We start from the raw sequence: 240,557 nt of genomic DNA on the forward strand, positions 1-240,557 counted from the left end.
AAAGAAATACAAAGGCTAACGAAGAGATATATAATACAAGTTGGAAAAAAAGACAGATGGCTATGCCATTAAGCCAATAGAATAAACCAAAAAAGGAGATGAGTCCGAGTATGCCTCAAGTGGGTTATTGTTCTCTTTCTTTCGAAGCACTTCTTCAAATCTTTTTACTTTTCATTTCTTTCCCCTTTGCTTTATTGGCCTGCTTGCCATTTTTTTAATCATATGACTCAGTTAAATTATATATTTTACGGTTCCCAAAATGAGGAACAGAGATGATTAAAAAACAAATCATAGTGTTAATTTCTTTAATCGTATTTTTATAAACTAGATAACTTGGATTGCGATGTGAACCCCAATAAAAAATGATAACTTGGATTGCGTTACGTCTTTTTTTTTTGTTTTTGTTATCCAAGTCTCCCTTTGAGCTACGTCAAAATTAAGATTAGTGGAATCGACAACTGGATTACGTGGAGTCCTCTCTTGAGGTTTCCTTTCTAAGGCTTTTACTTGTCAAGTGATAATACTATAACAAATACAGTATATATATGAAGTATAAAAGTTGATATATGTAAACGTCACTATTTAAGAGGAGGATGCATGCGTGGTGCTGGTCCAACGAATAGCTGGTTGGGACGGAGTGAAGGATTCTGAAAGCCTTTCAGGTCCATCCATCCATCCATATCCTCTTATCCTAAATATCTACTTTAAAATAATGCTAGGTCCATCATATATAGTATGTTTTAATGCTTTATAGAAGATCGAGTTTTTTTAATTTTTTACGATGCCTTCGTAGTTAGAGTTAAGAAAAAAAAGGATGAATCGGAAACATTGATTAAACAAAAAAGTCATGATATGTGTAAAGATATAAAAGAGACAATTAGAGTTTACAATTAAACATTAAAAGCATTATTATTTTTATATTTTTTTATCGACAAAAAAATCAGCTCAAATGAGCCAATTTGAAAGAAAGTTGTTTATAAACAAAACATGAAGCGGAGATAGGTGCGCTTGGCGTGCCAATGAATCCGCTTTCACATTTGCATTACGAGAAATATAAGATAAAGATAAAGAAGAGAACTCCTCTCGATCAATCTTAATGCCATCCAAGTATGTTGCAAAGGCCGGCCAGTCATGTGGGGAAGACACCATCTTCACCAAGTCCGAAGGAAGGGGACTTCGGCATGTAACGGAGATAGACTACGCCGGTAATTAGTAGCGCCAAGAGTAGGTGACGAGCACTGTGAAGAAGTACAAACCCATCCTGCTCCTGCAAAAACATCTGTCGCTTTCCAAGAGCCATCGACAAAGCACCGATAGCCGGAGTAAACCAAAGGAAGGGGAGAGGCACGCCCTCACAACCGAATAAAAGGAACTGCATGGGAGGTGGGAACCTCCTCAACCTCGTCGTCCACCTATGCTTGCAGCCAGGAGGACGCTTCCCCTTGCGCTACTCGCACAATGTCATATGGTCGTTCCATTTGATTCTCAAATACCCGAGCATTCTGAGCTTTCCAGATATACCACATAAGCTAAAGAAAAATCTGTACTTGGGAACCCAGATTCCTAGAACCCAAAAAGTGATCTACATTAGCATAGACTGATTTTGTCGGAAAAAGAAGAGACCCGACAGGTACATGGGCCAAAGCCCAGACCTGACGAGCTGGCGGACACACAAAAATAGCATGATTAATAGTCTCGACGTCCGCCCCACACCTCAGGCAGCCAACATCGCAATTTATGCCCCGCCTACTCAAATTAGCAGAAACCGAAACACAACCCGTTAAAACTTACCACATGAAATGTTTTATTTTTAGGGGACAGTGAACTTGCCAAACCCTAGAAAGAAGAGGGGTAATCTCTGGACCACAACCAAGTGCCTGAAAAGTATTAGGTACTCCCAGACGTGCTGTTTCATACCCTGATTTAACTGTATATTTACCAGATTTAGTAACATGCCACCCTAAAGAATTTCTCAACGGGAGGCTACTGAAGGGAATAGCCTCTATCAAGGCAACATCCACAGGATCGAAATGCTCAACTTTTGAAAACCCTGGCAAACAGCGAGTCAGGAGCCTCAATCAGTCGCCATAATTGTTTAGCCAAGAGAGCCGTGTTAAAATCATCAACATTCCTGAAACCCAAGCCACCCATTTGCTTGCTAAAACAAAGCTTCTCCCAGGCGATCCAGTGCATACCCCGGACTGACCATTAGAACTCCACCAGAACTTCGCCACTGCACTAGTAAGCTTGGATGTAATTGTTTTTGGCAAACGATAACAAGACATCACAAATGTTGGAACAACCGTCGCAACAAACTTAATCATCACCTCCTTACCCCCTTTGGACAACAATTATGCCGACCAACCCGTTATCCTACTCTGCAGGCGGTCTCTAACATAAGAGAAAACCTTCGTTTTGGACCCTCCCAAACTCTCAGGAATCCCTAAATACGATCCCATACCACCCAAATTTGTGATCCCAAGGACCCCCTAGAGCTCCGACCGGACCCGGTCATCCACAATATGAACAAACTGAACCAAAGATTTGGCAAAATTGATTTTTTTGCCCGAGATAGCCTCGTATAGGTTGAGTATATCTAAAACCACACTACACTGCTCCTTATCCGCCTTACAAAAAAACAGACTATCATCCGCAAACAACAAATGTGTTATTGGCGGGCACTTATTTGCCACCTTAATACCAGTGATCCGCTTATCGGCCTCCGCCTTCCGAATATTAGCAATTAGAACCTCCGTGCATAAAATAAACAAGTAAGGGGAGAGCGGATCACCCTGCCGTAAACCCTAAGCCGGAACAATTTGACCATTGGGTTGCCCGTTAATAAGAACCTTGTACTACACCAATGAGACACAAAACATAATCCATGAAATCCAATTCTTCGCAAACCCCAACTTCCGTAGTAACGCCGCCACAAAATCCCACTCAACCCTATCATACACCTTACTCATATCCGTCTTGATTGCCATAAACTTCCCTTTACAGGAATTATTGGTACGCAGACCATGGAACATCTCTTGAGCAATGAGGATGTTGTCCGAGATCAAACGTCCAGGTACAAACACTGATTATGTTTTCGAGATTAAACTGGGTAAGATCAACTTGAGCCGGTTACATAAGACTTTAGACAAGATCTTATATCCCACATTGCACAGGCTGATAGGACGCAACTCCGCCATCCGGGTCGGCTTAGCCACCTTCGGGATGAGGAAAATATGCGTTTGATTTAAGCTTTTATCAAAAACACCTTCCTCAGAAAACTGATTAACCTAAGCCACCAGATCATCCTTAACAACTTTCCATGCCTTCTGAAAAAACAAAGCTGTCATTCCATCCGGCCCCGGAGCTTTGTCCGGATGCATCATGAATAACACTCGTTTCACCTCCGCTTCCATGGCAGGGGCCGTCAAGCGGGTATTGTCCGCCTCGGTAATAACCGTGTCAACTTCCCGTAGACCTTCCTCAAAATTGGCCGGACATATCAAGGAAAATAACTCCTCAAGATATGAGACCGCCGTATCACATATTACGACATCCTCCGTAGAACAGACATCATGTTCATCAAAAAGACCAACAATCCTGTTACGGGCCCGTCTCTACTTGGTTTGGGTTTGAAAATACTTAGTATTCTTATCCCTCACCCGCATCCACCGATTCCGACTCTTTAAATACCAATGGACCTCTTCATCCCGGTAAGCCTCCCGTAGGCGGGCATTAAGATCCGAGATCACCTCCGGAGTTGATGAATTATTTGCCTGAGCCATCTCCAATTGCCGTTTAAGATCCTCAATTAAATCCCGACCAAATGGAGCCTATGTCTTACGCCATCGAGAGATCTCCCGTCTACAATTAATAATTTTCCGGGCAAAATCCTGTTCCGGTTCACCACACTAACCTGATGAGATTGCATCCATTAAACCTTCCTCGCCCACCCAGCGACGATCAAACATGAAATTCTTACGCCCCCATGGCCTCTTCTCCCCAATGCTAACCACAAAAGGCTTGTGATCTGAAGCAATCATAGGTAGATATTCTGTAGCCGTGTCCGGAAATAAATCATGCCAATCCTCATTTCCTAAAGCTCTATCCAACCTGCACCATATAGGTCTCTTTCACGCCAACCCCGCCAGGACAGGCAATGCCCCAAATAGGGAAACCGCAATCCTGAATCATCCGTTGAAAGCAAGAAAGGAAGATACAAGACGAAGCTTCCCTCCTCGTTTCTCATGGTTTTCCGTTAATTCATTTAGATCTCCAATCATAAACCAAGGAGTTGACCGAATTGAACTAATCTGTAATAGACGTTCCCAAACCAAATCTCGGTTTTTAGGAACATGGTCACCATAAACAAATGTTAAATGAATGACATGTCCCTTATAAACCGCTTCAACATCAATCATTCTATTAGACTTCATTAAAATTGAAACATTAAAAGCGTTTTTATTATAAAACAAAGCCAAACCACAGCTACATCCCACAGGTTCCACTGTTATTAAATCATTATAGCCAAAATGGCCTACAAGTTTTTTCAAATGAGAAAAAGATTGTTTTGTTTCAATAAGAAATAAAAAATCTGGCCTATGTTTATTCCAGAGATCTCTAAGGTTCCCTATAGTGGCATTATTACCAAGCCCCTGGCAATTCCAACTTAAAACATTCATTTAACATGTTTAGGTTTTGGTGGCTTCCCCCCACCTGGGCCTCCTTTCACCCCTTCCTGGGCCTTGGAGATTTGTCCAAATTCACCTATTATTGGCCCATGTGGAGGACGCCTCTGTGGAGAAAGAAGCATATGTGCATTCCTCTTCTTTCCGGAGATCCCTCGCAACATCGGACCCCTCTCTCGTCGACCTCTTGCACCTGAAACCAGCGTGTTAGAGCCCTCTAGACGACCCTCAACATCATCGCCATCCTCACAACCCAAGTCCTCCTCCGAAGCAGCACCCTCTTCCTGATCCCTAACCAGCTCCCCACTCAGAACCTCTTTACAGACCTCCCGATCATCCTCCTCCTTGCCGACCTCAATCGGGTCCGTAGACTAAACCCCAGAAACAACCGTATGTGTATCACCCTGTTTAGATTTAACCCCCTGTTGCTCCACAACTAGTCGCTGCTCCTTCGAACTTAATACCAAAGCTTGACCACCATCACCTGTCTCCGAGACATGATCAACCGAAGCCGTGGCTGAGAAGGACGGAACAATCCCTAGACTCTCATGAACAAGCGGCTTGAGACCATCAATCGAAACATGAACTCTCCCGCGATCAATATCCACAGCCTCAACTATGCCTAACGCAGACCCAGTATCACGAAACGTAGGTTCTGCCCAGAATTGAATTGGCACATCAGTCACACGAATCCAAAACCTCAGGGACGATGGATAATTTGGATCCACCACAGGTGTCCACCGGACCATAAACACCATCCAAGAATCAAAGTGGAAAGGCTCCATCTTCAAAACTTTGATGATGTCAGCCTCTTCATCAAAATCAAATTGGAACTTTACCGAACCCAAATCAGCTCCCACAACTCGCCCCTCAACATGCCAGATTCGTGGCATCATGACCAACAACGACTTCATATCCTGCATTGGAGGATTGAAATAGCGCCCCACAACAGTGTTGGAGTACCCAACGATTAGATCAAAATTATCAAAGTATGAAATTTTGATCTTCCTCCGTGGCTTGGAGACATCCTCCGACTGACCAACTGATCCGCTCCCCACAAGAAAACCTTGAGACATATCGAATGTACCCAACCGCGAAAATGAAACAAGGGAGGAACAAAAGCAATACAAGCGGAAGAAAGAGTGGTTGCTACTCGATACAGCTAACATCATTTTAAAGACCAGTCGAGGCCCAAGATAACACCAAATTGGAAAGCCGATATCAATCAAGCAGATTCCGATCCACCCCAAAGGGAAATCCGTCCATAAACTCGCCAAATATGGTAAGCATATCCCCACGAAATCCTGACCCTTCTCACCCATCAAATCCTGAACTTTCCAAACATCCCCAAGTGCAACAGAGCACCCAATAAAAGCAGATATCAGAGATCCCACACCCTCCGTCGAAAGGAATCAAAAATTGGAAATCAGAGATCCCATGACAGTCCAAAAAGCATCAAACTCCTACGGTCCCCAACAATCAAGGACAACCAAACCGCCTGCTTTAGAAACAAATCCGCACAGAGATCTCTATGATACCGAGACTTGAGCACCGCAGACCCACCAATCAATAAACCAAAGAAACTTTGAAAACCTTCCATCCCTCACGTCACCAGAAAAAAAAGAAACGAAAAAACCCATAGAAGTTTCCAGAGATCCACCCGAAAACCCCTATAAAGCATGCGGTAATTCGTTTTCCTAAAACCCTAAAAGCGCCTGTCATGTAATAAAAATGAAGAAGAAAAATTAGGGAATTCTCGTTAAAAGCATTACAATTAATTTTTTTTTAGAACATACGTATATTTTTTATTCGCTCCAGGAATTGATTTTGTTTAGAAGTTTTTTTCGTATTCTAAATATAGTTGACACCTAGACACATGCATGTACGTATGTACATGGTCACCGTACACCGATTTCGTATATTTATACATGTACGTTACTTCCAATTTTTATCTTCCGCATCCAATACATATTTTTATAATTCATAATATAATTTGAAATGTAGCCGGCTTAATATAGTATCAAATAAAAAATTTATAGACAAAAAAAGCAAAAATTATTCATGTCGCAACTGTTGATATTTTGTATATATTTCTTTATTTTGATAATTATAATGGAATTATACAGGTCTTCGTCTTATCATCTTTTTGGTCCGAAATTATTTTGTGATAATATTTATTAAAGCGAAAATTATTTTTCTCCAACCACAATAAAAACTTGGAAGCAAGTCAGCAACTAAAACCCAAGAACCGGATTATTCACATTTATCAAAAGAATGTATTTTAACAAATACAAATTATGACTAAGTAAACTATCAACGTTACTTTCTTTCGTATATTTTTGACTAGTGTGATATAATACAATCACATGGAAAAAAAATGAATCAGATACCAGTATAGGAAATCGAAAAAAAAATATATTAGATTCGTTTGCTAATTTGATGAATTCCATTTAATTATAAAGTCTTTTAGAATCTGAATAACGGAGTTAATGAGGTAAAGAGTTACACATCTTTTTTTTTTCCTTTGGTTAGGCATCTCTTTTTTTCTCCTTTTCTCATGCCACGTGCATCTAACTTTTCAATTAGCCAGGAGCCCAGGACGCATCTCCCATTCTATCTGACGAGAAAGGAATTCACGAATGCATTATTAAGAAAAATCTTAGTAATGAAGCGTCTATAGTCACTGTTAAACCAAATTTAAGATCATTAACTAGAAGTTATAGAACTAAAATGGTGTAAAACAGATAGAATGAACAAAGCAAATGTAGTAATAAACACGAATGAGCAGATGGTTAGCTCAGGACAGTCTGGGGGTTGCACTGGTTAGCTTGGGATAAACTCTGCTTCAGTAAACAGTTGGGGGGTTTGGGTTTCAGGAACGTTGATGCCTTCAATACGGCATTGCTGGCAAAACAATTGTGGATGCTGATTGAGGCCCCGGATACATTGTTTGCTCGGGTTTTCAAGGGCAGGTATTATCGCAATTCCAACCCTATGGATTCGCTACGCTCTTACTCTCCATCTTACGGGTGGAGAAGTATTACTTCTGCTAGATCTTTGGTTAATAAAGGCCTTATTATACAGGTCAGTTCGGGGGAGTCCATTTCCATATGGACGGATCCCTGGGTACCGGCTCAATCCCCAAGACCAGCATTCAGCAAGGGTCCCCATAAGGATCCTTCTCTTAAAATCTCTCATTTAATTGATTGTCACACTAATACTTGGCGTATGGATAGACTTAAGGAGTTTTTTGCCCCGGAAGATGTTGATCTGATAGGGGCTATTCCTTTAGGAAGTCGTCGTCTAGACGATTCCATGGGTTGGCATTATACGAAATCAGGAAAGTATGCTGTTAAATCTGGTTATGAAGTGGAACGTCGTTTTGCTCCACAGCTTACGATGGTCCCTCGAGTGGGCCCAGAGATAACTCCTCTGTTGGCTGCTGTTTGGGATGTCTCTTGTCCACCAAAAATCAAGCATTTTATGTGGCAGGTTTTGTCAGGATGTATTTCGGTTTCGGCGAACCTGCGGCGGAGGGGTATTCCCTGTGACTCCGCGTGTGTACGGTGTGGGGCTGACGAGGAAACAATTAATCATGCTATTTTCAGTTGCCCACCGGCTCGGCAGGCGTGGGCATTAGCCCAGGTTCCTGTAGGTCCTGGCTCCTTCCCGACGGAGTCCATTTATGCTAATGTAGACCATTTTTTAGGTTCTTCTAATCCGGCCTCTCAGGTAGCCGCGTTCCCGTGGCTTATGTGGTATATTTGGAAAGCGCGGAATGCTCGTGTTTTTGAGAGTGTGATGGAAAATCCAATGGATGTAGTTCGGTTGGCGGAGGGGGAGGCAAATGTCTGGTTACAGGCTCAGGTGGAGGTGGAGGATGAGGATCAACCCCTTTCTCCACTTGTCCCCTCTACTAGACAAAGGGGGCCCATCCCTTTCCTTCCTACCTCTTTTACAGGATATCGGTGTTTTGTTGATGGCTCTTGGAAAGCGATAGATGCTCTTGCAGGTGCAGGTTGGTTTTGTTCTTCCATTGAAGATTCGAGGTCAGATATGGGAGCTACCAATTTCCGTAGAAGTTTGTCTCCACTCCATGCTGAAGTAGAAGCTCTCATTTGGGCGATGCGTTGCATGATTGGACATGATTATCGGGACGTGGTTTTTTATACGGACTGTTCTGATTTGGTGAAGATGGTGTCTTCTCCTCATGAATGACCGGCTTTCACACCCTACCTCGACGACATCAAGATAGATCAAGCGGAGTTCTCTTCCTTCTCTCTATCTCTAGTTCCACGTAATGCGAATGTCAAAGCGGATTCTCTGGCACGCCAAGCGCGACTGTCACCGCAGCATGTTTTGTTTGTAAACTCTTTTCCTCCAAATTGGCTCGTTTGAATTGATTCTATTATTGTCAAAAAAAAATGAGCAGATGAAATCAACGGTGCGGAATTAAGGAACCAAAAATTAAATAAAAACCATAAAGAAAAATTACATTATTAACTTAAATAATTTAAAAGTGATTGGGATCCGTATATAACAAGTACCGCATTTAAATTATATTTTATAGTCACTACAACTTTATAATGTACTAAAAGATAACATGTTACAATAGAATAACATACTACTAATTAACAAGACTAAAATAAGAATAGCTAATTGGAACCAAGCTTTCGATATTAAAAAAAACCAGAATGTTTGGGCCATTCGTTGGTCTACCATGCTAGGAGGTGGCATGTGCATAGTGGTTGAATGGTCATGATACGCCATTATCGTATCATATATACCATCGCAATATATACGCATTACTTTAGTGCCACCGTCGAACTAAATTATTGAAGTGGTCGGTCCACTTGTGCGATGTTCCACCTGTTCGTGACATCGATAATTCATTTGTTAGTCCTATATATCCATTGAGGAGATCTATTAGATAATTAATTATGTTTATAATTAATATGTCATGTTATATGGTGGCGTCGACAAGTTTAGAATCAAGCCCACATTAGACCATTTCCATCTTCCACCAATAACATAAATTGTTTTCTAATTTATTAAGTTTAGTTAACAAATTTGGAGTAATTAATACATTTGGTTGCTACAAATTTCACATGACACCTTCAAATCCATTTAATGAATCCATACTTATTCCGAAATCAAATTTAAACAATATTTATCCATGTATAATGTTCAAAAAATATTTACTTTTTTGGGGTGCAAAATTATAATGTTCATGTTCAAATACTAAGATCTAATAAGTATCACATTCTCACTGTCTCATAGAATTTTCATTTTAAAATATCAGATTTAATATAGTCGGTAAAGCAAATAATGTCATAAGTTTTATTGTTTGTGCATATATATATTTAAGCACGAACAATTTTATAGAAAAGCTCCCCCCCCCCCCCCCCCCCCCCCGACATTGTTGTGTTGTAATAATTGAATATCAAGTGGGGGGCCTATAAAAATGGGTGGGATCATGATATAACGGTCCATGATTAAGACATCCTGATTATGTTGATTGATTAGAGTTGAGGCTGCTGAGCCTAATTAAACATCACAATTCATACGATTTTTTTCTTAATTTCTTTTTGGGTGTTTATATGAATAAAAAGCAAAACAACAAACCAAAGGAACGCATCATGCCATGTCCGCAGTTCGCTATCCACCATTTGTGTCAATTATATAATCTATTTTTTTTAATTAAAAACGACACGAATATTACAATCTAGCCACCACCATCACCATGACATGCAAAACCGTGGCCATAAAAATGTCACGTTTTGGCCACACTGTTTTGAAAATGTTTTAATTTGTGACCATCCACATTTAAATGCACTGTGCAAAAATGATCACATATTGGTGTGGTGGCCAACTGATAACCAAGTGGCTTTTAATTGGCCATTGATATGTTAGGCATAGATTTAATTGCTTGACTCGGCAATTCAATCTATCTACGAGGGATGCATGTATGTATTGAAGAAGCGAGCACAACGGCTCTTTTAGGTAAAGAACATTGCTCTCTTATTTTCTTATCATAGGTTTGTTACATAGTTTGCTTTATATAGGCATTACATTGTTAGAGTTTTACCCTTGACAGCTCACTACTCATATCACACATTATATGTGTCCAAACATTCAAACCTATTGCTGAGTGGTATACGATCCGTGCAGTCCTTCATTGCTTTCACTTTATTGTCTCTGATTTCGTCTCTTTGTGCAGGTGTAGTTAGCCGTTGAGAGGAGGAAGACTTTTTCTGCATATTGGGCCTGACTACACTGCTGGACATATTGGGCATGTCTGCATTGTTGAACTTGGGCTTTTGCAATGCTGGACTATTGCTGGACCGAGGTAATGTACAGCCCATTGTCTCAGTCACTTCAGTCGTCGGTATCTCTTCGACTCCTTCATTCTCTGTTTTACTTTTGTGAATATGAGATTGGATTTGAGACAATTGTGTCGTGTTCTTGCCGGAGGAGATTGGAGCTGAGATCGGAGCAGTTGTTGATGCTACTCTGCTAATACTCCCCCGCAAACTCTGTGTGGGAGGAAGGACCACACCGAGTTTGTATCGCAGAGAGGTGAACAGTCCGACTGGAAGAGACTTCGTGAAAATGTCTGCGATTTGATCATGACCAGGTATGTGCCTAACGATGACTGTTCTGAGAGCAACCTTTTCGCGAACGTAGTGGTAATGATTAGCAAAATGTTTGCTTTTCTTGTGAAAGGCAGGATTAGCTGTGAGATACACAGCCGAGAGATTGTCGCAGTACGATTCCGGAGGCTGATATTGAGGAATTCCAAGTTCCTTAAGGATGTTACAGATCCATGAGATCTCTGCTGCAGCATCTGACATTCGAGATACGTCGTTGAAAGATGCCTACATTGCTCAGACTTGTGACCAGAAGACTTGAGACAGTCTAGATAACCTTTCTTCTCCTACAAAAATAAAAAAACAACGTTTCCCTGAGACAAGCTTACATGGAAACATTTTCAAGAGAAAGGATTATAGGTCGACGAGAAGGATGAATGAATGAAACAGTACCGTGTCGCATTGATGCAAATGATCAATAGGGAAAATGCCCTTTCTGGTGGTATTGGTCTCAATCCTCTATTTCCTCCAAACGGTCCACCTAACACACAAAAGAAATTTGTGTAACAACTAATGCTAATACTCTCTTTCATTGCTAAAACAAGATAACCACTGAAAAATATCCAATACCGGTTAATGATTAACACTGCTTATCTAAAGGCAAAAAGAAAAAAAGGGTTTATGAAAGTAATATCTGAGTATTTTATAAGAGAATTAGGTTTTACGATTGGAGTTTCATCGTGTGCAAATTATTTCTTCAACATATCCAAGTTAAGTAAATTTCTATGGTCAGTGAAGAGGGATAGTGTATGCCTTAGCCAATAACAGTTATGAAAACAATGAATATTCGATTCAGGGTTTTCTATCCAAAGCAAGAGAGGATTTTAAAGAAACGAATCACAAACACAATACTAAATAAAACCAGTACAATCTTCATAAGTAGGAGATTAATCCATAGATAAACCAGAAATGGAAAGAGACGCACCTATACTCATCTTGAAGCTTGGTATACACAGCACTTTATGCATAGATGCAGGAGTCAATGCGAGTAAGCTAAATTCTCAGGTCAGTTTAGGATAGCAAGAACAACACTGGGCCTTAAATTAGCCCATTTCCGTTAAATTACCCTACACATACAGACTATTGAATGGAATCAAATAGAATTTTTGACCAAAAAAAATTTACAAATACAGAAATGTACGACTTTATTGATATACTAATGTTTGAGTTAATGAAGTTAACTAACTAAAAGTGATACGTAGTTATTCCAAACAAATATATGTACTGACGATTTGAGGGGTGATCTTACGTGGTGACAGAAGAGAGAACAAAACAAGTCTTATCCACGAACAATAATAGAACAGCAAGATGATAGTTCGAAACTGTCGTTAACAAAAAAAACAAAACCGAACATCTGTCAAAACTAGAATATCGAATCGACATCCACAAGTCATCTGCATCATTGTCCACCAGCTGACAAGAACGCACTTCCGGGCTGACGGTTAGCCAAAGGACCATGGCAAGACATGAACTTGGCATTCACACCATCAGGGACGATCCTCTTCTCTTGCCTTAGCTTTGTGTAATCAGCACGGTTAAACTTGGTGAATCCCCTGCAAATTTTCAAACTCAAACATCAACAAGAACCCTTATGCAAAAAAAGAAACAATTAGAAAGTAACATAAGAGCAAACAAAATCGTTACCATTTCCTGCTAACAATGATCTTTTGTCGACCAGGGAACTTAAACTTAGCTCTACGAAGAGCTTCCTGAGCATGAACTCCATGGTTATCCTTACACCTCACAGACAAAAGAACCTGTCCAATAGCAACTCTAGCACAAGTACCAAGAGCTTTACCAAAAGCACCTCTCATTCCAGTCTGAAGCCTATCAGCTCCAGCACACGAAAGCATCTTGTTGATTCTCAAAACATGAAAAGGATGAACCCTTATCCTGAGATGGAACGCATCTTTACCAGCAGACTTAACCATGTACTTGTTACAAGGGATACGAGCAGCCTCAAGAGCTTCACTTGACACATTCTCTTTCTCCCATGAAACCAAATGAACACAAAATGGGAACTCATCAACTCCTTTCCTCTTCATTCCAACATCATAAATCCTGATCTTAGGATCAGGCACACCACGGCAGTATCTTGATTTAGGGTATGGCTTTCCCTTTATCTGACGGTAACATCTTTACATTTTTATACATTTCAGTAACAAGTCTAATCATTTACCATACTCAAAATTCAAACTAAAGCCTAATCCAAATGTAAAATTCCGAACTTAATCAAATCTAATATACGATTCTGAATGACTATTCAAACCCAATTCTGAAAAAAAATCCATCTTTTACTCTGACCTAGCAAAGTATCTATCTATACATTCTGAGAAATTCAAAACATAGATAAGATTAAGAGATGATTTGTCAATCTACTTACTTCGCCCCATCGTCTTCGTTTAGCTCCTCAGGGCATCATTATAGGAGGAACTATTTTAGATGTTCTTAGAATATAAATATTGTGAAAATAATGTAAAATCAGTAGTTAAGATCTTTTGTTAAAAAGTTAGTTATTGGAAGAACATGTTTAAGATCATAAGATTTAATAATATAATAATCAATTTTTATTGTACATTTAATACATGAATATTGAAATTACATAAGAGCTAAAACTAGGAAATTTGTTTTGTATCATAAGCTGCAATTGTAACGAGAGGGTGTGTATGTTGTCTCAAGGAAGTACTTGCTCCATCATTCTGTCCATGTCCTCATCTTCATAGATATCTCCAAACTTCAATATCGTTAGGACCTTCACAAGACTTGATGATAGACAAGTTGGAATGTCCTCCTTCTTCCAAGGTTTGCACAGGCACTTATCACCACTTTGACATTTCATTCCATCTCTGTGGAGAAGTCCCTGAAACATAAAAGGAAACTCTTTCAATATATGTTGTCTCTGTTTGAATCATGTATCAGCAGATGATGATATACATAATAGATTTGGTACTCCAAAGACCTGCAGTTTTTTCAGAAACTCTCTACTCTCTAGCCTTGATGGTTCACAAATCTGAAAACACACACACAAAACCTTTGCAACATTAACACCATTTCAAACATCGGACATCACCTTCTAGATACAAGTTATCTCTTCTTCTAGCTTCCCTGCTTGAAATGGGACATCGCTCCCGCTTGAAATGAATAAAGCAAGATAGTCCAAAACCAACCAATTAATATCCTTTAATTAAGCACAACACAAAAAGATTGGAAAAAGATTTATAAAATACTTACAGACTGAGATCGGTTGATGAACGTGGACAATACAAAATTCTTTGCCTCCACTGTTCTGTATCGACCAAACGAGATCTTCTCATCCACCAGCGTCTCTCTTAGTCCAGTTGCCATTGAATCTTTAGTGTCATATATACTGACTCCAGTCCATACAAAAGAAACAAAGAGAAAAGGAAATATTTTTTGCAGTACAAAGTGATAGAGATTTGATTTAACAAGGTAGTTGATGAGACAACAAGCTATTCAACTGAGTTTGCAGTCTCTTGGATCGCCATTTGTGCTTCAAGTAGATTGGGGAATCAGCTTTAAAAACTGAAATAGCATTGTGAAACACCAATATCACTGTAAAGTCTATGACTAGGTTCCAGAAAAGAGACTTGTACCTTAGATTGGGGAATTAATTGTTTTGTGCAGTATGGTTCTCTCTCTGATGAAATTGATTCCTTGACACCAACCACTTTTATTTCATGAATCTCCTCTACGATCTGTTGAGAGTCCTCTTCACACATAATCAAGATCTCTCATCTCTATATCATATCACACAAGCAATGTTTTCAAATCAAATCACCATCCATCGATGAAAAGAATCCAGATCAACGATAACCCAGGAAAAAAAAATCAATTCGCCATCGGAAGGAGACGAGTCACGATTACCTGAACCAGAGTCGCCATTGAGATCCGCCGTCGGTGGAGGTGATGAGTAACGGTTCGAACAGTCGGAGGTCACCAAAAATTAAATCATTCTCCTCCATTTGCAACTGAATTTTGGGACAAATTTCATCCGATTTCACAAGGAGTTTGTCACGATATCGAACAAAATGAGAAATGAAAAGTTTTCTCGGTTGCAAAATATTGTTTCCAATCAGAGTACGCCACGTCACACTAGAACTGGGCCGAAAACAGTTCTAATTTAAGATCAGAAAACATGTTCTAAGTTCACTTTTTCTATATTTTCATTTTTAAATATTTTAAGAACACCCAACATGTTTTACCGATAATGATGGCCTCGATCAGTGGTTTAGAAGAACCCTAGAAATGAAGAAGATGACGGCGTGAGAATTTTAATTTTTAAAGGATGAACAAACAAAGAGCCCTAGTTAGTTCACTACGGCACGTAACTGTATTCGAACCCAAAAAATTAGGCCCATTAGAGAATTAAGGCCCAATTTAAACTTTTAAGCTGAAAAGGTAAAAAACAGAGCAGTGTAACCGTCGTGTTTATTATCCCGGCGGCGTTAACTCTGATGACATCGGCGATTACGTCACGCCTCAGTCGCAATTTTGTGTTCAGTCGGCAACTTATCTGCGACCTAAGGTCTTGCGGAGACATCGTTGAAGTTTCTCGGATTCATGGGTACATGGTGAAAACGGGGATTGACAAGGACGATTTCGCAGTGAGCAAGTTTCTTGCTTTATCCTCTGTACTAGACATTCGATACGCTTCGTCGATCTTTCATCATGTCTCCAACACTAATCTCTTTATGTTCAACACGATGCTCAGAGGGTACGCGATGAGCGATGAGCCGGAGCGAGCATTTCGTGTTTTCAACCAATTGAGAGCTAAAGGTCTCACCTTGGACCGTTTCTCGTTTATCACGACTCTTAAATCATGTTCACGTGAATTGTGTAGTTCAATCGGTGAGGGGTTGCATGGGATCGTTTTGAGATCTGGGTTCATGGTTTTTACTGATTTGAGGAATGCGCTCCTTCATTTTTATTGTGTTTGTGGGAGGATCAATGATGCTCGGAAAGTGTTCGATGAAATGCCGCATAGTGTTGATGCTGTTTCGTTTAGTACTTTGATGAATGGGTATCTTCAGGTTTCTAAGCCAGAGTTGGTTTTGGATTTGTTCAGGGATATGTGGAAGAGTGGTGTAACTGTTAGTGTTAGTACGTTGCTTATCTTTCTTTCAGCTACTGGTGATCTAGGAGACTTGTCTGGAGCAGAATCTGCTCATGGGTTATGTATTAAGCTTGGTCTTGATTTAGACTTGCATTTAGTCACAGCTTTGATAGGTATGTACTCCAAAATTGGGGAAATCGGTTCAGCACGCAGGATCTTTGATTGGGCCATCCGAAAGGACGTTGTTATATGGAATTGTATGATTGACCAATATGCCAAAATTGGTGTCCTTGAAGAGTGTTTATGGCTGCTGAGGCAGATGAAGTACGAAAGAATGAAACCGAATTCATCTACATTTGTTGGGCTGTTGTCTTCCTGTGCGAAGAACGAGGCAGCATCTGTAGGACGGAGTGTTGGGAAGTTAGTGGAAGAGGAAAGAATAGCCTTGGATGCAAGACTTGGTACTGCACTCGTTGATATGTATGCAAAACTAGGAATGCTTGACAAAGCTGTTGAGAGTTTTAATAGAATGAAGGATAAGGATGTAAAGTCCTGGACCGCAATGATCTCTGGTTACGGAGCTCATGGACTAGCAAGAGAGGCAATGACACTATTCAATAAGATGGAGGAAGAGAACAGCAAAGTGAGACCCAATGAGATTACTTTCTTGGTTTTGCTGAATGCTTGTAGCCATGGAGGGTTGGTAATGGAAGGAATCAGATGCTTTAAGAAAATGGTTGAGACTTATCGCTTAACTCCCAAAGTTGAACATTATGGTTGTGTGGTTGATCTTTTGGGTCGAGCGGGGCAGTTAGAGGAAGCGTATGAGTTAATAAAGAATTTACCTATCACAAGTGATTCAACAGCTTGGCGTGCTCTGCTAGCTGCTTGTAGAGTCTATGGGAATGCATATTTGGGGGAAAGTGTGATGATGAGATTGGCTGAAATGGATGAGGTACATCCGGCTGATACAATTCTTCTTGCTGGGACACATTCTGTTGCAGGGAATTCACAAGGTCAACAAAAATCATTAGATAATGAGTTGAATAAAGCGAGAAAAGAAGCTGGATACAGCGCCATTGAAATAGAATAGGCAATCTCTTGAGTTCATTCACCTCTGTCTGACCTTTGTATTGAATATATTATATCAGCAAATTGTGGATCAGATTGTGCAATAAGGTAAAACCCTGTATTAATACAATTATACTTTCTTGATGGAGTATTCTATGCTTTAGGACTGTAACTATGTATAGAGATAGGAGACAATTGATCTTAATGAAACAGTTTTGATGGATAGTGAATCTATATGACTGTGATGTTCAGCGACTCTAAACATCGTGTACTTCTCTGCTTGTCCTTGTTTTAATTGTTTTAGGTTTTGGTGAGCATAGGATGCATTAAAAATGGCATATGATGTTTTGCTATGAACTTAAACTCAGTGGGTAAAAAACCTGAAGAGTTTGTTCCTTTTTAGTGGGCTCGTTTTTTACTAATGCAAGGAGGTTGAAATATTTCGAATTGCGTAAGTAGCGGCTAATCACTAGTAAAATATTCGGATTTCTTCTTAAATTATTTTCCATTGAACTTTATTTTAGTCACGGATAGCAAAGATGGGAGGCTTTTGTCATTTTGTCTAGTAGATGACGACACATAAGTTCCAATATTTAAGCACAGCCCTGGTAACTGATTCATTTAATGAAATGATGGTTGTCGCTGGCTTTGGCCTTCTGTTAACCAGGCTTGGAATTAAGATAAAGTCCTCTAAACATATATAGTTGTACTGACAAAGAAGAACCTTACGATCATAATTCGAGACAGTCATTATGTGGCTACTCAATTGTGATTCCGTTAAACCTCCATGTCATTTGAGTGGAGATTAGAGATGATGTTGACATCCTAGGCATAGATTTTAACTCCTTTTGTGTCTCTTCAAGATTGCAGGTTGCTAAGAGGGAGATCTTCACTGTCTTTAAACACTTTGAGTTTGCGAGAATGTAGTCCAATAGTTTTTTCTCATATTCTCTTCCTCCATAGCCTCTCCACCCCAATGTCTCTAGATGAGACAACAGGCATCCTGATATAGAACTCGACTGATTCCAGGAAAGTGGGTGATCGCTGATTTCCTGGTATAAATACATTTACTTTAATGGTAAGTTCATCAAAACTAGATATGCTTGTTTTAAGGGAGGATGGTATACTTACAGTGTCAATCGTAAGAGTTTTTAGTTTAGGAGAATTTTTAAGCAAAGACATAAGTGGTTCCAACCAATCTACTAAATCATCTGGACGAAAGTAAAACTCTATAAGCCGAGAGAACTTGATGGCGTTACAGCTTGCAACCTGTGACAGAAATTAAAAAAATAACATTAGTTGACTAAGCAACAGGGAACAAAGAAGAGGTACGGGGATGTGTGATCGTTAGCTACCATTGATTTGGTAAACAATAAAAGTAGATGTATGACAGAAGAAAGAGATCTCAGAAACTTTTCATCGTGGTTAGGAACACTACTGATGAATGCCTCATCAAGGCAAGACATATTCTCTATCAAGCAATAGTCCGAAACGTCAAATAAGTCCAACTTTGTCAATGAAGGGGATTCTATTATCAACCATCCACTGAGATCATCAACATCCTCTTCCTCATCAATCGCTAAGTCATTATCAACCTACCTCATCAACCTCATTATCCCCTACCTCATCAAACTCATTATCCCCTACCTCAGCACCCTCATAAAATAATGTTTCTAAGGAAGAAACTTTCACGGTAAAGTTCTTCAAGTTGTCATCCTCACGTCGACTCACCATCAGCCACTCGAGAACAGGGGAACTTGATAAAAGCTTAAAAAGAGAGTCTTCGTCTTTATACACCACGTATTCAAGAGTCAGATATAAGAGAGATGGTAGGCGAACCGGGAAAGAAACATCCACTACAATCTGGTTGGATAGAGTTAAATCAACGAGCGTGTTGCATGTGTAAAGCCACTTACGAAAGCTTGTGGGCTGTGCGGTCCATAGGAGCTTGAAATCTAACACTTCCACACCTTTATGAACTGCGTTCTCAACCCACTTTCCAACATTTACATCAACAGGACAACGTGGACCGACTTCGGCAATCAAATTATATAGTTTCGGTGCCTTATGGAGTTGCAATGAATTATCAATAAACCACCCAACGCCCTCGCTGCCATCGTCTTTGAACTCGAGTATAGGCAGCATCGTCCAGACATAACGCCATCGTTTAGACAAGACTGAAGTGGCGACTGCATCTTTTGTGGGGACGTAGCACAAGATTCGCAAGAGCAAATCGTCGGGCAAAGCACAGATCCTAGTTTCGATTATCTGACAACCTTCGGTTTCTGTAATAGTTGATAGATGCTTCTCGCTGTGGATAATATCCCACAAAAAAGACCAACAGCTTAAGAAACTATTGACTTATATCATATAAGTTAATAGTTTGTATATTAGAGTTGATAAGTCTCCCTTAGCTTACTTCTCTGATATACTAATTGTACAGTATAAAACTATAAATACTCTTGTACCTTTACTTTGATTCATTAATGAGAAATAATCTTTTACATCAAAGTTAATAGAAACCCATAGATGTGATAATTTTATTCCCAATACTACACCTAATAACCAGTGGAACCAAACCCCATGGTCTCGTCTTTCTTGTCGCTATAGGTGTGACACGGAGAAACCCCTAATTTGTTTCTTGTCGCTAGGTTTTTAACTCGCATTGACACTTCAAAATCCCAAAAGTGAAAGGGCCGGGTTACAATTACTTTGTACATATCTTTGAGAATATTTTGAGACTTAGATGCTTAGCAATGTTGTGTTCCTTGTTTGATGAATATATAGATACAAAGGAGAAAGGATTGTAAAAGACATGCATTGTTTGATGAATGTATAGTGACGTATGTGTCGCTTGTGAGAGACAGAGAGAGAGTTGATGAATAGGTGATGTGCCGGTGACTCTATCCCTCGTAAAACAAGTGTATCGGAGGTTAAGAAAGCCAGTTTCATAACAAATATCCTATTACTCACCATCCCAAGATCGGTCAAGTGACAGAGTGACTGAGAGTAATTAATTACAAAATACAAAACACTGGTTATAAAGTCTGATTGATATATTAATATTCAAGTATTAAAGAAATGGGAAGCAAAGGGTGGTGGGATGATATAACAGTCACGATTAAGACAGCCTGATTATGTTTGATTGAATAGAGTTGAGCCTAATTAAACATCACAACGTTAACGATTTATTCTTATTTTATTTTTGGGTGTTTATATGAATGAAAAGAAAATTAATAATTAAAAAGCAAATCGACATTATGATCCATACATGATGGAAACCGCCTCAAGAATATTGGTTTAAATGTAATATTGGAGTGTCCTGGGACAAAAACAAAAAAAAAAAAAAGAAAAAAGAAAGAATAGGAGGCTGTGCATAGGTGCTAAGGAACGATAGAGGGATGGCTATATTAGATAGCAGAAGAGGTTTTATTGAATTGATTCAAAGGAGGATTTCAATCTCAAGCTATTCTATGGTCAATGGAGGAGAGAGTATGCACAGTCATAAGAAACAGGTGGGTTTCGTTAGCACAGAAGCTTTTGGTCTTTCGGATTTGGTTAAGTTTATGGAGAGACCCAATGCATGGTCTTCTTTGAATTACCAATTCTCCCAAATGGATAGACTTGTGAAAAAAACTAGATTTTAACCGGGCTGTGTAATATCTTTAAAACCAACATTTAAATTTTAAGTTATATTTATTTGTTAGTTTTGTTACTTTTGTTTACTGTTTGAGATAATATAATTGTATTTTGATTATTAATTTTAAGCTTTAACCCATATTATATTACAAATCTAATATTCTACGGCAAGCACATTAAAGCTTCTCTAACCTGGACAAAGGTGACCTCAGCCGAGAGCAAAGATACTTGAGAGGGAGAGAGACGAGATGGGATAAGTCTCTCTAAAAAATCCACCCCGTGGGGAACATAAAATGGATGAGAAGTACCCCTCAGCTAGCTGGTGAATCTCCTCCAATGTTTCTGACTTTGAACCATCCGGCCTGAGGATGTACTTAATTGCGTTTGAGGCATTCCTGACCTTCATCATAGTGTGAAAATACCTCGAATTCAGGTCTCCTGCCTCCATCCATTTTATCCTTCACCTTTGTCTGAAAAAACACTCCTCTGCAATCCTCAGGGAAAGCCAAGCTTGACGTGCCGAGGTTTCCTCAGTCAGATTGTGAGGCGATGGGTCATTTAGAGCCAAAACTTGGGACATAATTAGTATGTGTTCCGCTTCCACCACCCTCTTCTCGATGTTACTGAACTTCTCCTTCATCAAGGCTTTTAAAGGTCTTTTCAGCTGCTTTAATTTGTGACAAAAATCAGACAGAGACGTGGAGGATGTCCCGAAAGAGCTCCAATTATTTTCAACTAAATCCAAAAAATTTGGCAAGTTTGTTAGTAGGTTGAAAAACTGGAAGGGACGAGAACCATAGGAAGGCAGAGGGGACTTTATCCTGATGTGGCAGGGAGTGTGATCAGAAAAATGGGGTGCCTCGAAAGTACAATGGCTTGAAGGAAAGCAGAGCAACCATTGATCATTGACCAAAGCCCGATCTATCTTAGTGGCTATAGGATGAGAGGGTTGGTGATTTGACCAAGTAAACTGAGGACCCTGAAAGGAAAGGTCAAACAACCCCGTGTCAGATAAGCAATCCCTGAAACTCCTCATAGCTGATGTAGAATGGGACAAGCTAGGATTCGAAGACTCCCAAGAATTTAAGATCTCATTGAAGACCCCACACACCAGCCATGGACGAGAGCTCAAATTAAAGGAGATACTACTGTCCTTTAGAGAGGTCCATAGCAACCTCCTTTCCTCCGCTGTGTTCGATGCATAAACTGCCGTGAAGATGAATGACATCTCATCTTCCAGCTGAATCTCACAAGTAGTAGACTGAAGATCCGAAAAAAGATGGGTAACAATAGTTGGAGGCTTTTATACAACCCAAATACGCCCTAAATCCGACTGCTGGTAGTTGGCAAAAACAGACCACTCCGGTCCTAGAGAAGACAAAATCCGGTACTTATTTGATTCATTAACGTGCATCTCCAAAATTGCACCAAAAGATACTTGTTTAGAGTTGATCCAATGGACAAGAGGTATGTGCTTAGTGGAGTCATTTATACCGCGCACGTTCCAAAAAAATGTATATGACATATATAATTAGTGTTTGAGGTGACGAGCCCCTGCTTGCAGAGGATTGCCACCGCCTAAAGGCGAAGATCGACGAGAAGCTAATTTCCATTTTTTCTTTAACTGTTTGGGAGAGGGAGGTGACGAAGATGAGCCACTCTGAGATGCTGGGGATGATTGCACAGCTATGATACCACGCGGAGCTTCATCTGATGCATTCAGCTGAGATTCCTCCTGGAGGATTTCAAAAGGATTCGCTGAGATCAACTCCACATTTCCTTGAAAAGCTCGGGACATCTCCCTGATATGCAACGTTTTGGTTGCAGGTTTGAAGGCTTGGTCCTCGGGTAGGTTTTTGACTGGGCACTGGGTCGTAACAGGAGTTGATTTAGCAGGAGTCACCACTAATCCTGTCCCTAGAGCTAATGCATTTTGTTGGACTTCAGAGACTACATAGACATTTCCCTCACCTTTCTCTGTCGAAGTTGAATTTCTAGTTGTCTTTTGCATAACAGAAGTCGCATCTAGCATATTAGTGGTTGAAACCCCGGTCTCTTTGATCACCTCCTCAACACGAGGACGGATAGCAGGCTGCTGAGGAATATTGGACTCAAAAGTAGGGCTGCCATTTGGAGAGTCCTTTGGGGGACTCTGATCCGACTGCGCCTGACGACCCTCTTTCACATTGGTTTTACTCTTGTCTGCTTTAGGACATAAGCTTGCTTTGTGACCAATGTCATTACAAACCGAACAGAGCGGTGGAAGCCACGGGTAAGAGACAGAGATCAGGACAATTTACCCATCCTCCCTCTCTACTTCTACTGATTTCGGGAGAGGTTCACAAAGATTAACTATAACCTTGATCTCAGCTGAGTTAATTGACGAGAAAGGTTTAGCATGCACAAATTTTACCAAGAGGACTGGAGATGAAGCTCAGGCCCTCGGCTGTGAGCAGATCGAAAGGTACCCGAGATAGAGTAGCCCATATTGGCGCCTTCTGCAAGGATGGAGGGTCTCGGCTGAAAGAAGCCTTCCACTCTGTCACAAAGAAATGTGAGTCTCCAACTCGCCATAGCTCATGCTGAAGAATCTTGCTCCGGAGAGAAGCTGAGGGAATATGAAAGAAAAAAGCATTTTTGGATAGATTGTGATCCTTACCCCATAGATAGTTAAGGACTGCCCAGACTTTACCGTAGGAAGGGGCTTTAACATAGAATATGTCGACTATGTAATCCGAGTGAAGACGTGCTCCTCTCTCGAAGACTGCATTCGGAACCTTGACTCTAGGAGTTCCTTCCGCCGAAACGGAGACCTCAGCTTCAGTGTTAGGGAACTTTGAAGCACCCTTGCATCGAGAAGCCCAGTTGTACTCAGGGGGAGAGGCAGGAAGAGGTCCCTGGGTAGTTTGGTTTGGGAGACCAAAATCGACTTGTGAAGTCAAAACAGTGGAAACCGGCTTTCCCGAAGAAGGGAGAGGGAGACCCGAAGTAGCAATTGAGACAGAAGGAGGATGCGAACCCAAGATCCCTTGAGCAAGAGGAGGAGCTGAGTTACATGTCTGACTAGGTGGATGAGGACCTGCAGCTATTAGGGAAACCATATCTGGCTCTGTCATAACTGCATCTTTCAGAGCATGCGGACCCAAACTGGGAGGATCAGGAGGAACCGGGGGGTTAGGATCCGGAGCGCCGGCCATCGGACGGGATATCTGCTGACCGCGGGGGAAATTAGGGATTTGGAACAGTGTTTAGGGTTTAGCTCTCGAGGAGAGAACAGTTGGAACAGTTTTTTTTTTTCTTCTTTGTTGCTTTAAACTAACATTATTTTAGATTTTGTTTCCTAAATATTTTACAAACCATTCCAACTAAAAAAATACAGCAGAATAAATATAGAAACAAAAACTATGATATATTTAACCGTAATTTCTATTGTTTATTTAAGATATTTTATGAATCATTTGCAAACAAATAAAACAATAATTTGATTCCTATTTTGTTTTTCAAAACATATGAGCTTTGATTCTTAACGTAAGAAGAACTTCGATTCACATTTATTTAAATATTATAATTAATATATATAAACTTAATTAAAAATTTAAATATTACAAATATGTAAAATTAGTTTAAAAAAAAATACTATATAATATGGTTATATATTACATGAGTTACAAAGAGAATATGTCGGAATTAATAAAATATCATTAGATTTGTGCTAACACGGGTTAAATTCTCATTTTTTTATTTGTCAACACTAGTAATATTAGAATATTTTACATAGAAAAATTAACTTGATTTAACTAAAATTGTGTAAAATAATTAAATCATTAGAAAAAACGTGACTTAATCATAACTTATAAATGACCTACTATGTATTTATATCCCTTATTTTCTGTTATAATAATTAAAAATAAAAATAGAATCTCAAACACAAAACAAAACAAACTAAATATAACAAACAAATGGTAATGAAGTATATTGTGAGTTAAAAAATTAATAGAAACATTTAGCTAGAACCTTCTCTGAACCACAAGCCCTTTTTTTTGGTGGGGCTAATTATACATCAATATATTTTTTTAAACTTGAAAAACACAAAGAAGACTAGAAAATATTTGAACCATTGACCTTTGGTACTAATAAATATTCTACCTTTTTACCAATAGAACTAATAAAGTTTTTGGGGAAAAAGGGTTGAATATTCACTATCTTATTTGGAGGCCACAAACATGTGCTTCACATGTCTCTGTTAAGGGCCAACTCTACATTTTGCCACACAAACAGTCGAGAAATTTAGTTATTACTCTATGAAAAACATTCAATATTTAACAAACAAATACAATATAAAATATAAATAGTACTAAAAATTATATACACGCGGTGTACCGCGGGTTAAAATCTAGTATAGATTAAGGAGTGGAGTCTAATTTTTGAACATTTCTATAAGCTAATTTTTTTACAAGTTTTTTTAATTATGATATCAAATATATATTTATTATTTAGTAGTAAAGGTAAAAACTTTAACAAAAAAATGTTTAAAAAACAAAAAAATTCACTAAAAGTTTTCTTATTTTTATTTAGTTTTCCTTTCTTTGCTTAAGATAAGCTAAAAACATAAATATACATGCAAATTAATATTATATATATTCCGGGTAATGACGCAGGTTAAAAATAAACATAAATTTTTATACGTAATATTTGAAACTTAGGTGATAATATATAAAGTTTTTTTGATATGTGTCGTTATATCGATTGAGATAACACATTGATCCCTTGACAAAAAAAGAAAGATAACACATTGATCATAACTAACTTTGAAATCAAATTTTGTAATAAGATATTTAATGTTCTTAATTTTTCGTTTTATTAAAGAATGAGAATGAACGATCCCTTATATACCGTCTTCCATAACTATCTAAAATCTTTGTTTTTTATTTTCCTGGTTGATATAAAATATTAAGCACAATATATGATTTTGGAAATTACAAAAAGGGAAAATATTTTTAAAAATGAGACACGTGTTGTAGAAGAGAGGTAGGCTAATACAAGATTTTTAAATAAATCATTTCAGTGGAGGAACTGAACTAAACATGTTTTGCGTTGTAGACGTAGTTGCCCTCAAAGTGTACTCGATTTTGCTCAATTTATTGAACTTTTTCTCGATTTTGCTCAATTTATTGAACTTTTTCAAGTCTCTGAAACAAACTAACTAACTAACCAACATTAGAACAAATTGAAGAATATAGACCTGAGAAGAATCACCGACTTTAGCCTTGCTCTTAGGGTCATCAAATCCCTGAAACAAACAAACTAACCAAGGTCAAGCCGAGAGAATTTTCTCTAATGTTTTCTCTAATGTTTATAGTAAATTTTTTCTAATGATTTAAAATATTTTAATTATGTTTGGGTATAAGATAGTAGAGAAAATTAGCTAAACTTATTTGGATATGAATATAAGCATTTAATGGCATTCAAAAGTAAATGTTTTCAAAAACATATTTTTTAGCAAAAAGTGCTGCAAAAATATTAATATAGATACATTTTAAATCAAATTTTCAATTATGTCTAATATATTCTTTAACTAGATTAAAGTATTAAACTAAATTTCAGCTAATTTTCAACCGAAAAAAAAAACGTTAACAAGCGAAGAGAGAATATTTAAGGAAGAAAACTTTGTCATTTTGTCAAGAATAGATTAATCTTTAGATCGATTAAAGTTGTCATGTTAAGTTTAGAGCATGCATTCTACCTTTTGTATATTATGTACTCTACATGTTCTATTGATTTATTTAGTAGATGGGTGTACTTTGTCAAATTTAATTATAATTTTTAAATCAAACAAATCTATGGAGTAGATGTATTTGTTTATAATTTATTGAGTAGATGAATGTAGTTTTTTCAAATTTAATTATACTTTATTTAGTATATGATTGTCAATACTTTCTCAAATTTAATTATAATTTATTTAGTAGATGAATGCACTTTAATTTCTCAAATCTACATTTTCTACTTGAAGAGCGTGAAGCCATTTCTAAGGCCATCTTTATTGGTGTAACACTTAGTGTGTTCTTAGGCTTATTTGAATTGGAAAAAATAAAAAAGTGGGCTTAGATCAGTTTAATTGATCTTATTGTAGAACTGTTTTTTGGGTTGTTCTACTGTGACGTGGCGTAATATGATTGGAAACAAATTTTTTGCAACCGAGAGATCGTTTCATTTTCATTACCTCGTCTCCTCTATCTCCTCGGCGTCTTCGTCTTCTCCGTCGCTGATCGATCTAATCAGCGGTGGTTATGGCTTCTAACGATCCAAAAAACGGTGGCGGTTTCTTCGCCTCTATTGCTTCATCCATCACCAGTTTTGGATCGGTAATGTCCAAATCAGTTAACGGGTAACGAATTCAAATCCTCAAATACAATTTCTCGTTTTCGGATCCTCAGTTCTTCAGCTGGGCTGGATTCACATACTTATTATGCTGGAAACTATTGTGTCGTTTTGGTATTGGGATGTTATAATCATTTAATTGTTGAGCTATAATTGAGGAATTTTGTGTGTGTCTGTGTGTGTGGTTATAAAGAAATCAACTATGTTTGCTTTTTGTTTAGTTTGATGGGATATGAAGGGCTTGAAGTAATTAATTCAGAGGGAAGTACTGCGGATGCAGAGGAGGAAGCAGCAAGAAGAAGGTGGAAGCAAGAGTTATGTTTTACTAAAGAGTTAGAAAAAGAAAAAAACTGATTCTTGGATTGCTCACGAACGTGATATGGATATTGGAAGATGATGCAGAAGTACATAGGTTCTGATGTTACATTTATGGTGACTCTTCATGTCATCATTTTTGAACCCATGACAATGCTTCAAAAGATGGCTGAGGTTTGTGTTCTTAGATTTTGATTATAATGAAAGAACCTCTTTATCTTTTGGTTTCTATTGATTATGTTTTTCTTGTATCTAACAGTTGATGGAATACTCGCATCTGCTTGACATGGCTGACAAATCCGAAGACCCTTACATGTGTATGGTATATGCATGTAAGCAAGCTTATTATACCCATTGTTCCTCTCCTTTCTTGTGTTCAAACTCTTCGTATCTCTGTTCTTGTAGTTGTTTTTCATGGTCCGGCTAACTTCCAACTGATCTTTTAACAGATTTTTATGTTACCTATTTTTATGTTGTTATGAAAGAAGTTACCTATTTTTATGTTGTTACGAAAGAAGTCTCAGAAATCAGATTTCACCATATACACTACAGGGCTAGCTCCATATTAACAGAAAAAATAGTAGTGTGCACCTTTGCAGCTTTCATGTTTCTCAAGTCCTCGAAATAAAGATTCGGCTGCAGCCAAGAGAACCCTTACCATTAAACTATACACAAACTTACTGTGGAGTACAAAAACATAGAAGAAAGGTTGAGGCTTGTTTCTTTACCGGATTCAATATTTCCCTTCACAAGCTCAGTGAGGCCTTTGATCGCTTTAGCTGCAGCAACCACATCTTGAAGATTTTCATGGCCACTCTCTTTTACCAATTCCAGAAATTCGTCAGCAACATCCAATGATCAAATCTCTTATACAAGTTCCTATATCTAGACACACACAAACATAGTAGCAGTGTTCATATTTGGTATTGTATTTTGAAATTTATATAAGTATGTTCTTTTGAAATTTATTTTGAAATTTTTGAAAAATTTTGAAACAAATTTTGAAATTTTGAATTTTTTAACAAAAGATCTTAACTACTGATCTTACATTATTTCACTATATCTTTATTCTAAGAACACCATAATTAGTTCTCCCATTTTTTTTACCTATGATTTTTAACAACTGATCTAACATTATTTTCACTATATATTTAATCTAAGAACACAAAAAAAAGTTCTCCCATTAATGATGCCCTAATGATGCACCTGTTAGTTTTAATCAGCTTGATGAGATCTTCTCAAAGCTTTCATCCTTAAAACGTTAGCGAAAGATTAATATTTCAATCAGTACATCATGTGCCTTCCTTTATATATTTTCCTTCACATACAAAAAAATTTATAAAATTATTTCATCTAAAGACGAGTTAAAGTATGCTTTTAAAATAGAACCTAATCGGTTCGCAGAGGGATTCGTTCCATGGATTCTAAAATATCATAGAACCGTTCAACCGGTATACCAAAGGACGAAAATATACCAAAACATTATTAACTCGTAGTATCGAAACCACCAGCAGAGACGGAAGGTTCACTTTTTTTTTTCTTCCGATCCATCTTTTTTTATTTATTTATAATCATCATCTTCTTCTTCTCTCAAAAGAACCTCTCCTCCACCTTCAAAATCTCTTTCTCCGATATCTCTCTATCTACACACCGACGTTGCAAATACCCATAGGCTATATAAGCTTCTTCTCCTTTTCAACTTTTCAATTTTTTATTCCATTTTCCCCAAATCTGTTCACGGAAGCTAAGAATACAATTCCAAACCCTAATCCGATCATCCCTCTTTCTCCGGTCAGTCTCCGATTCCCTCGATCCACCTTATTGTTTTTATTTCTTCTCCGTTTCAATTCATCGTTATTGTTTTCTTGGAATTTTAGATTGATTTGAGTCGATATTTGCTTTTGGATTCAGGTTTTGGTTTTTCAAAAAAATGAGTAATCAGAAGAAGAGAAATTTTCAGATAGAGGCGTTTAAGCATCGAGTCGTTGTAGATCCCAAATACGCTGATAAAACTTGGCAGATTCTTGAGCGTGCGATCCATCAGATTTACAATCAAGATGCTAGCGGTCTCAGTTTCGAAGAGCTTTACAGGTCTCTCCTTTTGCTCTCTCTTGATTCCTGTGGTTATGTTTTCTAGAATCTCATTACTTTTGGATTCGGCTTAGGTTTCGTGTTAGCTAGGCGAATGATTTTGTTATGTTTGTTTCATTCTTTTGCTCCAGAAACGCATACAACATGGTCCTGCACAAGTTTGGTGAGAAGCTTTACACTGGGTTTATTGTTACTATGACTGCTCATCTCAAAGAAAAATCCAAGCTGATTGAGGCAGCTCAGGGAGGATCGTTCCTTGAAGAGCTCAATAAGAAATGGAATGAGCACAACAAAGCCTTGGAGATGATTCGGGATATTCTCATGTACATGGATAGGACTTACATTGAGAGCACCAAAAAGACCCATGTTCATCCCATGGGGCTTAGCTTGTGGAGGGATAACGTTGTGCATTTCACTAAGATACATACGAGGCTTCTAAACACTCTCCTTGATCTAGTGCAGAAGGAACGGACTGGTGAAGTCATAGACAGGGGTTTGATGAGGAGTGTGATTAAGATGTTTATGGACTTGGGTGAATCTGTGTATCAGGAGGATTTTGAGAAGCCGTTTTTGGATGCATCTTCTGAGTTTTACAAGGTTGAGTCTCAGGAGTTTATTGAATCTTGTGATTGTGGGGATTACCTAAAGAAAGCTGAGAAACGCCTGACTGAAGAAATAGATAGGGTAGCGCACTACTTGGATCCCAAGAGCGAAGAGAAGATTACCAGTGTGGTTGAGAAAGAGATGATTGCCAACCACATGCAGAGACTCGTTCACATGGAGAATTCAGGTCTGGTTTATATGCTTCTGCATGACAAGTATGAAGATTTGGGTAGGATGTACAACTTGTTCCGCAGGGTTACCAACGGTCTTCTCACTGTCAGAGATGTTATGACTTCACATCTTAGGGAGATGGGAAAGCAACTGGTAACTGATCCGGAAAAGTCAAAGGACCCGGTGGAATTTGTTCAGCGACTATTGGATGAGCGGGATAAATATGACAAAGTCATCAGCACGGCTTTCGGCAATGATAAAACATTTCAGAACGCGCTAAACTCTTCATTCGAGCATTTCATCAACTTGAATGCTCGTTCTCCTGAGTTCATCTCCCTGTTTGTTGATGACAAGCTACGTAAAGGGCTTAAGGGTTTCGTCGATGTGGATGTGGAGGTTATTCTCGATAAAGTTATGATGCTGTTCCGCTATTTACAAGAGAAGGATGTGTTTGAGAAGTACTACAAGCAGCATTTGGCTAAAAGGCTTCTCTCAGGCAAAACTGTGTCGGATGACGCAGAAAGAAGTTTGATAGTGAAACTGAAGACAGAATGTGGCTATCAGTTCACTTCAAAATTGGAAGGCATGTTCACTGACATGAAGACTTCAGAGGACACAATGCGAGGGTTCTATGGCAGTCACCCCGAGCTTTCAGAAGGACCAACACTTATTGTTCAGGTTCTTACAACCGGTTCTTGGCCAACACAGCCAGCAGTACCTTGTAATCTCCCAGCTGAAGTGTCAGTTCTCTGTGAGAAGTTCCGTTCTTACTACCTTGGGACCCATACCGGTAGAAGATTAACCTGGCAAACTAACATGGGCACAGCTGATATCAAAGCCCTCTTTGGAAAGGGTCAGAAACATGAATTGAACGTGTCGACTTTCCAGATGTGTGTTCTCATGTTGTTCAATAACGCTGATCGTCTCAGCTACAAAGAGATTGAACAGGCTACTGAAATCCCGGCGTCAGATCTGAAACGCTGTTTGCAGTCGCTGGCATGTGTAAAAGGCAAAAACGTCATAAAGAAAGAACCCATGAGCAAGGACATAGGAGAGGAGGATTCGTTTTATGTAAACGAGAAGTTCACCAGCAAGTTTTACAAAGTAAAGATAGGAACCGTAGTGGCCCAGAAGGAGACAGAACCGGAGAAGCAAGAGACGAGGCAGAGAGTGGAAGAAGACAGGAAACCTCAGATCGAAGCAGCGATTGTGAGGATCATGAAGTCCAGAAAAATACTGGACCACAACAACATAATCGCAGAGGTGACCAAACAGTTGCAGCCACGGTTCCTGGCTAACCCAACGGAGATCAAGAAGAGAATCGAGTCGCTCATTGAACGTGATTTCTTGGAAAGGGATAGTACAGACCGGAAACTTTACCGCTATCTAGCCTAAATAAGTTGAATACCACAACCCAAAAAACAAAAAAAAAAGGCTTTACCTTCTGCTTGTTTCTTTGCTCCCTTTGTTTCGTCTGTTTGGTGTAAAAGCTTCTTAACTGTACGGTAGTCGGTAAGAATGAACCAACACTGTGTTGTTTGTTACTGCCGTTACTGGAATATACATTTGTTTCCTTAAATCTCGTATTTGATCAGATACTTTTATTTACATAGACATTATGGGCCGGGTTCAGGCCTTTTTAGGCCTATTATAAATTGGTTAAGCGCAAAAAAAATATTCGCGGCTAAAATTTCAATCAGTCGTAAAAAATCCCGCCAAACTCCGATTCGGAGCCAAACGGTGGCAACGTTTTCTTTAATAGCGTTTTCTATTTGCCCCTACTGTAATTGGTAGTGTGAGTTCCATTGTCATTTCTCGAAAATATCTCTCACTCTGTGTCTTTTTAATTCTTTTGTCTCTCTTAAACACAATCGCCGGAAACTTTTTGAAAGAGGATATGGATATCTCCGACATAGCTAAGAAACTTGGTCTGGATAACAACAAGCTTTTAATCAGAAAAGCTGCAGAGATCCGCCGTCTTTGTGATGCCCAGTTCGATTCATCCATCATCGGCGTTGTAAGTCATCCGATTTCTGAATCCCAATACTATTGATTCCTTACGCTGTTCTCCTATTTGTTGAACTCGGATGTTTTTGTTTTTGTTTTTGATCTACTACTCAGGGTGAGATCTGTAAAGCTGTGATATGTATGGAGATCGCCGCCACTAGGTAAATTTTTTGTTTTTTCATAATTGATTGTGTTATCGATTTCGATTTCCATTAGTGGGTTATTATTTATTGTGCAGTATCTTAATTAATCGATTCGAATCTAATTGCTAGATTGCAGATTCTGTTCGATAGACAAGCAGCGATTAAGTTGAGTGGTATGTCTGAAAAGGCTTACTCTAGATCATTCAATAGTCTTCAAAACGTTATTGGGATCAAGTGAGTTTCCTTTTTCAAGTCTTTTTTTTGCTTCCAACTTGTTTATTGATTGATGTGTGTGTCATTGATGGATATTTCAGGATTAAGCTTAATGTAAGAGAATTGGCTGTTCAGTTTGGTTGCGTTAGGATAATCAAATCTGTGCAAAATGTTCTTACCTCGTAAGCCATCTTTTGCGCTTCAATTGTGTGCGTAATGATTTTGCCTAGCATATGTTTGTTGAAATGTCTCATATGGATCTGTAGGTATAAGGAGCGGTTTCTTGCATCGCTACCAGCGTCGAGACGGGCGAATGCTGATTTTACTAGACCTGTATTTACAGCTGCTGCTTTTTATTTATGTGCTAAGAAGCAGAAGGTTAATACTTTGATTTCTTTCTGTTTTGAGAGAATGTTGAGTATCTTTAGATTCTGAACCTTTCTGTGTTATTTATTTGCAGCTTAAGGTAGATAAGCTTAGGCTGATTGAGGTGTGTGGAACATCAGAGTCTGAGTTCTCTTGCGTAAGTCTTATATCATCCAGGCACAGCTAATTTCTCTAATGCACGACCCGATTGACCAAGTTCTGATCATTGTAACTATTTGAATTTCTAAAACAGGTCTCAACCTCCATGACGGACCTTTGCTTTGATTGTGTTGGGATTTCAAAGGAAAAGAAAGATGCAAAGGACGTGAAAGGAAACCGAGGTACGGTTAATCAGTTCTCTTTGGAGAAAACTATTCTTCTTTTCTTTATATTCACTACTAGTCTAGTTCACTTCAGTGAAGGCTTATCTTGAACACAATTATGTTCAAAATTTTCCACAGACTTGCTTGATGTGTTACCTGGAAAGAGGAGACTAGAGGATGGTGGATATTCATCTGATGAAGATGTATATTCTTGGCAACTGGCTTCTTTCCTGTAAATCTGAAGTATCAGTCTCTCTTTGTGAGGGATCAAATGCACATACTTGTTCTCAAACTTGTTGACTATTTTGCAACTCACACTATATTTAATTTGCTTCTGCAGTCATCATGTTACAAAAGACATAAGAAGATGGAAGAGGCCAAGTATGAGGACTGGAAATCTACAGTCGTCAATTCGATCAAGCAGAATCCAGAGAAAGGTGCTTAAATTTTGTAAATTGAATTTATCACCAACCAAGAAATGATTCACTTGGATGTTTTCTTTGTTGCTGATGTTTCTGGATATTGTGCCACATTGCAGGACCTAAGAGAGTTATTCAGGCCAGTCTCAATTTCCCAAAGAAGACAGAGACAAAAGAGTTGCCTGTTGATTCATAGCCTTGCACACATTCGGACTCGGATCCTTTCCAATTTATTGTTGTTTTGATCACTAGGAATAATGTATGTGTAAATGACAATTCTTGAAAAGAAATGTTTTTACCCCATACATATTTTTATTGATTTTGTGTAGCTTCTACGCAAACAATGACACAAAAATCTTTAGAAAACTATGATAAATTGAAAATTTAAAATGATACTTCGTAAACCCAACTGGTAAGCATCGGTTAGGTTTACTTTACTGCTCCACGCATCTCTTTTCCAAACCTCCAGTCCAAACTCCATCTTAGCAAGCACGTCGTCGTTTTATGGTACAACTTGAAAACAAGAATATAACAAAACGCGGGAAGAACATAATCAAGTATACTAACGAACACGATAAAAGGAACATATTTGCTTCTCCATCGAACGGTAAAAAAAAAAGATCTATCTTAAGTTAGATCGTTTCATCGTGTGCCACGTAGACAAAGATAGGCTTTTGCTATTTTAGTTTACTGACTGTCTCTCTCTTTCTTCCCCAAATTATATCCATTGATGATTGATTTGGCAAAATCAAAAAAACTGTAAACCCTAAAAACCTCACCTTTTTTTTTCCCCAATTTTTTTTTGTTTCTACGTCCAATTCCGCATTTTCCCGTTTCATTTTCACTGATTCCCACAAGTTTGTAAAGGATCTGAAGGTGGAATTAGGAAGATGGGTTTTGTTCTGTCTGACGAATTGCTAGGAGCTTTTGCTCCAATTGTGGTGTATTGGGTTTACTCTGGGATTTATGTGTCGCTCTCATCGTTGGAGAGCTATAGATTACATTCCAAGGTTGAGGAAGACGAGAAGAATCTTGTCTCCAAGTCCAATGTTGTTAAAGGTGTTCTTCTCCAGCAGTTTATTCAGGCCATCGTCGCTATCCTTCTATTCACGGTAAAGCTGCCATACCCATTTTAACATTATGATGTATACTTGTTGAATTGGAGTAATGGCTGTTCTGTTCTCTTACTGAGCTCAAATGTTGTCAATGATCTATCTCTGAATCTTTTGTGAGATGTGAATTAGAAATGGATAGTTTGGTGTTTGTTTGAGATGTAAAGGAATGATCTTTATCTTGTTCTGGGGCTGGCATTGGTTGTTCAGTGATTTGATTGTCCCGTTGTGTAGCATTCTTGTTTTACCTTCATCTTATTCTGGATGGTGTTTATAAGAAACTATGGCTGTCACAGGAAATGTTCACCGGCTCTTGTGAGCGTCTTTGGTTGTTGATTATACACAACGTAGTATGTCTCATAGATCATATTCTTTTACTCAATGTTTCTGATAGATTCAGTTTCTTTCGTACAATCAAATCTCTGGACCTCTTTATGGTAGAATCTTTTTCACTGTGTTGTTAGGATGAACTTTTCCATGGTGTTTTATATGTTCTGAAACTTCGAGTCTACAGTTTTTTACTCTCTTTTCTGGCAGTAAACCTTTTTTTGAGTTTGTTGTATCTCATCTGCAGGTGACAGGAAGTGATGCCGATTCCAGCAAGACGAAACAGTTTTCTCTATTGGTTCTAGCTAGCCAGTGTGTAACCGCCATGTTAGTCCTTGACACATGGCAATACTTCATGCATAGGTATATGCATCACAACAAATTCTTATACAAACATATCCACTCTCAGCACCATAGGCTTGTTGTTCCCTTTGCCTATGGAGCTCTATACAACCATCCAGTAGAAGGACTTATACTCGATACAATTGGTGGCGCCTTATCTTTTCTCATCTCGGGTATGTCTCCAAGAACTTCAATCTTCTTCTTCTCCTTTGCAACTATCAAAACTGTGGATGATCATTGCGGACTCTGTCTTCCCGGGAATCTCTTCCATATGTTTTTCAAGAACAACACCGCGTATCATGATGTGCATCATCAGCTTTATGGGAGCAAATTCAACTTCTCTCAGCCTTTCTTTGTCATGTGGGATCGGATTCTCGGTACTTACATGCCTTACTCACTTGAGAAACGGAAAGATGGCGGATTTGAAGCTCGTCCAACTAAACAAGTTAAAGACTGATTTGAGTTGAGAGCCTGAGCTTTTGGAACACCTAGAGACTTACTTGTAATCAGAGGAAGAGCTGATTTGCTACTCTCTAGAGCTACATTAACCTTGAGTTTGAGATTTGTATAATATACGTGTTGATCATTTTAACTTGAGTTTGTAAGAAGAGAAGAAACAGAGTTGGCTTATGCAAAAACTATGAAGTTGAGAATTCAATGATACACCACAAGTTCCAAGCTTTTGGATTGGGAAAGAAATATAAACTATAACATTAATAAATAGATACTCAATAAAAGTGTTTTAAGACAAGACTGTAGCTCTCTCCCTAAGGAGAGAAAGCTCTATCATTTGATCAAAATGTCAGGTCACCCCGGAACGAAAGAAGCTTCAGTGAGACGAGGTGGAGTTGGTGACCCAGTACTGCTTCACAGCAATCAAAACCTTCTCAGGAACTAAAGGACCATCCTCATGATCAACCAGCTTCGCATCCCATCTCATTCCAGAGATGATTCTCTTCACCTTGATCAATGTGTCAACATCGTCCCGGATTATAACAGCTCCTTCTGGTCGGAGAATTCGATCCATCTCCAGAAGAATGTCATCAGCATTGCACCTAAAGAGTTTCAGATTCATACATTAGCGTCCTGAAAGTTTTTGTTACGAGTCATTGAACAAAACAGATATATACATACTTGTTCTTGTAAAGACTGAAGAGGTGGTTTGCGTGGATTAGGTCATATGTTCTTGGGTAAGTAGAGAAAGCCTCACACCTGAAAACCATGTACACCAGAATAGAGTCTCTCAAACCAGAAACAATAAAATTTTTAGGAAGTTGTGAGAAGAAGAAGGCATTATTTTTTAACTTACCAGTCGTGGAAGATACCAATGAGTCCACGTTCATATACAACTCCAAGTCTATTCTTTTCGGCAATTGTGGGAACAACATTCATAACCCAAAGCTTTTGGGACTCGAGAGCAGCAGCAAATCCACCAAACCCTGCGTTCATGTCCATGATGTTACGGTACCTTCCAGTGTCAAGTAGACTGTTGATTCTCTTGTATGCTTTCACATGTTTTTTCCACTGTCGGTTATCGTCTTCATAGGCACCAACAGTAACACCAGAGATGGAACCACTAGAGATCCTGGGCGGCACTGCGTTGAGCCTATCTGGGAAAACCTGAAGCTCACCCCCAGCTACTTCATCTGAGCTACTAGTCTCCGGATACGGCGTAATACATGCCTCCATTTTCTTGTACCTAGAGCCAAAAACAATTAAAACTTGATGCAGATGTTTCTAACAAGAAAAGTAAATGAGGTTATTATATAACAAATGAATACTTACCAGACATCATCGCTATCATCGGTTTTGCAGAAATTGGCTCTAGGATCATCTTGTCTTGAACGGCATGCCTCATCATTGACTCTCTTCTGCCAGATTGCGATCTCACCATGTTCATACTTTTTCTCCCAACAGAGAAGTTTAGCAGCTTCCTCAATCTTTCTTTGTTCCTCTTGAAGGTCCTCCTTGGGACGTTGCCATGCCTTGTAGTTGACTTTCCAGTTGATTGGAGGGCCAGACAGAATCCAGTAGCCACCGGGTCTAAGCACACGGTCCACTTCCATCAAATACATCCCATCTGTTAAAACACACAAAACCACCATTGTAACTAACTGATATATTTTTCATACAAAGTGAAAGTCAAATTGTTATAATAAGATCAGAAACGGTTCTAACCATTTGCTCCCCATGGAATCAAACACCGAGAGCAATGAGCCATGTCGAAAGCTCGTGTTGGGTATGGCAACTTTATGGTACCAAGAACACCAATAACAGCAGGAACACCTCTCTCGAGAGCAAATTGGACCTGAGCCTCATGTGAATCTCTTGGTGCAAAAGACATTGCACGTACATTTCTGCTCCATAAGTATGCTCCCCAACTTGCAACCTAACAAAACGTTTCAATTTAGTTCCACCAATTGAAGAAAATCAAACTCAGAAGATTTAAATAAGACAACCAAAACATAAAGACATTACCCCACAACCAGTGTCCAAAGCAGTCCTAACAGTTCCGTTCTCCATAGGTATAACCGAAGCAAGCTGATCAATATACTTATCAGCACCTTGAGGGAACTGAGTTCCACCACCAGGGAATCTAAAAACTTCACCCTCATACTGAATCCAATTCTGAATAGCCTTCTCAACAGTCAATGCTTTATACGGTGCATTAGCATAAGGCACATAATCTCGACTCTTAGGCCAAGAGAAAGGTGTCACATATCCTTTAGGAGCTGGTATAAGACAGTGAAGTTTCTCCTTCTCAGGAGCGCAATGCCTCTCTCTGTAAATCATACTATCTCTCGGGAAAGTCATGGCGCGTCTCTGATCTTGACATGGAGTGTAATCCGTGTAACGAGCATCGCACGGCTCGAAAGACTTGACCTTTGCTGCTTCAGAAGCACCAACAATACTGGACTCCCCTGCGTGATGAGTCTCGAAGTTCAAGCTCGGAACAATGTTGCAGTCAGCACCACTGTTTGTCATCTCAAGAGCAATACTGTCTCCTTTACCAAACCCGCTTCGTTGCCATGCTCCCAAAATGTAGAAGAAGCAACATAAACTAAACACAATGAAGATCTGAACAGAGCTTCTGGTTTTACCATCAGCAGAACTAGACTTCATCGCCATGATTGATCTACATAACACACAGATCAGCTCCAAATCAGATCAAACAAGAGTAAAAAAAGAAACAGATCAGAAGAAGCCTCAAAGTTTGAAGCTTGAGAGACATCAAGACAAAAAAAACACTAAAGAGGAGAAACTCAAGTCTGTTTAGATTAATAAAACTAGACATGTGTGTGTTGTTGTGCCCACTCTCATTCGTAAAGACTTAAACTTTATGCTGTGCTGTCTTCAGGGAGAAGCAATAAAAAAAAAACGTAAATAAAAACAAAGATCCGTAAGATTAACGAAAGCCTTAAAAGAGATCTATCAAGAAGCTACAGAAACACTAGTCTCTATAATCACTAAAACAGAAACAAAACAGATTTAATAAAAATAAAAACGAAACACAAAGGGTAAGGTCGATCTGGTAAAAACATAGATAGATATGTCGGGAAGGAGGAGAAAGCAGAGAGAACATACAGAGGTTAGAAGGAATCTGGGAGATCCAGAGTGAAACAATTGGTTGAATCAGAGAAGTCAATAATAATCCACAAAGTCCGAGATTGTTGTCGGTGGGGAAAATGATGATTGATGATTGATGACGGAGAAAGGAAGGAAGGAAGAGATTTTGATGATGGAAACGTGTAAGGCAAATTGTGGGGGGAGGGAACCCTAGTTTTTAGTTTATGTGAATCTGAATCGTCATCGTCTAGCCATGGGGGGAGGATGGGTACAAAAGAGAGAGAGAGAGAGATAAAAGCTGGCGACTTTGCCCTTTATTTTTAAAACAGAGCCATTGAGATTGAGAGAGAAAGAAGAGGAGAACTGTGTTAGAGATTCAATCGACGTCTGATATTTTCGTTTTTTTAAAGTATTTTTACAACAAAAAAAAACATTTAACCTAAAATCGGCGGAAATAATCATTAAAAAAGGCATGAAATTTGAGGAATATAAGATAAAATGAAATAAAAAGCTACTATTAATACTTAGAAAATAAAAACTAATAATTTGGGAAAATAAATAAAGTGACAGGGAAGAAAAGGAATGAAAAGAAAAGCTGAAATCTTTATTACAATTACAATTATACTACTATTGTTTTACACTGCTTTTTTTTTTTTCACTTTACTTTCACTGTTTTATTTTATGTTGAAAATATTTGGAGTGGATCTTCCATAACCGGTTCATACACGGTTCATACACGGCCCATGTACGTCCAAAACAATAAGATCCATTGACTACCTCCTTTGTATTTAGTTGGTTTAGTGTTTCTTTAAGTGATAGGGGTTTGCCTTCACTATATATATGTATGATTATCGATTCATTAATAATAATAAGAAGAGGAAACCTCCTTCGAGTTTCTCTAGTTTACAACACGTTATCAGCACGATAGCCCTAAAAGTCCAACTGAGAAAAGTTCCTAAAAACCCTAAAAACCCTAAGACCGCCGCCGCACAAAGAACCCTTGTTTGTTGAAGTCCAGCGATCGGTTCCTGTCTGTGATCCGTCCGTGGTCGTGGTCAGATCTTGTCCGGGGTGAGTTCCTGTTCGTGACCAGTTCCTGTTCGGAGAACAAGGCGTGTTCGTAGTCCAGCTCCTGTTCGTGATCAGTTCGTGTGCTTGTCTAGTTCGAGTTCGAGGTTCGTGAATCAACTCAAGGTAAAACTGAGGTCTTTAGCTCCCGGTTCAAATCCGTTCAACCCCAAATCGGTGGAAGGTAAACAATAGTCTAAACCCTCTTAGAACCTATGAAATCAAATTTGATCTTAAATTTAATGGAACCCTAAAATCTACAAGTAGACAATCAACAAATATAAACCCTAAGCCTTAAGATCCTAAAACTCTAAAATCCTAAAACTCTAAAATCCTAAAACTTTAAAATTTGGTTGCTTGAGGTTTAGGATTGCTTAGATTGATTGCAATTGAACTAACCATGATATGTTTAAAATCTGGTTGTTATTGCTTGTTTACTTGTTGCATGAAAACCTTAGAATTAGAAACCTAAAATCGAAAAATATTAAGTTGTTTGTTCTAATGATTAAATCCGATTAAGATTGTTGTTTAATCAAACCCTAAAACTAAGAAATTAAAATCAGAATTATTATGTGTTCTTGCATGAAAATAAAATTAGGATAACTCACAAAATTAAGTCTAGACATTATCCTAAAATCTAAGAAAATATTTCCTAAAACTTTGTGGTTAGTAAAAGGAAAAATTTAAGAAAAAGGAAATTTAGTAAAAGGAAAACATTGCATGCTAGATTATATTTGTTGTCTAGGATTGTTGTTTCATGCATGATAAGCCACGAAAATTTGAGTATAAATAGAACGGCATGGTTCGGTCTCAAATACCGCATGGCCCTAAGTGATTGGCATGGTTCGGTCTCAAATACCACATGGCCTTAAATTGTTGCATGGTTCGGTCTCAAATACCGCATGCTGATGATCGGATGTTTGTTCTGTATTGTGCAGATGGCAAAGCTGGACAACCTCTCCTATGCTGCCCTTAATGCTTCTGGAGACAATTACTTGCAATGGGCTTTGGACACTAAGATCCATCTGAAATCAAAGGATTTATGCGAATGCATTGAGGATGAGGTTGAATGTGCCGAAAAGGACAAGTACAAGGCTATTATGCATATACGTCACCACCTTACTAAGAGTCTCAAGAACCAGTACCTCACAGTTGAAGATCCTCTTGACCTTTGGACAGAGCTGAAAAGCAGATATGGACACCGAAAGACGGTGCTCCTCCCAAAGGCTCAATTTAATTGGAAAAACCTAAGGGTCCAGGACTACAAATCCGTGGATGAGTATAACTCAGAGCTATTTAAGATAGTCTCAATCCTAAGGTTATGTGGTACAGAGGTTACTGAGAAGGATCTGCTAGAGAAGACATTCTCTACCTTTCACTCCAATAACATACTGCTTCAACAACAGTATCGTAAAAAGGGGTTTAAGACTTATGCAGACCTTATCTCTTGTTTGCTGCTTGCTGAACAGAACAATGAGCTATTGAAGATGAATAGTGCATTGAGACCTCCGGGTACAACTCCATTACCGGAAGCTCACAAGGTTGATATGGCAAAGAAAAATCCCAATGAGCCTAAAGAGCCAAAGGAGACTAAAAAGTCTAACTATGTCCATAGGGACAAGTATGGCCATGGCCGTGGGAGAGGTGGACGTGGTGGTCCTGGTCGTGGGACCTATCAATGACACAATTTTGGTGGTCAAGGTCGTGGAAACCGATTCGGCTTCGGTCGGGGTCGGGGTAGAGGCCACGGGCAATTTAAACCGCAACATAAGACCAAGTCTACTTGCTATAGATGTGGTATGGAGAATCATTGGATAATATGTGCTTCGTCTGATCTCCCTTAATATATCCTTCCTTGAGTTGTGCAATGCAGGCTGAATTACATAGATGTGGTATAGAGAATCATTGGGTAAAGACATGCAGAACTCCTAAGCACCTTGTTGATCTCTATCAAGAGAATATGAAAAAGAATCCAGAAGCTAACCTGGTTCATCTCGATGGTGAAGGTGATTTCGACCATGAGAAGGATAACCTATTGGATTATGAAACTTTCGATTGTTTAAGAGAGGATAATTAAACTCAAATGTGGTTTTGATTTAATTTTTATGTTCTATGCTTTGCATTTTGATTGGATTATTGTTTGGATTATTATTTTTGGTTTAAATTGAATTATTTTCTTTCATTGTATATTTGCTTGTTTTATTACTTTAAAGTTTAAAACATAAATTCTTGTCCATTATAGAAATGGCTGAGGACAAAAACATCCTTGTGGTGGATAGTGGATCCAGCCACACAATTTTGAAGGATAAGAGATATTTTATTAATCTCATTATGAAAAATGCCAATGTTAGTACAATTGTGGGTATAACAAGCTTAATTGAAGGCTACGGCCAGGCTAATATTTTGCTACCAAACGGCACACATATTGAAATAAGTGATGCCTTGTATTCACTCAGCTCAAAGAGAAGTTTATTGAGCTTTAAGGACATTTGTTTGAATGGTTTCCATGTTGAAACAAAGGGTGAAGGAAACAAAGAGTTCCTATATATAACTGAGATCACCCAAGGACATAAGAAAGTCCTACAGACTATACCTGCACTAGCCACTGGTCTTTACCATGCTAGGATAAATATGATAGAAGCTAATTTGGCAATGAATAAGATGTTCAATGAACAATTCACTTTATGGCATGACCGACTTGGCCATCCTGGTTCGAACATGATGTGTAAGCTAATTATGAATTCAAATGGGCACACTCTTAAAAAGAGAAAAGTTATCCCTAAAAATCTCACGTGTGTAGCATGTGCACAAGGGAAACTTATTATAATGCCATCACCAGTGAAAGTCACTAAAGAGACTTTAAACTTTCTGGAAAGGATAAAAGGAGATATATGTGGACCAATACACCCACCTAGTGGGACGTTTAGATAATTTATGGTCCTTATTGATGCATCGACCAGATGGTCGCATGTTTGCTTATTGTCAACTAGAAACCTTGCGTTTGCTAGATTGCTGGCCCAGATTATACGTCTACGAGCCCACTTTCCATATTTTCCACTTAAGACTATACGTCTAGACAATGCTGGTGAATTTACATCCCAAGCGTTTAATGATTATTGTATGTCCATGGGGGTGAGTGTGGAACATCCTGTGGCACATGTCCATACACATAATGGATTAGCTGAATCCTTCATTAAACGTATTCAATTGATTGCTCGACCATTGCTTATGAGGTCGAAGCTTCCTGTGTCAGCTTGGGGAAATGCAGTATTACATGCAGCTGAGCTTATACGCATCAGGCCATCTAGTGAACATAAATATTCACCATCCCAATTATTAACGGGTCATGAGCCAGACATATCTCATCTCAAAACATTCGGGTGTGCCGTTTATGTACCGATTGCTCCACCACAAAGAACTAAGATGGGACCTCAAAGGAGGATGGGAATATATGTTGGATATGATTCTCCCACCATTATTAAGTATCTTGAGTCAACTACGGTGATTTATTTAAGGCCAGATACGCGGATTGTCAGTTTGCTGAATCTGAATTTCCTATGTTGGGTGGAGAAAATAACAAGCTGGTCTAGGAATGATCATGGAATTAAACATCCTTAAATTGGCAAGATCCTCGAACTCTAGCCTGTGAGGCAGAGGTTCAAAAGATTATACATTTGCAAAAGCTAGTTATTCAATTGCCAGATTCCTTTGTTGATCCAAAGAGAGTAACAAAATCGTACATATCAGCTTGTAATGCACCAGTACGTATTGATGTTCACAAGGAACACAATAATCAAGTTAATATAGAGTCTAAGGCCCGTTTGAATCATGGTAGACCATTAGGTTCCAAAGATAAGAACCCTCGGAAATCTAAGAAAGGTGCAAATCAAACCGAGGTTAAGGAAATTACAGACATGGCCGCGGCAAATCCTAAGGTGCCGAATGAGGTTTGGGACGTTGAACCTCAAGGACCTGAAGGTATTGATAATAATGAGATCTCAATCAATTATATCATGTCTGGAATACAATGGAACCGTAAAGATGTCGACATCGATGATGTATTTGCTTATAAGGTAGCACTTGAGATAAATGAGGATCATGAACCCACGTCTATATTAGAGTGCACTCAAAGTAAAGATTGGTTAAAATGGAAAGAAGCCATTGACGTGGAGTTGAACTCTTTAAAGAAGAGGAATGTGTTTGGTCCGATCTTAAGGACACCATTCGATATAAAGCCAGTTGGACATAAGTGGGTCTTTGTAAGAAAGAGAAATGAGAATAATAAAATAGTGAGATATAAGGCATGAATTGTAGCACAAGGATTCTCTCAAAGACCAGGAATAGATTATGAGGAGACATTTTCCCCTGTGATGGATGCAACGACTTTTAGATATTTAATAAGTCTGGCTATAAGAGAAAAACTGGATTTACGGTTAATGGATGTTGTAACTGCATATTTATATGGTCCACTGAAAAATGAGATTTATATGAGATTAACAGAGGGTATTGAGCTCAAAGATAAGAGTGGTTCTCGAGAACAATACTGCATAAGGCTAGAAAAAACCCTTTATGGACTGAAACAAAGTGGGCGTATGTGGTTCAATAGACTAAGTGAGTACCTAGCCAAAGAGGGCTATAAGAATGATCCCATCAGTCCATGTATATTTATAAAAAAGTTTGCAAACAAAGAGTTTGTAATCATAGCAGTATATGTGGATGATTTAAATATCCTAGGAACCTCTGGGGAAATCGCCCAAACAGTCGAATATCTCAAGAAAGAATTCGAAATGAAAGACCTAGGCAAGACTAAATTCTGTTTGGGATTGCAACTTGAGTACATAAATGATGGAATCCTTGTGCATCAAATGACATATACTGAAAATGTACTCAAGAGGTTTAATATGGACCAAGCTCACCCATTGACTAGCCCAATGGTTGTAAGGAGCCTTGATTTGGATAAGGATCCATTCGGTCCAAAGAAGGACGATGAAGAAATTTTCGGTCCTGAAGTGCCATACCTCAGTGCTATAGGAGCATTAATGTTCTTGGCTAGCCACACTAGACAAGACATTTGTTTTGCCGTGAACCTCCTAGCAAGATTTAGTTCTTGTCCAACCCAAAGGCACTGGAACAGTATCAAACATGTTTTACGTTACCTACAAGGGACGACAGATTTGGGTTTATATTATACTAACTATAACAAAAGAAGGTTTAGTTGGTTTTGCTGATGCAGGTTACTTATCGGATCCACATAATTCAAGGTCTCAAACCGGCTATCTGTTTACACATGGTGGTACCGCGATTTCGTGGCGATCTATGAAGCAAAGTATTGTGGCCACTTCATCTAATCACGCGAAGATTTTAGCAATTCATGAAGCCAGTCGTGAATGTGTTTGTTTGAGATCGATGATTCAACATATCAGGACAGATTGTGGCATGGCCGACGATAAGGAAGCAACGGTTATATGAGGACAATACGGTCTGCATCGCACAGCTCAAGGAAGGATATATTAAGGGAGATCAGACGAAGCACATATTACCCAAGTTCTTCTTCACACATGAACTACAAAAGGCCGGAGAAGTTCAAGTGGTACAAGTTCAATCCTGCGACAACTCAGCCGATCTCTTCACCAAGTCATTGCCGACATCAACATTCAAGAAGCTCACGCACCAGATTGGGATGCAGAGACTTAAGGACTTCTAGGGATGCTTGGAACAGGGGATTAATGCGTGTTGTACTCTTTTTCCTTCACCATTGTTTTGTCCCAATGGGTTTTCCTGGTAAGGTTTTAATGAGGCAGCACCCCCAAGCGTATTACAGAGATCTTTCCTAGCATCGGCACGGTTATGTCATCCAAAGGGGAGTGTTGTAAAATACTTGGAGTGGATCTTCCATAACCGGTCCATACACGGTCCATACACGGCCCATGTACGTCCAAGACAATAAGGCCCATTGACCACCTCCTTTGTACTTAGTTGCTTTAGTGTTTCTTAAAGTGATAGGGGTTTGTTCTTCACTATATATATGTATGATTATCGATTCATTAGTAATAATAAGAAGAGAAAACCTCTTTCGAGTTTCTCTAGTTTACAACATTTTCTAGTTTTTTTGTTTCATCCATAATAAATTTTGAAGAAGTAATCGGGAAGAGAACAAAAAAATAGAAGGTAAAATTAAGAGAGCTCAGTTGTCAAATAGTGACTTTATTAAAAAAAACAATTACAAGAATAAAATATGATTAACACCGACATTATAAAAAGTGATATACACTAGAGTAGTGTGAAAATATGAATTAAAATGGATTGGGGAAGAGAGTAGGGAAGAACATACCTCTCAAGTCTGAACATGGGGCCACCATTTTCTTATAGAAAGCATGCGAGGTTGCAAAACCGCGTACTAGTATATCCTACGGCCGCTGCTGATTAGTGAGTGTTTCTGGATCCAACGGCTGTATATGAATCTCAGGACTGTTCTTTGATAATAATGCTATGTAATTAATAATTTTGATTCTTTTGTAGTCTTCATTAATATGTATGGTTTAATGTTTATAAATGGATAATTATGTTCTTTATAAGTATGGATAGTTAATTGTTTACTAAATCATCATCAAAAACTAGATCAGTGACAATGAAAGGTTTTGGATCTTTTATGAACGAATGTATAAATTATACAATGTTTCTTTTCTCTTCTTAATTATCACTTTTTGTACTTATGCTAATGCTAAAAATGTTTATAGTAATATATGGTGTTTGGGCAACTTATAGAATTTATTGTAAGCTATTTCTTAGAATAATGGGATCCGTGCATCTAAATTTATTAAATACTGTATGACATTTATGTTTTGGTTTCTTCATTCAATGATCAGTTATGTTTGACTCCCCCAATAGAAAACAAAATACTCCAATCTTCAAATTGGGTCAGACGACCCACTATATCTTCTTGCGAGGGTGTGTACATCACCGACTTAAGAGTATTGTGGAGTGGGTGGTTGAGTGCTCCAAATTTTCATAAGACCTCATTAATTCAAAACCCACGACCTGTAAGGCTGTAATCAAAAGCGTTGTTGATAAGAAAATAAACGAAAAAAGACGGGTGTAGGTCACCTACTTCAGTCCCTCGTAAGAAAGATTTTTAATTATCCATCAAAATAGCTAATTATGTTTCTTATATAGTTCAGATTCAGATTCAGACCCAATAAAAGGAGTTGTGTGGCGACGATCAGAATACAAAACAAACGTAACACAACCTAAATGAATGTTGAGTTTTTGAATTTAATAGTACTTATTTTTGTGGGATCGATGTCAGGGAGTTTCATATCATAGTAATGGGTTTAAGAATAAAATAACTCTAGATTTAAATTATGTTCAATCCAAATCTGATCTGGATCATCAACCAAAAGTGTACATCAGAGTTGTTAGTCGTTAGACATGGCACGTTACTATCAGTTTTTGTTTCATTTGTCAATATATACATTCCTACAAAAGTTGTTTCTGTCAACTGAATGAATTTTGTTTTTTTTTTTAGTATGAGATTGGATCAAGTTGGTTGCGCCAAATATTGTTGCAGGTTGAATCATATGTTGTTACGATTTACGGATCTCACATTTGAAATAACCTGAGTTACCATGTTTATCGTGTCTTTTTTTGTTTTTTGTAGTAATATGATTAACTTAAATTTAGTTGTATACTAGCTTCCTAATCAATCTTCAACACATATAATTATCGGAAGCTTAGAGAATAAGCATAATATTCATATACTTATAAACATTATGAGTTTAACAAAATTCACTTCATATGCAAAACGTCACACATGATACAACATACAATACTGTATAGATATTAATATGTCTGTTAGAAGCTCTTATGAGTGTCTTTTTGGATATGCCATTGGTTCGGAAATGTATTCATCAGACTCGTCTCGTCGTGTATACACTAAATGGATGACTAATGATCATGAGCAATAATGAGAGACGCACTCACTCCACTCCGTTAAACAACAATAAATGTCAGACGACCCGTTGATAATTTGCTAAGACAAAACTAAACTCCATAATTAAGTGTTAGCCTACGTACGGCCCTACACCTGTAGAAAACATTTTTTCTTTGTCGGCCTCTAGAATTGAAAGATGTATAAGAACACAAATTATAAAGAATAACTCTCTTTATTAATATGAAAGAAAATAACTCAAAACTTTGGTCTCTCTTTCTCTCAAACTCAATCTCTCAATTCATAAGTTATGCTACAACTTAGCATCTTCTTATATATAAAAACTCCTAAGTATATTTCCTATTCCTAATAGGAAAACTTCCTCTTTTTTTAACTTCCTATTATATTTAGATAACTCCTAAATATAATCTCCAATTTCCATTTCTTGGTTAGCTTGATCTCCAAGCTTACTTCAAGCTTACTCCAACATTCTCCCCTTTAAGCTTGAAATTTTTTGCTAAATCTTGAACTCCTATGAACTCTCTCATTTCCTTGAACTTATTCCTCTCAAGTGCCTTAGTAAGTATATCAGCATTTTGTTCATTCCCTAGTACATGCTCAACTCCCAACTGTCCGTTCTCTATGCATTCTCTTATGAAGTGATATCGCCGGTGAATGTGTTTACTTTGACCGTGAAACACCGGATTCTTTGTGAGTGCAATAGCCAACTTATTATCCAATAGAATTGTCACCTTTTCAGTTGGAGCACCTGTAATCTCACCAAGCAAATCTTGAAGCCAGATTGCTTGCTTTGCTGCTTCAGTGGCTGCCATGAACTCAGCCTCGCATGAAGACATCGTCACTGTATCCTGTTTTTGTGTGCACCAAGTAATTGGACTTTCTCCAAGGTAGAATATGTGTCCCGCCGTGCTTCTTCCATCATCTGGATCAACATTGTGACTTGAATTACTATATCCTACAAGACTTGGGATTTTGTCACATCGCGTGAAAGTTATACCCAAGGTAGTAGTGTGTTTCAAGTATCTCAAACATTGTCTCTTAGCATCACCATGTGGAGCTCTGGGATTATGCATATATCTGCTTAGAACACTCACACAATAGGACATATCTGGTCTCGTGTGAAGTAAGTAACGAAGACAACAAACATTCTTTCTAAAGTAAGTAGCATCAATCTCTCTATCTCCTTCGGCCCTTGATAGTTGCAGACCTTCATCCATGGGTGAATACGCCGGATTACAGTCCCTCAATCCTGCTTCCTCCAAGATCTTGAGTGCATACTGTCGCTGGTTTAGTGTTATGTCTTTGCTATGCTGATCTACTTCGATTCCAAGATAGTATGTAAGTTTCCCAAGATCACTCACCTCAAAATTTGTGGCCATTTCTTCTTTGAACCTGTAAATGCGATATGGATCAGTTCCGGTGACAAATAAGTCATCGACATACACTGCAATAACAAGAAGACCTCCTTGTTCCTCCTTTCGATACACAGATGGCTCTTTAGAGCATTTGATGAACTTCAATTCTGTAAGAATGTGATTCAACTTGTTGTTCCATGCTCTAGGAGCTTGTCGCATACCATACAAAGCTTTCTTCAATTTATAAACCTTGTTCTCACTTCCTTACTTCTCAAAACCCTCCGGTTGTGTTATATACACTGTCTCTCTTAGTTCTCCATGGAGAAAAGCTGTTTTAACATCCAGATGATGAATTTCCCAGCCATTAGACACTGCAAGGTTGATAAGTAGTCTTATGGTTTCTATTCTAGCTACTGGAGCGAACACTTCCTCAAAGTCTACACCATATTGTTGTACATACCCTTTTGCAACAAGCCGAGCCTTGTATTTATTTATACTTCCATATGAGTTCCTTTTGAGTTTGAAGACCCACTTAAGTCCAATCGGCTTTGCCCCAACCGGCAAGTCTACTAAATTCCAAGTATTCAACTTCTCAATGGAGCTAATCTCATCTTCGCACGCCAACATCCATTCCCTTATCTCCTTAGCTTCATAGAAATTCCTTGGCTCATTGTTTAAGCATAGCAGTAGTATCTCTCCTTCTTCTTCAGCTAGTAGAACATAGTCCTGAAGATACTTGGGTTTGTTGCTCTGTCTCTGTGATTTCCTCAGTACCGGTGGTGACTGGTGTTCTTCTTCAGTCTCAGCTTCTCTAACTCTTGCGTCTTCTCCATTGTTTACAGGCTCATTACTTCTTTCTGAATTTCCATTTTCACCCTCATCGTGACTCTCGTTTCCATCCTCATAACTCTGTTTCTCAAGATTCTCCATTGCTTCTTCAATACCATGATTACCGAACTCACCAAGAGTGATGCTGAAATTTCTGTCACTACTCTGTTCTCTATTATCCTTCCTCCAATTCCATCCTTTTGTTTCATCAAAAATCACATCACGGCTTACAATGATCTTTCGAGATTGAGGATCAAAAAGTCGGTAAGCTTTGGTTCCCGGTTTCGTACCCAGATGAACAAGCATCTTAGATCTGTCATCAAGTTTCTTTAACAATGGCCTGTCAATCTTTGCGTAGCTAATACACCCAAAAATTCTTAGATGATCAATGTTGGGTTTCTTAGACCTGAAAGCTTCATACCGAGTTGTATCCTTGAGTGCTCTTGTAGCAATTCTGTTCAAAAGATAGGTAGAATGGCGAACTGCTTCTCCCCACAAGTAGTTAAGTACATGCATATGCTTTAGGATGCTTCTTGACATTTCCATCAATGTCCTGTTGCGTCTCTCGACCATACCGTTTTGTTGTGGAGAATATGGAGGAGTGAGATGTTGTTGTATACCAGCAACTTCGCAGAATGAATTGAATTCTTGTGACACAAACTCTCCTCCTCTATCTGTTCGGAAGACTTTGATGGTAGCACCTGACTCATGTTCCATTAAGTGTTTGAAGTTTCTAAATTTCTCAAATGCTTCACTCTTTTCTCTGAGAAAGATTGTCCACATATACCTGGAATGGTCATCAATGAGCACAAAGATATATCTCTTCCCTGCGGCTGTACTCGGAGTTATGGGGCCACACAAGTCACCATGGACGAGCTCAAGGATCCTATTAGCTCGAAATGAGGTAGCTTGAGGGAACATTTGTCTTGCTTGTTTCCCGAGTAAGCATGACCCACATAATTCCTTACCAAAAGAGACGTGTGGAATTCCTTGACCTAATTCTCTCTGTACCATGGACTTGATGGTTTCGAAGTTAACATGGCCCAGCCTGGCGTGCCACTGGCTTGATTCACTTATATCCGAGAGATTAAGACATGTGGTACTCTGTATCCCCATACGAACTTTGTACAAACGATTTCTCGATCTTTCTTCTTTAGCAAGTAGCTTCCCCTGTGAATCATGCATCGTGAGACATCCTCCTCGCATCCTTATATCACACCCGGATTCTGTGGCTTGTCCCAAGCTAATAATGTTACTCTTTAGGTTTGGGATGTAATACACATCTGTCATTATACGAGGTTCTCCATACATATCAATGAAAGAGATTGAGCCTTTTCCTTTGATGTTAATACGTGAATCATCTCCAAATCATACTTTCCCTGTAACAGATCCATCAATCTTATTAAAGTACCGATGATCTCCTGTCATATGGTTACTAGCGCCGTTATCGAGGTACCATATATTTCCTTCGCCGGTGTTGGTTTCGTAATCGCTTGGTTTGCAGTGCTTCTCATTCAGGTATACGACCTCGTGCATCATGAGTTCATCAGCGTTTTGTGAATCTGAGTTGTCAACTTCTTGAGCTTCTTGTAGCTTGAGTAAACGATCAGGATAGTTTGAAGCAAAGTGTCCCAACTTATCACACTGAAAACATGTTACTTTTGATGCATCTCTCATATCAATGTAACGTCCTCTGCCTCTTCCCCTGTAGAACGAGCGACCACCTCGACCTCGTCCTCGAAAATCGCCCCTAAAATCGCTCCTAAAGTCTCGATATCCTCCTGATGGAGCCTCTGAGTACATAAGCTTCCCTTGGTCTTCTTGAGTAGCTTCTTCTTCTTCAAAGATATGTTCTTCATATGTTTTTAAACGACCAACAATATCTTCGAAGCTGTTGGTGTTAAGATCTAACACTTGTTCCAAAGAAGCAATAATGTGTATAAACTTTTTGCGAGGTAAACTTTTAAGAAATTTCTTGACCAATTTAGATTCCTCCATGTTGACTCCTAAAACGGCTGATTTTGATGAAATCTCAGAAATTTTCCCAACAAAGTCATCAATTGTTTCTGAATCTTTCATCTTAAGGCGATCAAATTCAGTTGTTAAGGTTTGGAGGCGTGCTTCTTTAACTCTATCTGCTCCCCATATGTCTTGCTTTAACTGCTTCCCCGATCTTCTTTGCAGTGTCAAGTTCACCAACCTGAAGAATAAGCGCCTCTGGTATCGACTTGAAGAGTAAAGCTATGGCCAAATTATTTTTCTTGGAATCGGTGGATACGGTCTCTGTTTCAGATTCTGGCTCGATAACCTCCCAAACCTTGTTAACCTTGAGGGTGATCTTCATACGCATAGCCCATACCGTATAATTCGTAGAGGTGAGCATGGGACATGCGATGGAAGACCCTCCTCCTTCTTTAGGTCGTATTGTAGATGGTACGATATCACCCATCCTTATCTCTCTTCTTTTATCAAGGCTCTGATACCAAATCTAGAATTGAAAGATGTATAAGAACACAAATTATAAAGAATAACTCTCTTTATTAATACCAAAGAAAATAACTCAAAACTTTGGTCTCTCTTTCTCTCAAACTCAATCTCTCAATTTATAAATTATGCTACAACTTAGCATCTCCTTATATATAAAAACTCCTAAGTATATTTCCTATTTCTAGTAGGAAAACTTCCCCTTTTTTTTAACTTTCTATTATATTTAGATAGCTCCTAAATATAATCTCCAATTTCTATTTCTTGGTTAGCTTGATCTCCAAGCTTACATCAACCTTACTCCAACATGGCCAAGTAGTAAACTCTTTTTGTTTAGAAAGCGCTAATTGCATACAGCTTTTGAGAGAAATTACCAAACATAAAAACGATATCAAGTCGGCGGCGGTAATGTTTATCGTTTTCTGATTAGCCCATCTCATTAACCAAATGAAGGCCCAACACACGGTCGGTATGATTTTATCGTGTGAATACGTCGTAAAGGAAAAAGAAGTGGATGATGAAATTAATATAATCCTTACAACGGTTTTCTTAACAAGAGAATTGGTACTTAATATATGATGAAACTAATGGAATATAACCACTTTAAAATTGAAGCTCTAGCCGAAGCTGAAGATGTGTTTGTACGTGTTCTTGAACACGAGGTCGCGTTCTGGGAGATGAGCCGTGGAGGATAGTAGCTAATGTTTTGGGTTCAGTTTTTTTCTCGTTTGCTTTCAGTTCCCAAAGTGAAAGTTTCAATCTTTATGTTTGGTGAGACACAAGTTGGGATTATGATTTCATAACACGACTAAATAGCTCCTAGAAGGTTTTTCCATCATTCCACATCTAACACTTACTGGTAACTACTTTTAACATCAATATCCTTAACTCTACTCTCTCCAGCGATGACCACAATTCGGGTTGCAGCAGACAAAGAACAATGTCATTCCTTCTTCACCTCTAGCCGTAGCCTGCATATTCAATGATATCTATGTTACTTCCTCGGGCGGTAGAGAAAATTTGAGAATACGTTTTGGGGAAGAAACAGCGAAGATGTAGCATAACCAATAGTTATACCTGGAAGAAGACGGCCTCGCTATGCTGGCACTTGGCACAACGCACAGCCTTGGTTCTGGGAAGAGTAGGGTCAGAAGCCACATCTGTTAGGATCTGAGTTCGTTCACTTACAGAGTGATGAACCTCGTTTCTGTACACACAGCTATTATCAGCTACTTCCTGCAAATCAATGCCCCAAAAAGTACAGAATCTGATGATGAGGACACATCATAGTATTGCGAACAGACAATAATAGCCATATACATATTTGGTATCTTTTTTTCTAATATCGACATAAAAAGATTGGAATGATAATCAAAAAATGGTTTAAATCGCAAATGCAATATCCAGCAGTGTCGGTCCGACAATTTTAGATGCTCTATGCCAAAAAAAAATTTTAATACCATTTTTATTATTGTATATAAATCACAAAAATAATAATTTAAAACACAAAAATAATAATTTAAAAAATTATTTTCATAATTTAGATTCTAAATCCATAAACCTAAATATGTTCCTTTCGATTGCTCCATTTTTCATTTTTATTTGTCTTTTTATGATCATTTAGAATTTTATATGAAAATAAATATTATATTGCCTCATCACTCATTATTGTTTTAAACTCTTCCAATATAAATTTTTTACTTATTAGAGTTATAAATTTATTTTTCTAAATTAAGTTTTACTTTAAAATTTATTAACAACAAGTTTAGTTAACATTAATTTAATGATCATTCACCAACAATTCAAAAGATGAAATAATATTTTTCATAAACCTAATAAAACTTCATCTGTAAATTGGATATATCTACATAAATAATATATGTTTTTTATATAAAACTTGAACTTATAAATATTTTTTGTACTTATAAAAGAAATCTAATAAAAAACTAAATATAAGAAAAAATTCTACATAAAAGGCTTAGAAGTTTTAGGCAAAATATACTCTAAAAAAATTGATGCCTTAATCTTTGGCTTCACTTGTTTGCCCTATGGGCCGGGCGTGATAGCACTTTTGATTAATTATTGGAGATGTTTAAGATAGGTTCTAGTATACATGTACCTGTTAGTAAGACCTCATTAGTGAAACAATGAACTAGACCAGATAGTATTATTAAAACAATGTAGTAACAAGGGAAGCGAGTAAGACCTAATTAGTGAAACAATGAGGGACATGATTAACTGTGGTAAAGAGGGTTAATTATGTTCACGAAGACAGAGGTATGGATGCTTGAGCTTGAAGACTTTGAAGTTTTGACTAATAATATTTTCACATTTATTATATATGTACTGTGAACCACATAAAATTAAATCAACCATGTATTTTGTTATATATATATTGAGCTCTAATCTCAAGTGCACACGCTTGGGAAGTAAAAAACCCAAAAGAGTCAAAACAAGAAGAGAGACAAAATGGGTATAAACCGAGGAAACTTGGCTTTTTGGAATTTCATTGGGTTTGACGTATTCCTCCCCCCCCCCCCCCCCCCCTAGCTATGCCTTTAGACTTTTTGCCTATAGTGGGATCTGATTTTGAAGTCGGTACCAAAATTTAACTCAGGTGAAGCTGGACCATACATTCTATTTTTCCAGTTTTCCACGTTAGATTTTTACTTTTCTTTTTTTCCATCACTTGGCTTGTTCATGCCCTTAGTTTGTTGAGGTAAAAAGAAATTGTAGGCAATTCCTATATTAGTAATTTTTTTTGCCGTATAGATTTGTTTGTTGAACTCGATCGTTAGTTGACATTTATAAAATAACCTATAAATATCACAACTTAATGGGACATAAAGGTTTATGGTTAAAATATCAACGAGAAATTAAATAATTATAAAACGGTAATTTTGAACTAATACTTCAAATTCCACTATACAAACCAGACGTAGCATTCCAAAATTGGAAACTAAAAACTGTAATATGTTAGATATTGCATTAAACAATACAATAGTGGAAGTTTATGTTTGACACTTAGATGTTAAACAGCTATAATATTTCATATATTCTTTTTTGTCGAAGTCTCTGAAAGAATTATACTATATCTATTAATCTCAACTAAACATTCACTTATACAACCGAATAGATTTTGATAGAATTTATCGACCATCATTTGAATGAAAACGGCATTAATAAATCGATGCCAGGTAAACAACATCAATTTCATAGAATTCCATTTGCCTTGTCACTTAGCTACTAGTATAGTTTTTTTATAATATTACCAGACTTTCGAGAACCGATAAATTACTATTTGACGGTGTAGTAAATAATTACTAGTTAATCAAATTGATGGTACTTGTACATTCACGAAGGTGATTAAAGAAAGAGAGTTTTTTGGATAAAAATTTAAACTTTCTACTAGATTTTACTAAAAGCAAGAAAACGTTGTGAAATTCCATACTTTGGTATTCGTTATTTAAAAACCCCACAAAAAAATGACAAGAAAGTCGAGTAAATTTGACTTTTGCCTTATAAATGCTACACGCACCCCTCTTGTCAATGTTCAAATTTTTCGATTATTTACTCATTTAGTTAACCACGTACCCGGTAATATTATAACCTATTTTCACCTACTATTGTACTTCAGTTCAGAACTCAGATTACTCCTAAAGCTTTCTTCAAGTTTAATTTTTTACTATGGGGATTTGTTTATCGTTTCTTGAAGAGGAGGAATTGATATCGAGGCAGCACAAATATATAGAAAAATTGATTTTCATTTACATGTATCGCGTGTGGTTACTTTAAAAGCTCTAGTGGCAATTTAAATTTACTAAAGTGATCGTTATACTTATAGCCAATTAAACCCCTCCTCCCCACCCCCCCCCCCCCCCCACCCCAAAGTTATATATTGTTTGGTTTAGTACGTTAGAGGGTTAATTACTTACATCTTACTGCCAGTATTATAGATGTAACCTACTTCACTAATTAGTAGATGCAGATTTTGGGTTAATGTAAATTTAGTTTCATGAAATCTACTTCACGAAAAGAAAACAAAAGCAAATCCGATAAAATATGAGTTTTTCAAATTATTCTTTTAAGTTTATGTATCTAGATGAAATAAATACTTTATAAGATATTGGTTTTCAAAAAAAAAATTGTTTGAGATATACAGATATATATATATATATGTGTGCATTTCGTAAGTGACAATGTAATTTTTATTTGTTTGTCAAATTAATTAATCAATAAAGCATTAAATCTGTTGTACTACAATGCATCTACCTCATATATACGGTCGAAGTATGCTCTTCCGACCAAGGTAACTCCTATTACAAGTCAATGATCTTCATCAATGCAAACCGGGCAACTGTCGCACCCTTAAGTTGAGAACACCGTCTATCTTTCGTTCATCTTCGTACAATATTAACTAATCTCCGGTTGGAGACAATATCACCATTTTAACTCTATAATGTACATTTGCGTTGTTTGTATGGAAATTATGATCATGGATAGTTGGATATGTAATCATATTTCTGGAAGCTGTTGGAATAAAAAGATTGTATATTGTTTATATTACGGGATGGCACATACATTCAATTAAAACTTAACCTCAATGCTAATTTGAAGTTATTTGGCATCTCGAACAGAGATATCATGTACGTTATGTATCTTTATGCAGTTATATTTTGCGATGAAGTTTGAACTTGTGAAGTTAGTGTAGTTATTACTTTCTGAACCAAGTTATAAAAAAGAATAAATGGACTCAAATAATATATTGTACGTAAATTCGAACTCCAACTACAAAAGACCAATACGCGTCAAAGTTGCAACTGTTAGTTGGAAAATCCGAAACGCCAAAGTTACCAAAAAGGTCAAAGTGAACAAGATCCTTTTTCAGACATTTAGTCAGTTCAATCTAAGGGGTAAAATAGTAACCTACACTAACGTCATTGGCCCCATCGGTCATAAGCCCTTCTAATTTCTGACATTAGTCAGTGGGAATAGAAACTGTGAAGAGGAATGGAATAGAAGAAACTTGGATTCTGAGAAACATTTTAAATTTTGTAGTTTAATCTTAATTAGAAACCTGATGGAAATGGATTAGCAATATATTAATGAGTACGACCATTGAATTTAATTTCGAATCTTTTGTAGTGGCAGCTGGCCTCGATCGGCCCTTGTTTTCCTTTATTAATTAAAGACTTCAAACCAAAGCGACAAAGTTTAAAGCGCTTCTTAATTGGTCTTTTAATAAATTTGCGTCTCGTCCTTGATCGATCAAATATATACGATTATACATACATGCATTGATCAAGCACACACAAAAATACGTAATACATGCACGTCAATGTGTGTCTCTGTTCGTTGTTCACCATATGGCACGATACACACATGTCCACGTGTGTATATCTGCGTACATGATATGATGATAGTGCATTTCGGTATCGTATCCGCTGAATCTAGAAATAACGACGACTCTTCAATAATAAGTATCGATATATACATTTAAACGAAAAAAGTATCGAAATATATATGTACATATAATTATATAGTTCATGATTAGAAGAAATACGAAAGACTTGATATATTACATAGTATAGTATACTAGTAGTAGTAGTCGTATACGCTTGTAGTTATAATTTCTTTTGAACTTGTCCTCGTGTTTATAACCTTTTCTTTCAGCTCCAGTTTTAAAATGTATTGTTTTATAAGTAAAACCGAAGAACGCTTCAAACAAACTTTCTTGGGAAATTAATTGAAAAAGAAAATGAAATTTTAAAAACTCAGCTGAAATGGCGGCTGGTCCTTCGGGTTCAGACCCCTCGCAAGGAAGCATATATTGATTTCAACTTAAGCTAAACCACTTCACTTACTTCACTTCCACTTTTCTCTACCAAACTCACTCGCTCTTGTTCAACTTAGGGTTTCTCTCTTTTAACTCTTTTGTGTTTTAGGGTTTTAGAGAAAATGGGAGAGAGAAACGATGATGGAGATCAGAAAATGGAGGAAGTATTGTTGCCTGGATTTAGGTTTCATCCAACCGACGAAGAGCTCGTAAGCTTCTACTTGAAGCGGAAAGTTCAACACAATCCTCTCTCCATCGAGCTCATAAGACAACTCGATATCTACAAATACGACCCCTGGGATCTTCCAAGTATATATGACTTTCGTACTTATATTTATCATATGATAAGGTTTCATATAAGCAAATAAAGTCTAAACAAGTTTTGTTGTTGTTGTTAAAATATTGTAGAGTTTGCGATGACGGGTGAAAAAGAATGGTATTTTTATTGTCCGAGGGACAGGAAGTATCGGAACAGCTCGAGGCCAAACCGAGTGACTGGAGCTGGTTTCTGGAAAGCCACGGGAACGGACCGGCCAATATACTCATCGGAGGGAAACAAATGCATAGGTTTAAAGAAGTCTTTAGTGTTCTACAAAGGAAGAGCTGCGAAAGGAGTTAAGACTGATTGGATGATGCATGAGTTTCGTTTGCCTTCTCTCTCCGAACCATCTCCTCCTTCGAAGAGATTCTTCGACTCTCCTGTCTCTCCCAACGTAAGCTTACAATTAGCTCAGTAATTTGTCTAGATATAGTTTACCTAAAAGAAAATTAGGATTGAAAGTAATCCGGACGACAACTTTGGTTGATATTGAGTTATTAAGATCGCAAGATTTGGTTTGAAGTTTTTGAGAATATTTTTTTGTGTGTTTAATCTCGAACTTAGTGCACTTATTTTGTAAACTAGTGAGTTGAACTTGAAACTATATATCTATATAATATATCTATTTTAATCGTTCTTCATTCTATCTATAAGTTTAAGCAAAATAAATTCTTAAGTTTTCGGTAGAAGACACTTTTGACCAAATATAAGAACTGTTATAGTTTAAGCATTTTTTAGGAGTTTTTTTTCCTTTGAATTATATAATATAAGAGATGTTAGAATATAGCTTAAATCTTAAATTATTGTGTTTGATTCTTTTTTTTTCTAAAAAATATAAAAATAGTTATTTTAATCAAATATTTCTCAAAATATAAAATAAATAAACAAGACTGGAAATATTAAAATTTTGGGATTATTGGATTTCTATTTTGTTATAGATTACACATACTCATGTGATATTGTAATGTGGATTACTGCAGGATTCATGGGCGATATGCAGAATCTTCAAAAAGACAAACACAACGACCCTAAGAGCTCTCTCTCACTCCTTTGTTTCCTCGTTACCACCAGAAACAAGTACCGACACAATGTCCGACCAAAAGCCATCAAACACATACCATTTTTCTTCAGACAAGATCCTCAAAACTAGCTCTCACTACCAGTTCCACCATGAGAATATGAACACTCCCAAAACTAGTAATAGTACAACTCCTACCGTTGCCACTATAAGTCCCTTCTCTTACTTGGATTTGACATCTTATGACAAACCACCCAATGTTTTCACTCCGGTGTCATGTTTAGAACAACAATACCTCACAAATCTCTTTCTTTCTACACAAGAAACACAACCTCAGTTTCCTAGGCCTACCTTGTCCAACGAAATGATCCCATCGTTTATACTAAACACGCCCTCAGATTCGACCTACATGGGAATGGGAGAATACACAAGCCATATCGACCTTAGCGCAGTGTTGGCCCAAGAAGATTGTCCCGCCCTTGTAAGTCTACAACAGGAGTACCAAGAGAAAGGATTCGAAGGAAACGGCGTAATGAAGAACATGCATGGTTCCAGTGAAGATCATCATGGTCATTGCGACTCACTTCGGTATGATGATTTCGCTTCAACGATTGATGAGAGCCACCATCATCATCATCAAGACCTGAAACAGAACATGACGTTGCTGGAGAGTTATTATTCATCTTTATCGTCCATTAATGGTGATTTACCAGTTTGTTTCTCCACAACTTGATACATGTCGTTAGATTTGCAGACTCTGCCTTCTTGGCTTGCCTTTTTCAAGCTAGGGTGTTCCATCTTTGTAGGCTCTTCTATTTCATTTATGCAAGGAAATTAGATCGTTATAAATTTTGCTTCCTCTCTTTTTAATTTACACAAGCCAATTTCTTACTACATTACAAGTGTTAGGCTTTGCCCGAATGAAGAAGTCAAATGAGCTAAGAAATCAAACAGAATAAATGAAAAACTGAATCATGTTTCGAGTCTTTTTGACATGCCTCAAAAAACCTTGTTGTATTAATGCCAAAGTAACGTTTTTAGAGCTTACCTTTTACAAAGACTGTCATTAAAGCATTCCAAAAATTGGAACTTAAATGAAGTTATAAATAAATAACATAACTACAAAATCTATTTTGTGTCCAAAAGATTAAGATTATATATTAACCAAGATCTGCTCTTAACAGTCGAACATTAAAGGTGGATTCAACAACAATTAAAAGAACCAAAACTGAAGGGAAGAGAATTGTCGACAGAGTTGAGAACCGAAAACACAATGCAAAGCTTAAAAATTGGATGAGTAACATAGATGTTCTCACATGACTGCACCAAGTCCTATCACTTGAACATAGCCATAATCCCAAAACAGACAAAAAAGAACATCAAAAGCTTTAAGCCTTGGGGGCTACTTTCTCCTTAGCCTTTTGGAGTTTCAACACTTTCTTGACAATCTTTTGCTCTTCAACAAGGAATGCCCGAATAATCCTGTTGTCATAAGAAAACACAATTGAGTTTAACAATTCCAAAGTTATGTATTAGAAAGATAACTAAAGTAAGTTGGGAAAACAAACCTTTCCCTGACTGCAGAACCAGACAAGACTCCACCATATGCACGGTTCACAGTCCTCCTGTTTCTTGATAATCTAGACCTCTTGTATTCAGAAGGCCTCAAGTGAGGAATCTGAACAAACAGATAATAAGGTCATTCACAACAGGAGGATAGCAATGTCTTATGTAATAAGAGGAACAACTTGAAAGACAAAGTGACACCACTAAATTTAGCTTATGATTTATGTTATGTACTGATGTTGGGTTTATCTAATCAGCACAAGACCGTCAATAAGCACAACACTATAAAGTATAAACTAAGTAAACATAGTTTCTAGAATTAAGAATACATGCCCATTACAAATACAACTAATCTAGAGACTGATCAATATTCAATCTGATTGATTATGTTATAAATTCCTCAAAACTCAGACTCCTGAATATATCTAAACCTCAACAACCTAGATTCTAAATATCAGAGCCTAAGTAGATTCCATATATATAGCAAATCACAAGAAACCAAAAGACTTACTCCTTGAATACGCTTGCCAGTAACAAGGCATTTGGGGCCACTAGCTCTCTTCTTAGTGGTTTGGTACACCAATTTACCTCCTGCAATCAACAAAAATACAGTAGTAGAGATAACATTATACTCTTATAAACAGATCAGTGATTTACACACTTATGACAAGTAAAAAATTTAGAAGAGAGAGAAGAAAGGGACCTGGAGTCTTGACGATACGGTGCTGGTTGGATTTGGTGGCGTAGCTGTGGCGCGACCGGTAAACAAGACGCTGCACCATTTTCGCCTCTTTTTCTCTCCAGGGGGGGTTTCGTTTCGTTTCTTGGACGATGAATATAAGGGAGAGACACTCTCCAAACCCTAAACTCTATATGGGCCTCTATTTTCTCATTTTGGTCTTTTACTAATGGTCTAGTCCAGTTAAAGGCCTAAGTAACACCTAATCAATTTCTTTATTTACTTTTTATCAACGAAAACCAATTTCTCTCATTTAGTTCGTATATTAGTGAAAAGAGAAATTACTACAACATTTCTTTATTTTGAATTTTAAAGATATCATACATGCATTTCAAACGATAAATTTTCCAGCTTTAAAAAAAGTATTAACTACTGCTGTAATCCTTTGAGTCAAAACAAATTCCATTTTGTTTTATTAAATAATGGAATGTTAATACACTATAGTATCAATTAAAAATCATAATAAGAATATGTCATATTATTCATTCATAAATCATAACTAACCAAATCGTAAAATGTATATTCTCAACTTGCAAATCAAAAGTTTCTACAAAACCCTACTTACACCCGTTAACAGTATATATATAGATGCAATTCACCATCGACTACAAGCACCTCTAAACCATTACAGTATCATATCAACAAAATAATAGATCCGTGGTGTACCACGAGGTAAAACCCAGTTACTACAACATTTCTTTATTTGAATTTTAAATATATCATACATGCATTTCAAACGTTAAATTTTCCAGCTTTAAAAAAGTATTAACTACTGCTGTAATCCTTTGAGTCAAAACAAATTCCATTTTGTTTTATTAAATAATGTAACAAACATAAATTTTAAATTTATGGAATGTAAAATATAAACTCCATCAGTTTTAGACTCCAAAATCTAGCCTAAGTGTTTTTTTCCCCAATCGAATTTTCATATATCTTGTTTCCCAATCGAATATTCATATATAAAAGTATTATTTGAATATGTATCAGTTTTAGACTCCGCTATTTGGCGGTTTAGATTTTATCAGCCAAATTTTATGATTATTACTGACGATATATAATGTATCAGTTTTAGACTCTCATTATTATATCAAATTACATATTCATATTATTAATAAAAATCTAAATAGTTTAATGTTTGAATTAATATATTTTTGGCTAAGCCTAAAAGGCTAAAATTGATACATACCAAAATTATATTAAATCCAAACAATTCGCTCGGCGTCAATCCGTCACTACTATATAAAATCTACTAAGCGTCGATTCATTTTGATTGATGCAAAACAATCATGATCTGATTTGAGTTTAGGATAGATTATGTACAACCATAAATAAATAATAAAATAAATAATGTTCTCTAGCTAAGCTAAAACTGCAATACAAACCTGAAATAAAGGACTAGATTCAAAATTTGAAACCTCTATAAAAGCCATGAGGTGATTCCTTCCACTTCTTGATTTTACGTTTTGATTTGATTACCTTTTGGTTTGCGGTTTGCCATAACTCAAGCAACATTTGCTTGATCTAACCTATTCAAATTTTGTCTTCAGGGATACCCTGCTCAAGCTGAAATCTCACTAGTTGCTGTTTTGTAAGCATTTTTCATGATTGTATTACATTCTCTTTGAATCTCTGTTCATTGATTGGTGTTCTTGTTTGAAAAAGGGTTCAACCTTTTATTCCAAATCTTCAAAATATGGATGCGCTCGATGCATAAACTCGGCGTGAACATCAAGCTAAACATAATGAGAGATCCAAGTGGCTGAGCACCAATGGTGTGAAATAAAATCTCGTCTGACTACCACATTCTCCATGATACTCTCCAATGGTGTTAATTAGAATTTTTTTAACCCTTAGGATTTTAAATCAATCCCAGCTGAAATTGATTTAATCTGTGTACTTTAATCCGAGTCAAAAACCTACTTTAATCCGTGTAGATTTAATCATCAATAGCGATGATTCTAGTCAAACGATTTAATCTGTGTAGGAAAAAGAGTGAAATCAATCTTCAAAATTAGGTAGAGATTGATCAAATCAAAGTGAAGTAATGACAATAAAATATTGCTTACTCTTCAGTCTTCACACACAATAAAATGATGACAATCGAAGTCGACGTAATGAAGTCCCAACACAAATAGCGAAGGTTTTATGCGAGACCATGTAATTAGAGGTTATATAATTATTAATTTATTTTATTAATGGGATCGTATATTTACAGAGGTTTTTTAAAAACAGAATTCTTACCTTGTTTTTATAGAAAGTTTGTAGAATAAGTTAGAATATCTTTGAGTATAATTCTCATAATTATCCCATTTATGTATTTGTGTATATTTGGTAACTAGGTTCATTAGGTGTAGCATTAGGTACCTATGTAACTATTATAATAATCTTGATGAGAGTAAATATAATTTTTCCATTCCTAAACTCTCATCAATCTCAACAGTTTTGAGATATTTGTGCATATGATATTAGAGAAAACTGCATGAAATTCTCATATAATTTACAATACTTCCGCATGAAGTTTTCATATAATTTACAATACTTTTATTATTTTTGTACTTTACCTACTTTGTGCTGACTTAAATGATTTAACATCCTGCAGTTTATGTTTTTCACGACTAATTAATCGTGTTTTGTTGAGAACAATGTCTTTCTTGATCACAATAATGAGGTAAAAGATAATTGTCTAGGTAATGTAGCTAGTTTATCTAAAAGGAAATGAATGTTTTTTAATCATGTTATGCTCTCATACAGAAATGGTTAGGGTTTCATAGTTCGTGTCATGTTGCTAGGTAAGAGATGCCTGTTGATGGAGATGAAGTTGGGAAGAAAGTAAACGACGGGGGAGAGCATTGGGTTAGGTTTAGTTTCAACGATGGTCGGAGAGTTAGAGATTCTTCTGGTCAGGACGTTGGAAACAGTGATCGTGATGGTAAACACTATAAGATCTGGTGGCACAATTGAGTTCAGTGGCGGAACCAAATCCAAATTTTAGAGGTGTCAAAATAATTTTTTTTTTAATGAGGTAAAAATATAAAATTTAAGAGGTCAAAATGAGTTTTTTTTTAATGGGATAAAATGTAAACTTTTTGGAGGATCAAAATTAAAATTTTGTTTTAATAAGGTCAAAATGCAAAATTTATAGGAGTCAAGATGCAAAATTTTAAATTTAGTGCGATCATTTTGTTATTTTTAACTAGAAAAAACATACAAAAAAAAAAATTTACGGAGTCAGCTGACTCCAACCTCACTGCCTCCGCCCTGGTTGAGTCTAAAAACTTGTGGTTCGTTTTTTAGGATTATAGAAGAACTTGTGGTTTGTTTTTTTTTGTTTTGGGGAAAAAGTTGATAATCGGTTTTTTTACTTTTCCCATAAAAATTAAGAGATGCTTTTGCTTTCTATTCTTACAATTTTCTCCGTTGTTTTTTTAGGTTTTTGAATTCATGTATTTAAGAGATGCTTTTCTGGCTCGCATACCATCTCTCCTATATCTGACTCTTGATCTGATTCTTGATTACGTGGTGTATAAAGACGAACTCTCTTGTTAATTAGCTTTTATCAAGTTCCCCTGTTCTCAAGTTTCTGATGGTGGATCGACATGTCGATGACAACTTGAAAAATGAAAACTTTTACCGTGAAAGTTTCTTCCTTAGAAACATTATTCTATACGGCCAACTTGCACAAGGTTGAGGTAGTGGAAGATGAGGTAGAGAATGATGATAGACTTGGTATATTCTCATTGAATCGTTGGTAATAATAGACTTATGAGTTTACCAACAGAGAGTTTTATATATTAATTAAAATTAAAGTATAAAAACATTCATGTTGTTTGCTTGTGTTTTTATAAAATCAAAAATCTTATAATCGACAAAGCCTATTTATAAATTAACGACTCAATTTCGTTGCCCACGAAGAAAGGAAACACTATAGCTTGATAAAAGCAAGCCATAAAACAACGCAAAGTAGGCTAATAACAACCTCATGCCTAATGAGAACAACGTTGTTGAAGGAGGCTGTATCTTCAATAAGTATGCTGGAAATTGGAATGGACCTCTTTATCTTTGCTGTTGTGTGACATTGTGACGGCAAAGCAAACATAATCATACGTGTATCTCACTCAAGCGATGATTCTATGCATGTACGTGGAAGACATGAGAGCAAGGCAAACATGTTGCTTCCTCCCCAAGGAACATTCCCTGTCGCACATGGCTCTCGCTCATCACTCTCTCGTGCCCATTTACCTTTTTTCTTCTCCAATTTATCAACCTCTGTTGCAGTTGCTGTTACCAAGACGCTACATAAAGAGAGGCCATACTCAATCGCCTCTATGCATCTCTTTTCCTGATTAAAAGGCATTAATTGTTGCTCCCCCACCATATTTACAAAATGCATCTCCTTCACAACTCCAGCGACAGTATGTCCTCTTGGCTCTTGTTGTAAACGCGTCAGTGGATCAAGCTCATGATGGTATTCCTTGTCTTTGCTTTTTTGACCAGCCCTTCTCTAGAAATTAACGCATGGATACGTACCATCCTTCTTGTTTTGTTCACACAAGCTTTGACTTGAATCTATCTTCGTACGTACGTCCTGACCAAATCTTCATGCCACATTTTTCCCTCCTGTACTTGTTGCTTTCTCAATTTTCCTACATGAACTTTTCGTCTCTTTAAAAATCACCAAAACAAAGTTTATTGTTCTTAAAACTACACAAACTTCTGTTTTTATCCAAAAAACTACATTTTTAATTAAGCCGATTAATAAATCAAAAACAACTTAACTCGGTGTGACTTAGCCCAAATTTAATCAAATCCAATCCAATTTTGATATAATTTTGACCCAATACTTCTTCTTCTCCACCCGACCTCAATTTTCTTCTTCTTCTTCATCTAAAACCAATAACCACGTCGGTTTCAGTTTTGTAATTATGTTTCATTAAGCTAATCATTCTTCTTCATTGTGACAATCGGAGGAATTTGTTTAATTTATCAAGGTGATTTTGGTTTCTCAAACTTGGCTCTCTCTCTCGATATATAGATTTAGGTTGTCTATATATAGTCATAAATTCTTGTTGAGAATCGTTGCATCTATGAATAATATATTACCAGTAAAACTGGTTTAAAAAAAAAAAAAAAAAAAGCTCCGAGACACGAATATCGAGGAGCCTCATCTTCTCACTCTCTCCGGCGCCGGCGGAGCTTTGACTCGCCGGCGTCGGGAATTATTGGTCTCCTCTGTTTTTTTTCGTTACTGCTCTCTGCTTGCAATCTCGTCTCGGCATCACGCTCAATCATTGGGAACTGGTCTACCTTTTCAACCATCCTTCGAACCCGCAACCTGCACTGGACGGTCAATGCTTAGTGGCAGCAGAGGGAGGATTTGCCCGTCATCTCCACCTCCGTCCCATCTTCTGTCCACCACATATATGCAGCCCTCTTTAACCCTAAAACCACCGCTGCCTGCCCGAGTAGATTCATCAGCATTAATGTTCGCAAGCGACTGGGAGAGATGGATGTGGCCTTCTCCGGCGTCGGGTGGCTTAATTCCGATCTTTGAACCGACTTGCTGTAGCCGCCTACAATGCCTCTTCTCCTGTACACCTAAGGTGAATCTAGGGTTTTCAATTCTGATGGATCTCTCTTTAACTCTGGGCCTTTTCCCCAAGCCCATTAACAGAAGCTTATGCCCAAATTCAAGAAACATATGGGTCAGGTCCATAATGCTCTTATTTTTATCAAACAAACCCGACAGGATTTTTCGACCTTCTGCGTTAGATGGCTGCGGTTTCCACCTAAAGGTCGGTTTGAATACTTGGATCGGGGTATTGGTTTTGTATCTCTGAAACCTTGGTACCATATTATCTTCTGGTCAAGCTCTGTAAAGCCTTAGTCTCGCTGAATCGCTTTCGACGGTGTGACTTTGGACATCGATTTTATCTGCCCAGGTCCGATCCTTATAACCCTCGATCAATCTCAAACCTAATACCTCTTAACTCTGAATTGGCTGGTCTTGATTACTATGCGCAAAGAATATTGGTTCCACTAGGTTGGTTTGATATGTCCTTGTGTCGATTTTGGCTAAATGTGGTGAAAAGCAACGGCACTATGACCACACCTCCACGGAGTGTTGGTTACCGTTGCTTTACCAACCAGCCATCTCTGTATACCCGGAAATTCAAGTCCATCTCTGTGAAAACAAGTTACTTCAGGGATACAACGGTTCTAACGACAAGAGTAATGTTAAGTTCTTGGAAGGCTGAGTTTATTGGTTTTATTTCTAATCAAAGTGAGTGTCGAAGCTTCGTGTGCTGTGATATATATGTGCTGGTCGGGCTCTGGATAACCCTATTCAGACCCGTGATTGACAATGTGATAACAAACTCAACATCTCTTGTTCCAATCATATCTGCTTGGTCAAGTCGAGGACTCCTCGGTAGCAGTATATTGTGTTCTTCAGAAAGGTCTGAGTTATATCCTAGTCAAGGCCAGGTGATTAGCAGTGTTCAGATGCTCCCTTTGCTGAGCTCTAATTTGGAATATGTCCCAACAATCTGCTTGATTCTGAAGCCTACACCCTTTGTTCCCAAGTGTCACATATCGCCAAACAATAGGAAGCTCGGGTTTGCTATCATAACTCAGGACCAAACCGGCTGCAAGCTTTGTGTGAAACTCCTTAACTTCCATGGCCATGAGCTTCATGTGAGGGAGGAATCACCTGCTTTGCTACGGTTTGGCACCCTATTCTTGTGATCCCCAGTTGAAGCTCCTACTATAGACATGAGGATTGATCTTAAAATGCTGAAGGGCTTTGGTCCGACCACTTTAGGCCTCATGTTGGTGAGACATCCTTCTAGTGTTACCCCTGTGGAACACCTTTTTCAAAGCTCGATTGTGTCAATCGCTAGAGCCTGCTATGATCACTTGTTGGTCAAGGATTTCGCGAAGCTTGTCTTCATGGTCGATTTCACTTTGGCACCAATAGATTTTTCAAACATTGTAAAACTTGGAAGAGTTGAGCATCCTGTTGAAGAACTCATGGAGCCTTTATCCTTTCTCTCCTTTGATTATCTTATTGCATTGTGTAAGAACTCACCTCTTTATGAGGCTTTGATTTGAATGAAAATGCACTTTGTTTGACAACAACAACAAAAAAAAAAGAGAATCGTTGCATCTAATTAAAAATCCCTAATTTCTTTTGAGGTCCTTAAAATAAAGATCCCTAATGTCATTTTTTCTTCTTTCAATGGTTAGGAGTCGATCGAACACAATTGAAGTCATGGATTGATTTGTTTTGTTATTCGGGAAGGATTGTTGACATGGTTATTGGTTTGATGTGAAAAAGAAGAATCGGGTCAAAATCATATTAAAACTGGATTGAATTTGGTTAAATTCGGATTAAGTCACACCAGGTTAAATGGTTTTCGGTTTATTAATTGTTTCAATCAAAATTATAGTTATTCGGATTGGATATAAAAAAAAGTTGGTGTAACTTTACGAAGGATAAACTTTTTATTTTGGTGGTTTTTTTAAGAGGCCAAAAATTCTTGTAGGAAAGTTGAGAAAATAACAAGTACGTGAGGGAAAAATGTGGCAACTCTATTGCGTACGCTAGATACAATTTTTTTTTTTTTTTTGAATTGAATTGAAGTTAGCTACAAACAACCTCTACCTTCTTCTTAAAGGTTAACCCAACAAATGGATCATTCTTACATTTCTCATCCACCTTACGTATCATAACATGGTAAGGATCACTGCTAGTTTCTAGTGTGGTTGTGTTGGAAATCCGAAACCGTGTTCTATTGAATATAAAGTTGCACACTGGAGTGGTATTGGAAGCCAAAATAGCCAACATGCGTCGCATCAAGAACCTTGACGTTTCCGGGAAATGGTTTATCTTATGAAACAAGGGTCTTTATGATGTCTATGTGAATAGTGTATATTGAATACTTAAAATTATAGTCGACAAAAAAAACTATAATTTATTTTTTAAAAATAATTGGAAATAAAAGATAAATATTGGAAAGAATAACTTTTTTCCAATCAAAGTATTCATATCTTTTTCAGATACAAATATATTACGGCGTCCATCGCTATTCAGAAAAATAGAAAATTATTAGATTCTCAGAAAAACTCAATACAATTCGCTAGGCGGCGTCCATCGCTACTCTGTAACTCTTATATCTTAAAACTTGACTGGCAGTGGATTTGACACGGGTAAGGAGGTTCCTCCAAAGCGCTTTAACATGTTAAAATAAAAAAATATTTTATAGTTGAAGCTTGCCTTACGTTGTTACTTTTAAAATCGTTGGAGCTGGAAATAAAATTGCTTGCACGAAATACTAACCCAATTAAGCATTCACATACCAATCACACGTCACGTCCCTCTACCCAAAAGAAAATACACACGTCACGTTAAATATATGACTTAATTATATAATTAAACAAAACCTAAACCATTAATTCTTCTCTCATCAATCCTTATTGGTTTTCCACAGCTTTGATTCCCACAAACGATTTGATTTTTCCACTTTTAAATATCTTGAGGATATGAAATTCTTCATGTGTATTCTAGCGTTACAACAACTCTACGTGCAAAGTGTCGCCCAGGATTTCGATTTCTTCTACTTCGTTTTACAGGTAAAATTCATACTTCATACATGTATCTACAACAATCGTCATTGTACTTATAAATTTGATGTTTATATGTGTATGTGCATTGCAAAGCAGTGGCCTGGAGCGTATTGTGATTCAAGACATAGTTGTTGCTATCCAAAAACCGGCAAACCACCTGCGGATTTTGGAATTCACGGTCTATGGCCTAACTACAAAACTGGTGGATGGCCTCAAAACTGTAATCCTGACAGTCAATTTGATAATTTACGGGTTTGTATCTAACTTACTATAAACGCAATAAATTAAGAAAATAATATTTTGGGACCATTGTAAGCTTGTTTAATCTAGATATCACAATATCTATATCTATATATATATATATACAAAGAAATACAAGAAACAAATAACTGTGTATAATTAATGAGAATTGAAAACAAATGAAGGTGTCTGATCTGATGATCGATTTACAAAGAGAATGGCCAACTTTGTCGTGTCCGAGCAATGATGGTATGAAGTTTTGGACACACGAGTGGGAGAAACATGGCACATGCGCTGAGTCCGAGCTTGACCAACATGATTACTTCGAAGCCGGTCTTAAACTCAAACACAAAGCTAATCTCCTTCATGCCCTAACCAATGCTGGTACAACATTCACTTCTTTTGCCCCTCGAAATTATCTCCATTGTTAGTTATGTGCAAATGGATGTTCTTTTGTTATTATATATATATATATTTTTTTTTTTTGCCATGATGTAGGGATTAAACCGGATGATAAATTTTACGAAATGAAAAATATTCAAAATGCAATCAAAGAAGCAACTGGATTTATTCCGGGCATAGAATGTAATAAAGACTCGTCACATAATAGCCAACTCTGTCAGGTTTATCTATGCGTTGATACTTCGGCCTCCAAGTTCATCAACTGTCCTGTTATGCCACATGGTCGATGCGACTCTCGAGTTCAGTTTCCCAAGTTGTAATTTTTTTCGGTAAAACCAAGGTTCTTATTTTTTACGGCTGGCTGAATATAATTCTTTCTATTTATTTACGAAAACATTATATCTATTGGTTTTTATTTTGCGTTTCTTGCAACATTTACTTGTAATAAATAATAGTATATAAATTGGATGGTACACTTGATTTGCATCGATGTCGTCGACTTATAAATTTTGCTTTCTCATAATTATTAGATTTTACACAAACCTAAACAAATAAAATGAAATGGTGACAACCTAATAATTAACTAATTCATTAATAGCTTGATTAGTTGAAAAAAATGATAGTTTGATTAGTTAAATTAGTGTTTTCAAGGAAGAGACTTTCACGGTAAAGTTTGTCAAGTTGTTATTATCTTGTCGTCGTTGTGGATGCACCATCAGCCACTCGAGAATAAGGCAGCTTGATAAAATCGTATCAAGAAAGTCTTGGTCTTTATATGCCACGTTGAGAAGACTAAGATATAAGAGAGATGGTAGGCAAGAAGGGGAAGAAACATCCACAAGACTCTGGTTGGATCAAGTCAAATCGAGCGTGTCGCATGTGTAAATGCTTGTAGTCCCACATCTATGCTTATTGCTTAAGCACCCCACAAAAAGGACCAACAACTTAAGTAACCCATAGATACGCCATGTGGGACTACTAAACCTCATATTCCCAGCACCAACTAAACCTCATTCCCTCTTTTCTTCTTTCTCGTCGCTGGGTGAGACTTGAGTCACTTGACTACGTAAACACACATCACACGTATCTCTGGAACTGGAAGTCTATATATACACTTTTTACGAAAGCCCAAGTTTTTCAAAAACAAGAACGAAAAAAAAAAGGCCCCATTTTTTAGCAAAAAGCATACTCTGTATGCTTAATTAGTCTCGGACTATAGACTATGCAACAGGTCTTGTGCCACCATATCCAGTAGTGTTACCATCACCGATTCACCATGAATTAAACAAGTCGTATAGAAAAGTCCTTTTATTTTTAGTTTATGAGTATTTTGAGGATATAGTAAATAAATAAATAAAAAGTAGCAATGAGAATAATTGTGAGTTGTGTCACATGGGCAATACGTTATTCCGTCAAACATCCATTTCATTTGAGTTGCGTGGGGAACACAAGCCGAGATGATGTTGAAATCCTAGGCATAGATTCCAACTCTTTTTGTGTATCTTCAGGATTAGAGGTTGCTATGAAGGAGATCTCGACTGTCTTTAGACACTTTGAGTTAGCAAGAATGTATGTCACTAGTTGTCTTTCATCTCCTCTTCCTCCATAGCCTTTCCAGAAAAAGATCTCTAGATGAGATGACAAGCATTCGGGAATAGAACTCGGCTGATTCCAGGATGGTGGAAGACCTTCGATGCACTGATATCAATACATATACTTTAATTCTATGTTCATGTAAACTAGATTCGCTTGTCTTACGGGGAGCAGGGTACTTACCGTTTCGATAGTAAGCGATTTTAGTTTAGGAGAATTTTGAAGCAAGGACATAAGTGGTTCCAACCAATCTACTGAGTTATCTGGATAAAAGTAAATCTCAGTGAGCCGAAGGAACTTGGTGGCGCTACAGCATGCAGCCTGTGATAGAAAAACAAAATATTAGTTGACGAAGCAACATGGAACAAATGAGAGGCCGGGGGATATATAATCGCTACCATTGCTTTGGTCAAAAGAAAATCCAGATGTATGACAGAAGAAAGAGATTGCAGAAACTTGTCACTGGGGTTATGAACATAGCTGAATGATGCCACATCAAGGCAAGGCATATTATCTATCACGAGATCCCAAGCATCGTCGAAGTACAATTTTTTTAATGCGGGGGAATCTATGAACAACGATCCAATGAGATACTCATCATCCACTGCTTGATCCTCCTCTACCTCATCAACGTCAAAATAATTCCTCCGCCAATTAGTCCTATAGAATAATGTTTCTAAGGAAGAAACTTTCACTGTAAAGTCTTTCAAGGTGTCATCCTCATGTCGATACACCGACAGCAACTTGAGAACAGGGGAACTTGATAAAAGCCTAACAAGAGATTCGTCGTCTTTATACACCACGTCGTGAAGACTCAAATATAAGAGAGATGGTAGGAACGCCGGAGAGGAAACATCCACTAGAATCTCGTTGGATAGAGCTAATTCAACGAGCGTGTCGCATGTGTAAAGGCACTTAGGAAAGCTTGTGGGCTGTGCGGTCCATAGGAGCTTGAAATCTAACACTTCCACACCTCTATTAACTGCGTTCTCAACCCACTTTCCGACATCAACGTCAACAGGACAATGTGGACCGACTTCGACAATCAAACTATATAGTTTCAGTGCCTTATGGAGTTGCAATGACTTTTCAGTAAACCACCCAACGCCCTCGCTGCCATCGTCTTTGAACTCGAGTATAGGCAGCATCGTCCAGACATAACGCCATCGTTTAGACAAGATTGAAGTGGCGACTGCATCTTTTGTGGGGACGTGATGCAAGATCCACAAGAGCAAATCGTCGGGCAAATCACAGATCCTAGATTCGATTCTCTGACAACCTTCGGTTTCTATAACAGTTGATAGATGCTTCTCGTTGTGTATAATATCCCACAAAAAAGACCAACAACTTAAGAAACCCATAGATATTACAACTACGTACCTAAACACCAATGGAACGAACTTCTTTCTCGTCGCTGGCTGTGTGTGATACACAAAAAACCCTAATTTAAATTACGCAAAACAAAGGTATGCCTTTAATCTATACTAATAAAAAGTAGAAGGAATAAGCTCCTAAGCCGTCCACGTAGGATTTTAAACATCCAATTGGAATTAGACATATCACTTATTAACATTGTATACAATTTCCAGAATTTTCTATATTAAGAATTATTTTAAACAATCTATCATGATTTGACATGTCATTCATTAACATTTTTAAAATTTCCAGATTTTTTTAGAAAAATGAAAATTTGAAATTTATATAAATCAAAGAACTAAGCACAATATCTCACATCGGCTAGAAAGTTTTTAAGCAATGGTTCAGAACCATTATAAATAAGATTAATATGCTTCCAACAACGAATGAGCAGGAAATCTTGATTTATTATGCGTCCAAGTTTAAAAGTTTTATTTGGTTTGATCTGGTTTTTTATTTGATCAAATTAAAACTTTAAATAGTTTCAAAAAAATATTAGAATATTTAAAAAATTTAAAAGTTTAAATATTATAAATGTTAAATTTTTAAAAGTTCTTAGCTTTTAAAAAGTTTTTAAATATTATAATTTTTAGATTTTAAAAGTTTAAAATATTATAAATATTGAATTTTTTTAAAAGGTTCAAATTTTCTATTTTGAAACCTTTTAAAAGTTTAAAATATTATAAATATTGATGCAAAACATAAATTATCTTATTTATCTACATTTGTGCTTTTTATTTCTTATGAGCTGTAAAACAGATTTTTGTGTATGATTTTATAGGTGAGTTGATATTCTTTCATTAATTTTTTATTTTTGGGTCTAAAGAAGAATGATTGACATCGCAAAACCTTAGTTTGATGTTTGAGTCAAATTTTGAGGTTTAAAAAAGAAAGATGAACGACAAACACACATGATTTATTAGTTATACTTAGGCATGACCAGGGTTACGGTTGTCACGGTTAAGGTTTATTAACCATCGGTTGTGGTTAGAAATTTTTATAACCTTAACCAGAACCGTTTAACAAATGGTTAAACGGTTACGTTTACATACGGTTACGGTTCAAGCGGTTACTGTTATATACGGTTACGGTTATTTGTTAATATGATAAGGTTGATATTATTTGATGATATAATATAATTGATATTATTTATTTATAATTAATATGTTCTTATAGTGTACTCATATTTCTATATATCATATGATTCATATTAAATAAATAATTATTAGTATATTTTATTATGTTTTAAAAATATGATAAACCAAGTAAGGATTTTGGTTTGAGAAGTTTCTAAACGCGTGGATCTAAAACCAAATAAGTATATGGATAAAATTGTCAATAATTGGGTGCATGTGTTGACTATGCTGGTAATCATGAATTTCACAAATTTTATGAGAAAAGAAATGATTTTGTTCTTGGAGTTTGATGGGTTAACAAGTTGTGTGGTAGTCTAAAAAAAGGTTTTTCAGTGGAAGAATGTGAAGAAATTGACGAGGAAGAAGAAGAAAAAGAGTATAACGAAGAACCAAATGGTAAAAGTTACGATGACAATTAACACAAAATTTGACAATGAAAATGACAATAAAAAATATGAAGAATAAGAAAACATTGAATAAAAAACACGAAAACATAGATTGTAGCAATCAATTAAATCTGAAAACGAGTTAAATTCATGATTTTAAAATTGTTTCGTTTTTCTGGTGGTCAAAGAAAATGGTTTAGGATATGTGAGGTAATTAGTTTGATTTGCCTCTCATGGATGTCAATTTAAATTTATGATTTTTTTATCAGATTTAATTTTATAACACAACTGATTTTTTTATTTTAAAAAATTATGTATCTGAAATTTAATGTTTTTCTTTAATACTATTTTTTTTTTTTTTATGAGATAATATTTTATCGTAATCAATCATATATAATATTTATCAAAATATATCAAATAAACTGCTACGGGTGGATTACTAAAAATGGTAGTAAATTAAAGTTGCCTAATTTTGAAAAGTAAAACTGCAATATCCTATAGGTTAAATAAAAAATACCAATGGATCCCCGGCCCGTTAAAAAATCTTCCTTAAAATACAACCATTGCTTTCACCGAGGATGCATTAAAATTTTGTATGGACCAAAAAAATATAAGAGGTGGCAATGGAGTTAGAGAGCAAATACATTTAAGATTTTATTTCCACTACCTAAAACGCCAATGGAACAGAGAAAACGTTAATATATTTCACACAAACGTAATCTATTTGAAGCCTATAATTGATCCTAAGACCATCTCGGAGGATCCAACCATTTTTATAATTGAAAAAGACAAGCAAAATCAAAATTTTAAAATTCATGTCGGTGTCTATTATATAACATAGTACAATGGTAGTAGGCCAACTAATGAAGTTCTAAAATTTTAAATTTTTACAAAATTTGTGAATAAGGTAGGACAAACACACACGAAAAATTTGTTGCACACACAAAACTTGGCATAGACTTGTACCTAATCTGGTATAATTAATAGGAGAGTTTTGTGGACAACCCATAGTAAATTTCTTATTTTTGAATAATAGAAAACGAGATTCATTTGGAGAATTCGTAAGAAACATTCAGAAAGAGCTATGATGTGTCCAATGAAAAGAGCTAATATAAGACAGTCTTTTTTTTTGTTTTTTTGGAGTTTGTTCAAGAATCAAAACAGCAGAAAGACATGCTAAGATCAAGAGAGATGGTGAAGGATGAAAATGATCTTGGTCATTGGGTCATCATGTTATACCATGTCAAAAGATGTGCTGCTACTTCTCCATCTACAATGTATCTTGACTCTTGTATACTACTGTTCAAACCAATTGAACAGACATGTCTCAGTTACAGGTTTAGACAAGTACACACACAATTACTTCATCTTCTTGTATTCAAACACTACTTCCAAAATCTGTAAAAGGTTTAATTGTTGTTCATGAAGTTCAAGTTTAATGTTTTACTCTAACTAAACAATTTCCTCTACATGATAAAGAACAATCGAGGAGAGAGTCACCTCTTGTAACAATCCCCAACATAGACTTTGTTGTTTTCTTTTAAAAAACTTTGGTAAGTTTTAATGCAAAAAGATAATTTCCGTAATGGGTAAAAAAATCAGTACAGAAAGGAAATGGCTTTGGCCTTTGAGCATGCAAACTGAATAAAGTTCCGTAGATCGTAGCCATACACGTTTAACATAAGGATTCTAAATTAAGAAAAAAGAAACGTTACAAGCTCCACGTTTGTTTAATATTTTGGGACCATAAATTAAGAAAATAATATTTTGGGACCATTGTAAGCTTGTTTAATCTAGATATCACAATATCTATATCTATATATATATATATATATACAAAGAAATACAAGAAACAAATAACTGTGTATAATTAATGAGAATTGAAAACAAATGAAGGTGTCTGATCTGATGATCGATTTACAAAGAGAATGGCCAACTTTGTCGTGTCCGAGCAATGATGGTATGAAGTTTTGGACACACGAGTGGGAGAAACATGGCACATGCGCTGAGTCCGAGCTTGACCAACATGATTACTTCGAAGCCGGTCTTAAACTCAAACACAAAGCTAATCTCCTTCATGCCCTAACCAATGCTGGTACAACATTCACTTCTTTTGCCCCTCGAAATTATCTCCATTGTTAGTTATGTGCAAATGGATGTTCTTTTGTTATTATATATATATATATTTTTTTTTTTGCCATGATGTAGGGATTAAACCGGATGATAAATTTTACGAAATGAAAAATATTCAAAATGCAATCAAAGAAGCAACTGGATTTATTCCGGGCATAGAATGTAATAAAGACTCGTCACATAATAGCCAACTCTGTCAGGTTTATCTATGCGTTGATACTTCGGCCTCCAAGTTCATCAACTGTCCTGTTATGCCACATGGTCGATGCGACTCTCGAGTTCAGTTTCCCAAGTTGTAATTTTTTTCGGTAAAACCAAGGTTCTTATTTTTTACGGCTGGCTGAATATAATTCTTTCTATTTATTTACGAAAACATTATATCTATTGGTTTTTATTTTGCGTTTCTTGCAACATTTACTTGTAATAAATAATAGTATATAAATTGGATGGTACACTTGATTTGCATCGATGTCGTCGACTTATAAATTTTGCTTTCTCATAATTATTAGATTTTACACAAACCTAAACAAATAAAATGAAATGGTGACAACCTAATAATTAACTAATTCATTAATAGCTTGATTAGTTGAAAAAAATGATAGTTTGATTAGTTAAATTAGTGTTTTCAAGGAAGAGACTTTCACGGTAAAGTTTGTCAAGTTGTTATTATCTTGTCGTCGTTGTGGATGCACCATCAGCCACTCGAGAATAAGGCAGCTTGATAAAATCGTATCAAGAAAGTCTTGGTCTTTATATGCCACGTTGAGAAGACTAAGATATAAGAGAGATGGTAGGCAAGAAGGGGAAGAAACATCCACAAGACTCTGGTTGGATCAAGTCAAATCGAGCGTGTCGCATGTGTAAATGCTTGTAGTCCCACATCTATGCTTATTGCTTAAGCACCCCACAAAAAGGACCAACAACTTAAGTAACCCATAGATACGCCATGTGGGACTACTAAACCTCATATTCCCAGCACCAACTAAACCTCATTCCCTCTTTTCTTCTTTCTCGTCGCTGGGTGAGACTTGAGTCACTTGACTACGTAAACACACATCACACATGTATCTCTGGAACTGGAAGTCTATATATACACTTTTTACGAAAGCCCAAGTTTTTCAAAAACAAGAACGAAAAAAAAAAGGCCCCATTTTTTAGCAAAAAGCATACTCTGTATGCTTAATTAGTCTCGGACTATAGACTATGCAACAGGTCTTGTGCCACCATATCCAGTAGTGTTACCATCACCGATTCACCATGAATTAAACAAGTCGTATAGAAAAGTCCTTTTATTTTTAGTTTATGAGTATTTTGAGGATATAGTAAATAAATAAATAAAAAGTAGCAATGAGAATAATTGTGAGTTGTGTCACATGGGCAATACGTTATTCCGTCAAACATCCATTTCATTTGAGTTGCGTGGGGAACACAAGCCGAGATGATGTTGAAATGGAAGCTCTTCTTGTATCTTGGATCAAGATGACCATTGATCCGATGATACGTTCAACAATCTCTCACAGAGATGTGGATAAGGATCTATGGGAATACTTGAAGAAGCGGTTTGCAGTAAAAAAATTTCAGTAAAACCTATATAACCAAACTTATCTATATGGAGAAACTTTTAATAAAACCGCTTCTTCAAGTATTCCCATGGATCCTTATCCACATCTCTGTGAGAGATTGTTGAACGTATCATCGGATCAATGGTCATCTTGATCCAAGATACAAGAAGAGCTTGAATTGTCCACCAATCTTCAAGGTCGGATGAACCTTCTTGAGGTTTAGCAATCGTCCCATCCAAGAAGCCAAACTTCTTGCGAGACGTCAACGCTGTTCGCATCCCACACGCCCACTCATCATAGTTGGTGCCCTTCAAAAGTCGATGCGAGATCACCGCACCGGGGTTGTCAGCCGAGGTCAAGTCATAAGGTGAGATGGTTCTTCTCACCTCCACATTCGAGGTCGTTGTCGTTACAGGAGAAGCATCAGTCGGGTTCGGGTTCAGGTTCGTAGACATTGTCTTCGTCAAAGAAAATTTAAAGTTTTCTCGAAAGAAAAGTTTCACGCTCTGATACCATGAAAATAAACAGATGCCAGAGAATTTATGTGTATTGATCTTTGTGATTGATGTACATATTTATATTGAGAAGCTAAAGCTGTAATATGAAATCTAAGAATATCTACAAGAAATCTAGGAGTATCTACACCTAAAACTCTGTTGCGGAGTACGTTTGAACAGAGTAGATATGCTGAAGTAGATTCCAATGAATATGCCTTTGTTAATGAACCGATGAAGTGGTTTGTACCAAACCACACTCCAATAGAATTTGTTAGATAGTATTTGCTTTGTTTGAGAACGCATGGATTTATAGATGAAACTACATTTATGTTCCTTAATGTTTTTATAGAAAAATTATATCTTCTAGGATAAATGTGAGGATTTTTAGTTTGTAACGTATAATACGCAGTTCCAAGCGTACTAAAGAAAACCATGTTTACTGGTTTCTTAATCATAATTATTTTTTGGAATAAAATGGTCAAGTCCATGGAGTTTTAATTTCTATTTTTTGCCTATAAATTTTTCATTTAATTAGCAAAAATTTCAATAGGTGTTTATCTAATTATTCATAATGATGATAAAATTTGATATTTATGGTAGCAAATAAATATCAATAACCAATAATCATATTAATGGAATCAAGAAAATATGTTATTATACGTATTGATCCACTTTATAGAGAAGTAAGACATGTTGGGTGGATCTAATGGATATGTGAAATTTGACAAATGCAAAGAGTTCAGTGACATAGAATAATCTGATTAACTTTATGAACACTTAAAAATAATTTTGATTAAATTGATAAGTATTTCTCTTCTAATTTTTTGCTCAATTTGTAATGGAGTTGAGATTTCTCTGCCAAATATGCTATGGAATCTGGCTCTGCAAAACCATCACAAATTTTTTATGAATGTGCGAGAAATGTTATTTTTTTCTATGAATTTCTCGTATAAACTTTTACAAATTTGCAGTGGATTTGCGAAAAAATATACTAAAGATTTGAAGTTTGTACTAGATGTCTCGTAATTCCATCGCAAATTTAGGAGAAATTGTTTTTTATTACAAATGTTCCTAACCTACTAATACTCAATTATCTATTTATAAAAAATTAGTTTTAAAATAGAAAATCCCATAAATAATTATCAACCACTTTTTGTGTGACTTCTTGCTATTAGAGATATCTCAGACATTTCTTTAGCATTTCCAAGATCTACTTCAGTAGTATTCTTGTAAATACAACTCATATGCATACAAACAAGTACGAAGAGTTTCACAATTTATATTTATCATAGTGTTGAGTGTTGACTAATTTAATATATTTGGTGCATGGTACACCTTCATGACTATGAGGACCATGATGAATACTCATACGAATTTGGATTGTTTTAATTCTTACGGATCTACGTGAATAATCAGTGAACAATACCAAAAAAAACAATACCGTGAATCCTTATCAAAATATGTCTTTGTCAATTGTCATTAAGGTCTTGATGAATGTGTCTTTGACGTGAATTCAGAACTTCATGGTTATCACAACCGAAACTAAAAATATGTAACCACAAACTCAAACACCAAATTATTTTAATTTATTATTACTTATAAATGAAAGGAAAATTACAAAATATTATCTTAAATAATTTGAAGTAACTAAGAAGCCCATGGAAAACACTGAGGCAGGCCGCCATCACGTCTAATACGACATGGACCTGCTTCAGTAATATACCAAATACATTCTTGGCAGATTCCAGATGCACCTTTTGGATTATCATCTCTATCTGCTCTAAAAATATCAAACGTAGCTGTTCTGTTGGGCCACTCGAAACTGCAAGTATATTTTGTTGTTTTACGGAGATTGACACGAAACCTGAAATCAAAACTATCTTTCCAGTTGAGTCTTATTACTCCTAAATCATCCCCTTTGTTTCTACAATGCAGAATCAACATTGCATGTGAGACCAATTTGTTAACAATAGTAACATGTTTAGCTGAAAATGGTAAAAGTCCATCAGTGGACGAATGGTTTTCTAATGATGCCGACGTTTTGAGAACAAAAATAAATAAGACTAGCACGGAAATGAAAATTTGATTTGTTGAAGAAGCCATGGTTGTGGTTTAGTTTAAGAGATTGTGAGAAAGCATGGATTTATAGATGAAACTACATTTATTTGGCTTAATGTTTTTACGAAAAAATATCTTCTAAGATAAATGTGAGAATCCTTAGTTTGTAACTTATACAGCATACGTAAAAAAAGAAAGATATTGACTGGTTTCTAAATTATTATTATTCTTTGGATATAAAGATGGTCAAATTCATGGAGTTCCCTATTTTCTTCCTATAAACTCTGATTTTGTTATTTAATAAGCAATTTCTTCCATAGGTATGTATCTAATTTTAATAATGATCATAAAATTTTATATTTATAGCAGCAGATAATTATTTAAAGTTACTTATTTTGTTATTAATATCATAGTTTAATAGGGGAATATGCTTAGTTTAAAGGTAAATAATTTATATATTACCTACTAAAACCATCGGATTAATTAGGTTCAATTCATAATTCATGAACCATGTAAGTTTCAATTTATTAGATTATGGATTTTGTTGGGTTGGTCTATTTCACACTTTTAATTTAGAATAACATTTATCTAATTTGTATTATCTTCGGGAAATTCAAAGGAAAAGGAACTCAAACTGTATTACTATTTGGTATAAACAACCCAATTAAATCCTGCCATTGAATTGACTCAAACATATACTATAACGTTATATCGGTACAGTAAAACCTCTATAAATTAATAATGTTGGGACCATGAAAATCTATTAATTAACATATAGAGGTTTTAATTTCTCAATAAATTAATTTATAGAAAGGTTTTCCTAATTTGGTAAAAAAAAAGTAAGATTTAACCTTTATTACTAATATTTGTATAAAATCAATTACAAGGAAAATAACAATTATCATGTTTTGAATATAACACTCAAAGATTTTTATATAGTAAAAAAGTTAAAAATAAACTCTAATAAAAACGTGTATATATATATTCATATATTTAGATAATTTTATATAATTATTAATTTATATTATTGATGGGACCATATATTTATAAAGGATTTTCAAAAAAAGATATTATCTTATTATATTATTGAATAATGTCCAAAATTACACTAGTTCCATCTGGAAAATTATTAATTTATAGAAATTATTAATTTATCGATTATTAATTTATAGAGGTTCTATGTATATGATACCAATTTTTAAATTACGTATAGCAGCTGGCGTTTTTTGCATATGTTTTCGCACTTTTGTATTTTTTAATACGAATATTCCAAGGAAAAAAAAGATTGTACTACATTTTAATGGCCAAACAAAATTTTGACGTGGCAAAAAGTAAAGGGAGCCAAATCTTTTGAGTGGCACTGAAAGAGAGATCAAAAAGAGCAATGAAAAAGAGATAGCAAAAGCTCACTTTTTTAGCAACAGCATGTGGCTATCTCTTCTCTACATGTCCCTGTCTCTGCTTACGTGTAATTTTCTCCTCTTTGTGTCTTGTGGCTCTGTGCGTTCCATTATTAATTTAATACCAACCTCAGCCTCTTCTTATACATAGTCTTGTCTCTGACCTCAAATAAAGAATAAACACACATAACATCAAATCTAATCTCCTCTGCTTCATCTTTCTTTTTTCTGTCTTTATGTCTTCAAAGATTGGTATGTCTGAAGTTAGAGATACTCCGGTTAAGTTGTTTGGCTGGACTATCACATCGGTCTCTCATGATCCACTCTCTTCTTCGTCCCCTGTTCTTCCCGATTCTTCCTCATCTTCTTCTTCTTCTTCACCATCACTTGGACCACACAAGGTATGTTTCAAGAAATGCTATAAGTTGACTCTTTTCTCTAATCTTGATAAGTTTTTAAACGAGTTCATGATGTTTAAATTCTAATTCTGTTTCTTCCAAATTTTTTCAGATGAACGACCAATCTGCTGCTGACAATACAAGTCTAAAAAAGATATCATCAGATCTTGACAAGGAGTCGAAAGAAACATCTGAGAACAGCGATGACCAACACAGTGAGATTACAACTACTACAACATCGGAAGAAGAGAAATCAGCTGAACTGAAGAAACCAGACAAGATTCTTCCGTGTCCGAGATGCAACAGCGGAAACACCAAGTTCTGTTACTACAACAACTACAACGTTAACCAGCCACGTCACTTCTGTAGAAACTGCCAGAGGTATTGGACTGCTGGTGGATCAATGAGGACCGTCCCCGTTGGTTCAGGCCGTCGGAAGAACAAGGGATGGGTTTCTTCAGATAATTACCTGCACATCACTTCCGATGATTCTGACAATTACAATAGCTCCTCAACGAAGATTCTAAGCTTCGAGTCTTCGGACTCTTTGGTTACTGAGGATGCTAAGCATCAATCAAGGGATGCGAAGATAAACGCTGACTTTGTTTCACAAGAAGTCAACAACTTCGAAGGGTTTCCTCCTCCGCAAGCAACATCCTCTGTTTCGCCTCCTTTGCCTTACCAATACCCTCCGAACCCTAGTTTCTACCACATGCCCGTCTACTGGGGTTGCGTAGTACCGGTTTGGTCAACCCTAGAGCCTTCCACATGTCTTGGGAAAAGGACAAAAGACGAAGCTTCGCATGAAACTGTTAGAGATGCTTCTGTAAAAGCAAGATTGGTTTCAGAACCCCAAAGTATCAGTAATGAAGCAACTAAAGCTACGGAGAACCATGTGTGGTATCCGGTATCGATGAAACATGAGAAGACAGAGCAATTTAACTTCTTCAATAATGGATCCGAAAGAAAGAGCAGCAACGAGAGGTTCGTGCCTAAAACGTATCTTAGCCTTCAAGCAAACCCTGCAGCCATGGAAAGATCTATGAACTTCAGGGAAAGCATTTAAAACGTTGACGAGATACTAATATAGAATAGTCCTACGTTATGATCATCTTTGTATATTGATTGTTACCTAGTAGATATCTTTGTTGTGTGGTGAAACTGCAGATAACTTTTAATACTCAATCTTATTTTATATGCCACAATCCCCATTTTTGTACACTATCCTAACGGATGGACATACTGAAATATAATCTCTTCTTTTGGTAAATGTGGCTATTATATAATCTCTTCTTTTATAGTATAAATTAGTTAGAAACAAAATGAATAAAGGAGAAACCATGAGTGTGAATTTTCATGTAAAGGAGAAAAAGCAGAGAATCTTAACTTTCAGTTTCAGTCCTTGGTACAGAAACAGAATCCATCTGATTGGCACAACAGAAAAAGCTAAAGGAGAAGCATAAAGTCACTTTCTTTGGAAACAATAAAAGTCTCTTCATTTGCGTTAAAAAAACAGAAAACTCTTTATCAATTTACTTTGGGATAATGACTAAATATGGGAAAGAAAAAAGAAAAGGTTAATTATTAAAATAGTTTATATAAATGGTTTGAAAATTACTAAAAAAACATTTTGTTATTCGACAACCACTAAACACACCGACGTCGCTTCTCTCGGCGGAAACGCTTGGAACACGTCCTGGAAGGTTTTGTGCCTAATAAATCAATTGCAAGGCCCAATGAGCATATGGAAAGAGTCCAACCAATGTTGAAAGCTCATACGTTAGGAAATGAACACCGTCTTGTTTTGGTGATGGAACAACAGCAAGCGTGCCGTTTTGGTGATCATATCCAACACCAAAACTAATTTTCAACCCAAAGTAAAAAGAATATAAATTTTCAAGAATTAGTTTATATCTAAAAAAGAAAAGAAAAGAAGAAGGGCATGTGTGTGGGTCCGCGTGACATGAAAGAGAGATACATAGGTAAGAAAGAAGCTTGAAGAGTTTGGGAAAACGGTTTGGAAAGAAGAAACAAATGCGATGTGTGTGTGTGATTTGGTGAGCATGTTTCATGTTTGGCCTTTCTGTTGCACAATCTCTGCCTCATTCTTTGCAACTTCCTCTTCTCTTAATTACGCATCTTCTTCGTATCTTTTTAAACTACACTCTTTTAATTTCACTTTTCTTTATCTCTCGTTGCTATTCTCATCACACATATATCTTTACAATATTTCACGTCACTTCATCATAAACGAATCACCTTTTTTATATATATATGATAATCTCTCTTGTTAATATTTATCAAAGAGGTACTAAAAACGATAATTTATCCAATGTTACACTAGACAGCCAACAACAACAACAACCTACAGTTTAGTAATAAACGTAAACACATGGACAACGACTTGAATCTTGGTTAATTTGTCTGCTTTCTAGCTATTACAGCTAACTTCATGCTTTCCTTTTGTGTAACCAAAATAATCACTTTTCTTTAACTGACTAACAGCAATGTGTTCAAGATTCACTCCGATCCCCCGTCCCCAAGCCAAGGAAATCGAAAAAATGTGGTTCCTTCTTAGCCTTCTCGATCACCTCTTCATCTACCGCTTCCGTTCCTATCCAATTCATCGGCTCATCTGGGTCCGCTTTCTCTTGGCTCCTAGGATCAATGTAGGGAAATTTGTATAAGGCGTCTGACGTGGCACCAACGTTATCGCCCACCATCATTTGGTTGCCAAACATACTCACAACCATGGGAGTGTCAATGCTCTCATAACCTGAACGTTAATACACCACAAACAATATAAAACAAGAAAATTTAATTATACTAAAACGAGTTGCAACAAACTAATGGAAGAGGAGGAAGAGCAATAGACTACCTTGAAAGCAATGGAAAGGCAACACAAGCTGGTTATGGTCACTCGTGATAGGGGCATTATTAACCAGGTGATGAGCCAAATTGAACTCGGGGAAAGGCTGAGCGAAGTAATGATTAGTGGAAAGAAAAGAGTGGTAATTAGGGTTAGGGTTAGGATGATGAGTAGTAGTGAGGTGAGGTTTAAGGGGATTCTTATTCATAAGCTTCCTTCTACGGTAGGCGGAGGAGTGTTCTCTATACTTACGAGCCATGATAACATGCCAATGGTTCTTAACAGAATTATCAGTTCTGCCAGGGAAAAGCCTCGCAATCATTGCCCATTTGTTACCATAAAGCCTATGTGCTTGCATCAGCCTCTCTTCTTCCTCCTCAGTGAAAGCTCTTCGGTTTATCCTCGGATCCAATTGGTTAAACCACCGTAGTCTACAGCTCTTCCCTGTAAACCAACAATCAAAATCAAATTAATAAGCTCACATCTTTGATTTTGTGACACAGATTGGACCTAGATGACCCATTTAAATTGTTTTTTTTATTTAAGATTTGCTTTTATCACCGGATCCTTAGAAATTAAAGCTTAAATCATAGACTGACCAAGATGGATCAAATACATTTGATGAAATTTTGAAGACCCTTTAAAAAGAAAAATTTACTTACCGGATCTTCCTTGAAGCTTTTCAGCTATGAGGTTCCAGTTTTGTGGTCCATAAATGGAGACAAGCTCTTTGAGTTTAACATCTTCAGCTGGTCTCCAATGTCCTCTCCCCAAAGTCGACGGTTTTGAAGATGAAGAAGACCAAGACTGACCACTATCTGTTGTCTCCTTCTTAGCACTCTCGCTGTTACTAAAATTAGGGTTATGATTATTATTACTCTCTTCTTCGTTAGCTGCTATGTCTCCAAGGGGACTCTTCAAGATTTCGAATTCATAACTTGTGTTGCAGTGACGATGATGATGATTCTGATTAATATTAATGTCGTTGAAAGGGAAGTCCAGAGAAGAAGAAGAAGCTCTTCTTGCGGCGATCTCATCCATCCACAGTTGTTTTTCCGTTATAAACATGGAGTAGTTGTTTTGGAGAGAGGATGAAAGGAGAAGAGAAGTGTAATTGTTGAGATATGAAAGAGATGTCACGTCAGCTTTTAGACTATTACCATCGGAGGAGAAAGACTTATGTGAGTTCATTTGCGTATTATATATACGCGTACGTATATGTGTGTCATAATTATTTTTTTTTATAAAAAAAATAGAATATCTTTTATATATATAATGGTGTTTTTGTTACGTATGGCTTTAGGTATGCGCGTGTATGTACATGTCGCGACCGTGTTTTCTGACGACTGTTAAAAAGGGTTATGGACCGTTGTCACGGACTGATTCAAACGCCATAGTTATTTGCATTTATACATTACTATTATAATTTATATTGTATAGACACCACTGTAAGGCCAGGAGAACACCAAGTGTTCTTAGCCCAAAAAAATTATAAAAATAATGAATAGTGATTTAGAACACTTTTTTTAGTTCTTGATGTAGAACTGATCTAAGCTCAGTTCTTATTTGACGTGGCTTCATGTGATTGGACGAGATTTTTTGGAAAAAAAGAAAATATTTCATTTATATAAGTAAGCAATTTAAATGTTATTTTATAAGTTTTTATAATTTGTAAAATGTTTATGAATATTATATTAATTTATAAGTATACAATTGCTTTTATATAAGTAAGCAATTTAAATGTTATTTTATAAGTTTTTATAATTTGTAAAATGTTTATGAATATTATATTAATTTATAAGTATACAACTGCTTTTATATAAGTAAGCAATTTAAATGTTATTTTATAAGTTTTTATAATTTGTAAAATGTTTATGAATATTATTTCACTATATCTTTATTTTAAGAACACCATAATTAGTTCTCCCATTTTTTTTACCTATGATCTTAACAACTGATCTAACATTATTTTCACTATATATTTAATCTAAGAACACAAAAAAAAGTTCTCCCATTATGCCCTTAATAAGTAAGTACATGTGTATTATCGATATTCGATTTTTCTGTGGACTGTTATTAAAATGTTTTCAGGTGTACCTACGTTCATAGAAGAAGTTCAAAAAGTTTCTCTGATAGAAATCATTTATTAAATTTCAATATAGTTAAGATTTTGTTAACAGTTTAGTTTTACAGGTTTACTACAGGACCATAGATTGGTAATAATAATAATTAAGAAATGAGTATATTCGAGTTTGGACTGTAAACTCCCTTATAAAAATTTCCTTTTTCTATGAATATTTATCTTTATATACATGTACGTATGTAAGATATTACTTCCTCTTTAAATGGGAAACCAATGGATTATGATTTATGACAAGACAAATTAATGTGGTGAGTATCGACCAAAAAACAGTTAATGTGGTGAGTATATTATTGGACGAATCCCAAATGAATCCTACCATTAATAGGTGAAATTTTATCCTCTACTAATCAATGCATGGTTTTATAGGTGCGAAGTGAAAAATATTAGTAAAAGCTAATGAGATGAAAGAAAAAAGCTGAAGCAGAACTAACTACCTAAAAAGGATGAAGGCAAAAGAGAGTTTACCATTGGGGAATGAGTTGTGTCTCTTCTTAGCACAACCAAATTCTCTCGGACAGTATTTTTTAATTCTTTCACTTCCATTTTCCTTAAACTTTACCTTTTTCTCTCTAACCATCGCTTCTGTAATCTCCCACATGTCTCTCTTTCCTTGTACTTTTTTCCTATAGCTACCATTTTGTTTATGTGAAACCCTCTATTAATTGAAAAAATTAACCTCATCTTTTCTCTTAATCGATATTCCCATTTTCTCCATGTCATGTGTATGTTTTTTTTTGTAGCATGCAGTCTCATGAATTTTTACTAACCACACATCCAACCCTAGATATCTCACATAATATATATAAGCAGTGTGGCCGTGTGGATGAGTAATGATCATATACAGTAAAAAGTAAATAAATAATCTTGTAAGACCTTTTCGTATTTGACCAGAAACCCCAATTGGCAGACGTAACCATTAAATATGAGATAAATTTTAATATCAGATTCAAAAGGCTCTCAGAGCTGTACGATCCTCTGCACAGAGATTAACCGAACGCACTATTAACTCTCTTTTTCTCTTCTCATGTTTTTTTAATCGGTCAATCACTTTGAAATACATATTAATATTATAAATGAAACATTTAATTTTATGAAACAGAAGTTATTTGTTTTGAAAAACCCCCATTTGTAGGAAAAATTATTATTATTATTTCTTATCATTTAAATGAAAATATAAAATTGGTGTAAAGTGTAAACACACTAATATGTTATTTGTAAAAAAGACTTAACTAACCCAACTGACAAGAGCCACTAGCTAAGGACGTGGGGGCTTCCGGATTTGCTTCTTCTTTTGTTCTGTGTGAATCAATCTTGCTACTTTGCTTCTAAATTTGTATATTGTTAAAAACATATTTACACATGCATGGATTTCAATGTTTACATAATCTTTGAAAAGTAAAGAGAAAATTTAACTTGGGTAAAGGATTATGATGTTACCGCAGTGTGGTTTGTCTTAGCGAGTGAATAACTGAATAAGCAACTACATTACTCTCGAAACAGATGTATGAAAAGCTCATATAATTGCTTACCATTTCTTTAAATTACTAGTTTACTATTTTAATCTAAGGGACCAAAATGATTCGAGGTCATCATAAAGTAGATTGCGATCTCATGGTCAATCCTTTTCAGGTGAGTAAATTAGTCTACGGTCCAAACTCTAATTTTATTTTATTTTTTCATAAAAAAAAACTCTAATTAATATACCCATTTTCTACATAGCGTTAAACGTTTATTCAGTCTGCCACCAAAATACATCAAATGTAAATGATTTCATTCACTAAACCGCTGCAACTAATCCAAAGCTCAAATTTACTCATAATCTATATTTTATTTTTCTCGGCCATTCTTTGACATCATAGCCCAACCCTCCGTTCAAACACCTAATTCACTTTAACTCAAACTATTTCGGTCAGTTTAGAAGTTTCTATAACCGTAATTATTTCCAGTGAACTATTTTGTTCATATTTGTATTAAACTTATAATACCCTCTTGTGCGATTATGCTATAAGTTATACGTTTGATCAGGTTCATGTCTACTAAGTTCAAAATCGTTTCCAAGAGGACGCTTGTCAATGAGTTTTTTTTACGTGGCATTGACGTGTCTTTGATGGGATTAGTTATCTACTTATCTTACACTAAGAAAGACAAATATATTCCATATATACATTTTTCTTTTCACCAAACAAGAGTTCTTTTTTCTAAAATATTTTAGATGTCTTCAATACTAGTTTTCAATGGCTCAATGCAAGTAAACATTGAAAATTAAAATTCGTTACAATGGAAAGAAAAAGTATTTATATTACCTTTGCCTTAATAAACTATTGGTAATTGCTAATGAAAGGTGGAGATGATGAACACGTGCATATTAAGAATAACATAGGATCCAATTCAATTCACAGGAGAAGTCTTTTCTCTTCAACTGTGATGCGTCCCCATGGCCCGATTTTGGCGTGTGATGTCGCACAAACATCACGTGTATTCTCCTTATTGTACTACACACACGCACAATCACCATAAATCTATCGAACAATCACGAACATTTAGGGGAATGAATTATGAATATACTTGCTTAGAAAAGAGAAACTGTAGAACAAAACCAAATCAAACTAATTTGGGTTTTTGTCTATGAATTTAGTGCGGTTCTATAACGCTTGGAGTCTTATATAAAAGGACAAGGTTAAGTGTGCTATTTTAGGAAATACAGGATTAGATCACTAAAATATTCATTCAATGTACATATTTGAGAGGCTAGCTATTTCAAATGTTAATCAATTGAATGATTAAAGTATATTAAAGCTGTTCGCAAACATCTTCTTCTTCTTCTTTTTTTTTTTTAAGTTTGGATGTTTAATAATAACGGAGAGTGGAGCAAATTTCGAAGTACACTCCCTTGTGAAAACGCGCACAACGCTCCCCTCTTTTGGGCTTAGTCCTCTCTTTTTTTACCAGAGTCTTTTAACTTTTGACTTTAGTGAGAATTAGAGCTTTAGTTCTCGAAAAACACATTTATCTCTTGAAGATTCATCTCCTTTTGTGTCTTTATTTCACTGTTCCGCAAAATATCTTATAGGTTTTGATAGCAACAGTTTGGGGAAGATCCAGATCTAGGTTTTCTTCAAGGTTTTTCAGAAATTTTCAGTCAACTCCTCAGGTTTACCAAGATGTCTGCTGCGATGGACAAAGCTCTGATGCACATGTCTCTTGATGAAGATGACGAGCCATTTATGATGCCAAATCTTCCAGAATTCTGTGCTAGTGAAAAGAATGAATTCAGCCTTATACAGCGTATCCTCAATCCAAATTCACAAAAAGTTTCTAATGTTGTTCTTACTATGCCAAGTAAACGGCAAAAGATTGGGAGAGTTAGAGGCCTGGCTCTCTCCAAAGAGCGTTTCCAGTTTATCTTCTCAAAGGAGTATGATCTTTTGGAAATCATGGAAAAAGGTTTTCAAACGTTCAATGAATGGGGTCTCGTTCTTGACAGATGGATGGAGAAACCTCCAAGCGATTTTCTCCAATTTGTGAAGATCTGGGTCCAGATCCGCAACATTCCGGTGAACCACTACATTGACAAAGCAATTACAGCCCTGGGAGAGCTGATTGGGCAAGTCCTTGAGGTAGTTTTTGATCCGGATAAACCGCAGAATCAAGATTTCGTTAGGGTGCTGATTGAGTTTGATGTGTCAAGACCCCTACGGAAATCTAAGGTTATTGGCTTGTCTCATAGTCAATCGACCACCATCTACTTCCACTACGAAAGAGTGCAAAAGCGATGCTATAATTGTCAAAGATTGACGCATGAGGCAGATCTTTGCTCCATCCTGCTTTTGAAAAAAACAAGAATTGGAAGATAGGAAACTCTTAGGGCTCGCAGTTGAGAAACCAAAACCTGCACTGGTCCTGAAAAATTCAGATCCTCTATTTGGAATTCTAGGGGAAAGTCAAGTTGGTATAAATCCCTAAACAGGTCATCCCCGAATCGCTCCAGAGATTCTTGAAGGAATGAGACAGTACTTGGTTATCTCCAATGGTGAAAATAGAGCAATAAGAGAAGCGAGAGTAAAGAATTCGGCTGCAGAGGCAGAGAAGGATCCCTTCACCAAGAAAGCGGTGTTACAGCTAGAACCAATTCCAATTGTATCTCATGATCTAAACAAAAGTAAAGGTCTGGTTTTCGGCTATGAATCTGAAGATTCTTTTACCAACTCGGAGAGATTGATTCCCAAGGGTCAGAAACTAATGGCAGGGGCCTTTCAGGCTGAAGAGACGAGAAGGAATAGAAACATTCAGTCTACATTGCAAACGGACCTGGTTCTCTCGTCCCCTCTAGCTTCTATCTCTCCCCCAGGGACCTCTACGGTCTATAGGATAGGCATCTTTGAGGTTGGTCCTTCCGGGGTTCCACGGAAAACCTCAAAACAAAGGAGGAGAACTTCAAAAGATCACATGAAAAGTATAGGGAAAGATCTCAGACTCTCTCAAGGAGAGGCATCACTCAAAACGGGTACAGATGAAGGTTTTTTGGAGAAAAGGAAAGCGGGTAAGCTGGATGGTGTTTCCAAGGCTGCAAAACCGCAACCACCTGAGATGGTCCCAAAGGGGGGACCGTCCAACGCCTAATGAACTTCGTGAGTTGGAATTTCCAAGGAGTGGGGCGGCCTCACGACTTGACAATTCCGCATCTCAAGGAGATACAGAAAACGTATTTCCCGGAGATTCTGTTTCTGATGGAGACCAAAAATTGTAGAAATGTTTTAGTAGATTTGCAAGTGTGGCTGGGCTATGATAATATTTTCACGGTGGAACCAGAAGGACTCAGCGGTGGTTTAGCTCTTTTTTGGAAAAACTCTGTACATATCGACTTTAAGTTTGTAAATAAGAATCTTTTGGACCTAGAAGCTCAAGTTGGTAATGTTGCTATGTACATCTCCTATGTTTATGGAAACCCATTGGCAGGTTCAAGGCAAGAGGTTTGGGAGAGGCTAATGCGGATAGGATCTCAGAGAACCTCCATCTGGTGTATGTTGGGGGATTTCAATGAGATTCTTCATAATGGAGAAAACTAGGAGGTCCTCCAAGATCCAACCAGTCTTTTCAAGGTTTCGCGGACATGCTATCAATCTGTGGGATGTTGGAACTTAAAAGTAAAGGGAATAGCTTCACCTGGGGTGGCATGCGGGGAACCACTTGGGTGCAGTGCAAGCTGGATAGAAGCTTTGGAAACAAAGAATGGTTCAAGCACTTCCCGGCTTCGAATCAATCCTTCCTAGAGAAAAGAGGATCAGATCATAGACCGGTCTTGGTAAGTCTTTTAGCTTCGAAGGAATCATACAGGGGTCACTTTAGATTTGACAAAAGATTTCTGTTCAAACCAAATGTCAAAGAGTCGATTACCCTGGCTTGGAACTCTTCTCTAGTACGTCAAAGAGAAGGATCAGTCTCTGATAAGTTGAGATGTTGTAGAACGGCTTTGAGCAAGTGGAAAAAGGAAAACTATATCAATGCGGCAGATAAGATCTCCCATCTTCAAGTTGCACTTGAATCAGAGCAATCGGCTCATCCTCCTTCTCAGAACCTGGTGTTTAAGTTGAAAGAAGATCTGATCCTAGCCTAAAAAGAAGAAGAGACTTATTGGAGCCAAAAATCTTCGGAGAAATGGCTATTAGATGGAGATAAGAACACCAAGTACTTTCATGCATCTGTAAAAGCCAACAGGTCAAAGAATGGTATCTCTAAGCTTGTTGATGTAAATGGAAATGTTCAGAGATCAGAGGCCTCAAAAGGAGAAGTTGCTAATAGTTACTTCAAGTCATTATTCACATCTTCTAATCCGGGTAACTTTCAGTCTCTCTTCTCTGACCTACCTCCTCGGGTGTCTACATTGATGAATGATGGTTTAACAAAGCTGGTAAGTAAAGAAGAAATAAAGGAAGCTGTCTTTGCTATAAAACCCTCAAGCGCACTAGGCTCGGATGGAATGACATGCCTTTTCTTTCAACACTATTGGGACGTGATTAGAGAAGAGGTTACCAAGGAGATACAAGCTTTCTTCACCTCTGGCTCATTTCCCAAGGAATGGAACTATATTCAACTTTGCCTCATTCCAAAGATTGCAAACCCAATGCATATGTCAGATCTTCAACCTATTAGCTTATGCTCAGTTCTGTACAAAATCATCTCCAATATCCTCGTTAACAGGCTGAAACCGCTTTTGTGTGTCATTGTATCTCCAAATCAGACGGCTTTTGTACCTGAAAGGTTGATCTTTGATAACATCATGGTGGCTCATGAGCTAGTTCACGCCCTCCGCACTGACCCTCAAGTATCAAAGAGTTTTTTGGCCATCAAAACCGACATGTCCAAAGCTTTTGATCGGGTTGAGTGGTCGTATATCAAAGCTCTTCTAACAGCCATGGGGTTCCATTCAAAGTGGATTGGTTGGATAATGGCTTATGTGACTTCAGTAACGTTCACGGTTCTTCTTAATGATCAAGAGCATGGTATGATAGTCCTAGAACATGGTTTAAGATAGGGAGACCCCTTATCTCCCTTCCTATTCATCCTTTGTACTGAAGGTTTAACTCACATGTTCAATAAAGCAGAATCAAAAGGCAAGATCAATGGAGTCCAATACTCGGAAGAAGGACCATCATTACATCACCTTCTATTCGCCGATGATAGCTTATTTCTCTGTAAAGCGGAGGTAGAGCAATGCACTCAGCTTAATCAGATCTTAAAAGAGTATGGTGAGGCTACTGGTCAAATCATCAATCTTTCGAAATCATCCATTACTTTTGGGAGCAAAGTGGTCGAAGATGTGAAACTTCAGATCAAACAGGTAATGGGAATTGAGAATGAGGGAGGAGCAGGATCATACCTTGGGCTACCAGAATGCTTTAGTGGCTCCAAAAAGGACATGCTAGCATATATCCATGACAAACTTAAGAATAGACTGTCAGGTTATTTTGCAAGAAATCTTATCACAAGGGGCAAAGAAGTTTTGTTGAAATTTGTAGCAATGGTTATGCCAGTCTACGCGATGTCTTGCTTCAAAGTCCCTAAGTCTACGTGTAATGCCCTGTCCAGTGCAATGGCCGATTTTTGGTGGCAAGCTTTAGAGCATAAAAGGAAGATCCACTGGGTAAGCTGGGAAAAGATGTGCTTATCTAAGGAGCATGGTGGTTTGGGCTTCAGAGACATTGCAAGTTTCAACCAAGCATTGTTAGCCAAACAAGCTTGGCGACTTCTTCAAAACCCAAACTGCCTTTTTGCAAGGATTTTAAGAGCCGATACTACCTGCATACTGATTTCTTAAATGCTGAAGTCGGAGATCGCCCCTCATTTGCCTGGAGAAGTGTGCTTCATGGGTCAGAACTTCTACAACAAAACCTAAAAAAGAAAATTGGCAATGGGAAATCAGTCAGAGTTTGGATGGATCAGTGCATCTTTGATGGTGAATGGAGAGCCCCTTATAGTAGACAAATACATATGAACATCTCCCTCAAGGTCAGTGATCTTATTCATCATCATTCAAATGGTTGGGACCGAGATCGTCTCGACGACCTGTTCTATCCCCAAGATATTGATCGCATTCTGGCAATCAAGCTGGTTCTAGATGAGGAAGATTTCTGGTGCTGGGAGCCAAATAAATCTGGAGATTACTCGGTTAAGACTGGGTATGATTTAGCTCTCTCCATTAATAAAGGCCAGCTCATTGAAGAAGCTTTGTGTCAACCTTCTCTGAATCCCTTAAAAGAGAAAATTTGGTCTATCAACACGGAGCCTAAGATCAAAATTTTCCTTTGGAAAACCTTAAGTGGAGCCCTTCCTGTTGCTGAGAGACTTATCTCAAGAGGAATGAGGATTGACAGGAGATGTCAGTTATGTGGTTTTGAGGGGGAAGATATCAATCACGTCCTCTTTACTTGTGCAATTGCGAGACAGGTTTGGGCCCTTTCTCTTTTCCCACACCCTGAGAATGGTTTCTCACAACATTCTGTTTATGGAAACCTTGATTTCTTGCTGACCATGGGTGAGAGTTCGAGTATCCAGTTAGATATCAGACAATCTTTTCGTTGGGTTTTGTGGTCTCTTTGAAAAAATAGAAACAAATTCTCCATTGAAGGGAGACAATTTGTGGCCATGGAAACAATAGGCAAGATAAGGGATAATGTCTCAGATTGGTTTTTAGCTCAACAGGTGGCTAAGGAAACTCAGACTCAGAGCACTACCCAGAATAGTGCAACAAGAAAACGATGGATAACCCCTCCCTCTACATGGGATAAATGCAACATAGGGGTATCTTGGGATAAATAAAAAAGTTTGGTTGGAGGCTCCTGGGTTGTCATAGACACTTCGGGATCGGTCAAACTTCACAGTCGGAGGGCTTTTGCAAACATTAATTCATGATCGGAAGCTTATCTGGTCTGTTTTATGTGGGCAGCTGAAAACATGTCTAGTTATAGGTTTACTCGGATCATCTTTGCTTTAGAAGAATCGATCCTGGTCAAAGCTGTCAACAGACCAAAAGCATGACCATCCTTTAGGTTTCAAGTTTCAGAAATGAGGAAAACTCTTTCTCCTTTTTTGTTTTGGAAGGTGGTTTCGGAAACAAGAGTAACTAACAGAGGGCCTTATCGCATTGCTTAAAGTGTCACCAAATCTGACCGATGTCACTCTTATGTTCAAACGGGCTTCCCGCTTTGACTCAAGGATATCTTCGTCAATGAGATGGTGTCCCCCTCTCTTTAGTTATTAGTTCTAACCTGGGTGGTTGTATTAATTATTTTTTGTAGAGCTGTCTTAGCTGTCGCTAACATCCAATGTTTTGTATAGTAGAACCTTGTAATCTTAATATATATACCTTTCAGATGAAAGAAAAAAACGGAGAGTGGAGACGTTTTCACTACTGTATATTTGCAACTGTTTCATATATGATATAACATAATATTATAAAATATAGTGTTAATTTTGTTTTATTTTGACCAGCAGTATTTATTATGAAGATATGTAATAACTGAAAAAAGTATAATACTAGTTTTTAATTTATACGTAATTCTGCGCAAATACATACTGTACGTTAATCAGTTAAGTGGAATTAGGTCCGGTTTGATTTGGGTGTAAAGATATTTTTGTAGTAATTAATGCAAAATGGATCGGATTTGGTGTTTAAAAAAAAATAGAGAAAAACTATAGTGAGCTAGGGAAACAGAAATGAACAAGAAACTGAAAGAAAGTGAGAGTAATGAAAGGAAGTGGAGAGACAGAGAGGATAAATGGTGGGAACAGATCACGAAGACACACACAAACTCATACTGTTTTTGGAGTTTCCAAAAAGAGATGACGTGAAAGGTAACCAAACAGTAAAGTCTATCTCTCCCAATTTTCAAAGATGAATGAATCAATGACCCATCTAATCTCATAGCCTCCTTTGCCCCTATATCTAATTTCACATCCACCAATAAAGTTTGTCTTAAATTCTACCCTCTTTCTTTAACCTCTTTCGTATTTTTGGTTACAATCACACTACTTCTTGTTTCTATAACCGGACTTGGTTCTCCTAGAATTATAACTTAAACGGTCCTTTATAGTTAGTTTTAAGTTTTAACTAATTAGAGGTTTCAACTCCATATGGTATTTTTATGTATAAATGATTTGCCGGACCAAAGCTCTTATCATTTATAAACATATATTAAAACTCTCGTGTTTGTAACGTTAAACAACTTATAATCTTAAACAGAAGAAAAAGAAGAAAAACAGTGAATAATAAAGAAAAAAAGATAGCTAGCTACACGAAGTATTGATGAATACATGGTCACACATGTTAAGTATATTATTGTATACTCAACTATACGAAGTATATGTATTACATGACCGCATGCATAAACTATATGATGTTATGCAGTCAACATCATAGACATATATGATTTTATATCTTGAAGATAATTATAAATAAATTTTTATATCTTGAAAATAATTATAATGATTTTTATTAAACTATTTATTTTAGCTTGAAAAATAAAAAGTAACTAAGTATAAGAATGAATATATTAGGGATATATAAAAAATATTTCGATATTGAATAGAATATGTCTTTTGATCATGAAAACCCATAAATGATTTAGTATAATAATTTATTATTTTTTATTATTTTAATTTAGAATTTTTTTTTAGTGTTGGCCAACGCCGGAGTCAACGTCGGTTCTCGCCAGAATCAGTTGACCGGTGTACTGGATTATATGTCTATGATATTGATCGCATAACATCATGTAGTTTATGTATATGGTCATGTAATACATATACTTCATGTAGTTAAGTATACATTAATATATTTGGTATGTGTGACCATGTATTCTCCGATACTACGTGTAGCTAGCTATCTTTTCTCCAATAATAAATATCTGTTAAATTGGTTAGTAGTCGGTTCTAAACCATTTTATATGAAAGTGGGGGATGACCCGACCTGAGATCATGCCTATAAAATAAGACCCTGTTGAACTTGGTACGAAATTTTTCTGTGTATATATTTTAAAATTATATGGAAGGACAATAATGAAGAAAAAGAATTGATGGTGAAATAAAGATAAAATAACTAAAGTTAAATTATAATATATAGTATTAAAGAATAAAGACGAAGGAATGTGACAAGTAGTGGGGCGTAAGGGAGCAGCAGAAGACAAAGGCTAATCCATGAGATTTTGTTAGGTGTGTTCCCTTGACAGAGCCATATTTTGAATCCTTCTCTTGCTCTAATAAAAATTCATAACCCTACCAATTAAATAGTTACGACATCCAACTCATGGGTTCGTCTAATTTTGTCTTGAATATTTGGTCGAGGTTTATTGTATGATTTTTTTGGTCCGAGCGGTTTAAATTATGAAGCTATGAAAATTAAATTTTACGAATCATTATTATGGAGGTATTCAAAACATTAATAGTGTAATCTGATTTATTTATTTTTCCTTTAAATAAATAAAATTTTGGTTATTTGAGTAGTGGAAGAAAATATTATTCTGCCACGGCAACAAGACTTACGTAATCGAAATATGTATTCTATAGATCGAATATTCATTATTTTGTCAAGACGAAAAGATAGTAAAACCTAAATTCAATTTAAATTGGTCTTCTTCGTCAAGGTGTCTTTAATTTCAAGTGTCATCTTGATTATTTTCAAGAAGACTAAATAATAGTATAAAGGATTATACATCAAATATGTATCAAAATATATATATATACAGTCACACGAGGAATTAAGTTCTAACGATGGAGAAAATCTTCTAACGATCATAATTTCTAGTATCGTGCTAAACGGTCTTCTTGCTTTCAATACGAGATGCAAAGCAGAAACGGCGTACAAATAAATATACGTACACATGAGTCTGATCTCTCATGCATAATAGTAATGGAAACTTTGGTGATGCATGTCGTATGGGTATTCAGGCTGCGTCTTAACCGAAGTCCGTTAAGAGTGTCTCATTTAAAGGAATTAAAAAAAGGACAAAAAAGTACTCTTTGCATGATAATATTTGTTAAATCTTTGAAAAGTAATGGGTGTAAGTATGGGTAAGTTGTCAGAAACCTAATGCAAAGACCCACTTCTTATTGTTCAAAGGACACTTACCTGCCCCACCCTCACATGCTTTAATGCTCCGATCCCTTCTTCGATCTGTTCAACGCAAGGAAACATAATCTAACACGACTTGGCTAACGTTAACATTATCATATACATCTCTAATAAATAACTCAAAGTCCATACCAACATAATCTAATCAGTAAATAAAAGTATCTGCCCGTTTCTTCACTTTCAATACATAATATCCTATAAATGTATAATGCATGACTTTCAAGCCAAGTAAAGAAAATTTGGATTTGGAGCCACAACCGTATATTTCATTTTAAGGTAATATATTTTCTAAAGATTTTTGAGTTTGCTTAGTGAATCTGCTCACAAGTGGTTTGTTTGAGTCTTTTGTTAGTCACCTTTTAAAAAAAAAACTTTGAATACATATACCAAATCTTGATTAATATAGCCACTCAGTGACTGGTTTTGGAACAAATACATTCTTTTAATGTACCAAAGATTTCTCTATATGAAACGCTGGACGGTGGTAAAGTTCACTCCTAACAATGAATCTATCAGCAACAACATTGTTTGCAAATTTCACATTTAAATATGTAACTCGTTTTGTGCATTGTCCTCTAATACAGATGGGACCACACCATGATTAAAAAGTCCATAACAAACTAGTAGAGTGCGTACGTATGGAATATCAACTCTAACACCAAAATAAGAAACAAAACAATTGGAAAAGGTCACTTTAAGTAAGAATCTTAAAAAGTGAAAGAAATGGAGACAAAACAATAGTTGTGAATCCAAATTTAGACCCGATCTTACAGGACATAAGACAAGCTTTACAGCATTTTGATGAGGTGAAGGTGCATTTCACGCCTAGGGAGGGTAATCAAGTGGCGGACAAAGTTGCGAGGGAAGCTATCTCACTTGAGAATTCTGTTCCCCGCATACTTTCATTAGTGCCTAATTGGTTAAATCATCTTGTAGAAGTGGACAAATTAATCCTGTGAACTTTTATTGGTTAATGATGAGTAGAAGTTGAGCCAAAAAAAAAAAAAAACAATAGTTGTGAATAGAGAGAGGGAGAGAGAGAGTAGTGGTGAAATTGGTGATGTGTGTCACAGCTCAGCAAGTATAACGCTCGCAATAAGCAAGCTGAACCTCAGCAGCAAAATTTACAGATCCAAATCGAGAGAGTTGAATAGGCAAGGAGAGGTCTATGGGTTGTAGCTAACCTGACCCTCTGATGAATCCAGAAGGTATGGATGATTCAGTATTTGAAGGACAGGTGATGCTACAGCCATCTATGACAATAGAGCTGTGTGCGTACCCCAAAGAGCTTCGAAGCGTAAATCCCATCAGATATTAGTTCATGGAATCAAGACTAATTCAATGCCCTTTTTCGCAAAATCCAATAATTAATGCACCAATGCTCATGATGGACCTATATAACCTATTTAATATAATAAAAAGGGACCTATAATGTATATATAAACAAAGACAGATGTAATGTTCAAAACTTCAAAGTCAAAGTCAGACTACAGATTTATCCCAGTGGTAAAAACGACTGGATGTGACGGGTTTGGTAAACTGTTATTATTGATAGGGTTATACTGATTACCTTCATCAAACGGCAATATCCATTGAAGAAAAACATTTAAAAAAAAAAACAATAATGCGAATCTTGAATATTCATAATTCTAGACGTGGACATAACAGTATAAATGAATATTCGATTCACAAAATTTTGAAAACAAACTCTCAGCATTTTTTTGTATTATACACAAAAATGTAACAAACAATGATTTTGACGTACCTGTCTGTGACATTCATCCCTTCAGGAAAATTTTCATTGTTTTCATAAAACTGTTAAGCCTTTTTTTTTTTCTACGTTTAAAAAATAAAAACCATTCACAAAAACTATTAGCTTATGGTGCACACTGTACTACACTATTCGTGACCAACAAATTGTATTAACTCAATTAATATTATTAAAACATACATATTGTTTCGTTGTATTGGGAAGCTGCACAATCAAACGAACTATTCACAACTGTTCATGGCGTACACTTCATAACTCCTCTCTTTGGAAAATCTAGATATCCTACTCCAAGCTTTGATCTTGTTATCAATATTGTTTAATCATATCCACTTTGTGTGTGGTTATTCTTTCTTATCAAACCATTTCTTCGTATATTATATCTTCTTCTCTCCTAGTCTCACTCAAGTTTAATTCGGAATTGTTGAAATTTGATTTGTAACACAACTTTTTTTTCTTCTTGTTACACAATCTTTTTTGTTTTTTAGGAATCAAAGATATACACATCTTTATACATCAATTTAAACTTTGAGTGAAATTCTTGAATAAATAGTCAAAATCTTTCTGTAAAGAAATTATATTACGTCGTATTCTAAACACACAATCTTAATATTTGGAAGAGACGCTGCAATATAGGAAACAAAAATGAAAATAGAAAGAAAAGCAGGTGAGATGAATATGCACGTGCGAGTGTGTGACCACTAAGAGGCAACACAGTATTTGATTATCAAGGATGACAAATGTAAGAGAGAGTGAAAGAAGAACAAAGGTCCACGGGTTATCGTCTTGGATGTATACTATTTTTTTTTTCTAAATGGGCTTTGGATCAACTTCATTTTGATTTCAGGATGTAATGGAATGGGTTTTCTCAAAATTTTGAATTTATTTTGTCCCAATAAATAAGCAACGCAAACATTTGATGAAATAAATAGAAGATTCATATTTTCACCAGTAATATACAATTTCCTGAAATTATAACAACTATTACTTGATGTTTGCATGGTTGGTTAACTAATCTCAAGGTCAAGGAACATGATATAAATTCTTTCAAATATTCTTTGATGTTCATACAAAAAGCTGGGCCACAAAAAATAGTTGAGAAAGAGTATTTAAAAGAATAATGAAAAATTAAGTCAATTGTGTTTAGATTTAATATAGTACGTAGTTAGTTTCCACTTGTCATAAGAGTGATTTTATCAGTTCAGTTTTGTTTTACAAAAAGTGTCGTTTTGTGTTTTATTTTATAAGGAAAATCACGTTTTAAACTTTCAAAGTGTGTGGTTGAATAACACTTTAAACCTTGAAATATTTTTACTAACACTATAAACTTTTAAAATGATTTCACTAACACTTTAAATCTTAAAACTAACTTTCTTGTTTGTACCGCCACCAAAGATGATAGAATAGTAATATTCGTCAACGTGAAACAGTTAAACTATACTGGTTTGATTTAAATACTTATTTAATTAATTTAATTTAATTTAATTATTTATGACTACTGATAAAAAAATACATCAAAGCGAAAAAAATGAAGAATTAGAGGTAGGTTAAAATATTTGACAAATGTAAAATTGAAGACGACAATATATTTAAAAGATTCATTGGTTTCCAATGAGAAGTCAATCGATTTGAATGAGAATCCACTGGAGATGCATTTATTAAAAGGATTAATTATGTGAAGAATAACTTCGTAAAAGTTTTGTCTACAATGAAAATGAACACAATTTTTTTTTTTTTTTTTATAAAAACTAAACTATTTAAAATTTAATTAAACCAACATAGTTTAACTATTTCGCATTGACGAATATTATTATTCCATTATTTTTTATGGCGGTACAAAAATGAAAGTTAGTTTTAAGGTTTAAAGTGTTAGTAAAATCATTTTAAAGGTTTATAGTGTTAGTGAAATTCTCTAGAGGTTTAAAGTGCTATCCAGTGACACTTTGAAGATTTAAAACGTGATTTTCCCTTATTTTATATGTGAAAATTTAAACTAGATGTTAATTCCATTCATAGTATTAATCCTTATTAATTAGAGAAGGAAAATATTACTCAGTGTTTTAATAGAAAGTATAATTAAAAATTTTATAGTTCTATTAATTTGTGTGAAAATGTTAGTATGTTTTTATAGTATACTATTCCGAGCTACAAAATTCTGACATAACCTAATAGGAATACCGAGTTATATTGTCCAAATTTCACAAATTCCGTTAGAGCATAACTAGAAGTTTGTCTCTTTAAAGTGTGTTAGGGAAAGATAGAATAGTGAATGCAAATTAAGTTCTTCATCTAAAAGTCGTTTGAATGTTTTAAATGTGCCTAAATGTTTTACTCGTATCAATGTGAAACTTCTGATTCTGCTGCCTACCAAATCGTCAACAAGTCGGAGTGTCTTCGGTGTTAAATGCATTCGAAGGTGTAATGTTGTGTATGTACATTTGCATATCTAGAAGTCGTATATTTTACAGAGGTAAGTTCTAACTAGTGCTCTATATCATAGAAGTAGGCATTTTAACCGAACCATAATCTTGACCATATGCATTATCCGTTTGGTTATTTTTTCCTCAACCCAAATGGTTTGGTTTGTTGGTTTGAAGCCAAGCTAAACCAAATAACCAATAACCCATTATGTTTTTTAAAAAGAAAGTTAATTAAATAAATAATTTTATCACTTTGTAATTTATATATCCACAAACCGTTCAAACCATAAAAACGGTTTGTCATTTACCGTTTTTCCTTATTTTTTTAGTTTTAGTTGTTAGTCTTGCTTTTCTTCTAATCAATTTATCTTTATTTGTTTACCATCTGTCGATCGATCAATTTATCACGTTGATTTTTATCAAAAGATACATAAAACCCACACAAACTTACCACGATTCATGTAAGATTTTGTATGTTTAAATAATCGAGAACCAATTCTAACATGAACTAAATTGAACAAACCAGACTAAAAGCAACTAAATTTTTAATAAAAATCTACAAAACCGGATTAAACCAAACGAACATGGAAAAAAAAAATAAACCAAAAATGTCACCCCTACTCTCTCAAACGCCAAAGTCCCTAACCATCATCCAGATCACATCCACTCACATTAATGCCATCAACGAATGGGCTTTTTATAATGGCTTATAAATTTGGCTCAAATCTTCCCACATGAATCAAGTGCTTGTTTTTCTTCGTAAAACAGAGCCGGGTGGTGCATATGTCGTCGGTTCATATGATATGATGAGTCACGTTGAAGCAAAATCCATCAGAGCGGGACCCATATTTACTTTAGTCGCTAGCCACCACATGGCCATGTTACTTCTTGTGGATCACTTTGTAACGTAGGTCATCAATTTACTGTTGGAGACACCAAAAGTTATACACTTATCAAACTCCACTTTAGATAATGTCGTGACATAAAACACATAACTGCTAAAAGGCGACCTTTATTCAATTCTGACCAGAGATTACTATAACAGAACACAGCACAATAATCTCTCCTCGCACATACTGATAGAATATAGTTGAAAACTACTGATTGGTGTTTGCTGGAAATGGCCTGCTTAGTGGATTTAACAGCATCTAGATAACCACTACTGCAAAGGGAATCAAGTTCATCAATGACCAGCAATGAAACACCCGATATATCAACGCCCTTCGAGTTGACAATCTCCAAAAGTCTCTCAGGTGTATATTCTATCACATACATCCGTTGTGAAATCTGAAATTAGTATATATATATAGTGATGATAATGGAACCCAAAGAGAGATTATAAGCTTATTATGTCACTATGGTGTCTAATCTCACTATGGTGTCTAATCTCGAAGCTTGCAAGCTCCTAACCTTAAATTAGGTTGTTTGAGTTTGATAGAACTTTGATGGTTTTGGACCACTAGGTCTATTGTTTATTGTTCCCACAAGGACCATTTTCGCAAGCACCTATCCTTCATTCATTTTTTGTTTTTTTTTTTTCATAAAATGTAATATTTATTAGAAAAACAAAAACTTTTTTACAACAAGTGCATAATTCGATTAAATGTTTTTAGACAACTTTTCTAAGCAAGCCTACTCTTCCTTTTTGTTTATCTTGAAGCAAACCAAACTTCCATACATCCATCGTACCTTGAATGTTCTTAAAGTGGAAAAACATTGAAGGATGAGATTGTGAAGCCCGGTTGTTGGGTTTCGCTTCATTGGAGAAATACATCGAAGGAGATTGTAAACGTCGGTTGTCGACCACTTACAATCCAAAAGCTAAAGATAAAATGAGCATTAAGAGGAATATGATTATAGAAAAAATATGATAAAGCTCACAATATAATCGATACTGGTTGTAAATAACTTTAGTAAAGAATTGTATTTATTACAAACACACATAACAACTTTTCTTTAATCTCATAACACAACATCACAACCCATCCCTCACGCTTTGAAATTACTCATTACTACTACTAGCGGGTGGTAGTTAAAACTCCACCTCTGCATCAGTATTTAGTAATACATTAACTACTATAACATTTTTTTCTTTCTTTCTTAACAAAAACTACTTTTAAGAAAGAAACATAAAGAGGTCCAAAAAAAGATAGACGTCATCAAGGCCTTCTGCAAAACCGAGCCCTCGAGTCGACGCATCACTCTCTTAATAACCGAGTTTACTAATATGCCCTCTACACACCACACAAATGAGTTTTACTTTAGATAAAAGGAGAAGAGGTTGACCAAATTGCCTTTTTTAGCGGAACTGTCCTCCGGCGAAGGTCTGGCCGTAAGACCAGCCGGCAGGAGCGGCGTTGTAGGAGACAACGGTACGGCCGTCGCTGGTGGTGACCTTGAAGGAAAGTGCTTGACCGTTGAGGTAAGAGTTGCTTTGCCAGTTTTGTCCCCAGTTTCTTGACATAACTTGCCAACCTGTTCTTGAACCCTTGATCGCCGCCGAGTGAACGTCTCCGGCACCACCGACGTTAGTGATCAGAACAAGGTTGAAGTATGAGTGGCCGTTTATCGTGAATCTTATTCCTCCTCTTCTCCTGCATGGTACCCTGCACAAACAAACAGAATCAAAACTCAAGTTCACTGATTTCAAGAAAACATGTGAATTATGATAAACTCTGTTTTCTAAAACAGAGTAAATCAAGAAAACATGTGAATTATGATAAACTCTGTTTTCTAAAACAGAGTAAATCAAGAAAACTTAGAAGCTGAATTTTTCTTTTACCTTCTGTAGGAAACTGGAACGATTCCAGCTCTGTATTGAGCAATGCGTTGGAACACAGGCTGAGCAAGGTCAAAGTGTTGAAGAGGAGGATTACACCAACCACCATTGTTGTTCGGTAAGGCGTTGTTTGGAGGACAGAAGTTTGTAGCGGTTACAACGATCGAGCCAGCTAAACACCATTTACCATCGTTTTCACATTTTATCTCAAAGCAAGAACCACAGCTAAGTCCATTGTTAAACAAAGCCGTGCTCAAAGCCGCCGTGCTCGTCCCGTACCCTTGGCTATATAGATTACCATATCCACAAGCACCACCTACAATGAAGTAGTAACATTGAAGATCAGTACATTTGATACTTTGTAAAAAAATGAGTTTTGTAAATAAGGATTTTTTACCCATTGTGCCGGAAGCATCACCACCGCCGTAGAACGTGGCGTGAGCGTTGATCCAACCGCCACCGTCACCGTAGGCGCACACAGAAGAAGCCATTAATCCTAGCATAACCATAGCTAAGAACCGGAGATGACCCATGTTTAGTTCTTGTGTTAACAACCTGCACATGGGTGATATAAAGTCTATGACTATTAGCTCAACTGAATACGTATATTAGAGAAAAATAAAGAGAAACAAATGAACGTAGGTGGAGAAAAGTAGTTACTTGAGACTTGGAGATCTTCTTCTTTCCTTCAAGAGAAAGAAAGATATGTGAAAATCTGTTGTTGAGTTTTAGAGTGAGAGGTGAATGGTTGAATTTATAGAAAACTTTAGGTAGAGGACGTTGGCTCTAATTTACCGTTATGCCACTGATTGTGGCAACTAACTTGGACTTTCTTCTTTATTTTTCTTAGAAAAAAAGAAGGTCAAGATAAATAAAAAACTTTATTTCAACAAACATTTTTGTTGTTTATTAAATAAGGTGTTAGTGCCTTATTTTAATATTTTGTTTACAATATAAAACTTGGTTTTAAATTTCTTTTTTTTTTGCTTGAACAAAATAAACCTATTGGCATTAATATTGGCAAGAAAGAAACATAAAAAGCAAAAGAGACAAAATGCACATGTGTGCTACAAAACCGTTCATGCGTCTTCATAGCCTCTCTTTGCCTTTTTTTTTTACTTATTTATTTAGGGGGACCTTTTTTAAAGTTTATTTACAATCTTTTTTTCTTCTCATTCTCATTTGTTACACCATTAGAAATGTAGAATAGAGTTATAATTTACTAATATTCAATACTAATATGTTAAATGAGTTTCAATATTGTAACCCGCCAACTTTTAACGAACCACTAATTAGTAATTACCAACATAAGTAAAAACATTTTGGAAAAATGTGACCTAGTCATGAATATACAAGATAACGATATAATAAACAATTAACCTTATAAAGAATAAAGTAATAAGTTATTATACTGGAGGTCTGGTCGTCTGGGTGCTTTCAAATGCTAACTTTATTTATGTCTTTAGTTAACAGTTGAATCACGAGATTTGGCAATTCTTTAATAAAAACTTATTTATTGCTACAAGAGAACGGTTTATTATTTTAATATATATAAAAAATTATGTCGTGTATGGGTTATATATTCGGTAAAAGAGTGATAAAATATCCGAAAATCATAAACGAAATAAAATAAAGAAGCTAAAACAATGACAGAAAAATCAAGCTGAAATCTAAGTGGGTCACCGGTGGTCTGTTTTTTAGTTAGCCGTATCAGGAAACCTATAACTCTGTTCCTTACCTGTGTAATCATATATATCGGGTAATGCATGTATACAGTTCGAAAAATATAAATATTTTTTAGGAAAATTATCAACGAGAAGATAATGGTAACTATTGAAATTTAATGAGGTCAAGAACTTTCAGCCGCAGAAATCTACGGCCAACCTCCCGTAATCTCAGCTCATAAACATGTATGGGCCCTCGCTAGTCGCTACTACTTTTGTTTCTCACCTTCACCTTCAATTCGTTTTGAAGATTTAACAACAACAACAAAAAACAATACCAAATCGCTGACGCTTATCGTTACTTCTCTATACATTTTCGAGTGAAGGAACAAAATATTATTACTCAACAAAAATGATAGAAAAATAAAGGGAATGGATACACAGATTTGCCACAGGACCACAGGCTAGGAGTCGACAAACATTGTTTAGGCTGACGTTTTAATTATGGTAAAAGAGCAAATGAACTATATTTTTGAGCATTTGAGTCTTAGCGTTCGTAGTTTTTTTTTTTGATAATAAAAGTAATTGATAAAATATTTTGACAACTGTGGGATTTGAACCCACGCCCTTTCGGACCAGAGCCTAAATCTGGCGCCTTAGACCACTCGGCCAAATTGTCATTTGTTAACGTTGGTAGACTCGTATTTATAACTACAAATGAATGATTAGATCATTAACGCCAAAAAAATCGTTGATCTTCTATTCTTTTTCTTACTCCTGTCGATTTATGAATCTAGTACGCACCTGCATTTTCTTTTATAATGCTACGTGTAATAAATTGACAACACATTAATATTAAACCATAATATCAAGCGTGCGTATAAATCAATAATAAACAATAATAGGAGAAACTCAAAATCTCAACATAAACAACAATATCATAGGATTCCATGTGTTTTACAAACGTCAAAATAAATTAATCGCGGGTTTTGGAAGAAGACAAACAAATATAGTGTTTTTTAACGAGTCATCAAATTGGTGATTTTGGTATAGTGTAGGAGTGAGTACTGAGAGTTGAAAGCGATGTGGAGGGTTTTAAACATTTTCTATTAATGCATAGGATGAATAGCCAATGCATGCACATGCCGGCCTTTTTGTCCTTTTCACCGTCTCCGCTTGTTCTCGTCTCCTATTTTATTTTCGCTTCTCCCACTGTTTTTTGTATGTTTGCCTGTAATTGTTTAATTGATTAGATTAGTTTTTTATTATATATTTTCAAAAGATCCTTCTGGAGAAAACGGTAAACTTAACAATCTTGTTTTCCTGGTAAGTTTCGTAGATATTTAATTATCAAAAAAAAAGAAAACTGTACGTAGATCAGTAGATACCTATTTATACTTTATACTACAGAGTAACACACAGTGGAGTCAAGTGCGCATGGTTGCTATTAGAACACGTAGGAATGAGTTGGTTCGCATGTATACATCACAAATGCGTAATTACAGAAATCTTGTATTTAATATCAATGATATAGAAAAATTTGAATGCCAAAATCAGTACAACGTATTACGTACAAAATATACAGTAAATGATTGTAATCCCGTGAATCATGTGACTTCCTCGTCGTAATATGCAAATCAGACAACCACTTTTCCCTGTCCTCATGCATGTTTGTATGCGTGTAGGCTACATCTTTACGTAATAATAACCAATAGCATGAGTATGCGTAGTGAAAAGAGTAAATTTTACTGACAGCCGAAACACATATGTCCGCAGCCCGTATCTAACGACCGTGAACCAAGTCTGCCACTCTGATTCTGAAGCTCTCAACTTTTTATCGTAAAGCTGTTAATCTCGAGGAAGTGCTCGAGCATTTAATCTATCTACCGTCCGATAAGATTCTTGGAAGATCTTTTTTTGTTCAAACAAATAAATTGGCTTCCATTTAGATTGTTCATTTTAAGAAAGAAAGATTCGTGACTTCGAATCCCTTTATTATCCTCGTCTCATCCTATGGCTCACTTTCTGTTGCTGACGATTCTCTCTCTAGTGAACAACTTGGTTTTCTTTTAATATTTTTTTTTTGGGGTGCAATTTGGTATCTTTTCTCAAGTCTAGACGCTTTCGTATTATAGTATCGCTCATATAAACCGAACTAGATACTTAAATAGCGAGATATTGATAGTAATATTTATCCATTTATTTAACTATATTTAGGTCAGGTGTAGGCCATTTGCTGAAAGAATCGTCTGTTCAAGTGAATTATATGTTACTTACGACTTGGCTACTAAGATAGCGTCAAGTTGACGAGAAAACACATATGGTTTTATTATATGTGGTGGACAATTTTGAGAACCTTTTCTCCTTTTTTCTCCCTTTTAAATTCTTTTGCTTAAGAAAAAAGAAAAAAGAATATTTTACTTAGGAGAGAGTAAGGTATAATCGAATATAACTTCATGAATCATATTTTTATTCGGAGTTTAATTAGTGAGATAAAGCTTTAGCACTCAAGAAGATGGTACGATTTAAATAATTAATTTTAAATAACAATAGGATATGGTGGTAAGAAAATTGATATTATAATAGATAATAATGTTTCAACCGTTTAAAAAAATTAAATTAAAAATATAATACCATGAAATAAATCAAAGAAATTCCAAAAGCAAATATTGTAAAAGTACCAATTTTATTTCAAAGGTTTCTAAACTTGAATGAAAGTTTTGGTTTCTTTTAAGAACCCAATACTTTTTTTTTTTTTTTTTTTTTTTTTTTTTTTTTTGTAAAACTGTGAAATTTTAATTAAGAAACTCAATTGTAATGGTTACAATAGCTTTGATAATATGAAAATAGCCTTTGCCACAAAAAAAATTAAAAGACAGGATATTTAAAAACAGATAGAGAAAAACATTTCCTCTTATCTCAGTAGACATATTTGAGCCAGTCATGCATTAGCCGTTTGAAGTTTTTACGGTGGCTCTTTGCAAGGATGGCGTCTCGAATCTGTCTATCCAGCAGTTTGAACAAGATGTGAGATGGTGTTGTCGCGTTGTTGTGGAAGCGTGCATTTCTCTCGGTCCAGATGGTATAGATAGTTGCTTGTGCGACGAGTCTTCGAAGTGTCTGAGAGGATCCCGCATATGGCATGTCCAACCAATTCGTAAAGGCAATCCATGTGTGGAACACAAAAGGTCTGTTTCCAAGTCTCTTCGTGATTAAAAGCCATAGATCTTCACTTAGGTCACAATGCAGGAAGAGGTGCTCTCGTGTTTCAGGTTGCAGGTTGCAGATACAACAGTTTTCTTCAATTTGCATTCCCCAGTTTACCAACCGGGATCTTGTTGGAAGTCGATTGAGATGAGTTATCCATAGCATGAAAGCATGTCTTGGTATCGCACCTTTAAACCACACCTGTTTTGTCCATTGGAGTGGTGTTTGGCGGGGTCTAATAACCTCCCAAGTCTTCTTTGTATTAAATTGATCCAATATCTCATCTTCAACTTTCCAAAGAAATCTATCCGATTCAGTGCAGAGAGAAGGTACATGTTGTGTCGTGAGATATGTGTGCAAAAGCTCCGCTTGAGGAGATCTTGCAGGTCTGATTTGCCATCCAGAGTTTGAACACACTTGAGCTACTGACCTTGTTAGTTGAATACCTGTTTGACAGGGACTCGTAGGCCCCAGGAATTGGATCAAGGGACCAAAAGGAGACCACCAGTCGAACCAGAAAGAATCGAACCAGAAAGAAATCTTTTCACCATTTCCCAATACGCAGCGAAGAAATCTACTTGCAAGAGGTCGGAGATGAAGAAGAGTTTTCCATGTCCAAGAAGCTTGCTTTTTCTCGTCAATTTGCTAGAACACACCGTCTTTGATTTTGTTGTTTCGTATCCAATCCACCCAAAGAGAATCAGTAGCAGTGACTAGCCTCCAGATTAGTTTTAGACAGAGAGTTCTGTTCCATTTGGAAATGCATCTGAGTCCTAGGCCTCCTTCTTCCTTAGGCAGACACAGTGCTCTCCATGAAACTTTTGCGCTCGGCTTCTTAGTAATGTATCCCGACCAGAGAAACCGAGAACACATACTCTCAATGCTTCTCACACATCCTTTTGGTAGAATGAAAGTAGAGGCCCAGAAATTGACAGTTCCATAGATTACCGAAGCTATCAATTCTCTACGTCCTGCATAGGACAGAGCACGAGCCGACCAACTAGTAAATCTGGAAGAGAGTTTTTCAAGCAAAAGCCGATAGTCACATATCCTCAAATTCCTGTGCATCAATGGCAGACCGAGATACCGGATGGGAAGTGAACCTAATCTGAAGCCAAGCGAATCAGAATCCAAGGTTTCATCCTGGTTAACTCCTGCGATAAAAATATATGTTTTATCCTTATTCATCGCCAATCTAGAGATGTTCCCAAAATCTTGAAGCACTTTGGTGATGTTTTGCAGGGACTCCTTTTGGCCGTCGAAAAAAACCATTATATCATCTGCGAAGGCAAGATGAGTAACCTGAGGATTGGTAGTTGTAGGATGATGTCCAATGAGATTGTTGTTGAAGCTCTTGTTAATCATCTGAGTGAACACTTCCATCGCAAGAGTGAAAAGATAGGGCGATATGGCATCTCCTTGTCTCAACCCCTTTGTTCCCTTGAAGTAACCACAAGACTCGCCATTTACAGATATAGAGAATGTTGGAGTTGTGATGCATTCATTGATAAGCTTGACGAAATGTGGTGGAAAATTAAGTGCCTTGAGAGTGTTTGTGATGAATTCCCAATGAACGGAATCAAAAGCTTTTTTAAGATCGACCTTCAGCATGCCTCTAGCAGTGATGTTCTTGAGATTGTATCCTTCGACTAATTCCGTTGCAAGTAGGATGTTTTCGACTAGTAACCTACCATGAATGAATGCTGATTGAGAGTTAGCAATGAGGTCCGGGAGAACAGCCTTTAGCCGGTTGGCCAGAAGCTTGGAGATGACTTTGTAAATGGTGTTACAACATGCAATAGGTCGAAACTCAGACATCCTTGAAGCATTTGGAGTCTTTGGAATGAGAGTCAATAAGGTTGAGTTCCATTGCTTCAGAAGCTGACCAGACTGATAGAATTCCATAACCGCGTCGATCATGTCTGATCCAACTATGTTCCAGTGAGCAGTGAAGAACTCTACACAGTATCCGTCAGGTCCCGGCGCTTTGTTCTTTGGCAAAGAGAAAAAAACATCCTTGATTTCTGCAGGAGTGAAAGGACTAGAGAGGACTTAATAGCAACTTCAGAACATCTTTGTGGGACTATGTTAGCTAGTTCTTCACTAGATGGAGACTGAATTTGATTGTTGCAACCAAAAATCTTCTGAAAATAGTCGACTACCACTTGCTGAATTCCTTGCTTGGAATCAATTATCTGTTCATTCTCATTGATGAGGAACAATATTTGATTTATGTTATGTCGGGAAAGAGCCACCCTATGAAAGAACTTGGAGCATTTATCACCCTCTTCCAGCCAGCAGATACGAGATTTTTGTCTGAGAAAGGATTCTTCTGCGTTTGCTAAAGTACACCACCTCCTATGTGCCTCCCTCTCCAAGTGCGAAGCTTGAGAAGAAGGTGAGGCTAGCAGGATTTGTTGACAACTTTGAAGTTCCTCGAAAGCTTCCTTGACTCTTTTTTCCAAATGAGAGTAGTTTTCATTGCTGAAATCTTTTATCACTCTTTTCAATGCCTTGAGTTTTTTTGCAACCTTTAACATCTTTGAGCAATCAAAAGCTAAGGCAGACCACCAACTATTGACCAACGGAGCAAAATCCGGATTCTTGTTTAACATAGTCAGAAATTTGAATGGTTGACGTATCTTAGGCTTTATTGTCTCCATGAAAAGGCAGCAGGGGCTGTGATCAGAGAAGCCAGGTTCTCCAAATACCGCTAATGATTTGGAGAAATTTGTCATCCATCCATCATTCACTAGTATCCTATCCAGCTTCTTTGCGATTGGATCGACGGTATGATTGTTGGACCAGGTGAACGTGTTTCCGCAGTAAGAAAGGTCAAAGAGATGTGAACTGATAAGACAGTGGTTGAGATCTCGCATTCCCCTTGACTGTGAGGATGACGACGCTTTTGACTGTTCTTGGGGAGTTAGTACTTGGTTAAAATATCCTACTAGCACCCAAGGTTTACCTGCTACGACAGATGACACTGAGAAAGCCTGAATCTCCGACCATAACTCTCTCCTCTCTTCACTGCCAATGGAGGAGGCATAGACTATTGAGACGATAATATCTGAGTGAAAAAGGTAGTTTTACCAAACAGATTATCATCTGGAGGGATTTTGTGATGACTGAAACCTTTACTGTTGGGTGCCAAACGACCCAAATTTTCCCTAATTCCGAGTAGTCATAGTTATCCGCAAGAAACCATCCTGGAAGGACACACGATACCATATGCTGCGCCTTGTCAGGACAGACGTGAGTCTCTACGATCCCACCAAAAAGAGGCTTATGCGCCTTTATCCACTTCCTGAAACTTCTCCGCTTTACTGGATCGTTAAATCCTCTAACATTACGACAAAAAATATCCATCAAACGGATATATAGCTCCTAACTGATGCAGCTTTGTTGATCGAACCGGTTGCCAAATTGCCTCCTTTTGTGCGATAGGGACGAGTGGTTTCTGTGTTTGCACTTGAACTATGGGGAGCTGACTCAGAATAGGATCTTTGCCATTCCTTTTCTTTGTGCCTGTTCGCGGACAGGATTCGGTGATATGCTTTACCGAACCGCATTCCTTACACTTTGGAGGGTTTTTTGTGCATCTAGCCATTGTGTGACCAATTTTATTGCAGTGACTGCATAAGGAAGGAAGCCAAGGACTGGAAACACGAATCCTCTTTATCTGACTAGATTCGAACCTTGCATTGACTGCTTCAGGTAGGAGCTTTCTGGGGTCGATAATCGTATATACTTTTGCAACCTCAATATTTATTAGCTTCTCTGTTTGGGGGTGCGGATGTTGCCTGAATCTTCCGAGACGGCGGAGTGTCAAGCGAGATGCATTTTGAGAAAGACGATTCGGATGCTGTGGATCCATTGGAATACCGCGAGGAGGCTTTTTTTTCGATTTTTGTTTGCCCATGAGGGGTGGGGGAGACCGACGCCGAGATCAGTGAAGGTGGATGGAGAAACAGAGAGATCACGTTTTGGGAGAGAACCCAATATTTTGATACATATTGCATTACTTTTGATTATTCTGGAGTAGTCTGACGATTTTTCTCTGGTAAGAAATTTACTTTAAAAAAAACTTACTTTAATTTACAGTAAATTAATAAATAAAGCAAAACGCATTAAGTGTCTTAATTGTTTTTTTTTGGTGATAAAGGGTTTGCAAAAGTGTTCTTAATTAGTTACGTAGTTGTTTGACAACATAAAATAAAATTAGTTACGTAGTTAATTCGAACCGAGACATTCCAACGACGACACCATCGCTTTTTGTCGGCACTTTAAAAAGTTTCGGCTGCCCACAAAATTTTATTGTGTTTGCGTTAGTTTATAGGCACTATCTAGCTAACGTATGAACCAAAGAAAATTTTAGATCTATGTGTTGTTAATTCTTGTCTCCTACATTATTATCACTCATCAATCATATCGAATATATAATTGGACTCAGTATAATTGTTGCGTAACTACTAATGCCATGTAGAAGAGTTTCATAACTGATAACTGAGACGAAAAATACAAGTGAGTCTGTCTGTCTGTGGTTAACCTAATGTTGTTAATAGCCAATGAGAACCTTAAACCCACATCAGCTGATGTTCAAGTAGGAGGATATTTACTAAACACGACCAAAGCAGCTTCAATAATAGGTATATCAAACAAACTTTTTGGTTCTTGTTATTTTCCTTCGAATTTTCTCATGACAAAAGAAATCCTTAGAGTCTTTGAATATAGGTTTAATTGATGGAATTAGATAACCAAACCATGTTTGCACCCAAAAAAAAAAGGAAAAAAAGATAACCAAACCAAATGTTATCCAAATTACTGAGAGTGCTGGCTCTGGTTTTGGATTTCTCGAATATGCAACTGAATTTTTGGTTCGTATTGACACATGCGTAAAATGATTTATTTTCATAACGTGGGTGACGTAGTGATAATAATTAATCACTAGATACGAAATGATCCCCAATATTAGCCCTACCCAATATGTGTCAAATTCGAAGTCCACATCACGTGCTTAAATTATATTCACATAATTTGGTTACGGCTCTTAATTTTTAGTTTTTGAGGTCATATATGGACGGATCTTCATTACTAAATTAAGTTAGTTAAACCAATTTCACTAATTGAATTACTATTTTGTCTCTTACAAAGATAGAGTGACATGTTCTCATGTCCTCACATAAGAAAAATACGAAAAGCTTTCACATATACATATGTTCTCCTTTGTCAACTTTACGATATACTAAACCAAACATCACCCTTTTTTTTTTTTTTTTTTTTTTCTCTCAGCCATATAAAATGTTTTTGATCAATAGAATGATACATCTATATATGGTATGACTTGTTTAGAAACCAATTAATTAACGAGCCAACATTTACACGTCTTGATATTTATATTGAAGAGTTATTTTCTCGAAACATAAAATGTATATTGACAATGAAAACAGCTTATCGTCTAATATACCTTAATAGCTAGACAAGATAAACATACCAGCCCACATCTTCCCCCTATGGAAAACAACCTCCATCATCGTGCCATTTATTGTTAAATTGATAGTTGTTGCTTCCTTATCTTTTCCTATAATTTTCTAGTTCTTACTTTATTATTCATCTCTTATTTCATATGATCAAAAAGATAACCATTTTGTCTTTCTTATATTATTCAAACCCACAATGGAAATTGTGAGGGTTTAAATCCCACATACTATACTACTTTTAAATTTTACTTCTTTTTGTTTGCAATGAAGTTTAATCAAAAAACGAGTATTTCTTGACTTTCATGACGAGAAAATAAGAACACTAAAAGTATTTTGTAAAGGAGCAAATTAAATTAAAACATCTAAGTTCCAAATGGTGGGAATGTTCTTTATTTGTGTATATCCAAAATTACAACTATAACACAATTGCCTATTGTCACTGATGATTAGGTAGAATAATTAAATGGTGATTTATTCAAATGTTATCCAAATTAGGTAATATTACCAGAATATACAAACAAAGATTTTATTACTAGAATATTTCAAGTATTTTCAAAATACACAGCGTGTCCTTGTTTTATGTTACCGGAAAAAACGTAATTACAAAAATGCCATTGCCATGTCAGACGCCACGTCAAAAACGCTGACGTATAACAATAACTCAGCCATAACGCGTTACAAATATATGTTGCGGCTGAGTTATAGGTATATTCTGGCTGAGTTATGGAAAAAAACATTTGAGTAAGAGCGGACGGCTGAGTTAGAGCATAACTCAGCCAAGCGTTACAGCTGACTTATCAAAATCTGGCTGAGTTAGAGCATAACTCAGCCAAGCGTTACGACTGACTTATCAAAAATCTGGTTACGGCTGAGTTTTCACCCGATGGTTGAGTTGTTGAAATTTTTACTGAGTTATCACTACGACACGACTGAGTTATCACTATGACACGACTGAGTTACCATTTTCCGACTGGCTGAGTTATCGTACAACTCAGGCGTGATAGGCTGACTTATCGTACAACTCAGCTGTGATAGGCTGACTTATCGTACAACTCAGCCGTGATAGGCTGAATTATCATACAACTCAGCCATTCGACGGCTGACTCAGTAGCAAAAGATTAATTACTAGAATGTTATTCAGTTACGGCTGACTTATTAAACGATACGGCTGAGTTACATATTTTCAGTTGATGAAGCGGCTGAATTTGGCAGCAATTTTTTTTGCTTTTTAATTACTCTAATGTTTTTCATGTTGTGACTGAGTTATAATTTGTTTGATGGCTGAGTTTTATATAGACTGGGTTATTAATTGTTTGATGGCTGACATGCCACGTCGGACGCAACATCCATGTCAGCATTCAATGTCATCTTTTTTTTTCTCCGGAACTACGAAACGTCATTCGACTCTTGTTCTTTAACTGGTAAATAAGTGAACTATTTACCTTCTTCTTCACCTTGTTCTTATACCTCTTCTTCAGTTTTCTTCTTCACCTAGTTCTTTCTACTTCTTCTTCACCTTGTTCTTCATTTTCTTTCATGGATCCAGTTCCGGTACTAGTTGCTTCCGCTAATTGGGTAAAAAAACAGAGATATGTATTTAACACCGACGATAGAGGGTGTATAGTTGTGCAGATCGATGGTGGCACAACACATGACAAGCTTGTGGAGCTTGTTCTTGAAGACTACGGATTGGACGCGTTTAGCCATGAGCTAAAGTTGAGCTACATGTTCTCGAACAAGGCACTGAAACTAATGGCGCATGATACTCCACCAGTTGTTGTCTCCAATGATCGACAGTTGCAATGTTTTTTGGGGCTATGGAAAACCAATCAGCTACGTCTTTGTGTAGAGTTTTCGGCGAAAGAGTCTACAGAAACTAGTGGAGTTAGAGGAAGTATGACTCGGCCAAGCAGTGACTCGAAAGTAGAATCTACATACGAAGTGTACGGTGGGGGATTTGAAGGCACTTGTTTTGATTATGGTAAGATCGTTGACAAAGAAAACGAAGAAGAAGAAGAAGCTGTCGAAGTAGCATCTGACGAAAAAGAAGACGATGAATTTTCAAGCCGATTTTATTTTTTCGACGACTCCGATATATCAGCCACTAAGGATTTATAAATCACTATAACTCAGCCGTCACATGAATCGACGAGACCTTTCGTTTTCCCGTAAATATTATAACTCAGCCGTAAAGTCATATTTATCAGTCATTTACTTTCATATTGTTTCTTGTGATAACTCAGCCATAAAACACTATAATTCAACCGTAACATGAATCAACGAGACCTTTCGTTTTCTCGTAAATATTATAACTCAGCCGTCAAGTCATATATATATCATTCATTTACTTTCAAATTGTTTCTTGTAATAACTCAGCCATAACTCACTATAACTCAGCCGTCACATGACCTTTCGTTTTCCCGTAAATATTATAACTCAGCCGTAAAGTCATATATATCATCCATTTACTTTCAGATTGTTTCTTGTGATAACTCAGCTATAACTCACTATAACTCAGCCGTCACATGACCTGTCGTTTTCCCGTAATGATTATAATTCAGCCGTAAAGCGATATTTTGGCAGGAAACCATCAGTTAACCTAATAATAGACGCGAGCTTTCGTTTTCCTATTGTTTTTCCTTTATATTCTCCTCATTCATATGTCTGACTTTCTTTCATCTCATTCATCTCTTTCATCTCTTTCATCTCTTTCATCTCATTCTTCGTTTCTCTTTATCTACTCCTAAATCACAGATCTGTCTATCTATGACATCTTCCTATCGACATGGAAGTTGTTCCTCATATCGATGGACAGTTTTTTAGAGATGTCGAAGCGATCATTTGCGCCACTGATATGGAGAATATTCCGGTTCTAAACCCTGGTGTGGGTTCCTGGGTTGACAAAACCACTGTTACGTGATTCAAGTTCTTTCATGTTCTCTCTATCGCGATTGGAGGAATACTTCAACACAACTGGCACTATGTGTGGCCGACGTACCGCTTGATTCCCTTCCACTTTAAGAGACGGTGGTTTCTCCTCCTCGCGGTAAGATCACTAAAACAAACCACCATATTGATATTATTCTATACTCTTATCGATTCTTTCCTTTAATTGTAGCGTAAATACACGTGGGATCCAAAGCACACTTTAACGGTCTGGACGCAGTTTAATTTGGTGGCTAGAACGTTATTCGGATCCCAGATGCATGCTCTCAAGAGGATATGGGCGAGTGGTGGCAATAAATCCGAGATGCTGACTAGCATAGTTTGGAATGATTTGGTCGATATGTTTGAAGAATTTGGCTCAGATGACGTCGGTTTCAAAAAGTGATTTTCATTGTACTTCCGTGTCGTCTTCTATATGAACTATGAACTACGAACTATGATTTTGTATTTTTTTTTTTTTTTTTTTTTGTTTATGTTGTACCTTCATATTAATATAAATCAGTCATTATTTCGATATCTCAGCCATTAGAGAATGATAACTCAACCATAAAGTTCGATAAGTCAACCACAATATTTGATAACTCAGCCATCACTTTATCTTAATTATTTACATAACTCAGTCGTGAATAATTATAACTCAGCCAACTCTCAAATTAGAATGTGTAAAAATTACTCTAAGTCTATAAATATCCCTTTTTATTGGTTTTAATGATAGTAATATTCATATTTCCATTCTAAATTTAAATTTTGAGTTATAATAATTTTAATATTCAATTGTTGGAGAAATATTTTTAGAAAAATAAAATTCTAAATTCAAATAATAATTATTTAATTATTTGCAATAATATCTTGTGATAAAAAGCTCACTTTATGAATTTATTATGCGTGTGGATTTGAGCAGGCACATAATTAGTGATTTTTCGCGCTTCCCTAACAACACTTTTTGTGACATCGAGAGACGTTTTAATACTTATTAGGAATCTGACAGAACAAAAGACCCAGGAAAGAAAGAAGAATACGTTTTCATATTATTGAGAAGACCCTAAACGATAACTCTGCCGTCATAAACTATAACTCAGCCAACCCTCAAATTAGAATGACGAAATAACCGACCAAACCGAACCGAACCAGAAACTATTTTTTCCATTATTTTCGGTTAATTACAGTTATATTCGGTTTGCTATCGGTTATGTTAAGTTAATCCACCTAATTTGGATAACATTTGAATTATTTATGGTTATATATTCATCTAACCGACCCATAACCGGAAATAACTGAAAAGTAATTTCAAAAAATTTTAAATTTTCAAATGGTTATTATATTTGTATATCCAAATTACCACCTTAAACCAAACACAATATAACCAAAACCAAACTGTTATATTAAAACCCATAATGTTGGAAATATGAACCCTACACCTCAAACCCTAACCTCTAAATGTCATGTTTTGAATGTTATACACATTTTGATCAGACTGTGTAAAAATCAATCTTTGTCTATAATTATTACTTTTATTGCTTATAATGATTGTAATATTCATTTTTCATTATATATTTTGATTTTGAGTTATAATAATTCTAATTTACAAATATTTCATAAGTCAGCCGTTTATGTCGATAACTCAGCCATATCAGTCAATTGTTTGAGAAATACTTTTATTTCTTTTATTCGCAATTCGAATTCAAATTTTTTAATTAGTTTGAATAATATATTGTGAGAAAAGCTAACTTTATGTATTTATTATGTGTGGATCTGAGCAGACACATAATTAGTGATTTTTCGCGATTCCCCAACAACACTTTTTGTGATATCGAGAGACGTTTGAATTAGATAATTTATTAGGAATCTGACAGAACGAAAGACCCAGGAATGAAAGAAGAATACGTACTAATATCTCATAACTCCGTAATTCATAACTCAGCTGTGTGAAGTATATAACTCAGCCGTAACTTAACCGTAAATCATCCATAACTTTGAAAATAGACAAATCAATGTTTTACATACCCAAGTACAATTCATCTCGAACTGAGCATAGTCACGAACTATCTTTAAAGAGTGTAAACGTGATGGTATAATAATAATGTGCAACGCTTTACAAAATTTATAGGAAACAAATTTTTTTAATTCTGTTTTAAATCTGAATATGGTCAAGAAACTCTTCGTAAGCAGACGATCCACTGGAAGAGTCACTATCGTAATGGTCATCATCTTCCTTAGAGCATATGATGATAGAAGCATGTTCATAATGTAATTACGGAAAAAAAGAAAGAATACATAATCACATGCATTCAAATCTCAGAGCATATGATAATAGAAGCATGTTCATAATGTCAATCCTAAAGTGAAACTATACTCGAAGCAGAGGTTTAAGAAACGAAAGCATTAGCAACCTCCAACATAAAAAGAAGAATATGGATACAACTAACATCCACTTTCACGGTTTCAACACTCACATTGACCGCAAAGACTAACTGAGAATATGAAACGACACGAAGCTCACAAAAGAGAAGAACACAACTAGTTAAAATAAAATCAATCCAATCACATAGCTCATATTGCTTCTCCAAAAACCCAATTGATAAAGAATAAAAGCACTTCCTGTATCACCAATTGACAATAAAAATCAAAACTTTAAGCAACAAGCATCAAAAGTGTCTCACTTTAAAACCCTTCTCAATCAAATTTGTGAATAAAAGGCATTAGGGTTGAATAGTTTACAAGTTCAAACCAAGAATCGTATAGTATTAGGGAGTAAACGAGAAATACCTGATCAATCATAGGCATTAATCCAATGGCTCTGGCACACAGGAAACAACCGGGAAGGACATGTTCCTACACAAAGATAATAAATTTGTTAATAGATATATAAAATTTTGGGTGCATACTATAAGAAAACTAGAAAATAAATTATACTTGCATGATGACTAATACATCAATTGGGTCATTGTCTTCACACAATGTGCGAGGAAGAAAACCGTAGTTGTGAGGGTACACAACTGATGAGAATAGAATACGATCAACCTGAATGAGAGATAATGCAAATATATTATTGACTTTCCGGTAAGAAAACCATTATAATATATGACAATAACGATTGATATTGATATATAACCAAACCTTGATGAGTCCTGTCTTTTTGTCAAGTGTATTTGACCTTGATTCCTTTTGTGATCTCCACAACCTAATCATCATCATCATCATCCAAAGACAAAATGATTCAAGAATCCATCACATAACAAGATTCTCAAAACAGTAAAAGAAACTTACCACATTGAAAATCTGTGGAGCTCCAGCTCCTACATATAAATTATTAATTAGTCCCAAAATACAAAACACAAAAAGCATGCAAAAAAAAACTGAATTAGATATGATTTTGTTTGCCAATCTCAAGATCATGCCATGGATGTGCAGCTACAGAACGTCTTGACAAGGATGAGAGAATTCTCTCGTTAAGACGAGGAGCAAGTCGCTGCAGCTTCTGGTCTTCGTTCCCTTCTTCACTCATCTGTTTTCAAAACGTTACGAATCAAAAACTCAAAATTGCAGCAGAGAGAGAAAGAGAGAGTATCAATCGAATCAAAAATACCAAATTTATTGCAGAATCAGACCCCACAAGAGAAAAACAATCTTTTTAGAGCAGATTTAAGATCAATAATACCAAAATTAAGATATACGTTTCTATTGATATAACATATCGATAACTAAAAGATCTACGCCAAATCTGTTCAACTTTTTTTTCTCTCTCTCTAAAGTCGATTGAGTTTGAAGCAATACCCAGTAGATTAAACATCAAAAAGCATCCAACTTTGACGATTTTTAGGAGAAAAACGTACCTTTGGATCGAAACAGCCGATATTTTTTGGTATCACAAGGGATGAAGAAACTCTTGGGAGAGGAAAGAAAGGAGTGACGAGCGTTGGTCTATTGTAATATTTTGTAACTAAGCGTTTTAGCTAAGGTGTATATATTTGTGAATAAAAGGCATTAGGGTTGAATAGTTTACAAGTTCAGACCAAGAATCGTATAGTATTAGAGAGTAAACGAGAAATACCCAGTTACATAAAACTTGAAAAAATTGAAAGGGAATATGAAACGACTCGAAGAAGCGAGAGAGAGAACAAAGTCTTAACCTTTACCAACGGGAAACAATAATTAGATCTCTGTGTGTGGGATTCAAACGAAGAGGCTTTTCTTTTTATTTGTCTGCTCAAGAACAATGACAACAAAATTAACGAGAGACGACGAGAGAGAGGTGTTTTTTTTTTGGGCTATGAACAGTGAAAACTGTTTGTTTTCCTCTTTGACATAAACAAGAAAAAACAATTGTCGATTATGAAAAAAAACTGTTTAGTGACGTGGAAAATCGAAAATGATGTGTATTTTAATTTGCTGATATGTATTTTTTATTTTATTTTTTATTCAAAATCGAAAAACTAAACCAATTGGTAAATTGTAATTACACTCTGACACTAAACATTTGAGTAATATTTAGAAGATTTATACATATAAGTAATAAACTAACTTTTTAGATAAACATTTGAGTAATTCTTTCATAATTAAAAGACATGTTTCTGCTTGTTTAACACACATACTCTCATAGCTAATTGGCGCTATCATTCATTAGACGTTGCTCTAAATATACAGATTTAATTATGACTATGGCTGTCTTTCATTATAGTGTCTACTGTCTAGGGACCAGTTTTGCATGAAACATGAATATAAATATTGGCAGTTTCGGGTAGCTAAACCAATTCTCAACTAACAAAGTTTTATAAAAGAAAAGACATTTAAATCTCATAAATTTGGAGGTTACAAAAAATTTATTGTAAAGTGAAGCCGAGCATTTTAGCTTACTCATAAGTCATAACTTCTGCTAATTTCATTAATCTTAGAATTAGTGAGTCAATTTCAATAACAATGTGTTTGTCAATCCTGTATTAGTTGGGCCTTACTATATAAGCCTAATACGATTATTCTTGATTCACCCAATCTTGATTTTCTCATACAGCTCACCATTGAACATCAGACACGTGTCATATTTGAAATTCGCAACGTCATCCAAACAAAATCTGTGGCCCGTTGCATTTCACTTGAATCAGAGGCGCAGACGCAGAGCACACAACTTTGCTTTCCATATTTTCTTCAAGCCATGGAAGCTACTGCTGTCAAATTCCATGTAAACCCTTCCTGCAATGTCACAGCCACTAGAAACAGATCATCTGTTCTCTCGCTTCAATACCTTACTTACCGGAACAGAGGTTTTTTTCCTTTCTCCCTCACAGTCACAAGATGTTCCACCACCAAAAGTAGTGAAACGGGTCAAGATTCGACCTCGATCTCTTTGAAGAGAGGGCTGGTTCTTGATCTTGGCGTATCTAAGGACTCGTGGGACAGTGAAGAGATTGGTTCTCCGGTAGTGAAGAGATTCTTAAGTGATAACGAAGAGAGATGGTACATGTGGTACCATGGAAGCTCAAAGCAAAACCCTGTTTCTGATTCCATCGGCTTAGCGGTTTCAAACAATGGGATTCATTGGGAAAGAGGGAAAGGTAAGGTTGAGTCAAACGAAGATGTGGGTTTGGTTATGAGCAATGGTGAAGACTGGTGGGGGTTTGATACATCAAGTGTTCGACCCGGTGAAGTTGTTATAATGTCGAGTTCTAAAGTCAGGGCTGATAGCTCTGTTTACTGGATGTATTACACTGGCTACACTACTGAGACGGTTGAGATTCAACCCCAAGGTTTCACTTCCGTGTTGGGAAATCCAGAAAGGTTTCACCTTTGTGATGAGAATGTTGAAAAATCTAAGGTTTATAGGTCACTCCCTGGTTTAGCAATTAGTCAAGATGCTAGGCATTGGGCTAGAATTGAAGGTGAGCATCATAGTGGAGCTTTGTTTGATGTTGGGTCTGACAAAGATTGGGACTTTCTCTATATTGCATCCCCAAATGTAGTTTTCCATGGAGATGGTGATCTAAGAATGTATTACCATTCTTTTGATGCTAAAACCGGTGAATTCTGCATTGGGATGGCAAGGTCTAGAGATGGGATCAAGTGGTTGAAATTGGGAAAGATCATAGGAGGAAGATATCCTTGTGTGACAAGGAACAAAAGAGATGAGAGTTACATGATGGCCTATGAAGGTGTAGATGGTACTGGGAGAACGAGCATTGGCTTGGCGGTTTAAAAGACGGGATTAAGGATTGGAAACGGGTTCAGAACGAGGAAGCCGTGGTTGCGGTTGGTGAAGGCGGTGCGTGGGACAATGAAGGAGTAGGGTGTCCATATTTGATTGAGATGGATGGAGACTCTGATCATCAATGGAGATTGTATTACAGAGGTGTTGGTAATGGTGGCAAAACAGGGATAGGGTTGGCTGTCTCTGAAGGGAATGAGATCACTAGGTTTACAAAACAGACTGGGATTCACTTGTGAGAGACTAACAAACAAAATCAATTTCTATTGCTCTTTGATTATCAATGACAACATTACTGTTTTGATTAAGCGGTTTAAAAACAGCTCAGCTGGTCTAAAACTACATTACTGTTTAGTAAATTGTTAAAAGATAGAGGACTGATTAAAATCTAAATGTTTGCTGATTAATTTTTTTTCTAAGTAGTTTCATGACCGTTACAGCAAGTGGGAGGGGGACAAAACAATGGTTGTAAAAAAGGCAAATCCGACCGTTACAAAACTCTAACATTTAAGTGTCTGTGAGAAACAATCGTAGTTCAAAGCCAAAATAGAAAACTTTTGATTGATTAATCTCAGAAAATAGCAATGGGAGGTGAGCAATTCGAGCTAGAGGAAGAGAAAGGCAGATCACTGGAGATGTTGCAGAGCTTGAGATCCAAAGCTACGGAGCTTCTTCTTCGTGAAGAATGGGCAGAATCTATAAAGATCTACACTCTTTTCATTGATCTCTCCCGGATTCAAATCTCAGACACTGGTGAATCCGACCCGGATCCGGATTCGATTGCAAAGCTCCGGAGATCTCTCTGCTTGGCTTTATGCAACCGAGCTGAGGCGCGAGCAAGGCTACGCGATTTCCTGGAAGCGTTGAGGGATTGTGATCAAGCGCTTGAGATCGAAAAGACCCATTTCAAGACTCTTCTTTGTAAAGGTAAAGTCTTGCTCGGTTTGAGCAAATACTCATCGGCTTTGGAATGTTTTAAGACAGCTCTGCTCGACCCACAAGCGAGTGGTAACTTGGAGACTGTTACTGTGTACATGGAGAAATGTAACAAGCTCGAGTTTCAGGCAAAGACTGGATCTTTTGATTTGTCTGATTGGGTCTTAAGTGGGTTTCGTGGGAGATGTCCTGAGCTTGCTGAGTTTATTGGGCCGATTGAGATTAAGAAATCTGAGCTTAGTGGGCGTGGATTGTTTGCTACTAAGAACATTGTTGCAGGGACTTTGATCTTAGTTACAAAGGCGGTTGTGGTTCAGAGAGGGATCTTAGGAAATGGAGAGTCTGTTGAGAAAGCGCAACTGGTTATGTGGAAGAACTTCGTTGATGAGGTTACTGAGTCCGTGAGGAAATGCGAGAGGACACGTCGAGTTGTCTCTGCTTTGTCCACTGGAGAAGACGAAGACAAGATGGAGATTCCTGAGATATCTCTGTTTAGGCCTGATGAAGCATTTGAAACCTGTGGTGACTCGAAACAGAGTTTGGATTCGGAGAAGCTATTGAGTATTCTTGATGTGAATTCTATGGTGGAAGATGCGGTTTCAGCTAAAGTTATGGGGAAGAACAAAGAGTATTACGGTGTAGGGCTATGGACTTTAGCTTCGTTTATTAACCACTCGTGTCTTCCAAACGCAAGACGTCTTCACGTTGGAGACTATGCGATTGTTCATGCCTCGAGATATTAAAGCTGGGGAAGAGATCAGTTTTGCTTACTTTGACGTGCTTTCACCATTCGAAAAACGGAAAGAGATGGCTGAGTCATGGGGATTTAGTTGCGGATGTAGCAGATGCAAGATTGAGAGTCTGTTGTATGTTACTAACCAAGAGATAAGAGAGATCGAAATGGGGTTAGAGAGAGGCGTAGATGCAGGGAACGCGGTTTATATGATGGAGGAAGGGATGAAGAGATGGAAGGTGAAAGGGAAGGATAAAGGTTTGTTGAGAGCATCTTATTGGGGAGTTTATGATGAGGTTTATAACTCGGAGAGACTTATGAAGAGGTGGGGAAGGAAGATTCCAACAATGGAAGTTGTGGTGGACAGTGTCTCTGATTTCATTGGAAGTGATGAGAGATTGATGAAGTTGGCGGTGGAAGGTATGATGAAGAAGAAGAATGGAGGTAGCAGTAACATTGTGGAGATGGAGAAAATCTTGAAGCTAGGGAAGGGTGTTTATAGCAAAGTTGTATCGAAAAAGAAAGCATTGAAGACTCTTATTGGCCTAGAGTGACGAGTATTTTCAAATTGTAGGATCATAGAGAGAGAGCTAACCATTTTGCTTTCTGTAATTCCTTGCCTCATGGAAGAAAACATCCAATGATATTATTACAAAGACAGTCAAATGGAAATAAAACTTGTTTTGTTTCGAAACATTTTGTAGTCAAAGAATGTCATATGTGAAAAAGAAGGTTCTACAAGGAAATTGGATGAAGAGTTTGTTGCATAAAAGAAGAAGATGATGGGAGCATTTATTCTTCAATCCAATTATCCAGGTTTCCTCCGGTTTTGTCCTGCAGCAACACATCTTTCTCAGTTTTCAACTGGTTAACTAGCCTGCGAACGCTAGGAGTCTCGAACCGAGCCTTAGCGGATTTCTTCTGTTGAGTCATTAACCCTTTCTTGGAACTAGGATACGGTTTAGGAGGTGGATCCTTATCTTGCATTTTCGCAAGCTCCTTTAAGCGTTTGTATGCTTTCTTCATTTCCTTTCTCTCTGAGAGATATTCCATCTGAAAAAAAAACATAAACATATAAAGGAGCAGCATCATCAGTAGAGGCATTACGATTCTCATCTATTCAAGTACAAGTTTAGAGACACATTTGATTGTAACTTTACTTCTCTTAGCTAATTAAGACTGTGAAAAGAAAATACTCACATTAGCTACAGACATGGCATCATCCTCATTAATACCATGCTCCTTCAGTTCAAGGACCCGGCAACCATAGACACGAGCTGGATCTGGAATAAACGCCGAAATCCTAGAGGATTGAAGATAGAAAAAAAACACATTATAGAAACTAACAAGAATACAGATACATCCACAACGAATGGCGAAACTCTCCTATTAAATCAAAATTTAAGAGAGACACTAACCATTAGTAACTAGTTCAAGACAAGAAGTTCAGCCTAAAAAAATGGTTTGGTATTCAACTTTTGTTTCTTTCTAGAATAATCTTTTCGAATAAACCATCTTTGGTTACAAATGCAGAGATATAAATGTAGAGAAACTTACTTGACAGGGTCGTCAATCTTGGTTCCAGGATGCTTATTGGCGAATTTACGAACATAAACATCCTCAGGGAGAACAATCTTCTTGATTTTTCCATTAGAGCGAGGAAACACAGGAGGTGGTGAACTGCCCATTACAAAACCAAATCAAAGCACACTCGTTTCATTTCAACAACAACAAAGAAACCTGAAACCTAAAAAATCCTAAATCCAAATCTCACAGACGTAAAAATCTCAACTTTATATCCAAACTGAATTCAATTACAACCAAATTAGAAACCCTATAATGGAATGAATCTAATTGATCGATCAATCCAAATCATTTGGAAAAATACAGAAAGGGCGAGAGAGAGAGAGAGAGAGAGAGAGTTACGCTTCCATGGCTTTAAGCCACACAGGCTCACGGGTAGCCAATCCACCAACAAGCCTCCTGGTTTTAGAAAGCAGATCACCTTTCATCCACGACATTGTTGCTGAGCTTCTTCACTTTGCTTCTTTCGCTTGATCTGTACCCAACGACGAGGGAGCCACGAGGGTAAAAACCTCATGGTTTATAAATCAAACCGGGAAATTGCACCTTAAAATTACGGTCCAGAGTCGGTTATCTCGTATCAAAATTAGAAATTTTACGGTTCGATTCGGTTCGTTAGATAGAACGTTGTCGTTTTAAAACTTTCGTTATATTACCCTTCGTTCTCTCAGAGTCTCTCCCACACTTCCGTCAGCTAAGTTAGATTTTGGAGACAAATTGCATCAATGGCGCTGAGACTGACATCGCTAAAACGCGCCGCGGTTGAGACATGCCGCATCTTGGAAACCAGAAGCTTTAGCCACGTGGCGGCGATGCCTTCGCCCATGAACGGAGGTTTCGATCGCCCCATTTCTATGCCGCCGCTGGTATTGCCTGAGTTCGATCAGAATCAACCGGGTTCGATCGATGAAAAGAGCTTCGGATTTGGGCTTCCCAGTTTTGCTTACGATGGATCGATGGAGCTAATGGCTGTGCCTAAGAAGAAGGTCACGGAACTCTCACTCTCTTATTTGGTTTTCTCCCTTTCGTTTTCCGCTTCTGAAATGTTAATAATTTCATAGGGTATTGAATTATTGTGGCGTCTGAGGGTTTAGGTTTTTTTTATGGATTCAGGGTTTATCTAGGGTTTAGGGAGCCTATCTTTGTAAAAATGTTGTCTTTTTGGCTGTTTTTGAGTATCCATTTCCATTTGCTTGTGTATCTCTGGGTTTAAGCTCACTTCTAAATTGATTTGGTTCCTTAAGGTTCATATGTTCTTGAGAGTTAGGAGCTCTCTAGTATGAAAATGTGTATTTTTTTTTCCTTGGAGAATGATAGTGTTAATCAAAGTCGTTCTTTATGAAAAATGCAGATTTCTAAACACAAGAGAGGGATAAGAAATGGGCCGAAGGCTCTTAAGCCTGTTCCTGTGATCATCCGTTGCAGGTAATAGTTTGGCTTCTCTTGTTACTTTATTTATTTTATGGTTCTTAATCTATCCATAGTCTAGTTTGCTATAGGATCTAGTTTTGAGGTTGTCACTGTTTCGTTCAATAGCTGAAGTATAAGCGTGTATGCTTTCTGATTCAATATTCTGTCATGTACCATCACTTGTTAGAAACTGCATATCGTTTAAGTAACTAGAAATGTGAACCTTTAAGGAGTTTGATGAAATAACTTCTTGTTTTCATCGTGGTACAATAGTAAACGTGTTTGGCCGGGGCAATAACTTCTTGTGTTCATTGCGGTACAAGAGTCAACTTATTTGGCCTTGGCATATGCTTGATTTAGTACTTGCCTCGTTTTTCATGATCTCATTGTGAGGGAATTGTATATACCGCTGCTTAAGTGCATACTCTTTTGTGTTCCAGGAGTTGCGGGCGAGTTAAGCTGCCTCATTTCTTCTGTTGCAGCGGTGAGCGGCTAAACCCTAGTGAGCAAGGCAATTCGAACAACTGATAAAGGTTTCCAATATGATCACTCCTTGTTGGATATCAAGAGGCAGCAGCCTTGGCTTTTTTAGTAATAGACTCGAGTGATATAATAGACTTAGTTGATGCTGTTTTGGCAAACTATTTGGGTTTTTGCTGCAAGATCAATATGGTCATGCTTCTTTCGACAAATAATGTTATTGTCACTGCTTGTTGCAAAGTCTAGACCAGGTCATTTTCATATATGTGCTCTTAGACTTTGATCAACAGCAATGCCTAAATCTATTTTCATTATGGAGAAATATATTCACGTGAAACCATTTAAGCAAGCATTAGAAACGCCCTTGTCTTACGCTTGCTGTCTCAATACCTCTTGTTATTTCAAGGGTAATTATTGATGTATCATAGTTAAATAGCTCACAGGTGTGATCGCTGTTGTTTGATAGGTCTCTCTCCCATTGTAAGAGAGAGAGCACAACAATAAAAACCCTAGGTAGAAAAGATTGTTATATCCGAAGCCTCATCATGCTCATTTCCTACTTCTTTATTGTTTTACAATGAAGCTCTATACAAAATTGGAGTACCACTCATGTGAAAAAACCCTCGATTTGATAACAATCTAACAATCTCAAATGTTACCCATTTTAAGTAATATTACCAGAATCTACAAAAAAAGATTTTATTACTAGAATATTTCGAGTATTTTCAAAATACCCAGCGTGCCTTTCTTTTATGTTACCGGAAAAAACGTTATTACAAAAATGCCATTGCCACGTCAGACGCCACGTCAGAAATCGCTGACGTGTAAACATAACTCAACCATAACGCGTTACAGATGAATGTTGCGGCTGAGTTATAGGTATGTTGCGGCTGAGTTATGGAAAAAATATTTGAGAAAGAGCGGACGGCTGACTTAGAGCATAACTCAGCCAAGTGTTACGACTGACTTATTAAAATCTGGCTGAGATATGCTCTAACTGAGCCGTCCTTACGGCTGAGTTTTCACCCGATGGTTGAGTTGTCAAAATTTTGGCTGAGTTATCACTACGACACGGCTGAATTACCATTTTCCGACTGGCTGAGTTATGAAAACGGTTGACTTATGAGATGTTGTTACGGCTGAATTATCGTACAACTCAGCCGTGATAGGCTGACTTATCGTACAACTCAGCCATTCGACGGCTGATTTAGTAGCAAAAGATTAATTACTATAATGTTATTCAGTTACGGCTGACTTATTAAACAATACGGCTGAGTTACATATTTTCAGTTGATGAAGCGGCTGAATTTGGCAGCAATTTTTTTGCTTTTTAATTACTGTAATGTTTTTCATGTTGTGACTGAGTTATAATTTGTTTGATGGCTGAGTTTTATATAGGCTGAGTTATTAATTGTTTGATGGCTGACTTGCCACGTCGGACGCAGCATCCATGTCAGCATTCCATGTCATCTTTTTTTTTCTCCGGAAATACGAAACGTCGTTCGACTCTTGTTCTTCAAGTGGTAAATAAGTGAACTATTTACCTTCTTCTTCACCTTGTTCTTATACTTTTTCTTCAGTTTTCTTCTTCACCTAGTTCTTTCTACTTCTTCTTCACCTTGTTCTTTATTTTCTTTCATGGATCCAGTTCCGATACTAGTTGTTTCCGGTAATTGGGTAAAAAAACAGAGATATGTATTTAACAACGACGATAGAGGGTGTATAGTTGTGCAGATCAATGGTGGCACAACACACGACAAGCTTGTGGAGCTAGTTCTTGAAGACTACAGATTGGACGCGTTTAGCCATGAGCTAAAGCTGAGCTACATGTTCTCGAACAAGACACTGAAACAAATGGCGCATGTTACTCCACCAGTTTTTGTCTCCAATGATCGACAGTTGCAATATTTTTTGGGGCTATGGAAAACCGATCAACTACGTCTCTGTATAGAGTTTTCGGCGAAAGAGTCTACAGAAACTAGTGGAGCTAGAGGAAGTATGATTCGGCCAAGCAGTGACTCGAAAGTAGAATCTATATACGAAGTGTACGGTGGGGGATTTGAAGGCACTTTTTTTGATTATGGTAAGATCGTTGACAAAGAAAACGAAGAAGAAGAAGAAGCTGTCGAAGTAGCATCTGACGAAGAAGAAGACGATGAATTTTCAAGTCGATTTGATTGTTTCGACGACTCTGATGGTGAGTCATCTGATGACGAGCAATTTTCTGTATTGGGCGAGCCTTAGAGTAAAGAAGAGGAAGACCCACCTACTCCGCCTCCTGAGAAGAAAGCTCATAAAGATGATAACTTTACCGGATCGAAAATGAATCCGGAGGCTATTAGGTTGGAGGTGTCAATGCTAAAAATTGTTGTAGGACAAAGATACATGAGCAAAAAGGAGTTCAGGAATCACGTGAAACTTATTTCGGTTAATGATGGATTTCATTTTAATGTACCAGTATCAAATCCGAGACATGTGGTTTTTAGGTGCTGGGTTGAAGGATGTCTTTGGAGAGTTCGTGCATTTGTACAAGGGGATGACCCGGATTTTCATGTTCGTGTATACGATTCGGAACACACATGTTCTCTGACGGAACGTTCTATTAGATCCCGCCAATCAACAGCTGATGTATTGGCAGGTCTATACAGGGACTATCTTGGTGATCTTGGTCCGGATGTTAGACCTAAAAGTGTCAAAGTCATTTTCAATAAGCAATTTAGTCTAAAGGTAATAACTATGTTTCGACTGACTTATTGATAATAATGGATGACTTATATGTATGTATAGGCTGAGTTATTTACATGTTACGGCTGATTTATTGATTATTTATGGTTGACTTATTCGAATGTATCGGCTGAGTTATCTATATGTTATGGCTGATTTATTAATTTGTTTGATGTCAACAGATGGGTTATTGGAAGGCATATCGAACACTGCTGAATGCAAGGCTGATCGATCAGGGAACTCCTGAGGATAGTTTTAGCGAGTTGCCTTCTTACATATACAAGTTAAGAAGGGAAAATCTGGGTGCAGTCACGCGTCTTCAAATAGATGATGAAGACAGATTCAAATATGTTTTTATTGCTTTTGGTGCGAGTATTGTTGGGTTTGCTTTCATGCGAAAAGTTGTTGTTGTCGACGGAACGTTTCTCCATGGTAGTTACAAAGGGACGCTTCTAACAGCCCTAGCTCAGGATGGTAACTTTCAAAATTTCCCATTAGCTTTCGCTGTTGTTGACACTGAAAATGATGAGTCTTGGCGTTGGTTTTTTACACAGCTCAAATTTGCCATTCCTGACGAAAAGGATCTTGCGATAATCTCCGACAGACATAAGTCAATAGGGAAAGCGATTGGTCAAGTGTATCCGTTGTCTTCGCGTGGAATTTGCACTTACCATTTGTATAAGAACATTTTGGTGAAGTTCAAAGAAAAACGTTTGTTCCCTCTGGTGAAAAAAGCGGCAAGGTGTTTTAGGCTGACTGATTTTAATGAGGCTTTCAATGAGATTGAAGCACGTCATCCCGAACTACATGGATACCTCAAACGAGCTGGTGTCCGAATGTGGGCGCGTGTTCATTTCACGGGTGAAAGGTACAATTTAATGACAACGAATATTGCAGAATCAATGAACCATGCACTGTCAAATGCTAGAAGTCTTCCCATAGTTCGACTGCTAGAATCGATATGGCATATGATGACCATATGGTTTTCTGAACGGAGAGAGGATGCAAAATCGCAGCTAACAACGCTTACTCGAGGTGTTGAGAAACTGTTACAGGTAAGTTTACATAACTCAGCTATAACATTTTTCATATATCAGCCGTAACTGTTTCCATATATAAGCCATTACCATTATAGTTTCCATAAATCAGCCATAATTGTTTTCATAACTCAGCCTCATTGTTTTCACAATTCAGCCTAAAACGTTCTTTTTTGTTCTACTCCCTACTAGGACCGTGTCACCGCATCAAGACTTATGGAGGTACTAATGATTGATGTTGTACGTGTGCAAGTGAGATATGGATCATCTTTGCATGTTGTAAATTTGGAACTAAAAAAATGCACATGCCGTCATTTCGACCATGAGAAAATTCCATGCATCCATGCAATCGCAGGTTTAAAGCATATGGATGTGTCTTGTATATCCATGTGGGATCCGAAATTTAAGAGTGTCGATTTGGTTAACGGATGGGCTGGTTCAATCATGCCTCCAGATGAATCAGTCCCTGCTCCTGAAGCTGTGGATAATCAGAAGTGCTTGTCTCTGATTGTTGTGAACCAGCCAGGAAGGCCCAAGAAGCGTATGATTAAATCATCTTTGGAAGTTGCCATTGAAAATAAACGCCCTAGGAAGAAACCAGCATGTTCGCGATGTAAGCAAGTTGGGCACAATGTGAAAGCTTGCCGGATGTAGTTAGGGAGATTTGTTTTATTTTGTGTAATAACTCAGCCGTCAAGTCGTATAAACCAGTCGTTTGCTCTCAGATTGTTGATAACTCAGCCGTCAAGTCATATATATCAGCTATCTACTTTCAGATTGTTTCGTGTGATAACTCATCCATTACTTACTATAACTCAGCCATCAACGAGACCTTTCGTTTTCCTGTAAAACTATAACTCAGCTGTTAAGCAATATTTTGGCGGGAAACTGTAAGTTAACCTAATAACAGACGCGACCTTTCTTTTGATAACTCAGCCATTATAGATTGTTCATTTTGATAACTCAGCCGTTATTCACTATAACTCAGCCGTCACATGAATCGACATGATATTTCATTTTCCCGTAAAACTATAACTCAGCCGTTACTTTATTATAATTCAGCCTCAAAGTGAGAGTAGATACTAAAATATGGAAGCATAAAAAGTGGATACATAGAACATATTAAGGTAAAACTAGAAATCACTGCTGGAAACCCTAAAGGATCTCATAGACTTTGAGGGACAACCACAAAAGGTAGAAGTTTTTGCACATGATTTCATAGTCTCCATAGCGGAGAGAATGGAAACCATAATCCAAACAACACATCATAGCACAAGTGGGTGAAGGGAGTAACGAGCTGTCAGGATAGCGATGGGAGGCTGCGTATGAGTTTTTCCGGGCCGTCTTATAACGAGATAACTCAAACAGAAAATCATTACCGGTTACCATGGCACCCAAAAACATCAGAGGATAATGATGTGCATCAAACAGCTGGAGGTAATGGACGGCCATAACCTCATTCTCTTGACAAATACTTAGTATCCCACATGCTAAGGTGGCATCAACATCGGCCGGTACAATACGACTGAGAATATCAATCCCACGCTGGATATCTCTATCTCAGCCACAACCCTTAGCCCTTCGTAGTAAATGGCAATGGGATTGTCGGCGTCAAAGCATTTGACGAAGAATGGCCTGTACCGCCGTTCAATTTGGAGGCCACCATCAGGGGCATTTGGTGTGTTGATTTGTGATGGATCAGTACAAAGGCAATAGATAGCAGCTGTCTTTAGAACTTCTTTATTGTATACTGCATCTTTTCCCCTACGACCAGCCTAGGCCTGGGCAAATAAACCAAACCCAAGGAACCGACCCGAACCCGACCCGAACCGATTATGTCTAAATAACCAATAGGTTTTCGTTTTCAAATAACCACAGGTATCGGGTATTACCCGAACGAACCCGAGGAATCGAAGATACCTATTTATACCCAAGAACAATTATACACGATATCACACTATCACATATGATTTGATTTCATAAAACTGTTTGCCTTAATCTCCCTCTTCGAATCCTTGTAAATTGTTTTGCGAGACATGGTATGCTCAGTTTCATTTGTTTAAGATTTCATGGTATGCTCAGTTTCATTTGTTTAAGATTTAGTTCATTGTTTCTTGTTGAATTTGTTAGATTATATAATTGTTTGTACAATTAGATTTCAGGTTTTTCGGGTTTATGGGTACATTTCAGGTTTTTGTGGGTACTTTGGATATGTTCGAGTAGGTACTATCTATAACCGAATATATTTTGGATAAATTACTGGTATCTTAAAGTCAATACCCAAATAACCCGAACCCGATAGAAACCAAACCTGAACCCGACCCAAAATTATATGAGCACCTGTTCGAATCCTATATTACTAATCCCACAAAACCCGAACCAAATTACCCGAACCTGAACCCGACCCGAACACCTAAATGCCCAAGCCTAGACCAGCCCTTAGAATAGAACCAAGTGACCACCATCGATCTTCTGCAGCAAGGGAAACAATTTTTATGAAAACATCGTCGGGGAGATCCGGCATCTTGGGTGCTCGAGCGGACATAGTGTCATAAAAAATATTTTTATTCTAGTTTGTAGTTGAGCGGTAATAGACTAAAGAAACTGGAATATTATAACTCAGTCACTTGGTTCTATTTGTATCTGAGAGGTAATAAATAGACTAATAATTTTATTGTTAAGCAATATTTTGACGGGAAACCATAAGTTAATCCTGTAATAGACGCATCTACGAGACCTTTACTGATTTATAAATCACTATAACTCAGCCGTCACATGAATAAACGAGACCTTTCGTTTTCCCGTAAATTTTATATCTCAGCCGTGAAGTCATATATATCAGCCATCTACTTCCAGATTATTTCTAGTGATAACTCAGCCATTACTTACTATAATTCAGCCGTCACATGAATCGACGTGACCTTTCGTTTTCCCATAAAGCTATATTGCATTTCCTTCGATCGTCGCACTTGTAAGTCTCCTCTCCTTTCCCTCTCAATCTATTGCATATTTTCCGATCATTCCACCTATCAGTTGGTGACGATTGTTTTTATTTTGATAGCCGAGCTATGGACGGAGAGGGTTCCAGCAGACGTGAAAAACGCAAGGCAGAGTGCGTAGACGAAGACAATCATCCGTCCATCCACATGGCCGGCTAAAGTTCCAGTAAACGACAAAGAAATGCAGATTTCGAGTGGGAAGAGGAAGCACTATTGGCCGTATCCGAAGCTTTTACTCAGACGAGAGTCGCAGCCGAGACGGAGACAAAAGATCGCTATGCAGCAATTCTGCATATGATGGATGATCATATGCAGAAGAAGGAAGAGAAGACCGCCCTCGAGCATCAAGTGGAACTAATCGACGCTCAAATATCCCAACTGAATCAAATCTTGGGTGGAGAACTTGTCGACTTAGAGACATAGCACAAGAGGTTAGAGGTTATGAGAGAGATTGCGGAGGCTGATGTCGAACAGTGTGTGGTTCTTCCTCCTCTTGATTGGGAGAAACTAAAAGTTCCTGGTTTCTCCTCCTCTTAATCGGTTTTAAAAACCATCTTCCATTGTACTGTCGTCTCGTCTTCTTTATGAACTCTTAACTTTTTTCTTTTGATTACTTTTTGTAATGTTTAATATTAATATAATATAACCAGTATTACGATATCTCAACCATTACGGATTTATAAATCACTATAACTCAGCCGTCACATGAATCACTATAACCGATTTATGAATCACTATAACCGTTTTCCCGTAAGTTTTATAACTCAGCCGTCAAGTCATATATATAAGCCATTTACTTTCAGATTGTTTCTTGTGATAACTCAGCCATAACTCACAATAACTCAGCTGTCAAGTGACATTTTGATTTCCCCGTAAATATTATAACTCAGCCGTAAAGTCATATTTATCAGCTGTAAATGTTTCTTGTGATAACTCAGCCATAACTCACTATAACTCAGCCGTCACATGACCTTTCGTTTTCCCATAAATATGTTTGACTCTCTTTCATCTCACATATGTCTGACTCTCTTTACATCTCTTTACTGCTGGAAATCACTGCTGGAAACCCTAAAGGATCTCAGATACTTTAAGGGACAACCACCAAAGGTAATAGTTTTTGCACATGATTATATAACGGTCTCCATAGCTGGGAGAATGGAGACCGTTATCCAAATAACACATAACAGCACAAGCGGGTGAAGGGAGTAACAGGCTGTCAGGATAGCGATGGGAGGCTGTGTATAAGTTTTTCCGGGCCGTCTTATAACGAGATAACGCAAACAGAAAATCATCACCGGTTGCCCTGACACCCGCAGACAGCAGAGGATAATAATGTGCATCAAACAGCTGGAGGTAATGGACAGCCATAACCTCATTCCCTTGACAAATACTTAGTACCCCACATGCTAAGGTGGCATCAACATCGGCCGGTACATTACGACTGAGAATATCAATCCCACACTGGATATCTCTATCTTCAGCCACAACCCTTAGCCCTTCGTAGTAAATGGCAATGGGGTTGCCGGTGTCAAAGCATCTAACGAAGAAAGGCCTGTACCGCCCTTCAATTTGGAGGCGACCATTAGGGGCATTTGATGTGTTGATTTCTGATGGATCAATACAAAGGCAATAGATAGCAGCTGTATTTAGAACTTCTTTACTGTATACTGCATTTTTTCCCCTATGACCAGCCCTTAAAATAGAACCAAGTGACCACCATCGATCTTCTGGAGCAAGAGAAACGATTTTTATGAAAACATCGTCGGGGAGATCCGGCATCTTGGGTGATCGAGCGGACATAGGGCTCGAGCGGAGCTTCTTGGGTGCTTGAGCGGACATATTATTTGGTTGGGCAGAATACAAGAAAGTTATTTGGAAGATGAATTTAATGATTTAATACATATAGCAGCCAGAGAATGAGTCAGTAGGTACAGACAGATTCTTTCTTGTGATAACTCAGCCATAACTTTACTTTAACTCAGCTGTCACATGACTTGACGAGACCTTTCGTTTTCCCTTAATTACCATAACTCAGCCATCACATGATTCGACTTTAATTTTCGTTTTCCCGTAAAACTATAATTCAGCCGTTAAGCAATATTTTGGCGGGAAACCATAAGTTAACCTAATAATAGATGTGCCCTTTCGTTTTCCTATTGTTTTAATTTTTAAGTTATAATAATTTTAATATTCAATTGTTGGAATAATACTTTTATAAAAATAAAATTCTAAATTCGAATATTAATTATTTTGATAATATATTGTAAAAAAGCTCACTTTATGAATTTATTATCGTGTGGATGTGAACCGACCAAACCGAACCGAACTGGAAAACTAGTTTTTGTTATATCGAGTGACGTTTTAATATCTCATAACTCAGCCGTACGAAGTATATAAATCAGCTGTAACTTAACAGTAAATCAACCATAATTTTGAAAATAGACAAATCAAAGTTTTACAAATCCAAGTACAATTCCTACCAAAAGAAATCCAAATGTTTTACATATCATAGTACAATTCCTACCAAAAGAAACGAAACGAAGGACGTAATTCTTTCTTATTTAAACTTACTCATAAAATCAGGTGCCTCATCGTAGATTTCTGCTGCCATTTTAGCCCGTATAGCCTGGATATTTTGATCACATATGCCATCGAAAGTCAAACCAAGCGGTAGAAATTCTACAAACTTTAGAGCGTACACGCCACAGTCACCAATCTGTACGTTTTGAGGGACCTTGGAGACACTCTTCCTCCTGAAATTGAACTGACTGAAAGTAGGTGTATGTCATTTGTGAGGAACGTTCTCGTTCATCATTGCTGGAATCATCTGCGGAAACTCCCTACAAGTATTCATCATTCTAATATCACTGTCTTTGTTTGCTTGACCCACGATGCTTTCATAGCAATCAATATGCCTTCTGATGAGATCCACGTGCAGCGCCACCCAGTGATTGCCTCCAGTTTGTGGAGCAATATACAGGTGATCCACATCTTCTATCCAATTCAAATTAGTCGGGTGATCTGAAGGTATCAAACCTTTAACTAACTCTTCGTAACAGTTGCCTTTGAATTTAAACAGTTTGGGTTTCATCTCTAACTGAGCATAGTCACGAACCATCGTTCGGGTGAACCACGGGTCTACAAACGCAATGCGTTTGTTGTGATATGGGAATGGATCTCGGTCGTACCTAATACTGAGGAGTCTCATAAACGCGCCCATGTGCTGTAAAACAGAAAACAGAGTAAAGAACAGCAACTCAGCCATAATGTAATATAAGTTAGTCGTAAACAATAACAAATCAGCTATTATGTATTATAACTCCGCCGTCAACACTAACAACTCCATCATTATGTATTATAACTCAGCCATAAACATTATTATTGAGCCGTCAAGTCATTATATCTCAGCCGTAAACATAATAACTCAGATATCAAGTTAAACTTACTTCATCAGACAGCCACCCAAATGTATCATGCTTCACTGGCCAGATCTTTCATTCGGTGATGAGAGTCCTATAGAATTCAATATTTGGTGTTGACTTCCCTAATGGTTTATCCCTAAGAAACAAATAAGAACAGGTTAATATAATGTTAACAAGCTGTGATTAACAAGGGTCTAAAGGGTCATACTCGGCTGTCTTTAGGTACTCCAAAAGTTTTTTCAACTTGATCGGATCAACCGGTGCAAGAGGATCATATATTCCAGCTCCAGGTACAGAGTTCTTCCTCATGCACGTCAGTCCGTTGTCTCCAATATAAGGAAAAATCCTCGCTTGTGTAGCTTGTTGTGTATTCAATGCACTTCCATCTGGGGACAGCTTAACACTCTCCAGCCTTAAAGCTTTAATTCTATCAAGCCTAATATTTTCCTCCTCATCATCCTAAGATTCAGGTTCAAGGACATCGTTTTCAGCCATAAACTCGGCTGTCATATCACATAGACTACTGTCAGCAGCGTCGGCACCAGCGTTTGCACCAGCTTCGGCTTCTCCCTCATTCAAAACAGGTTCTATAAATTGCAACGACTCACGGTAGTAGGCTTAGTAGTCTTTCTACCTCTTCTCTTTTGCGGATTATCTCCAACCTTCTTTTCCGCCAACTCTTTGACCTTCTTTGCCGCAAACTCTTTGACCTTCTTTGCCGCCAACTTTTTGGCCTTCTTTGCAGCCGCCGCCTCATCTTTGGCCTTCTTTGCCGCAACCTCTTTGGCCTTCTTTGCATCTAATTCTTTGTCCTTCTTTGCATCTTTGGCATTTTTCCACGTGTTCAGCCGTTGATTTGGTTTCGTAGCAGCTGGAGACTTCTCAACGAAATTAAGAGGATCATCTTTATCGAACTCTTTATTCAGATTCCTACTGATCCCAGCCAAACCACTGCCATCTACCTATATGACATAGCTAACATAATTCAGGTAATGATAACTCAACCTAAACATTCTGGAAAATCAACCATAAAATTAAGATAAATCAGACATTACCGGAGGACTGTTGACAGAGTAGTTTTTTTGCTTTTTTCCTGGAATGACTGGTGGACCTTTTGGTGTCTGTAGATTTGCCCAAAGGTCTTCTGGTAACAGGCTCATTATTTTGAAATTTTAACATGCATCATAAGTGTTTTGGTCAGTTTGCCCAACACCCATTGAAAGCACGTGCTCTTTCATCTGTTTGAGTTCACTCTCAACAGATCCAAACCTGATATCAATCCTTTCATTCATCGTCTTTTCTATTCTATCTCCAATCTTCTTCTCCATATCCAGAGCAATGTTTTTTTCAAAAGTGTCAAACCTTGAGGTTAAATTAGACACCAACTCAACGATAGTTGAAACCAACCCATCTTCTCCAGCATCTTCCTCCTCACTAGCACACTGAAACAAATACATAAAACATCGTAAACAAGCTAAAGAAAGATAACATATAATATAAACACACTATACACCATAACACTTACCTTTATTCCTTTCTTCTTCTTCTTCCTCTTCTGTGCAGCTCCTTCACCAGATTCACCACCCTGACTGTTTGAAACGTCCACCTTCTGGACTGTCTGTTTTTTTGCGGGAGGAGATTCAGACTCAACATCTGTTTTAGCTTCTCGCTTTTTCTTCTTATCACTCCCCTTAACATCCCAAGAACCTTTAACAAACTTACCCTCATGTATGTCTTGGATAAGGCGATCAAGTGCAGGGTCATCATCTTGACCTAGCCACGTATGAAATAGCTCGCTTACTTCATCCTTCCTAACCATTTTAGTCACACACAGCTGTTACATAAGAGATTGTGAAACCCATCAGTAAGTTTTAACTCAGCCATCACTAAAACATAACTCAGCCATCACAAAACATTAACTCAGCCATCACTAAATCATAACTCAACCACTAATAAACCTTACCTCACAAAGCGCTTAAATCTCTTCAGCAATTACGGTTTCCAGCGTTGAACATGTACGGTTTCCACCCCATTGAAGCAACGGTATGCCACCATTTTTTTCTTTTGTGGTATTCCCAAATCGTTCTCCAAAGATTTGGACTGACTCATACGCCCAAGCCTGTAACACGGGTGTAAAACCACTAAGGGTGTACGACTTTCCCATAGGCTTCAACATCTTTATAGAATCAACAAGAGCTTCGAATGCTGACCGACCCCACGGATAAGTCTTCATGGCTTCATCATCAAAATCTCTTTTCGCACTTTCATATGGAGTTCTAGAGTTATGATGCAAACAATAAAGTCCAATGTGTTGAAGAAGCAACAGCCCCAACCATTTACGATGATTAGGGTTTTTCCATCCCCGGCACACTTTTAATGCTTCCCTGAGTTCATTTAATGATGGACCTTCCCCACCAGGCACTTGCAAAAGTCTGAAAAAAACTTTGTGTTCCTCTTCAAGTTCAAACCGTTCTGTCGGCATTGGGTCTATGTTTAACCCCGTGACATGAGCAAATTCATTCAACCCAAAACTGATAGGTTGACCACCGACCACAAACCAAAGCTCCTTCTTATGTACCCTTAACTGGTTAGAGATTATTCCAGTAGGAAATGTACAACCTTACCAGACCAGACGAATTGGTTATCAACTAGCTTAGAGATTATTCCAATAGGTACTTTCTTCGTTTCATCCCATGCATCCTGTCCTATTGATTCCCTAATCTAAGGGAAATCTAACATCTTGAAATTGGTTTAATTTGTTTACTATATATAATAGACTTCATTTATGGCCAAAGTCTTGGGGGTAATCCCTTGCTTGTTCTTCAAAAATATCCTTAGCCATCTGATAAATATAATTCAGCAGTAAAGCATAAAATAAATCAGCCATAAAATTTGACAAACTCAGACGCAATGCATATAATAACTCTGCCACAAATACATAACTCAGCCGTAAAGCAGCCGTAAACTAGAGGAAGACACATACCGGAACTCGAAGACGAGACGACTTAGACGGAAACGAACAAGACAGCGACGATGGAGAGAGAATGAGAGAGAGAGAGAGTTTTTTATCGTTTAGGGTTCATCGAGAGAGAGAGAGAGATTTCGTCGATGAGAGAGAGAGAGAGAGTTTTTAACTGTTCACTTTCCCTCTCAATGCAATAAACAAAGAAACTATCGATTCTAAACGATAACTCAGCCGTCATAACTCAGCCATAACTTTACTATAACTAAGCCGTAACATGAGTCGACTACACCTTTCGTTTTCCCGTAAATATTATAACTCAGCCGTCAAGTCATATATATCAGCCATCTACTTCCAGATTATTCCTAGTGATAACTCAGCCATCATATAAATCTGCCATCTACTTTCGTTTCTAATTTCAGATTGTTTCTCGTAATAACTCACTATAAATCAGCCATTACATGGATCGACGAGACCTTTCGTTTTCCCGTCAAACTATAACTCAGCCGTCAAGCATTATTTTGGCGGGAAACCATAATTTAACCTAATAATAGACGTGACCTTTCGTTTTCATATTGTTTTTCCTTTATATTCTCCTCATTCATATATCTGACTCTCTTTCATCTCATTCTTTGTTTCTATTGTTTCACTTTATACACTCCTAAATCACAGATATGTCTATCTGTTACATCTTCCTATCGACATGGAAGTTGTTCCTCATATCGATGGACAGTTTTTTAGAGATGTCGAACATTTGCGCCACTGATCGGGAGAATATTCCGGTTCTAAACCTGGTGTGGGTTCCTGGGTTGACACAACCACTGTTACGTGGTTCAAGTTCCTTCACGTTCTCTCTATCGCGATTGGAGGAATACTTCAACACAACTTGCACCATGCGTGGCCGACGTACCGCTTGATTCCCTTCCATTTTAAGAGACGATGGTTTCTCCTCCTCGCAGTAAGATCACTAAAACAAACCACCATATTGATATTATTCTATACTCTTATCGTTTCTTTCCTTTAATTGTAGCGTAAATACAAGTGGGATCCAAAGCATACTTTAACGGTCTGGACGAAGTTTAATTTGGTGGCTAGAACGTTATTCAGATCCCATATGCGTGCTCTCAAGAGGATATGGGCGAAAGGTGGTAATAAACCCGATATGCTGAGCAGCAAAGTTTGGAATGATTTGGTCCATATGTTTGAAGAATTTGGCCCAGATGACGTCGGTTTCAGAAAGTGATTTCCATTGTACTTTCATGTCGTCTTCTATATGAACTATGAACATTCACAAAGTGATTTCTTCTATATGATTTTGTGTTTTTGATTTTTTTTTGTTTTTTTTTATTTCGTTTTTGTTGTACCTTCATATTAATATAAATCAGTCGTTATTTTGATATCTCAGCCATTACGAAATGATAACGCAACCATAAAGTTCGATAAGTCAACCACAATATTTGATAACTCAGTCATCACTTTATCTAAATTATTTACATAACTCAGTCGTGAATATCTCATAACTCAACCAACCCTCAAATTAGAATGTGTAAAAATCACTCTAAGTCTATAAATATACCTTGTTCTTTGTTTTAGTGATAGTAATAAAAATTTAATATTCAATGGTTGGAGAAATACTTTTACAAAAATAAAATTCGAATAATAATTATTTAATTATTTTGAATTATATATTGTGAAAAAACTCACTCTTTGAATTTATTATGCGTGTGGATTTGAGCACGCACAAAATTAGTGATTTTTCGCGTTTCCCTAACAACACATTTTGTGACATCGAGAGACGTTTTAATATTTATTAGGAGAACGAAAGATCAAAGAAAAAAAGAAGAATACGTTTTCATATTAATGAGAAGACCCTAAACGATAATTCAGCCGTCATAAAATATAACTCAGCCATGACTCCAATTATAAGACTAAATAACCAAACAATTCCAACCGAACGAAAAACTAATTTTCCCCATTTGGTATTTTTTTGTATTGGTATTTTCGATTAATTACGGTTATATTCAGGTTAATATCAGTTATATTAAGTTAATTTACCTAATTTGGATAACATTTGGGTTATTTATGGTTATATATTAATCTAACCGGCCCATAACCGGAGATAACCAAATAGTAATTTCAAATTTTATAAAAATTTGAAATGATTATCATATTAGTAAACCCAAATTACCACCTTAAATCAAACACATTAGAACCAAAACCAAACTGTTAAATTAAAACCCATAATGTTGGAAATATGAACCCTACACCCCAAACCCTAACCCTAACCCTAACCCTAACCCCTAAATGTCATGTTTTGAATTTTTGACACATTTTGATCAGAATATGTAAAAATCACTCTATGTCTATAATTATTACTTTTTATTGGTTATAATGATAGTAATATACATATTTCCATTCTAAATTTAAATTTTGAGTTATAAAAATTTTAATTTACAAATATCTCATAACTCAGCCGTTTATTTCGATAACTCAGCCATATAGTCAAATTTTATTAAATAAATTTCTAAAATTTGAATTCAAATTTTGAATTCCTTTTTAATAATAAATCTTTAAAAATTTATTTATTACGCGTGTGGATGATAACAAGAAACATAATTATAGTTTGTGTCTCCCCAACAACACTTTTTGTATTCTCGAGAATGTATATAATAAATTAATATGGTCGTCGCATAACTCAGCCGTAACACCATTAATATGGCTGCTACATAACCCAGCTGTAACATCAATGTTAATTTAATATACCACCCTAAGTCAGTCGTGTAAAGTACATAACTCAGCCGTAACGATAGTATTGTTAAATGACGTCGTTCGATTTATTGTTTTAGTATAAATGATGGGATTGTAGTGATTTTGTGATTTAGTAATCGAGTGAAAATGATGGCTCAGAGAGATATCTACAGCGGCAACTCCAGGGCTGATGAGAAAACTGCTGCTGAAGCACTAACTGAGGTACATCTCTGGACCAACTGAAATCTCTAAGCATTATCGTAATATTGTGTTTGTGGTAATGTAGATGAAAATGAAAATGAGATACAGCGAAATCCAGAGGCGCGATAAGGGCGTTCTAGTCGGGTGTAATTGTGGGGCAGTGCTTCTCGTTGCCAGATCTAATGATCCTAGCACGAGAGGAGAACTTTATTTCAGTTGTGCGTATGAAATCACATATGTAAAGATTCTTGTACTCTTATTTTTGTGTTCTGCATCTTGATTTTTTTTTATATTGTAATATCAGTTCTGTACTATTTGTAAGGGTCCCAGTCAAGGCTACGGTTTCAGGAGGTGGTGGACTGATGCATTGCGCGACGAGTTTGCCAATATTAAGGAGGAGAAGAATGAGATGAAGCAGGACTTGGATGCATCCAAGAAGCTGCATTGAGACTCAAGAAGAAATTATCTTGGATATGGTAAAGAAATATGACGCGCTAGAGAAGAAGTTTGAGGGCTTGAACAAGTATTTGTGAGCTTAGTCAAGCTCTGTTTCTTTTTTTTTTTTTTTTTTTGTAATTGGTATGAACTCTCTATGTAGTGGTGTTTTATCAATCTATTTTTCTAACTCAGCCATTAATTTGTTATAACTCAGCCATCATAAACTATAACTAAGCTAACCCTCCAATTAGAGGACTAAATAACCGAACCGACCAAACCGAACCGAACCGAACCGAAAAAATAATTTTTTCCAATTTGGTATTTTTGTATTGGTATGTTTGCTTAATTTCGGTTATATTCGGCTTACTTTCGGTTATATTAGGCTAATCTACTTAATTACAATATATTTTGGGTTATTTATGGTTATATATTAATCTAACCGATCCATAACCGGAAATAACCAAAAAAAATTAAAAATTTTTAAAAAAATATTCAAATAGTAATAATATTAGTATATCCATATTACCACCTTAAACCAAACACATTAAAACACATTAGAACCAAAACCAAAAAACAAATAATGTTACTCATCTGAACCCTACATCTCAAACCCTAAACCCTAAACCCCAACCCTAACCCTAACCCCTAAATGTCATGAGTTGTATGTTTTACACATTCTGATGAGAATGTGTAAAAATCAAATTTTCTCTATAATTATTACTTTTTATTAGTTATAATAATTGTAATATTCATATTTCAATTGTACATTTAAATTTTGAGTCATAATAATGTAAATTTACGAGTATTTCATAACTCAGCCGTGTAAGTCAATAACTCAGTCATCACTTAGTCACTTTGTCGGAATTATTTTATTTTTTATTCGAATTTTGAGTTCAGTTTTTTTTTTTTATTATTTTGTATAATATATTGTGAAAAAGCTAACTTTATGAATTTATTACGCGTGTGGATCTGAGCAGACACATAATTATTGAGCAGACACTTTTTGTAATATCTGAGCAGACACTTTTTGTAATATCGAGGCACGACACGAAAGACCAAACGAAGCTGTACCAAGTACATAACTCTGCCAAAACTCAGCCGTACGAAGTACATAACTCAGCCATAACATATATGTTTATAATATTTACTTATAACTCAGTCGTGTGAAGTACATAACTCAGCAGTAACATTGAAAAGATACTATAATATCCAAATGTTTTTAATATCCAAGTATAATTCCTACCAAAAGAAATCCAAATGTTTTCAATATACAATTCCTACCACAAGAAATCCAAATGTTTTTACATACATATCCAAGTACAAGTCCTACCAAAAGAAATACAAAATTACGTAAACTGACTCATAAAATCAGGTGCCTCATCGTAGATTTCTGCTGCCATTTTAAAACTTATACCCTGGATATTTTGATCACAGATTCCATCGAAAGACACACCAAGCGCTAGACATTCTATAAACTTTAAAGCGTACACGCCATAGTCACCAACTTGTACGTATTGCGGGACCTTGGAGACTCTCCTCCTCCTGAAGGTGAACTGTTTGAAAGTAGGTTCACGATATTCGTGAGGAACGTTCTCGTTCATCATTGCTTGAATCATCCGCGTAAACGCCCTACAAGCATTCAGTATTTTACCCTCACTTTCTTTGGTTACTTGTCTGACGATGTTAACAAGCTGTGATTAACAAGGGTTTAAAGGGTCATACTCGGCTGTCTTTAGGTACGCCAAAAGTTTTTTCAACTTGATCGGATCAACCGGTGCAAGAGGATCATATATTCCAGCTCCAGGTACAGAGTTCTTCCTCATGCACGTCAGTCCGTTGTCTCCAATATAAGGAAAAATCCTCGCTTGTGTAGCTTGTTGTGTATTCAATGCACTCCCATCCGGGGACAGCTTAACACTCTCCAGCCTAAAAGCTTTATTTCTATCAAACCTAATCTTTTCCTCCTCATCATCCTCAGATTCAGGTTCAAGTGTGTTGGCTTCAGCAATAAACTGGTATGTAATATCTTCTGCACCAACTTCTGCACCAGCTTCTCCCTTATTCAAATCTCCATGTAGTACAATAGACAACGGCCTAACAGCAGTAGGATTTTTAGGCTTTCTACCTCTACCTCTTTTCTTTTCCTGAATGTCTCCAGCCGCTAATTCTTTGGCCTTCTTTGCCGCAGCTACTTCTTTGGCCTTCTTTGCCGCAGCTACTTCTTTGGCCTTCTTTGCCACCTGTAACTCTTTGGCCTTCTATGTCGCCTCTAACTCTTTGGCATTTCTCCTCGTATAAGGCCGTGTTTTCATATCAGCTGGTTTCTTAGCAGCTGGAGACTTTTGAAGGAAATCAATAGGATTATCAAACTTATCCATTAGATTCTTACTGATCCCATCCAAACCACTGCCATCAACATATTTTTTTTCCTGTATAACATAGCGAAGACAATTAACGATAATGATAACTCAACCTAAACATCCTGGAAAATCAGCCATAAAATTAAGATAAATCAGACATTACCGGATGACTGTTGACAGAGTAGTTTTCTTGCATTTTTCCTGGAATGACTGGTGGAACTATTGTTGTCTGTAGTTTTGCCTGAAGGTCCGGTGATATGAGGTTATTTATTTTGACATCCGTAACGCAGATGCCATGTTTTGGCCAGTTTCCCCAACACTCATGGAATCATGGAAAGCACGTGATCTTTCATCTATTTGAGATCACGCTCAAAAGGTCCAAACCTGGTATCAATCCTTTCCTTCATCCTCTGTTCTATTCTATCTCCAATCTTCTTCTCCAGATCCAGAGGCATATTTGCAATGTTTGTATCAAGGGTGTCAAACTTTCAGTTTAACCTGGACACCAAGTCAACGAGAGTTCTAACTGACACATATTCCTCCTCACTAGCAAACTGAAACAAATACACAAACTGTCGTGAACAGGCTAACAAAAGGTTACATAAAATATAAACTCACTATACACCATATCACTTACCTTTTTTCCTTTCTTCTTCTTCTCATGTGCAGCTCCTGCTCCTTCACCAGAATCACCACCCTGAATGGTGGTCACTTGGTTATGGACTTTCCGCTTCTTTCCGGGAGGAGATTCAGACTCAACAGCTGCTTTAGCTTTCTTTTTCTTTTTCTTCTTCTCAATCTCCTTCACATCCCAAAACCCTTTAACAAACTTATCCATATGTATGTCTTCGATCATGCAATTAATTGCTCGGTCGTCTTCTTGATCTGGCCACATATGAAATAGATCGTAGCAATTTTCCTTCATAACCATTTTACAGACACGCAGCTGTAACAGAAGAGATTATGAAACCCATCAGTAAGTTTTTACTCAGCCATCAATAAAAAATTAACTCAGCCATCTAAGACCATAAATCAGCCATCAAAGAACCATAACTCAGCCATAACAAAACCATAACTCAGCCATAACTAAACCATAACTCAGCCATATAATACCATAAATCAGCCATCATTAAACCATAACTCAACCATAAAAGAACAATAACTCAGCCATAACTAAACCATAACTCAACACTTACTATACTAAATAATAACTCAGTCATAAATAAACAATCACTCAACCACTGCTAAACCATATATCAGCCATCATTTAAACAATAATCAGCCAATAACTATCAGTCTATCATAACACAATCAAAACCTTACCTCACCAAGCGCTTTGATCTCTTCAGCAATAACCGTTTCCATCGTTGAACGTGTACAGTTTCCACGCCATCGAAGCAACGGTATGGCATCATCTTCAGCTGATGCATTCCCAAACCGATCTCCAAAGCATTTGATGGACTCATACGCCCAAGCCTGTAAAACGGGTGTAAAACCACTAAGGGTGTACGACTTTTCCGTAGGCTTCAACATCTTTATAGAATCAACAAGAGCTTCAAATGCTGACCAACCCCACAGATAATTCTTCATGGCTTCATCATCAAAAACTCTTTTCGCACTTTCATATGGAATTTTAGAGTTATGATGCAAACCATAAAGTCCAATGTGTTGAAGAAGCAACAGCCCCAACCATTTACGATGATCAGGGTTTTTCCATCCCCGGCACACTTTTAATACTTCCCTGAGTTCATTTAATGATGGACCTTCCCCACCAGGCACTTGCAAAAGTCTGAAGAACGCTTTGTGTTCCTCTTCAAGTTCAAACCGTTCTGTCGGCATTTGGTCTATGTTTAACCCCGTGACATGAGCAAATTCATTCAACCCAAATCTGATAGGTTGACCACTGACCCCAAACCAAAGCTCCTTTTATGTACCCTTAACTGGTTACATAGTAGGAAATGTACTATCTTACCAGACCAGACGAATTGGCTATCAACTAGCTTAGAGATTATTCCAATAGGTACTTTCTTCGTTTCATCCCACGCATCATGTCCTATTGATTCTCTAATCGTAGGGAAATCTCTTGGTATTAATTTCTCTAAACTCTAGATTAGAGTTTCCTTCAGCGTATAGTCTTGGGGGTAATCCCTTGCTTGTTCTGCAGAAATAATCACCATCGACATCTGATAAATAATATAATTCATAAGTAAATCATAAAATAAACCAGCCATACCATAAAACAAACTCATACAGAAAGCATAACATAACTCTGGCACAAATACATAAATCAGATCTAAAGCACAAAAGCCGTAACTCCGCCACATCAACAAACAAATCAGCCATCGAATCGAATAGATCTAACAAATCAGCCGTAAACCCTAAAAGTAAATCAGCCATCGAATCGAATAGATCTAACAAACCAGCCGTCATTAGAGACAGCGACAATCAGCCGTAAATCATTGATAAAAACCCACATTCAGCCGGAAATATCAAAACTAAACACTCGACACCTACCGGAACATTTAAACGAAGACGAACACGACGAAGAGAGAGAGAGCGACGACAAAGAGAGAGAGAGCAACGACGAAGAAAGAGAATGCGATGACGAAGAGAGTGAGTGCGATGACGAATAGAGAGAGAGAGCGAGCAAAGACGGCGAGAGATGACGGCGAGAGATTGACGACGACAGAGTGGACAATGACAGGTATGACCGGCGACGAGAGACGACGAAGAAGAGTTTTTCTTTTTTTTTAGTATTGGCGGTTTGTGAACAGTGAAAACTGTTCACTTTCCCTCTCTTTGATATAAACAAGAAAAAATAACTGTTGATCGGAAAAAAAACTGTTAAATGATAAATCATATCTGATGTGTATTTTAATTTGCTGATGTGTATTTTTTTTTTTTTGACAAAAATCGGAAAACGAAACCCAAGGGGTAAATTGTAATTACATCCAGGGCACTAAACATTTGAGTAATATTTAGAAGATTTATAGATATGAGTAATAAATCAACTTTTGGATAACATTTGAGTAATTTTTTCTAAGATTTAACTATCTCGATCTTCCTCTTCATCATAGTTGAATGGTAGCGGAACTGATTTGAATGCTCTGAACTTTCCCACATTGTTCAAATGCTCGTTCTCCAACCTTCACAACCAGACAAAGCAAGAACCCTTGAGTGAAAATGCTATAAAAGGAGCATAGTAATAATTTTTTTTTTTTGTTTAGAAGTTACCTAAAGAAATTCCAGATACCACGACGTATGATCTCAAGAGCAGCAAGAAGAGCAACCATAGTTTCACGATGTAAGAACAAGAAGTTGAAATCCAGCACGGTCTGCAGCCACGCCAACCTCAAGACAATGTTTAAGACCTACGAAGAAGAGAAGACGGAAACAAAATTATTAAGAGAGTCATAAACCAAGGATTTGTACTGTTTCTTTTATTTTCGTAGTTCTCACCATTGCAATGTAGTAAACAGATTTGTGAGGAACAAGAAGCTTCTCTCTCAACCAATATTTAGATGGATTGTGAAGCAATCCCCAGTCAAAGACAATGTCCCAATATGTGCCGTAAAAAGTTGCCAATGCTGAGAAAACCCATGCAGCTATTTTCCAGATGTTTCCAGCTCTGTTAAAGCTATAAGCTGTTCTCAAGCACACAGCGACAACGGTTAAAAAATACTTAAGAGCATTGTAGCCTTGGCTTGAATCTTTCTCTTCGATCCATCTTCGAACACACTGAAGGAAACGTGACCAGTAAGGAATCACAGCGACAATGAAGTAGAATGTGCTGTATACTTCGCTTGATCTGCAAGTGTTTTGCCTGTGCCTGAAGTCTCCCCAACCATAGTAACATATGTAAAACTCCAGACTCCTCAGTGCTTGAACCTAAAAAAATAAACAAAGTTGAGTAATGGTTTGAAACATTGTGAAAACATGATCATAAATTTTAAAAGAATGTATAAGAACACACAAACCTGACTTGTTAATTGGTCTGCCAAGAAAAAATCTGGAAGATTAACCTGAAAATTTAGATTAAAAATTTGAGAGACTTATGGATGTTTTTACTTAGCGGAAAACAGTGGATTTGCTTGAGTAGATTACCTTATAGAGCGGCGCAGCTATGCATCGGAATACAACCGTGAGGAAGAAGACTCGGCTTGACCGATAAAAAATGTTAAAGGGACAGAAAAAAATAGCTATCACTAGCTGCAAAACATTGTACAAACCAAAGTGTTACATTAGTAACATAATGATTTAAAGTTTCTTTTGGTTATTATGATGAACAACTTACAGCTAGAACAAAAAAGGGAAGAAGTTCAGTCATGGCCTTGTAGTCATTAGTGTTAGGATCCATCTCCATGTCAAGGTTTATCAGAACAGCGCAAAGAGCAAGCGTGCCGAGACCAAAGCTTAGAAGCAGAACATGCCTATAACCAAGCTCTGTTCCTTCTTTGAATCCGAATATAAATGGGTAATTCACTCGATATCGCTTCCAAAAGTATATGTTTGAAGCATACATGATCATGTGCAGAACCACAAATGCAAATAAACTGAAAAATAAGGTTCAAGAAACGTTCTTGTCAGCAAGAACATATATAGTGATTCAGATTATGTAATAGATGTATTTGTTTGAACCTGTATAAAGGGAACATTGTCTCCATGTAGAGAGTATGTCCAACTGCGCCCACTAAATTACGAGCATGAGTGAACATGACGAGAGCAACCACTAGAGAGACTGTGCAACCGACGAAAAAGCCTGAGAAACATTTTTTGAGGGATTTTGATTAATTACTCATGAACTACTGTTAGAAAACCTATGCGATTTTGGGAAATCTTTTAGTATTACCAGTAGAAAACGTTATTCGATGTTTTTCTTTTTTCACTTTTGGTCTTAAGAGATTCATTCCTTTGCTTCGATTCAAACCGGTGAAATGCTCAACGAAGATAGACTCAACTCTCAACATAAGCTTGTTGATCTGTTACATTATATCAGGGTTAATTAAAGCTTTTAGTTTTATTGAAAGAAGATATAAGTTATGTGTAGAGAGAGATATTGTATTAACCTCATCAGAGCTAGTGAGGTAGGACTTATCTACCATCTCCATGTATGATTTTGCCGCACTTCTTGAAGCAATCTGATAGAAAATATTTAGCAAAAGCATATTAGTAAGTGTCCAGAAACTTTATATTATATATAACTGATTTAATCAAGTGTTACCTTATCATACTTCTTCATGATCTTTGAAATGGCCAATGTATTCAGGAAGCTGAATTAATCAAGAACCAAAGCATGCATTTAATTAAAATAGATCCTTTTTGACTTTTCATATTTTCATAAGAAGCAACATACCTGTAATTCTGGAGATGTCGAAGCTTGCGATAAAACACGATGAAGACATTCTTAAGCCGCGCTTCTATTTTCTTGAGATTCTCTTTGGTGAATTTGAGCTCTTCTTGGTTGGAGAGCTTGAGGACGTTTTTGATTGTGGAAAGCGGAGTTTCTTGAGTTTTATTTAATCTGATATGGTCAAGAACACTTAACACTTCTGGTACACTCTCTTTCGTTGGATCTCTACCGTTTGATCCATTTCCCTCTACTTTAACTCCCAACTCTTCAGCTAATGTCTTCCCTTCAAAATAAAAAAAAACAAACAAAAAAGATTCAAATTGTGTGTCCTTTTCCTTAAACAATAACAAACAATCTCTGAAAGATACACTTAGTAACATACAATCTCTGAAAAAAAACTTACTCTGTTCCTTAAAAATAAAGGCATTCATATCAACTGATACTGTTTCAGAGCAGTTCCAAGAAGAAGAAGATTGCTCAACTTTGAATCTGAAAGCAATCAGAGCATCCATTTGTTTGTTCAAAACTGATGCCTCTTTCACCATTTCCTCCACTTTAGACCGGTAAAAATGGTTCACTTTATCGAACTCGAGATCTAGGGCTTTAAAGAAGACAAGCTCTGACTCTCTCCCTGCCTCTGCAACTTCTAATATGGTTGTCTCGTATCTCTCAAAACCATCATCCCCAGTCGTTGCGTGCACCAGAATGTCATGAATCTCGGGTTCCCAAGACGAGGAGCTGCGGCTATACCGCTTTGTCAGGCTGCTGAAGTTGCGGCTAGCAGATAGCTTGCGTTTCAAGCCACCTGGTCTCTCTGATCTTTTTCGTGAAGTTTGGATTTCTTGAAGAATGGATTTGAGACCAGCGTAATCCAGGTAAGCCTGTTGCCATTCTGGAACCATCTGCCTAACGAAATCTTTCCCAAACTTCATATTTGGTTTCTTCTCACAGTTTCTTTGGACTTCTCTGTAAAACTCAAGAATCCAGATCCAATCAAAAACCACTTTTAGTTGTGATTTACCTCAGTGAAAATTTGGCTGTTGGGTAAGGAAAGAATAGGTTTCGAACAAAAAGAACAAGGCCAAGAAAAGAAAAGAAAAAACCCTATGAAAAGCTAATAGGAGGAGAGGAAGAGACTAGAAAGGGTAAAAAGAACAAAGGGTGGATTATAAGAAGAAGAATTTGCCAACCATGCAAAAACTTTCAACGAGTCTCTCAGAGTTTATTCAACGACGAGTCTCTTATATTATAATATGGTCATACAAATATCTCTATATATATATAGATTGAGAGAGAGAGAGAGAGAGAGAGAGACAGAGGGATGTTGTCGTTGAGTCACATAAAAGATTTGCAAGTAGATTTTATTTCACGTGAGAAAAATCAAAGGAATTGAACTGAAACTGAAAAAGACGTTTGGTGGTGGTGGGCTCTTGGGTGTGCTGATTGTATCCCTAAAGATGATCTTGTGTTTCGAATGAAGACGAAAATAAATAATGGAATAGTAACGAATGTACAAAAAAGTCTTCCTCTAAATTAATTATAATGGGGTTAAAGTGGTTGTTTGGTAAAAATAAACATCAAAAATACTATAATCAAATTTATAGGAAAAGAAAAACAGGTGGACGATACACTTTTTGCGTGGACTGATACACTTCCACACTGTTCTAGTGGACAAGACACGGTTTACACAGTGACCAAGACATTTTTTACGGTGGATGTTAATACGGATCAATCATATCCATGATTTGATCAATCACATAAGCTATTCAATTATCCTACTATGTAAAGTAGTATATTTTGTCTTTAATAGATTAGAATACGCAACCTACTTCATATCTGCTTGTGTGTACTCGGTTTACGGTGGATGATTCATTGTTTTACGGTGTGGTTAAAATACTCTATTCTACCCAAATTGCAAATTACAAAAATAGAAACTGCACTTTCAAGAAATCCTCTACATATTAAATTGTTATCGCCTTTTAACTCAATATCGATTAACTATATAGACTTCAGATATTATCTTTAGTTTCCTTATAACTACCATCATCAAACATACCCTAACCCTATTAATTTGACTTGATGTGAAGCGCAACACTAAAAAAAATAAAAAGGGTCTGGCACATGATTTGTCGGTGTAGTAGATATATATTGTATCCAAAAACTTTAATTAAACTAACGACAGTTTTATTTTGTTTTTTGACAAAGGTTAAAGACTAGCAACAGTTCTTATGTTTTTCCTTTTCTGTCTTTTCTTGTCGTCCAGTTCTTACGTTCATACTTCATACCATAACTGTAGTTTATGTGTTTTTGTTTAATTAATCATTATCTTACATATATGTATGGATTAATTTCATTCTTTAGGGTAAAAGAAAAGATACAATATTTTCTCTCAAGAAAATCAATCGCATGATCAGGTGACTCATTCTTTTATGTATGCTAAAATTGTTTTTGTTTATTTGAGAGATCCGTTATTAAAGTCTTCATAATCGTACTATTAATTATTAATCATTTAATTGTACCCAAAAAGTGGAAATTAGGACGCGTTTAGCACACTTTATTATTATTATTATTATTTTTTGCTTTTTGATCAACAATGCATTTTATTTGAGTACCAATGGATCATATATACCATAGAAAAATTTAAGAGCATACATGTTTTTTCCACCATAGTCATTTCAAAACTTTTTTTCTGAAAACAATTTTTCAAAAAGCAACTAATCATACTATAAGTATAATCTGATTATTCCCCCAAAATTAAGAAAAAAAAAATCATATTCATTTTGAGAATTAGGTTAATATATTAATGCACCATCCGCCACCGCCGAAAATACTTATTTCATTCCATAGCTGTCCTGTTGTCTTCTATCTCGGCCTCAATAATAAAGTGGAGTCATTGCACTAAATTTAGATAGTCAGTTTTATTGTATTTATAGAAATATATATATATATATATATATATATATATATATAGAAATCTTAGACTTTGATGTAATTTTTTTTAGTATACTTTCACTCAATATTGTACTGTCTTCTACATTTTCCATGTAATAACCATATATTTTCTTGTTAAAAAAAAGAAAAATAATAACCATAGCTTTTCATGTTAATTAAAAAATTATTTATTTATAATCTCACTAAATAAAATAATATTTTATGCATATCAAAATAACTGATGTTGAAGATTTTTCATGTGATTTTTTTTAAATCATTTATTATCTACATAAACACAAATTAAAAATAGTAAAAAAACTAGTATCAAAATAAAAATGGTCATATTTGCATAGAAAAGTGAAAAAATTAATTAATTTTAAACAGAAAAATAAAATAAAACATCAATTATTTTAATATGGAGGGAGTATTTGATAATATACATGAATAAATATTTAGGAGTCGTTCTAATTAACTTTTTTGTATTCAATTATTATTCTAATCACTTACTCATCTCATTGCTAACGAGGTAATATTCCTGGTTGAGAAATTGTTAGGCGCTAGTCGGGCGGCGAGAATGGATCTAGCGTCTAGCAAAGAAATCAGGGATTAAACGGGAATTTAATCAGGGATTAGTTTTATGTATTATATTATATTAAATTAAATATAATTCATTAGTTTTATAGATTATGTCAAGTATATATGTACAAATATGTTTATGCATTATTAATTATTATATTAACTAACAAATGTACCTCTAGCAAAAATTTATAATGAAGAAACTAGTCTTATAATTACAAAATAGTCTTGCTAGTATGTAAATAAAGAATTACGGTAAAAAAAAAAACACTAAAAAGAGAGAAGAAACAATTAAAAAGTCATAATTCAACTTTCCATATCCCACATCGGTTAATGAGAGAAGAGGGTGCTCACAACTTCACTTATATATAGTTTCAAGGTTTTGACGTAGATGAGGCCCATTCAAATTACAAGGCCTTACAAATATTAGTTGAATTTTTGGGTTATTATATCGGTTGACTAACTGATTTTTAACCGATTTTCAATGCGGCAATCAGTAAAAAATCGGTTAACGATTTATTAGACCGAATTGTTCCTAATCGTGGCGGTAGTGTTCTGATCAGTGATTAAACGGGCGCCTAGTTGGCTAGGCGGCCACGTCTTAAAACAGGGGGTAATACTTAAGAGTAGTGTCGTGAGCAATGCCATTTGGATCAAAACAGACAACAAACTATGATGAATTTTAGCATGTGTTTATTAAATCTGCATTTATTACGATTTCATTTAAGTTTTTGTTCAATTCGTTATGCATCACTTGACCCGCAGGTCCCGCGCTAATCATATTTATTTACGTTGGATCCATTGTCACTATCTGGTTAATTAGCTAAATTTCTTATAGAGCATAAGCCCTACCAATGCATATGGTTGGAGAGAAATAAAAATACAGATTCAAATAGGTAAATAAGTTCAAATACAAAAAACAATACAATTTTAGTTAGCATCAAAATTTCTATTGTTATACCATTTTCAACCTTACTAACATCTTTTTTTTTGGAAGAAGCCTTACTAATATCTGATTATTTTCTTTCTTAAACCCCTTCTCTTAATTCATCACGGGTGTCGGCCCCTCTTAATTGTTTTTGATAATCAACCTGATTATTCGCCACACTAGTTAGGTTATATTAATTGGAGTTGCTACAACACCATTATCAAATTATTAGAAGAAAAAAAGGAGATTAGTCCTTATCTTTTTCTTTTCTTTTTGATACAGCAACCGGAAAATTTGAACTAAATTTCTCTTTGTACTCGGGTATCTACAAAAGCCACGGACATTCACCACAGGTCGACCATAGTTTCGTTAATACATAGAATTTTGAACATATAATCCAATATATTCGTTTTAGAAAGTATAATTATAAAGGGATTGTCAAAAAAAAAAAAGGTATAATTATAAAGGGTAATTTAATTGGTCTTCCTAAACTCTGAGATTCCATATTCATCGTTGAAAGAAGATTTGGCTGCTACTTGTTTTAGAATTAAAAAGGAATTAATTGAATTGAATAATTCAAAAATGCTTTTGTCGAAGTTACAGCTAGTCAGCTAGAGAACAGCATCTGTGACTACGATATATGTATGTTGAATTGTTGATCCTAATCTTTGACTCATTTTTTTCTTTCTTTTTCTGCTTGATGGGGTTTTATCGCAAGGTACATGGCTGACTTCTCCACGTAATATTATTTTCGTTATTCCAAAGCTTATTTAGTACCATCTTGAAAAAGTTGTTTTAGTTGATTGTTTTAGTTGGTAAATGATTTGTCTAATGATGGCCGAAAAAGATTGGCTTTGTGTATGTTATTGCGTTTTAGGGCCGCATGTATATTAGTATATACGTCTTTTAATATTGGATCTAAAAATAGATATATAAAATTTATAAAAGAACTACTTATATATCATGCTCTCCGATTTAATGAAATTATATATAAAACAATATTGTGCTCTCCGATTTAGTGAATTTATGCAGCTAGCTAGACTCAAAAAGGAATGATATTATCTTGACATTTTCATATATGAATCTATGCGTTTGTTCTTTCTTAGTATTTTTTTCCTACCATGTCAATGAAAAAAAAATTGGACTAAGATTCTTTTCTCACTAAAATTTCGGGACATTCTAATTTATTCCAATAGTATCAATGCCACAAACCATTTGTATCTACGTATTAATTTATGTGATTTGATCAATATTCGGTTTATCTAAAAAAGGATTAAATGTTTGCTATTGACAACTTCTAAGTTCTAATTGATATTTCGGGTTGGAAAACCGTAGTTGACAAAATAAAAGGAATAAATATTTGCTTTCCAAAAGCCACTAAAAATTAGTTACGTAACAGATTCTTCTTAGTCACTATACAAAGCAATGGTTTCTATTTTCCGTTTACCCTAACATTATGCGACCACCGTAATATATGTAATAATATATTTTATTTTCACAACGATATAATTCCTTTACTACTAGAATTTAGAAAAACATTAAACCTATATTGACATCCTTTACGAAGAGCATTGCATTGTCCTAGAAAATCCTGTCAAACATATTTTATAAGTATTTGATTTTATACCATCTCCGCATATTAACTAGTTTTGAGAAGACAAAATATTTCATAAAACACGAATACGGTTAAACCTCAACTCATTCAAACGGTATGAGCCTGAATTCATTGCATGAATTCGGTAACATGAAAATTTTGCAAACTGAATAATAATCTGTCCTTGATTAGTTTTCTCTTTTGTTTTTTTTTTCTATAACAAAATCACACTTTCTTTCTTTTCTCCTTTTTAATGTACTCATTGGTTTCGTCTTATATATTAGAGAAATTGTAATTAGTGTCAATTTATAGGTGGAGAAAATGACAACAACAACATATACTCTTTTATCCATACGATCATTCATGTTCTTACTATGTTTTAGCATTGGCTTTGGTCGCAAAAACCTGCAAGACAAGCTCGGTGACACCAAATTTGCGCCCGTACCTGTTGAAACAACCGAGCTTAGAGCCGCTTTGGTTACTAATCCTGAAGCTAGAGACATTTCAAGTACTATTGGTTTGGGAGACGTTGAAAGTCAAGAGATGCATCACATTTACATAGGAGCAAGTAAAGATTCGAGTCTCGGAAATAAACAAGACAATATAAACTCTGCGCCTACAAAGACTATTAGGGGTACCGTTTCCATCTCATTCTCATTTCCTATCATCAAGATTCGAATACCTATTCCAAATCCAAATTTTACGGTGGCTACGGAAAACCAACTCATTGAAGAAGAGATTAAAGGTATTGTCATAACTCCAACGAAGACTAATGAGTTTGGTATTTCCCTTGGAAATGGCGGTCCAGAGCTCGATATTAGCTACAAAAAACTAACCCCAACAACCGCATATTGAAGGCCTTGCCAGTTTCCTATGAACTGATATTGTTATGGTTTTAGAGACAAATATTTATGGTGACCGATCGAATATAAACAAAATATGTAGTGATCTTTAACAAGCACCTTGCCAAAACGTTTGAATGAAGAATGAAAAAAGGGTATATGTGAAACATTTTCTTACATCTATTTACTATATGATTTAATTGTCGGTGATATACATGCCTTACAAATTTGTTCAAGTGAAGATTTGACAAACTAATTACCAACACGTTTTCAACCACTACTTCAAGAAGTTACTTCATCATACTGGATTGCGACATTTTGAAGATTTCAAATGATGTATATAAGAGAGGGAGTAAAAGCGCGCTGCACTCTTTTTCTCTTAACCATGGTTTTTCCCACTAGATTTTCTTGGTACGGTTTTTAACGAGGCAATATCTCATATGTGCATTTGGGACTACATTTTTATAATGGTCATCCAAGAAGAAGTGTTATAAATAATTATATTGTTGTATAGATGCCCATTATTGGCACATTAGTGTAAACCCTACACTCTAATATTGTATCCCTATATATATGTTGTATCATATGAAATAGAGAATAATACTCCATCCGTTTCAGAATATAAGATGTTTTAGCCAAAACACGCATAATAAAAAATGTCTACTTTTCAAAAGTTTAACCAATCAGAAACAAGATTGCATAAAATAAATAATAAAAAAATATAAAATTAGTCTAAAAGTTGCCTCATAAAAATATCTTATATTATGAAACACGCAAAAACCTCTAAAACATCCTATATTATGAAATAGAGAGAGAGTACAAAAGAACAATTCTCCAAACCTCTTGTTTTAACATTCTCAATAAAATTTCGGGACATTCTAATTTATTCCAATAGTATTCCACAAACCATTTGTGTCTACGTCTTAATTTTTGTGAATTGATCAATATTCGGTTTAGAGTTAATTAAAATTTAAGCATCAAAACCCCACTACCCCTCTGAATTAGAAATGATGTTCGGTTTTAGGCACTCAAACGTTGCAGAATAACTCTTCTACCCTTTTTTGCTGATGTCATTGTCGATCTCTCTGCTTCTCGTCCAGTAGTTAAAACATCATGTTTGGGTTCCCTATTTACGATCTAGTAGGGTTTAGCAATTTTTCGATTTGACTATTGGCATATCGTCAAGAAGATAAAACTTGTAGTGTTTCTGATAAACCAGAAGTAATATTGCGACCTTCTATTGTCAAAAAAAAAAAAGTAAATCTGATGCTAAAAAAGACAGATACATGTGTAAACAATGAACAATCTTGTTTCTCTTATGATTCGTCGATTCCAATCAGCCGATCGTCGTAACCCAACTTCAATCACTGGTGGTATTTTTCTCCGTGACAGTTTGATTAGTTGCATCCCTACCAACAACCCCTTCTTCGCCTGAAACCACCACCGTCCTTGTAACACCCCAATCCACCGTGATGGACCAACTCCTATTTTTGTCGAAAAGAACTCCAGCCCATCAAAGCCCAACTTCTCTAATAATAATAAAAAAAAACTAAGTGTGTGTATGTATATATGTTGATCAAAAGGTCAATTAAACCCAATGTGTACTCCACCACGATCTAGTGGTATCGTTGTTACACTTCAGGATCGAAACCACAGAGACCAAGCGATGCACTATGAAATTGTATAGATTTGAATATAGCTAAGACAAAAAGGAAAATTGTGTTTTAAGTAACTGATTAAAAGCAGAATTTAAATAAAGGTTTTGCAATCAAGGGAAGGTATTGGGCGTAGAGAATCAGTTAGGGGACACAATCTCGAAATTAGATGATAGGTTGGGAGAGCATTAAATACCGTTCTTGAACTCAAATCTCGAATGTAAAACTAACCTACTGTCACAACATTAGTTATCTATTCAAGGAATTGATAAAACTCTAAACCGTCGTTTGAATCTAAGCAATCCTAGCAAGCAATAATTCAAGTTTGATTCTGTTCACAAGGTGCCTTAACTTCAACTTTCGTTGGCTAAGGATCACCTTGCTCTCCTATGTTCTTTTCAAGTAATTCAACAACACTTTTGATGCCTAGGTGAATTTAACCTACAATCATAAACTAGGTAGCTGATCTAGTTTAAGCATTATAATCAACAATAGAAGAAGAACACAATAGATCAATCCCAAATCTAGCAACCTAATTCAGAGAATCATGAAAACCCCTTTTTGAAACCCGAAACCCAACAGAGAGACTACTCAGACATAGAAGTAAAAGAACAACAAAACAAGGATGAAGAAATCATAATTGAATTGCAAAGAGAAGTAAAAGGGTTCAGAAATCTTCTCCAAAGAAATACAAAGGACTAGAGATCTTCTCCCAAGCTTACAAGTACTCAAAAGCTGCCTAGAATAAAAGTTGTCTTTCTAGAGGTCGAGTCTCGTGCTTAAATAGTAAAATAAAACCCTAAAAGTCGGTTTAAAACGAAAAAGGAAAAGTTGCTTCGGGTACGGGACTGGTCGATCCGAATGAGGATCAGCCGATCCAGGATGCTTTTTCTGCTCTCACTCCATCTGCTTGCTAGCCTGATCAGTCTTCAACCAATTTAGCTCCAGATGCATATTTTCATCCCCAAAATGCTCAGATTCCTTCCAAAGTCACCTAGAACCTGTAAAGACTCTCACAAGACTAAAAAGACTCTAAAAGCACACTAGGACCTAACAAAAGACTCAAAACAAGTGTAAAAACTATGGTTAAAATCCTATAAAATACATACACATCAATTCCCCCAGACTTGAATCTTTGCTTGTCCTAGAACAATTAAAAACTCAGGAACAAAGAAAATGTTTAAAAGTGGAAACTCACATATTCTTGGGAACTTCTTCTTCGCACTCTTCATCACATCAAATTAAGAACTACTTTTTGTACTCTGCCCATGATTAGGATCAACACTCCTTACACTGAACTCCACAGCCTTAAAGAACCTTCAGTCTCCCCATTGTTGTGTCTCTACATCAGATTAGTAAAAAGGTGCGGTCTTACCATGGGAGTATCAATCATTGAACTTTTTGAATCCTTCAACCTTTTATTGCCCTGCATATGCTTCCTTTTCTCTCTCTTTTCTCACTTCCAAAAGATTGATTTTCCCTAATTTTCTAGGATATCATTGTATTTTTTTTTATCAATCCTTTGCTCTTTACTTGTGGACAGGTTTCCATGAATTTCGAAGGATGCACGGATTTACGCACAACCCTTGGTTCACTTCTTTATTACCTTTATCCTCTTCTTCTTCTCTTTTTATTCTTTTTTTATTATTATTATTGAGTAATGAAGGGAAGAGAGAGGGGAAACATACTTTGCGAGGAGATGCATGTCTCGTGAGGCTTAAGGGAGGAGTCTTGTCCGATGTATACCAAGCCCCAAGGTAAGAAGTTAAATCCGGTTAAGTCTTGTCAAAGCTAGAGATAACTTCTCGTTCAACTTATTGTTCTCCTTGGCGAGTGTCTTTTGGGGCGTGTTGAGACTGCTCATGTTCATTCCAAGTTTCATTCCAAATCAGAGGTACAAAGGTAATCATAAGAGTGTTAGATCAGTGCAGAAATTCCTAAAATTGATCATAGTTTCCCATTTTTTTTTTAGACTCGATAAAAGGAAAAGAAAAACCAAAAGAAAACAACCAAAGAAAACAACATTAGTAACTTGGAGACATCCCTCCCCCGGACTTACTTCACACTGTCCCGGTGTGATAGCAAAGCTAAGGAAAAGAAACCTCCGACAATAAAAAAGGAAAAATAGAAAAATCCTAGAAAAGAAAAAGAAGAAACCGTAAAGAAACAGCAACTGGTCAGAATTGACAAGAAAGCGAGGAGGACGCGGAATGGTCAGAGCCGAGAGGCTGAGTAGATGCGTCCTCGTCATCACTGGTAGCGGTAAGAGCTGGTGGTGGTGCAAGAACCTGAAGCCAAATAGCCAGTCGAGTGAGCAAAAGGTTGTTCTTCCTCTGAGTGTCGTATACCCAACCCTCAAACTCAGAGTGAGGCGGCTCCTTAGGTGTGGCAGCAACAAACTGGTTCACATCGAAAGGAGGAAATGGTGGAAGGGAATGAGACAAATGTGAAGATGTAGATGCAACCACAGGGAGTGTGCCGCTACGGGATCTGGTGGCTGCAGGTTCACGTTCCCCTTCCAAAAGAACGTCGTCAATATCGCAAAGGGCGTCAGTAGGAGGATCAAAGTCGATGTTCTGAGTTTTGCGAAGTGAAGTGCAGAAAGGCCTAGGGATCAACATATAGCGAAGGTGACCAGCCTTGTCTTGAAAGCGGTAGCAGAAGTTGTGACGCACCAAAATCTCACTGGTAAACATATATTTGAGATCAAGCAACTTCCGCGTTGAAGCCGAAGTATGTGGTGGCAAAACGATGCCACAATACTCGATAATAGGAGTCACCAAGCTGCCGATCAGAACTCTCTTGTTCTTAGCATGAGCCATGTTCCTCCGCACCTGCTCAAACTCCTTAGAAAGCAGGAATCCAAAATTAACATCATGAGTTTGCTGGTAAATAGGCGAATCCGGAGCGTGGAGGAACCGGCGAAGACCATGGAAAAACATCCACAAATCAGGTAGCTGTAATGTGCTAGTCTCAGCCCTAGAATAGATGGTGTTACTCAGGAACTTTGCAGTGACCCGAAGGACTGGGTTGCGGATGCGAGATTGTCTAGCTCTACGAGAGACATAATTCCCAGCTCTAATCAGTTTTCAAATTTCCGTCCTACCGTCGAGCTTCTCCATCTTGCATAGTTTGTTTCAAGGGAAACCAAAGATGTCGCAGAGATCGAAGACGAAGATGACATAGTGCTTTTTGAGCAAGAAGAAACTTAGCATCCTCATCATTCCAAACCCTTGTTGGTGGCTCCTCGGATGGAGTGGCAGTCTCCTTACCACAACGGCGTCGTTTAGGCATTCTCTTGTTCGAATGGGTTGGGTAAAGGATGAAAAACCGAGTGATGAAAATCAGAATGTAATCAAAGCAAATGAGAAATCGAGAGAAGAAGCAGGTCGGAGTCGGGGACGGCGAGAGAGAAAGAAGGAAGAGGTAAAAAGGAATTAGGTTTTATTGATCGGGAAATTGGACACGAAACTGGGTTTAAATCGGTTCGATTTAAGTCCAAAAACCAGAATACCAATTCCCTTCCTTCCCTTCTCCTTGCATTTCTCTTCTCTCGATTTACTTACCTTGACCGGGGATCGGTCGATCCAAAATTGGACTGGCTGATCTTGATGGCTGCGGAACATTCCGTAAAAAGGATTCGCATCTTCTGCGTTTCGAACTTGTTCTTGAAAAATAAAGGTCACTACCAAACGTGATTCTCGAGTGTTTCTGTAAAGTAAACAAAAATAACAAATTCCTAAGGATAAATCGAACCAAAAGGAAGGGTAAGCAAATGCAAACCCTGTGGGTTGCCTCCCATTAGCGCTTGTTTAGAGTCTCGAGGCTGACTGTACTTGCTGCCTAAGCAGCTTGGGGTTCCTCTAGAGGGAGGGAGGTCTCTATCGGATCATAATCCGCTAGGTACGGCTTAAGACGTTGACCATTGATAGTGAATTTTTTCCCTCTTGGTCCCTAAGCACAACAGCACCATAAGGCATGACTTCCTTGATTCGAAAAGGTCCAGACCAACGAGAACGCAACTTCCCAGGAATAATCTTTAGCCTTGATTTGAAGAGAAGAACCAAATCATTTGCAGCAAAGTTTCTGGTAATAATCTTCTTGTCGTGTAAGGCCTTGGTCCGCTCCTTATATATTTTGGCATTCTCATAAGCATCCATGCGAATTTCATCAAGTTCATTCAGCTGAATAAGGCGTCTCTCTGCTGCCGTTTTGACATTGAAGTTCATCTTCATAGTCGCCCATAAGGAATGATACTCAAACTCGACAGATAAGTGGCATGACTTCCCATAAACCAGCCAGAAAGGTGTAGTGCCGATGGGCGTTTTGTAAGCAGTCCGATACGCCCATAATGCTTCATCGAGCTTCAAGGACCAATCCTTTCTGGTTGAGTTGACTGTCTTCTCTAGGATGCTTTTGATTTCCCGATTTGAGATCTCGACCTGCCCACTGGTCTGCGGATGGTAAGGAGTGGCGACCTTGTGTGTCACGCCATGTTTTCTCAAAAAATTTGCAAAGAGCTTGTTGATAAAGTGAGTTCCACCATCGCTTATGACCACTCTTGGAACACCAAACCGTGGATAAATTATGTGCTTGAACATCTTGAGGACCACTTTCGAGTCATTGGTAGGACTTGCTACAGCCTTAAACCATTTGGAAACGTAATCGACTGCCACAAGTATGTATAGGTTTCCATAAGAAGGTGGGAAAGGCCCCATGAAATCGATTCCCCAACAGTCAAACACCTCTATCTCCAAAATAAAATTTTGTGGCATCTCGTTCCGCTTACTTATGTTCCCACGTCGCTGGCAAGAGTCGCATCGGGAGACGAAATCATGTGCATCACGGAATAAAGTGGGCCACCAGAGGCCGGCTTGGAGCACTTTTGTCGCGGTTTTGAATGTAGCGAAGTGTCCCGCGTAGTTAGAACCGTGACAGTGAAAAAGGATCCCTTGAATTTCTGATTCTGGGACGCATCTCCTGTAGAGGCCGTCAGCACAATGCTTGTAGGGATAAGGTTCATCCCAGAAGTAACGTCGCACATCTCCTAGGAAATTTTTCTTAGCGTCTCCAATGAAATTTGGAGGTTCTTCTGCAGCGCATAAGTAGTTTGCGATATCAGCATACCATGGGGAATCATTACCTATCTGTTGAAGAACCTTGGCGTCGGCCCTCTCCTTATAGCAATCCATGAAAACTGCAACCACATATACATTCTCCTCAGGTAGTCGGTAATCTATGGGGATCTTCTCATCGATTCTCAGCCTAGAAAGGTGGTCTGCCACGCCATTCTCGACCCCTTTCTTGTCCCTTATCTTAAGATCAAACTCTTGCAAAAGCAGGATCCACCGTAACAGCCTCGGTTTAGCATCCTTTTTAGTTAACAAGTATCGTAATGCAACGTAATCCGTGTGCACAATGACCTTGGATCCGCCATATAGGACCTGAATTTTTCAAACGCAAAGACTATGGCGAGTAGTTCTTTTTCTGTTGTGGCGTACTTGGTTTGTGCCCCATCGAGTGTCCTGCTAGCATAGTAAAAAACATGCAACTTACCATCCTTGCGCTGTCCCAAAACCGCTCCAACAACAAAATCACTTGCATCACACATAACTTCGAATGGCAAGTCCCAATCGGGTGGCTGGACTATTGGAGCCGATATCAGGGCTTGCTTGATCGTTAGGAAAGCTTCCAAGTAGTCTGCAGTAAACTCAAAGGAGATTTCCTTGCATAGCAACTGGGTGAGTGGTCTAGCTATCTTGGAGAAATCTTTTATAAATCTTCGATAAAATCCAGCATGACCAAGGAAAGTGCGTATATCTTTCATGGTTTTTGGAGGTTGTAGACTGGACATCACCTCTATCTTGGCCTTATCAACCTCTATCCCCTTCTCAGAAATTCGATGACCATGGACAATCTCATCGGTGACCATGAAATGGCATTTCTCCCAATTCAGAACAAGGTGTTTTTCCACGTAACGTTGAAGAACTCTACATAAGTTAGACAAGCACGAAGAGAAAGATGAGCCATACACCGAAAAATCATCCATAAATACCTCCATAACATCCTCTATCAAGTCGGAGAATATTGACATCATGCAGCGCTGGAAAGTGGCTGGGGCATTACACAACCCAAAAGGCATTTGTCGATAAGCGAATGTGCCATAAGGGCAAGTGAAGATAGTTTTCTCCTGATCATCCGGGTGAATCGGAATTTGAAAGAAACCGGAGTAACCATCCAGGAAGCAGTAATAGGGATGGTTTGCTAAGCGCTCAAGCATTTGGTCAATGAATGGAAGGGGGAAGTAGTCCTTCCTGGTGGCTGCATTGAGCTTCCGGTAGTCGATGCACATTCGATGCCTTGTTGCCATCCTTGTGGGGATCAACTCGTTCTTCTCATTTGCAACTACTGTCACCCCTCCTTTCTTTGGCACTACATGGACTGGGCTCACCCAAGTGCCGTCAGAGATTGGGAAAATATCTCCGGCTCCCAATAATTTAAGGATCTCCTTCTTCACCACTTCTTTGAGGTTTGGATTCAGCCTCCTTTGGTGTTCAATGGACGACTTAGAAGGGTCTTCAAGGTGAATCCGATGTGAGCATAACTCCGGTGATATACCTGAAATGACATCTAAGGAATAGCCCAAAGCCTTCCTATATTTTCTTAACTCGTAGAGCAAGAGTGCGGTTTCAACATTATTCAGGTTAGAATTGATGATTACAGGATATGTGGAGTTAGGTCCAAGATAAGCGTACCTTAGTCCTTCAGGGAGTGGTTTTAAATCCAACTTTGTATCCTTGAGTTCGCTCCAGTCCTTCTGATTCGCGTTGGTCTCAGAGCAGATCTCGGGATCGGTTGATCCATCGCTTTTATCAGTTATTTCTACAGGAGGAGCCAGATCAGTCAGTCCAGTTTGCAAATTTATGAATAGGACTTCATGTTTCAGAATTGCTGCAGCATCGAGTGTCCTTGCCATTTTCGCAGTTTCCTCAGACAGATATCCCAGCTCAGGTTCCTTCTTTGCCAATGCCACGGACAGGTGATCACTAGTACACACTTCTACATATGTCTTGTCAGCTATTTCCCCTATTGTGTCAACCTAGAAGGTTTGACCATCGATTGTGGGTTTTTTGGCCACTTTCTCCAGGTTATATCTCAAGACCAAGTCATCCATGTGCAGATCAATTTTACCTTCCCGGATGTTTATCATTGCACCAGCCGTTGTTAAAAAGGGTCTTCCAAGTAGAATGGGTTCTTGGAATTCTTCATCGAGTTTCAAAACAATGAAGTTTGTGGGTATGTAGCAGTTCCCAATCTGAACTGGTAAGTTCTCCAATACTCCTTCTGGACGGCGGGTAGAGCGATCAGCAAGGACTAGGGTTACTTGGGTAGGTTTGAAGGTGTAAAGACCAAGTCGCGTTGCAAAGCTGAGTGGCATCAGGCTCACACTCGCTCCTAAATCGCAGAGACACTTATTGAACTTGAGATCTCCTATTGTGTAGGACAGAGTAAACGGTCCTGGATCTCTACATTTTTTTGGCATTCGATTTTGGAGCATTGAACTGCATTCTTGTGTGAGATACATTACTCCTTTTTCCAAACTGATCTTATCAGTGAGGATCTCCTTCATGTACTTCTTGAGAGATGGAACCATCCTTACTGCTTCGATGAAAGGGAGTCTGACCTGAAGCTCACTTACCACTGATTTCAGCTTCTCATATTCTCGCTCCTGTATCTTGGACTTGCGACGCGTAGGAAAAGGTAGTTTTGGTACATAAGGCTGTTGGGGTTTGCAGAGTTGCTCTCCTCCAGCAGTAGCTGAACCAGGGATTTCAATATCATCAGAAGCCTGGTTGGGAACCTCGTCAGGGTTGCTTTCCTGATTCTGTGTTTTAGATTGGCCAGTCTTGTTATTGGATCGGTCAATCCCTTCTTTTTGTTGTTGTTCTGTTAGCTCCCTGCCGCTTCGAAGGGTGATGACATTCACGAATTCTTTTAGATTAGCCTCGTTTTTCCCTGGAAGTGTTCCTGGAGGTGCCTTGACTCTCGCTGCAGACTGTGCCACCTGGTTCTCCAACACTCTCATGTGATAGTTTAACGACTCTATTCTCCCATTCAGTTCAGAATACATGTTGTCGATCTTGACAGTCACCTCAGTGGCATTTTTCTTTTGATTCTCCATCAGAGCATGCATCATCTGTTCCAATTTGCTCTCTTGCGGGGTTGCGGCATGTGGTGCAGTTGCTTGATAACCTTGTGAGAAGTTGTTGACTTGAGGTTTCTACTGAAAATTCGATCCTCCAAAGCCTGTTCCCTTGTTCTGGAAGCCTTGTGCGTAGTTGCTCTCCTGAGGTCGCGGAGGATAGACCTGATCCTGGGGATTCTCGACATTGTTGCTCATACAGGATAGATTAGGATGATTCCTGAAATTCTGGTTAAAGCCTCGATTCTGATAATTTCCTTGTCCTCCTATGTAGTTCATCTCCTCCGTACCCTCAAGATAAGTCTCAGCTCTGAAATTTGCATATCCTCCAGCATGTTCTTCGCATAAGTTAACGTTTTGTTGATCCCTTTTCAGTAGGAGATTCACCTTGGCCGTGAGATCCTTAATGGCATCAGTCTCGACAGCATTGACTCGAACTGTCCAATCATAGTCTGTGTCGTGATTGCTATTGCTTGCTACTAGATTTTCTATCAGTGCATTGGCCTCGTTTGCGGTGTTGGTGGAGAAGTCTCCTTTGCTGGCTGTGTCTAACGCCATCTGGTACTTCTGTTCGATGCCCCCATAGAAGACGTTCATCAGGTTCTCTTGGGTGTACCCGTGATGAGGACAGTCTATAAGATACTTCTTGAACCTTTCCCATGCTTCACAAAATGTCTCCATGCCTCCTTGAGAGAATGTGGTGATTTTGCTTCGCAGTTTGGTTGAGCGCGACTTGGTGTAGAAGTGGTTCAAGAAACCTGCTCTACATTGTGCCCAAGTGGTGAGCAATCCAGGATACAGTAGATTCAGCCATCTCAATGCCTTATCCGCCAAAGAAAACTGGAACAGAGTCAGCATTAGGTAGTCGTAGGGGACACCTTTGGACCTCGTCGTACTGGTCAGTCTTTCAAAGGCTTCAATGTGATCCAGAGGACTCTCTGATGGCAACCCGTGGAACACACGATTCTGAACCAAGTTGATTAGACTATGCTTAATCTCATAGTCTTGCCTCGCAGGAGCGGGTGGTTGAATCGCAGATCGATTAACAAACAGCCTGTTCTGAGCATCTTCATCCCTCAAGGTGGCTTGTCTTGCTGGCGGATTCGGTGCAGCTAGCTCTTTCTGTACCTGCCTCTGCTGTTGTTGGATGAGCCCCAACAGAGGGTTTGGTGGACGAACCTCTGCTTCTTCTCCATCAGCCATAGGGTTGGTTTAGGCTCTTGCTTTCCGGTTTTCGCGTTCAAGCTGTGCTAACTCCTTGTTTCCTAGTATACGTAAATCGGCTTTCTTGTTACTCCTTGTATGCATACACCTGAAACAGAGAAATAAGATTGCAAGAACTCGTTAGTAACTAAAATAAAATAAACCTTAGAGTAAACGTGAATCTAAAATTTCAAAGGCAACGTTTTGGTCCCCGGCAACGACGCCAAATTGATCAAAAGGTCAATTAAACCCAATGTGTACTCCACCACGATCTAGTGGTATCGTTGTAATACTTCAGGATCGAATCCACAAAGACAAAGCGATGCACTATGAAATTGTATAGATTTGAATATAGCTAATGCAAAAAGGAAGATTGTGTTTCAAGTAACCGATTAAAAGCAGAATTTAAATAAAAGTTTTGCAATCAAGGGAAAGTATTGGGCGTAGGGAATCAGTTAGGAGACACAATCTCGAAATTAGATGATAGGTTGGGAGAGGATTAAATACCGTTCTTGAACTCAAATCTCGAATGTAAAGCTAACCTACTGTCGCAGCATTAGTTATCTATGCAAGGAATTGATAAAACTCTAAACCGTCGTTTGAATCTAAGCAATCCTAGCAAGCATTAAGTTCAAGTTTGATTCTGTTCACAAGGTGTCTTAACTTCAACTTTCGTTGGCTAAGGATCACCTTGCTCTCCTATGTTCTTTTCAAGTAATTCAACAACACTTTTGATGCCTAGAAGAATTTAACCTACAATCATAAACTAGGTAGCTAATCTAGTTTAAGCATTATAATCAACAATAGAAGAAGAACACAATAGATCAATCCCAAATCTAGCAACCTAATTCAGAGAATCATGAAAATCCCTTTTTGAAACCCGAAACCCAACAGAGAGACTACTCAGACATAGAAGTAAAAGAACAGCAAAACAAGGATGAAGAAATCATAATTGAATTGCAAAGAGAAGTAAAAGGGTTCAGAAATCTTCTCCAAAGAAATACAAAGGACTAGAGATCTTCTCCCAAGCTTACAAGTACTCAAAAGCTGCCTAGAATAAAAGTTGTCTTTCTAGAGGTCGAGCCTCGTGCTTAAATAGTAAAATAAAACCCTAAAAGTCGGTTTAAAACGAAAAAGGAAAAGTTGCTTCGGGTACATGACTGGTCGATCCGAATGAGGATCAGCTGATCGAGGATGCTTTTTCTGCTCTCACTCCATCTGCTTGCTAGCCTGATCAGTCTTCAACCAATTTAGCTCAAGATGCATATTTTCATCCCCAAAATGCTCAGATTCCTTCCAAAGTCACCTAGAACCTGTAAAGACTTTCACAAGACTAAAAAGACTCTAAAAGCACACTAAGACCTAACAAAAGACTCAAAACAAATGTAAAACTATGGTTAAAATCCTATGTATACGTAGCCTCGTTCTCGTCACCGCAGCTTTTGTCATCACTTTCATTGATCTTAACCAGGAAGATCATAAGGAAATATTGGTTCTAAGCCTCAATCATCCCCTATAGTTGAAGTTGGAGGTTACATTTATGGTAGTTATTGTGTGTTTCCATCGTGAGAAAACGGAGAAGTTTAGTTGATCGTCGCGTTCCACCATTTAACACCGGCTACATTTAGTTGGTTTTAGTAAAGAAGAGGAATTCAGAAACAGTGTCAAGTAGTGGTTTTGGTGATCCATTTCCCGTCGGATCTGAAGGAACCAGATCACGATTTTGGTGTCGTTGGATAGATACTGCTGCAAGGAAGAAATAGAATCTTTCGGTTCTTCATTACAAGTTTGCAGTTTCGACCTGAGGTTTTGGTGGAAGAATTCCGGCGTTACCTAAGCGCTTCAAGTCAGTTCGACGATTGTTACAGATAGAAGGGGTGTTAGGGAAGCCACATGAGCCATCATTATCACCGAAAAAGATTGTTGCTAGCTGCTCCAGCCTTCTTCCTTCCAGTCCTATTTCTAGCCAGAATACAGGTGAGGGCGTGATCTGTGGATTTTGAACACCAAGCTATTTTGACCGTAATCGTATTATAAGGTTTAGGGATAAGTTGTTTGATTGTTTGTATGATATAGGTTGATTCGTGATGATATGTCTATTAATGACAGATATGTGTTACGTGAGTGTTTGATATTGATATGTGGATGTATGACCATTAGTGTCTGCATGAGGAAAAAGGATGTATGACCATTAGTGTCTGCATGAGTAAAGTGGATGTATGACCATTTGTGTCAACATGAGTAAGAGATGTATGGTCAATGGTGCCTGCATATGTTACGAGTTATTATATGATATTGTGTGGTGGCATGATTCGATGTTTTAGATGTGAGTTGTGTTTAGTGAAATATATAGGTTATATATTGTTGAGGAAGCATGTTTGATTATTGGAGATATTAGGAGGTTTGTTAATAGCTTATTCTTAGACTTTGTGTATGCGCTTGCTGGTGTGCTTAGTTTTGTGTTGACGGTCCTTGGACAGGCGGGATCGTTCTCACTGAGTAAAACTTGTTTTACTCACCCCTCTTTTCTCTTTCCTTCAGGTCAAGTTTGGTTAGAGAGTTTTACGCAAGTCGTCGGAGTTCTTTCGGTGTATTTGAGGGTTGGGGTTTCACAGTCCTCACCAGCAACCTCTTCTTTGCCTGAAACCACCTCCGATCTTGTTCTGAAAGAATCTTTTGCATTGTAGATTTTGAAACAAAGCAAAGTTGATGACTCTCTTTTCAATGAGTCATGACAATTACGCTAAAAAAAACATAAGGACAAAAATGCCAGTCACACTAATGTTCGCGTGTATTATAATGCCTTTCACTATTTTAATGCCTAAATTCGAATCTCTCTCCAAAAAAATGTCTATTTTTATAAATTTCTCTTCGGTTTATCTAAAAAAAGGATTAAATGTTTGCTATTGACAACTTCTTATTGATTTTTCGGGTTGGAAACCGTAGTTGACAAAATAAAAGGAATAAATGTTTGCTTTCCAATAGATTCTTCTTACTATCCCAAAGCGATGGTTTCTATTTTCCGCTTACCCTAACATTATGCGACCACCATAATATATGTAATTATATATTTTATTTTCACAACGATATAATTCTTTTACTACTAGAATTTAGAAAAACGTTAAACCTACTACTGTATAATATATATTGATACTAGATAAGGGCTCGCACGATGTGCGGATTTAAAAATTGTTGAAAAAAATAAATCTTAAACCTTAAACAATTTTTTGAAAATTTATTTTCTAAAGTAAATATATAAATAATTTAAGTTAGAGAATATTTGTATTTACCTTCATACATTTATCTATATTTATATATTTTTAATATATTATAACAATTATTACAATAATCTAAATCTAAATTATATCCCACTAAAACTTTTACCAAATACTCATCATTACAAATATTATTATTGTCAAATTTCAAAAACATTTCACAATTTATTCACAAAATATTTTACGTGCAACAAATTCATCAAAGCAACATCTAATAATTAACCACGTATAATTTTACTCTATGTTTTACCATTAATAATATGTTCTTACATCCAAAATTATTTTATTGTTAAAGTATGCTCTTTATCACCACCTATAAAATGTCTTATAAACAAATTAAACCGATTTTATGTTGCTTTACTTTCATTTTGGCATAATTATAGATCTTATAATTACTAAAATTGTTTTGTGACATAATTTCTTTAACCATGAAGTTTTTTTTACTCCAAAGATATTTTGGATGAATAACTGGTGAAAATTATCTACTCGATTACAATAATTTTATGATTAACCCAATAAAAGTTAAGAAATTGAAAGAAAGTTAATATAATATAATAAAAATAAAATTTTGAAAATTATAATAAGGATGGTATATATTAGTCTTAGATAATTCAAATATACAAAATAGAAACTTTATATACAATCCAAAACATGACATATGTTATAATCACGTTAAGGATCAACAACCTATTTACTCTTCAGAAGTATCCAATTGTACCAAAACAACTTAAACCTATGACCTCGTCTCAAATATTCTCGAATCATAAATTCTCAACTTATTTTTACCCGAATCAAAAGTTCTCATATATTTCTCCATGTACATGGTTTAAACGGTTTATGAACCTAATCCGATAAAAAACCACATAAATCCGGTTTGAAACCAATTTTAAAATGGTATACCGTTCCAACTTCCCAAATTTGAAACCACTTCTCAATTACTCGATCAAGCAGCTATTGTTTCAGTACCAGAATCATCATTATTCAGAAAAGACAACTCTAAATTTTAACCAGAAACATCAACCACCGACTTATCTTCCAAACTTATAATGCTACTAACTGTAGAATCACTTTTGGAACCCCCATCAGTGTCTCCATCCTCGATTAAATTAGCGGGCATTATATACTTCGATTACATTTCATTGCATCTGATAGCTTGCATTGAAAAACCCGCACGAATCGAAGACCCACGCAATAGATCGACAAAATTATATCAAAAAAAAAATCAAAGATCAAAGCTTTCGATATAAACATATAATGTTATGTAGATATAATGTTTTCTTAATTAGCGACTATTATGTTTCAAAAAAAATAATTCTTTTGACATAACTTATGTTATTCTTTTTAAATTTGTTATTCACTATTTATTTATTAATAATAATATACATGCTTAGTGAATTACTTTTTTGTTTATACATGTCAAAATCTTATTGAGAAAACACATATAATATAAGTAACCTACAATGGAAAATAGATTAGTTTTGTTAATTTTTATTTTTGATTTAGAAACTTTTTTTAGATATAAATATGTAAATTTTATTTAGATTTAATGTTATTTTCTTAATTAGCTGTTTTGAAAAATAATATGTTTTTGACACGTGCCAACATCTCATCAATGTACTTGACATGTGTCATGATTATGTTAATGGCTAATTTGAAAACCCAAGTTTATATAATAACATTTTTAATATAATAAAAATATTAGTTCAGACTTCAATTCAAGCTTTTTTCCTAAGACTGCCAATCGGTTCTTCATGATCTTCGTTTTCTTCGCATGTGCATTCACAAATCTTGTTACAGTACTCAGTGTCCGAAATTGGCTAACCATAAAGACAAAAAATTTATTTATTTATTTTGTTGTGCAAACAAAGACATAAAATTTAATGTGTTAGGTTATATGGTATAACTAGGTTTTAACCTGCAGTACACTGCGGGGCTATATTTTTAATAGTAAAATAAAAATGTAATTTTTTTAATAAATATATATGACTAATAATTTGTAAATTTTAAATATATATCCCCTTATATTTATATATTATATAGGTTTACCGGCTTAAAAATTTAGGTTTACCGGTTTAAATTGTTAAATTCAGAATATAACATGTGGTATATCGTAGTACTGTTTGTTTATTTTACATAATCGTAATTTAATAAACTTAATTAGATATACCTAATATTCAAACGTCGATGGTGTTAACAAAATAATGAACTGATGATATACTAACAGTTAATAAAATAATTTTTAATTTATATTAATACCTAAACTCATTCCGCTAGATATCCAAACACCATTTTTCTTCTTTGCTTAAGTATAACATTCAAGTTTTTCAAAATCCAAATAACAAATATGCAAAAAAAATATAGTACCAAAAATCTTGCTAATCAAGTATACATTATCTTCAAAATATCTTAATTTTAGAATTGTTTACATATGATTCAGAAATAAGTTATGAAATATGATATTTTTTTTATTTTTCCTTTTTTTTTGCAGATAAAATGGACAAATATGTATTATGGTAAAGATTAATTTGGGATTTGCACATACATTTGTATTGTTAGCAATAAATATTTCAATGAATTAAGGAGATATTTTAGGAAATATTTAGGAATTTTACAAAACAAATATTTAACGAAATATTATAATTAGTCGTTGATTGATTAAGGAGATATTTTAAGAATTTTGTTCTGCACAAAATCTTGGTTTTAAATTTCATTTTATAAATTAAAATTAAAAATATTTATTGCCAATGGCATGCCTGTAAATAAATGTGAACTTCAGGATTTATTTCATAAATGTCTCCAAAAATGTATATATAGATTATACGACCAAATATGGATGACTTTATTTTACCATGTAGTGGTTGAGAATCTTTGTAACAGTGAAACTTTGATATGGATGGAACATAGTATATTTATCTTAGTTGTTTTTTTTTAAATATAATAAGATTACAATTATCTTATGTTTTGTTTTACGAAGCTTGAAAATTGTGATTTTTGATCGTTAATATTGACATGTATCACGATCTGATGAGTTACTAACTTTGATATTTAATCGTTAAAATTGACACGTGATCTGGTGAGTTTTTAACTTTGATCTTTAATCGTTAAAACTAACACGTGTCACGATCTGGTGAGTTACTAACTTTAAGAACCAAAGTTTATATAATAAGATCATTTACGAAGAGCATTGTCCTAGAAATCCTGTCAAACATATTTTATACCACCATATTAACTAGTTTTAAGAAAACATATTTCATAAAAAACGAATACGTTTAAACAAGTAAACCTCAACTCATTCAAACGGTATGAGCCTGAATTCATTGCATGGATTCGGTAACATGAAAATTTTGCAAACTGAATAATAAGCTGTCCTTAATTAGTTTTCTCTTTTGTTTTTTTTTTTTAATCACACTTTCTTTCTTTTCTCCTTTTTAATGTACTCATTGGTTTCGTCTTATATATTAGAGAAATTGTAAATAATGTCAATTTATAGGTGGAGAAAATGACAACACAAACATATATTCTTTTATCCATACGATCATGCATGTTCTTACTATGTTTTAGCATTGGCTTTGGTCGCAAAAACCTACAAGACAAGCTCGGTGACACTAAATTTGCGCCCGTACCTGTTGAAGCAACCGAGCTTAGAGCCGCTTTGGTTACTAATTCCGAAGCAAGAGACATTTCAAGTACTATTGGTTTGGGAGAGGTTGAAAGTCAAGAAATGCATCACATTTACATAGGAACAGGTAAACAAGACAATATAAACTCTGCGCCTACAAAGACTATTAGGGGTACCGTTTCCATCAAATTCTCATTTCCTATCATCAAGATTCGAATTCCTATTCCAAATCCAAATTTTACGGTGGCTACGGAAAACCAACTCATTGAAGAAAAGATTAAAGGTATTGTCATAAGTCCAACGAAGACTAATGTGTTTGGTATTTCCCTTTGAAATGACGGTCTAGAGCTCGGATTCAGCTACAAAAAACTAGCCCCAACAACCGCATATTGAAGGCCTTGCCAGTTTCCTATAAAGCATACCGCTGAACTGATAATGTTATGGTTTTAGAGACAAATATTTATGGTAACCAGACCATCGAATATAAACAAAATATGTAGTGATCTTTAACCAGCACCTTGCCAAAACTTTTGAATGAAGAATGAAAAATGAAAAAAGGATATATGTGAAACATTTTCTTACATCTATTTACTATATGATTTAATTGCCTATGATCTATAGTAAAAATAGTCATATACTGATCTTAAATCTGAGTTGAGAAAGAAATATAGAAAACCGAACAACTAACCATGTTTCTATCTTAAGTCTTAACATTCTCTTCTCATTGGCAATGAGGATGATCTTGAGAGTGATTCTGTTGTTTCTGTGTGCAGCCTTGAGAAAGTTGTTGAAGATATTGAAGCGCAAGGTCGCAATATCGGTGTTTCAACACTACTAGAATTTCCATAAGCTCCCCGTTGTCGACTAAGCTGAAGCTCGAGCTCATTACTTTGAACTGGAGAGGGTTCGGAAACATCAAGCACCTGGTCATTGTATTCTTCAACAGATGCAACTGTGCTTGTTTCTGTTCGAACAGTTGAATCATCTCCATATAAACCATGTCTTCTTTTCCTTCTTGTTGCTTTTCCCCAACCGTTAATTGTCTCTCTTACCCTTTGAGGTAACAATGCGGCCTTGTAGTTCGTTCCCATCTATAGTTAACATTTTAAAGTTTGTGAGTTTTAATTAAGTACTAGAGTGGATATATAGAAGCTCCAAAGTTTTTTTTTCTTAAAATGTTACCTGAGTGACAAGTGCATAGAGGGGCAGTGTGCTGTAGCTGCATAGAAATTGTCCAGAAAACCTACCAAAAAAAAAGCATGGAAATGTACCGTCTCAAACTATAAAAAAACACATGAGTGTCATATATATATAGCTTAATCGCTAAAATTCCATTACCCTAGAATAAGTCGCAAGTAGACAAGTAAATGATTCCTTAGGAAGCAAGAATGGTATCCAAATTGCCACTGAAGAAACAAAAAAAATAAATTAAGTTATATAAGACCACATTTTCAAAGATAAATAAGATTATAGAAAGAAAAAAAAAATAACTTACCCAAAACCAGAAGAAGGAAGCTAGTTCAAAAGCATTCTGTAGGTATCAGAATAAACATATGTTATTACAAAACAAAAACAAAAAGAAAAAATATTTTGTGACTAAAAGAGGTTTCTAAGACTTTGTAGACCTGAAACTGAATGAAATGGATAAGGGATAATAGTAATTCTGGTTTCTTGAACCAGAAAAGTTCATCGCGAGGTCTCAGCTTAACACCGGACACATACTCTGTTATCCCAGCGTTCTCCAATGATAAAGTTGCGGTTACATGTTGCAGCTTTGCACCAACCAAAAGAACTAGCTGTTGAAAAGATCAGGTTTAATTGTAAACCAAAATGCAACAGAGAAATGATATGACTCAATTTCTAAAGAAACATGGTGTTGGAATAGTTCTTACAGTGATTGGAATGATTGCTAGCCAGAAATAAAGATTTGATCCTACATTATTATATCCAAAAAAAAACTCTTAAATTACACAAACGATCGAGTGACTAATTCACTAGTACTTGGCACTTAGGTTTTATATGCATACCTTTTATATTGAAAAGCATGAAACCAACTACAAAACCCCAAAGTGGCCCACTGCAAGAGATTAGATCAAAGGAAACTATTCAGTCAAAATAATGCATCGATCATAATTACCCTCTACTCAACATAATTCATGATATGAAATTAATTAGTTTCAATGTTGGATGAATAATGGCTAAAAGTTTTAAATGAAAGCAAGTTAAATTTGGAACAAGAGAGAAAATAACACTAATTTTCTAAGGAAAAAGAGAGAAAATAACACTAATTTTCTAAGGAAAAGAGAGAGAAAATAACACTAATTTCCTAAGTAACAAGAGAGAAAATAACTCCGCAAGGGCTCACCTGACGCCAACAATCTTTTGGAACTCTTCTTCCATAGAGCGAATCATATAGCTATGGAAATCGTATGTCAATGTTAGGTGATGGTTCTGTTTAAACAAAAATAACAATGATTACAATAACATAATAGACAAAATTCAAATGAAGGTGATAGAACAACCTATAGAAAGATTGGAAAACTATTAGCATCACCCAAACATTTCAAACTATTGCTTGGATATAACAAGTGTTTGCTATTTAAATATAATAGGTTACACATGAGAGTCTCACGCACCATGATGAATCCCTTGCGGAGTGTAAGATAGTCAGAACGAACAACAGAGTGTCCAAACTGTCGGAAGAAACATATCTGTAAGAATAGTTAATAAATACTTAGCCATTTGTATCATAATATGTTATTAAGTGCAAACATAATTACATGTTTACATTCATTTTCAATCATGTATCAAATGTAAAAATAATATTTGTAAAACTTACCACCCATATTAGTAATCTATTCTTGACCAGAGGAGCAGATGTATGATATTGGACAAATGTTGTTTGCCTTCGGAAAATCTTTTCGCGTGCGACCACTGCCAACATTGAAGTATCAAGTTTACTATATAAATATGAATTCCTACGGTGCACAAAAAAAAAAAATAATATATATATATATATATATATATGAATTCCTACAAAATCAAAGCCTTAAACCACAACACTAAGCCTATCATATCTCCCTATGTGATATATATATATATATATATATATATATATAGTTGAGAAACTAAACTACATCATGAGCTAAAAACCTTGTAATTTCAGGTAATTCATACAACTCTCTATTTTACTTGACATATAGAATCTTTTGTGTCTAATGTGAAAGGAGAAGATAACCATCTATGCTATTTCTCACCGGTTAAGCAATCATTTCGGTCCATATGAGCCTCCTCTTCCCAGATCCTCCATCTATGAATCTGGGCAAAAAAGATAATCAAATTGAACTTGTACTAACATATGGACGATACACTACACTATCAAATGGAGTATACATTATTAAAGTCTAAGAAGTATATGAAAAGAAGCTAGAAACTCATAAATCTTAGTCCTTAGACATGAAAAATTCAGTAGAAAATATCTAAAAAATGTTTGATAATAGTACTACCTTCACGATTGCAAGAAGCATTGTCAAGCAACTGTAAGTTACATGTGTGACTGCCATTATAAATATGAAGCGATGCAATTGTTCCATGCCTTCATATGAAAGAAATGGCTCATGTCCCTGTTAAGTAGACAATGTTATGTGCGTTTTGGTGTTTTTTTTTTTTTTTTTTTTTGTAATCAGTTATGATGTATGAGATTATCACAAAATGAAACTACTTATAGAAAACCTCGCTGCACGTATTCTCGCCTATGCCACTCAATCTTCTCCTCATAATGTGGAAGAAGAGAGATCTCGTTAACTGAGTCCGCTTGACAGATGAAATAGTACTTTCAAGTTCCTCATTAATCTCTGAGCGGGTACATGGGACAAATCTATCATTGTGGAAACTTGAAGATACGCATATGTTAGCTATTGTGCTAGAGGTGGCCGTGAGAAGAAGCGATACGAATCCGAGCAGCATCAGCTCTAGAAAACAAAAACATTTTCAAAATCCAAAAGAATATTTTAGGACAAAATCTCACAAAACATATTATGAGAGTTGTTACATCACCAACCTTCTTTCATTTTCTCCAATGCAGCAAATAAAGGTTTTCTCTTTGTCTTTTGCAACCACTGTCCCATAACAAAAAAAAAATCAAAACCTAAGACGACTATCAATTACTAGTGAAAACTTTAAACCATTTGACATTTAATTACCGGGAATATCAAAAGGAAAATAAAAGAAGAAAGTAAAAAAAAAATAGTATATATATATATATATATGTAACCATGCACTTACGTTACTAAGCCGATGAATGGAACGCTCAACGATCAAAGAAACAACCACAAAGACAGTCAAAACGGTAGCAACGGACCATGTTGGCGTTAGACCCAACGTTCTCTCGCTTGGTTCTTCTCTCATTTCACCGATTAATTCTTTAAGAACAAAATTTCAGATGTTCCTTCTCTGTCTTTATGTCAGTATTCTTCTCGTTCAAGAAACCAAATTAGCTCTGAGTTTATCGTCGTATCCAGTAACTTTAAACTTTTCTTCATGCCAACACGAAACACCTCTTATTCTCTATATCACCACCAGAACGAAACGTCCTAAAATCCGGCATGTTGGAGTAAGCTTGAAGTAAGCTTGGAGATCAAGCTAAAGAGAAATGGAAAATTGGAGATATATTTAGGAGATATCTAAATGTAATAGGAAGTTAAAGAATAAGAAATTTTCTATTTAAGATTAGGAAAATATACTTAGGAGTTATATATAAGGAGATGCTAAGGTGTAGCATAACCTAAGAAATTTGAGAGATTGTTTTGTGAGTTTGAGACTTAAAGGTTTTGAGAGAGTTTTTCCTTTGAGATTAATAAAGAGAGTAATTCTTTATTTTGAGTTCTTGAACAATTTTTCTTAAACTATATTTGGTATCAGAGCAAGGTTGGTGAAATATCATGGGAGAGATTACGGAGACATCGAACACGGTGATGGCGAAGATAACAGACGGAAGCTCGGCGAAGCTAAAAGAAGGAAGTTCCTCTTCGATCAAGTGTCCTATGCTAAACTCAGCCAACTACACGGTATGGGTCATGCGTATGAAGATTCTACTCAAAGTTCATAAGGTCTGGGATATCATTGAAGATCCGACAGGAGATGCTGAACAGAATGACATGGCCATAGCCTTGTTGTTCCAATCAATCCCGGAGGCACTTATTCTACAAGTAGGAGAGCTAGACTCGGCCAAGAAGGTGTGGGAAGCTATTAAAGCATGACACATGGGGGCATAACGTGTTAAGGAGGCAAGGTTACAGAATTTGATGGCTGAGTTCGATCGTTTGAAGATGAAGGATACTGAAACGATAGATGACTTCGCTTGCAAGTTATCCGAAATTTCCTCAAAATCGGCATCACTCGGAGAAGATATCGAGGAACCTAAACTTGTTAAGAAATTCTTGAAGAGTCTTCCCCACAGAAAGTACATACACATCGTTGCTTCGCTTGAGCAAGTGTTGGATCTTAAGAGCTCTAGCTTTGAAGATATTGTAGGACATCTCAAGACCTATGAGGAACGCATCGCTGAAGAAGAAGAGGCTCAGGAAGAACAAAGCAAACTGATGTACGCTAACATGGAACATCAGTTACCTCAGGAGCGTCCTGATTTCACCGGAGAACACAGAGGCAGAGGAAGAGGAGGACACTTATATGGTAGAGGAAGAGGTCGAGGACGCTACAATGGAGGACGAGATACTTCAAGAATAACTTGTTATCGGTGTGATAAAACTGGTCACTTCGCCTCGAACTGTCCCGATCGTTTGTTAAAACTTCAAGAAGCACAAGAAAGTGATAACAAGAGTACAAGAGAAGCGGATGAACTCATGATACACGAGGTAGTATACCTCAATGAAGAGAAAGTTGTGCCAAGCAAGTATGAAACGAATAGCGGAGAAGAAAATACATGGTACCTAGACAATGGAGCTAGCAACCATATGACTGGGGACCAAAGGTATTTTTCAAAAATAGACACATCTATTCATGGAAAAGTAAAGTTTGGTGATGACTCACGAATAGAGATCAAAGGAAAGGGGTTGATTGAGTTTATTGATAGGAATGGAGAGCTACGAACAATGACCGATGTGTACTTCATTTCGGGTTTGAAGAGTAACATTGTCAGCCTTGGACAAGCCACTGAGTCCGGGTGTGACGTACAAATGAAAGAATACAACTTAACTATGCATGATCGAGATGGAAAGTTGCTGATCAAGGCGGTGAGATCAAGAAATCGTATCTACAAGGTAACTATGGCGATTAAAGATCCAAAGTGTCTTTATTCTATGACAACAAGTGATTCAAGTAGATGGCATGAGAGATTGGGTCACGTGAATTATGAGACAATGAAGTCCATGATACAAAAGGAGCTTGTAGAGGGAGTACCACATGTTGACATTGAAAAATAAATCTGTGGATCATGCTTGTTAGGGAAACAAACACGACAGGTGTTTCCTCAAGCTACTACTTACCGAGCAGCTCAAGCACTTGAGTTGATCCACGGTGATTTATGTGGCCCTATAACGCCGAGTACAATGGCTGGGAACAAATATATCTTTGTGCTTATCGATGACTATTCAAGGTATATGTGGACAATTCTATTGAAAGAAAAGAGTGAGGCCTTCAACAAGTTCAAGAGATTCAAGAGCATGGTAGAGCAAGAAACAGGTTTAAACATTCAAACCTTCAGGACGGACAGAGGAGGTGAATTTGTATCACACGAATTCAATGATTTTTGTGCTAACTCTGGTATAAGGCGACATCTCACAGCCCCTTACACTCCACAACAAAACAGAGTTGTGGTGAGACGAAATAGGACGCTAATGGAGATGACTCGAAGCATACTCAAGCATATGCGAGTTCCGAATTGCTTGTGGGGGGAAGCTGTTAGGCACTCTACATACCTTTTAAATCGAATTGCTACAAGAGCACTCAAGGAACAAACTCCATATGAGATGTTTCGATCTAAGAAGCCCAATATCAATCACCTTCGAGTGTTTGGCTGCATCGGGTATGCAAAAACAGAGATACCACACTTAAGGAAACTGGACGACAGAACGCGGGTGTTAGTCTCCTTAGGTACGGAACCAAGATCAAAGGCTTATAGAATGTACGATCCTCAAAACTGGAAGATAGTGGTAAGTCGTGATGTTGTTTTTGATGAAACAAAGGGCTGGAACTGGAATCAAAACAGAGATGAGGAGAATAAAGTTGGGGAGTTTAAAATCAGTCTCGGAGTTTACGGAAACCATGGTATTGAAAACGCAGAACAAGTCTGTAGCGAAGCTGTTGGAACCACAAATAATGATCAAACAGAGATTGTGACGACAATAGATTCTGGAAGTGTTAAGCAGATACCACCGAGAGTGGAGATGATGATAGTGTGGATGAGGACCAAGGAGTAATTGAGCTGAGACGATCACAAAGAGAGACATGTAGACTGAAGTATCTCAATGATTATGTGCTATTATCCGAGGAAGAAGGAGAACACTTGTTGATGTGTCTTAACAACGAACCATATAACTTTGGTGAGGCAAGAAACTCAGAAAACTGGATGCGTGCGTGCGAAGATGAGATTCAGTCGATCGAAGAGAATTATACATGGGATCTTGTTGAACTTCCACAAGGAGAAAAACCAATTGGTTTAAAGTGGGTCTTCAAGCTTAAGAGGAATGCTGATGGAAGCATTTAATAAATACAAAGCTAGACTTGTTGCCAAGGGGTACGTACAAAGACATGGGATCGATTATGAAGATGTTTTTGCTCTGGTGGCAAGAATTGAGACAATACTACTCCTCATCAGTCTCTCAGCGGCAAATGGATGGGAAATCCATCACTTAGACGTTAAGACGGCATTTCTTCATGGGGATCTAAAGGAGACTGTTTATGTGATGCAACCAGAGGGCTTTGTTGTTAAGGGAAGTGAAGACAAAGTTTATAGACTCAACAAAGCATTGTACGGACTGAAGCAAGCTCCAAGGGCGTTAATGATAAGTTGAATCGAGTTCTCAATGAGCTTCAGTTCAAACGATGTTCAAAGGAACCTTCGGTCTATCAAAGAAAGGTGAATCAAGATATTCTTCTTGTTGCGGTTTATGTCGATGATCTCTTTGTGTCAGGAACCAATGTTTAGGCTATAGAAGGATTCAAGAAAGAGATGTCATCTCAATTTGAAATGAGTAACCTTGGTAAGTTGACTTATTATCTTGGTATTGAAGTATGTCAAAATAGAGATGGAATAACTCTATGTCAAAGACGGTATGCATCTAAAATCTTGGAGGAAGCTGGGATGTCAAAGTGTAACTCGACGCATACACCAATGGAGGCTGGTCTAAAACTGTCAAAAGCTTTGGATGAGAGAGACATTGATGCCACGAGATATAGAAAGATTGTGGGTTGCCTTCGCTATCTGCTCCATACACGACCAAACTTGTCTTTTTGTGTAGGAGTACTAAGTCGATATATGCACAATCCTAAGGAAACCCATGGAGCAGCAATGAAGCAATGTTTAAGGTATTTGCAGGGAATGATGACGATAGGACTCAAGTTTGCAAGATCCACCTCCACGGTTCCAAAACTGATTGGTTTTAGTGATAGCAGTCATAATGTGGACCCAGATGATGGTAAGAGCACAACTGGCCATGTATTCTACCTAGGAAGGAGTTTGATCTCTTGGTGTTCTCAGAAACAAGAAACAGTTGATCTGTCATCATGTGAAGCTGAATTTATGGCGGCCACAGAAGCGGCAAGACAAGCGATATGGTTACAAGACTTGCTCAGCGAGATCACCGAGTTGCCGCGTGAAAAAGTTGTCATCCGAATAGATAATGAATTGGCTATTGCTCTCACCAAGAATCCAGTATTCCATGGTCGAAGCAAACACATACACACAAGGTACCATTTCATAAGAGAGTGTGTTAAGAATGGACAGATTGAGGTTGAGCATGTTCTTGGAGATAAGCAAAGGGCAGACATCTTAACAAAAGCACTTAGAAGGATCAAGCACAAAGAGATGAGGGATCTTATCGGCTTAAAGGATATGAGTGAAGAAGATTTCAAGCTTAGGAGGGAGAATGTTGGAGTAAGCTTGAAGTAAGCTTGGAGATCAAGCTAAAGAGAAATAGAAAATTGGAGATTATATTTAGGAGATATCTAAATGTAATAGGAAATTAAAGAATAAGAAGTTTTCCATTTAAGATTAGGAAAATATACTTAGGAGTTATATATAAGGAAATGCTAAGATATAGCCTAACCTAAGAAATTTGAGAGATTATTTTGTGAGTTTGAGATTTAAAGGTTTCGAGAAAGTTTTTCGTTTGAGATTAATAAAAAGAGTAATTCTTTATTTTGAGTTCTTGAACAATCTTCCTTAAACTATACGGCAATGGCTCGATAAACTGTTTTGATAGAAGTATTATAAAATAAAAGAAAAAAAATAACATTAAACAATATATTTTAAGCGGAAAGTATTAATCAAAGACTTTTCTTATAAATAACGTAAAACCGGTGATAATTACCTTGTTGATAACTGAATATACTTATCTTCTTGCAGAACCCTATTTTTGTGAGGTCACCAGACAACGACATTCTTATCATTCACTAAAACATTAATACTAATAAAGACTTCAAGTGAAAAATAACACAATCGCTAGCATAGCTTAAGGAGTAAACAATACTTCTACATTTTAATGTTGCATCATGAATCAGTAATAACTCTAATAAGTTTATTATTTTGAAGACAGTAGTATAAGTTAGTGGTTTAATTACGCTAGTGCTTCTCGCTACCCAAGTTCATTCCCAATTAATGTATGCTGTTAACAAATATATTAAACTTTAAACACTCATTATATTTAGATAGAGTATCAAATATGAAATACTGGAATAAACTTTTTTGGTATAAAAATGAGAATTTTATGTTTTCATTTTTTTTATATGAATTAGTAAATAATAGTAGAAAATACAAACTATCATCCTCTCCATTTCACATGAGACCTAGTTAATTGATATAACACCATGATCGACCAGAAAAACAAAAACAAATCTAGATTTGGATCCCCATTTCAAACATGGCCATCTCTAAATCATCGGATTGTATAAGCTCTTATTTAAAACTTCAAGATCCATTTAAAGTAGTAATTAACGTTGGAAAATGTGAAACAAATTAACGAAAAAATGGAAAAAAAATAGCTCTACAGTACAAGAGTTTAAACTTAAAACTTAATGGGAAAGTTGTAAACAAACTATGGAAAAAGACAGAAAGTGCGAGAACTTACGGGAATAGAGAAGCAAGCGAGTCTTGTTTGCAAAGAAGAAAATTGAACAGAGTGGTGGAGAAAGAGAAGAGAAGGGCTTTCCCAAAGGAAGATTACGCCTCACGTGTAATTCTCTAATGCAATTATGTCATAATTTTTCTATATATTTTATAAGCAATTAAGAAATATTCTATTTTTAAGCTAATAATTATACTTAATTAATTATATATAATAAGTCTAAGAGTTTGCATGCATCACCTGCAAACTCTAGTTGAACTTTTTAAATGATAATTTGGCTTAATAATTAAAACGAGATGTGGACTGACAGCACAGTTATAGGATCTTGAGGAATCTAATTGGAAACTACCCAACTCGATATATATGCATGTGTAAAGACAGAACAATAATAATTATTAGGGAAGAATAAAATTATTAAAAAATAATGATTATGTTTTGAATATTAGAATATTCGAAAAGTCAAAACTTAAAATGATAAATATTGTTAATTTCATATTTCGAGCAAAAACTTTATGGTAATTTTTTAACTATAGTTAAATAAAATATTAGCGGTAATAAGTAATAACATTGTTATTTAAAGTCATAAGTAATGACTAAGATTGATCAACCCAATTAGTTAAATAAAATATTTATTGTATATATAAAAATGAAAAATCGATTTAGTGACAATAAAAGAATAATGTTGTGAAGTGACTTTAGTGCAGTGGGCCAAAGGTAAGTCCTTAATGCACAAGGCACCATCACACCAGGGATCGAGTCCTGCTCCCTACGAATGTAGGAATTAGGCTAATGGGCCGGCCTGTTGTGGTCCAATGGTTGACAAAAAAAAATGTTAAAAATATATAAATCTAGGTTTACTAAATCATACTCAGATAATCATTTTTGAAAAAGATTCAAATAAAACAATATTTAAATTATTATTCTATTGAAATTTATAAAAAATAATAAGAGAATCAGGGAGAAAGATCTCATAGCTGCAACCAAACAAATTGACTAAAAGATAAATCTATGAAACATTATAAATCACAATTAATTACCTAAATTAATACTTGGAAGAGATGATCAATACGAGTTAGATGGAAAACGACACCAAACAAAAGTTAGATGAATGAATCAATAAATAAAACAATACAAAGTTTTTAACAAAGATGAGTGAATCAATGTTGATTAATAAATTTACAGAAAATAATAATAAGAATTTTTAAATTTGGAGGTGTTTAACAATACTCAAAAAACAAAAACTCTTTTCAAGGTCCATAAAAAACAAATATATATATATATAAACAAAGAGGTGTGAAAACAAAATGTGCGAAAACTAACAAATGTGAACATTGAAAGTTGGGAGTACGACGAAGAAACACAATTGTTGGATCAAAATATTACAACTTATAAGATCATTAACAAATCTAAATAGGTAGATGAGATTATGAAATATTTAAATTGACACCTAAAAGTGAGTTTGCTATAATATATAAACATATAAATCTGTGAAAAATTAGAAATCACAATCAATTACCTAGATTAATACTTGGAAGAGATGATCGATGCATGTATAAATGGAAAACAACACCAAACAAAAGTTAGATGAAGGAATCAATAAATAAAACAAATTTTTTTTTCAAAGTTCATAAAAATCTGTATATATATATATAAAAACAAATAGATATGAAAATAAAGACGTGTGAAACAAAAAGGTGTGAAAACTAACAAGTGCAAACATTGAAAGCTAGGGGTACGACGAAGAATTGTTGGATCAAAACATTGCAATTTTATATAAACAAAGAGGTGTAAAAACAAAAAAGTGTGAAATAAAAAGGTGTGAAAACTAACAAGTGCCAACATGGATTTGCAACTTTTAAGATCATTAACAAAGGGTGAGATCATTAATAATATAATACTCAAATAACAAAAATTCTTTTCAAAGGCCATAAAAATCTGTATATATATAAGAACAAAGAGATCTGAAAATAAAAACGTGTGAAACAAAAAGGTGTGAAAACTAACAAGTGCAAACATTGAAAGCTAGGGGTACAACGAAGAAACACAATCGTTGGATTAAAACATTGCAATTTTATATAAACAAAGAGGTGTAAAACAAAAAAGTGTGAAAACTAACGAGTGCCAACATGGAAAGCTAGGGGTGCGATGAAGAACACAATTGTTAGATCGATTTGCAACTTTTGAATCACTAACAAAAGGTGAGATTATTAATAATACTCAAAGAACAAAAACTATTTTCAAAGTATATAAAAATATCTATATATATATATATATATATATATATATATATAAATAGAGGTGTAAAAACAAAGAGGTGTGAAAACAAATAGATGTAAAATAAAAAGGTGTGAAACAAGAAGGTGCGAAAATTAACAAGTGCAAATATTGAAAGCTAGGAGTACGACGAAGAAACACAATTGTTGGATCAAAACATTTTAACTTTATATAAACAAAGAGGTGTCAAAAAAAAAGTGTGAAAACTAAAAGATGCCTTCATGAAAAGTTGGGGATGCGACAAAAAAAACACAATTGTTGGATCAAAACTTTGCAATTTTTGAGATCATTAACAAAATGTGAGATCATTAATATAGTACAAAAAAGACTCTTTTCTAAGTCCATAAAAGTCTGAATATGTATAAATACAAAGAGATGTAAAAAAAGAAGTGTGAAATAAAAATGTGTAAAAACTAATAGGTGAGATTTTTAAAAGATGGAGGTACGACGAAAAAACACAATTATTGGAAAAAGATTTACAACTGTTAAGATCATTAATAATTCTAAACCGTTAGATGAGATAATAAAAATAATCTCATCCATTAGATTAAAGGTAAGCCCTAAAAATGAGTTTGTTATTATATATAGATTTCTTCTTTCGAGCTTTTTTTTTGTCTTCTAGAACTGATACATATACATTATTATTATCACACACACACACACACAAAAAAAAAAAAAAAAAGAAGAGAGCTATTGTATAAGCTAAAAAAAAAATATGAATTGATTGAAGAGCAACTTTGGTAGATAACCATGGATCCAAAAATAATTAAGAAAATAACTATGAGTCAGTTTTCTTTAGTAAACGACTCTTTTTATGGTGGGGTAGGGGTAGAGTAGTTACCAAATTAACCTTCTAATTTACAAGTTTTACAAAATCTGAAAGTTCAATATATTTTGTTACTGAAGAAATGCAGAGAGATAGTGCTACAATAAGTCATAGTGAGTACCCAAATTAAAGCTGAGGTTACAGTTGGAAGAGATGGTGGTTGTAATTGTTAGGAGGTGTCTATGGTGGTGATAGGGTTATTTTTAAAAATAGCATGAATCATGTTTAAATTGCATGTAATTATCGTATAAATAGCATGTGATATTACAAAATAGCATTTTTGGTTGGAGTAAATAGAAAAAGCATGCGATATTATCATTCTTTGGAATATATCATGTCATTTATATAAAAACACTATGAATTACAATAGTTTTCTAAAAAAAAACATGATAGATAAACACCGATACATGTAAAAATATTAAAACACATAGTTCCTCTAAAAATGTTTGCCCCGATGTTGGAGGAGATAAAGAGAATGAGAAAAGTAGAGCAGTTGGGAAAAGAGAAAACAAAATGATGGTGATGATATAGGAGATGGTGGTCGGAGGTGATGGTGATGAATTCGGTGGATAAAAAATGATGGAGAAGGCGGTAATTGGTACGGAGATGATGGTGATAAACTCGGCGGAGTAGATTTGTGTTGGTGGTGGTGAGTTTTTTTATGAAGCTTTCGATTAAGAAAAAAAATGAGAGATGTTTCTGTATTTTGATAAGAGAGAAAAAAGAAGGAAGCAAGAGGAAGAAGAATAAAGATAAATCAAAGGAGAAAGAAAGAAAAAGAAAAGAGAAGGACACAGGAAGAGAGAAACGTAATTTTAAATTGCATAGAGAACACAGACATGGGTGATAGTTATTTTATAAATTATTTCTAAAATATAGTCATCTAGTATCTTGATTGAAACATAGAAGTTTTGATGTGATAAACTTTTTGATTGGCTTGGTGTACTATCCCGTAACGTGACAAATTTTTTGATATATATCATCATAATTACTTTGGTCCGTACGATACGATATATGAATATTTGCTTCTATAGTGGCATCGTTGGTCCGTCACATACTCCACATGTATAGTAAAGAGTGGCCAATTGGTAAGTATATCATATACTGTATATGTCTATTAAAATGATTTTAGGCGTTATAATTATAAATCGGTCCACCAGGAAAAAAAGAATGCTGAGAATCAAATGTATATAATGCTATTGCGATGCATATGATATTGTCATTGGATTATGTGAATAAAAACACAAGAATACACTTATAATATACGTGCCACTATGTGATAATTAGTTGGATTGACTTATCAGTTATCACTTACATGATTTTGATAAAAAAAAATGCGAACCGAATATTATGGAGTAAATTTCGCATTATTATTAAAATTCAACCCCGACAAAGTCATTAAGAATCCTTTGGTGTCAAATTGTCAATTTGTACTTTTGTACTACTAGTATTTGATTAGTAATCATAAAAATCAAATAAAAGCCGAATAAAAAATACCATCAAAAATCTTTTTGAACTAATAAAAGTGATATAATTAAAAACAAAACAAAAAAATACAATCATGTTGTAAATTAGAGAAACTCGAACGAGGTTTTCTCTTCTTATTATTAATCCAATCGAGAATTACATATATATAGTGAAGGGCAAAGCCCAAATACATTAGGACTAGTAAACCGACATAAACTAAGGAGATGGCCGATGGGCCTTATGGTCTTGGACGTACATGGGCCGTGTATGGGCCGGTTATGGAAATCCACTCATCCGTGTTTTACAACACTCCCCCTTGGATGACATAACCATGCAAATGCTAGGTAGGATCTCTGTAATGTGCTTGGGGTGCTGCTTCATTAAAACCTTACTAGGAAAACCCATTAGGACAAAACAATGGTGAAGGAAAAAGAGTACAACACGCATTACTCCCCCTGTTCCAAACATCCCTAGAAGTCCTTAAGTCTCCGCATTCCAATCTGGTGTGTGAGCTTCTTGAATGTCGATGTCGGCAATGACTTGGTGAAGAGATTGGCTGAATTGTCGCAAGACGAAACTTGTACCACTTGAACTTCTCCGGCCTTTTGTAGTTCATGTGTGAAGAAGAACTTGGGTAGAATATGCTTTGTCTGATCTCCCTTGATATAAACTTCCTTGATTTGTGCGATGCAGGCCATATTGTCTTCATATATAATAGTCTCTTCCTTGTCATCGGCCATTCCACAATCTGATCGGATGTGTTGAGTCATCGACCTCAACCACACACACTCTCGGCTGGCTTCATGCATAGCTAGGATTTCGGCATGATTAGATGATGTGGCTGCAATGGTCTGTTTCATCGAACGCCATGAAATTGATGTACCACCGTGTGTAAAAACGTAGCCGGTTTGAGACCTTGCATTATGTGGATCTGATAGATAACCTGCATCAGCAAAACCAACTAAACCTTCTTTGTTATAGTTAGTATAATATAAATCCAAATCTATCGTTTCTTGTAGGTAATGTAACACATGTTTGATAGCATTCCAGTGCCTTTGGGTTGGACAAGAACTAAATCTTGCTAGGAGGTTCACGGCAAGACATATGTCTAGTCTAGTGTGGCTAGCCAAGAACATTAACGCTCCTATAGCACTGAGGTATGGCACTTACGGACCGAGAATTTCTTCATCGTCCTTCTTTGGACCAAATGGATCATTTTCCAAATTTAAACTTCTCACAACCATTGGGCTACGCAATGGGTGAGCTTGGTCCATATTAAACCTCTTAAGTATCTTTTCAGTATATGTCATTTGATGCACAAGGATTTCATCATTTATGTACTCAAGTTGCAACCCCAAACAGAACTTAGTCTTACCTAGGTCTTTCATTTCAAACTCTTTCTTGAGATATTCAACTGTTTGGGCGATTTCCCCAGAGGTTCCTAGGATATTCAAATCATCCACATATACTGCTATGATTACAAACCCTTTGTTTGCAAACTTCTTTACAAAAATACATGGACTGATGGGATCATTCTTATAGCCCTCTTTGGTTAGGTACTCACTTAGTCTATTGTACCACATACGCCCACTTTGTTTCAGTCCATAAAGGGATTTGTCTAGCCTTATGCAGTATTGTTCTCGAGAACCGCTCTTATCTTTGAGCTCAATACCCTCTGGTAATCTCATATAAATTTCATTTTCCAGTGGACCATATAAGTATGCGGTTACAACATCCGTTAACCGCAAATCCAGTTTTTCTCTTATAGCCAGACTTAGCAAATATCTAAAAGTCGTTGCATCCATCACAGGGGAGTATGTCTCCTCATAATCTATTCCTGGTCTTTAAGAGAATCCTTGTGCTACAAGCCGTGCCTTATATATCACGATTTCACTATTCTCATTTCTCTTTCTTACAAAGATCCATTTATGTCCAGCTGGCTTTATATCGAATGGTGTCCTTAAGATCGGACCAAACACATTCCTCTTCTTTAAAGAGTTCAACTCCACGTCAATGGTTTCTTTCCATTTTAACCAATCTGTACTTTGAGTGCACTCTAATATAGACGTGGGTTCATGATCCTCATTTATTTCAAGTGCTACCTTATAAGCAAATACATCATCGATGTCGACATCTTTACGGTTCCATTGTATTCCAGACATGATATAATTGATTGAGATCTCATTATTATCAATACCTTCAGGTCCTTGAGGTTCAGCGTCCCAAACCTCATTTGGTACCTTAGGATTTTTCGCGGCCATGTCTATAATTTCCTTAACCTCGGTTTGATTTGCACCTTTCTTAGATTTACGAGGGTTCTTATCTTTGGAACCTTAGACTCTGTAGCAACTTGATTATTGTGTTCTTTTTGAACATCAATATGAACTGGTGCATTACAAGCTGGTATGTACGATTTCGTTCCTCTCTTTGGGTCAGCAAAGGAATTTGACAATTGAATAGCTAGCTTTTGCAAATGTATAATCTTTTGGACCTCTGCATCACAAGCTAGAGTCCGAGGATCTTGCCAATTTAAGGATGTTTGATTCCATGATATCTCTTTGACCAGCTTGTTATTCTCTCCACCTAACATAGGAAATTCGGATTCAGCAAACTGACAATCCGTGTATCTGGCCTTAAATAAATCACCCGTAGTTGGCTCAAGATACTTAATAATGATGGGAGAATCATATCCAACATATATTCACATCCTCCTCTGAGGTCCCATCTTAGTTCTCTGTGGTGGAGCAATCGGTACATAAACGACACACCCGAATGTTTTGAGATGGGATATGTCTGGCTCATGACCCGTAAGTAATTGGGATGGTGAATACTTATGTTCACTAGATGACCTGATGCGTATAAGCTCTGCTGCATGTAATAATGCGTGTCCCCAAGCCGACACAGGAAGCTGCGACCTCATGAGTAATGGCCGAGCAATTAATTGGATCTGTTTAATGAAGGATTCAGCTAATCCATTTTGTGTATGGACATGTGCCATGGTATGTTCCACACTCACTGGACATACAGTATTCATTAAACGCTTGAGATGTAAATTCACCAGCATTGTCTAGACGTATAGTCTTAAGTGGAAAATCTGGAAAGTGGGCTCGTAGACGTATAATTTGGGCCAGCAATCTAGCAAACGCAAGGTTTCTAGTTGACAATAGACAAACATGCGACCATCTAGTCGATGCGTCAATTAGGACCATAAAATATCTAAACGTCCCAGAAGGTGGGTGTATTGGTCCGCATATATCTCCTTGTATCCTTTCTAGAAAATTGAAAGTCTCTTTAGTAACTTTTACTAGTGATGACCTTATAATGAGTTTCCATTGTGCACATTCTACACAAGTGAGATGTTTAGGGATAACTTTTCTCTCTTTAAGAGTGTGCCCATTAGAATTCATTATTAGCTTACGTATCATGTTAGAACCCGGATGGTCAAGCCGGTCATGCCATAAAGTGAATTGTTCATTGAACATTTTATTCATTTGCCAAATTAGCCTCTATCATATTAATCTTAACATGGTATAAACCAGTGGCTAGTGCGGGTATAGACTCTAGGATTTTCTTAGATCCTTGGGTGATTTCAGTAATAATAAGCTCATTTTCAGCTGGTTGGATATAAGGCATCACTTAGTTCAAGATGTGTGTCTGGCCGTAGCCTTCAATTATCTTGTTATGCCCGTTATTGTACTAATATTGGCATTGTTCTTGTACTTAGCCATTTCTCAATATGGACAAGAATTATGTTTAAACATAAACCAATAATTTTATATAAAATAATTGAATTTAAACCATAATTATAATCCAATGAAATTCAAAGTCATAAAACATAGAAATTAAATCAAGACAATCTTTAATTATTCTCTTCTAGACAATCTGAAGTTTCATAATCCAATTGGTCATCATTCTCATGGTCGAAATCTCCTTCACCATTGAGATGAACCAAATTGGCTTATGGATTCTTTTTCAAACTCTCTTGATAGAGATCAATAAGATGCTTAGATGTTCTGCATGTCTTAGCCCAATGATTTGCCATACCACATCGGTGACAAACCGATTTAGTCTTATGTTGCGGTTTGAAAATTCTGCGGCCTCTACCACGACCACGACCGAAGTCGGATCGGTTCCCATGGCTATAACCTTCATACTGGTTTCCTTGGTACTGGCCACAACCACCATGTCCTCAACCACGGCCACGGTCGTGATACTTATCTCTATGGACGTAGTTGGTCTCTTTAATTTCCTTTTTTAGGCCCTTTCTTAGTAATGTCAACCTTGTGAGCCTCTGGTAAGGGGGTAGATCCAGGAGGCCTCACAGCACTATTAATCAACAATAGCTCATTGTTTTGTTCAGCAAGTAACAAACAAGAAATGAGGCTTGCATATATCTTAAAACCCTTTTCACGATATTGTTGCTGAAGCAGTATGTAATTAGTGTGAAAGGTTGAGAATGTCTTATGTGGCAAGTCCTCCTCAGTAACCTCCTTACCACATAACTTCAAAATCGAGACTATCTTAAAGCTATGAATTATACTCATCCACACATTTAAAATCCTGGATCCTTAGGTTTTTCCAATCGAATTGAGCCTTTGGTAGGAGTACCATCTTTTGGTGTCCATATCTGTTTTTCAACTCTGTCCAAAGGTCACGAGGATCTTCTATGGTAAGGTACTGGTTCAATATGATGGCGTATATGTAATATCGCCTTATATTTACTCTTTTCAGTGCAATCATTCTCATCCTCAATGCATTCGCATAGGTCTTTTGATTTCAGGTTGATCTTAGTGTCCAATGCCCATTGTAAGTAATTGTCTCCAGAGACATTAAGGGCAGCATATTGGAGATTGTTTAGCTTTGCCATCTACACAATACAAGACATGCATCTGATCATTAGCATGCGGTATTTGAGACCGAACCATGCATTTATTTTAGTTTTAGGCCATGCGGTATTTGAGACCGAACCATGCCATCAATTTAAACTTTAGGTCATGTGGTATTAGAGACCGAAACATGCCTTGCCTTTATGCTTAATTTCGTGGCTTTAACATGCATGAAAATAATCCTAGACAAATTCTAGTATGAACATGAAATATGCACATAATTTCAGGTTTTAGCAATTTTCCCTTTTCTTAGATAAATTTCCTTTTTCTTAGATAAATTTCCTTTTTCTTAAATTTTCCTTTTTCTTAGAATGAATTCCTTTTCTAGTTAGGATTAAGACAAATTTTAGGAAATATTTTCTAGGTTTTTAGGATAATGACTAGAATTAATTTAGAAGTTATCCTAATTTATGTTTTGATTTTTCATGCAAAACATAGAATAATTCCGATTTTAAATTGGATTTTAGGGTTTGATTTTTAAACAAACAATCAAGAACTATCGTATTTAAACAACCTAGAACAACCAGATTAATATTTTTCTCTTTTTGATTTTAGGTTTCTAGTTCTAAGGTTTTCATGCAACAAGCAAACAATCAATACCAACCAGATTTTAAACATGGTATAATTAGTGTAATTGCAAGCAATCCAAGCAATCCTAAACCTCAAGCAATCAGATTTTAAAGTTTTAGGTTTTAGGGTTTCAGGATTTCAAAGCTTAGGGTTTTGTTTGTTCATTGTTTACTTGTAGATTTTAGGGTTCTTATAGATTTAAGATCAGGTTTGATGTATATCTATGTCCCATGAGTTCGATTTATTTATCTTACACCGTTTGGAGGTTGATTGGAATTGAACCGGGAGCTAAAGACCTCGGTTTTACTTTTAGCTTGATCACGAACCTCGGCCCCGGATAGGAACTGACCACAAACTCGGACTAGTCAAGGACGAGAACCTGATCACGAACAGTAGCCGACCACGAACAAGGACGGAAGCTGATCGCCGAGCTTGGACGAACAGGGACTTTGTGTGCGGCGGCGGTTTAGGGTTTTAGGAATTTTCTCAGTTGAAGTTTAGAACAAGTCGTTCTGATAGCGTGTTGTAAACTAGAGAAACTCGAAAGAGGTTTTCTCATCTTATTATTATTAATCCAATCGAGAGTTACATATATATAGTGAAAGGCAAAACCCAAATACATTAGGACTAGTAAACCGACATAGACTAAGGAGGTGGCCGATGGGCCTTATGGTCTTGGACGTACATGGGCCGTGTATGAGCACTCATCCGTGTTTTACAACAAACGAAAATATCGAACTATATTTCTAAGTTCTAACAGTCAAGCTACTTTATAAAAAAAACTTTTCTAATGGGATTTTAATTAGTGTAATCATTCTTACAAAACACAAATGTCTTGATGGGCCTTTAAACTATTAGTATTAACTATCCACTTCAAAACAAGAAAGTAAAAAAAGTCAGCCTTATTAAAAAAATGGAATTTTGTAATTACACCAACTTTCCCCCAAAGTATTCACCCATACACCCACTTTCTACTATCTCTATACTTTTTTATGTCAAACAATTTACACCCTCCAACTAAACTAATCTTCTCTTTTTACTTTTTCTTTTTCATTTCTCTCTCTATTATTTTTTTCTCTTTTAATATTTTGTTGCTTTAACATTTCTTTTTAATTTTCATTACTATATTTAAGTTTAGTAACTTTATTTGTTCACAAAAAAAGATTAAGAAACTTGTAAATAAACACTTTTTGCATCTTTCAATATTTTTTTTCCACAAGAAAAATAATAATATATGAGACTAATCTAAATCAAATACAATTGAATTGGTTTCCATAGTCAAATCAACAAATTCTAAATCCAAACTAAATTGATTAAATAATTTAGAAATTATTGAATTTATTTAACTAAATTTTCAATATGAAATAGACTGTTTGTCCACATACTTTAAGCTTAAATTAGATGCATAATAGATTAACAAAATATTGCATTCATAAGTAGTTATCAATTTGGATAAGTTTTAAGGAACTTTGATTTGTTACCATTACCCACAAATTCTTTTTTTTTTTTGAATAAAATGTTAAATTATATTCAAAAAGAAAAAGTTACGTGTGTACAACTAGTGGAACTGTTTGCCAAGGGAAAGAAAAAACTAGAGTTTTAGAAGCTAAAATCTCGATGCTAGCCACCAATTCTATTGGTATCCACATGACCATGAACATATAGATTTGATGTTGTTGTTGTATCCTAAACTCTAAATCTTTAGAACCCACAAATTCGGTTGGTATCCATGACAACAATATATAGATTTGATGTGTTGCTATTACCACATTTATGGTCATGTGTTATGGATTTGATAAAAAACTTTGTTGTGTTACTAATACCCACATTTATGGTTATGTGTTACTAGAACCCACAAATTCTATTGGTATCCACATGACCATAAATATATGGATTTGATGTTGTTGTTGTATTCTAAACCCTAAATCTCTAGAACCTACAAATTATATGGGTATCCACATGACCATGAATAAATGGATTTGATGTTTTCGTTGTATCCTAAACCCTAAATCTCTAGAATCCACAAATTCTATTGGTATCCACATGACCATGAACATATGGATTTGATGTTGTTGTTGTATCCTAAACCCTAAATCTCTAGAACCTACAAATTTTGTTGGTATACACATGACCACAAATATATGGATTTGATGTTGTCGTTGTACTCTAAATCTAAGCCCTAAATCCTATAACCCTAAATTCAAAACATTAACACAAAATCTACATAAGCCCTAAAATTCAAATCTTATATTATTTTTTTGAAATTTAGTTATTCATAACTAATTTACCAAAGCACAAATATAAGTAAGTATCCATAAACTATACCATAATTTATCATCCACTTATCAATGAACAAATGTTCAGCTAAAATGGATAATACATAATTTATTTATCTAAAATATAGGAAAATGTATCTTAAAATATAAAATAATTGTAATCATAATCTATTGTACAAAAAAATTTATATAATTTATTGATAATAACTACAAAAATAACAAAAAAAAAAGAGAGAAAGAGGTGGGGGAGGAGACAATGGACCAAAAAAACATTTCCCTCTTTGTTGTTTTTAGTTACATATCATTTCCCTCTTATTATGAGGGCAAAATGGTCATAATAACTTGGACATATAAGCAAAAAAAACCTGAAAAAGTATAAAGAGATTTGATAGCGGGTGTAAGTGTAAGATGTTTAGTACAAAGTAAGTGTGGGTAGGTGTGGGTGCAAATAACCCTAACAAAAACTCTAACCGAAGGAGAAGGTTCGAAGTCTTCTTCCACGTGTCTTCGCCAATTAAAATCAAACACGTGTCAGAAGCTCTCTTCGCCATTGTTCGCCCTTTGAGTTCGTTCGTCTGCGATCTCTCCAACGATCAACGAAACCAAAGATCAAGCTTCCACCATGGTGGTTCTCCAATCACTAAATCTCTACGCAGTACTAATATCCCTAGCGATTCTATCACAAGTTTCTCAATCTCTCCACTTCGAGTTACACTCTGGTCGAACAAAATGTATATCAGAAGACATCAAAAGCAATTCCATGACCGTCGGGAAATACACCGTTGTTAACCCTAACGAAGCTCATCCTTCACCTCAATCTCACAAGATCTCAATCAGAGTCAGTACTCTCTAATTCCCCCCTGAAAATTTCATAATTTTTGATTTTTTTTTTGGTTGATTTGAAATTCTTACACAGGTGACATCGAGTTACGGGAACACGTATCATCACGCGGAAGATGTTCAATCTGGACAATTCGCGTTTACGGCGGTGGAAGCTGGAGACTACATGGCGTGTTTCACTGCTGTTGATCATAAACCTGAGGTTACATTGAGTATTGATTTCGATTGGAGAACTGGTGTTCAGTCTAAGACTTGGAGTAGTGTTGCTAAGAAGAGCCAAGTCGATGTGAGTTTTAATTGCTTTTAAATTTGTAACATCTTAAGAAATTGCTATTGGAATGAATAGGGAAAGGTTTGTTTTTGGTGGATAACTTGGGGTTGAGACTAGCTTTTGTATTGTACAGTGTTGATGTTATTCTAGTTTCCATGCCTCTTTGATGAATAAAGCTAAAAAATTTATGCTTTTATGTTGTATTGTCTTTGTTTGTACCAAGGTTATGGTGTAGTGTGTTTAAGAAGAGTTGAGTCGAAATGAGTTTGATTTTTTTACAGTTGAATCATCATATATTGTTTGGTAACAAACTCATAGTCCTGTGTGAGTTTGGTAGTTGATCAGTTAGATATAGAAAAATATTAAAGGTTACTACTCCTTTGGGATTTGTGCTGTATAAAGAGTCTCAGAGTTCAAATGAATTGGGAAATATTTTTTGTTGAGATTGATAACGCTGGTAGCTTTTGTGTTTGATGTTATTCTTGTCTTCATGCTTCTTTGATTATTGAACTAGATTCTTATGCTTCTGTGTTGTGTTTGTTTGTATCAAGATTATGGAGTTTGATGTAAAAAGACTGATTGAAACTGTCAACTCGATTCATGAAGAGATGTTTTATCTCAGAGAAAGGTAAAGAAAGTTCTGTTTTTTTTTTAATGCTTCTGGACTCTGGTTTGTTCTATAGACTCAAATATCTATCTTTTTATTCCTTTGAATCATGAGGACTTGTGCTTATAATGTTTGTGATGAGTTTTGTTTTCCTCAGGGAGGAAGAGATGCAAAATTTGAACCGGGCTACAAACTCGCAAATGGCATTGTTAAGTTTCTTCTCTCTTTTCGTATGCTTAGGAGTTGCTGCAATGCAGTTTTTGCATTTGAAGACGTTTTTCGAGAAGAAGAAAGTCATCTAAGATGGTTTTAGATTAAACATTACCACTTTTTTCTATTCCCCTTAGTTTTTGTACATTTAGATCTTTGGCTTAAGCATGTACTCTCCGAACTGGAATTTAAATGAATGTGAGAGATCACTGAGTTCAACCGAACTGAAGATCACTAGCAATCTTTGTCACACGCCTCGTCATGTACTGATGTCTGGTGTTTTTACGCTCACGTGTTACAAAAGATCCCAACCAAAGGATGAATCTGACTGTTAGGTGTAAGCACTGACTGCTGTTATGGATTAAGGTGAATCTTGTTCAGTTCATTGATCGACTAAAGTCACCATACAGATCTTTGAAGAAAATCTTATAACGAGATAATGGAGCAGAAATTGAAAATATTACATAAGGAATTCTCAAAATGTTCACAACAAGCTGAAAACTCTTGACACAGGGGAAATATTGCAGAGGTAGCAACATCTCTGTTCCTATATGAACAAGGAGAGATAAAGAAGAATTATGTTGACACACCACAAGCTACTTATCTGGAAACAGTCTCAAGCAGAGTTTACTTTGGTGCAGAACTTAAGCACCGGACTTGCTTCGTCCTCCCAGATTAGTTCCAACATAAAAGACTCGTCTACCTTTACGCCTTGAGCTTCACAGAACTGTTTCCACCCTTTTCCAAACCGCATTGTTCCGCCTTTTTTTTCCTGATAGAGATCCACCACCCGTTTTACTCCATCTTGACCCAACAGAGTTATCTTCCTTGGCTTGTTGATTCCATTCACCTTCGTGAAACCACACGGAAGAAACTGCACAAAAGATATGATTTGAGGCAAAATGGTGAACACCAATGAACAAAACTTTTGATGGAAACTTACCAGTTTAGAGGTTTCGAAAGCGGACTGTGTAAGAGTTAATGTCACGAATTGTTTTGGAGTATATGAATATGAAGCTCTACAATTCAAGCAATACTTCCTTTTTTTGATCTCCAAGCAATCCTGTGAGATGTTCTTATCTTCAATACTCTCATCCTCACTTTTTTTGGATCTGCTACTGTCATCTCCGCTGCTAGGACTTGAGGAAAGGGACTTTACATTATCAATACCTTCAGCATACTCTAATGGAGTTTTGTCACGGTTGGAATCTGCAGGGCACAAAGAAAGAATAGGGTTTTCCCCGGTCTCAACAAGTTTAAACTTGAAGGAGTCTCGAGCTTTTAATCCGTTGTCTTGGCAGAAACTGGTCCAGCCTCGTTTGATAATAGTAAAGCGTTTTGATTCGTAGTGTTTCAAGACTAAAGTCCATTCTCTTCCCCGTTCATTCTTTAAAGTTATCTTATTGCATCCTTTGTCCAGACCATTTGAGCTCACAAAACTTCTCCATAAATACTGCAAAACGCCACATCATGTACACGAGTCAGACAGTACATTTTGTATATCAATATATACAAATCAAGAAAGAAATTTTCAAGTTCCAATGATCCTTTTAGTAATATAGTGGAATATAAATCAAAGTTTTGTATTCACCAGTTTATCTTTGTTTAGGCTTGAAGCAGAGACAGATCCCACAAAATAGGAATGTTGAGATGAAGATTCTGGTTTTGGTCTATGTTTTGCAAGGTACAAACGCATGACAGGCGGTGCAGTTCTTCGGACCAGTTTGAATGTATATTGTTGACCTTGGCTCATCCCATTTGCATCACAGAAACTTTTCCAACCAGATCTGACATAAGTATGCATGCCTGCTTTGTTGTATGCCAAATTTAACTTCCATGATCTTCCTTCTTCGTTAAGAAGAACAATCTTCTTACCGCTCATTTTGTCTAGACCATTTGACCTCTCGAAACTCAGTGGTAAATACTGTAAAATGCCGTCACAGAGTTGGATTAATCTTTCTCAGTCTCACAATTGTAAACCAATACTAAGAGATTGTTTGCTTAAAATGTGAATAGAGTTTTTTACCAGTCGATCATTTCTTAGGCTTGAAGCTGTGACATTTCCCACAAAACTAAGATGGTCTGATGAAGACTCTACTGTTTTCCTCGGACCCTTCTTCGCTCTCGAACTGTTTCCTGTAACTAAGAACAATGAAAATCTCAATTTTGCATCTTTTCTACAGAATCCGAGTACATCCATAGAGAAAAAGTTTACCAATGTTGGTCTGGTCATCATCCATGTTTTCTACAGAAGCTCTGCATCTCGACCGGTACTTCCTTTTCTTGATCTCCAAGCATTCCTGTGAGATATTCTTGTCTTCTTCACTTTCTTCAGGATTTACATCATCACTACCTGCTGAACACTTTAATGGATTTTTGGCACGGTTGGGCTCAACGGGGCACAAAGAAAGAACAGGTTCTTCCCAGGTTCCAGACAGTTTAAACTTGAAGGGATCTCCAATTTTGAACCCGTTAAAGTCGCAGAAAATGGTCCAGCCTTTTTTGAGATAAGTAAGGTTGATTGACTTGGTGTGTTTCAAAACTAAAGGCCATTTACTTCCCTGCTCATTCTTTAAAATTATCTCACTGCATCTTTTCTCCAGACCATGTAAGCTCACAAAGCTCCTTGGAAGATACTGCAAAACGCCACATTAAGTTCCACAAATCAAGAAGGTTCCAAAAAGTGTGTGAGTTTAAGAAAAAATGGAATAAAAACCAGAGTATGTATTCACCAGTTGATCATTGCTTAGGCTTGAAGGACTGACAGATCCCTGAAAACAAGAATGGTCTAATGGAGATTCTGATTCTGATCTTTGTTTTGGCCTTGGTTTCGGACGGCACAAACGGATGACAGGCGGTGCAGATCTTCGGACCAGTTTGAATGTATGTTGTTGACCTTGGCTAATCCCATTTGCATCGCAGAATATTCTCCAACCAGATGTGAGATAAGTATGAATGCCTGTTTTGTCGTGTTCCAAACCTAACTTCCATGATCTTCCTTCTTCATTGCGAAGATAGATTTTCTTACCGCGCATTTTGTTCAGACCGTTTGACCTCGCGAAAGTAATTGGTATATACTGCAATGCAATCCCATCAGAGAGTTAAACTGATGTATCGAAGACTAATTAACAAAGAGGTTTTAATTTAAATAGTAGGAAACTAATCTAACCTGTCGATCATTGCTTAGGCCCCAAGCTGAGACTTTTGCCACAAAACGAAAAGGGTTTGATGAGCACTCCATTTTCTTTCTTGAATTCTTCTTCACTCTTGAACTGTTTCTTGAAACTAAAAACAAACCAATCAAGAATCTCAGTTTTGCTTATTTATTTACCGAGTTTTAGTATATATCATAAATCAAAAGCTTTTACCAATGTTGGTTTCATCATCATCATTGATGTTGTGAGATGATGAAGATGTATATTGAATCTCACAGCAACTTGGTCCCAAAGGTGTGACATGAAACACCATCTCTCCTTCATGTCTGAAAACGACGATGTCGCCAGTTCGGAGATCATGTGCAGAGGCAAAATCTTCCCACCCGTCCGTGAATTTCAGACCGTCCATCTTCACTAACCAGGTTATGTCCGACGCATCTGATCTCAGTTTCGCAGTCTTGTTTTGGTCGTTTCTTCCTTCAACGTACTTTGAGAAGAAAGCTACAGGAATGTCCTGCAATAAACATGCAAACAATATTTAACCGAAATGAACCATTTATATGATAATGTGAGATAAGAGAAAAGAAAAGAGTACGAGGTGAGTGCGGAAGCCTGGAAGAAGAGGCTTGAAGAAATGTGGTTTTATCGGAGAGTGAAGAGATTGATCCGCCATTGTTGAAACACTTCAAGAGAAACAAAGCCTCTTATATTATAAAAGGTGATGTGAACATATGAGAGAGGTATCATATTATAAAGACGTTTGTCTTCTTCTTCGTCTTGCATCTCTCGAGGTTGACATTGATGGTGAACAGTTTTGATTTAATGTTTCTGGTCACTTTTTTTTTTTTCTTACAGAAACTTTATCCTGTAAATCTAAAACAAGATTTTCGACCTCTCCTTCACTCTTTGTATTCAATAAAGTTATCATCCTCTACTTTTTAGAGCCGTTGATCTTCGTGAAGAATCTTTAGCACAAGGATCGAGCCAAAGGCTGATAGATAGATAGAACAAGACCAACTTTGATATTTTTTTTTTGAAATATAAGGTGACTGGTGACACTTAATGACAAGAATGGGTTATGCCTTGGAAGTGAAGCTATCCCATCTTATACACTGACGTAATTTTCGCTTCTTTTCAATGCTCTAATAACAGTAAAATACACTTTTCTATGGAAATACAGTGTTTATAATAAAATACACTTTTCTATGAATAATGTAGTTTATTTTTTATAACAATATTTGCATAGTATGAAGTTGTACGAAATAGTTTTTTTGAATTGTATAAAATTTCATTTCATTTCGTTTATTGGAAAAAACTAACAAGTCGACAATGAGTTGAAATTTTACAACCGTTCAACTTTTTCTTGTTTTGATATCAATGTGTATATCACCTAATGTCATTAAGAATTTTGAGATGTTATAATTATCTTTTGTAAGTAAGCCTAAGCCTTACTTCAATTATCATCTGACATACCGAGTAGGGTCCCTTAGTCACATGCTAGTTATTACTACTTTACAGTTTACACTTACACTGAATTGGCAAATCTGCTGGTTTTACTGCTAATACTTCTATCCTATATACTTCTTTCCTTTGTATGCTCTGTTTCTTGGAAATTTCTTCAGAAAATATACCTGAGATACTTACTAGTCTACAACGATGAGGGTTTAACGGATGGATCCCTTAAATGCTAGATAAATTGATGGTTTCATACTTCTCATGACACATTAGTAATCGCTTCTTGTTTCTTTCAAAAACTCTGTTCAAATTAATGGAGGCCTGTGATTTGTTCGTAGTGATCATCACGGTCACAGTTCTCACGCTCTTATCCTCCTCTCCGGTTTTACCTAAATTCAGTCTTGCCTCCCTCACCGTGACAAAGCTCAACAACTCTACCGGAGATCGTAGTTTCAGCTGCTTGGATATGCAGTTTCAAGTTCTAAACCCTAACTTGGTGACTGATACCTTCTACAACGACGTTTACTGCTCAGTTTACCACGGCAAACACCGTCTGGCCTCCACTGCGTCCCCACTCCCAGGCTTCTTTCAAAGGGCAGGAGAGACGACACAGATCAACGTCACCATCAATCTGATGCCTGGAGCTATTGCCAGTGGAGTACGCAATGACTTGGCCACTTATGGTGTTGCACATTTCGATGTTAAGCTGACTGCTGTTATAAAATGGCGCTTCCGGTCGCCCGTGTCCGTTGGGGTTTCGTGCCAAGATGTTGTAGTGGGTCTCCTACCGGCAAGTGGTGGTAACAGCAAGATCATTGGTCCTGCGAGGATGTGCCGGGTATCCTAATTTCTGAACCTTCAAAGTATAGACTTTGGTTATGAGCATGTAAAAGACTTGGGAAATCTTATGAATGATAGAAAGTGTTGTTGCCACTTCAATACACACAACGTACTTGAAATACAAGTAAACACTTGGGCACATTACAAAGGAATCAACAATCATTCATATATATACACACAACCACGATGAATTATGTTTTGAGTATATTAATGAGAAAGCTTGTATGAGATTATCAAGATGATTGCCAGAATGAGAGCCACGATTACTGAAGTAACGATCCATTTGTTCCTTGTCATTCTTCTTGACATAGCCGTCAAAACCTTCTTACTCTTGTCAATGGCGTCATCGACACCATGAAGCTGTGACCCAAATCAGAAAAATTAGCTTAACAGTGCTCATATTCAAGCGAATCACTGGCACCTATAGTGTAATTGTGGTACCTTGGAGTGCGCATGAAGGAGGGTTTGGCGTTGTTGACTCAAATCTTGGACAATAGAGATGCCAACCTCTTCTGTCTCCAGCATTAGTCTTCTACTCTCCCTGATTCTATCGCTTGATTGGTCAAGCCTCTCTACAGACATTGCCAATCTTCCTCTTTGATCAGCAGATACCTGGAACGAGAACAAGTAATGTCAACCGCAAAAACATCTATGCTATCTAAAAAGTTTGCACAAAGATGAATATTAAGAAGGATATCTCAGGACACAGAGGCCTAACTGAAGCGAGTCAATCAAGACAACTATAATTATTAGAAAACAAGAGTTTCTATTAGAATTTAGGAACTTACTGCATGCGGATCCGCCATTCCGGATTCCATCAAATCTTCACGGGAAGACTGCTTAGTATCTGTGGACGAGACTCGTTTGAACTCCTTCTTCAATTGATTGAGATCAGATTTATACTCTCTTAGTTTAGAAAGACACACAGCTTTAGCACTCGGCTGCAAACTTCTTGCTTCAAGATCCATTTTGCGGATCTACAGAAATAATCAAAAACACAAAAGCTTTAAACTGATGTTGGTAAAAAAGAACAGGATGATTCAAACATTAAGCAAGTCAAATGCTAATAAAAATACCAAGACATCAGCTTCGTCTATTCCAGTCTTGATCTCAGCAATCTTCCCCTTCTTCTCTTCTGCCAAAAGCACATAACAACAAATCAAAACTCTACTCTAGATTAACATGGCACCACAAAAATGTAACGAATTCTCAAACATGTCTATACACTATAACTCCAAGAAAGACAGACAGTGATCAACATAGGCTGGGAAGAACCAACTTAATAAACCTCTGCAGCTAAGGTTTCTATCTTCAGTCTTAAAAAATTACTTGATCACTTGACAAAACTATCTATCCAATCCACACAATGACATTCCAAGATACTACAGAACTCGTCAAATCCTAAACGAACTAACACGATTAGTAAAGAACACTCATCCACCAGCTACTTTCCAAATTCGAGTAAAACCTTCAACACTCTATACAGAACGATACTGATTGACATATAAATCTACATGCAAGCTACATAACGATCTTGAGTTAACTATAATTTCATCATCAGCAAAACTATTATCTTATGACTTGTGTTTCTCAGGGATCGACATAGGACTGAGAAACAAATGAAGAACCAGCTTTAATACATAACTAACTTGAGCTAACAAAGGTTTGCATTTTTAGCCTCAACTAAAACATGATTCCTCAATCAACATTTTTCATTCCCAGATGCTACAAAACTCGTCAGATCCTAAACAAGTTAGAACGATTAATCACGAACTCGTCCAAATATGGAGAAATCAGACGAAAGTATTCGACTTTTAGGTGCAAGAAAAACAAAAATTAGGTTTTTTTAAAAAAATCAGGGGAATTCGAAGATCTCGCGTTTCAAAAAACTTTTAAGATCCAAAATCGAGAGCGTCTTAGTTTAACCTGCGTCGGAGAGAGTCGATGCAGAGTGACATTTTCTGGAGAGATTGGTTGAGAGCTCGCAGTATTGGCGCTCGTACCCTTCAAATACGTCGCTCATCTTCAATTAAGAAAGTCTCGATCTCAAGAAATTTTTGGTGGAGCTTATCATCAATCGGATCCTTGGTTTGATGCGATCGGATCTGGAATCAAAGAGAGTTCTCCTCTTTGCTTAAAAGAAATTGTTTTGATACTTCTTCTTCTTTTAATTTTCTCTGCAGCCGGACAAGAAAAAGAACAACCAAAGCGGTGCGTTTCATAGGACACGTGAATTACACGGTGTATTTTAATTTATCGATGTATATATTGGACCAAACCGGACCAAAATGACAAAATCTGTTAATTTAGTTTAAGATACTATGCTCACATATTATTACCTCGATTACACCGTGTAATCTGTTAATTACACCGTGTTGTTACCTCCATTTTAATAGGTTGACCAACTAGGAGTAATGTTGCCTTCCTTTCATTGTCTAACTAGTTGGTGCTTTGGTTCAAATCTCAAATCTTCTGCCCCTAGTTTGGTTGGCGGAATTAGGCGCAATGGACCAGCGAGGGGACCAACTCATCCTCCTCCTTCTTGAGACGCTCAAGTTCAGAGAGAGAATCAGGATGCACTACAAAGAAGAACTTGACGTGAAAATCAAGTTGGATACCACAAGGGATACAAAAGGTTGAACACCAAAGGTTTCAAGTAAAAGATCTTCACGATATTCTCCAATACCGTGAACTTTTAAAAAAAAATTTAGCAAAAGGATTTAATCCGTTTAATAATCCCCTAAATCATTCCCTTTATTTCTACAATGCACAATCAACATTGCATGTGAGACCAATTTGTTAACCAAAAAATAATAATAATAATAAATAAATATCTACCTTGATTTTATTATATAATCATAATCATAATCATTTCTATTTACATAACTTAACCGTAATCAATAATGTTTTTACAAGTTAAAATGATGTTTTTACATGACTAAGTTTAAAACGATGAGAAATAGGGTCTAGCTAATAGCTATCATAACCAAAAACGTCTACTAGTTTTTTTTTACTAGTATAAGTTTAAGTCTAAATACAACTAAGACTTGTTTAACTTATTTTGTGTAGATAAAATAATTTTAAGTCTTCTAAGGCATCTCCCTTCAAAATTCATTTGTTAAACACTTAAACTAATGGTAGATAAAATAATTGTACAGATATAACACAATCATATAAGTTTAAGTCTAACCAAAAAAACAAAATCTTATCTATGCTCAATTGGGATTATTGTGAATTACCCAACAAATATCATATGAATATTTGAAGGCAGAAAAATATGCATATGAGAAAAGTAGATATTTTCATCATCGATATTTGAAACGAATTGCATGTTTTTTTTAAGCAACCAAAATTCACATATACAGTAAAACCTCTATAAATTAATACTCGGTAAATTAATAATCTCTATAAATTAATAATTTTCTCGGGTCCCAAGTTGGGACTAGTGTAATTTTGGATACTATTCGATAATATAATAAAATAATATTTTTTTTGAAAATCCTTTATAAATATTTGGTCTCATCAATAATATAAATTAATAATTATATAAAATTATCTAAATATATGTATATATACACATTAATTTTTATTAGAATTTATTTTTAATATTTTTACTATATAAAAACCTTTGAGTGTTATTTTCAAAACATGATAATTGTTATTTTTCTTGGAACTGATTTTATAAAAATATTAGTTATAACGATTAAATTTTATTTTTTGATTTTTTTTACCAAATTAGGAAAGTCTCTTTATAAATTAATAATTATTAATTTATCGAGAAATTAAAGCCTCTATAAATTAATAGATTTTCATGGTTCCAACATTATTAATTTATAGAGATTTTACTATAGATAAAATCCAGTATATTTACACATGTAGAGAACAAACATCCAACGATAGTGAGTGAATTTATGTATGCTTTTGGAGAATAGTTTAATTGTTGTAAAATATATATTCATTTTTTGGAATTTGATATTCTACTTTAGTAAAGTTACAAAACACATGGTTTTAAATAAGTTTTAAGGAAAAAAAAATGATAATAAGTTTTAACAAAGCACACCTTCCACTAGCTTGTATTTTCCACACTATTATATTAAAAACGCAAATGGATTAACAATGAAGTTAGTTCGAGAGTAGTGACTGACCTAACATTATTTTCTCCAACCATAGAACAAAAATAGTTATAAAAAGAATTTGTAGAAATTACCATTTTGATTTTAGTATTTTAAAGTTTTTTTCAAAATATATAGATTAAAAGCATAGAAGTTTTTCATGTCTACCTATAAAATAATTAAAATACTACTGAATTTTAAAATCTATATTATTATTTTTGAAGTACATTTGGGTTTATGTTCTTGAAGTTTTTCTTAATTACTTTGTTTTATTTACAACATTAACCCCTACCAATTTTCTAAAATAACATTTCGTAGAAACTCAATTAATGTAACTATTTAAAACGACCTAATTTGATATGTTCATTGCCATAAATATCTTCACAACATCTATTAACCCCTACAAATTTTTCTAAAATAACATTTCGTAGACAGTCAATTAATGAATCTATTTAAGCCAACCTAATTTAAAACGTTTATTGTCATACAAAGGTTGAAAATATATATACATTCTGTTTGTTCCTAAAACAACTATATGCATTAAATGATTAATCCCATAAAAATCTCAAAATCCATTTTAATAGATATTCGGTGACTGTAAGACCTATTCCGTTTTAATGACACAACATCATTTGAGTAACAAATTATTACTATCCCAATAATTATTACAACATTAATAATGTTCATAATAACGAAACCCCAAATTTAGAAAGTATTAATTGTTTCGTGATTGTAGGACCTCTTCCGTTTTAATGACACAACATCATTTGAGTAACAAATTATTACAATCCCAATAATTATTACAGTATTAATAATGTTCATAATAACGAAACCCCAAATTTAGAAAGTATTAATCGCAAATATTAGAATTAAGCAACAAAAAATACATTTATTCGCATATATTAATGGGTTAAGAAACTGAATATTGGTCTGAGATAATGGTATCAACTCAAATAGGAAAACACTTAACTCTGTCTTTTATTGCTAGGGATCGGAGAGTCCTTGCTCATCAAGCATGTTTCCATGTATAAATAAGAACTTCACAACCGAAACACAACACCCACAACCAAAACCTAATTTGATACGTTCATTACCATAAATATATTCACAACATCTATTAACCCCTACAGATTTTTCTAAAATAACATTTCGTAGAAAGTCAATTAATGGATCTATTTAAACCAACCTAATTTTAAACGTTTACTGCCATACAAAGGTTGAATATATATATATATTTCATTTGTTCCTAAAACAACTCTATGCATTAAATGATTAATCCCATAAAAATCTCAAAATCCATCTATATTATTATTTTTGAAGTACATTTTGTGTTATGCCCTTGAAGTTTTGGTTATTTAATTTGTTTTATTTACAACATTATCCTCTAACTATTTTCCTAAAATAACAATTCCTGGAAACTCATTTAATGGAACTATTTAAATCGACCTAATTTGATACATTTATTGCCATAAATAGCTTGACAACATCTATACATTTCGATTTTTCCAAAAACAACTCTACGCATTATATTTTTAATCCCATAAAAATCTCCAAACCTATTTTAATAGCTCTTTAGAGACTGTATGATGTCTTAAATTTAAATGACACAGCCGAGTTTGAGTAACAAATGATTACAATCGCAATAATTATTATAACGTTAATAGAGTTCATAAAAACGAGAACCCAACTTTAGAAACTCAATAATCGGGTATATTTAACTTTAGCATCAATAAAAACATTTAATATAAAAAAACCGTGTTAAGAAACTGAATATTATTATGCGATAATGTTATCAACTCAAATAAGAAAACACTAAAATCTCTCTTTTAGTGCTATGGATCGTAAACTCCTTTCTCATCAAGCATTTTCCATGTATAAATATCAACTTCACAAACAAAACACAACACACAACTAAAACCACTAATTTGACGGTTTTGAAACACGGGTTAAACCACTAATATGACGGTTTGTTGTTATATAGCAAGACATGTTATTAACATGATGGTTTGAAATAACATTAGTATAAATATAAAATATTATTAATTCGGTTTTGAAACACGGGTTAAATCTTCCTTTAATTATTTGGTCAATAGTAATATAAGAATATTAGCATATTAAATCAGGGTAATTTAACTAAAATTTTGTAAACCAATTAAATCATTGGTAAAATTGTGACTTAATCCGACAATAGCTTATAAATTACATATTTGTGTATTTATTTCCCCTATTATTGTTCTAATAATTGACAATCCAAACAAAATTATTATTTGATTAAACAAAACAAACTAAATATAAAAAACAAAACAAAAATAAAATGTTATTATTTTTAAAAAAATTGTCTTGCGGTACACCGCGGGTTAAAATGTAGTTGTATAAATAAATTCCTTAAAGTGAATACTGAAATAAATATCCAAATATAACTTATGTAATAATGATATTGGTTTGTATCGTATACTGGTTCCTTAGTTTACATGTTCCCTTAGGAAAACAATAATTATTTTTATAATATTTTATTTTTAGCTGTTGTTAGAAATTATTTGTATTAGAATTGTTGTACACAAGTTTACTATGATATGAATAAAATTTATATATAGGATTTCAAAGTGAAAAATATAGAGTGACAAGATTATTTGTCATGTAGTAAAAATATGAAAAAGTGATAAAAATTTATAAATTGTTTAGACAATTTACAAGGACATAAGTATGTAGATTTACAAGGACAAAACATGATTTTAAGTAGCCAAAAATGGCAAATCCACAGAATCATCAAGAAAATAATAAATTCATAAGACCTAGGAGAACCCAATGCAACATAACATTTTGTCAACGACTCTCCCGAATCACAATATCAACAATAACACAAAAAAAAAACTCTCATATTCACTGTCTCATTGATCATTTTTATATTCGAAACCTGAGTACGGATGGTCCAAAAATGAAACTGAAAAAATGGCTAAGCTGGAAGGTTTTGTTTTGTCACCACTCATGACTCAATGGGATCTGATCTCTAAAGATTTAAATACATTACTATTCGTCAATAGATAGTAATCATACGAAACAAGTTAACTTATTTTTTCTTAATGCTATTTTCTGTACCTCACCTCAAACATTATAGGTCAAATCTTGAAAAGAAACCTGCAGCTCATATGGTTTCTCAGCCAGAAGAGAGAAGCAACACATATTATAGAAATTCCAAGTGGGATTGTTTGTATACAACAATATTCATCGAGGCTCAGTAATTTTATTCTACGAGGTAAGATAAAAGAGTAAAATTGGGGCTCTTCTTTTATAACTCGTTCTTGACCTTTGCATCCCCATTTGGTAACACACTTTGCGATTGGGCCACCCGTTTCGCTTCCTGAATTCGATGAAAACTATTTATTATCACCTTTGAGTTACTCTAGTATACTTAAGGAAGATGCACAGACAAAGCAATGTTCAACAACTTACAGCGGCAGAGTTAGCACGGATTTCTCTATACATCTCGACTTCATCAGGAAAAGTCTCTTCAAGATTCTCCATAATATGTTTTCTCAAATCCTATATTGAAAGAATGTTGCTTAAGAGAAGCGCCTAAAGAATCAATACCCAAATCAAGAATCATTTAGACAAAGAAGTCACCTTAAAAGCATCAGTCTTTCCCTTTGTAACTTGATTTCTGGCAATGCAGCCATTAAGAACATCTTTAGTAAAGTCATCCGGGTTCTTCCCATCATCAACCAAGCTAAAACAAAGATGCAAGAAACCAACCAGTAAACATAACATAAGAAACAAAGCAAAAAGTATCTATCTTTCAAGTGTATTTCTCTTCTAGGAAAATAAAAGGACTTGTTGATCCTCACTTAATAACCTCCATGGGGATTTGAATGCTACATTTCTCGGACAACTTAGCCATGTTATCCAGCTCCAACACAAGATTATTACTGCAAAAATACACATTCATTCATTCCAACGATACCCAAAAAAAAAAAAAAAAACAATGATAGACACTGATGATTTGAGTTAAGAAAGAGTAGGAGTTTTACAGGCGCTGAAGGAGATGCAGCTGAGATGCAGGTGTAAAAGAAGAGATGGTAAGGTGTATCTGATGAAGGAGAGTCAAAATCTTGTCAATAGAGTTAACGACTTGGTTGAGATTCTCCTTTGAATCATCAGCAGCAGCAGCGGTGGTCACAGATGAAGTCCCGTCATTGGTTTGATATCTCATCGTACCGTTACTCCCACTCCCACCAATTGGCACTGCTGCACTTGTGTTCTGTGCTGGATCCATTACAAGCTTCAACACACAAAACATCCATAAAAACAAAGTAAATCACCAAATCATGATCTTCGCAAACGCAAATTCGAAACTTTTAGGAGAAGCCTAAGGCTTTTCAATCAATTAGAGTGCAATTTGATATAAATTCGCAATTTTGATTAAAACTCCAACCAAAAAGGAGGAGGAGACTGAATCAAAGCATAAACAATACCAGAAAAAAAAAACCCATTAGCGTTGAATCGAGATCCGTAAATTACCTACAACAGAGGATGGGTTTGGCGAGAGAGAGAGGATGAACTCTGAGCCAATTAGATGCGCTTCAACCCAGAGAGATTAAGATTGCTACGAAGGAGATGATTTGGTGTTTTTACAATATGTAAACCTGAGAGTTTCTTATTTATTTTACAAGAGACGGATGAAAAGGGCAGACGCAGTCCGTAGAAAAGTGGGTGTAGATGGCAATTACAGCTACTTTTCCAAAACATGTTTACATCTATACGGACTTTTCAACCATAGTGTATTTTTGAAAAGGTTTTGACATAAAATCAAGATAATTTTGCCCTTATCTCTCTCTCTTTTAGAGTTTTGCGGTAATTATTTATGGTTCTTAGATATTTACTATGGAGGAAGATCCAAAGGTCACAAAAGAAATATAACTAAAAGAATTTTGTCAAGTTTTTTTTTTCTCTTATTTGATGATCTATTTGTTTGAGGAGTTTATAATTACATTTTTCTTTCATTCTTTTATCTTTATTTATCATTTATTTAGCTATTATTAATAAATTTTGTATATTTTTTACACAAAATATAATAATTACATTTTTTCTAAATTTTAAGATGCACTTTGCTATACTTTATATGAATAAGTTATATACTATCCAATTTTAGCTGAATATTTGTTTTATGATAAGTGGATGGTAAACTGTGGATAATTACTTGATTAGACTACTAAATTCATAATTTGAGTATGTAATGTAATTGGTTGGACGTGGTTTTGTAGATGCACTTTTGTGGTTGTCTTCTGCATATGAAGTAACATGAATGACTTATGGTTTAGGGTTTAAAGTTTAGATATTAGGGCTTATGTGAATGAGGTGACTATGTTTTGGGTTCAGGATTTAGGATTTAATATTCAGAGTGTAGAGTTTAGTAATACCCATCAATTTCAGCGTCCATGACAACGAGTCCACATGGAAACATATTTATTGATTGGGTTATAGTGCAATTTTTTAGATAGAAAAGTATATTTTGTGGATATTTTTTTGTGGATACCAATGTACACAGATCAAATAACCATTATACAACATCCACAGACAACACGAGATCGTTGCATCATGTTTTGTGTTGGAACAAAAACATATACATACCAAATGGTTTATAAAAAAAGAAAAAAAGACAACACTCATTAATTTAAAATATTGGATATCAATCATGTGGATGAATAGCTATGGATACTTATTTTATAATATCTTGCTCATCCTAGATGAAGAGAAATTTGTCCTAGATAAATTAGCCATTTAGATGTCTTTTATCCAAACGTTTTTGCATTATTTTCTCATCTAGAACTATGACTGTTAAAAGTGTCACTACAAACATACTACAAATGCATGGTCATTAATATCAAAGACTATCCATCAAGCATACTACATATGCATGATCATTAATTTCTTTGTAAGACTAGTTCATATCTATATTTTCTCTTCACCACATATATTATACAACGTAATCCACATGAACATCGCCTGGTGGATGAGCTACCATGGATGATTGACATGACTCTATTTTTTTTAATTATGGATATCAGATATATGTTAAGATATAAAAGTGGAAGTTGTTCTGAGTCATATTTAGATTATTAATTAATAAAATAAAATACTAATTTAGGTGGAATTAGAAATTATTAATATTACTATGAATAATAATTCAATTATATTTGATTTAGATTGAACTTACAATTTTTTTGTTTTGAAAAAAAATTGAAAAATATAAAACAATGTCAATCTACAAGTTACATTTAAAATAATATAATTAAAGTGAGATAAAAAAAATAAATATGAAAAGAAAAAAAGAAGAAGGAAAGAAAAAATAAGGTAAAATAAAATGAAAAAAGGTATATAGATTATTTTATATAGTAAAAATATAGGAATAGTAAAAAGGAGATGTAAATGTTATTAGTGCGTGTTGATGCAATATTCTCAAATCTCAACTATATACGTCGACCTAATTTTTTAATCACGGCCACTTTGGATTGCTGACGTGGCACATTATCTTCTCTCGTTCAATTAAATCGACGATGTATATTTTCCCATTCTTGATTTAGTTGCATTAATGATCTTGTTTAGTACATTTTTTTTATACAATACACTAGTCTACATCTGAAAATTTTGAATAATATGGTTTTCAGTTCATTGCTTGATCCATTGGAGAGGAAAGTGTTAGTATTACACTTTACGTCTTTACGCTAAAATTCTCCTTTTCCACGGATAAAGCTTAAATAAAACTCAAAAACAATAAGCACAAGCACTAAGCTATATTAGGTAGTACTAAAACGCTCGTTGCCGGGATGACGTATTCTCTTCAGGAAGATTGAGTATTTGCTGAATCTGGTAATGAGCCTGCATATATATCACATGATACAAACAACCATTAGGATAATCACTACCCGAACGGTAACTAGGCAGAGGGTTTCTAGTCAAATCCTAACCTCACAAGACAAATGAACTACTATTACTAAGCAAGATAAGAACTTGAACTTACCAGTTTGATGCGACCTTTGATCTGCGTAATAACAGCAGTAAACTCTTCTAGTTGCCTGCCAAAACAAAAACCACCATTTATATATAGTAAATCAAACTATAGTGCATCATATACGATAATACAACCATGTTTTCCTTGGATTCACCCACAAGAAAACAGCAATATAAGGCAACATTCAGAACTTTGACAACTTTAAAACAAGCAAGCAGCATTTGGAGAAAGCAAAGGTTTATCATACTTTTTAATTCTTTCCTCCCTTTGTGAAATATGGTCAAGAGCTTCTTGCCTGGTGAGTTCCACATAAAAGCCGAGTCCTATATCCATGAATATGTGCCGAGTATCTGGCCTGAACTCAAACACACACACCCAAATCAACTGTAAACAAAATCAGAAAGGAAACCTGTAGAACTTATCTCAGATTTCAATCGGCAGTAATCTCAACATTTTATGCTCAGCTCAATAAAACATAACTAGCATCTAACATATACAAACACAGTGAAAGTTCACTACTTATAAAGTTTATTGAAGGCAGAAGAGTTTGTGCTCTTTCGAAAATGCATTAAGCTGCACCATGGAGACAGTGTATGACATTTCACAGACAATGACTTGACTAATATTAAACGAAAGAATCAAGAGCTATCAGTGACGTACACTTCAGCTTGCATGTAAACTTCTGAACCGAGGTTGACCATTGTTTTGAGACTATTCACATCATTTTTCTCCAGAGTTTCTAGGTTATTCCGCAAGTCAGAGCTAAAGTGGGAATAACACCGTTAAGGAAACAAGAATATCCAACCAAATTAGAGATCACTAGAACAGCAACGAATTATGAACGACTACACCAAGAATAGTTCCTCTAGATTTCAAAAACACAAAAAAAACCCAAGTTAAAAAAACTGATTGGTAAATGAATCCAGTCATCTTTGAAGGGGATAAGACATGGGAGAAACTAGCAAAACATTGAGAAATAGCTTAATGAGATACACATTTCGAGAAGCAAGAGTCTTCCCTATACAATAAGGATACAGTACTTTTTGTTCTTCAAAGATCTTGTCCCTGCAAAACCAAACAATGCAGAGACCACAATGACTATAAAACCTCAAACTAAAAGACTATAAACGAATAACAACATGCAAAGAAAACACACAAATCTAATCCTATACATACCGTGAAGCAGTTGCGTGTACAAGCTTCTGTTTTAAACCTTTATCAATAATCTCCTCCAACAAATGCAAGTCCTTTTGGCGTCCCTCGTCCATTACTGCAACACGACCAAACACACATCAAGCTTAAAGGCTCAAAAACATCGCCTTGTTTATTTGATGGACCTAGAGTCTTGAATTGTTCGTAATTTCAAAATCAAGAGTCACCTAAAAAATCAACAAGAGCATTGAAACTACATAGGAATTGCATCGAACTAATACTTAGAAGCATATCATCGAACAGGTGGTGAGCACCCCAAGAGAGAACCAAAAATCACAAAAAAGTTCTTCTTAAAACACGATGATCATAACTGATTTCTAAACGAAACGTTATCAAAAAAAAAAACAAGAAAGCATTCAACTTTATTGAAATCCAAAGTCGATAAACGTGAATAAAAAATCAGATTAACAAAAATTAGAGATACAGAGAACAGCAAAGGTCCACGATGATTCTGACTCACTAGAAAGGTGTTGAAAGAGGTCTACACACGAACAGAGCAAACGAAGATGGTGCTGGTGGTTACAGCGATGTTCAACGTCGGTGATGGAGACGGTGAAGGAGGACGAAGGATATAATTTGGTGGTGGTCGAATCCAATTTATTTATACCATGTAAAAACCGGTTTACGATCAATTTTGGTTTTTACTTCCAAGTCCTTTAGAATATAATTAATTTTCATAAAGCCCCACCTAGTTTTTAAAATTACTAGTTTACGCCTAAAGTTTTCCAAACACTAACTAACATATACTACGAAGTTCGTTAGTAGTACGAACAAACTTGAGATGCTATAATCATCAAACCATGTAAACATACATAGAAATCATTAATCACACATAACAAAACCTTAAAAATGCATCAAATTTTATTGGTGATGAAAACAAAAAAAAATGTTCCAAGTGAAACCCCATTGATATACATCTTCTTCTTCAACTAATACGTTTCCATGTTCATTCGCCGAGTATGATCCATAAACACACAACAAAACTTGAACCGCCAATACCATTACTCCGTATCCACAACCGCAATGGTCTCCATGATTGGCTGAGTTTCACCACCTCTTGAAGCTTCCATACTATAATAAACTCGGCAGCTGAAATAGAACACTGCACTCATCATCGAATCTATAAGTGTCACAAAGGAATACATCAACACCAACAGAGGACCTTCCCATAGCCTCGAAGACCCATCTCCATAACTCACTTTCTTCACTCTATGATCAAACAACCCTTCCACAAACGCCAATCCTAAAGTCGACCCAAGGAACATCAACAAACCAACCTGAATCTGCCCTTTGATCAGATCACTAGCTCTCACCAACGCTCCTATCCCTGAAACATCTTCCAAAACCGAGATCACAACCGCGGTGTTGCAGATGATAATCGCGTTTGCGAAAACTACAGAGAATGCTAAACCAACTAAGATGGCTCCATAGACACTGAAATCAGGAGAGAAGCCGAGAACAAAGAAGGAACTGCAGATTGCTACGAGGAGAACGCAGAAGAAAGTGAAGCAACCAACAATCATAATGCAAATCCAAAGGTAAGTGTACACAACTCGTTTCCATATCTTATTCAATGCAACCAAGAACTTGCTAATCTCGGCTTTTTCCCTCGAGTAAGTGCAATCAACTGAGTAAACCACAGCTGCTTTAGACAAGAGAGACACAGTGATGAACAAAGGGAAACACATTGCTGACGAAACAGAGGTTTCAGCGAATTTCTGACAAGAGTGTTTGACAAAAGGCTGTAAAGGAAGACCACTTGACTTTGCCACTAAGAGAAGCTTCACTGTGAGCTTGTTCACTAACGATTGATCAACTAAAAAGTTCGGTAAAATCAAAGCAGAGACAGGACAGATCAAAGCAGCAGTAGTGATCATGAAAGCACCTAGATTGTACCGGAGGATTCGAACGGATTCTCTAAGGATCTCTAATGCATTCGAAGAGTGAAACTGCTTGTGACTGTATGATTTTAGCTCTGGTTTCCGCAAAACACCTACGAGATTTGTTGTTTCCGTCTCCATTTTTGAGAGAGTGAAGTGGGTTTTTCAGTTGAGTTCGAGGTTACATACCATGAATCTTGATTCAGAAGCAGCGAGTCGAAGCAAAGATTCGATCTTTCAGACAACCCAGAAACCAAATTGGATCTTAGGCTTCTTTAGCAGAGTTTAAAAAAAAACTAAAAAAAAAGACGAATCTTGGAATGGGATCTCGATGATGTTGTCTACGTTCCTACAAAAATTTTGTAATAGAGAATGGTTTCTCTAAAAAAGAAAAAAAAGTGAAAGATTACTAATTTTGTCGGTGGCACAAGTGAACGTGCTTTTGTCCCCTCCAGTGAAGATAATCCAAACGGGGACGTTGTAATCAGTCTTCTTCTTCATCGCGAAGTTGAAGTTAAACCGCTGCTAATTCAACAAGAATCCTAAAAACACTGAACCGTAACCCGGTTTGGAAATTATTGATTTGATTTGATCAATTGAGTTAGGCCCAACAATAATAGCTCTTAATGGGCTTTTTGAGAGAGAGAGAGAGAGAGAGAGAGAGAGAGAGAATTTTTCCGGTGAAAGTACGATGAAGTTTTGAGTTAAAAGTGGAAAGTGACACGCCGTTGACCACTAAAGACGAGAGCTTTTGAGAGATACAATGGAGCTGAATCTTCAAGAGAGTGGAAGGAGATCAATTCGATGCATTGTCAAACTTGGTTTGTCTTTTGATCCCAAATTGCTTCAACGATTCTTACATTGCATTTTTAGTTGTTCTGTCTTATGGGTTTGATTTTAATTTGATTTTTCCAATTCCGACAATGAGGAAGGACTCTAAAGATCTCTCCTTTATTACTATCCCATCAATACTAGCTGTGTAACACCAAAATGTCTTGAATGATTTGATAGGAGGTGCGGCGATTACTTGCAAGAACGAGCTGGAGAAGATTCACGATGAGAATCTGGAGATCGTGGCTTGTCAGTTACGTCAGGCTATGATGGAAGGTTCAGTTCCGAGCAAGGTTATTGGAATGGATTGGAGCAAGAGACATGGAAGCTCCGAGATTGCTTGTGATGTGGATGTCTTAGGGGATCAGGAGTCTTCTGAGTTTAGCAAATTTGTTGTGGTTCACGGCGCAGGTTAGTTGTTTACTTGTTGGACATTGGTTCATCTATGCTTGAATCTTATAATGAAGGATCAAATAACATCTTTGATTAGTTCTTTACAGATCATTGACCTTCCTTGTGTTGTTTTGATATATGTCATTAGGTTCATTTGGGCACTTTCAGGCCAGTAGATCCGGAGTTCATAAAGGAGGGCTTGAGAAACCTATTGTCAAAGCTGGTTTCGTCGCTACTCGTATATCTGTGAGACTCTCTGCAAAGCTAATGCTCTTACTTGAGCTAGTCTTGAAGTTGTTTTGATAGTTACTCTTTCCACTCCTTTGCAGGTCACAAATCTTAATCTTGAAATTGTAAGAGCACTTGCCCAAGGTACCTCTAAAAGTTTATTCTCTACTTCTCCTCTGAAACTATGTTTGCTGAGAGGAAAAGATGAATTTTGATGCTAAAGTTTATGCTTTCTTGCAGAGGGGATTCCTACTATCGGCATGTCTCCATTTGCATGTGGTTGGTCAACCTCCAAAAGAGATGTAAGAATCATCAGAACTTCTTTACCTTTAGATATTACCTGATCTGAAGCTTGGTTGATTCAATTCTAATGAGACTGCTATTTGCATTAGGTGGCTTCTGCGGATCTATCAATCGTAGCTAAAACAATAGATTCAGGATTTGTCCCTGTAAGTTTTGAATCCCACCAGTGGCATTAGGTAGATGTTTCTAAAGTCATTCGACCATAATTTTGGCTGTCCTGGCCAGGTTCTCCATGGAGATGCAGTGCTAGACAATATACTGGTAATATGCTCTCCCGGGATACCAAATATCCTCTAGGTTCTTGTCCTTTCAGAATTTGAACTGCTGAATATTCTTGCCCTGAGCAGGGCTGCACCATATTGAGTGGTGATGTTATCACCCGTCATCTTGCGGATCATTTGAAGCCAGAATACGTTGTCTTCCTCGTATCCTTTTCATTTTATAAAATGCAAGTTTGCTTTTTTTTTTTTAATATGTGTTCTTTCTTTGTTATCTGAGTAACTCCTTGCAAAGACAGACGTACTAGGTGTCTACGATCGACCACCTTCAGAGCCTGACGCTGTGCTCTTGAAAGAGATATGTTAGTTCCAAACTTTACTGTTCTTTTTAAATGGTTTTGCAACTCTTGGCCTAATCTAACAGTTCATGCAGCTGTTGGACAAGATGGAAGCTGGAAGGTTGTGAATCCCGTATTGGAACACACAGGTAAAAGACAGAGAACCTATTTTGTAAAACTATGCAATAAAGTCTGAGGTTTTAGTTGAAACTTGTCTAAATTTTGGAATGAAACAGTTGATTACTCTGTTGCCGCCCACGATACAACCGGTGGAATGGAAACAAAGATATCAGAAGCTGCTATGATTGCAAAACTTGGAATTGATGTCTACATCGTGAAGGTATAGAAAAGACATCTTTTGTCTTTAACTAAATTATCTCTCTTAGATAAAGATGAGCTTTAAACCCACCATTATGCTTTCTTTGTATATCTCCTGAACAGGCTGCAACGTCACATTCACAGAGAGCGCTCAGCGGCGACTTGAGAGACTATGTTCCTGAAGATTGGCTCGGGACTATAATCAGCTTCTCAAAGTAGCATTATCTCCAACTCCAACACAAAAATACTAATCCCAGCTTTTCAAGAAAGAAAACATTGACCTTTTTCTTGGTAATGGTGTTTATGTGTTTTCTATTACCATACTTCGTGCATAGACGACAAATATCTTGTATTGTAATGTCAAAGCAATTAACCTTGATTGTTAAAAGAAATTCGTAACCCTTGGCAACTTGCGCTGTTTTTAAAAACAATCGAACACTTTACCAACATTGAAATTGGAAATAAAATGCATTTAACTCTCCATCATTGTGCACAGATTAAGATGAGCACAAACTAACTTTCATATCTAAGGACGAAGAATTTACGGGCTCGGTTAAAGCCACAAAGACGCAGTGAAACTGTTTTTGACCAAATTGAAGACAGACTGCAGAGAGATCACAAGTATTGGGTAACAAAACTTAGAGAACAAACATAACCAAAAAAAAAACAAAGTGGAAAGGGTTTAAGAATAACATCTGATAGGAAACTTTCAATGTTTCAACACAAACTTTTCAACAATCCAAAACCAATAGATGTCTTGAAACAAGAAACACACACATGGTCTAAATTAGGAAAAAGAAAAAAAAAACATCCTTTTGTTCTCATAACACTGACATTTGTTTGTCAAACTGGTAATAATATAATCCTCCTCAGTGAAAAGAGAATGATACTTTGTTTACTTGCCACCACCAACTTCCTTGACGGCACAGATCTGCTCCTCTCCCATGGAAGACATAACAGACACCACAACATCCTTACCCTCCTCAAATCCACTCCTCATCTGCATATACAAAACCCCCACAATTGCTTTTCAATATCACAATTCGAACACAAGTCCTGTCTGAGAGAGAGAGCAAATATGAAAAGAAAATAACCTGAGCGGCAAGAGCATCATCGGTGGGGAGCTTGAGGTCATCCTTAGTGCCACCACTGTCGGTCAAAAGGCTAACCTGTTATGTGAACAAACAAACAAAACATTTCAAACATACCCAGGGAGTAAACAAAGGCTAAATGATAGAGGAAAGTGAGTATGAAAGAAAGACATACAAAGCCATCCTCAGAGATATCAATCAACTGGTAATCAACACGGTTCACATGAGGAACCTGACAAATATAAAAAAAAAAACAAATCTCGAATCAGATCATGCATAGAGATATTATGATGAATCATGCATAAAGAGATTTGGTGATAGAGTCTCATACATCACAATTGTGGGAAGAAGGCACAATATCTTCAAGCTTCTTAGCGTTGAAGATATCAATAGCAACAAAGTGACATTTGGCGTGACCGTGCTTGCCAGTCTTGGAAGTCGAAACCTCAACAACCTATATACATATATATATATATATATCATACATCAAAATCACACATCAAAATCGAACATCGAATCAAAACCTTGTTCTCCATGGCTATCTTAGATCAAATCAATCACAATCACAAAAAAAAAAGCGTCTGATACTGTATTCTGATTTCAATTATTTCCGCAAACATAACACGAATCTACAGCACCATCACCATAACAAACGAAACAAGGATATAAGAAGAAGATTCATCTAAAGCGATCTGATTAACCAGTAACCGAAAGATTAAAAAAAAAAAAGCAACAAAATCATTTCAAATCGGATGACATAAACAAAATCAAGGAAGATCTAGGAACAGATAAGAGAGATCGGATGGAGGAAATCGAGAAAAAAAAAAAAGGACCTTGCAGGGACGGCCTTTGATGACGATGTGACCACCTTTACGGATGTTACCAGCTTGCTGAGGGTAGGTCTTGGAAGCTCCGGATTCGCTGGACTCGAAGTGGTGCTCGTCGTCAGACATGTTTTTTTTTTCACGGATTTGAGGAAGATGAAACAAATAGAGAGAGATGGAGAAGATGAAAAAAACCTAAAAAAGGAGAAGTCAGACAAAGTGATGTCGATTTTTTTATATAGAGAGGCAGAGAGGAGAGGAGAGGAGAGGAGAGGCGAGGAAGGGGAGACCTTTCTAGGGTTACTGTGTTATTATCCTCTTTCTCAGCCGTTCGATTAGAATATTCTCAACCGTTCAGATTTACTCTAAAATTTATCCTTTTTTTCTTCTTTCTGTTGTTGCATCGCGTGCTTTCCACGCGGCCCCACTTTAGCTTGCGGCGTCTAATTTCTCTCATTTTATTCTTTTTTTCTTTAAAGAAAAAAAATACGACTTTTCTTTTGCTGTAAGGACATTTTTACGGAGGGAACAGTTTTCGGGTGTTTTTAGAATAAAAATATTATAAAAATAATGTAAAATTATTAGTTTAGATTTTTATCAAAAAATTAGTTATTGGAAGAACAAGTTTAAGATCATAAAATTTAATAATATAATAATCTTAAACACAAATGTGAATGTTTACAACATGCTAAAGGTTATGTATTCATCGGGAAAGATTACACACTCTACATATAAGAAAACACAAGTGTAAACAAACAGTCGAGGCCAAGTCCTTCCAAGATTGGGAAACACTAAAATTTTGAAAAGAACAATACATTTACGCTATAACAGATGAGCCATGAACTCACCACTCACAAAAGTCTCTGCATCAAGCAATGTAACGACTCAAACTAAAGAAGCGAGTTTCGTAAGAGTGATTACCCGATGTCTGTGCTTAGCGCCTTTGAAATAAAGAAGGCTGTGACGTCTCTGGTTCTGAGACAAATCTAGTCTAGGAAGTAGATGCGTGTATGGAACAATCACATCCTTAATGACAGAGACTTGAGTATGCTCTATCCTCTCAGGCAAGCTAGTCCCGTTGGATGATTTAGAATCTTGCCTGAACCAGCCTCCAAAATCCACCACTAGAAGAATCGACAAAGCAATCTCCTCACGAACATGCCACATTCCAAAGATATAAAGAGAGAAGCTTTAGTACCAGTTAGAACAAAAACGTGATCCAAGCTTCAGTGTTCTTGACAAAATCAAGAACTTCTCTCTCTCTGTGGTAATCTTCGTTTCCAGACTTCTTCCTAAACGAACCTTTACCATTTCCAAGCTCCATCTCAGCACTCAACGTAGCAAAGAAGGGCACGAACACTACATCAGCGTCAGAGCAACAATGTTACTTGCTGTGTCCTGTGATATTTGCCACTCTAGTGGATCCACTGGTACCCTGGAGAAGAGTTATAGAGTTGTAAATCATGTGGCTGAAAAAGCAAGGGTCTTGAAACCGATTATGTATATACTAGATAACAGACGATCATGAAACCATTGCCAATTCTGAGATTATTAAAGTAAAGTGATATGATGATGAAATATGTAAAAAGTAAAGTCGACGCACCACTGATTCACCCAAAAACAAGTAAAGAGAATCGAGCAAAAGTTTGTGTGTGTGCATCAAAAACCAAAATCCACAGGGAGAAGACATGAAAATCCAAAGTAAATCAATTTCAAAATCAAATTAACACACTGATTGCAAAAACCCTAATTCGACAAACATATGCAAAGAGCAATCACACTTTCTCACAGATCAAACGAGCCAAATAATATTCCTCGGTTACTAAACAGCAAATCACTAAAATCAGAGACCAAAGAACAGAATCCAACACAGTAAACAGAGAGAATCGATAAATATAGTCTGAGAGAACTTACGAGACATTGAGTTGGTGAAAAAGGAGACCGAGAATGGCGAGAGAGCATAAGGAATTGGAGAAGAAGAAGAGAAGCGAGAAGACGAAGAGGAGAGAGAAAGAGAGGAACAAGCAAGGAATTGAACAGAGAGGTCTAGTGGACGCCATTGATGTGTTTTAATGGCCGGAATACAAACCTTAGTCGGAGAAGATGGTGACCATGAAGCTTTCCCCGTTTTGGAGAGAAACAAGAAAACCTACATGGGATATCAAACAGAAGGAGAGAAATGAAAAATTCTCTCGTTTGCAAAAAATCTCAACCACTCAAACACTGCCATGTCCTAATAGAATTGGGCTTAAATCAGTTCTAATTGAAGACCAAACAAAATATTCTAAGGCCACTGCTCAGTTTATTTTTGATTTAAATGAGCTTAGAACACCCAAACTGTTCTCCGGTTAAAGATGGCCTAAAGGTCAGATTTAAAAACATAAGGTTGGATTAGACTTTTTAATTTGTGTTTTGTGAAATAAGTAAAAAAATTCTGCTCACATCTCATTTCAATTAAGACTTCTGTATACTTGATGTGGATCTTCACTGCAAGACGTAATTACTAATAGGGTATCTCGGAAAACTGAATCAAAATACATATCAAAAGAGTTATCAATAAATAGTTGAAGAAAAGGGTATATACATGAGCATGACAAAGTCATAGTTTGGACTTGGGATGCCACAGCGATGTGTATATATATTTGCCAAGAATGTCGATATACATGCCACTGTTGCACCAACATCAGCCAAAAACGAAAGTATCCAACACTCTGATCATCCAACACAACCACACCTAACTAGCATCCATATACAAAATGTGAACAAAGACCATCCTCATCGCTACAACACATGGTATATTCTTAAGGGTTTTAAAATAATAAAAATGTTGAATAGTGGGTACAACTGTTCTTAAGAATAAGAAAATTAGTCTCATGCAAGAAGAACTGTTGAATGGTGTATTCTTTAAGTGTAAACCATTATTTAAATATTTTAACTTCCCTAAGACCACTACAGATGTGGCGTTAAGGATGCCCATAGAAGAAACCTTTACTTGCTCGAGAAACACAACTTTATAGAGGACAAGAAAAGACGCAGAGACTTGTAATATACCAATGCTAACAAATCTAAAGCTACTAATCAAAAACAAAATATAAAGCTTTAACATGTGAAATATGATCATGAATTTTTTTTGTTCAAGTTGTTGAGATGAGTTAATAGTTGGCTTGCGCCTCTCTCCATGAGAGTACACAAATGGATGTAATCGTACTAATAGTTCCAACATTCAAATCGTACTTCGTACCTAATAAAAATTTTATTCAAGAATTGAATCATCGAATCCAATATTCATTTTCTAACCAAAATACAAGAATTTCCATACTTTATTATTACCTTATCACAATTCATGAATAAAAGTTTTCAAAATTCTCTGTAATCTCTAAAGACTAATGTTATTACTCAAAATTAATGATATCATTAGCCTTTGTTTGCAATTCTAGACTTTAGCAAAGATCTTTCCACTTTGTAAAATCTCAGATATTTCATATATAATAATCAAGCAAAATCAAAATAATTGCACAACAAGCATTATTAAATATGAATGCACGGTACTGATTTTTGAAAACCTCCACAAAGGCACAAACATCTTGGATGGAAGGACCGAAGGAGGTGCCTAGTTGCTACCGGAAAATGGGCTAAGTGGGCCTGATCATTTACGGGCCATTATCTTTCCAGTGTTCTTTCGTACATACATTTAGAAAGGTTGTATTAGTATTAGCACGTTATAAGAGACTGATGTCATGCATTTCATCCCTTTCTTAGAGAACCAAAAACTTTCATAACTTCAATATGAAGTCTGTTTGAGGCTTTATACATATGTACTAGTTTTTTTACTGCTAAATATCAAATTTCATCTTACTTTCGAGTTTGAAAGGCATGCCATGAGCTATAAATAGCGACCGGAATATTCATGAACATATTATACTCTACTGCGTTCTGAGCATTCTACTCTACTTTTACAAAATTACATTTTACCTTCATTTATGGTATCTAATATATTTTCCTCAAGAATGTTATTCATTTTCTTTTTGGTTAATCCATATTTACTTCTTATATCTATATCATGACATTATAACTTGATTTTTTCTATATGATACACCAAATTTTTGAACCGATTTGCAAAATAATCTCAATAAAAAACAAATCATAATTAAATAGGTGGAAATTATTATGATACGATTTAACCAAAATGACATTTTGTCATTATTTTGTTAAGTAGATAAAAATGTAGTGCGAAATCGTGTAAAATAGAAGTCATCTGTCAAATGATTACTAATGCAGTATAGAGAACATGCTGACATTTTGACCCCAAAGAAAAAAGAGTATTGGGTGACATCAGGTAAAATATTATTATGTTTTCATATTAACATAACATGCTATTTGAAATAAATAAATAAATAAATCATTTGGAGGCGACATTGTAATACTCCCCCATTCTTTTTTTTTTTAGCAAATAATTTCTTAAAATCATGTAGCAGATAATTTTTGGAAATATGAATTCTTTTTTTGTTTAGAACTCTTTGTAACTCAAAGCCTAAATATCAGTGCCTTCACTTAAAACCTGTCACGTGTCAGGAGTCTACTCAGGACTAAAAAGAATGCTTTTTTTTTTGTTTCTCTGGGGATAGTGGCAGTTAATGTAATAATCTCACTAAAACAGCCTTTTCTTAGTTGAATAATTTATTTGAGTAAAGAAGAAATGATGATCAAACCAATCAGGGACGACCAGAAGCAAACGTTTTCTCTAACAAATAATAAATCCTGAACTCGTAATTATCTACAAAGGTCAGGGGTCCTTCGTAATCGTACCTAAAAAAACCTCAAAGTTGGCTTACATGTGGGGGCCAATAGCTTTTAAATCTAACTAACATTTTAAAACAATTTATGCTTAATTTAGAAATTGATACGTATTGTTTTTTTTTTTTAATCATATATGCATATTTATTTGGTTATAATATGTCTTTATATACATATAAAGCTCCGAATGGAGATAGTGTATCAGACGTAGCAGATCTAGCGGATCTAGCGGATCAAGCGAAAAAAAGTAGATTTAGTGGATCTAGTGAAACAAGTGTGGATCTAGTGGATCAAGCGGTTTAAAATTTATGTTTGAATGGTAAAAGTGGTTCAAAGTACTGTACAAATTTAAAATAATCTATTTCAATTTTCAAATTAGTATTTAATTTTTCATAAGTAGATTCTAATTAATATTGTATTATATGAATATTAATTATTTTTACATACTAAATTTGAGTTTTTTTTATAATTTTGTATTACATTAGTGTGTAGACATGAATCATAAATCTTATATAATTGTGTATATATATAATATATGTCGATGTTATAAACATTTATAATATTATACATATACAATTATAAACCTTAGTCAAAAACATAAAAATATTATACATATACAAGTATAACTTTTCCTCACTAAAAGTTTACAAACCTTATTTGCTATTAAATTTTTATTCATAATATTGTCTTATTCACATACTTAGATCTCTATTTTATAAAAGAAAAATATAATTACAAACCTGTTAAATCTCTATGTTATAAAATAAAAACATAATTAGAAAACATGATATATATAATAAAAAAATTAATAGCATTTCTTTCACATAAGTAAAAAAAATTAACTATAACAGCATTACTATAGATTATTATAAAAATTTAAATTTACGTTTACATATATAGAGATACTTTTAAAATATATATAAATAACAGGTTATGAGACATGTATAAAAGTTTTTAATTCTATTGATTTCCTTATTAATTAACAACTAAAATCATCCCAACATTATGATTAATTAAAATTATAACTAATTTAGTCAAAAGCATAAATGTATGAAACTTTTCATTTACTAAAATAAAAGTAACGACATCAATGTTAAAAGTGGTTCATTCACTTGAAACACCCTCATATCTACATAAAAGTGGTTCATTCACTTTTTTTACTAAAAGACAAGAGTTTCTTATCTACATGTGTTCCCTTCATTTTTTTTAATTTTTGTTTTTGCAGTTGCTGAATGAGAACACATAAGTGGAAAAACCACTTGGGCTCTCATTTTCCCACTCCCCATTCAAAGCCAAAGAATAGCAAACTTTTCATCTTACAATTTTTACGTTTGCTAATAATTATCTAAAATAAGCTTATTTGCTTTGGGTTGAAAGAAAACAACTACTGTAGGGTTTTTTTTTGTTGTTGAACATAGTTTATAAAATTTAAATAGCCAAACACTAATAAATGGAAACATGAACCAACATAAAGACTAAGAGATATAGCAGAAACAAATCCACAAATAAATAGACAAACTTATATTTTTTCTACAATATCTCTTGATTTTTTTCTTTCAATGTTCACCATATTGGTGTTTGATTCTTTAGACGCTCACATTTATGTAAACCATTTATCAATATATTATAATTTAATGTTTTAATTCAAATATACAAATATTATGGTAAATTGTATAATTGGATTTAGAATTTTGTTGTTCTTTTTTTTAGGTAAACATAAATTTAGTTGTTTTATACTTAGAATCTCGAAAGAATGAAGAAATCGTAGATAAAAAATATAGAAAAAGAAAAAAAAAATTGTAAAGAGTTTACTTAAGCAGTTAAGCATAACACTCATTGTGACTGGAAAAAAAGTAACACTCACTAAAAAAATTATTTATTGTTGTTTGAAATGATAATTTAATTTAATATGAAAACGTACTTTAAATTTGGAAAAAAAATCCATACAAAATTATTTCAAGAAAACAACACTCTTGTAGGTTCCTAATTACTGTTGACATTGAAAGTTTTGATTGATTGTAGTAGTAAAACTCAAAAAAAAAAATATTAGAACATTTCTTATAAATGAAATTGATACAGAGTTCTAAACATTTTTAAGGATGACATGTGTACAGATTTTGACTTTAATCAAAACCAATTCAAAAAGTAATGTTAAAGTATCATTTATTCTCAACATATTATGACCAATATTATAAACTTTAGCTGTAAGGTAATAAATAGTGGTACATTTAGAGATAATAAAATGATATAATAAGAGATGAATGTGCATTGTGACACAAAAATGGTATTTTGATATATAATATGAAAATAAATTAGAAAATAAGAAAATAATAATAACTTACAGTAATTTGTGATTCTGTTAATCTTGAAATCAATTAAATAGTTATGAAGAGGATGTGTATACAATTTATTTTTCATTCAAAGGAGTAAAAAATACTTCTAGTTATATCATTTTTATTTTAAAAATTATACTATACAAAGACCTACAAAATCATACAAGTTTTAAAATCTATATATTTCATAATTATTTTTATCTGACATATTAAAGTATGATTTATTACATAAGACCTAATAATTTTTAAAATAAATAATATAGTATCTAATACTCCTAAAATTGATTTTAGTAATGTGTACATAATTAAATCTTATGTATTCAAAATTTCAAATTGTCAAATACCATATTTACATATAGTGGCATATTTACTACAATTTTATACTATATAACAACCACTTAATGCATACGGTAATTTATGGTCTCATTATTATTATTTTGTATTTGAGTCAACTTGTATGCGCGTATATATGAAAATTTACCTAAGACAATTAACATTTTTTTTTTTTGACAATCAGACAATTAACATTTTATAGTCAACTATAACTATATTCTTTATGGTATATTTACTGAGTCTAAAATCATAAGATAACCTCTTACCTCATATTTAAATTAATTTTTGTGCACATATACGTAAAATTGTAGTTATAATATTTAAATTTTCAAATTGTCAAAATACTTTATTGACTCTTTTACATGATGACTAAAGAGTGTAAATATGGTAAATTTATGGACCACAACAATAAAGAAAGAATAAATAGCCATATCTCAGAGTTGTCTAGATCATTTAGCCTTCTTTGGAGATGTAATCAATAATTTCAAACATTCTCACCACTTCCTCCATTCTCCGGTAAGGTCGTGGTATGTGCGGTCTCAAATTATGTCTAAACCAACGTTATAAAATGAGAAACTACTGAATTATAAATGACCAATTTAATAGGTCTCATTTGTTAATTTATAACCGATAAAACAAAATGTATAACCAGATTAACCAATCCTCTAGATGGGGAACATGTCGGGTATTTATTATGTAGTAATTTAGTAATTTGTGATTCTCCTTATCTCAGTTTAATAGATACGAAGATCTTTTTATATATAATTTGTTTACTTATCCAAAGGATGTATATACAGTTTATTTACTTATCCAAAAAATGTTTATACGATTTATTTACTTATAGTTACATATTTATTGCAATTTTAAACTATAAACCAACCACTTAATACATAAAGTAGTTTACAGTCTCACTATATTATTTTGTATTGAGTCAATTGGTAGAGGCATATATGCAAAATTTTACCTAATACATTTAATTTTCAAATACAGTATATATCTTAATGGTATATTTACTGAAATTTAAAATCATAAGACAACTCTTTACCTTATGTTTTAATTAATTTTTATGCACATATACATAAAAGCTCAGCTATTATATTCGAAATTATATTTACTCTTCATGCATACAGTAATATACTGTCTTACTAAGATTATATTTTAGTCAATTTTTTTTCTTTGCATACAAATTTCACATAAGATCTTTTTTAAACACTCAATATCATATTTACTTTTGATTGCGTAGTAACTTTAGTTTAAAAGTATGAGAGAACCACTTGAATGCATACTACTCTATAATTACTTTGTTTTGCGTTTTTTTTCAATCTTTACACATGTAAATTTTAGTTAACGTGTTTAAAATTTAAAACTGTGAAATAAAATATAAAATCTTAATGACTAAAACCATAAAACAATCACTTGATGAGTCTTCATACAACTGGTTTGAAAGCTAACATTGGGGTGTAAAACATTCAGAATATAAAGATGTTTGTAGGTTACCATATTTAGCAAGTAGATGAGCTGATTTATTACAAGTTCTAGGGCAATAAAAAAAAAAGACATTATTAAACAAACTTGACCAGTAGACAATATCCTGGTAGATAGCATCAATGGAGATATCAAGAAAATTTTTATTCACAATCTTGGTTAAATTCTCACAATCTCTTTCCAAAGTAACATTTCTTAGTTCTCGAATCCAACATTGTTGCATTGAGGTCAGCAACGCCTTAGATTCAGCCTCCAATGGTGAATAAACATATTCTAGTCGACTTGATCCCCAATTTAGTGCAGTTCCATCATGAGTTCGAATTATCCATCCGCTCTTTGCTTGATTTGTTAAGTGATCAAAAGTTGCATCATAGTTACATTTAATCGAAGACGTATCTGGTCTTATCCAATGTGGATGGTTGTGTCACTTGATATTATATTACTGTGCCCTGAATTGTCATTATTGTGAATCCAATCTCGAACATCAACCTTAGCTCTTAGAATTATATTATTCAGATTATCTTGGATGCCATTGAAGATGAGGTTAATCCGGGATTTCGAGATGTGCCAGAGAAGCCAAAAAGGTAATAGTTTTGTTTGTGTAGATATATCATCCTCCATTTGGAGTTCAAATATTCCTTCTAGCAATGTTTCACAATTCAATGATATATAATAGAGAATGGTTATTGGGATATTGGCTAGTTCCCATATAGATTGAGAATAAGGACAAGAAAACATAATATGTTCAATGGTTTCATCATTCTGAAAACATCTAGGACAAACTGGATCTAGATGCATTCCCCTGGTGTTTAAACGGGTAATGGTTGGTAAAGATTTGGATAATAGCCGCCATAAAAATTGTTTAACTTTGGGGAGAATATTAAGTTTCTATATTTTGTTTTTGAGTGTAATAGATCCATGGGGTATGGGAGGCAAGTTGTTATGTTGATTTGGGTTGTGCATTGATAGCCAATATCCTGATCTAACCGTATAGACACCCGACTTTGTATAGTTCCATACAAACCTGTCTGCACATGATATTCGTGGGAGGTATATATTGAGTATATGACTC

The 240,557-nt window shown here is 36.0% G+C and overlaps 32 protein-coding genes, 3 non-coding genes and 8 pseudogenes across 47 annotated transcripts; 19 read left to right on the forward strand and 24 right to left on the reverse strand.

The window, feature by feature from the left end:
- Positions 1–12,595: 12,595 nt before the first annotated feature.
- On the reverse strand, positions 12,596–13,431 carry LOC104743507 (large ribosomal subunit protein uL16y). Its single transcript, XM_010464578.2, has 2 exons — positions 12,980–13,431; positions 12,596–12,888 (listed from the first exon to the last, which is right to left on the reverse strand). The coding sequence occupies exons 1-2, from the start codon at positions 13,378–13,380 to the stop codon at positions 12,735–12,737; spliced, it is 555 nt and encodes a 184-aa protein (XP_010462880.2). The 5' UTR covers positions 13,381–13,431; the 3' UTR covers positions 12,596–12,734.
- Positions 13,432–15,769: 2,338 nt separating this feature from the next.
- On the forward strand, positions 15,770–17,703 carry LOC104741156 (pentatricopeptide repeat-containing protein At1g26900, mitochondrial pseudogene; annotated as a pseudogene). Of its 2 annotated transcripts, XR_015580262.1 has the most exons (2): positions 15,772–15,960; positions 16,068–17,703. The product of XR_015580262.1 is annotated as a pentatricopeptide repeat-containing protein At1g26900, mitochondrial pseudogene, transcript variant X2 (transcript). The 2 variants fall into 2 exon arrangements; XR_015580261.1 differs by having other exon boundaries at positions 15,770–17,703.
- Positions 17,704–18,070: 367 nt separating this feature from the next.
- LOC104741157 (putative F-box/FBD/LRR-repeat protein At1g22000) lies at positions 18,071–19,828 on the reverse strand. The gene is made up of 3 exons (XM_010461948.3): positions 18,836–19,828; positions 18,612–18,749; positions 18,071–18,532 (listed from the first exon to the last, which is right to left on the reverse strand). Exons 1-3 carry the CDS (start codon positions 18,944–18,946, stop codon positions 18,239–18,241), a joined length of 543 nt encoding a protein of 180 aa, XP_010460250.3. The 5' UTR covers positions 18,947–19,828; the 3' UTR covers positions 18,071–18,238.
- On the reverse strand, positions 19,071–21,567 carry LOC147928058 (putative F-box/FBD/LRR-repeat protein At1g22000 pseudogene; annotated as a pseudogene).
- Positions 21,216–24,432, reverse strand: LOC109128604 (uncharacterized). The gene is made up of 2 exons (XM_019235285.2): positions 23,779–24,432; positions 21,216–23,658 (listed from the first exon to the last, which is right to left on the reverse strand). Exons 1-2 carry the CDS (start codon positions 24,314–24,316, stop codon positions 23,513–23,515), a joined length of 684 nt encoding a protein of 227 aa, XP_019090830.1. The 5' UTR covers positions 24,317–24,432; the 3' UTR covers positions 21,216–23,512.
- A 4,792-nt stretch (positions 24,433–29,224) lies between these two features.
- LOC104741158 (cullin-3A) lies at positions 29,225–32,256 on the forward strand. The gene is made up of 3 exons (XM_010461949.3): positions 29,225–29,603; positions 29,724–29,903; positions 30,035–32,256. The coding sequence occupies exons 2-3, from the start codon at positions 29,743–29,745 to the stop codon at positions 32,070–32,072; spliced, it is 2,199 nt and encodes a 732-aa protein (XP_010460251.2). The 5' UTR covers positions 29,225–29,603; positions 29,724–29,742; the 3' UTR covers positions 32,073–32,256.
- A 101-nt stretch (positions 32,257–32,357) lies between these two features.
- Positions 32,358–34,453, forward strand: LOC104741159 (origin of replication complex subunit 6). 4 transcript variants are annotated; one of them, XR_015580263.1, is made up of 10 exons: positions 32,358–32,694; positions 32,799–32,845; positions 32,957–33,061; positions 33,142–33,222; positions 33,307–33,418; positions 33,501–33,563; positions 33,660–33,747; positions 33,868–33,988; positions 34,070–34,166; positions 34,268–34,453. XR_015580263.1 is itself a non-coding variant. In XM_010461950.3 (10 exons), the coding sequence occupies exons 1-10, from the start codon at positions 32,575–32,577 to the stop codon at positions 34,391–34,393; spliced, it is 933 nt and encodes a 310-aa protein (XP_010460252.1). In that variant the 5' UTR covers positions 32,358–32,574; the 3' UTR covers positions 34,394–34,453. The 4 variants fall into 4 exon arrangements, 3 of the variants coding, with proteins under 3 accessions (XP_010460252.1, XP_010460253.1, XP_087341113.1); XM_010461950.3 differs by having other exon boundaries at positions 33,868–33,961; XM_010461951.3 differs by having other exon boundaries at positions 33,868–33,932.
- Positions 34,454–34,861: 408 nt separating this feature from the next.
- On the forward strand, positions 34,862–36,610 carry LOC104741160 (sphinganine C4-monooxygenase 1-like). Of its 2 annotated transcripts, XM_087484988.1 has the most exons (3): positions 34,893–35,260; positions 35,835–36,102; positions 36,213–36,610. In XM_087484988.1, exons 1-3 carry the CDS (start codon positions 35,039–35,041, stop codon positions 36,230–36,232), a joined length of 510 nt encoding a protein of 169 aa, XP_087341114.1. In that variant the 5' UTR covers positions 34,893–35,038; the 3' UTR covers positions 36,233–36,610. The 2 variants fall into 2 exon arrangements, with proteins under 2 accessions (XP_010460255.1, XP_087341114.1); XM_010461953.3 differs by having other exon boundaries at positions 34,862–35,260; positions 35,835–36,610.
- LOC104741161 (putative methyltransferase PMT2) lies at positions 36,552–40,064 on the reverse strand. Its single transcript, XM_010461954.3, has 7 exons — positions 39,515–40,064; positions 38,408–39,065; positions 38,108–38,318; positions 37,715–38,009; positions 37,239–37,628; positions 37,064–37,141; positions 36,552–36,984 (listed from the first exon to the last, which is right to left on the reverse strand). The coding sequence occupies exons 2-7, from the start codon at positions 39,056–39,058 to the stop codon at positions 36,759–36,761; spliced, it is 1,851 nt and encodes a 616-aa protein (XP_010460256.2). The 5' UTR covers positions 39,059–39,065; positions 39,515–40,064; the 3' UTR covers positions 36,552–36,758.
- Positions 40,065–41,502: 1,438 nt separating this feature from the next.
- LOC147928059 (uncharacterized) lies at positions 41,503–42,641 on the forward strand (annotated as a pseudogene).
- Positions 42,642–52,063: 9,422 nt separating this feature from the next.
- LOC147928060 (uncharacterized) lies at positions 52,064–52,774 on the reverse strand. Its single transcript, XM_087486001.1, has one exon. It carries the CDS (start codon positions 52,772–52,774, stop codon positions 52,064–52,066), a length of 711 nt encoding a protein of 236 aa, XP_087342127.1.
- A 6,263-nt stretch (positions 52,775–59,037) lies between these two features.
- LOC104741163 (protein FEZ) lies at positions 59,038–61,220 on the forward strand. Its single transcript, XM_019235499.2, has 3 exons — positions 59,038–59,324; positions 59,424–59,728; positions 60,315–61,220. The coding sequence occupies exons 1-3, from the start codon at positions 59,138–59,140 to the stop codon at positions 61,083–61,085; spliced, it is 1,263 nt and encodes a 420-aa protein (XP_019091044.2). The 5' UTR covers positions 59,038–59,137; the 3' UTR covers positions 61,086–61,220.
- Positions 61,221–61,483: 263 nt separating this feature from the next.
- On the reverse strand, positions 61,484–62,825 carry LOC104741165 (large ribosomal subunit protein eL34z-like). The gene is made up of 4 exons (XM_010461956.3): positions 62,622–62,825; positions 62,430–62,509; positions 61,921–62,030; positions 61,484–61,834 (listed from the first exon to the last, which is right to left on the reverse strand). Exons 1-4 carry the CDS (start codon positions 62,698–62,700, stop codon positions 61,741–61,743), a joined length of 363 nt encoding a protein of 120 aa, XP_010460258.1. The 5' UTR covers positions 62,701–62,825; the 3' UTR covers positions 61,484–61,740.
- Positions 62,826–71,082: 8,257 nt separating this feature from the next.
- On the forward strand, positions 71,083–72,414 carry LOC104756853 (ribonuclease 3). Its single transcript, XM_010479505.3, has 4 exons — positions 71,083–71,288; positions 71,379–71,534; positions 71,708–71,906; positions 72,021–72,414. Exons 1-4 carry the CDS (start codon positions 71,199–71,201, stop codon positions 72,242–72,244), a joined length of 669 nt encoding a protein of 222 aa, XP_010477807.2. The 5' UTR covers positions 71,083–71,198; the 3' UTR covers positions 72,245–72,414.
- An 803-nt stretch (positions 72,415–73,217) lies between these two features.
- LOC147928061 (putative F-box/FBD/LRR-repeat protein At1g22000) lies at positions 73,218–74,966 on the reverse strand. The gene is made up of 3 exons (XM_087484989.1): positions 73,916–74,966; positions 73,701–73,838; positions 73,218–73,622 (listed from the first exon to the last, which is right to left on the reverse strand). Exons 1-3 carry the CDS (start codon positions 74,876–74,878, stop codon positions 73,350–73,352), a joined length of 1,374 nt encoding a protein of 457 aa, XP_087341115.1. The 5' UTR covers positions 74,879–74,966; the 3' UTR covers positions 73,218–73,349.
- A 3,257-nt stretch (positions 74,967–78,223) lies between these two features.
- LOC147928062 (ribonuclease 3-like) lies at positions 78,224–78,982 on the forward strand. The gene is made up of 2 exons (XM_087484990.1): positions 78,224–78,550; positions 78,664–78,982. The coding sequence occupies exons 1-2, from the start codon at positions 78,346–78,348 to the stop codon at positions 78,885–78,887; spliced, it is 429 nt and encodes a 142-aa protein (XP_087341116.1). The 5' UTR covers positions 78,224–78,345; the 3' UTR covers positions 78,888–78,982.
- Positions 78,983–82,213: 3,231 nt separating this feature from the next.
- LOC104743512 (S-protein homolog 5) lies at positions 82,214–82,952 on the reverse strand. Its single transcript, XM_010464583.2, has one exon. The coding sequence runs from the start codon at positions 82,748–82,750 to the stop codon at positions 82,295–82,297; it is 456 nt and encodes a 151-aa protein (XP_010462885.2). The 5' UTR covers positions 82,751–82,952; the 3' UTR covers positions 82,214–82,294.
- Positions 82,953–84,247: 1,295 nt separating this feature from the next.
- Positions 84,248–85,773, forward strand: LOC104741169 (dof zinc finger protein DOF1.3-like). The gene is made up of 2 exons (XM_010461960.3): positions 84,248–84,506; positions 84,616–85,773. Exons 1-2 carry the CDS (start codon positions 84,342–84,344, stop codon positions 85,567–85,569), a joined length of 1,119 nt encoding a protein of 372 aa, XP_010460262.2. The 5' UTR covers positions 84,248–84,341; the 3' UTR covers positions 85,570–85,773.
- Positions 85,774–86,747: 974 nt separating this feature from the next.
- LOC104741170 (transcription factor MYB117-like) lies at positions 86,748–88,532 on the reverse strand. Its single transcript, XM_010461961.3, has 3 exons — positions 88,035–88,532; positions 87,382–87,816; positions 86,748–87,279 (listed from the first exon to the last, which is right to left on the reverse strand). The coding sequence occupies exons 1-3, from the start codon at positions 88,438–88,440 to the stop codon at positions 87,017–87,019; spliced, it is 1,104 nt and encodes a 367-aa protein (XP_010460263.2). The 5' UTR covers positions 88,441–88,532; the 3' UTR covers positions 86,748–87,016.
- A 3,851-nt stretch (positions 88,533–92,383) lies between these two features.
- On the forward strand, positions 92,384–94,413 carry LOC147928063 (uncharacterized; annotated as a pseudogene). The gene has a single exon (XR_015579324.1). The product of XR_015579324.1 is annotated as an uncharacterized LOC147928063 (transcript).
- Positions 94,414–94,625: 212 nt separating this feature from the next.
- LOC109128670 (uncharacterized) lies at positions 94,626–97,612 on the forward strand. The gene is made up of 4 exons (XM_019235500.2): positions 94,626–95,093; positions 95,280–96,015; positions 96,118–96,656; positions 96,710–97,612. The coding sequence occupies exons 1-4, from the start codon at positions 94,626–94,628 to the stop codon at positions 97,610–97,612; spliced, it is 2,646 nt and encodes an 881-aa protein (XP_019091045.2).
- A 4,600-nt stretch (positions 97,613–102,212) lies between these two features.
- Positions 102,213–102,391, reverse strand: LOC109128888 (uncharacterized; annotated as a pseudogene).
- Positions 102,392–107,235: 4,844 nt separating this feature from the next.
- On the reverse strand, positions 107,236–108,988 carry LOC104741172 (expansin-A10). 3 transcript variants are annotated; one of them, XR_015580495.1, is made up of 4 exons: positions 108,766–108,890; positions 108,503–108,660; positions 108,052–108,421; positions 107,236–108,001 (listed from the first exon to the last, which is right to left on the reverse strand). XR_015580495.1 is itself a non-coding variant. In XM_010461962.3 (4 exons), the coding sequence occupies exons 2-4, from the start codon at positions 108,636–108,638 to the stop codon at positions 107,626–107,628; spliced, it is 756 nt and encodes a 251-aa protein (XP_010460264.2). In that variant the 5' UTR covers positions 108,639–108,660; positions 108,766–108,988; the 3' UTR covers positions 107,236–107,625. The 3 variants fall into 3 exon arrangements, 2 of the variants coding, with proteins under 2 accessions (XP_010460264.2, XP_010460265.2); XM_010461962.3 differs by having other exon boundaries at positions 107,236–107,932; positions 108,109–108,421; positions 108,766–108,988; XM_010461963.2 differs by having other exon boundaries at positions 107,236–107,932; positions 108,109–108,421; positions 108,503–108,682; positions 108,766–108,834.
- Positions 108,989–110,368: 1,380 nt separating this feature from the next.
- TRNAL-UAG (transfer RNA leucine (anticodon UAG)) lies at positions 110,369–110,448 on the reverse strand. The gene has a single exon. It is a non-coding gene; the product is annotated as a tRNA-Leu (tRNA).
- A 4,486-nt stretch (positions 110,449–114,934) lies between these two features.
- On the reverse strand, positions 114,935–116,853 carry LOC147928064 (uncharacterized). The gene is made up of 3 exons (XM_087486003.1): positions 116,369–116,853; positions 116,075–116,319; positions 114,935–116,028 (listed from the first exon to the last, which is right to left on the reverse strand). The coding sequence occupies exons 1-3, from the start codon at positions 116,851–116,853 to the stop codon at positions 114,935–114,937; spliced, it is 1,824 nt and encodes a 607-aa protein (XP_087342129.1).
- Positions 116,854–123,533: 6,680 nt separating this feature from the next.
- LOC104743515 (soluble inorganic pyrophosphatase 1-like) lies at positions 123,534–124,907 on the reverse strand (annotated as a pseudogene).
- A 1,582-nt stretch (positions 124,908–126,489) lies between these two features.
- LOC104741173 (uncharacterized) lies at positions 126,490–127,906 on the forward strand. The gene has a single exon (XR_015580171.1). It is a non-coding gene; the product is annotated as an uncharacterized LOC104741173 (transcript).
- Positions 127,907–128,045: 139 nt separating this feature from the next.
- Positions 128,046–129,961, forward strand: LOC104741174 (methyltransferase FGSG_00040-like; annotated as a pseudogene). Its single transcript, XR_015580170.1, has one exon. The product of XR_015580170.1 is annotated as a methyltransferase FGSG_00040-like (transcript).
- LOC104741175 (uncharacterized) lies at positions 129,865–131,370 on the reverse strand. The gene is made up of 4 exons (XM_010461967.3): positions 131,194–131,370; positions 130,825–130,947; positions 130,468–130,570; positions 129,865–130,320 (listed from the first exon to the last, which is right to left on the reverse strand). The coding sequence occupies exons 1-4, from the start codon at positions 131,286–131,288 to the stop codon at positions 130,060–130,062; spliced, it is 582 nt and encodes a 193-aa protein (XP_010460269.1). The 5' UTR covers positions 131,289–131,370; the 3' UTR covers positions 129,865–130,059.
- A 135-nt stretch (positions 131,371–131,505) lies between these two features.
- On the forward strand, positions 131,506–133,078 carry LOC104741176 (uncharacterized). Its single transcript, XM_010461968.3, has 3 exons — positions 131,506–131,837; positions 132,203–132,276; positions 132,702–133,078. The coding sequence occupies exons 1-3, from the start codon at positions 131,577–131,579 to the stop codon at positions 132,787–132,789; spliced, it is 423 nt and encodes a 140-aa protein (XP_010460270.2). The 5' UTR covers positions 131,506–131,576; the 3' UTR covers positions 132,790–133,078.
- A 21,470-nt stretch (positions 133,079–154,548) lies between these two features.
- LOC104741177 (phosphate transporter PHO1 homolog 7) lies at positions 154,549–158,488 on the reverse strand. The gene is made up of 12 exons (XM_010461970.3): positions 157,386–158,488; positions 156,986–157,265; positions 156,854–156,902; positions 156,699–156,770; positions 156,482–156,611; positions 156,271–156,391; positions 155,927–156,185; positions 155,737–155,841; positions 155,610–155,654; positions 155,092–155,520; positions 154,867–155,003; positions 154,549–154,778 (listed from the first exon to the last, which is right to left on the reverse strand). The coding sequence occupies exons 1-12, from the start codon at positions 157,912–157,914 to the stop codon at positions 154,679–154,681; spliced, it is 2,256 nt and encodes a 751-aa protein (XP_010460272.2). The 5' UTR covers positions 157,915–158,488; the 3' UTR covers positions 154,549–154,678.
- A 4,749-nt stretch (positions 158,489–163,237) lies between these two features.
- Positions 163,238–164,020, forward strand: LOC104741181 (uncharacterized). The gene has a single exon (XM_010461974.3). The coding sequence runs from the start codon at positions 163,333–163,335 to the stop codon at positions 163,864–163,866; it is 534 nt and encodes a 177-aa protein (XP_010460276.2). The 5' UTR covers positions 163,238–163,332; the 3' UTR covers positions 163,867–164,020.
- A 10,305-nt stretch (positions 164,021–174,325) lies between these two features.
- LOC147928065 (small nucleolar RNA R71) lies at positions 174,326–174,431 on the forward strand. The gene has a single exon (XR_015581161.1). It is a non-coding gene; the product is annotated as a small nucleolar RNA R71 (small nucleolar RNA).
- Positions 174,432–181,616: 7,185 nt separating this feature from the next.
- LOC104741180 (uncharacterized) lies at positions 181,617–182,389 on the forward strand (annotated as a pseudogene).
- LOC104741178 (MLO-like protein 14) lies at positions 182,337–192,232 on the reverse strand. 2 transcript variants are annotated; one of them, XM_010461971.2, is made up of 17 exons: positions 192,113–192,230; positions 191,357–191,395; positions 186,093–186,449; positions 185,869–185,926; positions 185,541–185,779; positions 185,315–185,431; positions 185,066–185,126; positions 184,648–184,742; positions 184,445–184,519; positions 184,174–184,259; positions 183,836–183,885; positions 183,701–183,741; positions 183,434–183,604; positions 183,304–183,339; positions 183,147–183,214; positions 182,991–183,051; positions 182,337–182,899 (listed from the first exon to the last, which is right to left on the reverse strand). In XM_010461971.2, exons 3-17 carry the CDS (start codon positions 186,213–186,215, stop codon positions 182,516–182,518), a joined length of 1,665 nt encoding a protein of 554 aa, XP_010460273.2. In that variant the 5' UTR covers positions 186,216–186,449; positions 191,357–191,395; positions 192,113–192,230; the 3' UTR covers positions 182,337–182,515. The 2 variants fall into 2 exon arrangements, with proteins under 2 accessions (XP_010460273.2, XP_087339299.1); XM_087483173.1 differs by lacking the exon at positions 191,357–191,395 and having other exon boundaries at positions 192,113–192,232.
- Positions 192,233–204,813: 12,581 nt separating this feature from the next.
- Positions 204,814–206,560, forward strand: LOC104741182 (transmembrane emp24 domain-containing protein p24delta9). The gene is made up of 4 exons (XM_010461975.3): positions 204,814–205,246; positions 205,325–205,534; positions 206,071–206,147; positions 206,284–206,560. The coding sequence occupies exons 1-4, from the start codon at positions 205,031–205,033 to the stop codon at positions 206,426–206,428; spliced, it is 648 nt and encodes a 215-aa protein (XP_010460277.1). The 5' UTR covers positions 204,814–205,030; the 3' UTR covers positions 206,429–206,560.
- A 137-nt stretch (positions 206,561–206,697) lies between these two features.
- LOC104741183 (B3 domain-containing protein REM17-like) lies at positions 206,698–210,399 on the reverse strand. 2 transcript variants are annotated; one of them, XM_010461977.2, is made up of 9 exons: positions 210,087–210,399; positions 209,705–210,005; positions 209,506–209,621; positions 209,069–209,413; positions 208,552–208,972; positions 208,363–208,478; positions 207,928–208,260; positions 207,280–207,789; positions 206,698–207,210 (listed from the first exon to the last, which is right to left on the reverse strand). In XM_010461977.2, the coding sequence occupies exons 1-9, from the start codon at positions 210,162–210,164 to the stop codon at positions 206,953–206,955; spliced, it is 2,478 nt and encodes an 825-aa protein (XP_010460279.2). In that variant the 5' UTR covers positions 210,165–210,399; the 3' UTR covers positions 206,698–206,952. The 2 variants fall into 2 exon arrangements, with proteins under 2 accessions (XP_010460279.2, XP_010460280.2); XM_010461978.2 differs by having other exon boundaries at positions 208,363–208,472; positions 210,087–210,279.
- A 1,439-nt stretch (positions 210,400–211,838) lies between these two features.
- On the reverse strand, positions 211,839–214,026 carry LOC104741184 (vesicle transport v-SNARE 12). Its single transcript, XM_010461979.3, has 5 exons — positions 213,713–214,026; positions 212,863–212,921; positions 212,575–212,763; positions 212,228–212,398; positions 211,839–212,146 (listed from the first exon to the last, which is right to left on the reverse strand). Exons 1-5 carry the CDS (start codon positions 213,807–213,809, stop codon positions 211,994–211,996), a joined length of 669 nt encoding a protein of 222 aa, XP_010460281.1. The 5' UTR covers positions 213,810–214,026; the 3' UTR covers positions 211,839–211,993.
- A 5,036-nt stretch (positions 214,027–219,062) lies between these two features.
- LOC104741186 (mediator of RNA polymerase II transcription subunit 10b) lies at positions 219,063–220,850 on the reverse strand. The gene is made up of 6 exons (XM_087485438.1): positions 220,414–220,850; positions 219,924–220,174; positions 219,741–219,821; positions 219,520–219,622; positions 219,349–219,438; positions 219,063–219,256 (listed from the first exon to the last, which is right to left on the reverse strand). The coding sequence occupies exons 2-6, from the start codon at positions 220,166–220,168 to the stop codon at positions 219,185–219,187; spliced, it is 591 nt and encodes a 196-aa protein (XP_087341564.1). The 5' UTR covers positions 220,169–220,174; positions 220,414–220,850; the 3' UTR covers positions 219,063–219,184.
- Positions 220,851–222,538: 1,688 nt separating this feature from the next.
- On the reverse strand, positions 222,539–224,736 carry LOC104741187 (uncharacterized). Its single transcript, XM_010461982.3, has 7 exons — positions 224,577–224,736; positions 224,081–224,174; positions 223,940–223,969; positions 223,565–223,666; positions 223,152–223,259; positions 222,914–222,968; positions 222,539–222,771 (listed from the first exon to the last, which is right to left on the reverse strand). The coding sequence occupies exons 2-7, from the start codon at positions 224,170–224,172 to the stop codon at positions 222,700–222,702; spliced, it is 459 nt and encodes a 152-aa protein (XP_010460284.2). The 5' UTR covers positions 224,173–224,174; positions 224,577–224,736; the 3' UTR covers positions 222,539–222,699.
- Positions 224,737–224,878: 142 nt separating this feature from the next.
- On the reverse strand, positions 224,879–226,534 carry LOC104741188 (uncharacterized). Its single transcript, XM_010461983.3, has one exon. It carries the CDS (start codon positions 226,135–226,137, stop codon positions 225,118–225,120), a length of 1,020 nt encoding a protein of 339 aa, XP_010460285.2. The 5' UTR covers positions 226,138–226,534; the 3' UTR covers positions 224,879–225,117.
- On the forward strand, positions 226,414–229,034 carry LOC104741189 (isopentenyl phosphate kinase). Its single transcript, XM_010461984.3, has 12 exons — positions 226,414–226,817; positions 227,008–227,238; positions 227,369–227,466; positions 227,550–227,592; positions 227,689–227,750; positions 227,841–227,897; positions 227,977–228,012; positions 228,099–228,176; positions 228,265–228,331; positions 228,403–228,456; positions 228,544–228,647; positions 228,749–229,034. Exons 1-12 carry the CDS (start codon positions 226,760–226,762, stop codon positions 228,842–228,844), a joined length of 984 nt encoding a protein of 327 aa, XP_010460286.2. The 5' UTR covers positions 226,414–226,759; the 3' UTR covers positions 228,845–229,034.
- A 269-nt stretch (positions 229,035–229,303) lies between these two features.
- On the reverse strand, positions 229,304–230,971 carry LOC104741191 (eukaryotic translation initiation factor 5A-2). Its single transcript, XM_010461985.3, has 5 exons — positions 230,550–230,971; positions 230,048–230,170; positions 229,892–229,948; positions 229,720–229,794; positions 229,304–229,625 (listed from the first exon to the last, which is right to left on the reverse strand). The coding sequence occupies exons 1-5, from the start codon at positions 230,667–230,669 to the stop codon at positions 229,521–229,523; spliced, it is 480 nt and encodes a 159-aa protein (XP_010460287.1). The 5' UTR covers positions 230,670–230,971; the 3' UTR covers positions 229,304–229,520.
- Positions 230,972–240,557: the final 9,586 nt, after the last annotated feature.

This window comes from Camelina sativa, chromosome 14 (genome assembly GCF_030686135.1).
Source record: "Camelina sativa cultivar CO46 ecotype springtype chromosome 14, ASM3068613v1".
Lineage (NCBI taxonomy): Eukaryota > Viridiplantae > Streptophyta > Magnoliopsida > Brassicales > Brassicaceae > Camelina > Camelina sativa.

Excerpts from the sequence above, each read along its gene's own strand:
- LOC104743507 (XM_010464578.2), bottom strand. The coding sequence starts at position 13,380 with ATGAAGAGGAAAGGAGTTGATGAGTTCCCATTTTGTGTTCATTTGGTT. Across the intron at positions 12,889-12,979 it reads ATCATTGTTAGCAGGAAATG|GGGATTCACCAAGTTTAACC; the intron begins GTAACGATTTTG and ends GAAAATTTGCAG.
- LOC104741157 (XM_010461948.3), bottom strand. The coding sequence starts at position 18,946 with ATGTCTTGCCTTGATGAGGCATTCATCAGTAGTGTTCCTAACCACGAT. Across the intron at positions 18,750-18,835 it reads TATTGTTTACCAAATCAATG|GTTGCAAGCTGTAACGCCAT; the intron begins GTAGCTAACGAT and ends TTTCTGTCACAG. Across the intron at positions 18,533-18,611 it reads AAACTCTTACGATTGACACT|GAAATCAGCGATCACCCACT; the intron begins GTAAGTATACCA and ends TATTTATACCAG.
- LOC109128604 (XM_019235285.2), bottom strand. The coding sequence starts at position 24,316 with ATGGCCGGCGCTCCGGATCCTAACCCCCCGGTTCCTCCTGATCCTCCC. Across the intron at positions 23,659-23,778 it reads AGTCCTTAACTATCTATGGG|AGTGGAAGGCTTCTTTCAGC; the intron begins GTAAGGATCACA and ends TCTTTGTGACAG.
- LOC104741158 (XM_010461949.3), top strand. The coding sequence starts at position 29,743 with ATGAGTAATCAGAAGAAGAGAAATTTTCAGATAGAGGCGTTTAAGCAT. Across the intron at positions 29,904-30,034 it reads AGTTTCGAAGAGCTTTACAG|AAACGCATACAACATGGTCC; the intron begins GTCTCTCCTTTT and ends CTTTTGCTCCAG.
- LOC104741159 (XM_010461950.3), top strand. The coding sequence starts at position 32,575 with ATGGATATCTCCGACATAGCTAAGAAACTTGGTCTGGATAACAACAAG. Across the intron at positions 33,419-33,500 it reads TATGTGCTAAGAAGCAGAAG|CTTAAGGTAGATAAGCTTAG; the intron begins GTTAATACTTTG and ends ATTTATTTGCAG. Across the intron at positions 33,564-33,659 it reads CAGAGTCTGAGTTCTCTTGC|GTCTCAACCTCCATGACGGA; the intron begins GTAAGTCTTATA and ends TTTCTAAAACAG.
- LOC104741160 (XM_010461953.3), top strand. The coding sequence starts at position 35,039 with ATGGGTTTTGTTCTGTCTGACGAATTGCTAGGAGCTTTTGCTCCAATT. Across the intron at positions 35,261-35,834 it reads TCGCTATCCTTCTATTCACG|GTGACAGGAAGTGATGCCGA; the intron begins GTAAAGCTGCCA and ends TCTCATCTGCAG.
- LOC104741161 (XM_010461954.3), bottom strand. The coding sequence starts at position 39,058 with ATGGCGATGAAGTCTAGTTCTGCTGATGGTAAAACCAGAAGCTCTGTT. Across the intron at positions 38,010-38,107 it reads GATTCCATGGGGAGCAAATG|ATGGGATGTATTTGATGGAA; the intron begins GTTAGAACCGTT and ends GTGTTTTAACAG. Across the intron at positions 37,142-37,238 it reads ATTGGTATCTTCCACGACTG|GTGTGAGGCTTTCTCTACTT; the intron begins GTAAGTTAAAAA and ends CATGGTTTTCAG.
- LOC147928060 (XM_087486001.1), bottom strand. The coding sequence starts at position 52,774 with ATGAAAGATTCAGAAACAATTGATGACTTTGTTGGGAAAATTTCTGAG.
- LOC104741163 (XM_019235499.2), top strand. The coding sequence starts at position 59,138 with ATGGGAGAGAGAAACGATGATGGAGATCAGAAAATGGAGGAAGTATTG. Across the intron at positions 59,325-59,423 it reads CGACCCCTGGGATCTTCCAA|AGTTTGCGATGACGGGTGAA; the intron begins GTATATATGACT and ends AAAATATTGTAG. Across the intron at positions 59,729-60,314 it reads ACTCTCCTGTCTCTCCCAAC|GATTCATGGGCGATATGCAG; the intron begins GTAAGCTTACAA and ends GGATTACTGCAG.
- LOC104741165 (XM_010461956.3), bottom strand. The coding sequence starts at position 62,700 with ATGGTGCAGCGTCTTGTTTACCGGTCGCGCCACAGCTACGCCACCAAA. Across the intron at positions 62,510-62,621 it reads CCGTATCGTCAAGACTCCAG|GAGGTAAATTGGTGTACCAA; the intron begins GTCCCTTTCTTC and ends TGTTGATTGCAG. Across the intron at positions 62,031-62,429 it reads CTGGCAAGCGTATTCAAGGA|ATTCCTCACTTGAGGCCTTC; the intron begins GTAAGTCTTTTG and ends CTGTTTGTTCAG.
- LOC104756853 (XM_010479505.3), top strand. The coding sequence starts at position 71,199 with ATGAAATTCTTCATGTGTATTCTAGCGTTACAACAACTCTACGTGCAA. Across the intron at positions 71,289-71,378 it reads TCTTCTACTTCGTTTTACAG|TGGCCTGGAGCGTATTGTGA; the intron begins GTAAAATTCATA and ends ATTGCAAAGCAG. Across the intron at positions 71,535-71,707 it reads GTCAATTTGATAATTTACGG|GTGTCTGATCTGATGATCGA; the intron begins GTTTGTATCTAA and ends AAACAAATGAAG.
- LOC147928061 (XM_087484989.1), bottom strand. The coding sequence starts at position 74,878 with ATGGGTTTCTTAAGTTGTTGGTCTTTTTTGTGGGATATTATACACAAC. Across the intron at positions 73,839-73,915 it reads TTCTTTTGACCAAAGCAATG|GCTGCATGCTGTAGCGCCAC; the intron begins GTAGCGATTATA and ends TTTCTATCACAG. Across the intron at positions 73,623-73,700 it reads AATCGCTTACTATCGAAACG|TGCATCGAAGGTCTTCCACC; the intron begins GTAAGTACCCTG and ends TATTGATATCAG.
- LOC147928062 (XM_087484990.1), top strand. The coding sequence starts at position 78,346 with ATGAAGGTGTCTGATCTGATGATCGATTTACAAAGAGAATGGCCAACT. Across the intron at positions 78,551-78,663 it reads TCATGCCCTAACCAATGCTG|GGATTAAACCGGATGATAAA; the intron begins GTACAACATTCA and ends GCCATGATGTAG.
- LOC104743512 (XM_010464583.2), bottom strand. The coding sequence starts at position 82,750 with ATGGCTTCTTCAACAAATCAAATTTTCATTTCCGTGCTAGTCTTATTT.
- LOC104741169 (XM_010461960.3), top strand. The coding sequence starts at position 84,342 with ATGTCTTCAAAGATTGGTATGTCTGAAGTTAGAGATACTCCGGTTAAG. Across the intron at positions 84,507-84,615 it reads CATCACTTGGACCACACAAG|ATGAACGACCAATCTGCTGC; the intron begins GTATGTTTCAAG and ends AAATTTTTTCAG.
- LOC104741170 (XM_010461961.3), bottom strand. The coding sequence starts at position 88,440 with ATGTTTATAACGGAAAAACAACTGTGGATGGATGAGATCGCCGCAAGA. Across the intron at positions 87,817-88,034 it reads AAAGCTTCAAGGAAGATCCG|GGAAGAGCTGTAGACTACGG; the intron begins GTAAGTAAATTT and ends GTTGGTTTACAG. Across the intron at positions 87,280-87,381 it reads GCCTTTCCATTGCTTTCAAG|GTTATGAGAGCATTGACACT; the intron begins GTAGTCTATTGC and ends ATTAACGTTCAG.
- LOC109128670 (XM_019235500.2), top strand. The coding sequence starts at position 94,626 with ATGCTATCAATCTGTGGGATGTTGGAACTTAAAAGTAAAGGGAATAGC. Across the intron at positions 95,094-95,279 it reads ATCCTCCTTCTCAGAACCTG|AGATCAGAGGCCTCAAAAGG; the intron begins GTGTTTAAGTTG and ends GGAAATGTTCAG. Across the intron at positions 96,657-96,709 it reads ATAAAAGGAAGATCCACTGG|AGACATTGCAAGTTTCAACC; the intron begins GTAAGCTGGGAA and ends TTTGGGCTTCAG.
- LOC104741172 (XM_010461963.2), bottom strand. The coding sequence starts at position 108,668 with ATGTGCAGGTTGTTAACACAAGAACTAAACATGGGTCATCTCCGGTTC. Across the intron at positions 108,422-108,502 it reads TGATGCTTCCGGCACAATGG|GTGGTGCTTGTGGATATGGT; the intron begins GTAAAAAATCCT and ends ACTTCATTGTAG. Across the intron at positions 107,933-108,108 it reads GTTCCAGTTTCCTACAGAAG|GGTACCATGCAGGAGAAGAG; the intron begins GTAAAAGAAAAA and ends TTGTTTGTGCAG.
- LOC147928064 (XM_087486003.1), bottom strand. The coding sequence starts at position 116,853 with ATGGATCCACAGCATCCGAATCGTCTTTCTCAAAATGCATCTCGCTTG. Across the intron at positions 116,320-116,368 it reads CGATCAACAAAGCTGCATCA|AGGATTTAACGATCCAGTAA; the intron begins GTTAGGAGCTAT and ends TCGTAATGTTAG. Across the intron at positions 116,029-116,074 it reads ATCCCTCCAGATGATAATCT|TCTATGCCTCCTCCATTGGC; the intron begins GTTTGGTAAAAC and ends TCGTCTCAATAG.
- LOC104741175 (XM_010461967.3), bottom strand. The coding sequence starts at position 131,288 with ATGTCGTGGATGAAAGGTGATCTGCTTTCTAAAACCAGGAGGCTTGTT. Across the intron at positions 130,571-130,824 it reads AAGATTGACGACCCTGTCAA|GATTTCGGCGTTTATTCCAG; the intron begins GTAAGTTTCTCT and ends TCAATCCTCTAG. Across the intron at positions 130,321-130,467 it reads ATGCCATGTCTGTAGCTAAT|ATGGAATATCTCTCAGAGAG; the intron begins GTGAGTATTTTC and ends TTTTTTTTTCAG.
- LOC104741176 (XM_010461968.3), top strand. The coding sequence starts at position 131,577 with ATGGCGCTGAGACTGACATCGCTAAAACGCGCCGCGGTTGAGACATGC. Across the intron at positions 131,838-132,202 it reads TGGCTGTGCCTAAGAAGAAG|ATTTCTAAACACAAGAGAGG; the intron begins GTCACGGAACTC and ends TGAAAAATGCAG. Across the intron at positions 132,277-132,701 it reads CCTGTGATCATCCGTTGCAG|GAGTTGCGGGCGAGTTAAGC; the intron begins GTAATAGTTTGG and ends TTTGTGTTCCAG.
- LOC104741177 (XM_010461970.3), bottom strand. The coding sequence starts at position 157,914 with ATGAAGTTTGGGAAAGATTTCGTTAGGCAGATGGTTCCAGAATGGCAA. Across the intron at positions 156,771-156,853 it reads TCATGAAGAAGTATGATAAG|ATTGCTTCAAGAAGTGCGGC; the intron begins GTAACACTTGAT and ends ATTTTCTATCAG. Across the intron at positions 155,655-155,736 it reads TAGCTGCGCCGCTCTATAAG|GTTAATCTTCCAGATTTTTT; the intron begins GTAATCTACTCA and ends CTAAATTTTCAG.
- LOC104741181 (XM_010461974.3), top strand. The coding sequence starts at position 163,333 with ATGACAACAACAACATATACTCTTTTATCCATACGATCATTCATGTTC.
- LOC104741178 (XM_087483173.1), bottom strand. The coding sequence starts at position 186,215 with ATGAGAGAAGAACCAAGCGAGAGAACGTTGGGTCTAACGCCAACATGG. Across the intron at positions 184,743-185,065 it reads CCGAAATGATTGCTTAACCG|TGGTCGCACGCGAAAAGATT; the intron begins GTGAGAAATAGC and ends CAATGTTGGCAG. Across the intron at positions 183,605-183,700 it reads TAGCAATCATTCCAATCACT|CTAGTTCTTTTGGTTGGTGC; the intron begins GTAAGAACTATT and ends TCTTTTCAACAG.
- LOC104741182 (XM_010461975.3), top strand. The coding sequence starts at position 205,031 with ATGGTGGTTCTCCAATCACTAAATCTCTACGCAGTACTAATATCCCTA. Across the intron at positions 205,247-205,324 it reads CTCACAAGATCTCAATCAGA|GTGACATCGAGTTACGGGAA; the intron begins GTCAGTACTCTC and ends ATTCTTACACAG. Across the intron at positions 206,148-206,283 it reads ATGTTTTATCTCAGAGAAAG|GGAGGAAGAGATGCAAAATT; the intron begins GTAAAGAAAGTT and ends TGTTTTCCTCAG.
- LOC104741183 (XM_010461977.2), bottom strand. The coding sequence starts at position 210,164 with ATGGCGGATCAATCTCTTCACTCTCCGATAAAACCACATTTCTTCAAG. Across the intron at positions 208,973-209,068 it reads GCCTAAGCAATGATCAACTG|TATCTTCCAAGGAGCTTTGT; the intron begins GTGAATACATAC and ends GGCGTTTTGCAG. Across the intron at positions 208,479-208,551 it reads TGATGACCAGACCAACATTG|TTACAGGAAACAGTTCGAGA; the intron begins GTAAACTTTTTC and ends CATTGTTCTTAG.
- LOC104741184 (XM_010461979.3), bottom strand. The coding sequence starts at position 213,809 with ATGAGCGACGTATTTGAAGGGTACGAGCGCCAATACTGCGAGCTCTCA. Across the intron at positions 212,922-213,712 it reads ATCGACTCTCTCCGACGCAG|AAGAGAAGAAGGGGAAGATT; the intron begins GTTAAACTAAGA and ends TGCTTTTGGCAG. Across the intron at positions 212,399-212,574 it reads GAATGGCGGATCCGCATGCA|GTATCTGCTGATCAAAGAGG; the intron begins GTAAGTTCCTAA and ends TTCTCGTTCCAG.
- LOC104741186 (XM_087485438.1), bottom strand. The coding sequence starts at position 220,168 with ATGGATCCAGCACAGAACACAAGTGCAGCAGTGCCAATTGGTGGGAGT. Across the intron at positions 219,822-219,923 it reads CTGCATCTCCTTCAGCGCCT|TAATAATCTTGTGTTGGAGC; the intron begins GTAAAACTCCTA and ends GTATTTTTGCAG. Across the intron at positions 219,439-219,519 it reads GAAAGACTGATGCTTTTAAG|GATTTGAGAAAACATATTAT; the intron begins GTGACTTCTTTG and ends CTTTCAATATAG.
- LOC104741187 (XM_010461982.3), bottom strand. The coding sequence starts at position 224,172 with ATGGACGAGGGACGCCAAAAGGACTTGCATTTGTTGGAGGAGATTATT. Across the intron at positions 223,667-223,939 it reads TTTGAAGAACAAAAAGTACT|CTCTGACTTGCGGAATAACC; the intron begins GTATCCTTATTG and ends TTCCCACTTTAG. Across the intron at positions 222,969-223,151 it reads AGGGAGGAAAGAATTAAAAA|GCAACTAGAAGAGTTTACTG; the intron begins GTATGATAAACC and ends TTGTTTTGGCAG.
- LOC104741188 (XM_010461983.3), bottom strand. The coding sequence starts at position 226,137 with ATGGAGACGGAAACAACAAATCTCGTAGGTGTTTTGCGGAAACCAGAG.
- LOC104741189 (XM_010461984.3), top strand. The coding sequence starts at position 226,760 with ATGGAGCTGAATCTTCAAGAGAGTGGAAGGAGATCAATTCGATGCATT. Across the intron at positions 227,751-227,840 it reads GGTCAACCTCCAAAAGAGAT|GTGGCTTCTGCGGATCTATC; the intron begins GTAAGAATCATC and ends TATTTGCATTAG. Across the intron at positions 227,898-227,976 it reads TAGATTCAGGATTTGTCCCT|GTTCTCCATGGAGATGCAGT; the intron begins GTAAGTTTTGAA and ends TGTCCTGGCCAG.
- LOC104741191 (XM_010461985.3), bottom strand. The coding sequence starts at position 230,669 with ATGTCTGACGACGAGCACCACTTCGAGTCCAGCGAATCCGGAGCTTCC. Across the intron at positions 230,171-230,549 it reads TCAAAGGCCGTCCCTGCAAG|GTTGTTGAGGTTTCGACTTC; the intron begins GTCCTTTTTTTT and ends ATATGTATATAG. Across the intron at positions 229,795-229,891 it reads ATATCTCTGAGGATGGCTTT|GTTAGCCTTTTGACCGACAG; the intron begins GTATGTCTTTCT and ends TTCACATAACAG.